Consider the following 207035-nt stretch of genomic DNA (forward strand, 5'->3'; position numbering starts at 1 on the left):
CTTCGAATTACTTCTTACTAGATATATTGAATGCTATTCGATATAATTTGCGTTAAACATTCGAATTTTTTAATTATTGACAATTATTATTTTTATTAATGATATTATGTCTAATTCGTAGTAAAGTCTGCTACCGGTAATTCAGAATCTTAATATACTCACTGAGCAGAAATATTATAGTTGGTAGTATAGTTGGATATAGTCTGCTTGAAGGTTTTAATAACTATTATTATTATTTTATATCTAATTATTCTTTCTTCACTCTTCTTTTGTTTTAAGTCCACTAAAATTTTATATTATGCATTAGTCATTATTATGGAGTTTGATAATACGAATGAAATTGAGTGCAATGAATTCATTACATTATAATTCTAAACTGGCGTTTTCTATTATTAAAAAAAGACAAAAGTTCCTTTTAATGAAAGGACGTATTCAAATTGCATGTATTCAAGGTAAGTAAAATATTCAATGAATTTGTTGAGTTATGAGTCTCATAAAGAGTAAGCTATTTTGTTGGATGCTATCATAGAGAACATATGGTCATTTATAAAATTTCAGGCATTTCAAATACAGTTAGTTTATTTGAAATTTGTCGATCACTAAATAATAATTTGCCGAAATTACAATTGAGAAAAGTGAGTAATTTTACTATTAATCAACACAAGTCACCAAAATTAAGCAGCAATGATTTTGATGGTGAATTTGACAAAAATTTGAAGAGTTACGATGCAAATCATTCCGAAAACCAAAATCCGGGTGAAACTTGCAATAATTTTTCTGATGATGAATACGAGATGAATTTTCTTAATACCACTACAAATCTAATAAACAACGATGCTCAGTTTAGTTCAACCAATGAAAAGTTGGCAGACAAGGTATAGATTGTGATTATTGCTAATTAGCTGACGATTTTGGTTGGTTTTTAATTTTCTAATACTTTGATCGATTTTTTTTCATTTACAGATAATTTTCTTGGATCAAAAAAATATCTTAGAAAACGGAAGTCAAAATGTGTCAAAAAGTTTTGCTTTATGTAAAAATAATGATAAAGATCAAAATCATTGTGAAGAATCAAAACCGCTGATTGATATGAATCATATTAAGGTACAGCTACACTGAAAGAAAAATATTTCACATATTATTTTTGAAATTTTTTAAATCATGACTTGAAAAAATGATAATTGATCTAGATTTTTTATGTGAAAATCACTTAATTTCATTCATAAAATCTGCATGTATCTTTATTTTTCAGGCAAATCATCTCGAAAGAAGTAACCAAGTTCATTGTGAATTCAAAAAATCTTCAGAATTTAAAAATTTTTTTGATAGTGTTCAACAAGATATAGAAGTCAATTTTGATGTTACAGAAAATGCAGGAGAAGAAAAGGTTAGTATTAATTTTGAATGACATTAATTATACCTTTGCAATTGTAGAATTTATTTGAAAAAAATTTTTCTCTTTGGTAATTTTCGTAATTGAAACGAATAATCCAACATATTTCTCAACTAGCATTAGCTTAGAAGCAAAAAAAGTCTATTTTATTTACCTTATATGATTATTTTTGTTTAAGAGCTGTTTATGTCTTTTTATATGAAGTTATTTAGCTCTCGATTTTTAATTTTAGTTGAGCTATCTCGACTTCTCAATCTAATTTCGAATTGATGCATTTAAAAATAAAAATATTGTTATGAAAATCATTAGATAGTTTTATAGCTATAGTTCCTCTAATGTATTTCTTATTTCAGAATAAATTTGATGAAATTTTTAATGTAGAATGTAAAAAAATTAATCAAAATCATTTATTGACTCCACATATGACCATTACTCCAGAAGATGATTTAATGGAATTAGCAATTCTACCATCCAATTCTATACAGATTCAAACTCTTTTTAATAATGAAAATGATCTCTTTTCATATGGTACAAATACTGAGGTATTTTTTATAAATATTTAAAGTATTATTCTTTCTTATGATATAGTTTAATTTTTTTTCTAGATTTCTGATAGCTTAGAACGAATTCTCTCTATGCAATTAGACAACAGAACTATTGAAATAGTTAGAAATAATTCTGAAATAACTGAAGATCTTAGTTTAATTTTATCTTTAAAAATATTCAAAGACCAAAAACAATCAACTTTCGACACTTCGTCAAGATCTGCTTGTATGGATTTAGATGATATAAGAGACGAAGATTTTGATCCGCTTACAATTCCTCATTCATCAACAGCTTTACTTGAAAATGAGATAAATTCTGTTAGTACTGAGAATCAAATTTCGATTGATGAAGAAAACGATACAGGTGAATACGTCGAAAGTGAACGAAGCATTGATCACGAACTAGATACATCAAAATCTCCCAATTTCACTTCTGCTGAAACAGTTTTACGTAAGATTCCTTTTGCGCGTGAAGGATCTTGTGACAACACTAAAATGATAGTTAATGCTAACAGCTCCGCTCGATGGAAAAAAACTTACGCTTGTATGTACTGTCACAAGAGGTTTGTAAAATTACCTCGTCATATTGAAACTGTACATAAAGAATTTGAAGATGTTATAAAACTGAAAGCTACTGCAAAAGGTAATTATTATTTTTAAAAAACTTTTTTCTGGCAAAATTTATCATTTATTTTTTTGATTAAAATAATTTATTATTATCATTATTTTTATACTTATTATTTATTCTGCATGAAGTAAACGGTATTATGAATGATATTTTAAAGCTATGTGATTATTTAATGAGTTAATTTAATTAAGCAATTCTTTTTTCTAGAAATAAAAGTTTCAATGTGCTTAGAATTAAAAAAAAGCCACAATAATAATAGTGACGAATTTTAATTTTTAATAAAAAAATTTCCCAACCAACTATCAGTGATATGAAAAATAATATTTTAAAATCCTCTTAAATTAATGTTTTTTTCAGGTACTAAAGAACGTAAAGATGTTATTAAGATTTTTCGGAATAATGGAAATTTTATTCACAATACTAGTGAAATCTACAATGACGGTGAGCTGCTTGTACCTCGACGTCCGAAAATTGCTCGATCAGCTACTGATTATACTACTTGCCCCAATTGTTTAATAACACTATCGAAATCGAATGCAAGAAAGAATGTCTTTAATGACAAATTTAGCTATTATATATGGCTCTTTACCGTAAGATGGACGGTGGTGTTTATTACTCGATAGGCCTTATTAGGTGACTGAATAGTAATTACGGGCAGTGTCTCGGATAGCTTAACTGGTAGAGCCTTTGGCGCGTAACCAAACGATCCGAGTTCGATTCCCGGTCTGGGCTGTCCGAATTACTTTTTCAGTTACCGAAAATTCCTACTGAGTAAAGGTCCTCCCCTTCCCCCTTTATCCTTTATTTCCCCCAGTTCCCAAAAAATTTGTCTCTAATGACAAATTTAGCTATTATATATGGCAGCATATTTCAAAGTGTGTTGATAAAAAAATCAAAGGATCGCGTACTTACAAAGTATTCGGAAATATCGTGGAGGGACGATTGCACTCCAAAGCTAGTGACACGTTACGATTAATGATATTCCCTGTACTCAGAGAGGACGAGATAGTACGTTTAATAAGATACGATTGGATAATTATTGTGCATGGAAATAAATTATGTATAAAATATGCATCGAATCATTTCCAACATAATATGATAAGAGCGAGATTGCGTCTTATGGGTAGACTTTTGTGTGCTGCAAAATATCTTAACTCTAATGTTACTGAATTAGCTCAGTTATTCTATCCTCAATTTGCTGAATTAGTTGTTGAGGCTATCGCACTTGTCGCTAGAATAGATCGGACTAAAAATCAATGTAAAGCTCCTGCCGTTGCGGAAAATCTTGTAACATACATTAAACAAATTGCAAAACTGCTAGAATCTGAGTGTCAAAAAAAGTGATCAAGATGGATTGAATCGTGTCATTAATTACACAAAAGTGTTCCTAGTAGAAGCACCTGATGCTATAAACAAGTTTGCTATGGAAGCTCAATCCAAGCTCAAGCCTCAAAAAGTCGTAATTCTTTCAATTACTGATGACATAAATAAATTAATCAATAATTTAACGACTGAAAGACAAAATTGTTTTGCAATTTTGAAGAAGCGATTCGATTACTCACAATGGTTAAATGGACTTAAGATTGTGGCAGTACACTTACTTGTTTTCAATCATCGACGAGTAGGTGACATCCAAAATATTTTAGTTACTGATATCGATAAATTAGAAAGTATTGATAAAGGTACGGATAAAGAGGAATTTGAGAAATTAGATGATATTGGGAAAATCATTGCGAGTAAATTTTATCGATTTGAAGTGAGAGGAAAGTTAAATCGTATTGTAGCGGTAATTGCTAAAGCTGAGATTATTGAAGAATTAAATGTTTTACGCAAATATCGTTCTTTAGCGAAAGTCCCAGAAAACAATGAATTTTTATTCGGTCTTCCGAACATGGTTAATGATAGAATCAGAGTGCTCAATTTATGTAATGAAATGCGAGTATGTTCAGAACTGTGTGGAGCTGAGAGACCAGAATTGTTACGGGGCACTGTTCTACGAAAACACGTAGCAACTAAATGTGTTGAGCTTGATTTAAATAATGCTGCACTTTCTGATGTAATTGGTCATTTAGGTCATTCAAGCAAAATTCACCATGAAATATATCGTCAGCAGCTTAAATCAAAAACAATAGTTCAGGTGACGAAAGTTCTTGATGCAGCTCGAGGTAAGTCTAACGACATTGTTATGGATGAAAAAGAAGAACAAGAAGAAGAAGAGGAAGAAGAAGAAAACGACGACCAAAGTGAATTTATTGAAATTTCTATCAATGATTCAACTGATGTAAAGACTACAATAGGAAGTACAGTTGATGAATCTATGCCTTCAACTTCCAAATATCCTGATAATTACAGTGATCACAACTTAGTCGACGATACATTGCCCTCTAATAATACAAGTATGTTGTTTTTTGTATCCGAAAAAACTTTTATTATTGATAATCTCTACACAATTTAGAGTTTATATTTTATTTGAAATCATTTTGTAACAAATAGTGAAAAAGCTGATGAACAATTCTCATTAAAAGTATCGAAAAACAGTCGCTCTAAGTAAATTATATATCTATATATATATATATATATATCAAAAAATTAAAATTATTGAAAATAATTTAAATCTCATCATTTTCAATATTTTTCAATAAGGATTTTTAATCAGGGAAATATCTCTAATTTATCTTCAATTTCGCGAAGATTTTTTTAACGATTTTTTCAATCGTAGACAGTCTTTTTTCTGAATGCATTTATTTTTAATAATAAAAATTGCTTACAGGAATATCAACAAAACGTCATGGGTGGAGTGCAGAAGAAAAAAATGTAATTTATTGAGAATTTGGAGAGAATTTAAGATCTAAAGTTCTACCGTCATTTAAAATTATTGATGAGGTTAAAAATCGTTATCCTTGCTTAAAAAATCGATCTCGCCAATGTATCAAAACATGGATTTCGAATCAACTGAAAATTTCAACACGATCACCAACGAACAGGCCACGAATTATATCTGATCAGTCTGTTAACTTTGATTTCATTAAGTTTAAAAAGTAAACTTCTAAAAAATGTTGATATTAAAGTTAAACTGAATATAATCACATATTGATTAAACTATTGGAAAAAATGAACTGAAATATTAGCTTATCATTTTTATTAAGAAATTCATGACTTAATTATTTGTTTGATACTTAAGAAAAGTAACAATAATTTCTCCTTCGTGTAAGCAAAATTAAAAAGTAATAATAAAATAATAATAAATGTTTTATTGTACTCATTGTTACACGCTTTTTATTAGCTTCAGCTGTATGTTTGTATGTTTGTAACCGACTCCTTTGCCGCGATTTTGACCCATTTTAAACGGCCAAATTTTGTTCAAACCTTGTAGATTTATCGAGGACCGATGACAATACTCTAATTTGAAAAAATTATTCCATTTTTCAATTTGCAAAATAAGATTTTTGTTAATTTATATAATTTTCATCTATAGTCGATAAAGCAAGAGTTTCAATTTTATTTTTTTATAATTTTCCTCTATAGTCGATAAGACAGAAATTGATGTTAATTTTATTTCCCAATCATTATCTTTAGCCGATTTCGCCAATAGTAACAAATTTCTGAATACTAAAGAGAATTTTAGTTCTATAAAACGAATAATAGTTTTAAAAAAGTACAAAATCACGCTTTTATAAATAAACTAAATTAAAAACAGAATAATGAATAATAGTTTAAAAAAACTAAAAACACGCTTTTTATAGAAAACCAAACTGAGAAATAGAAAATAAATTTTAATAAATTTAAATTAAGAATAGTGTTGAAAATTTCAATGAATATAAATTAATAATAGTGTAAATAAGAAGAAATGTATTTTATTTAAAAAAAGCGTAGGGTGGATGGTGTCAATAGTTATGAATGTTTTTAAAAAATATTAAAAAAATTATCCTTTTATTATAACAATTTTTGAAATGATTTTAATGCCCTAATATTTTTTTTCTGCATTTTCATTAATTTCACCCTCATTTTATTTCGAAAAAGCCTTTTCAGAACTAGTTTTATCACAAAAGTTTATTTCTATTATATGCGGATCCAGAGTTATTGCAAAAAATATTTAAAAAATCAGACGAATCTAATAGTGCAAAATTCACTGCAATCCGACAATAGATAGCTCGGGCTCCGGTTTCACAATGTCGTTTTTCCGTTCGGCAACTTCACTTGTCCCTCGTGTGGGATTATCCCCACCCGCGGAACACCTATTTCCTAGGCCCCGAAACTTATGTAAATTTTATTTCTACTGCGCGAGCATCCTAGGCCACAGCGCTCTGTGATCCATCGATAACTAACCGCGGCTAGGGTGAGGACCTTCAACGGATAATGAAGGAGCCCCGTGACAAGGTCTCCGTCTTGCAGGTGGAATAAGCCCAGGAATTTGATTGGTGTAATGTTATTAGTTGCGTTGAACATTTAGGCAGTATTCGGACGTCACATTGGTTCATACTTTCGTAGTCTGGATTCAAATAGAGCTGTAGTTTGCACTTTGTGTAGTCTTTTATTGACTTAAGGAGTACTTTTATTTCGCAGGCTAAGTCTGTCAAAACTGTTATGCATTTTCTGATGGTTTCCAGGTCCGCTAAGAAGTATTGATTTTGGAAGGCGTCTATTGCGAGATAGTCCTTATTTGGGCGAACTAGTAGGCTCTTCATGGCTTCTCCGATCGTTTGAGGGACATGGATAGGTCTTATCTGGTATAGTTAGAATGTAACTTGATTGAATAGCAGTAGGGTGATTATTAGGGTGTGCCAAAAATTAATTTTCATGAAGAACTTTTTAAAATTAAAATTTTGAGTATCGCTTTTGGCAGGAATCGTGTTTGGGCATGTCCTAAAATATTTTAGGGTGAGACGATTTATTTGATTTTCATAGAATTTTTTAACAGAAGTTTAGTTTGGGTATTTCCGCTGAAATTTCAAATTTTGGCCGGAAGTGCCTAACTAAATCTCCTGTTAAGAATTCTATGAAAATCAGATAAATCGTCTCACCCCAAAATATCTTGGGAAATGCCTAAACACAGCTCCTGCTAAAAGCGGAACTCAAAATTCCAATTTTAAAAGGTTCTTCACGGAAATTGAATTTTGGCACACCCTAGTGATTATAGATAGGAATTTATTATCTATTCTTCCCGTGTCCACCTTTGCGACGTTGGATACCGCTTGGAGATTTACTTGGTCCACTGGTTGAGGTGGATTTAGGCCAGGAAAACGTGTTGTAATATCTCGGGTTGCGTTTCTCAGCTGGTCGAGTAAGAGAATTCCTCCTAGGACGTTCCCTCTCTTAGCGTCTTCTATCGCAGACTCGGATTCTTTTAGGTAGCGTAGTAGACCCATCGTTCGTTGCACTCTTTCGTAAAATGTCGACGTTGCTTCATTTTCTCGATTTCGCTTCCAACTTTGGCGGCGTAACAGTTGATGGTGTTGGAGAGCTGTGTGACTCTGACCTTGGTTGTGTTTTGGCCAGAGATAATTTTTTTTAATTCGGATTTTATTATATGTGTCGAGTTATTTACGAGCGTTGTTATCTCTCATTGGCCATTGTATAATTCGTCTATTTCTTGAGAAAAGTGTTCGTGGTCGTCATAATCCATAAGTCCGAAGGCTTTTCGTGCTATGGACCCAACGAATCCAAACCAGGGTGTTCTTCGCTTGCATAGTTTCATTGATGTAGTGTAGTCTACTTGTTGGAGATTTCGTTTTAGCCGATTACTTACATCTTGCCGGTCTCTTTCTAAATTCGTTAGTATAGCTTCTTTTCCCAGGGTTGCACACTCGACCGGAGGGAAGTATAATAGACAGGTTTTAGGGCTTTCGTTATCGCCAGATGATGTCATTTCTGCCAAGGGGATATGTTGATGATGGTGAAATGGTACGTGACTCTTTTGAAAAGCCCCCTCGTTCTCTGTGGTCACTTCTTAATTTATTTAGGGCGCCACTGGATTTTTAGACACAGTATCCAGAAACTGGACCAGAGCATGGAGTAAGTTCTACAGGGTCGTGAGAGATTGCTGGGAAGAAAACAGAAATCACCAAAGAAATTCATTTTTCAAGAAATTTTATTTAACCCACCCCATTAAAATGATATTTCCCTTACAATTAATTAACACTTAATCCTAAGTCCTATTCCCGTTTATAAGACGGTTTCCTATCAAAGCTCCTAATCCCGACGATACCCTCTTATGGAGCGACCATACTGCGGTTTCTATCATAGTTACTTATTCCCGACGGTACCCTCTTATGAAGCGACCATACCGCGGTTTCTAATTATTTTCCTCCATTTTTCAATTTTCCATAATTTTCCATAATTTCCATTTTCCATAATTTGCTATAGTTTCATAGTTTCATAATTTTCCACACGCACCCACAATATAATTATTATCATTCAAACACACTAATTAAAATTTCCATACTTTATTAATTATTTTCTAAGACTATTATTTACTTTTATTTTCCAAATTAAATCTGATTATTAAATTTTCTAAATCCAAATTAAATTTCAATTATTAAATTTTCTCTTGAATAAATTTTCCATTCATTCCCAATCCAAATTCCTATAGCGATTAATTTCCTTTTTAAAATTCTTAACTAATTTACTGCAGTGGTCTTAATAATACAACAATAAAGATTTAATACTAAGAGGTCTTCGTATCTCGTATTAATAGATTAAAATTTGATGACAGAGGTCTTAATAATCTGCCGACAAAATATTCGCTACGTTCTAGTATTCTTACAAATTTATTTTACTTTTGTCGATTTTATTACGCCATATTTTATTATAAAATTTTACTTGATTACTTTAATTAATTTCTTTAAAATTAATTTAGTTTCATTTTATTAATTATTTTCTTCGAATTTCATTTTTCCGACTTTTGTAATTTTATTTTATTTAGTTGAATTGTTTTAATCTTGTCCAAATTATTTGTCAGAGTTAATTAATTAATTTATTTAGTTTTAATCTCTAAATTAAGAAATTGACAATTGATTTTATTTCACTCAATTTTAACTAAATTATTATTTTACTTGTCTCTGAATAACTGAGTTTATTTTATTTTTGCTAAATTACTTTATTTTACTTTTGTATTGTTTGAAACTTGAAATTTATTTTATTTTAATTTTGAGGATTATATTTCACCTTACAACGCCTTGAGATTTTTTAGTCTCGACCTTGTACGTCCTTTACTCAGCGTTTTAGCTTGAAACAAGATGGCGGACCCTCTCCCAACTTTTGTTGAATTTTTCTTCAAGTGAAATTTACAACTGATTTATTTTCTTTTTTTATCTAAATGATTTTAACAATTATTCTAACGATTTTTTTTTTTTACGATTCTAATTTTACTTCTATTTTATTTCACACAATCAAAATTCGCTCCAAATTATTTATATTGATTTTAGTTAATTTTAACTTCTGATGATTTTACTCAAACTCAATTACCAGAGATCAAATTTTCACGTGACACCAAAATCATGAATTAACAAACTGAAATAATTCCTAGTAAGATTAGTCCAGACTCTGCCTATGTGTTTAATTAACAACCCGAAATAATTCCTAGTATTATTAATTAAATATTTAGTTATCTCATTTCTGACTTGTTCTTAAATTTATTCTTAACTTTATTCCGTCTTTTATTCAGACTTTAGTTCAAGTAACGAGTGCTTAATTATTGACTAAACCAATTGCTTAAATTTTGGCAAGATTAATTAATTAAACTTTTATTTAAAAACTAATGATTGTAATCGAACGCGAAATGGCGATAACCTTCAGCCGACTTAAGGCCTGGCTGATGCCGCTTCACCGAGAATCTATTTAGACGTATTTATTGTACCTGGAGTTTTCTTGGGTTTTATTTTCAAAAATCCCTCGACGCTTTTACTCCCGGGTTTCTCGTCTTTCCTTGATGAGGTCTTATTGGCAGCACGGTCCTGAATCGCCACTTCGTAACTTAATTCTCAGAGAATATTTTATTCTGGAACACGAAATTGGTATTAGAATATTTCTTAGATTAATTAAACTTAAGCGAGCCGGCATTGGGCCTAGCAAGCATTAAATTTAACTAAAATTTATCGCCTCGTTCCACAAGAAACAATAGAATAGAAATAATTACCTGAGTGAGATGTTTGCGATGTCGATTCTTCGATCGTTAGAACACAATAACACTTACCAAAATTTGTTGGTTCGTTTCTTCTTGGCTCCATCTTCCCCACTCCCTCTCTCTCTCAGCGCCGGCGTTACCCTCTCGGGGACTTACTCACTAGCATAAGACTATTGGCGCGAGTACTTCGGAGCACAGCGCCCTGGGGAATTGGTCGATAATTTTAGCTCGGATCGAAGACCTTCACCGGATAAAGAAGATCTCGTGTACTCCGTTACAATGGTACCGACGTCTATGGTGGATACTTTTTTCCATTCTCCTTCTCTTAGATGGATAGTTTTGTATTTTTCGTATAGAACTCCTGGATTGGATGAAGTCGGTTGAATTGTTAGAGTGTCTTGCGTTGGTTTCGTAAAGCTGATGAGTAAGCATCATATGTTGACATGTAGTAGCAGCATGTTTTATTCTATTATTATTTTTTTTTGTATCGGATTACTTGTGAGTATGATTGTAGTCTGTAACAGAAGTGAGTTTATTTATTCAATGGCTCAGTTCACTATGCTGGGGTGTTTGATTATGCATTTGCCATTGGGAAGCAGCCCTTATCGGTAATTTCGACGATCTCAAAAGGGCCTTCATAACAGGTATCGAGTCTATTTTTGAGTTTCGCTTAAGTTATAAGCGAAGTCTCCTACTTAAAAATCTAGTGGGTGTAGATTTTTATCGAATCTTTCTATAGATCTTAATTTTGATTCGACAAGTGAATCGCGGGCGACGCTTCGAATGTGACAATCAATTCATTAGATCAACTAGGTAATCGGGGTAAGTTTCAATTTTTTCATAATCGGGAAACTCAGTTGGAGCGCGGGCCTTTTTACCGAAGATTAGCTCGTGAGGTGTAAATTTTGTCCCACTATGGTCTGAGGTGTTATAATTAAACACGGCAATGGGTAAGTATTTGTCCCAGTCTCAGAAGGATTCGACCAATACTCTGAGATATTCGACGAGAGTTTGATGGCTTCTCTCCAGTGATCCGTTGGCTTAAGGATAGTATCCCAAGGTTGTTACTCTTCTTATTTTCAAAATTTCGGACATTTTTGCTAACAGTTTAAAGGTAAATGATGTTCCTCTATTCGATAAGATCGTTCTCGGGCATCCGTATAGGCAGATATATTGATTAATTAGGGCCTCTGCGATTGTTTAGGTCCTGATATCTGGTATTGCTATGGCTGCGCAATGTTTTGTGAAATTATCCTGTATAATGGAGATATGTACGTTGTCTTTTGTTGTCATAAGTAGTGGCCTTACGGTTTCGATTGAGATTTTCTCGAAAGCGTCGGATGGTGTATCGGTGATTACCATGGGTTGTTTAGTTTTTATTCTCGATAATTTTTTACTTCCCGCTAAGAAAATTGAAAATTTTTAAATATCGGGAGATTATTGGTTTTACACCGTTTTTCAAAAATCGAGTTTTCATCGGATCTGGACATTTTGAGGTCCTAGAAAGCTTCCCTGACTATTCCTGCGAGGGTGTCACTATGTCTGTATGTATGTATGTGTATGTGCGCGCGCGCGCGTGTGTGTGTGCGCGTGTGTGTGTGTGTGCGTGTGTGTGCGTGTGTGAGTATGAAAACCTCTTTTCACTTTTGAACAGTTGAACCGATTGCATCGCGGGTCGTGCTATTTGAAAGGGCTTTGCCAAACTTAGATTTCCTGGAAATTTGAACCGATTCGGACCGATAGATTTTGAGAAATTTGGAGAAATCTCAAACCAAATAGGAAAAAAAATTTTTTTAGAAGTTGTTTTTTTGGAGTAACTTTTAAACAGCTTAACTGATCGATTCCAAAAACTAAACAGCTCTCAACATTGAAAAACCACGTCAATCGCCGTCAATCCGATCAAACCGGTTGATTCGTTCGAGAGACATCGTGAACGAAAGAAAACCGAAAAAAGTGTTTTTTTTGAGTTACTCCAAAATTTCTGGTTTGACCAATTTAAACTTAGAAATTCTTTATGAGGCTTAAAAAACTGCGTAGAATGCCGCCAACTACGTAAGAATCAGTTTATGCATTCAAAAGTTATTGCGGTTAAAAATCCAAAAAATAGTGTTCTATGAAACTTCTATCAGATTTTTGAGCTTGAAGAGCTCAAGATAACATACAGATTGTATTTTTGAGCTTGAAGAGCTCAACAAAAATGGCCATGTATTAACGGAATTAGCGGGAAGTTGCAGAGATGGCCTTTAGGGTCAGCCGTTCACCTAATTTTTCTTGTTGGCAAGTGTCGCATCTCAGGATGTATTGATAAATTTGTTCCTTCACACCCAGCCAGCAGAATTTTTCTTGTATTCTCCAGTAAGTCTTGAGGACTCCTTTGTGTCCTTCAATCTGGCTTGCGTGTTTTTTTTTTTTTTTTATAATTTCTAGTCGTAATTATTCGGCTGGTACAGAGATTTCTCCGTCGCATAGTATTATTCGTACGGGGCAGTCTCGTAGTTCTTCCAGCAGATGTTGTTGTATATTCATGGACCCGAATCCATCTCCTTTTTGGGCTATTCTCCGTGAATGGATTACGTAACGTTCTAATGCGAGACAAAAACTTTGAGGCCGTTTATTAGGTCTTTTTTTGATATTTCTGTCCGATGGTATTCTCCGATGAAGATAGAGAAAATCCGATATTTGCCAATTTTTGTCACCACGACTCTCCTTTACGTGGCTTGGCTTGTTTTTGGTCATCAATATTTATGAATTTGATGTCACGGAGTAACTTCGCTGTCAGACTGGCTAGTTCACAGTCTGTAGTGAGAAAGTGAGCGATGTTATCTCGACCGTACGTGAGTCCGTCTCGGCTATTTAATAGTTCTACTACTCTTAATTCGTCGGGTCCGTCTGGCACTGGTTCTTCTGACGTTATTAAATTTTCCATCCCCCTCTCTTGGTTTTTATTTTGAGGTTGATTGTGATTGGGGATTATTTCTTCTTCCGAAGGCGTTTTCGGTGAGTATGATTTTTGATGGTTTATTCTCAGACATTTGAGTTGTTGTTAGCGTGGGAGGATTATTGTCTGTTCATACGGTTGGGACTTCTCGGATTTCTTGAGGTGTCAAGAGTGTGGATGTTTCTGGGGAAGTCGTGTTTTCTTTATTGTTGGGTACATTTTGAGATTTTGGTGAATTATATGTAGTTCCTGGTGTTTGAGGTGTAGGTTCCAGGAAGGAGACTCTTTTCTGGCCATTTCTGCTTCTTCGCTGGCCTTTCCAGATTCTTCTTGGTCATTGAAAGTTTTATTTATTGCTTTTATTTGACGAGAATTTTCGATAGACCTTTTCATTTCTTTTATTACATTGGGGCTTGGCGTCGGTAGCGGTCGCCACCATCGGGGGTTTCCCTTAGGAATTGTGGGTGAGAAGGGAGGACGGGACGGAGTGTGATTTTGACTTTCCGATGACTACTCAAATGTTCTTTGGGTGTTGTGAACGTTGGGAGTGTCTTCTTTTGTTGATTCCGTGAATTCTCCAGATGATTCTGTCTGTGGTGAAGCTATGGGGGTCTCTTCTTCTTCTTCATCTTCATCGTCACCGGAGTCAAAGTAGGCTGGGGGAGTTAGTTCCTTAATTGTATCTGTAACTAGTAGAGATGAACCAGCTCCCTCCCCCCTCTAGGCTCTGGAGTGTGGAACACATCGTCATCTCTTACGTGATCTTGAGTTAACCCTTGGGCTTTTTCGTCGTTGCTGGAGTTGGCGGGGTCCATGTAATTGATGGAATTTTTATGCGATCCTCTGCGTAGTTCGGAGCGTAATCGTGAGGCGATCGTTTTTCGAATCTCAGGAGCGCTCTTGAGGGCTGTTCGATTTTTCGAACCTAGAGAACGTTTAGGGCGACGTTTTGGAGGATCCGTGATGACTTTCTCAACTCCTGTAGCTGGTAACAGGACGGCTTCTGGTATATTCTCTACATTAGTAATCGTTGAGAGGTCGTCGAGTGTTTTCTCTGGACTTGGGAATTCTTGTTTATTTGCCAGACGTCCTGTAGGATTATATGAGAGCGCGTCTGCGTATTGATCTCCAATGTTCGTTCGGATCGCGACCTTGAAGCGATATTCATTGATTTTTGACCGCCACTTCCGTTGTCCGTCTGTAAGATCGTGAGTGTCTCGCAGCCAGGCAACGCAAGCTTTTTTCGTTTAGATGGTAAACCTTTTGCCGTATAAATAAGGTCTAAATTGTTGTATGGAATAGACTACTGCACGTCATTCTTTTCCGTCTGGAGTATAGCGTAGCTCTGCTTCGCGTATGACCCTGGAAGCGCAAGCTACGATTTTTCCTTTTTTGTGACCCTCTGCTGGTGATTCTGGAGGGTTTGGAGGGTCCAGTTCTCAACTTAGGATGCCTGTTATCCCCTCTTCTGACGAGCTGATTGCCAAGATGAGGGGCTTGTCGAGGTCTGGGTATGAGAGAGTTGAATTTTTACATATCTCGTCCTTTATGTCTTTAATTGCTTTATCGGCTTCTTCAGACCATTTGAAAGATTTAGATTTTCGAGTTACATCTATTTAAGGTTTAGTTTGAATCGCATAGTTATCGATGAATCGGCGGTGATAGTTTGCTAGGCCTAATAATTTTCTCATTTCTCGTTGATTGCGTGGATTTGGGGCCTCTTGAATCGCCTGCATTTTCTCAGGATCGGGTTTTACACCGTCTCAACAGATGACGTATCCCAGATAATCGACTTCTGTACACAGAAATTCGCATTAATCTAGTTGAAGCGTGAGCCCGGCATCTCGGAGAACTTGGAATAGTCTTTGGAGGCGAACGCCATGTTCTTCTAGGGATCGAGCATGGAGGATTATGTCATCTAGATATATCAATATCCAAGGTAGACAGCTCAAGGTTGAATTCATCATCTTCTGGAAGGCGGCTGGAGCTCCTTCTAGGCCGAAAGGCATTCGGACATATTCAAATTGTCCGAATGGCGTTGTGAATGCAGTTTTGTGGGCGTCTTCGGGGTCCTTTTCTATTAGATAAAATCCACTGGCAAGACGCTGAAGTAAAGAGCGTCTTCTAGTTGGTCCAGGATGCCGATTATAGACGGTAATGGATATGCATCTCCTATGGAATTTTTATTTAAATCTCTATAGTCGATTACCATTCTCCATTTCTTGCCTCCTGTTTTGGGGTCGGCTTTCTTTGGAACGACCCAAACTGGGGAATTATATGGAGATTTGAAATTTCGTATAATTCCTTATTCCATCAAGTTGTCGATTTGTCGTTGGAATTCGTCTTGTTGTTTAGGGAAACGATATTATTTCACGTGGACCGGCTTATTAGTGGTAATCGGAATTTTACTGGTCGCTCGGGTAGAGCATCCAAGTTTGTTACCAGGTAGATGAAAAATGTCGGTGAAGTCTTGAACGATGTCATTGATTTGTTGTCGTTGTTCTGTATTAAGATGTTGTAGTGGAAAATTATTTAAAGTTTCCGTCGCACGTTTTTCGATGGTCTTAATCTGTGCTGGACCGTGGTCTGGAGAGTCTCCAGAACTGTTGAGTGGCTCTTCGACGTGAAATTCGTATTCTTCGAGGGTTTGGAGGTCTAATTTGAGCGTGATGGTTTCGCTAGCTGTATTAATGACCATACAAGTGGCCACCCCTCCGTCTACTGTTACCAAGGCTTCGCTTATAAATAAGCCTACCGGTAGGTTTACTCGTGGTAAATAACCTTGGAATAATTTCGGATTTTGGATCGAAACTGGGACGATCATCTACGACCTAGGGGGAACCGTGAATGCAGATGGCTCGTAAATGTCCAAACTGAAGGGTATAGGCTTTAGAGGTCGAGCCATGACGGTGAGAGTCTGTTCGTAGAGAGATATTTCGGCTTTCTTACGCTCTAGCCAGTCGTTTCCGATGATACTCCAGGGAGGGGCAGATCTTCTCGGCTGACTTAGCACTGGACTGGTATTTTTGGCACAGGCCGAAAATTTTTAGCTCGACTGTACCGAGTGTTTGGACTGCTTCCCCGCTGATTCCTCTTGCGATTAATCGGTTATTCGAGTTCATGTACGTTCCGGGTTGAAGCGCTGATTTATTGATGATTGTGACGTCTCAGCCTGTGTCTATGATGAAGCGTTGGTATTTCCCGAGTAAAAGCGGACATGATAAGTCGATCTTGGGACCGTTGCCTACCGCGACTGTTTGGGATTCACAGGACCCTCGCTTGATGATGAACGGGATCGGTCGAACAGGCTGGCGTCTCAGGACCATCGTATGCAAGTAAAGTGATATGTTGGCTTGTTCTTTGGCTAGAAATTCGCTCCCAAGAATAGCTCGGTAACCTCCTAGTCGATGAGGCACTATTCGGAACGAGATGACTTTATCGAATAGATTAAGAGTGACGAGTCCGATTATAGGCTGTTTATTGGATCCGACTCCCCTCCCCACTTGCCCGAGGTCTATGTAGATAATGGTGGTGTCGTCAGCAAAGGGTTCGATGCTGATAAGATTGTAATTGGGCCCGGAATCTATTAAAATTTCGCAGTGATTATCGGTTGAGGCTGTTAGGGCTTGCTCGTCTTTACCTCGGTCTGACGAGTGCCCGTCAAGTTTAAAGACGGTGCTAGGGGGTCTTCTTCTTTCTTGAAGTTTCGTCTTGGGCACCCCGGACAGTTACAGATTTCAAGGCTTTCAATGTGTTGTTCCAGTCTCACGAGTAACGATTCGGGGTATATTTCTGTAGGTATGGACGGAAATGCGCCTTGTGACTGCTTCGATTGGATTATTCCGTGAGCTTCCATCGGTTGATTTTGATATTGTTTAATTTTTGGAGAATATTCAGGGGGTTGAGAGGGATATTAAGGTTTGTTTTGAGGGTTGTATTGGGGGTTAAATTGAGGTCGATGGTGAAAGTTTGTATAGGCTGGATTGTAATTTCCAGGGTGGTTTGGATTTTGATAGGGTGTTCAATATTAGGGATTTCTTTGTTGGTTATTGTTGTTATTATGACAATGATTATTATTCACGGAATATGCCATTGCTTGAGGTTCTCTGCAATCTGAGTGTTCGCATTCGTTATTTCCGCATAGCGGTAGTCCATACCAGTCTTGAGTGGTAACCGGATAGTCTCCGTAGTAGTGTGCCTCTTCGGCAGCGAAATTTGATATTTCTTGAGCATTGTAGGCGAATGCGACTGGTTTCAGGTTCACATAAAAATCTGTTTCCGGTTTGGACCACGGATGTCCATGAGCTGCGGGTCGCTGCTGTTGACTTTTTTGGAAATATCGTCGTGGGCCGTTGTTACGAGGGTAGTGATTCCCATTTTGGTCTGGAGGGAACTCCCTTTGCGAAGGTTTTGGATTCTGAAGTCTCATGTTGTTATCATATTTCAGCGTTTGGCCTTGGATTGACTCGTATAGTGCGGTCAATGTTGTGTGTTGTTGAGTCGAGGCGAGTTATTTTAAATAATCCGGTAAAAATTCGAAAAATAAGTCGACTGCGAAACGGTGGGTTTGGTTTGTAATTGCTTCGCGGTCGGCGTCCGGGACTGCAGCTTGTATTTTACAGAGGATTGATCCCAATCGGTAGTAAAAACTCTCTACTGCTTCGAATTTTCCCCTTTGGGCCGATGTTTATTTTGCCAAGTTTATCCGTAGTGGGTCTCCCAGTCGAAAATTGCTTCACAGAACACTAACCAGCTCTTGTATCGACCGAACTTCCATATCTTCGATTACGTTTCTCATGCGACCCGTGAGTTTTTGTAGCATACGTCCGATGAAGGGTTGTTGATTAGTCTCCGGCATCATATGGAGCCATTCTTTTAAACGGCGGTCAAATTATTTGTAGCTCACGTCCCCGTCATCGGTGAACGTGAGAAGAGATTCTTCCATTTCTTGCGTGATACGGTAGTAATCCTTTTCCGGTTCATCTCGGTTCGTGCCGAATAATTTAACCCCGTGTCGATTCGCTTCATTGGCGCTTCTGTTAGCTTCTTCCCGTTCCCTATTAAGCCGCTGTTGCTCTGCTGCTGTTATTTGCTCTGGGTTTGGAGGTGCCATTGTAGTTGGTTTTATTTAATTTGGGTATTTGTGGTACTTTGAAATAGCCTGGCGGGAGCTGGGATGTTATTATTATCCTAGGTTTTTTAGATAGCGTTTCTTCGACAAGACAATTTAACTGGATTACTAAGATTTGATTTATCCAGTTGATAACCTTGGTGTAAACTTCCATAGGGATCGCGTTGTTCGGTTTTGGGACCGGTCTTCCCTTTTTACTCGCTGGTAGTACCCCGTTTAACGGTGTTTTAATACAATTTTTCTGTTCGCTATCAGTGGTGAATTTCCTTTTCCTTATGATCGGGGAGGACGGGTTAATGAAGGTAGGATCTTTCCGAAAACGCAATTCTATTCAGGGACGGTGGTAAATTTGACCGTTGAATAAGTCTGAATAGATTTTTCGGATTTGAAATTTAAAACCGCTTCGCGAATGTCGAACCATAAAAAATTGCTTTTCTTTTGGGTGTTATAGTTAACATTCCATAAGTTCAAAAACGAAAAAAAAAATTTTCAAAAACAAAAAAAAATTTTATAATAATGAAAATAAAAAAAATATTTTCATCGGTACTGTGTAGCCCTGCCTTGTACACGATTGATTTAAAATTCCATAACTTTTGATGCTCGATAGACAGCAGCCAAAAAAATTTTGTGTCGCAAGAGTATAGAGAGTTTACTTACGGTGTGTTAAACCGAAAGATCAATCCCAAGAATCGTCTCGTTGCACAATAGACAGCAGCAAGGTGTTTTGAAACTGATTTCCGGATCAAGCAACTGCTAGTATTACAGCAGAAACTCGTAAACAAATCGTAAGTTTTATTCATCACTAGTTCACAGCTGTGAGTATGATAAATATAATATACTGGCTAAGACGTTAATGAACTTAGGAGAAATTTGTTACGTCAGCAAAATTCAAACGCGATAGCTAAGTGTGTTGCAACGGATAAGTTCAACGGACGAGACGTTAACGAACTAAAAAGTCTCAGTCAGCAAAATTTTCTTCTAAATACAACAGACTGATATTGAAATAATAAAATGACCCGGGAAAAAATGATCAGACCTGTCCATGCCTGTTCATGTATGATCAGGCCTGAAATTAGACTTGATCAGGCCTGTTCATGTATGACCAGACCTGAAATTAGACATGATCATGCCTGCTCAGGTCTGCCCATGCCTGTTCATGCCTGGCCAGGTCTGTTCATGTCTGATCATTTTTCCCGGGGATATTGAAAGAATTAGTGGAATAATGTTTTGCAAGATCTCGACGGGCAACGCCCTAGTCGAAAAAAATATTATTTCGAAAAGGTTAATTTTAGATGTCTGATTTTTGCGTTTGTAAAACGATAGACGAGTTTAAAAGACGAGATATAAACTGTACAAATAGACAGGAATGTCTCAATTAGCGAGAAAAAATTTTTATTGGTAAGAACAAATAATAGACAATAGTGAAATTTAGAGTTTCGTATAAGCGACCTAGTGCTTTATACTGCCTCGTACGTAACGCGGTACAAGGACACACACGGGTTCTACGAGGATACCTTCCCTCGTATTCTTTAATAAAAGATTGAACAAGTGATCCGTGGTGTTTGGTGGTTTTATACACTCGGATCGCGATTTTCGTAAGGGAGTTAATTTTTGTTATTGGTCTAAAAATGCAAAATTGGCAGAACGTGGGAAGTGTGCTTATTTCTTAATCGAGCTGTTGTCCGAGTGATTGTCCTTTAAAGTGCAAGCGCTGCACTTTTCGTCGTGAGGACAGACACCCTGTGAGTTTTATGAGGGAACGCCGGATATAACAGGGTATTCTGGAACGCTGTACGTGGATGCGGTCGGTTTCGGTTTGACGTATACGTCGGTTTTCGGTGGTTTTGTCCACGGATGACCTTGATTAGGGACGACTTGTTGTTGATAACGTTGTTGATTTTGGAAATAACCCGGAATTCCATTTGACCTCTTATGATTACTGTGAGGTTCTGTTAGGACCGAATTAGGATCGCGTTGGATCGGTCTAGGATTTTGTAAACGCATATTATTATCATATTTTATTGTTTGTTTATCGATCACATTGAACAGAGCCGTTAGTGTGGTGTATTGACCGGTGGATGCTAGGCATCTTAGGTAATCTGGTAATAATTTGAAAAATGCATCTAGCGCGAGCTAGTGAGTTTGGTTCATCGCGGCTGCTCGGTCAGCTTCCAGTACCGCAGCTTGTATTTTTCGGTAAATTGAGCGTAATCAATAAAAGCAGCTCTCTACAGCTACATAATTACCTCTTCGAGCGGTTTTTAATTTGCTTAGAGAAACTTTGAATGGGTTCCCAAGTTTGAAATGGCTCCGAAGTACGCTCAAACGTTCCTGGACCGAACGAATTTCCATGTCTTGGACTACATGGCGAGCACGACCTTGTAATTTCCGTAAACTACGTCCAATAAAAGTTGATTGTTATCGGGTATTAAGTGTAGCCAATCTTTTAGTCTACTGTCAAATTTTTCAAAGCTAACGTCGCTATCGCCCGTAAACGTGTTAGTTTTCGTCTATTTCTCGCGTGATGTGGTAATGATCTTTTTCGGGTTCTTCTCGTATGGATGTATACAGCCTTGTTCCTAGGCTTGCTGCGACTTCCTCTCCATTATTATGGTCAACCATGATCGAACCGAATGTAATAAATTCGAGGGGTATCGAAAGGTCGTACATCCGTTATGACTTCTTCTGAGGATGAGGGTGGAGTATTTACTTCCGAGTACGGTTGGGTAAGCGTAGGTTCTGCTCTCTGGACTTTTAATAGTTCTTTTAAATTTCTGGGTACTGTCTCAATGCTAAGTATTTTAGGTATTTCTTTCTTAATTTTCGGGATTGGAAAGGAACTTTGATTAGTGAAAGAGGGGTCTTTCCAATATTTAGTCTCTATCAAGGGTCTATGATAAATTTTTTCGCTAAGCAGATCAGCGTATGATTTCCGAATTTGGAATTCACACCCGCAACGACGACTTTTATTTACCATTAGATGTAAGAGTAGAGAATAAGTTGAGAGAGCGCGGAGAAAAAGAGAAAAAAAAGATCTGAGAAAAAAGAAAATTATAAAAAGATAGAAAGAAAGATGAATTTCTATTTGAATTGAATTGCGATGTATTTTATCGGTCACTTGGTAAGTTGGTCTCAGCTGGAGAGTACAATAACCGGAGAGTAAGATTAGTTATCGTGGGTATAGGGTTGCGGAATGTCGTGGACGGAAGGATAGACGCGTACAGATGAAGTGTGAGTTTTTCTTTGTAGGTATTGTCGTCGAGATAGCTCGAGTCGTGTCACTATTTTAATCAAGGATTTGTTGTCGAGGCCTTGGTGCTAGTATTATTGCTCACAAGGTCAGCAAGAAATCTTCACAAGATCGTGATTGCATACAGCACAGTCTAAGTAATCGGCTAACGACGGCTCGAGTTATTGAATCTTGAAACAATAATCATTTTATCAAAATTTAAAGTGATAGGAAGAAATGAAATCAAAGAAAGTATATTATATAAGTAATTAAGATAAGTTAAAATAAGTTTGTGAACAGAAGCAAACGATTAAATAAAGTTGAACGTCATTTACTCGTGCAAGTACGATACAGTAGTTTGCTTAGGAACTCCTTATCAGCCGCAAGGTGCTATAATTACAGTACACCAGGCTGGCAGAGAGTAGTCCATAAAGACGTGCTTGTATACAGCACAATCTCAGCAGGCAGTATGATATAGGTTCGCATACAAGATGATCAACAAATATTTAATCAAAATCGGACTTAAAATCCGAGTAAAGTTGGAAATAGAAGGGAGCAAAATTCCAATTTTCGAAATAATGAAAAATAAGTCATTAGTAGGAATTTAAAAAGAAAAATATAGGAAGAAAGAGATTTGAATAGAATTAAATATCCTAATCAAATAATCAAGACAAACAAAAATTTTTATCGATTGGTAGCAAATTTGCTTTGAATAGAATTTAGTTTCAATCGAAACAAAGAAAAAAAAATTATTAGTCAGCATCGACAAAAAGGAAAAAAATAAATTTGAACGGTTTAGCTGATGGCTAATTTTAAACATCAGCAAAAAAAATTTTTAATTTTATTATTGAATTTTAATAAAATTTTAAAGTCGAATGAGAGTTGTATTACGCCGGATGTATCAAATAACGAATCGAAGTTAAATTTAATTTTTGCTTAGCTAGCGGAATGAAAATATATGAAAATTTATATCAAGAGAAAGAAAATAAAATTTTGGGTATGGTACTTGATTTTGAAAAAATTTTGAGAATTTTGGAGAATTTAAGAAGGAAATACCCTTTTTTTACTGAATTTTGAACCGGGGTGGTTTGTCTAATACGAGGGATCACCAGTCAAATCCCAACGCTGTCACCGAAAATTCAGGTCTGTTACGTCCGAAAAATGCAATCCTAGAATTCAGTAGCTGGACTATCAGAGGTTCGGATAACAGATGAATTTCCCTTACGAAAGGATCGTTAAGTTTTTAATTTATGGGTTTGCAAAGGTAAAAACCCCGGAGAGGGCTCCTTGGAATAGACAATCGACCTCGGAAATAATAATAATAACCTCCACTTACTATTACGAATCTGACTCGAATGATGATACAGCCTTGGATTAGACGTTCATCTCTATCTTCTTCCGCTGCTTGGTCGCGTTTTTTTTCCTGCTGACTGGAGATCGAAGATTGAAGAGTTTTAACTTAGAAATGATGATACACTTCGATTCGGGTTTTTAGTTTGTATATTCTGATTCAATGGCCCTATGAGCAAACACGTCTTAATTTACACTATTTACTTATTAACTATTAACAATATGAAATAAAGATTGAAAGTTTATGAGTCCGTAACCGGAGTAACGACTCGGGCAAACAGAAGTTTGCCGTTTAAAGTTCACAAGAAAAATATAATTTGAGAGGGGACCTGGTCACCAGAACTCCGGGAATCTCGATTATCATAAAGACGAATCGTGGCTCGAAGATTCACTATCACAGAACTTGGAAATACCGTTAAGGAAATCGAAATTAATAATTAGGGAAAAGATGACGAATTATTTTAATAATTGAAATCCGCCTATGCGCATCGGGGTATAGGACTCACCCGGGCTTTAAGGCAGAACTGTTACCTTGTGAATAGGATATCGAATTATGGTGTTCGCGGTTCTTATCATCTCGGTCGTGATTTACAAGAGGGGCTACTGATTGAACAATTGGTTCCTTAGGTGAGGTGACTAAGCGCGGTAAAGTGTCTTCTTCGGCCACGAGTGAGTTGTCGCGCAGTCCAGGTTGTTGTTCCCAAAATATGCAAGTGCTGCACTTTTCGGCGAGAATGGGAGGCCCTGTATTATATACAGTAAGCCGGATATAACAGTACTAATCTACAATTTTAATAAAATAAATAAATATCTATGTATAATATGTGATGTGATAATTGAAAAAAAAGTAATTTAAATAAAAACATCATAATTTCATCTCTGTAATAATATATTGTATATCACTAATAATCCTCATTAATAATCATATTATTTTCATTATTTATTTAAATTTAATTATAACCATTTACGGTAAGAAAATAATTATCACATAAATCCAACTAAACTTCACTACTATTTTTCGATCGTTCAAAGAGATGTAACAAATGCTTAAGTCATTTTTCCTTGTCGAGATGTACTTGAATCCTTATTGCTCTTAATGATAGTGCTTATGAACTGATTCATATCCCCTAATGAAGTACCCAAGCCATTTTTGAGTTGTTTGAATTCTTGCGTTAGAATTGAAAGACGTCCAAGAAGATAATTCAAGTTTTTTTCTATGTCAATGGTTTTTTTTGTTATAATTGAAATCTGAAAAGTGCATATTTAGGATGACAATGGACTTGATTTATAAAAACACTTACGGTAAATTGAACATTATCCATAGTGACTATTGTCGCATTAAAAAAAAAGTGACTTTCTCCATTAATCAAGTTTGAGATGTTTGCATAAGATTTAATTTGTTGATTCAAAAAATTTATTTGACGCCATATCTGAAAAATTCCAATTTTTTGTTTCAATATTTATTACAATGACCGAATCTCAATAGTCTGTTGCCCTGAAAAGAAAGAATTGGGTATCCTAGAGATAAGGGAATCTGGGTTAAACTTTCTCTTTTTGAGTATAAGCAAATTTCTCGATATGCGCAGTGTTGCGGAATCATTCAAACCTTCCCGCAACAAACTGGTAGCACCGAGGCGCCGCTACACAAGCGCCCTCGGGTGCTCTACCTCAACTCAACTGGCTCACCGGCAAGCGGCAGACTCATAACACGTGCTAATTACACAGCGTACACACTCATTTACCGTGAACAGTGCACTTTGTGTATTTATTAAATCATCAAGCTCATCCACTCAGCTTAACTGAAGCCAACTACAGCATCGCTACTCATCTCATTCACCAGCAATCATTGGCAACTCAGGTACAATTAAGTATTCATTGTAAATCATCTGAGATCACTTTATCACAATTCAATGCTCCCTCTCTCTCTTACTCATTGTCACATGGCTTACCCATGTGTCGCTCTCTCTCACACACATATACAACAGTCACCTACACTTCTACCTAGCAACGATAATACTACAACTACTAATAGAAATTCGTCATCATGCGGCAAAATCAAATGCCGCATTGCAGAGGTTGCTTGGTGGAGATTGGGGGTGACTGCCACCTGCTCTTGGGCCTGTCGGCCATTCCGTGTTCAACGTTCAGTGTTCTATCTCGTATCCCGAGACTCACGTACTCAATTAAACTCATTAGTTTTAAGGCTCATTCGCTCACACTGTGAGAGTTAATTATATTGTTAATTGATTAATAATCCAGTGACTCTAATTTTCTACAACTCATATTTAACGCTCATAATTGCTAGTGTTAATTATATTTTACATTAATTAACAGTTCAATTGAAGATCAATTTCTACAACTCATACTCAGTATAATTAACATACATTAATTGATACAACTCATATTTATCGCTCATAATTGTTAGTGTTAATTATATTATACATTAATTAACACTTCAATTGAAGATCAACTTTCTACAACTCATGCCCTGTCTAATCACCATGCCTTGATTAGCAGAACTCAATTGAACTCAATCAACTCGTACTCATGAACTAATGTAATAACTCAAATTCAGAATAAGTGTTAAAAGTGCTCAATATTTGTAAACTGCTCAAACTCTGTACAACCAAAACTACGTCTGTGATTAATTTTAGAATAAATACTATTATAACCACGAATGTGTCTCCTCCATCTTTTAACACCTGGTCCCGGCAAATAAATATTTAATGTTAAGACAATTATCTTACATTGTGGTCCCTCGAGCCGGATTAGGTGTTAAAATTAACTAAAAGTGATCCCAGACTTACATCACACTCACAATCAATAATCAACTAATTGTTATACATTCCTCAGATTCCACACTCATCATGATTGACGGAAAGGTCCCTGACAATCATCAGGAAGATACTCAACCTGCTCAGCAGACCACTCAACAGCATACTGCTACACCGACTCCACAAGGTCAGAGCTCATCCACTCATCCAGGCCAGGGAACTGCCAGCATCGGTCTCACACCAGACAGCGTACCACTGCTGGTGCCACCTCCCACGTCCTCCAACATCTCGGGCAGTCACGATCTCAGTGACTCTGAAGTCACAGATGGTGATGGTGGCTCAAAGACTGATGGGAAACAGAACCTGACCCCCGTCAACACTCGCAAGCGATCAACCTCTCGCATGTGCGAGATGGAATTCAAAATTGCCGGCCAACTGGCTCGCATGAAGCTCACCTCCGACAAGGAGACTCTCTCATCAGCACTCGATGCAGCATCTGGGGTTCACATGCTCAAGGCTCATCTACAAGTACTCAACGAAGAGTGGAAGCTCTTCCAGGAAGTCAACGACTATCTTGGATCAGCTGGAACCAAGGAGTTCTTGCATCACCCATATGTCACTGATGGTGTGTACCAGGTGACATATCAATCCTACCAAGGGGCTCGTACAGCACTCACTGCACTCATCAACCAGGTGGACATTCCAGCTCCACCAGCTCCAATTGCTCAACAAAACCAATCAGCTCCATCCACCATCACTCTGGCACCCCTCAACATCACGGTGTTTTCTGGTGATTTCACCAAGTGGCCAGAGTTTCGTGACATGTTCACCACACATGTCATCAATCGCAACATGGGAGATGTGGACAGGCTCCACTACCTCAAGAACTATCTTTCGGGATCAGCTGCTCAACTGGTGGTCAACCTGCCATCATCTGGCGATCAATTCCCCATAGCTTGGGAAGCCATACGCTCACGGTACGAGGTTCCTCGACTACTCATCGGCGCTCAATTGGAGAAAATCATCAAAATCCAACCTCTCACCCCCAGATCAGCCTCACAACTCAATGCACTCATCAACCGGGTCCACGAGGTGGTTGCAGCGCTCAAGGCCATGAAAGTGGAATTCTCGCAAGGTGAAAACCACTTTCTCACCTACTTCATCATCTCCAAACTGGACAGAGTCACTCGTGAAGCCTGGGAACACTCATTGGGATCATCAACAGAATTCCCAACACTCACACAACTCAACGAGTTCCTATTAGAGCGTGCAAGAGCTCAAGAGCGGTATGAAGAAAGTACCAACAAGCTCAACTCAGCCAAAGACTCATCTAGACCCCACCGGGGTCACTACAATGCAACTCCACAGCGAGATCAGGTTCGCTGTCACCTCTCATCATCACCCACCTCTCATCCATCGAGCTCCAATCAAGTCCAGAGGCCAAGCACGGCCACAGCACAGTACCCTTGCGATGAATGCCAAGGCAACCACTTCATCGTAAGGTGTGAAACATTTGCCAGCTTAACACCTGCTGAAAGGGCCATGCGAGTTGTCAAGCTCAAACTGTGCCCAAACTGCCTAGGACATCATCAAGTGGCAGCATGCAAGTCCAAGTTCAGATGCAAGGTCTGCAACGCGAATCACCACACCATGATTCATCCTGGACCATCAACCAAATTAGCAATCGCAAACGCTCCATTCACCGACTAGGAACTCGAGCTTCCGCATGAAGCATCACTCATCCACTCAATATGCAACTCAACTACTTGGCACTCATCAAACTCTGCTCACACTCATACTCAAGATCCGCCAAAGATCATCACTCATGATCAGTATGATCACTATCACACTCACCGCACTCCAACTGGTACTCTCAATGATCAACACTCTGCCACAATTCTCGCCACCTGCCTGGTCAACATCATTACAAAGCTAAGTACCATTCCAATACGCATCTTGCTAGACTCTGGTTCTGAGATCTCCTTTATTTCAGATTCATTGGTACATAGTCTCAATCTCACTCGCACTCGATCTCAACTCAGTGTCATTGGCATTGGCAATGCAAAGGCTGGCCGAACCAAGGGCTGTGTTGAGCTAACTCTGAGATCACAACACTCAAGCAAAACACTCAACCTTCACGCTCATGTATTGCGCGGATTGACAATACAATTACCATCAGTGTCAATCCCGCACAATCAACTCACACAACTACAACATCTTACTCTAGCTGACCCTGAATTCTGCACACCAGGTCCAATTAACATCATCATTGGAGCCGAATACTACGGTCAAGTGATTACTGGTGGACTCATTCAGCTCGAATTTCCGGGTCTAATCGCTCAACACACTCTATTTGAATGGATCATTCTTGGTCCCACCCAACATCATACTCATCAGTCAAGGAGATCATTCCAGGCAGCTACTATTCAACAAGACGTGAACCTACAGGACATCTTGACACGGTTCTGGGTTCAAGAAGAGATCATCACCACTCATCAACCTCAATTAACACCCGACGAGGAGGCTTGTGAAGCTCACTTTGCAAGGACTCACTCTCGTGACTCATCTGGGCGATACATGGTCAGATTACCAGTAATCTCTCCAGTTCACAAACTTGGAGATTCATTCAAAGCAGCATACCAATGCCTTCGCCACCTCATGCATCGACTCAGCAAAGACCCACAACTCAAACAACTCTACATGGAATTCATGGCAGAATACATATCACTCAACCACATGGAACCAACCACATTGCGATCATCATCAGTTCAATACTTCCTACCACATCATGGAGTATTGAAGCAGAACACCAACTCACCCAAAATCCGTGTGGTTTTCAATGGCTCAAAGAATACCAGTTCTGGGCTCTCACTCAACGACATCATGCATACTGGACCTAATCTACTCATCAACATCTTCGATGTTCTCATAACATCCAGAAGACATCGGTTCTTCTTCATCACTGACGTGGCAAAAATGTACCGCCAAGTCTTGGTCCATCCTGATGATCGACATCTTCAACAAATCCTCTGGTTTAACCCAGATGGGGACATCACTCCATACATGCTCACCACTGTCACCTATGGGACAAGGGCTGCACCATACCTAGCCGTTCGTGCTCTACTCCAACTCGTCAATGACGAAGGCCATAGATTCCCACTGGCAGTGGAACCACTTACTCAAGGACGCTACGTGGATGATATATCCGGTGGCGCAGACACTCAAGATCTACTACAACAAATAGCAAATCAAACAGAAGAACTCTGCATGGCGGGCGGATTTCCTCTAGCCAAGTGGGCAAGCAATCACCCTAAATTAAAACAACTCAATCATGCGGAAGCAATAACACAATACACCATTGAGGATCCAGACAACAGCACAAAAATTCTGGGTATGTACTGGTCTCCTCAACGAGATTACTTCTCATTCAAGAACTCGACACCATGCAAGGCTCAAAGATACTCAAAGCGATCAATTTTATCAGAGATAGCCCAAATCTTTGATCCCCTGGGATTCTTGTCACCACTCATCATTCAAGCCAAGATGTTCATGCAGGAACTCTGGCTTGTCAAACTCAGCTGGGACTCACCATTGCCTGAAACTCTCTGTAAACGGTGGAAGGCATTCACTCATCAACTTGCCATGATCAATTGTATTAAAATTCCCAGGTGGATCCACTCGTCCACGAACTCATCACTCGAAATCCATGGATTCTCAGATGCCTCGCAACTGGCGATGGCAGCTGTGGTATACATCAAGGTCCATCATCACAACTGCACTCAAGGAGCAAAGGTTACGCTGCTTTGCTCCAAAACCAAAGTAGCACCGTTAAAACAATTAACCATACCAAGGTTAGAACTCACCGCTGCTCATATGTTGGCTAAACTCATCGCTCATTGCCAGTCAATACTCAAACTCAACAATGTGCCAACATACCTTTGGACCGACTCTGCAATTGCACTCACGTGGATACAATCGCATCCGTCTCGTTGGAAGGACTTCGTCAGAAATCGTGTGTCACAAATCCAAGATCTAATTCCAGGTGGCCACTGGAAGTTCGTTCCTGGCTTAGAAAATCCAGCAGACTGTGCAACAAGAGGATTGACAACCCTCCAACTCAAAAGTCATCAACTATGGTGGACTGGCCCACCATGGTTACTTCAAGACTCATCGTCCTGGCCACTCATCAACTCGAGACTCGACTCCAACACTCAGCTGGAAGAACGGCCAATAAAGGCCCTCTACTCAACCACCAAGCCTCTAACATCAAGATGGTCAATCATGGACCGACCAATTCCATTACTCCGCATGTTGCGAGCTACTGCAATATGCTGGAGAGTTCGGGACTTGATCGAGAAACGGCCAAACTCATCCCTAGCTCACCCCATCACCTCTATTGAAATCAAACAAGCTCTACAATTCTGCATGAAGGAAACTCAACGCACTCATTTCCATTCAGAGCTCAAAATGATCAAAAATCAAGCATCATGGCCAAAAGATCATCCATTTGCACGATTAACTGCCTTCCTGGACACCGAGGGCATCATTCGTGTAGGTGGACGTCTGGAAAACGCACCAGACTCTGATCAACTTAAGCATCCTGCCATTCTGCCTCGTGATGCTGCTCTTTCCAAACTCATAATCTCTGATGCTCATCAGCGTACCATGCATGGTTGAACTCAACTCACACTCGCATACACTCGCCAACGGTACTGGATATTAGGTGGACGCCAACCAGTGCGAACTCAAATACTCAAATGCCTCAAATGCGCTCGACATCGAGGAATTCGTGCTCAACAACTCATGGGACAGCTCCCAGCTCCAAATGTCACACCAGGATCAGCATTCGCTCATACTGGAGTGGACTATGCAGGTCCAGTGCAAATCAAAACTACCAACATCCGAGGATCACGTACCTACAAGGGCTGGATATGTGTATTCGTATGCCTGGCATCATCTGCAGTTCATCTTGAACTCGTCAGCAACTACTCATCCTCGGGATTCATTGCAGCACTTCACAGATTTACCAGCCGTCGTGGACTCTGCACAGCACTCTACAGCGACTGTGGGACAACGTTCCAAGGCGCCTGTGCTGAACTCAAAAGGCTCTTTACTCAAGGAACTCAGGAATCATCAGAAATATTTGATGCACTCACAGTTAACGAGATCATCTGGCATTTCAACCCCCCAGCTGCTCCACATATGGGTGGAAAGTGGGAAGCAGCTGTGAAATCAATGAAACATCATCTCACACGGACAATCGGAGAATCGTCATTCACGTTTGAAGAATTTACGACTCTTTTGCTCCAGGTGGAGGCGATTCTCAACTCACGACCATTGGAACCACTCTCACAAGATCCCCAGGATCTTTCAGCACTCACTCCAGGTCACCTACTCATTGGACGTGCACTCAACGCTATTCCAGAACCATCACTACTCGAACTCAACAGTGCCAGACTCTCCAGATGGCAGTTCATTCAACAACGAATCCAATACTTCTGGAAGCATTGGTCCAACAGTTACATTCAACGACATCTAGCTCAGACCAAGTGGCACCGGGCTTACAACAACATCACCATCGGGTCACTTGTCCTCCTGACTGACGAACGAACTCCACCAACTCGCTGGCCCTTGGCCAGAGTCACTGCTGTCCACCCAGGCAATGACAAACTCATCCGAGTGGCAACCATTGAGACAGTCAACGGCACTCTCACTCGTCCAATCACCAAGCTAGCTGTACTACCACTGGCTCCAGAACTCTAACTCATCACCACCAAGTGCTCATCACTACTGAGATCATAATCAGCAACCCAGTTCCTGATGGCGGGCGGAATGTTGCGGAATCATTCAAACCTTCCCGCAACAAACTGGTAGCACCGAGGCGCCGCTACACAAGCGCCCTCGGGTGCTCTACCTCAACTCAACTGGCTCACCGGCAAGCGGCAGACTCATAACACGTGCTAATTACACAGCGTACACACTCATTTACCGTGAACAGTGCACTTTGTGTATTTATTAAATCATCAAGCTCATCCACTCAGCTTAACTGAAGCCAACTACAGCATCGCTACTCATCTCATTCACCAGCAATCATTGGCAACTCAGGTACAATTAAGTATTCATTGTAAATCATCTGAGATCACTTTATCACAATTCAATGCTCCCTCTCTCTCTTACTCATTGTCACATGGCTTACCCATGTGTCGCTCTCTCTCACACACATATACAACAGTCACCTACACTTTCTACCTAGCAACGATAATACTACAACTACTAATAGAAATTCGTCATCATGCGGCAAAATCAAATGCCGCATTGCAGAGGTTGCTTGGTGGAGATTGGGGGTGACTGCCACCTGCTCTTGGGCCTGTCGGCCATTCCGTGTTCAACGTTCAGTGTTCTATCTCGTATCCCGAGACTCACGTACTCAATTAAACTCATTAGTTTTAAGGCTCATTCGCTCACACTGTGAGAGTTAATTATATTGTTAATTGATTAATAATCCAGTGACTCTAATTTTCTACAACTCATATTTAACGCTCATAATTGCTAGTGTTAATTATATTTTACATTAATTAACAGTTCAATTGAAGATCAATTTCTACAACTCATACTCAGTATAATTAACATACATTAATTGATACAACTCATATTTATCGCTCATAATTGTTAGTGTTAATTATATTATACATTAATTAACACTTCAATTGAAGATCAACTTTCTACAACTCATGCCCTGTCTAATCACCATGCCTTGATTAGCAGAACTCAATTGAACTCAATCAACTCGTACTCATGAACTAATGTAATAACTCAAATTCAGAATAAGTGTTAAAAGTGCTCAATATTTGTAAACTGCTCAAACTCTGTACAACCAAAACTACGTCTGTGATTAATTTTAGAATAAATACTATTATAACCACGAATGTGTCTCCTCCATCTTTTAACACCTGGTCCCGGCAAATAAATATTTAATGTTAAGACAATTATCTTACACGCAGCTTAGGAGTAATTATAAGAAATCAACGTAAGATAATTTCCATATTACTGCGAATGTAGTAAACAACTTACAAGTTTCAGTATAATTGTGTTATGTCGGACTTAACGTCCGACATTTTTATTTTATAACAAATAGAATTTCATTATTCATAAATAATTTTATGTTTTTACAACTAATTCCATACATTTGATTTTATTCATAAAATTTTCATCTTCTTTAGAATCTTGGATCCATTTTTTTTAAAACAGAAATTATTTTAGAAATATTTATCGGTATTGTAGGAGTTAGGCAGGGTTTAGTGAATATAAAATAATAAGATGAGAGTTAATTAACAAATAGTAAAAGATATATTCTTGCTTTACATTTACACGAGGCGAATAGGTATATATATTTTTTTGATATATGAATGGATGACCCATGTGCATGAATCACCTAAGCTACCGGTGTCCAAGCGACGCGAACAGTATGTGCCGTAGCCCGATGTGTGACAGTGTATGTGTATGTATTACACTAACCCCAACACTCTCCCTTAATACAAACACATACACCTGCTTAATGTGTCTCTCTCATTCCCATGGCGTTGGTGAATTTTACGTGTTTCTCCTTTGGTAAAGCTTTGGTCAAGATGTCGGCGGTCATCTCGTCCGTAGGCAGATGAGCTAACTGAATCTCACTGCTTTTGACAGCTTCCTTGACGAAATTGAATTGAATACGAACGTGTTTGTTCCGGTCTTGGAATCTCGTCGCTGTCGATGAATGTATTGCTCCTTGATTGTCGCAATAGATCAGTCCTTCTGATAATTCACCAATTCCCATCTCGCCGATGAGTCCCCGTAAGTACATTGACTCTTTCGTCGCTTCCGTGAGGGCCTTGTATTCGGCCTCTGCCGTCGATAGGGCTACTGTTTGCTGCTTTTTGGATTTCCAACTAATGGCAGCTCCTTCAAATGTAAATACGTATCCTGTGTACGATTTTGAATCGTCAGGATCATTACCCCAATCGGCGTCGCTGTATCCGGTGATCATGTCGTTGGATTTGTTGTAGATTAATCCCATTTTGGATGTCCCTCTCAGGTACCTTAGTACCCGTTTTGCGGCACCCCAGTGTTCTTCAGTGGGTTTTTCGTTGAACTGACTGAGTACACTCACTGTGTGCGCAATATCCGGCCTAGTTGCAACCGCTAGATAGATCAGGGATCCTACTAGCTCTCTATACTTCGGATTTCTCGTCGATTTCTCCGGGTCGTTAGTTGCTCTCAACTTCGACGTCGAGCTGGCAGGTATCTGCTGTGGAGTGCAAGTCTTCATTCCGAATTTTTCTAGCAGTTCTTCGATGTATCGTCGTTGACTTAAACTTGTCCTTCCGTGTTCTTGGTTGAATTCTATTCCCAAGCAGTACTTGGCTTCTCCCAAGTCTTTGATTTTGATCTCGTTTGCCAGTCCCCTTTTGAATTTATCAGTCCACTCTGGGTTATTCGACGCTACCAATAGGTCGTCGACGTAAACTGCTACCAGCAGTATGTCGTTGGCTGTCCTATACACGAATAGACATGGATCCGATATCGTTGGTCTCAGTCCCAGTTTCTTTAGTATACCGCTCAGCTTATCGTACCATTTCTTTCCAGACTGTTTGAGTCCATATATGGATTTTTGTAGCTTACAGACTCGTTCACCTTTTGTAATGTCCTTTAGCATCCTTAATGCTCCTTTTTGAACTTCAGAGTCTCTTCTTTCGCTGCGTGTTATTTCCTCTAGTGCTTCTTTCAAGCCACTTGGAACTTCCATGTATAGTTCTTCGTCTACTTTTGCGTGTAGATACGCCGTAACAACATCCATTTGATGTATCTTTGCGTTAATCCTCGTCGATAACGCTGCTAGTAACCTGATTGTTTCTAGTCTCGCTACTGGTGCAAAGGTTTCGTTGTAATCGAACCCTGGTCTCTGCGAGAATCCTCTCGCTACGATGCGTGCTTTCCGACGTTCTATTTTTCCTTCGGCATTAATCTTGTTCTTCAAGATTACCCTGGAACCGATTACAGTTCTCTGTTCTGGGCGCTCTACTAGTTCCCAGGTTCCATGTTCCAGGTGCGAACGAACTTCGTCAGCTAGTGCACGTTTCCACTGCTCCCTGAATAGCTTCTTCGAGGTTGATATCTGCCGTCATAGCAAGTTCTTCGATAAATTTTGCGTCTACGAATTCCTCTCCCTCGTCGGTATTGCCTTCAATGTCCTCTGTTGACTTCTGTGAATCATTTGAGCCTCCATCGTTCCTTGGACGTTTGTCTTCTTGAAATAATGAGGTTTCAAGTGGTCTCTTTTATCTCTGGACTTGCACTTCGTCGTTTGGAGCAAATACTTCATCTGAAACTTCTTCTTCCTCTTGTCCGGACGGCGTTTCTTCTTCTTGTGACAAGTCTTCGCGACTTGAAGCAATACTCGACGCACTTACATACCTATAAATTTTTCGAGGTCTTCCTGGCTTCCCAGTTTTCTGTTTCTTGGGTCTTCCTGGTCTTCGTGCTATCACTGGTTCTTTTTCATTTTCTCCACATGATATCCTATCCCTGTGGGCTCTCCCTGGCTCTGGTGCCTCTTCCTGTGGGTGAGTATATTCGACGTCTAGCTGTACGGTGCCTCGTGGTCTCATCACGTGCTCTTCAACGACCTGTACATCTCGTGTTATGACGACTTTTCCATCGTCATTTCGTCGTACTCTGTAGGCTTTTGCTGTTTCGCAATATCCAACCAGTCTTCCTTCGATTGACCTATCATCGAGTTTCTGTCGGCCCGTTTCCTTCCTTAGTACGAATACTTTTGCGCTGAATACTCGTAGGTGTTTTAAGCTTGGTTTTCTGTCGAACCACAATTCAAATGGAGTAGATCCTCCATGGCTTCTACCCGGACAACGGTTCCTTAGGTAGTTGGCTGTTGTAATAGCTGCTCCCCAGTACATCGTCGGAAATCCAGCTTGTATTAGTAGGCACCTTGCCATGTCGACGATTGTGCGGTTCATACGCTCTGCAACCTCATTTTGTTGCGGCGTGTAAGGCGTTGTTAGTCGCCTCTTGATCCCCTCACTTCTCAGGTACTCGTCGAACGGCTTATTACAATATTCTCTACCGTTGTCGGACTGCAGGGCCTTAATTTTTAGCCCTGTTTGCTTCTCTACGTAGCTTTTGTACGTCTTGAACGCCTTAAACACTCCATCCTTGCTTTTCAGCAGGTACAGTTCACACCAGCCGCTGTAGTCGTCGATGAATGTTACGAAGTATCGGTTCCCGCCTTCGGATCTCGTTCCTGAAGGTTGACATAGATCTGAATGGACTATCTCCAGCATTTGTTGGCTTTTTTTTGTTCTTAGCGAAAATGGCTTTGATGTCAATTTTCCCCGGTGACACACGTCGCATGACGTCGTATCCTTCTTTAGGGGTTTCATCCCCGACGCTTGGCCTCTGGACAGGTCTACTACGGCATCCATATGTAAGTGGCCTAATCGCCCGTGCCACAGATCTATATCCGACGTTTTGGTCCGCTCTGTAACCGATTCCACCGCCTTGACTTGTTCAGACTGTTCCCGTAGGTAATACAGATCTCCTATTCGATCGGCGACTAATTTGACTTCTCCGTTCAGGTCCCTGACGATGGCGTCGTTCTTCCTGAATAAAATCTCTCGATCGTTTCGAGTGATTTTCGATACGGAAATTAGGTTAGTCCTGAGATCGTTAACAAGTAAGGTATTACATAAATTTGGATTGATATTACCGTTGTTTGTCCTAGCCTTAATGTGAGCAACCCCCTTGGCCCTCGCAGTCGTTGACGCTGCATTTGCCATATTTAACGTAGTTGCGCACTCTTCAATGTCGGTCAGAAGTTCTTCGCTGGCACACATCTGCGTGGTACAGCCGCTGTCCAAGCACCATCTCATCCTTGAAGACACGTTTTTGACTTCTTCTGGATGGTTGACGACGTAGTGGGTTTCTGGCGATGTATCTACGCTCCTTGCCGAATTTTGTCTTCTCTCCGGGCATTTTGCTGCCCAATGACCATTTTTCCCACATATAAAGCATGGTTTGTGACTTTTCGGTTTTGGTTTACTTCGGTGTGAATTTCTTCCGTATCGACCTCCGGCATATAACACATTGTTATCTTCTGCCGTTTCTACTGATTTTCTACATCGATTTTCGTCGAATATCTTGCCTATCAGCGCCTCTGTCGTCGGAAGTTCGTCATTTGATCGAACTGCACATCGAAAGTTCTCGAAGCTTGATGGTAGGCGTTTGAGAATTAATACTACCAACATATCACTAGGTATCGCAATGTTCATACCTTCTAACTGTTCTACGGCGTTTGTAAAACTGTCCAATCGTGCCCGAAAGTCATCTTCTTCGTCGATTTTGAATGATGTAATTTCTGTCAGCCACTCTATTTTCCTCACGGGTCCTTTCAACGCATGCATTGATTGCAGCTTGTCCCATATTTCTTTCGACGTGTTGCACTTGGTGATCGTCTTTAACTCGGCGTTACCAATCGACAAGATAATGTCCGCCTTGGCCTTTTCGTCGCTGGTTCTCCATTTTGTCGTCTCCGCCGCCGTCGCATTACTTCCAACAGGACATGGAATTTCACCGCTCACATAACCCCATCGGTCATGTTTCACAAGAATGCATTTCATTCTCATCTGCCAAATATCGTAGTTGCGTTTGTCTAACAACTCGATATGCGATGCTCCGTCCGCCATGTTTGGTTAGCTTCGGTTTTTCCACGTGGCCACAACAAAATTTTTTTTTTTTTTTTTTTGACGATTTCACTTTTGGTTTTAATTTTCTCACTATTAAATTTATTTCACTTTCTTCTAATTCACTACTGGGCCCATAACCTGTAGGAGTTAGGCAGGGTTTAGTGAATATAAAATAATAAGATGAGAGTTAATTAACAAATAGTAAAAGATATATTCTTGCTTTACATTTACACGAGGCGAATAGTATAAAAAATATATATATATTTTTTTGATATATGAATGGATGACCCATGTGCATGAATCACCGAAGCTACCGGTGTCCAAGCGACGCGAACAGTATGTGCCGTAGCCCGATGTGTGACAGTGTATGTGTATGTATTACACTAACTCCAACAGGTATATCTAGGTCGAATAGTGAATAATAATTTTATGACCGTAGCAGATAAAAAAAAGAAAAAATAGTTTTCTTATTTAATTACAACTCGGAAAATTCCCACGTTTAGTTGGGCCCGACTTTACCTAGACCCGAAACAGAAATATTTTTTTTTAATGAAATAAAATGAATAGAAAAAAAGTTTAAATAACAATAATTTTAGTAACAATAATTTCAAAAGCAAAAAAACCTAAGTAATAACAATATAGATTACAATAAAATTAAATGACGAAAATTTAAATTATGAAAAATATAAACAAATAGAACTTGATAATTGAACAATTTAAAATAAACAACTATTGAACAATAAAATTCTAAAACGATACAACAAAATAATAAATTTACAAATTATCAAAGCAAAAATATTTCTACAATTAAATAATTAAATTCAAAATAATTAAAATATGTTTTATTGAAATACATATTTTATTCATACGGTTAAATAATTAATTTAATATAAAATTTGGTCACAGTAAATAATTTAATGTAAAATAGTACACATGTATGTCTTTGTCTATGCATAAATGCGCTTACGTATACACAAACACCTAGATGTATAATATAGCATAAGAGTATGGGAGAAGCGATATTGTACTCTGACCCAAGTAGAGGGGACTCATGCAACATTATAGAAAAATCTAAGAGAGAGGGCAAGGTCTCAAGGAAATAGAAAAATAATTGGACATTGTTTCTCCCATCTAGTAAAAATAAGTAAGGCCCTAAAATTCGACACCTTTACGATTTTCAACAAAAATATCTCTCCCTGTCCTGACGTCCTAGTGTTCACATATAAAAAGTTTTATAAGTTTCAATGAAACCACGCGTCAGATTCAAAAAGAAATTTGTAGTGAAGTAAATTTGAATAATGTAAAGAAACGGTAATAATGATATTCAAGTAATTTCTTAATTAAGATTATTATGTTTATTTTAATAATTGAAATCTTTGTATAATAATTTTATAATATATTTATTAAATTGAATTTATTTTTCTCATATGATAACTTCAACCCCTTCCCATAAAGCTTTAGATCCTTATCTAAATTATTATATGTATTAGCCTAACGGCTATGATAAAAATAATTAAATTTTATTTGCGTTTTCGACGTCACATTGTTTGTAAAAATTCCACTCATCCTTATTTTCATGTAAAAAATGACTGCTTTTCGCTATGATTTAATAAAAAAAAATTGATCGGTGATTCGACGATGAGTTATCGTCGATCATAGTGTAAAAATCCGTTCTAACTTTGATAATCAATAATTCGAGTTATAATTAGCACACGCAGAGAAAGTAGTAGTAATAGGGTTGTCTAAGTTGCACCACATTCTATATCAAGAATTGGTGTATTGTTAATTATCTTATCATTAAATATTTATTTATGCTGGATCGGGATGTTGGAAAGAAGAAAAATGCTCACGCTAATTCGTGGTTTGTCGTTTATTCTATAAAATATCACAGTTTAATTTACTGAACACATGAACTCTTGAAACTATTAACAATACTTTATTTAATTAACTGATTATTTTAACCCGAGTATTACTATTATTTGATTAACATCATTGAATTAGAATTATGATTAATGGTTATTAATATACGTGACATCAAACACCGATATTAATATTGAGATTATTCAGAGCGATGATAATTATTTAAATGAAGGAAATTATAAAAATTTGATTGCATGAATTAATTAAGTTAATTATAACATTAATCACTATTAATGACGCGACAATATTATTACGAGCGATGATGCGAGTGATGAGTACTGATCGAAGTTTTTATGCTAACTTGAGACACAAATCTGCTGTCACCAGAGAGAACCTGGGTATCGACGAATTAAGTGAGTGCCTGGTGTTTGGTGACATCACCTCAGCCAGGTATAATAATGATTTTTTTTTTATTACTGAATTATTGTGTGATGAATCATATCTCATTAACATATTAAAGAAGGATAAGAGTAATCCCTGGTGACTGGAGATTAATACTTAAGTACAAGGCAACAGTGAATTGCCAACAATTACAATGGTTTACCGGCATATGAGGTTACAAGGGCAGCATTTTTCAATAATAATTATTTAACGAGTTTAAGATTAGAATTATTATGATATACAAATGAGAATAATACCTGAGTTGCCAATGGTGTTGAACTTCTTAGTAAAACACTTAGGTAATTGAGTTGAGCACAAATAGAAAATAAATTTGGGAAGTAAACTTGATAATACACAATGCACGTGATGTTAACTGCGGCGTGTAGGTCTGGTGTGTTATGCCGGTTGGCGCGCCGGCAGATGTTGACTTCGGGAAATGAAGTACAGAGTGCGCGTGAGTCGCTGCACCTCTGGTGAGGTTAATTGCGGACTTACCACACGTTCTGGCGCGATCATGTGGTATTTACGCAACATGTGTCTAAAAAAATTTTTTCTTGCAGTAACAACCTTTACTAATCAAAAAGTTAAAATTTGCGTCATTCAAGATATTTGCATCAGTAGGCAAGGTTGCACTATCACAGATTTATTAGGAATTATAAGATCGGTAATCTTCAATTACAAAGGGTTCCTGAAAGCGATAAATATTTCGAAGCTCTTTGAATTTTCTTTCAGTACCACTCAGCTTTAAATTTATTGTTTTGGTAGCAAATCAATACGAATCTCCATTTTTGAAATTAACATCCTATGTAATAGTTACAAAAGCTTCTCAAAATTGGAATTAATTGAAAGGACGTTGAGACAATGCAAATTGTGCTGCCCTTTCCAGCCTACCCCAAGCTACCTGAAATTATCGTTACCAACACTGGTTAACTGAAATTATTATTCCCTTGATGTTAAAGACGGCGCGAAAAAAAAAGAAAACCCAATAACCAAGGAACCTGAGCATTGATTAAAGCTTCGATCCTACGCTTGGCACGAATTGCCACGCTCATCTTTTATACCAGTATACTTTTAACATTCATTTCTTCTAATTAACTATTGTCAGGTGATTATCTGTTAACTATTTAAACTACTTTATAGTCAGGATTAAAAATTGAAATTTGAAACATATATTGTGATAAATTATTCTAAAGTCATAAGGTTATAAGTTACCGAAAGTTTATGTTATTTAATAAGAGTAAAGCATAATATTGCGTTTTAAATTGCGTAATCTAAGGTTAATAAAGTTAAAAAAATATAAAAATAAAGTCATTAAGTACTTTTCATATAAGTTAAGTCTCAGTCACCAATATATTTCTGCAGAAAAAATTTTTTTCAAGATAATCTTAGACTCGTTATGGTACTAAATGAATTTGTTAACATAGACATAATTAATCATATGTTAAAGAAACACAATTTCGGTCTGTAACAAGTTATTGACATGTTATAACAACAGAAAAGTTTTGTTGCTATAACAAAGTCTTTTAGTTAATTCGACAAATAAATTTAATTGGTATAACAAATTTTTAAAATTTTTTTGTTGTAACAGCAAAGTTGTTTTATTGAAACAGCAAAGAGAATTTGTTGGAGTAACGAAGACAATAGGGTATTTGGATGAAAATGAATTTTCAAATAAAGTTTAGTTAATGAATTCTTTGATGCATACAAAATACCTATGTGGCATTCCATTCCAAATCGGACGGTTTCAAAAACTTTAATTTTAGATATTTTTAATTTTTTGGTATTTTTCAGTATCCTATAAAAGAGGCCTCCTAATAAATTTTAGGAGTTTTTTGATGACTAGTTCAAAAAATATCGAATTTTTAAATAAACCGCTTTTTTTCTGTTTTTCAGTCGTAACATTTATAATAATGGTCAAAATTCAAAATTTTTTTTTTAATTTTAGTTTTTAAATGCCCTTTTCAGAAAAAAACAGTCGAATTATTTTTCGTTAAGATTTTTAATTTCCCGCTAACAATCTCAAATTTTCAAAAATCAGGAAGTTATTGTTTTCACCCTGTTTTGCAAAAATCGAGTTTTCATCAGATCTCGACATTTGAAGGTCACAGGAAGCTTCCTTGACTACCCCCGCGATGTTGTCACTATGCCTGTGTGTCTGTGTGTGTGTGTGTGTGTGTGTGTGTGTGTGTGTGTGTGTGTGTGTGTGTGTGTGTGTGTGTGTGTGTGTGTGTGTGTGTGTGTGTGTGTGTGTGTGTGTGTGTGTGTGTGTGTGTGTGTGTGTGTGTGTGTGTGTGTGTGTGTGTGTGTGTGTGTGTGTGACTATGTGACTCGCTTATAACTTTTGAACGACTGAACCGATCGGAACGAACTAAACGGCGTTCTAAAGAGTTCTCTCAAACATAGATTTCTTGAGAATTTAAACTGATTCAGACCGATAGATTTTACGAAATCTTGAAAAATCTTAAAGAAAATAAGAAAAAAATCATTTTTGAAAGTGGTTTTTTTGGAATATCTTTTAAACGGCTATATTGATCAACTTCAAAAACTAATCCGTCCTTAAACTTGAAAAACCACGCTGATCGTCGCCAATCCGGTCAAAATCTGTTTATTCGTTCGAAAGATATCGTGAACGAAAGAAAATCGAAAAAAGTATTTTTTTGACATAACTTCGTCATTTCTTCGCGGATCGTTTTCGATGAGGTAGAATAATTCTAGAGCTTAAAAAATCACGTCGATTGCCGCCAATAACGGGGAAATCGGTTGATTGGTTCGAGAAATATCCTCGATAAAATATTTGGAAACAAGTGTTTTTTTAACATAACTCCGACATTTTTTGGAATAACTTTTAAACGGCTGCACTGATCGATTTCAAAAACTAATCAGCTATTAGCATGAAAAAATTACGTCGATCGCCGTTGTGACAGGGAAAACTGAACTTCCCATGGTCGTTATCGACCACTTTATTGACGCCACGATAAATGAGGGTTTTCCCTTACCGTTCGATTTTTGACAAGTAGTTCAGACTTGTCACCGGGCGTGCAAATCGAAAGTCCCCACTGCTGTCCCCCAAAACGAAGCGGAGTTGACAATAGGAAAGTTCGAGAAATCGGAGTCAAGGGTTATAAAAGAGCCGACAAAAGAAACATCGAGGCTTTTTGAGCTAGGCCCTGGAACAAGTAACGCTTTTTGAGCCAGCCCTTGGAACAAGTAACACCTTTTGAACCAGGCTTTTGAGCCAGTTACGCTTTGAGACAGTGAGGCTTTTGGCAAAACAGTGAGTCAGTGTAGTGCTGTGTAATAAATTCTGTCATCGAGATTCAGGACCATCAAGAAGGAAGTCAATCTACCATCCGGAATTGGGAACCCATTACTTGGAGCCGGAAAGTTTATTCGAGACGAGAGAGAGAGAGAGAGACCAACCAGCCGCTGATTTCGCCCGTATCCACCAGGACTTCACTCAACGTTTGGACAGTTGTAAAAGTTAAGTCAGGTATTATGATTACAATTATTTCAGGCCAAGCTTGAATTTGAAAATTGAGAGGCCGAATTAACTGTAATAAAATTTGTCAATTAATGATCGCTATTGTCTCAGATGTCACTTTTAGTAACACCATAGTTTGATCTAGATGCAACTAATTTAAGAAATCCTAATGTCATTCTACAATTGGAGTACAAGTAATCGAAACGCGACCAATTCCATAATTCTCAAAGTTTTGCTAAAGATAATCTTAATCCTTTACTTGCAGAATGATTTAATAATTTTGAAGGATAACAACATCTATTAAACCTCAGTTTAGATTCGATTTTTTAATATTTTTTCGATAGCAATTAGTAAAAAGACACAAAATTTACTGGTGAACGAGTAGTAGTAAACAATTATAAAAGGGGTTATGATAAAGATTCAAAACGATATGACTATTTATGAAGAGAAAGGGTAACAGTAAAAAAAATAGTCAGTAGCGTTACTACGCAAAAAGATAATGAAATAATTTTTTAAATTTCAAATGATTTCCTTTTAATCAGTAGTTAAGACTTTCCTATGATTGTAATAATGATAAAAATTATCAAGTGTTAAATATCTAAATATATTAAAAAATAAAAATAAATTATATAATTCAATAAAATAAAAAAAAATTTTTTTTTAATTTTCAAAAATCGCAAAAAAATAGTTATTCTGTAACTACTAATACCGGACCAAGATCAAAAGTTAAAGGGAGGATAGGAGTTTAATATAGCGAACTTTCAGAAAAATTGACGGATGCGCACAATTTAAAAAACACGATTGAAAACTTGAATGCATGATGAACGACTGTAACGGGTTACGTTATCACGTTTTTCTTATTTTTGAGCAAATCCCCAACTCGAAATTTGCTCGCCGGAGTTCAGGGTTATGAACAGGGATTTATATCAAAAAAATAACTAAACATAAAGACAAAAACGAAACACTTCATTTTAATTATTATATTAAAGAAAGAAAATCTGTTTATTGACCTGAATCATGTTAATCAACAATAGAAACAATGTAATCAAATTAAACAATGTAAACCATACGTGAGAACACTCTTTACACACATATTCGCGGTTCAAAATCAATAAGACAGTACCAAAATCAATAAACAATATAAACAATCTAAGCAATATAACTAAATACAATAGAACATTATTTTTTAAACATACACGACGGTATTCAAAGTTCAAATTTCAAAACGCGGTCTATGAACCCACTAGTTCTTACATTAACCCCCCCCCCCAGGGTGACTAGCCGTCTGCCCTGGGGGCCCTAAACTGTACCCTATGAGCGAGTGGAGAGTATCCTCCTCGCCCTAACCTACACGGCTTTTGGGTTAACTATCGTACCTTAGCGGAGGGCCTCGGCACGGGGACTCGCAACTTTCATCTGGTCGGTCTACGATGCTTATCTGGGTAGACTCCAGGTAGAGTATCATCCTCTAGAATTACTTGGTGAAGAGTATTCAACCATGTAATTCTCTCGAGAAAGAATTGCTTCCCTATTGTTATCCACAGAATGGTCTTCTTCTAGAGAACACAGGTGACTAGTCTCTCCCAATGGACAAGTCAGCATCTACTTGGTTCTTGGTTGGAAACGAGGTAGGAGTTCCTTGGTTACTTACTGGTAAATCTACAGATTCGGTAGAATCTGGCGCCAAGTTCCGTTCAAAAATTCCGTTGTAAACGGAGCGCCAGACTACCGAATGTATTTACCGTAAGCAGAACGATATTTTTAGGTTGTAAAATTTTATTAATTTTACAGAACTTTTTTTTCTCCAATATTACTCTATAATTATACATTATATGTTATATTATCAATATTAATTGATAATGGTCATTGAAAATAATAAATTCTATTTAAAATTAATTAAATTCTCTAGCACAAACTATAGCGACCCAGATTTTTAGATTTTAACTTTTTTCTTATGGAGAAAGTGACATGCCACAGACTAAATAATTCGAGAATGTATGGTAACTCTCCACTAGATGGGAGACTACAGTTAAAAAAAAAAGTTATGAGCTTGGGTCGATGCTCACTAGGGCTCGTCAATGTTACTCTACCACAAACTGTAGTTAGAAAGTTCGAAATCGAAAATAAAAGAAATAGTAACAATCATCACCAATATTACAAAAACCATGGAAATTTATTTTACGATTTTATAAAATATAAATATTATGATTGATAATTTGTCTATCAATCTAAACCAAAGGATATACTTGATGGAATTTTATTAATGCTTATTAGTTACTCTACGAGAAATAAAAGTTTAACGTGATTTTGATGTTACAATTGTTTCTGCACTAATTTTCCGCGGTAAAAGTACATAATTTGAATTGAAAATTTTTTCAATCATATAAAATGTTAAAATTTTTTTTTTTAAATAAAATCTCTAGAATTTACTATCTATCAACTTTACATATGAATTTTTTTAAATTAACTTTTTTTTAAATTAAGTATTATTTATTAACTAGAGTCAATATCTACAAAAGCTCACATTGTTTGGGTTTAGTTTCTATGTAATAGTCAGCTGATCATTGCCTAAGTAATTCTGGTCGAGTGTTTTACAGATATAGGTGGCACTGCTATACTGCGACCGAACTGTGCGGACATTCAAAACGACAATATTCTGTACATAATGCTTATATTCATTATGAGTTTGGTAAATCGTATTATTTACTAACAACAGTATGATAATAACAATAATCAATAGTAATAATCATCACGACAATAATAACAATAAAAATAAAGATAATTTCGATAATTATTATAATGTTAAGAATAAATTAATGATCATACTAATGATAACGATAATAATTTTGATTAGTGTTATTATTCTACTACATAATTAAGTATTGTGGTATTAGATTTAGATTAACAATTTCCTAAATTATAAAAAACATAGAAGTTTTTTCTACGATTTTATAAAATATAAATATTATGATTGATAATTCAAGTGTATTAATCTCAACCTAAGAATATACGCGGCTTACTTACATGAACTTTAGCAATGCTATTAGTTACACTACGAAAAATAAAAGTTCAATTTGATTCTATTACAATTGTTTGTGCACTTATTTTCAGCGGCAAAAGTACATAATTCGAATTGAAAATTTTTTCAGTCACATAAAATGTTGAAATTTTTTTTTTTTTTGAATAAAATCTATAGAATTTACTATCAACTTTACATATGAATTTTTTTAAATTAACTTTTTTTTAAATTAAGTTTTATTTATTAACTAGAGTCAATATCTACAAGAGCTCACATTGTTTGGATTTGGTTTCTATGTAATAGTCAGCTGATCATTGCCTTAGTAATTCTGTTCGAGTGTTCTACAGACATAGGTGGCACTGCTATACTGCGACCAAACTGCGCGGACATTCAAAACGACAATATTCTGTACATAATGCTTATATTCATTATGAGTTTGATGAATCGTATTATTTACTAACAACATAATTATGATAATAATAATATGTAATAAAAATAATCACGCTAATAATAACAATAAAAATGAAGATAATATTGATAGTTATCATAATGATAACAATAAATTGATGTTAAAAATAATTTCATTCATAATATTGAACAATACGATTATTTTATTAAATTATTAAGGATTGTGGTTTTAAATCCAAATTCACAATTTCCTAAATTACAAAAAATATAAAAAATTTTTCCTACGATTTTATAAAATATAAATATTATGATTGATAATTCAAGTCTATCAATCTCATCCAAAAGATATACGCGACTAATTTTCATGAAATTTTATCGATGCTACTAGTTTCTTTACGGAAAATAAAAGTTTAATTTATTTTTATAGTAATTTTATGAACATTTCATATCCGTGGGAAAAGTACAAACTTTAAATTAAGAATGTAAAAAAATTTCTTATGAATACAAAAAAATTTACAGAGTAAACTACTAACTAAACTATCCAACAACCTTCTATGCATATGTTGTTAAACATATTGTTCTAATTTAATTTAATTTATTAACCAGACCAAATAGATAATACGCTAAACATTGTTTGAGTTTTACTTTCCTCGGATATACCAGCTGTTCAGAGTCTCGAGAATTCTCATTAAGCAGTGTGTACATTCTATGATCTTTTGGTCATTTCCTGTAGGTGGCATTGTTATTCGATTGAGCGGGTTTCAAATAATCATAATTTTTAGATAATTCGTATTGTAATTATGCGTTTGATGCATTGTCTTATTTACTAGCAACAATATCATAATAATAATAAATGATAAGTTAGGAGCTGATTTTTAAAATGGTATCTTTTCATTTTTGATTAAACGAGACACAGAACTGATTATCTCCAATTCTAAATATTTTTATCGAACTTTTTTAATTTTGTTATAAAGTGCTATCGGTTATGAAACTACAATTTGATTTTGATTTAGGAATCTTCATAATTCTTGAAGTAATAAATATTTAAGAATTCAAAAAACTGCTTTTTTTAAAATATGAAAAGATTCCCTTTTGAAAATCAGCTCCTCAATTGTAATCATATCATAATAACAAATAAAAATAATCATAGTAATATTTATAATAATGGTGATATCGACAAAACCAAAAGTAATGTTGCGGAATCATTCAAACCTTCCCGCAACAAACTGGTAGCACCGAGGCGCCGCTACACAAGCGCCCTCGGGTGTTCTACCTCAACTCAACTGGCTCATCGGCAAGCGGCCATACTCCTCATAACACGTGCTAATTGTACAGCGTACACACGCATTTACCGTGACCAGTGCAATTTTGTGTATTTACGAAATCATCAAACTCATTCACTCAGCTTTACTGAAGCCAACTACAGCATCGCTACTCATCTTATTCATCAGCAATCATTGGCAACTCAGGTACAATTAAGTATTTATTGTAAATCATCTGAGATCACTTTATCACAATCCATACTCACATGCTCCCTCTCTCTCCTACTCATTGTCACATGGCTACTCATGTGTCGCTCTCTCTCTCTCATACACATGTACAACAGTCACCTACACTTTCTACCTAGCAACAATAATATTACAATTGCTAATAGAAATTCGTCATCATGCGGCAAAATCAAATGCCGCATTGCAGATGTTGCGTGGTGGAGATTGGGGGTGACTGCCACCAGCTCTTGGGCCTGTCGGCCATTCCGTGTTCAACATTGTGTGTTCTATCTCGTATCCCGAGACTCAAGTACTCAATTGAGCTCGTTAGTTTTAAGGCTCATTCGCTCACACTGTGAGAGTTAATTATGTTGTTAATTGATTAATAATCCAGTGACTCTAATTTATACAGCTCATCCAATTAATCATTACTGTGAACTCTACAGATTCAAGCTCAAGCTGTCACTACACTTGCATTCATTCACTCTATCAATCATTACACTCAGTCAATCCAATTTATACGCTCATACTATGACTATTAATTAAGTGTAATTAATTAATCGTCTGGTGACCTAATTCTACAACATTACTCATATTTCTCGCTCATAATTGCTAGTGTTAATTACATTGTAAATTAATTAACAGTTCAATTGAAGATCAACTTTCTACAACTCATGCTCAGTCTAATTAATATGCATTAATTACTACAACTCAATTAAACTCAATCAACGCGTACTCATGAATTAATGTGATAATTTAAGATCATGACTATGTTCAAAGTGCTCAATATTTGTGAACTATTCAAACTCTGTACAACCAAAGCTATACCTGTGATTAATTTTAGAATAAATACCATTATAACCACGAATGTGTCTCCTCCATCTTTTAACACCTGGTCCCGGCAAATAAATATTTAATGTTAAGACAATTATCTTACAAGTAATAATAGTTATAATACTAAAATTATAATATCGACAAAGCTAAAAATAATAATAGTTACAATATATTAAAAGTAATTATATCGGTAATAATAAATTGATGTTACAAATAATAGTAATATTAATATTTATTATTATTATTATTATTACTATAATAATTATTGTTATTATTTAATTATTGTGCATTGACGTATTTAATCTAAATTAACAATTTTTTTGATTAAAAAAAAAGCGTTAAAAATTTCTTTATGTATATAAAAATTTTAAATTCCCATTGATCATCTGGTTTATTGATTAAAACTGAAGATTAAACGATTCTTAGTCATATTAAGTTTTTTAATGCTACTAGTACTATAAAAAAAAAAAACTAATTTTTTGATCAGGATTTGAGCTCTTTAATTAACGAACATACGACCTTTTATATAATAATATCTTTGCCTGCAATAATCCATTTATTTGTGACTTTTTAATTTTGCGCGGGAAAAGTACAAACCTTAAATTAATAATTCTAAAATTTTTATATGAATACAAACTTTTTCGTATAAACTACTAAACATTCTTATATGTCTATATTCTCAAACATTTTTTTCTTATTGAATTTTATTTATTACCTAAACTAAACACAGAACAATCTAAGCATTGTTTGAGTTCTACTTTCTTCGGATTAGTAGCTGTTCAAGGTCTATAAAATTTTCATTGGACGGTGTACATATTTTATGATCTCTTGGTCATTGCCTGTAGGTGGCACTATTATTCAATTGAGCGGGTTTCAAATAATCATAATTTTTAGATGGTCCCTAATATAATTATGGGTTTGGTGCATTTAGTTATTCAGTAACAACAGTTTCACTAAATATTTTGAGAATGCATAATAATCCTTTACTAGACGGGAGACTAAAGCTAAAAAAAGATATTTCGCAGCTTGCACTTACACCCGTCAGGGGCTGCGCTGGAAATATTTTTACATCAACTGTAGCTTCAAGAGGATAATTTGCTATGAAAAATACAGCCATTGCAAGATTTAGGTTGGTAACGTAGAAAAGTGAAGTAAAATCTTAGAGAGACTCTCACAGATGTTAATAGAATAAAGTGTCGTTGCTGTACTTATTTTGTTATTTATTGACTTTTCAATTCGAGTAGAACAGTATTACATTAGGACAATAAACTTTTTAAATGACAAAATATATCAACATAAATTCTTTCAAAAGAAATTCTTTCTTTTTCTTAAATTTCTATTATAACAGAAGTTCATACCTTATTTTCCTAATATTAATTAATTGAAAAAATATGAAAAAATTGTTTAGTTCTATGAATCAGAATTATTTCGGTTCAGACAGCGTTGAATATAACTGCTTAAATTTTGTCCCTATTATAATTTTTTATTTAGATGTCTCTGCATAGGAACACTTTTTAACAAGAAATCTAATTTCTAATGTTTCATATTTTCGATAATAATAATACTAATTATAATACTAAAAGTAATAATATCGGTAATAATAAATTGATGTTAAAAATGACAGCAATAATAATATTTATCATTATCATTATTATTACTAAAATAATTGTTTGTTATTTTCATTGAATTAATGTGTATTGCAGTATTAAATCTAAATTAAAATTTTTTCTTATTAAGAAAATGTCAAAATTCTCTTTGTATATATAAGAAATGTATAATTTCCATCGATAATTTAAGTTATCGATTTAAACCGGAGGCGTTTACGCGGATTAGTCAATTAAAATTTTTTAATACCACTAGCTAATATGAGAAAAGAAAACTTTAATTTTTTTTATCAGAATTTGAGCTGTAAAATTAAAGAACGAACGACTTTTCATATGATTATAGCTTTGCCTGAAAAAATTCATTTATTTATGAATTTTTAATATTGCGCGGGAAAAGTTTACGTTTGAAATTAAAAATGTAAAAGTATCTTATGAAACAAAAAATTTTATAGAACAAATTATCATACAACCTTCCATGTTTATGTTATGTTTATGAAACATATTTTTTTAATTAAATTTTATTTGTTAACCAGTTTAAACACACAAATATTGTATGAGTTATACTTTCTTCGGATAAACCAGATGTTCAGTGTCTGGGGAATTCTCATTGAAAAGTGTGTACATTCTATGATCTTATTATGGTTATTGCATGTAGATGGCACTGTCATCCAATTGAGCGGGTTTCAAATAATCTTAATCTCTTGATAATACGAAACATGACTATGCGTTTAATATATTGCGTCATTTACTAACAACAATATCATAATAACAATAAATAATATTGGTAACCATAATAAAAATAACAATAATAGTAATTATAATACTGAAAGTATTAATATCGGTAATAATAAATTGATGTTAAAAATGAAAGCAATAATAATGTTTATCATTATCATTATTATTACTAAAATGATTGTTGTTATTAATAAATCCGAACAAAAACAGTTTCACTGTAAAAAATTGCGCCAAGTCCACGTTCATAAAACTCATATCAATAACGTTTGAAATTTACAAAAAAAAATAAGACTCGATATAATAATTGTCATTCTCTACAAAAAAATATCAAGAAACTGTCATAATGTTAAAAAAATTGAAAGAAAATTTGTTGAAAATTTAAAAATTAAAAAAAAAATTTTTTTTTAATTTCTTGGTATTTTTTTGTATTTCACTTTTTTTGTCGAGAATGACAATTATTATACCAAGTCATATTTTTTTTGTAAAGTGCAAACGTTATTGAGATGAGTTTTATAAACGTGGACTTGGCGCAATTTTTTTACAGTGAAACTGTTTTTGTTCGGATAGTCTTTTACCGGAAGGTTATAACCACTAGGAAACTTGGTTAATTTTTCTGTCAATAAAAATTGCTTCTAACATTTTTTTGGCTAGTCTCGCCAAGTGAGAATTTCTCGCCATCTAGTGGCATATTTAAAACTACAGGTTATCGGGGAAATCTTCTAATTCCGTTTCCGATTTATTCAAAAATGAATTTGATTTGGCCGAAATATCTGTCAACAGATTCACACATTATATCTTTTTTTTTTTTTTTTAACAGATTTCATTCCCATACTAATCCTGGTCGGGACTTAGAAAAAAAATAACATTCGTCAAAATAATCATTCTTACCAAAATAATTTCCCATACTAAATTCATTTCTGGGACTTCGTGGAAAAATATTTTCACAGTAAAAACAATTAACAAAAATAATTATTCAGATATTTCGAATCTGTACGTAAAATTTAATTAATTTTTTCTTTCAGGTAAAATAAATTTTTGTTCTTTAAAAGAACAAAAATTATCGCCACGCAGTTTCGCTTACATTAGCTCGATGGTTTTTACTGCAAACGAACAAACGGTGAAATTATCCGCCATCTCTCGCCGTAATGGCGAACTACAAATTCGCGCGCATTCTCAAATAATAAAATTTACAATCTATAAACAATAACGAACCAGAATCGCTACTTAGTTTTTGTTTTGAACAATGTTAATAATGATAATAATCATGACAATTATTTCTATCAAATTTTAAATGATTAATAAGAATAACAATAACTCCTAATGCCCTAATTAGTCAACCTACGTCACACGACAAATGATAAATTGTCGAAAGAAATTTAAAGTTGGTCCTTGTTGAAAAACCCTCAAACTATCAGGTACTGAAAAAAGCGCGGACCATGACGAGAGAGCTAGTAGAAAATTATTCTAGTAAAATAGTGGGAAATTATTCTAAATTTTCATTGGGCCGCTACCTTCGATACCCCCACTCAGTCCATCGGAGCTAGCGAGCCAATGTATTCACATAATCCAATCCCCGCTCAAATCACAAGACTGTTTAAAAGAGGAAGCGAGGAGACCTGCTATCACAGTCCACTTCTAACCACTGAGCGAAGAAGAAGAAGAAGAAGCAGAAGAAAAAGAAGAAGAATCAAGCCAACAGTCTACAGTAGGCGAGCAAGGCTTACTATACAGTGCAGTGTTTCGGATACCAAGCGTGCAAGGCTTGTATATCCGCGACTCAACAATTGAGCCAACTTGGATCATCTCAGCTACGCTAACTCCTGACGAGCATCATCAAAACAGTCCTTTTGAGGGCTAACCTTAAAACAGTTCTTTTCAGAACTAATTATTCCTCACTCCCATTTTGAGAGTGAGAATAAGTCTTCTCAAGACTACTACGTAGTCTTAACGACACCGGTCTGTTTCAAGGCAATCAAATAATTGAGGCTCTTGTTAAAGAGCGTGTGACTAACAAGTCATCTCAAGACTACTACGTAGTCTTAACTAATTAGTCTTTTTCAAGACTAACAAATAATTCTATTTGTAAGAAAACCTACCCAAGCTTGAGGGAAGGTACCGGTATTAGTACTGAACATTTTGTGGTCCCTCGAGCCGGATCTTCCTTCAGCTTGGGTAGTGATCAGCGACATCTCAAGCGACATCTCAAGACATATCTCTGAGTGTGCGTTGTATTTCTTGAGTTTGGGTTTCACTACTTTGCGCATTGCGGAGCACTAAGTGCTGCGGGAAGTTTTGTTATTCAAATCCTCAATAATGTCCGCACTTCAGGCAAGACTGTCTCTGCAGCAGTCCAAATATGCCTTCATCATGTCTCTTCAGAAGGAAGTCCAGGCAGAAGCTCACCACAACTTCAATATTCACGTGGCCAAGGCAAAGTTGCTGATGCTCAAGACAAACTGGGAAAAATTTGAAGCTGAGCACGAAAAAATCATCCTATCTAAGGTCGAGATCCCATCAGACGATCCGTATATCAAGAACAACGCTTACGAAACGGCTATGCAGTGCGTTGTAAATATCCAAGCTGCCCTGGAAGAAAGAATATCGGAGCTAGAAGCAGCTAACCCTCCTAGCGGATCCACCCTTGCCAATGTAAGTCTAACGGGAGGTACAGCAGTCAGACCATCATCATTGCCCAAGATTCCGATTCCACCATTTTCTGGTAACTTCGGAGATTGGAGAGCCTTCTCAGATTTATTCGTCTCACTAATTGGTGAAAACACAGCCATCTCAAATGCAGAGAAGTTTGTTCATCTCCGAATTAGCCTCTCTGGAAATGCTGCAAGTCTCATCTCCAACATCAAGATCTCCGCCGATTCTTTTCAAGTAGCTTGGGACATGCTTGTCAAGAGGTATGAAAACAAGAGGCTTCTCATCGCAGCCCAACTGGATAAGCTTTTGCGCCTGAAGACGCCAGGAGTTCGGTCATCAGCTACTCTCAATGCACTTCTCAATGTAGTTTCTGAATCAACTAACTCACTGAAAGCCCTCGGACTTCCAGTTGACCAATGGGATTCAATAATAGTACATCTCATGACACACCATCTAGACCCCAAGACTCGTGAAGATTGGGAAATGCACCTTGGGTCAGCAACGGAGTATCCATCCTTAGAACAGTTAACTGATTTTCTAACTGGTGCTGCTAGAGCTCTGAAAAGCATCGAAGAGCAATCCAAGACCGCTTTAAAGAAGACAAAACCAGACACTAGGCCATCTCAACCATCAAGAGTACATCACGTCATCTTAGACCAACCTGGAACGTCATCTCAAGCTGAGACAAAGCCATGGGTGAAGGATTTGAACAACACCTGCAAGTACTGTGGCAAGAATCATTACCTTGCCTTCTGTCAAGACTTCTCAACGAAGCCCGATGCTGAGAAACTTCAGTTCGTCAAGACCGAGAGGTTGTGTTACAACTGCTTAGGTAGGCACAACTTGTACAAGTGCAGTAACACTCAAACTTGTAAGCTGTGTAAAGAGCGCCATCACACATTGTTGCACGGCTTGTTTACAAAACCCAAGGAACAACCAATATCTCTTGCAGCCTTCTCTGAAAAGTTATCATCTCTATCTCAACTTTCTCAAACCGAAGACAAGCCAGCTCCACAATGACGGTGGCAGCGGTCATCTCGAAACCCACGCAGTCATCTCAAGCCAGGAAGACATCTCAGATCAAGAGTATCTCAAACTGATACCAACATCACCAAATATAAGCGGTCATCTCAAAAGGTTACCATCAGCAAGTCATCTCAACCCGAGCAGTTGCCTGCTCAGGCAAACCAGTCCTCTCAGATAATTGACATCTCCAAGTCATCTCAACCAGAGCAATTGCCTGCTCAGGCAAATGCAATAGCTTTATCAGCAATTAACACAAGAACTGCAGTAATCCTGGCTACTTGCAAAGCACTAGTAGTGTCTCCTAACATGAAAAAACATACAACTCGTCTTCTCATCGATCCAGGATCAGAATTGACATTAGTCTCAGCCAAGCTAGTTAAAGAAGCAAAACTCAACCAACTAGCCGCTGTGATACCAATCCTAGGCGTGGGTAATCAGTCTTCAAGCAAAACTCTTGGTCAAACGAACTTAACCATTGAGTCTTGCATCTCACATAAACAAGTCCATATCAGAGCACATATCCTGCCTCAAATCACTAGGACCAGCATCATCTCAAGCACGAAATCTCCCTCTCAGGTCTCTTCATACTGTGACAAACGATGAGCTTCAAGACTCCCTCACAAGATTCTGGGTTCAGGAAGAAGTACCAAATCAAACAAAGCCATCTCTCAGTTTAGCAGAAGCGCAATGTGAAGAATATTACACTAGCACACTCTCACGAAACCAAGAAGGGCGCTACGTAGTGCGAATACCACTATCAGCTGAAATCTCACAGTTAGGAGATTCCAGAGCTATTGATTATCGGTGTTTGAAATGACTTCTCAAGCGTCTGGAATCTGACGGACTTCTCAAACAACGGTATATGGACTTCATGCAAGAGTATGAAACATTAGGCCACATGGTAGCAGTTCCAAAGGATGCCCCTGAACCTAAACAAGTCTACTACCTACCTCACCATGGAGTTCTCCGAGAACAAAGCACTACTACAAAGCTCAGACTCGTTTTCAACGGGTCATGTAAAACCACCTCACAAGTATCACTCAATGACATTCAGCATGCTGGTCCAAAAACTCAAAGAGATATATTTGACGTATTGCTGTTCATCAGACGTTTCAAATTCATCTTCATGACTGACATAGTCAAGATGTTTCGACAGATTCAAGTCCATCAGGATGATTGGGACTTACAACGAATTCTCTGGATCAACCAACAGAATGAAGTCCAAGAATATCAACTAAAAACAGTTACGTATGGAACTCGATCAGCACCATACTTAGCTTGCAGAACATTATCCCAACTAGTGGAAGATGAAAAGGAAAGTTACCCATTAGCAGTTGATCCAATCCTAAAAGGCAGTTATGTTGATGACATCTCAGGTGGAGCTGATTCAATTGACCAGCTCAACACAATAGCTCAACAGCTTAACAGCATGTGCGCTTCAGCATGTCTTCCACTAGATAAATGGAAAAGCAACACACAAGAGTTTATTATTCCATCGACATCTCAATCCAAGGACAAGTCATCGCTTCACACGTTTGATGAATCATTATCAAAGGTATTGGGTCTTTCCTGGTCATCAACTCATGATCAGTTTACGTTTCAAAGCTCCATATCAGAAAGTGCAGTAATAACCAAGAGATCAATTCTCTCAGAAGTCGCTCAACTCTTCGATCCTCTCGGCCTCATCTCTCCAGTGGTCATTAAAGCAAAAATTCTACTCCAGCAACTTTGGCTTGAGAAGCTTGATTGGGATGATCAACTTTGCCCTGATACAGTAAATCAATGGGCCAAATTTCGAGAAGACATCTCAAAGTTAACTGAACTTCGAATACCAAGATGGATTAATCTGCAATCCAATTCATATTCGGTACAACTCCACGGATTCTCCGATGCATCCCAGCTAGCAATGGCTGCTGTTGTTTATCTCAGGATCACTGATTGTCAAGGAAAGTCGAAAGTCATTCTAGTCTGCTCAAAAACTAGAGTCGCTCCAATCAAGCGACTAACCATTCCACGATTAGAGCTTTCAGCTGCTGTACTTCTCGCCAATCTCATAAAGCATACACAATCTACATTAGAACTCCAAGATGTCCCCGTATTTCTATGGACCGACTCTTCAATAACACTTGCATGGGTTAAAAATAACCCCATGAAATGGAAAGCATACGTTGGAAACAGAGTTTCATCTATTCATCAAACACTTCCAAACGCCTGTTGGAGATACACGTCAGGAAAACTCAATCCAGCAGATTGTGCTTCAAGAGGCCTAAACGCCTCTCAACTAATTAGTCATCATCTCTGGTGGACAGGTCCACCTTGGTTAGCTCAATCTCCTGAATATTGTCCATTCTCAGTAGCTCCATCTCCAACAGAAAATCTAGAAGAACGACCTGGCATTTCATTAACAGCAGTAATACAACCAACAATCTGGGACTTGATAGATCTTCCATGTGTAAAAACCTTTCACAAAGACCTCAACAAGTTACTACGAATAACAGCACTATGTCAACGAGTCATCTCATGTTTCAAGTGGATCCCCAACTCGAACGTATCAACATCTCCAATTGGACCTGCAGACTTAGAGAAAGCAAAACTATTTTGGATAAAAGCAACTCAGCAAGCATACTTCTCATCCGAGATCAGCACCATAATGTCAGGAAAACCCGTAGCAAAATCGCATGCCCTCTCTAGACTAACTGCAAGATTAGACCATCAATGTATACTTCGAGTTGGAGGACGTCTTCAAAATTCTCAACTTGATCATGACAGCAAGCACCCACCCATCTTACCTCGACAATGTAAACTTTCTGAACTTCTCATCGCAGATGCTCATGCCCGGACCTTCTACGGTGGAACTCAACTTACACTAATGTACCTACGACGTTAATGTTGGATATTAGGAGGAAGAGCTCCAATCAAGTCTTTTATCCAACACTGTTTAGTCTGTGCCCGAATCCGAGCAGTCCGAACACAACAACTCATGGCTCCTCTACCGTCATCTCGAGTAACTCCATCATTAGTTTTTGAAACAACTGGAGTTGATTACGCTGGACCAATCACATTGAAGACATTTCAAGGAAGAGGTGCAAAGAAATTTAAAGGGTGGATAGCAGTCTTCGTCTGTTTCTCAACGTCAGCAATTCATCTTGAAGCAGTCTCAGATTACTCAACTGAAGCCTTCTTGAAGGCATTTCAACGATTTTCTAGTCGACGAGGAATCTGCAAAACACTACATAGTGATTGTGGAACTAATTTCAAAGGAGCTGACAATGAATTGAAACGTCTCTTCTCCAAGGCTACATCAGAATCAAAAGAGCTTCAACATCTACTCACTAATGATGGTACAAATTGGAAATTTAATCCCCCAGGAGCACCTCACATGGGAGGAAAATGGGAAGCTGCAGTGAAATCTGTCAAACGTCATCTCCAATCGTCAATATCAGAAACCAGCTTCACATTTGAAGATTTTTCTACTCTCCTAGCACAAGTTGAAGCAGTACTTAACTCAAGACCTCTCAGTGCTCTATCAGATGATCCAGAAGATCTCTCAGCCTTAACTCCAGGCCATTTCATTCGAGGAGCTGCGCTCAACTCCATACCTGAGCCATCTCTAAATTCCATGAACGAATCAAGATTATCTCAATTTCAAAGGATACAGGAACGATTCCAACAATTCTGGAATCGATGGTCAGCAGAATGCTTATCTGCACATCAGTCCATCTCAAAGTGGCGCAATCAACAAGACGATATCAAAATAGGGTCTTTAGTGCTAATAACTGACGAAAGATTTCCTCCCTCAAAATGGCCTCTCGCGAGAGTAATTCAACTTCACCCTGGGAAAGATGGACTTACTCGTGTAGTCACTCTCAAGACAGCCACAACAACGCTCACTAGACCAATTATCAAGTTAGCTCTTCTCCCACTAGCTCCTCATCAAGAGTCATCCGATTAAAATTCTGCATTCCTGCAGAATTGGGGGGGGGGAATGTTGAAAAACCCTCAAACTATCAGGTACTGAAAAAAGCGCGGACCATGACGAGAGAGCTAATAGAAAATTATTCTAGTAAAATAGTGGGAAATTATTCTAAATTTTCATTGGGCCGCTACCTTCGAAACCCCCACTCAGTCCATCGAGCTAGCGAGCCAATGTATTCACATAATCCAATCCCCTCTCAAATCACAAGACTGTTTAAAAGAGGAAGCGAGGAGACCTGCTAGCACAGTTCACTTCTAACCACTGAGCGAAGAAGAAGAAGAAGAAGCAGAAGAAAAAGAAGAAGGATCAAGCCAACAGTCTTGATTTGAAATATCTACAGTAAGCGAGCAAGGCTTACTATACAGTGCAGTGTTTCGGATACCAAGCGTGCAAGGCTTGTATATCCGCGACTCAACAATTGAGCCAACTTGGATCATCTCGGCTACGCTAACTCCTGACGAGCATCATCAAAACAGTCCTTTTGAGGGCTAACCTTGAAACAGTTCTTTTCAGAACTAATTATTCCTCACTCCCATTTTGAGAGTGAGAATAAGTCTTCTCAAGACTACTACGTAGTCTTAACGACACCGGTCTGTTTCAAGGCCATCAAATAATTGAGGCTCTTGTTAAAGAGCGTGTGACTAACAAGTCATCTCAAGACTACTACGTAGTCTTAACTAATTAGTCTTTTTCAAGACTAACAAATAATTCTATTTGTAAGAAAACCTACGCAAGCTTGAGGGAAGCTTGAGGGAAGGTACCGGTATTAGTGCTGAACAGTCCTTATTTTCAGTGAGTCTTAGTTATATTTTATTATTATGACTGAAATTTACTAAAAGTAGCATTAATCGTTTTCTCTGAAAACTGACAAGATAGTCTAGTCGAGAAAAATTAATCCGAACCTCTTAAAAATATGGCGAATGGTGCATTGGATTCAGAATACGATTCTAAGAAAGAGTTATTTTCTAATTCACCCGCCATTAAAAATTTCATTCGTTACAAACAAAAAACGAAAAAAAAAACAGGTAGTCTCCATAATGTAGTTATAATTTTAAAATTATTAGAGACATTTCAAATTTGACAAAAGATCATAAAATAGGAGAAAATTTGAGTAAAATAAGTCTCTACTCGCGGAGTTGTATCTCCATTATTTAAAATTCTAATTCAACATTAAAAATTGGGCATTGCGCGGGAGTTTCGGTGCGTAAGCGTTGTCGCTAAGTAAAGTATGCAACACAAAATCTTATTTTTATCAGATTCAATATTCATTTGAAAATCTAAATAAATTATCGTATCAACTAAATACTTTAAAGAATATATCCCCACCTAAAAAAAATTACAAAAACGGTAGACCCTGAAGGCCATCTGGGCAACTTCCCGCTAATTTTATATCAAGTGCTTAAAACTGCACTTATGAAGTTTTTGACCTCTCCGAGCTCAAAAATACAATTTTTGTGTTATTTTATGCTCCCTGAGCTAAGAGGGACAACTTTTTTATGCTTTTGAGCTCTTCGAGCTCAAAAGTCTGATAAAACTTTGATACAACACAATTTTTCAAATTTTCAAACTGCAGTAACGTTTGAATAAAGTAATTGATTTTTACAGGGTTGGCAGCATCCGGCGCAATTTTTTAAGCTCTATAAAGAATCTATAAGCTAAGTTTGATCAAACCAAGAATTTCGGAGTAATTCTGGAAAAAAACCTTTTTCGGTTTTCTTTCGTCAACGATAACTCACGAATGAATGAACAAATTTTGACCAGACCGACGGTGATCGACGTGTTTTTTTTTAATTAAAATTTGACTAGTTTTTAGTATTGATTGGTCGAGCTGTTTGAAAGTTATTCCAAAAAATGTCGGAGTAATATTGAAAAAATCCTTGTATCCAAGTATTTTGTCGAGGATATCTCTTGAACCAATCAACTGATTTCTACGTTCATGGCGGCGATCAACGCAATTTTTCGAGCTCTAAAAATTATTATATTTCACCAGAAACGATCCGAAAATAAATATAGAATTTATGTAAAAAAACACTTTTTTCGGTTTTTTTTTTTCGTTCACGATATCTCTTGAACGAATAGACCGATTTTAACCGGACTGGCAGCAATCGACGTAGTTTTTTGAGGTTGAGAGCGGATTCGTTTTTGGAATTGATCAGTACAGCTGTTCAAAAGTTATTCTAAAAAACCACTTCTGAACAAAATTTTTTTCTTATTTTTTTTTTGATTTCACTAAATTTTCCTAATTCTATCAGTCTGAATCGGTTCAAACTTTCTTGAAATCTAAGTTTCGTAAAGCCCTTGCGAATGGCACCAACCGCGATAAAATCGGTTTAACCGTTCAAAAGTTATAAAAGGGTTACATACTCTCACACACACACACACACACACACACACGCGCGCGCGCGCGCGCACGCACACACACACACATTCATACAGACATACTGACATCATTACGAAAATATTCAGGGAAGCTTCATAGGACCTTATAACGTTAAGATCTGATGAGAACTCGATTTTCGAAAAACAGGGTGAAACCAATAACTTCCCGATTTTTTAAAACTTTCAATTTTCTTAGCGGAAGATAAAAAATTTTTAGCTTTTTTTTTGTTTAAGTTGGTTAATTGCTGATGAACTAATTTTCTGTAGACTGACGTTTTCATAAAATCTTTTATAAAAGTTTAAAATATGTATCTATAAATCTTTTTTTTTATTTTTGGAGCTCTCGTTATACAAATGATGAACAGGACCATGTGGTTAAAATTCATAGAAGTTTTTTCATTTGTTTGTAATGATTTCATGAAATTTTCAAAAATAGAAATATCCGGCTAATGGTATTGTTATGTTCCCAAATTTTGGGTGTAATTATTTTTACATTTAAATAATTTATTTATGTTCAGATTTTGACCTCGTTAGGATGTCAATAGACTCCAGGTGGGTCTTGTCATTGATTCCTCCGCAAAGTACCTTTTTTATATACTATAATAATTTTATTTTTATTTATAAAATATATATTTTGATATTTTACTTTTGTTTTCCCTGCGTACAGGTAGGTAATGGGTAAAGTGCCTGAACGCTGGCTAGCGCTCTGGGCGATTTCACCAGGGTGAGAACAGCTAATAAGCGCTCTCACCCTGGGGGTAATAGTTCGGATATTTTTTGGATCGAATACCCGAACGCTGGCTCGCGCTCTAGGTAAAGGAACCAGGGTGGAATGCTGATAAGCGCTCTCAACCCTGGGTGAAGGTTTTAATAAGTATCCATTTTAATTGATTACGAATTAAATAGGTTTATTAAAAAGGAATTGATAGGTTCAGCCTCGGACCAGCAGAGATTGCTCCTCTGCTAAGTCCTCGGACTGACTGCTCCAGATGAAGTTTGAAGACAGAATGTCCATTACAATAATAATTACAATGAGTTTTATAATAATTTTTAGCGACGCTGCATCTTAGGTTACCCTATGTGAACATCAACGCAGTCCAAATCCCAAAACGTAGACTGTTTAGTCTACTGGGCTGCGTTGAAGTTCCAGAAATCTCTCATCTCGAGGTATTTCCGTTATGAAATATCTCGGGTAATAATTAATTAATTGATTTGAATATAATTTTAAATTTGCGATAATGTAACCCCTACCGACTTAAGTGAGTGGCAGCGCTACACAAAGCGGTACGACTCTAAAACAGTGACTCGATATGAACAGAAAGAGATTGTAAATTTTAAATTAACAAATTACTTATTCTAAACCTGAGATGTAACGCTAACATCGCATTTGTTTAAAGTAAATCAAAAATGAGAGGTCATTGCGAATGCCTCTCAAAATAAAACAGTTTTTAGCTTGATTTTTGGCGCCCTCCCGACTTATGTCGGTTATAAAATTTTCAAATTGTGAAATCAAATCATTTTAATTAATAACGTTCTACTAGCTGAATCTGGCGTTATTTCGTGGGTAAACGAATTATATCGTTACCGCCATAGAATAATAAAAATTACCATACACATTTTGCAAAAACCGATTTGGGCAGCTGATGGGATGAATGCATAACGACTATCCATTTCGACCTTGACAATTATCACCCAAGGAGATGATTAATTTTTCCATTACTGCTGTCCTCGAAGGAGAGGATCTATGCAGATGGTGGTCCAATCCTACCTCAAATACGGGCACTGCAGCTTGTTACTGAAGTTGATCTTCTAACCATTTTTCTCGATAACTTGACTCTTCCTCAAATTTTAAGAGACGTACAACAATCCAAGACATACGAGTAGCCGATAAAATGGATGCAATACGACTTTCTATTTCAACCGTGAAAATATCACATAATTTTCCCACTACTGCTGTCCACTGATATCGTGGATCTATGCAGATGGTAGCCCGGACCTACTGTACTCGATTTTGTAGCCCAAAAATTTGAGGTCGATGTCACAACCATTTCGAAAATGGCAAAAGTCTTCCTCAAAGATTTTAATATATAAGTTCTCCAGGATAAGTAATTTTAATAATTACTTACCTGAGAAGAATGATTGCAAATAAAATAAAATACCAAAGGTTAAAGATTATAAAATAACCAGATTAAGCCAGAAACATTTAATATTTATCAGAAATCTTGACAGCTATGATTATTAATCATATTTCAATTTTAAAATTATGTAACTCGATTCTTATTAGATCAAGAACAAATTTGAAATATTTAAATTATTTTTAGTTAAAAAGGACGCCTGGATCAAAATTAGGAATTTTAATCCCGAAATCCCAACTCTGATAAATTGTTCCATCGAAAGGAACTTTATTCGAAAATAGTATGTGAGTATAAACTAAACGTTAAAATATTTTCATTTTTAAAATTAAATCTAAAATTTTCAATTACATTTTCACTTATGAAATCTAGATTTCATTTTGATTAAAACAATTTTAAATTATCAATTGCTTTTTATAAAATAAGATAATTAGAACATTTTGAAAATTCAAAAGTAGTGAAACATTTAGTACACTAAAATTTTATGATTTTCACTAACATAATTAAACGATTAATAATTAAAAGTTAAAATAAAGCTTTTGTTAATAAGCTAATGAATTCAAGTCATTTATTCTGATCATTAATAATAATAATGACTATTCTAGGATTTGAGAATTTAATCTATTGAGATAGGCACTTTTTGCCACCTACAATGTACATGAGACATGGATCCTGATCATTAACAATAATATTGACTATTCTAGGGTCTCAAAATTTTAATCTTATTGAGATAGATATTTTTATCGATCTACAATGGATCAGAGACTTGTATCCTGACTATTATAAGTAATAATAGCTATTCTAGGATATGAAACTTAGGATATGAGATAGGATTTTCCAATCAACAATGAATTCAAACATGTATCCTGATCATTATTAATAATAATGACTATTCTAGGCTATCGGTTTGACGTTTAAAAATCATTTGAATTAGACAAATAATTCGTAATTAATTAGTTTTATAATCGAATTAGATCCTTCAAAATTGAGTCTCAACTTTTATATTATAGTATTTCATTGGTGATTCAAGCACAATGAGAAGCAATTTATGAAATATTTTTCTTTATGTAATTTATGTCATTTAACAAAAATTAATCAATTAAAATTATTAGTTAATACTTGATAAAATAGATTTTCAATTTTGTGTAACAATATAATTCATACAAGATTTGATTGTCAAAATTAAATAAAAAAATTTTGTTTAAAAATCATTTTGAAGCAATTTAAACGATTAAAAATATTAAGAATTAATATTAAAATCAATACCGTCAATTTTATACAATTTACTGGTAATATTAATATAAGGATCAGGCGAAATAATATCATACTAACGATTAGATTACGATCTGCCTGGTAATTATAACTTTTTTTTTTTTTTAAATGATTTATAATTAAATATTACATGTTTTTATAAAACTATATAGTAATTCAAATATTTATAATGATATATATATATATCTATATATATATATATATATATATATATATATATATATATATATATATATATATATATATATATATATATATGTACGTTACCTTTACAATCGAATGATTTGTCAAATTTATCACTTATAAAAACATGAAATGTCATACACAGTCAAATGTTAATTAGCTAAGAATATGCACTTACATCATTTTTAGAACTTTTAATCTACAAATTACGGAATCACTAGTTATATATAATTAATTGATTTCACTAAATTACAGTTTTGCAATTTGACGCTGAATGTAAACAGAAAACGTACCATACACTTATAGGTTATATTAAAACAGAGATAAAAAATAATAATAAAATTTATATCGTTATGCGCATCCGCTATTACAATTTAATCCTACCTCAGCAAAAAGACCTATGAAAGAGTTCATATTCATGACATCTTATGAAGTAAGAAAAAAAAGCTCATATTATTGATGTCTTATGAGTTCAGTAAGTAAACTACTTGAAGAGCTCATATTTTCGAAATCTTACAAAGTTTGTCAAAAGATTTCCTGTCGACTTCTTGATTAAAAGTTCTGATTGATGAGATCGTTAAGACATCATATTTAGACTTCTTATGGACGTCTTTGGAAAGATTTCTTCCAGAAGTCTGTCTGACTTGGATGCTGTCTGGGAAATAACGAACAGAATTTGTTTTTTAGCTCGAACAGCTCAGAAACGTCATAAGTGCAATTTCTAGCGTTCAGGTATAAAATTGGCGGGAAGTTGCAGGGATGGCTTTCAGGGTCAACCGTTTTCCAAATTTTTCAATACCATATCTTGTGGGAGTGGAACGTGTTAAATCATTTTTATTATGTTTACTTAATCATGGTTGTCTTGAAGATTGGTTAAATTACCTTAATAGACCAAAAACAAAATAAATAAGAGTAATATTTGTTGCCTTGTTAAGTAAGTTACAACGTAAAAAAATAATCTAGGCTAACTTTGTCGAGGATTAAATATACTTTTTAATTCTACAGCCAGAGAGCGCGAACTTTCGGGTTACTGCGCTAAACGAAGTTGCCGCTTTCTGGCTCTGTCGAACAGAAATATAGTATACTGACCTTGGCCAGTAAATAGAAAAGCCGCAGATCACATGGTTCAATCTTGGCTTCGCCTTGGCCAACAATTACATATGATCTGAGACTTTGCTTTCTCCACTGGCAGAGGTACGTAATATAGTATTGAATTTTGAATTGATATTTGTCGTCTATCGTTAATAACTTACAAAATACAGTTGAAAAATTATGAAAATATCACTTATGAGGCTTGTTACTCTGAGTCATTTCGAAGACAACTAACGTTCTTATACAGTTTTGTAGCAAATTTGATGTACTTATTATGTCCACCCCAAAATTTTTTTCTTTAAATTTAAATCACCCGCGCAGATGGAAGACTTCTCCATGCGCGAAAGCCACAATAAAATATAAGCTACGCGACTGCTGGTTGACTAGCGGGGACTTCTGCAATCTCAGCACCGCGAGTATTTAAAAAGGCGATCAACAGCCAACGCCTTGTCTTTGAGCGATTAATTCGACTACCGCGTTTAATTGACGGACCCGTGCTTTGTAAAAGTCCCTCATCTTAATATGCGCTGCACTTAAGACGAGTTCAGACTTGGTTCAACCGGCAGGCCACGTATTGGTCTTTGAGCAAGTAATTCGACTTCCGCGTTTACTTGACCGGCCCGTGCCTTGTAAAAATCACTTATCTTAATTTGCACTGCACTTAAGACGAATTCAGATTCGGTTCAACCAGCAGGCCATGTATTAGTTATTAGTTTTAAAAATCTAGAGAACCGGAATCTCAAAGTTCTAATTTGCTCTGCACTTAGGCGAGAATCCGGGCAGTAAGTTTAAATAAAATATCTCTAAAAGCTAAATTTGCGCACTTTACCCTACGGGGGACTGGAGGACGTTAGCTCAATTAAATTACTAAAATTCATTAAATTAAATTACTTAAAAATCGATTTGTGAAAGTGTAAGTTTTAATGTTTATAAAAATAAATCTCAATAAAAGTGAAATCAGTTTTCAACAAGTCATTTCATAAAATAAGAAGCCCGTAATATAAGCAGCCCAAATCCATCCTACTCCATCCGCTGCGAGAACCAACCAAAGGGCCCAATCAAGGAACAGGCGCTAACGGCTGCCCTAAAACCACGGATCTGACCATCAATAAAGTTCCTGCAGAGAGTAAGAACATCTAGTCTCATAAAAATCCGACAGTCTCAAATGAAGGCGTGGTAAATTCGTACTTCGAAAACGTCCCACATAAATAATTAAAACAACGGAATTAAAACCTCCGTTGCGTATTCTTTAAACTGTTAGTCCAAACCTCCACCGTTTACGCTACCGCTCTAAAAACGCCCTTGGACATAACATAAAGAACACTGGTGGCAGCGGCTGGGATTCGAATACGAAATTATTTAACTTTTGTTTGAGAAAATCTTATAATCTCTGAATATTTTCTTTTCTATTTTTATTTTCTATTTAAATTCCACTGTCTAAATAAATTCAAGTCTAATTGTGTTCAATTTTGAAATTTTAAAACTTTTCAAAAAATTTTTTTTCCTTTTTCATCATTTTCGTCTTATTCTCAAAATTTTAAATTTTTCTTTAAACTTTATATAAACCAATAACTCCCGAAATTTTATAAAATTTGCTTTTTCTTCATATTTCTATTTTTATTCAAAGGAGTTATTGAATATTTAACTATATCATAGATATTATTTTCATCAGAATAAAGAATTCGCTTACGTTTCTTTATTCGAGGTGCGGCTTGTCTTGTACGGACTTGCACCAACATTCTTGGTCAGCAGAAATTATTTAAATTTAGAAGTATTTTTTTTTCGCCGAATTTGCAAATAAAAATAGTTGTAGAATCCTAGGGCGAAAGTAAAAAAAAAAAGGGGAAAATATTTTTTTTTTTAAAGACTCCAACAACTTTCGTTCGTTATTCATTTTATCTAAATAAAAAAAAAATTAAAATTCTCTGTGTAAAACTGCAATTTTATCATAGAACGAAATTCGAGTCTTAGAAAAATTTTCTCTTATATTTCGACGTATTTTAAATTTCATAAAATTTATATTTTGCAAAAATTTCCTTTGTCCGGAATTCTTTTTCAAAAGGTTATAGAACTCAAGTAATATCGTTTTGCAATCGTTTTTTTTTGAACTAATATACTGTTCTTTAGACGATAAAATATCGCAAAAAGAATTCGCTGACGCGTCTATACCCGAGTTGGTCAACGCCAAACGGAATTTGCAATCTCAACTCCTCTCAGCAAAATTTATTTGAACTCGGTATCGAAAAAAAAAAAAAAATTTTTTTTGCTAACTTAGCAATATCAACATTAAATTTTAATTATTTCGAAATTTTGAAAATTTTTTTTTATCCCTTACATTTACACTACATTTTAAGAGAAGTGTGCTGTGAATCTAGCACCTCCTCTGACAAAACTCTCACAGAAGTTTCCTAGTACTAGAAAGGTGCTTTAATTAGCACTTTCTTTTGCGAAAGAAGCTCTCACAACTCTTGGGAAGTGTGCTTGAATTTAGCACCTTCTCTTGACCACACATTCACAAGGGTATAAAACAAAATTTAATATTTGTATAATTGTAATACTAACTCACACTAAACATAAGAAAGCTATAATCCCTTATCATTGATCGACCAAATCATAATCTCGCGATTCAAAATTTTCGAATAATCTTACTATTTCGGGTTGAAACCGATATCATTTTTTTTTGAAATTCTAAAAGGGTCGATAGAAAGAGTAGACGGTGGGGCTGTCGATACCATCTGAAAAAGATACATTCCGATTTCGTTAACGGCAGAATATACCACCGTCCTCTCATTGAAACTAAATATTGGGAAGAAGATACGGAACCCGCGAATAAGGTAGTCGTCAATCAGGCTAACGGTCTGAAAATCCTAGAAAACGTTAAGGCTACCCCGGAAACTTACGAAAAAATACTAAAATTTAGACAAACCCAAAACCCTATTAAAACTCATCTAAACCCACCTACACGACCAACTCTAAATCCCCATTGCAAATAGATTCATCCGAAAATCTAAACCTTATTCTTTCTACTTTTAATATCTTTCATTGAATATTCAGTTGAACACGGGAATTACTTATTTAAATCAGTTAAAATTCTTTTGGCTTGATTAAGGGCATTTAAATCGTCCCATTTCAACGTAAAATTGTTTACTACAAATTCAACTATCAACACTTCCTTACACTACCGAACTCGTCACTCGGTAACCATACACCGCAATAACTAATCTTTCTTTCGTGTTATTGTACTCTACAGCTGTTGACCTACTTACCTAGTGACCGAATAAAAATACATCGTGATTTAAATTAGATAAAATCAAAATTTTTCTTTTCCTTTTTTTTTTCTCTTGAACAAAACCTCCCTTGTAACCCTTCTTTAAATACCCCTCTTACACAGAATAGCTAAATTTAAGACGATTTAATCAAATAATAATCGTGGAACCATTCGAGGACGAAGCCGGAACGTTTTTCGTGCCTTGCTCTAACGATTTCCCGTTTGGAGCCATGGAAAGAAGAACCTTCCGCGTTGATACCTCTATAAACGAGGAAAACCTCAATACCCAAATCCAAACACTCGCTAAAGAATTACATGACGCGCTCCCGTATTTTAACGGAGAGGGTCCCACCGCGTTAAAAGAATTCGAATTATTTGACGGAATAGTAAGAAACTGGTTACCCAGCATTCCAGCTGATAACCAGGGCTTTTTCGCTCGCCGCGTAGCACAAAAATTATATGGATGAGCCAAAAGACTAATAGAACATGCAGAACTAGCTTCCGTTGAAGATATTTTACTAATCCTAGGGCGAAAGTTAAAAAGAGGCGACCCATACACCACGTGGCAGAAAAATCTAGCTGCTGCGGTCCCAAAAGAATCTAAAAATATTGAAGATTTCTATTTTCGGTTAAGCGAAATGGTCCGGCGTATCGAACTTAATGCTCCCGAAGATGATAGGGCTGTAGTAAAACGAACTTTCGAAAAGACAGCGGCCACTACTTTCTACGAATACTTACCAGACTTTTTACGATGCCTATGTAAAATGAGAAGAGCCGAAACATTAGACGACATGTACAAGGCCATCGAAAATGACGCGTACAGAAGACCAGACCGTAGACGCGCAATGAGAGACGACGGAGTCATACCAGGCGAATTCCTACCGCCCTCCGTAGAATTTCACAGACAAACGGGACAAGACGATAATAGACACTATCCACAGATGCCGAGATCTTCTCGTGACTACGATGACCGAGGTAATTATCGCGAATTCCCTCGCACTTTATCATACCACGAATACAGACAAGTCCCAGAGACATTCACTCATAGACTAGTACATCCGACGAACTACTATGAAGACCCATACCCTGACACTTATGAAGAGAATTACTATGGTCCGAATTATCAGAGGGAACAGCAGATTTTAGGCTCCACTTTCGCGTTTGGAACCGAACGAAACCCACAATACACACCGAGAAATCAAAATTACTATCAACCTAGAACTTTTCTAAATTTTAATCAAAATCGTTATCATCCTGGAGTAAATAGTCCCACTAAAAGAGCGGTTCGCTTCAAAGACGACGAAGATTCCGAAGAAGCCAAATTACGACATAAAAGGGACCCTTCGGTAGTCTGTAATTGTCCTTTTTGCCCTAACGGAGAACGACGAGACGCCTACGACCCTTTAAACGAGACGGGCGCTCGTCAACAGGAGGCAATGGCGAGTATGCCCGTCCCGTCTCCGATTACACCTTCGAGGAACCCCAACAGCTATCATCAGTATTAAAGGGGTCCATATCGGGGCTTTCAAATTCAATACCCCCGACCAATCCTCCAAAACTCCCAGAGGCCAGACCTAGAACACCATCCAGAAACGAACGAAACGATAACTCAACCGAGAATGGAACAACGAACCGACCCGAACAACGTAAAACCCCTACTTGCTCAGCAGAACCCGCCATTGATGACGGCAGGAAAGTTACGAGCCCAGGGAAGGACAAACCAAAATGTCTAACGACCGGAAAAGGCCCCACGGTCCACATACGAAGCCCAGCATTTCGTAATAGAAGGGTAAACGCACTCCTGGACACCGGCTCCGACCTCAATTTACTCTGCATCGAAGAACTATGCGACGAAGTCCTCTGTAACATCGAAAATACAGGAGTAGTAGGAGACATCGCTACTAGCTCAATGCCCATAACAGGTTCAATAAACTTAAAAATATTCGGAACAAAAATTACTTTCCATCTCGTACCGGAACCACCCGGAGGCTATAAGGCCACACTCGGAAATGAATTCTTTATTCGAGAACGCGTAACTATCTCATTTTACTGGAACACCTTAGTAATGAAAAATAAACCAATACAACCCATCCCTATAATTAACCCAAGAAAGTTCCCAGAGAAACAGGTCCTCGCTCTAGGAACTGGGCCAAAAATATACGTTTCGTGTAACTCCCTCCTAGGCAATTATCAGCGCTTCCTCATCGATACCGGGGGGGGATGTATGCCTCATCAATGCATCCGCTTTAAAACCCGAAATAACTATCGACACCGGAAAAGCTAGGAGATTCCGAGGACTCAGTGATAGCACTTTCGAAACGTTAGGAACAACCACCTTAAAAATCCTCAATATTGACGTAGAATTTCAAGTTTGTTTAGAAGATTTACCATTCCCTGGAGTGGGAATCTTAGGAAACAACTTTTTCGAAGCCGAAAAAGCTGAAATCTCTTACGATGACCAAACCCTAGTTATATTGTCCTGCCCTTCTAAACCAACACCTTTTAGCCTTGAAACAAAGCCTTCTTCCCGCTACATCTTGCCACCTCGGATGAGAGTATCAGTAGCAGTACCAATCCAAAGTTTCGAAAAAGGAGAGGGATACCTCCCGCGAATGAACCTTCCGAAAGGAGTACTCGGAGGAGAGGCTGTTGTCAAGGTAGATGACGGGTACGCCATGTGCATGATCATTAACCTAAATGCAAACCCGGTTGACATCGACATAGGACCTCAAACACTCGAGGATTTCGAATTTGATAATCCAAGCTCAGAAGGGAATGAATCCGATGACCCTTCTATAGAAAACTCCAACCGTGTAATAGATAAACAAGAACGTATGAAGATCTTACTCCAGAAAATACCTGTAGATCACCTCAATCAGGAAGAAAAAGAACAAGTTCAGAATCTCATTAAAAATAATCACGACGTATTTCACCTCCCCGGAGATAAATTTGGTCGTTCCAAGAATTTCACCTGCCGGATAGAAACCACCACCAACGAACCGGTGAGAATAAAACAATATCGATTACCCCCAGAACATCGGGAAAAAATCGCCAGGCAGGTCGAAAATCTTGAAAAACAAGGAATAATCCGAAAATCTAACTCTCCGTACAACTCACCCTTGTGGATCGTACCAAAAAAATCAAATGACCCCTCTATAAAAAAATATAGAATGGTTATTGACTTTAGGCAATTAAATAAAATTACAAGAGGGGATGCCTACCCTTTACCCCTAATTATCGATATATTAGACCAATTAGGCGACGCTAACTACTTCAGCGTGTTTGATCTCGCCATGGGTTTCCACCAAATCCCAATGCACCCCGCAGACGCATCAAAAACGGCGTTCTCTACCCCAGACGGGCACTGGGAATATCGTTGCATGCTTTTTGGACTAGAATGCGCTCCATCTATCTTCCAACGAATGATGGACTCTACCTTAAGCGGATTAAAAGGGACAAAATTGTTTATTTATATCGATGATTTAGTCAGCTATGGAAAAACTCTACAAGAACATGGGGTGAGAGTTCAAAGATTATTCAATAGACTGAGAGAAGCTGGTCTCACCCTTCAACCCGAAAAATGTAAATTTCTCTGCCCGGAAGTAGATTATCTAGGTCACGTAATAACGAAAGAAGGCGTAAAACCAGATCCGAAAAAGATTTCATCACTAAAAAATGCCCCGAGACCTAGGAATCATACAGAAGCCAGAAAATTTATGGGACTTGCAAACTACTACCGAAGATTCATACAAAACTTCGCTGAAAGGGCTAAACCTATAACGGATCTTACTCGAAAAACTAAGCCCTTCACATGGAACGAAGAAGCGCAAAAGGCATTCGAGGATATCAAAAATGCCCTCTGCGTGGACTCATTCCTCAAATACCCGAATTTCAATAAACCCTTCATCCTAGCAGTCAGCGCGTCAGACTCAGGAATATCCGGAATCCTCAGTCAGCAGACGACAGAAGGGGACGATGACTTAGAAGGAGACGGAGAGAAAATAGTGTCATGTGTCTCACGTGTCTTTCACGTCACCGAAACCCGATACACTGACATTGAAAAACAATGCCTTATAGTAGTTTACGCCATTCAACAATTTCGACCTTATCTCCAAAAACATTTTACTTTAATAACCAGTAGCCCTTGTGTCGCCTGGCTAAGAGACAGCACGACTGTCACCGAAAGGCAAGCTAAATGGCGGTCGAAATTAAGCAGATACAAATTTAATGTCCTTGTTCGCCACAAAATCACGGAACAATACGCGGAGGGACTCTCATATAACCCCGAAGGTCGTCCCGAGCCCTTAGAAAACGAATCAAATAATATTACCGAAAATGATTATTTAGCACTGTCCATCACGAATAATACTACGATAATAAAATCACATAAAATACTCTCAGATCAAGAAGCAATTCAATCGATCAAGCGCCCTGGTCGCCCTCTCGGATCAAAAAATAGACCAAGAATCAACAGCGCCCCCGAAGTCAGAGAAACAATTGCTTCTCATCTTAGAAAAAGGGAAATGGGAAAAACGCGAATTCCGCCCAAAATAAATTACTTTGAAGATAGCGACCTTGATTTAACTACAGAAGATCCTAAGACAAAATCAACAGCAAACGAAAAAGAGGGGGACGATAATGTTTTCTTACCAGCCTCAACTCCCGGACCCTCCACGATTACCCGACCAGATACGGGACCAGAGGGGGACGACGAAGAAAGAGAAAGACGAGGAAGTAGAAAAGATGTCGACGAGTTTCTTAGAGACAACAACAATGACCTCGAAGCAGAATCAAGCAGCGACATCAGCCCAGAAGATACGGAAAGAAGCGAAAATGAAATTCTCAGCGAAACGGAACATCCCGTCATCGTAGAGCCGGAACCTGCAACGTCAATAGAAACTACTGACACAAAAAACGTCGTCAACATACAAAACAAAAATGAAAACCAAATAAATAAAAATCCTCTAACACCACAAAACTTAATTAAACGCCGATTCATTGGATATTTAAGAGACGGTCCAGAACCCCGAACCCCAATCTTCGGAAGAGTTCTCATCCCTGATGAACTAGCGGCCATGGGTATCCATTATGACCACGCAAGCCGCTCAATCGTAGACGAACACGGCAAGGGAATACAAGAAATAATCGAACTTGAACCGTCCAACGCAAATAACACCCTGATCGAACCAGAACGGGTAGAACAAATAAATAATTTACCACAAGGGATTAAATCAATCAATCCACCAGATAATAATAACTCGGAAAAATCCCACGAGTCGGATAAAACCCATAATAAGTTAACAACATGCGGGAATAAAACAGTGGGGGATGATGTCGGGAAACACCGATTTGGACCACCCTTCATCGCTTATGACCCTCCAACTTTCGAAGAAGCCGAAAATATCTTTGCCGAACGACGTAATCCACCAAAAATATCTTCACCCTCTAGTTCAGGCGAAAGTATAGCTGAAAAAGGTCCCGATATAAAAATAAAATTTACAACCAGCCGAGATGGGCTTACCTATGCCCGAGACCATTTATTACATTTTCTAGCAGCCGACTGCGAAATAACAAAACCCGTAGCGAAGCTGCTCCGCGACTTAAGATTTATAAATGCTGACGACCTTCATGCCTCAGAACCTACAAAAGGGGATGTATTTGTCACCAAGTTAGGTCGTTGTAAAATCTTCACGGTATTTGTCAAGACAAAACATTTCGAAAAACTAGACCCAATCGACCTGATCGAAGGATTGAGAAATCTTCGACAGTCGATGCACAAACATGACATTCACTCACTCCGCTGTGCAAAACAAGGAGACGAGTTCGACAACCTTAACATCCAAGCTTATTTATCACACGAATTAGGAGATTGCCCACTAACAATTACTTTGTGCGAAGGAAATGTCGAGGTACCAGACGAATCCCTACGAACAAAAATAATAGAAGAAAATCATAACAGTTTAATAGGGGGCCACAAAGGTGTAGTAAAAGCTTATTGGCGTATTCGCGAAAGATATTACTGGCCAGGAATGAAAGACAATATCCATAATTACATTCGAGCTTGCGAAATCTGTCAGAAAAATAAACTCACGCGAATAAAGACCAAACAACCTATGTCCATCACAGATACACCCTTTGAACCTTTCGAAAAAATTAGTATAGATACGGTAGGGCCTCTACCTATGACCCCTGACGGTAACTTACACATCCTAACGATCCAAGACAATTTTTCTAAAGCAGCCGCAGCAGTTCCTCTCCCCGATATCAGAGCAGTAACTGTCGCAGATGCCCTATTAAATCACTATATTGCCCTTTATGGGTGCCCTCGCGTAATTCTATCAGATAAGGGCACCTCATTCATAAGCAAATTAATCCAACAACTTGCCAAAGCGCTGAAAATTCAAAGAATAACAACCTCTTCCTACTATCCACAATCGAATGGAGCCTTGGAGCGATCTCACCAGCCTTTAGTCGACGACCTCAGGGCTTACGTAGATAAATTCAGTAACTGGGATCGATACATCCCAATGGCAATGCTAAATTATAATACCACCGTACACACGGCTACGAAATTCACACCCTACGAAATTTTGTATGGAAGAAAAACCCGTAGTCCGACTCAATTTCCAGACTGCAGTAAAATCGAATCATATAAAGATTATCTAGCAGACCTGATTAGCCGAATTTCCGAAATCCAACGAATATCTGCGGAAAATCTAACGAAAGCTAAACACGAGTCAAAAATTCGATTTGATAAACATATACACCCAGCCCAATTTAACGTAGGAGACTTCGTATTTACATTAAAAGAACCTAGAAAAAATAAATTAGATCGTTACTATACTGGCCCATACAAAATAGTCGAAATAAACGAAATGGGGAATTTAATAATAGAAAAAGAAAACGGAAAACGGAAATTAATCCACCCAAATAAGGGTAAAACAGCCAGCCGCGAAAATTTCGACTAAAAAGAACTTAGATTGTTTGTTTCAGTAAATATACATATAGACGCAGAAATCTACAAAAAAAAAAAAAAAAAATTATGATAGCTGCACCACTTCTCCTCCTGGGAATCGGATACCTGGCATGGGGAGCTGACGAGGTGAAAATAAAACCAATGGAAGCGAATCCGGGCATACTATACGACCCATTCAAAAGAGTCCACCTCATCAGAGAAGAATGGCAAATCATCAGCTCAATAAACATCAAGAACCTAGTAAATCTTTACCCCTACTTAAATCAAAATATATGGGAAGCTTATGGAATATGTTCTCAAAAATTCAATCATTCATCCTGTATGTCGTACCTGAGAACCAACACACACCGGGAAATATATGCCGAAATTGAGCAAGCAAAACACCGGCTAAGGCAATTCCTCGAAGATCCTCAACTCGAAGAACTACATCCACAGAATCGCACAAAAAGAGCACCATGGTTCGGCTTCGTAGGCTCAATTGCAAGAAAACTATTCGGAACCATGGACTACACCGACAAAGAACATATCTCAAACGAACTAGACAAGTTGTACCAAGACAACAGAGAACTTGTACACTTATCGCAAAATAACACCCACATCATTAAGAGCGAAATCAACGAAATCCTCAAACACGAAATAAATATAACTAACCGAATCAAAGAACTGGCGAGAACTTCAGCATCTCTGCAACAATCAACGAATAAACAAATAACAGACATACAAAAGATCCAACTATTCTCAATGGTAGGCGAGGAAAATATTCACCGAATGACTAACCACCTAAGAACTCTCAACAATGCAGAAAAAGCCATAGAGGAAGCAGAATGGGGAAAACTGACCTATTTAACAGTGTCAGCCAAACAACTAAACCAAGCCACAGCGGACATGATAAAAAAACATCCAACCTTAAATCCGCCACAACCTCTGGATCACATGGACATCAGCACACTGGCGAAGGTGTCGAAAATAGAAGCCGGAAAATCGAACGGTCACTTCCTGATAATAATAACGGTACCACTCTTCGACCAGACACCGTGGCTAGCATATGAACTAAAATCACTTCCCAAGGCCGAGAACATTGGAGATCAACTATCAACATTAACGATTCAACCTACGTCAAAATATCTAGTGACGGAACCTGCATTCGAAGAATACTTCCTCGCTGAACAAGACTACATTGACAACCGCAATTCCATTGGACGAGATATGGCCTGCCCAACAGACATCCCGACAAAAATAACAAAATTAGAAAATGAAGTAGACTGTGAAATGAAGTTACTCATGAATCCAAAAACAGAAAACCTCAGAGAGTGCAACGTAAGAATAATTGAAAAATATAAATTAACTTGGATAAAAATGAACGAGAAAAACACGTGGGCATACTCAACGTGCAAAGAAGAAAACATCCAGTGGAAATGCCCAGAACTGATAACTGGAAACACAGTAATCAACGGAACCGGACTAATGCACCTACAACAAGGATGCCAAGCAAACTGCAACCAATATAAAGTCCGAGGAACAGCTAGAGAATCAACAAACATAGAAATAATCGCACCAAGTTTCAATCTATCTCTCGAAACACTAAACTCAAGTATCAGATTTAACAGCGAAAATCCCAATCTACTAACAAAAGTTTCAGATCCAGCCACAATCATCGACAAATTCGAACCTTGGGGTCAAGGGCTAGAAGAAAATGAAGAAAAAATGTCATTAATAGCACTAGATCACCAAAAAGAAGAAATAAATAAGAAAATAATCATCGGATCGGTATCAACAATCGGAATACTATCGATCATTATGAGCGGATTCGCCATACAAAAACTCATTCGTCGATGACTACTAAAACCGCGGCAGAACAACAAAATAATCGAAAAGCCAGTTGTTATAGAACTAAAAACAGTCGAAGAAAAAATGTCATCACCGTCGAAAGTCAACGAAGCACTCCCAGAGAAATCTGAAACCAACGAAGAAGGAAGCTCACCGAGTAAGCAAACAACGACTGAAGAAGCGCCCGAGAACATCGAGAAACCAAAGAAGTCAAAAACATTCCGACTAAGAGACTACAAATCACCGATCTAAACACAAACCAAACATAGACATCGTAGAAAATAAAATCAACACTAAAGAATTGTTAATAATAAAAGAGATAGTAAAATGCAAGATAAATTTTTATTTAATTTACAAAAAAAATATATAAATATATTTTAACTTACAAATCTTTTGCGATAGTAAAACTCACAAGACTGAAGATAAAATTATCTCCGGCCTTGAGGGGACGAGTGGAAACAGCGCAAAATCTCAAGATTTTCATCTAGACTCTTTTTCAAAATTTTTTTTCTCTATAAATTTCACCAAAAAAAAAAAAAAAAAAAAATTTTTGTTCTTCCATTTTACTATCACCATATCATACAAATTTTTCTACCATATCATAATCATTCAACTAGTTAATTATATTCTATATTAAACCTATATATAAAACTTATATAAAGAATAACTTAAAACTATATAAAGAATCCAATTATACACTATTTAAATTTCACATATATGTAACCAATTATTATATTTAGTCATATTATTATCTATTAACATTATTATTATGTCAAAATTTTTTTTTAAATATATACACATAACAGTTTCCATTTACAAAAAAAAATATTTTCTTTTTATAATATAAAATTTTATTTCAGAGCTAACGTCACTCATACAAAATTTTTCTTGAATTCAAAAATCTTTTTTATAACAAAAAAAAAAAAAAAACGTTTAGTATTTAATAATCAAAAGTAAAATAAGAAAGGAGAACAAGAAGAGTCACCTAGCGTTAATTATAACGAGCTATTAAGTCAAGCGAAGTAGCTTACCGACGCCCGCTTCATCGCGACCGCCTCTCGGCAAGCCACGCCCACAGCCGTGTTACCGCATGGGTATAACGTATAAAGCATACCACACACGTACTTACGTATACACGCAGATATATACATATGCCCATATGTATACGCTGTTCTCCTTCTTTCCTCACCCTCACTAATACAATAATAAGAACCGCATTCTTCTGGTCCCCCTTTTCTTTTTTTTTATACCTTTTTTTTCCTCTTCTCTTCCGTCCTTTTTATCCTTACCTTTCTTTGATTTCCACTACTAATTTTAAAATTAATAAATATAAAATTTTTTTTGGATACGGAAAAAGGAGAAAGTATAGGAAACAAAAATGAGAAATTAATTTGAAAAAAAAAAAAGAAACGTTTTAATATATTTAATATTATAAAATTATTATTATAAAATATATCTTTTACATTTTTTTTTCATTCATCTCCTTCGACGAGAAGACGCGTCCCGTTCTCGGCGGAAGCGGAGACACCCGATATGTCTGGCCTGCAACAAAAGAGAAAAGAACAATTAAAAAGATAAAGTTACTATTTTCTTAAATAGTAACCATGAAGCATATCGTAACATACCTCTATCCTATGGTGACCAAACCATTAAAGATCACCTCAAGCAAGGCGATTCTTAAGCGATCAATATCCTCGTGGTTGGGGGCGAGCACCTCTTCAAAATTTTGGACCTCAGCTACCATCGCTAGGTCCTGGAATCCGAAGAAGACCACTGCCTCCACGACCTCGGGAGGCAGAGAGCCAAATAGGGTCACCAGGCAAGAAGCCAAAAATAAAGCTTCTCGAGGATGGATGGGACGTGCCAACCCCGCCAAGCGCCGAACCGCCCTTCTCAAATCCTAGAAAAAAAAAAAATATAAAAAAAATATATATAAAAAAAATAATTCTTTTTTTCTCTTAAAATAATGCCTTACTTACCCTCTCCCCATACACCATTAGGGCCATCTGGTACCAAGTACCATAGCCCTCGAAATTGGTCTCGCATGTATACGTTTTTTAAACTGAAACAGCTCACGGTTTGAAGCACACTAACACTCTATCCGGCTACGTGAAACTCGAGAGGCAAGCGAAACGAGATAAGAAAGATCATTGTCAGCAAAATATGTACAATGTAACACTGTGCAGAATTAAAATATAAATTAAATTTAATAGCAAGCACTAGATGACTCCTCCTGTTACTCTTTTCATTACACTAAATTATATTAAGTCAAGTCAAAAAAAAATTTTTTTTTGTAAGTGACTCTCGCTTATGGGGAAGATGGCCATAGGAAAACCGAAAAACTATACTAGCTTCTCGCTTTTCCGGGGGAATGTTATGTCCACCCCAAAATTTTTTTCTTTAAATTTAAATCACCCGCGCAGATGGAAGACTTCTCCATGCGCGAAAGCCACAATAAAATATAAGCTACGCGACTGCTGGTTGACTAGCGGGGACTTCTGCTATCTCAGCACCGCGAGTATTTAAAAAGGTGATCAACAGCCAACGCCTTGTCTTTGAGCGATTAATTCGACTTCCGCGTTTAATTGACGGACCCGTGCCTTGTAAAAGTCCCTCATCTTAATTTGCGCTGCACATAAGACGAGTTCAGACTTGGTTCAACCGGCAGGCCACGTATTTGTCTTTGAGCAATTAATTCGACTTCCGCGTTTAATTGACGGACCCGTGCCTTGTAAAAGTCCCTCATCTTAATTTGCGCTGCACTTAAGACGAGTTCAGACTTGGTTCAACCGGCAGGCCACGTATTGGTCTTTGAGCAAGTAATTCGACTTCCGCATTTACTTGACGGGCCCGTGCCTTGTAAAAATCACTTATCTTAATTTGCACTTATCTTAACTGCACTTAAGACGAGTTCAGATTCGGTTCAACCAGCAGGCCACGTATTATTTATTAGTTTTAAACATCTAGAGAACCGGAATCTCAAAGTTCTAATTTGCTCTGCACTTAGGCGAGAATCCGGGCAGTAAGTTTAAATAAAATATCTCTAAAAGCTAAATTTGCGCACTTTACCCTACGGGGGACTGGAGGACGTTAGCTCAATTAAATTACTAAAATTCATTAAATTAAATTACTTAAAAATCGATTTGTGAAAGTGTAAGTTTTAATGTTTATAAAAATAAATCTCAATAAAAGTGAAATCAGTTTTCAACAAGTCATTTTATAAAATAAGAAGCCCGTAATATAAGCAGCCCAAATCCATCCTACTCCATCCGCTGCGAGAACCAACCAAAGGGCCCAATCAAGGAACAAGCGCTAACGGCTGCCCTAAAACCACGGATCTGACCATCAATAAAGTTCCTGCAGAGAGTAAGTACATCTAGTCTCATAAAAATCCGACAGTCTCAAACGAAGGCGTGGTAAATTTGTACTTCGAAAACGTCCCACATAAATAATTAAAACAACGGAATTAAAACCTCCGTTGCGTATTCTTTAAACTGTTAGTCCAAACCTCCACCGTTTACGCTACCGCTCTAAAAACGCCCTTGGACATAACATACTGAAAAATGAAAACCAAATTTTTTATATTTTTATCGATGGTTTACTTGAACAAAGCTAAAAATTAGAAAAATAGTATATTGTTAGTATGTAACGTTGTAAATATTGAAACGGAATGTGACTCTTTTTTAAAGTCCACTCGTTCTCTTTGGTCACCCTTTAATTTATTTAGGGCGCCACTGAATTTTTAGACACAGTATCCAGAAATTGGACCAGAGCATGGAGTAAGTTCTGCAAGGTCGTGAGAGATTGCTGGGAAGGAAATAGAAATTATCAAAGAAATTCATTTTATAAGAAATTTCATTTAAGGGGTCTACCCTCTTTAGACGGCCAAAGATAAGGCTATTTTCACGAATTTTTTTGACCGGTATACGTCATAAATATGGACATAAAAAGTGTTAGGCCTAAAAAATACACTATTTGATTACACAAGAAAATTTTTTTTATATTTATTTTAATCAGTTTTTATACATAAAAATGAGGGAGAAGACTGGTCCAAAAAAAAAAGATGAGTGTGCGCTGTTGATGAAATATCTGGAATGGATGATCTGAAAAAAAAAAAAAAAAATAGTTTTAGATTCAGTAAGTAAATGTCTATAGCGCATATCATACGATTTTTTTTTTCAAAAATGACAAAATGGCAGCCATTTTTCGAAAAAGTACGAAAAATCACGTTTTTTCCGTCGTTCTTTGCCAAAAATAAATAGTTAAACTCAAAATTTCAAAAATCGTATGATATGCGCGATAGCTATAGTCATCAAGAACATGTGGTTACATTTTGGTAAGGTTCGGTTGAATAGTTTCGGAGATTTTATCAACAAACCGTCCAAAAACGTCATTCCGAGAAAAACGCGTTTAAAATTTTCTGCAACGAAAAATCGTGAAAAAATCTTACTTACGTCTAATCAGCGATGCCTGCACCATACATTATGCCTTCATCTTCTTCATAGTGCACACTTTCATCCAAAATAGCCTGCCTTCGTTTCGTTCTGGCTTCCTTAGAGGCATCGGTGCTGCGGCGGTTTGCAACTCGTATGCGCGTTCTCTCACAGTCAGCAGCAAACTGTGCGGCGAAAAAGGTTGCAGCTGCTAATGAATACAAAGGCAGGTAGGCCGTACCGCTCCGGGCGGTCCGCATATTAGCGCGCTCAGATAGCTACGTAAACGTCGTCCAAAAGTACAGTTAGACTGCTCGGATCTTTATAAATTTTCAATATGATACTTTTAAATATGTATACTTTCAAAAAATACAAAAAAAATTCGATTTTTTCAAAATTCTAAAGAGGGTAGACCCCTTAACCCACCCCATTACAATAATATTCCCCTTACAATTAATTAACACTTAAGACTAAGTCCTATTCCTAAGGACAACGGTTTCCTATCATAATTCCTAATCCCGTCGATACCCTCTTATGGAGCGACCATACCGCGGTTTCTAATTATTTTCTATCATTTTCCTTATTTCCATAATTTTCCATATATCATAATTCTATAATTTTATCGTTTCATAGTTCATAATTTTCCACACGCACCCACAATATAATTATTCTCATTCAAACACACTAATTAAAATTTCCATACTTTATTAATTATTTTCTAAGTCTATTATTTACTTTTAATTTTCAAATGAAATCTGATTAGTGAATTTTCTAAATCTAAATTAAATTTCAATTATTAAATTTTCACTTGAATAAAATTTCCATTCATTCCGAATCCAAATTCCTATAGCGATTAACTTTCTAATTAAAATTCTTAACTAATTTATTTTCGTGTTCTTAATAATACAACAATAAATATTTAATACTAAGAGGTCTTCGTATCTTGTTTTAATAGATGAAAATTACAACAATAAATATTTAATACTAAGAGGTCTTCGTATCTTGTTTTAATAGATTAAAATTTGACGACAGAGGTCTTAATAATCTGCCGACAAAATATTCGCTACGTCCTGGTACTCTACAAATTTATTTTACTTTGTCGAATTTATTTTCGCCAAATTCTATGATCTAATGTTACTTAATTATTTTAATTAAAATTGATTTAGATTCATTTCATAAATTATTTTCTTAGAATTTTATTTTGCCGAATTTTGTAATTTATTTTATTTACTTGAATAGTTTTAATCTTGTCCAAATCATTTTATCAGAGTTAACTAATTAATTTATTTAGTTTTAATCTCTGAATCAAGAAATTGACAATTGATTTTATTTTATTTAATTTTAACTAAATTATTTTATTTGTCTCTGAATAACTGAGTTTATTTTATTTTTACTAAATTACTTCATTTTACTTTTATGTTGATTGAGACTTAGAATTTATTTTATTTTAATTTTGGGGATTATATTTCACTTTATAACGCCTTGAGATTTTTAGTCTCGACCTTGTGTGTCCTTTACTCATCGTTTTAGTTCGAGACAAGATGGCTGACCCTCTCCCGAACTTTTGTCGAATTTTTCTTCAAGTGAAATTTACAACTGATTTATTTTCTACTTTTAACTAAATGATTCTAACAATTATTTTAAAATTATTTTCTGATTCTAATTTTACTTTTGTTTTATTTTACACAATCAAAATTTGTTCCTATCTATTTATGTTGATTTTAACTAATTTTTACTTCTGATGATTTTACTAAAACATTTTACTGAAATTATTTCAATGATTTTAATTGACACAAAATTAACTGATTTTACTTAAACGCAATTACCCGAGATCAAATTTTCACGAGACACCAAAATCAGGGATTAACAAACTGAAATAATTCCTAGTAAGATTAATCGAGAATCTGCCTACGTGTTTAATTAATTAAAATTTGTTGGTTCGTTTCTTCTTGACTCTGTCTTCCCCACTCTCTATCTCTCGGCGCCGGCGCTACCCTCTCGGGGACTTACTCACTAGCTTATAACTATTGGCGCGAGTACTTCGGAGCACAGCGCCCTGGGGGAATCGGTCGATAATTCCAGCTCGGATCGAAGACCTTCTCCGGATAAAGAAGGTCCCGTGTACTCCGTTAAAATATTAATGATTCAAAAAATTTATCATGGAATTTTCTATCATACATCAAATTAACTACAAAATTGTCGTTAAATTTTTTTTTCTATTATGGATGGTTTAGCTAAGAATTACATGTTACGTCGAAACCGCAACTAAAATTTAATTATTTTTATCCTAGCCGTTAAGCTAATAGATAAGGATCTGAAGCTTTATGGGAAGGGGTTGAAGTTATAATATAAGAAAACTGAATTCAATTTAATAAATACATTATAAAATTGTTATACAAAGATTTGAATTATTGAAACAAACATAATAATCTTAATTTAGAACTTACTTAAATATCATTGTTACCGTTTCTTTACATAATTTAAATTTACTTCACTAACAATTTCTTTTTAAATCTGACGCGTGGTTTCATTGAAACTGATAAAATCTTTTTCGATGTTAACACTAGGACGTCAGGACAGCGAGAAATATATGTGTTGAAAATCGTAAAGGTGTCGAATTTTAGGGCCTTACTTATTTTTACTAGATGGGAGAAACAATGTCCAATTATTTTTCTATTTCCTTGAGCCCTCGCCCTCTCTCTTAGATTTTTCTATAATGTTGCATGAGTCCCCTCTACTTGGGTCAGCGTACAATATCGCTTCTCCCTTACTCTTATGCTCTATTATACATCTATGTATTTGTATATACGTTAGCGCATTTATGCATAGACAAAGATATACATGTATACTATTTTACATTAAATTATTTATTTAAACGTATGAATAAAATATGTATTTCAATAAAGCATATCATAATTATTTTAAATTTAATTATTTAATTGTAGAAAAATTTTTCTTCGATCATTTGTAAATTTATTATTTTGTTGTATCGTTTTAGAATTGTATTGTTCAATATTTGTTTATTTTAAATTGTTCAATTATCAAGTTCTATTTGTTTATTTGTTTCATAATTTAAATTTTTATCATTTAATTTTATTGTAATCTATATTGTTATTACTTAGGTTTTTTGGTTTCTAAATTATTGTTACTAAAATTATTGTTATTTAAACTTTATTTCTATTCATTTTATTTTATTAAAAAAAATATTTCTGTTTCGGGTCTATATAAAGTCGGGCCGAACTAAACGTGGGAATTTTCCGAGTTGTAGTTAGATAAGAAAACTATTTTTTCTTTTTTTTATCTGCTAGGGTCATAAAAATATTATTTACTATTTGACCCAGACAAAACGGATAAATATTTTTTAAATAATTTCTGTTTTAAAAAAAATGTATCCAAGATTCTAAAGAGAATAAAAATTTTAAAATAAAATAAATGTATGTAATTAGTTGTAAAAACATAAAATTATTTATGAATAATGAAATTTTATTTGTTTCAAAATAAAAATGTCGAACGTTGAGTCCGACATAATAACAAAAAATATGAAATTTCGGAAAAAGTGATTCTTTAAAGCTCTATAAGAAATCAGGGATCGATGGTAGCAATATAACCCAATTTTTTTTTTAAATTAAATGCTAAATACTGTCTAATAGTTTATTTTATGAAAAAGTGGAACCTCTTTTCCCTTCCCCTTCTTTTAACGTTGTGGCAGTTAATAATGAAAAAAAGTTTTCTGTGTTAATTAAATGGTAAAACTTCAGATTTTATGGACGATCTCTGAATGTTTATATATATATATATATATATATATATATATATATATATATATATATATATATATATATATATATATATATATATATATATATATATATATATTAGGTGGTCCTTATGTTGGGTTTTTTGAAATTTTTTTTCACGATAGTTCAAAATCGGTTCAAAATCTATAAAAAAAAATCATGCCCAGTTATAGCTCTTAATTTTAATATTAACCCGCGCCCCCGACGGTCAAAGTTTTAAAGGAAAATAACATGGGAAAAGTTATATTTTTACTTTGGAATTTTTTACGTCATAAACTAACCAACAAATCACATCAAAAATATTTTTTCTAATGCCAAATTTAACGGTCTACAAAAAGGTCTCTTATCATTTTTGATAATTCTAACGGTTTTGAAGTTATTCGAGGTCTAAATTGAAACTATAATCTTTTTCATAGTTTTTTCTGTTTTTTTGGTCATTTAATAGTTCATAAATCATGAACTGGTTATTCTTTTTAATCTCATTGGATTTTTTTGTTTAGAAAATTTTCAAAGTAACTGTAACTTTGGAATAATAGTAACACCAATTCATTTTTTTAGCCTGAACTGTCGAACATTTTAAAGATTTTTAACTTTTTTTGGATACAAAAGAAATTCGGGACCTATTGTCTCGATTTTTATTGTTATTGGTACAAATATCAACAAACTCCAATTTCAAATTTTGATTTCTGGTTAAAAACATTTTAGAAACCGATCATGCCGCCATCTGTTAGATTTTACTTCAATCTTTAACACTAAAATTAATTCTCAGATTACTCATAACCTACATTTATTTCTCAGCTTGATCAAAATCGTTCAATTACTAGTACTCATGTCTTTTTGATATATAAATAAATTTTTTGAGTTCATTTATCCGATATTGAAGTAATCAGTTAAATATGGAGTTATCACGTTTACGTCAAAACATTTTTTTGATTGGTGATGTTGACGTTCAAATCGTAGGTAACAAATTATCATCGAAATTGCAAGCTTTGAAAGTGTTATTTTTTTATACACGTATTTTAAATAATACTATCACAGATAGTGTTGCTGCAGTGATTGATGAAATTATTGTGTTTTGGAAGAAAGCTCGAATTCCCGTTCAAGATATGCAAAGATGTCGAGATAAGTTGAAAAAACTGTATGATGAGTGGCGCATACTTCTTAAACATAGAAATCGGAGTGAAGTTGCTTTGAAAAAACAAAATGAATTTTCCTGTTCATTAAAAAAATTATTTGACATCGCACCGTCAAATGTATTTGAAATAGTTGATGAAAATTCCAAAGAATTCTTGAATAATCAGAGATCAGATGAACGAATTGGTTTCATTGCAAATATTAAGACGAAATACGATGACGATGAAATTGGTGTTAAAAAATTAGAGAAACAATTGGATTTCGAAAAACGAAAATTGGAAAGTGAAAAAGAAAAATCATTATTTAGTAAATTATAATAATCAACTTACTCATTGATATTTTATTATTTTATAGTGAAGATATTTTTTGTCTTATCATTATCCTTTTTTGTAGACAAAAACATTGAACTCTTATCAAGCCAAGGAAGTGCTCAATCAGTCTCTAGTGGAGAAGTATACATTCCAACTACGGCCGGCCAATTTAAATCAAGAAATATAAGAGGAACTCACAATATTCTCAACGAAAGAGTTGTAGCTACTTTTGACAGTTGTAAAGTAAGCGACAGAGATGCTGTGTTTATAACTACAGCTATTTGTCAGTCGCTTATCGATTTAAAATTATTAGAAGTTGATATTAATTCCATTATTGTCAATCGATCATCTATTCGCCGATGTCGGCTTACTATGCGAGAGTCAAAATCAATAGAAATAAATAAACATTTCCAAGACTTAAAGTTATCATCTATTGTTGTACATTGGGACGGAAAATTATTACCTAATTTGTTAAATACAGAAACCGTTCATCGATTGCCTGTAATAATTGCTTCAGAAAGTAAAGAAATTATGCTGTGACACTACTCCTTCAAATTTAGGCCTTCGTAATGGTGCTGCTGTATTACTGGAAAAATTGTTAGAAAGAGATTTGTTGTATCTTCCATGTAGGCATCATATATTTGAAATAGTCCTAAGATATGTCTTCAAAGCTGTTTTTCCAAATACTGTTGGTCCCAATGTTCCACGTTTTATCCGATTCCAAAAGCAATGGGGAGATTTAAATAAACTCAGTTACAAAACAGATTTAGATGATCCGAAAAATGATAATATCTTGACAAATGAAAAAATTGAATCTATTAGAACTTTTGCGACTGAACCTCTTGCATCACAACTGCCTCGTGATGATTACAAAGAGTTATTAGAGCTTACTTTAGTTTTTATCGGTGTCATCCCCGAAAAATTTAGTTTTCGTAAGCCAGGAGCTTGTCACCATGGACGATGGATGGCAAAAGCTATTTATATATTGAAAATGTACATGCTTCGGGAGCAATTGTCATTGAAAAAAGGTGAAGATAATAAATTACGGCAAATATGTGTTTTTGTGACAATGGTTTATGTTAAAGCTTGATTTTCGTCGTCAAATAGTGTCAAAGCTCCGTACCATGATCTACAGTTTATAAAAGAACTCAACAACTTTAAGGCAATCAACAGTAATCTTGCTACTGTGGCAATTAGTAGATTTATGAATCACTTGTGGTATTTATCACCAGAATTAGCAATCATGGCTATTTTTGATGAGGAAGTTTCACAAGAAACAAAATTAAAAATTGTCGCTAAGCTGCGTAAAGAAGACGAAACAATTGTGATTGATGATATTCCGGAAGAAGACTTGGATTATACTAGTGAAAAATGTAGTGTTAAACGCTTTCAAACTAAGAGCATAACTGAATTATTATATAATGATATTGACTTTTTCGTAACTGCAGAATCGATCAATTTTTTCAATAGATTCGAGTTACAAACAGAATTTTTAAAGATTCATCCTTCTGAATGGGCTCATAATGAACACTATAAAACTGCATTACGATTCGCTAAAAAACTATCGGTTGTGAATGACTGTGCTGAAAGAGGAGTTAAACTAGTGCAAGATTTTTGTAATCGTTATACTAAGGATGAAAAACAAATGCAATACGTGTTACAATTAGTTAAAGATCATCGTCAAATGTTTCCTGACGCACTTAAAAAAACTAATGTAAAAACTTCATGAAAGTATCTGGAATTAAAAATAAAAATGGTAATGTTTGTACATTTTCGATTCATTAAAATATTAATAATACACTTCTTTAATTGATTAATACTTTTCACGAAAATTATAGTTCAAAATTATATGCATAAGTAAAAAAAGTAATCTAATATGAATAATAACCCGTCTATGATTGTTGAATTATTAAATGACCAGAAAAAACTATGAAAAAGATTATAGTTTCAATTTAGACCGCGAATAACGTCAAAACCGTTAGAATTATCAATAAATGATAAGAGACCTTTTTTGTAGACCGTTAAATTTTGCATTAGAAAAGATATTTTTTGATGTGATTTGTTGGATAGTTTACGACGTAAAAAACTCCAAAGTAAAAATATAACTTTTCCCATGTTATTTTCCTTTAAAACTTTGATCGTCGGGGGGCGCGGGTTAATATTAAAATTAAGAGCTATAACTTGGCATGATTTTTTTTTTATAGATTTTGTACCGATTTTGAACGATCGTGAAAAAAAATTTCAAAAAACCCAACATAAGGACCACCCTAATATATATATATATATATATATATATATTGTGACATGGGAAATTTTTCCCACTAAATTTCATTATAGAGATTATTTTTTTTAAGCATTAATTAGTCTATAGTGTTGGCCAGGCTGACGGAATGCTGAGATTCGACGCGCCTGTGTCGCCCTAAGTGAGTTCCGGTCAGATTGCGAAGCTCGAGGTAAATAAAATAAGCCGAACCGCGCCAAATAATCAAATTCAGTATGGATTGATGCGTCCGAAAAATTTACTATGTAAACTAAGAATGTGTGTGAGAGAGAGAGCGAATGACAAAAGCAACCGGGCGAACCCGCAGTTCAGTTTACCATCAATGACCAGGGAGACATCTGGGAATGACAACGAGCAACGAGGAAAACCCGGAATCGGAATCTACGAATCACCGTACCATGAAGCAACGGGAGCACACCAGGGCTCCACCTGAACGCCGAATGGAGTACTAAATTGCGAGTCGACCAACCATCGACTATGGAAATTTATCCAACAACGGCTGATTGGACGCGCAGCTTTGTAGCTGCGCTAGCGAAAACACCACATGTTGCTGGAAAACGAAAAAGCCAGCAATTCTGAGCCGGACACCGAAAAAGCCACTGTTGAACCGCCGATAGTTTTGTTGTTACGTTACGAAATAAAGTTAAAACGAATGTTAATTATTATTACGAAAATTCAGTCGCTTAGGTGGTGAATTTACTTATTTTGTTGAGTAATTGTTATTTTGAGTGTCGATCCAGTCGACGCTAGAGTTTCTCTCGTGAATTGCTGTAATTGTCAACTGCCAGGCAGTCAAGAATTCAAAAAAAAAAAAAAAAGAAAGGAGATTTGGTCATTTCGACAACGAAAAATTCCGTGACGCCATCGCTGAGAGCCTCTGCCGCCGTCAGCACCGCCGACAACTGCTATCAGGAATTTCAAACCACCCTGGAGAGTCGACTGAACTGGGTAAGTGCGGTCGCAATTTGTTAATATTCCTGGGTGACTTCACCGCGGTCCACGATTACGCAGAGAGTTATGATTTGCAATTAATTAATTATTTTTTTTATTGTTATCGAAAATCAGATAATTACGAATGTTTTAATTAAGTCAGAAAGTAAAATCGTACCGAAATTCAGCAATTGCGTTGTTGAATTTAAGCTTCGGGGTGACGTCAGCCAGGTATTCGGTGCCAAAAAATATTTAATCCGTTGTAAGGAATGTTGTGTACAGTGTCAATTTAATTGACCAAAGTTTGAGATTGCATGCCGAATAAAATTGGCGCGAACCCAGGTCCATCTACGAGCGTAACTAGGAACTATACCTCGAGTTTTGTCCTGTATATTGCCCGCCGGGTAACAACAGTTACCGACGGTTCACTTACCCGCCACGGCGGATAATTGTTTGATCGCTTGTATCATCGAACCAGTATACGACAAATCGATGCTATTGATAAATGCGAAATTGGTTGTTAGGAAAGAAATACGAAACAGTACATTTTTTTTTGTTGTTGATTTTTTTTTTCATTTAAAAATTTGTTATTACGAAAGAAAGGCTACGACAATTATATTTTTGTAATTTTTTTGAAAACTCAAATTTATTTGTTACGAAGAAAGTGGCGATAATTAATTATATTGATGAAGTCGAAATTTTTGTTGTTAGGAAAATAAACGCGAACTAGAACATTTTTTTTCCTTCTCTTTGTTAATTTTTTTTTGAATTGGTTAATACGAAGCGGCGACATTTAATTTGTTTTGTTGAGAAATTCGAAATTTGTTGTTACGATACGATAAGCGAAACGATTATTTTTTTTTGTTGTTATTTTTTTTTGTTGTTGGCGATAATAAAGCGAATGCAATTAATTTCCTTAATTCGAAATTTTGTTTGTTAAACGAACCAAGAATAACTCATTATTTGTAATTTTGGTCATATTCAGATTCTTTTTTTTAATTGAATAGTCTCTGCGCATTACTTGTTTCTTTGAGCTGTCTCTATTTTTCTATTCTCTGGTGGTAAAATTATTCCGCCTCGATTTCTACACTCGCTCTACAAAATTTAGGATCTCTTCGACGTTGACCTGCCGCCCGATGACGATCAATTGCTGAATTCGAACCGCGGAACGTAACGTTCCTGGCGCCCAACAAGCTACGAACCCGGTAAGCCAACATTTAGGTGGAACTCCCCGGCGCTGTCGACGCCAGCACCGTGAAGAAAAACCCATCATAAATTTTGGCGCCCAACGTGGGGTTCTTTTGAAAAGATTCCGACGCGTCGCGACTAATTCGAGCGAAACTTACACTAAACAGTTCAGTTAACTAATTACGATGAGTTCAAGCGACGAAAGTCCACACGACCCGATTAATCAACGTGAATGCGAGAGCATGGACGACACCGAGAACCCCCTCGATCAACCACCCCGCCAGAATCCGATCCCGCCTGCTCGATCAGTCACTCCACCTTCGGGTACCTCGAAGCAGGGAAACCCGAATGTTGACGTCGACCCTATCGCAGCCGAGCGACGACGACTCACGGCTGAACGACTCCGTATTCAAGCCGAAGTCGCTGATTTGGAGCGTCAAACTCGCGAGTTGAGTGCTCGGGAACACTCCATGCGTACCCTCGATCAAACAGGGTCGACAACCCGGACCGTAAATGAAGCCGACGAATGCGTTTACGCGTTAAACTCTCTGCAGGTTAGCGAGATGCTCGTGACCCTGAATGCGAACCCATTGGGGACCTCAGGTGTGCTACGAGACCGACTTCTGCGTGCGTTAAAGCGCAATGTCGACCCAGATACGGTATGGACCCTGGAAGATCAACCGATCACGCGATTTTCGGACGATCTTACGACGAAAGGATCCTCCAGTCACATGGACTTACCTCCTCACTGCGTCAATGCGGTGGTGACGACGATGACAGCCACCACAACAGTCACAACGACGGCTACCGGCCGATTAACGGTCGATACGACCCCGACCAATACTGAGATGTATCTGTTGACTGAATCGCGACCCCGTATGTCGGTGGGCGAACCAACGAGACCCACCCGACCCATTCCGAGTCCCCGAACGATTCGAAGTCCGCCCCATGTACGATTCCCACCCACAGCGAACTCAACGATGAGCCAGGTGAACCATCAAGCTCATAATGCCGGATGTTCACCAATCCCGAGAGAAACTCACGACGTGGATAGTCGCCAGGGCCTCTCACGTACTGGTGGGGCTCATTATCAGCCTGCCATGTACGAACGGGTGTCCAAATGGAATTTGAAATTCTCTGGACAAGACTCGTCTAAACTGGAGCCATTTTTACGACGTCTCGAGGAATGCCAGGTGACCTGTGGTCTTCATGACGCTGACGTGTTGGCTATTATGCCACTTGTTCTCACAGGAGCGGCCAAGACATGGTGGACCCACATGAAAGGGGCCATTGACTCATACGAAGTCTTATGCAACGCTCTTCGTGAACGTTTCGGCGAACCCGATATTGAGTGCCGCCTCCTCGGCGAGGTCGTGAATCGCACTCAAGGCCCGTTAGAGTCAGGTTTGGATTACCTGGACTCTATTTTAGCGATGTGGGCACTAGTCAGTGAGCCTTTGCCGCTACGCCTACAGTTGAACTTCGCGTTCAACAACCTTCGTTCGGAGTATCACGTCGTGATACACCGTGAAGACTTCGCGACGTTTGGCGAACTTTATCGACTCGTACGTGACTTCGATCGACCCAGACGCCGCACGCAACCGCGTACTCCGGTCACGCCAAACGAAAGCGTGATGCCGGTGCTGACATACCAGCCTGACCGATACATGTCCCGAGTACCGGTTAAGACGACCAAATCGCAGGTGGCGGCCATTGATGACGTTTCGTCATCACCAAGACCACCAAACTCACCAAAATCATCTCGCAGGAAGAGGAAACCGTCCCCGACCTCGGTGGCGCAACAGAAAGCCGTCGAGAACGCCGAACCACTGCCACCAGTGGCTGCTTTGAACGTCTCGGCGTCAGATTTTGTGCCACGCGATAAGGTAGGATAACCTCGACCATTCACGATCGATCCTGGACTGAGAGGGCGCTGTTTCAATTATGGCCAAGCAGGTCACTTACGAACAGCCTGCCCGAGTCCACCCCGAACCGGTTACTGCTGGACTTGTGGTTCAGCAGATTGTACGACAGTTGGGTATCCTGGCTGCACCCGCTGGCAACAACGTCGGGCTGCGTCGTCGGGAAACGCTTCTCGGGGACAGCAGTAGCCGATCCACCGCTGATCTCCGCCGAATTTGGGATCGACAGCCAAAGAGGTGGTCGCTGTGGCTACTTTACCTCTACCGGACATCTTCGACATTGAAATCGAACCGTTCGGCCCTGCGAACCAGAAACCCGATGCGAACAATTCCGAACCCTACGTACATCGACCCGTAATCGAGACGACCGCTCAGACCCGACCCAAACATAAATGCAAGGTATGCGCATCGACCGAACAGCTATGGCGCTGTCGACAGTGTGAGAACGCATATTATTGCTCAAAGGAACATCAGGTGGAGGATTGGCCGATTCATCAGCACATCTGTGCCACACCGGATGAACGAACACGAATTTTTCGAGAATTAGCCGCTGAAATTTGTCCCGCGACGATAGAAGGAGACGATCAACGACCCTTCGTAAACGTACAAATCGGAGAACGCACTATTAAGGCCCTATTAGATACAGGGGCCTCAGTGACATGTCTCCGAGAAGTCGACGAACGCAATTGGGTCTATGGACTCGGCGTACGCGTTCGTCCTACGAAACATACAAACGCTGCCGTGGCTGATGGATCAGTCATGTCGATACATGCGCTCGTAACCCTACCATTGGCGATTGATGATGAGATGCGACTCGTTGAAGCACGCGTCATACCATCCTTGAAGTACGAAATGATCCTCGGAATGGACGCAATCATTGCTTTCGGGATCTGCTACGATGGACACACCCGTCGTTGGTGGACCAAACAAACCAACGACATTTACGATTGGGAATCGAAAACGTACATACACAAACACGACATCGCGGCGATTGTCGAAATAACGCCCGAACAACAAAGCGCTCTCGACGAGATGCTGGCTCGTCGACTGCCAGCCGTAAATTACACTGGTGAGACGACATTTACGAACCTTTTGACCCATCAAATCGACGTACAAGGACACTAACCGATCCGACAACGAAATTACCCGACGTCACCGATCATCGAAGCCGAGATGCGCCGCCAAGTAGACGAACTACTGGCTGCGGGCATCATTGAACCCTCCACGAGCGCTTGGTGTAACCCTGTGATCATGGTGAAGAAAGCAACCGGAGAATATCGAATGTGTCTGGATTTCAGACGACTGAATGCCATTTCGAAACCGTGCGCCTATCCATTACCGTTAATGACTTGGATTCTCGTCCAGCTAAGCGGTGCGAAGTTTATTTCGAAAATTGATCTGAAACACGCGTATCACCAGGTCAAATTGGACCCTGCGAGTCGGGAATACACCGCATTTTGTGTCTCAGGGCGCGGAATGTTCCAATACGTCGGGATGCCGTTCGGATTAGCTGGTGCACCTCCTCATTTCCAGCGACTCATCGACAAGATGTTGGAACGACGACGAGCACTCAAGGTCTTTGGGTACCTGGATGACCTGATAGTGGTAACCGAGACGTTCGAGGAACACCTCGAGGCTCTGGAGGAGATCTTCGACGCACTAGAAAGTGCGAATTTGAAAATTAATATCGGCAAATGTGAAATATGTACCGATGAAGTGCATTATTTGGGTTACCGCGTTAATGAGCAAGGACTGCTTGCTGATCCAGATCGGGTAAAACCCATACAGGAGTTCCCGAGACCATCAAACATGAAGCAGGTACGACGATTCCTTGGAATGGCGTCGTGGTATCGACGTTTCATCCCTGACTTTGCGACCCTGGCCGAACCCTTGACAATTAATGATGAGGAATGAATTTTTTTCTATTGGACTGAGAAAAAAATGAAAAACTGCGACGCGGAGAATCTTCCTATTAAAATTAAGAGTTCATATTTGGTGAGAATTTTTTTAAGGTGCCTAGTAACCCATTTTTCCGTATTAATTGTAAAAAAAAAAATAGTCGATTTTTTTGACCCACCTAATATATATATATATATATATATATATATATATATATATATATATATATATATATATATATATATATATATATATACATCAAGAATAATGAAAAAAAGTTAAATTTTACCTGAGATAGTTCTTGCTCGACTGTAGACGTTACATTTGACAAAATTCTATCTTGACTTTGACTCAAGCTTGTCATAATTGATTGAACATGATCTTCAATTGCGTTATTGATAACGCGATTTTGTTTGATTACAAAATCCTCAAGTTCAGATATAATATTATACCTACCGTATTCAATTTTTTTTTTTGTATCCATTACATCATCAGCAATTCCCATTATAACAGCTTGTCCATTACCAAGTTGAGCGAGTTCTTGTTGTACGGTTCGAGATTCATTTATGAACTCCGACCTTTAATAAAATTTTTAATTATATTTTATGTTGTTCAAACACGTACTAAAAAAATTGATTCGTCTAATTTGATTTGCTTTGTTAGTATTTAGTGAAGAAATAAACATCTGATGCTTGGTGAAAACCTATTGCTTATGAATAAAACTAATAGCTCAAGAGCCCAGGACGGCCAGACCTTCTTAATTTTATAAAAGTTGAAAGTTTTTTTGTAAATGTCACCTATACAGGTAAGAACGACCAGTGATTATAGAGTTTGGGTTGTGGTTACCTGGGCAAGTAACAGGTAGTACAGGAGTATAAAAAAGTACCTAAAATTTGTTAGAGTATGAAGCTCAATTTTTTTATATTTCCTTCGGGATAACTCTAGAAATCTTGTCATGCATTGCCGGACACTTATGACAGTTGCTACCCTCTGCCAGACACCCCTAAACTTTGATAAATTATAATTATACTTTTGTTAAAATATGAGAGCTAAATTTTTTATATATGGCTTGGGGACCTATGAAAATATGTTACCTCAATAGCCGGACCGTTTTCATGGTTTCAACATCTAGCCAGACACATCGAAAGTCCACTGTAGGTGCAAGCGCAAATACTTAGTCAATTACTATTTTTTAAGATATCTAATAAAAATTCATTTTATTACGTTCATAGCCATGTTGTATACAGTCAGATTTGTTAGTTTAATATTATAAAAATATAAAAAAATAGTATGATTGCAGGTAAAAAAAATATATAAACTTGCTTATTAATTTGAGCGTTGTCGATTTTTTCATTTTTTTCATCACCGCTACTCCAGTCGATGGCATTATCGTCCTCAACATCGGCTTTTTCGTCAGTTTCTGAAAGAAAAATAAGGAAGTTTAAACAATTATGAATAATTCAAAAATTATGTATCATAATTTGTCATAGTAATTATATACCTGATTGAGTTTTGAGCGAATCACTAACATAACTCGGTAGTTGATCCCCTTCAAACCATTTGAACTCGTATTTATCATCTTTTAATACCCAGCCATTATTGTCTCGTTGATATATGATTGGATTTTTCAAATAAGCATTATTCCAAATGGTATATAATTTTCTCGCAGTAGCTCGCTCTTGCGAGGTGGTAGGTTGCTAGCGTCAAAATTTTGCATCTTCTTTCGGTCGAAAGCTTCGTTTACATCGGAGACTGTATACTAGTCGATCAATATTTGGAGTCTAGCGTCATCAACATCAATTACATTAGGAACATTGTAGACATGGCATATGAATCTCTGAATAATATTGAAGATATTTTGTTGATGACTTAAATTTTCGATTAATTCGTTGTTATCGAAGTTCTTGAAAGCTTCCTGGTGCTCTGGATCTTTTTTCAATATCTTGTGTGGTTTTAATTTTCCCTTCCTGAAGAGTGCAGGATTAAAATCACAACCTGTGATGGTATGGAATCCAGGTTAGTTCTGACAAATTTACAGTCCAAATTCTGCATGTATATTGGTTAGGTCCACATGCCTTAAGTAATTGCCAGTGCCTGTAAGCTTCCAAACAACCGAATCACTTTTAAGGTGATGCATGTTACCAAGCATTATAGCCACAATCTTGGTATTAGCACTTCTTTTTACTATTTCTGCTGGATAGTTGATGTTACATGCATCATGATATACTATCTTCGTATCTGCTTCCTCGTGTGCTGGGCATGACAACTCTTCATCAATCCTTGAGACAACTTTGTTGGAATTATCAACAGTGAAAGAATGTCACTTTCTGAAATTGATTTATATTGTTTTGTTGCCAATAAGTGGCACTACTTCATCAGTAGCCCAATGTGAAATAGAAAAACTAACTAAAGCTTCTTTGAAATTTAAATTTTTCAACTCTTTCGCGAAATCATTTTGTAACAGAGTACACGGGGCCTTCCTTATCCAATGAAGGTCTCCGATTCGTGCTAGTGAGTTATCGAGCGATTTCCCAGGGCGCTGAGCTCTGAAGTTTGGTTTATATCGTAATAAATTCTAATGCCAACTTACCGTTACAGAAAAATAATATCTGAGGTGAACCAGACGCGACTTAGTGATATCGGACTTTGCCTCTAATTCGAGCACCTCACCAAGGAGAAATTTTTACGTAAAAAAATTACGACAATGAGTTGCAGCGTCGAGGGATTTGCTGATAAAATTAAGAAAAAAAAATTCCAGGTACAAATATTGTGTCTGATTAATTTCTCGGGTCCGCAGCGTCAGCCAGGCTTTATGTTGGCTGTGTTAAGTCCAAGGGCATTTTTAGAGCGGTAGCGTAAACGGTGGAAGTTCGGACTAACGGTAACAGAATACGCAACAGAAGTTTTAATTCCGTTGTTTTAATTATTTATGTGAGACGTTTTCGACGTACGAACTTACCACGCCTTCATGTGAGACTGACGGATTTAAGGTAGATAGATGTACTTACTACTTGTTGGATTATTTCTTATCGCTGGATCCGTGATTCCAGGGGCTGCTGTCAGCGCCTCTTCTTAGGATGGGCTCTTCGGTTGGTTCTTGCAGCAGGTGGAGTAGAATGGAGTTGGGCTGCTTATCTTGGGGGCTTCTCATTTTAGAAATGAAAATAGCAGATTTCTCTTCTTGTTTTTAGATTTATTTATAAACACTAAAACTTACACGTTCACAATAGTATTTTTAACGTAATTTATATTAAAGAATTTTATTTATTTTCAGCTAACGTCCTCCAGTCACCCGTAGGATAAAGTACGTAAATCTAGCTTCTAGAACCTTTAAATAGACCTAATAGCCGGATTCTCGCCTAAGTGCAGAGTGAATTAGAACTTTGACAATACGGCTCTCTCTGATAAATTTAATAAGTAATACGTAGCCTGCCGGTTTTGAACCGTATCTGAACTCGTTTTAAGTGCAGCGCAAATTAAGATAAGGGACTTATACAAGGCACGGGCCCGTCAAGTTAAGCGCGGAATTCGAATTAACTAACAAAGACGAGGCGTTGGCTTATATTTTATTGTGGCTTTCGCGCATGGAGAAGGCTTCCATTTGCGTGGGCGATTTAAATTTAGAGAAAAAATTTTGGGATGGACATAACAGCTGGAGGTCACCGCCATTTTGCGTTTGGTCACAATTGCTAGTTTTTAAGAATTAAAATTAAAATTTAGAATTAAAATTAGAAAAATTATGAAATAATAAATTAATAATACCAGCACTGATTTCGGATTATTAGTTAATTTGTCTAGGAAAAATGATTCGTTCTAGTCAGACTACTTCTTTTACACATAGTCCTATTTGGGTTCATAATTCTAGGAGCATATTTCGGGTTATTAATTAAAAATTCTCATGCCGTACGTAAAATAATAGTTATTAGTAATTGTGTAATTAATGATTTGGCTTAAACCAGAAAAACTTGGAATTGAGTTAACCAAAATTTAAATCATTTAAGACAAAATTTGATCAACGATTAAATCAATTTATTGAAATCTTTCAGTAAAAAGTTTTAGTAAAATCAGCAGAATTAAAATTAAATTAAAACAAGGAAATAGTTCAATAATTAATTTGGTATAAAATTTGAATTGTAAAAATCAAACAAAAGTAAAAATTAGAGTCAGATAATAGTTGTTAAAATGTTTGTTTAAATTAATTTGTTATAAGTAAAGAACAGAATATTTATAAATTTCGTTGAAAAGGAAAAATCATCAAAAGTGGTGCGACAAAGACGCAACACTGAAATAGAGAGTCGGCCATTTTCCCGCGACCAAACCCTGAGTAGAGGACACTCAAGGTCGAGACTAAAGTATTAATTCAAGATACTAAGAACTCTTGTATTAATAGTATATTACGTTGCTAGGGAGGGACATGAGACATTGCAACCCGGATTTTTGTTCCCTGAGCCTTCGGCTCGGGGAACAAAAATCCGACGTTGCGATGTCTCAATTCCTTCCCGTGCAACGTATACAATTTTTCATAACGCTAGGATTGAAAGTTTGGCTGAAATTAAAATAGATAAAATAGAAATTAGTAGGATTTTAGATTAACTTAGTCATTCAATTGATATTCTCGATAATGTCACGTATCCTAGCAACGCGTAACCAACTGATTGATTGTTTATTTATTCCTTATAACCCCAGTATAAGCACATATAATTAATTTATTAAGACTAGTAAGCTTATATATTAATTAATTTCTTTTTAAATAATTAAGTGTAAAAATCACTATTAGTTCAGATGAATCTGACACTGAACTTACCGGAGACGAGATTATTCGTAATTTTGATGATGAAGCCAAATTGATAACGGACAATTTATTACCTGAGAGATCTAAAGGGCGCTATATTTTTGCGTATGATCATTTTATATCATGGCAAAAGAAAAATAACACGGAATCATTCAATAAACATGTATTTTTAGTATACTTCAGAGAGCTATTGAAAAATCATAAGCCACCAACTTTATGGGGTCAATGGTCTATGTTGAGAACCACCATTAACTTGAGATATGCAGTCGATATTAATTCATAACATAATTTGAAATCATTTATTAAAAATTTGGCAAAAATCTATCAACCGAAAAAAGCTCAAGTTTCAACTTTATCTCAAATAAATAATTTTTTGAACAATTTTCATGATTCAATTTACTTAGCAAAGAAATTAGGTGAAATATAGATAAAAATATTTACAACTTAAATTTAATTGGTATAATGAAGAATGATTTAAAAGTTTTTGAAGGCATGTATTATCCCCAAAGTATTCATTAGGGTGATCCAAAAAAAAAAAAATTTTTTTTTTCTTTCAAACAAGCTCAAAAGTTTCGTTTGGGTGTAAAAAAATTACTGTAAAAAGATGAGCTCTTAATATTAATATTAAGGTTGTCCTCATCGCATTTTTTTAATTCCCATAAGAATAACATGGGAAAATTTTTTTTGCTTCTTCTGATTTTTGTACCGTTCAAACGACTGATTGACTCATAAATTGCTGTTCTAATCTTCATAGAGAATTGAACGCTCTACAAAAAAGGTCAAATAACATTTTTTGATTTGTCCACGCGTTCAAAAGTTCTTCAAGATCAAAGTTCAATTGTTCAAAAATTTGATCGAATTTTATAAATTACACCAAAACTGTTGGTTTCAGAGTCAAAATAAAAATCAAATTTTTTGTCAAATATAAATTAGACTTCTGATCAATGTTGACCGATAATTTTTTTTTTGTTCATTCAAATGAATATGACGTTTTTAAGGAATTTTCTTTGCAATAAATCAAAAAATAAACAATTTTATTCTATTATTATGTTCACATATATTTTATTAATAAGTTTTGCTTAAGAAATTGCTTGTCTACTTACATTAAATATTTATGATTGAAGTAATTTTTTATAACAATTTGGAAAACGTTGTCGATGGCCCCGAACAACCTGCAATAAATGCTGCAACTGTTCTTCATCTTTAGTTAGGCAGCGGTTATATTCTTCAATTAATGCAACACCCCGTTCAGCAACATCAGAAGTATCTTTATCTATGTAGAAATATCTTTTTCTATGTAATCAGAGGGTAAATCAAATTTTTTAAATAACTCCAATGAGTTTTTCGAAACAAAGTCGCTTAAATCGTTATCTAATAACGATTTTAAATCTACACCCTCTACATGATATCGCTGCTCCATTAATGTAGAGCCCTCTCAAGTGTTAATAGCATAAATCATTTTCTTTTTAATATAGATCGGAACATTGTCATCAAATAATGATATTGTGGCCAACTCGTCATTAAAATACCACAAATATTCCTTCATCTTTCTGCAAGCTTCTTGTGATACCACCGAGTCAATTTTTTTATTTAAAATCAAATTTTTCATCAACTCTAGATCTTCGTGAGGTGCTAGAATAGCAGATGTTGCCGTGTACCAAGCTTCAATGTAAAATAAAATTACAAAGATACACACTTGACGTAAACTTTTTATTTGATGAGGGGAAAGATGAAATTGATCTCGAAAAGTAAACATTTTCAAACTATAAATAGCTTTTGACATCCATCGCGCATGATGCATTGCACCAGACGCTTGAAAGTGTACGTATCGGTTGGACAACTACCAAGAAAAATTAAAGATAATACCAAAAGCTACCGGTAATCATCTCGAGGCTGAGACATCTAAAAAACCAAATTAATAAACATACGTTGAAAGTATTAGTTTTGATTGTATCAAGAAAATATAATGAACAATTTTTACCTGTAAGCAATCATTAATGAAATTAATAATTTTCATCTTATCTTCATTTAAAGCGCTTGCCACAGTTTCATCCTCTATTCCACTTTTATATTTGGTTTGATCAATGTCATCCCATTTTTTTTTAAAACGAAGGAAAATCGGGACGTTAGGACCAGATGTAGTGGTCCAAAAAACTTTAAAAACTCCTCGTAAAACAATTTCCAATACATGATGACGACAAAGAAGCCACACCAATTTTCTCCCCAATGCTTTTTCAATTTAAACACATGTACCTTTATAAATGTTTATAACAAGAACAGATAAAAATATATAAAAACATGAGATCTTGATTTTAAAGCGAGAGGAGAGCATACCTACGCTCACACTGAAGTCATGCAGTAGAAATCAAATATAATAATGTCGTAAGTACTTGTAATTATTAAATAAAGTTTACCTGTGTTGACAGCTGCAGTATCGAAACATATTGCTTTTACGTAAGGAGCAATGTTCCATTGATTCAACGTCGTAATAACAGCTAAAGCTTGTTGGTAAGCAGTTCCACTATCAGCTTTAGGGATTCCAAGAAGCTGATCAACTCCAGAGACAGAAAGTAGAATTCCTAAACGGTCAACAGACTGTGAATCAGATATATCGGGCAAAATTGTACCGTCCCAGTGGACAGCATAACGATCATCAGAACGGAATTATTTTTTCAAATCTTGCGCAATGTTTGATCTATGTTTGATGCGCGCTCGATAAATTGTACCGTAACTTACATTAAGAGTAGAAAGTCAGATACAACATTTGATGTCTGACTAGATGTTGTTGCTGATAAACCAGATAATAATACTGCGGATTTTTGGGTAACAAGCATCATATCAACAGCAGGTTCATCTGCCTCTAAATAGTAAAAGTTGTTCATTTAAAACAGATAATTATAGTTGATTGAGAAAGTATACTGACAGGATTTCTTAGCATTTAAGAAATTATTTCTTTAACCTTTTTCTTAGCATTTAAAAAATGATTTCTTAAACACAAAGAAATCTTCTTAAATACTAAGAAATCCTTCTGTCAATGTAAGTATAAATTGTAATATAAACTTACCAGCCAAATCTACAATCATTATATCTTGATTTTGATCTTCTTGTTATGTTAAAGTGTTATTATCAATAAATCCGAATCGATTTTTTGATCTTTGCCCAGCCCAGAACAACTCTTTCTCTTCATCAATGAATTTATTGACGTTTAGTTTGGCGATATCAAATGAATTTTTTAATTTTTGAGAAAAATTTGATTCTTTCTTCTTTTGTGCTACTGATTTTTTGTGCTTATAATTCCTCTGTATCTTTTTGACTTCATCTAATAAATTTGAAAGTTTTTTTCGTGCAAATTGCTCACCACACGTTGGAATACCAGCTTCGGACCACTTTTCTTGAACTTTTGTTATTGTCAAATTGATACTGTGTTTATGTTGAAATTTTAAAACTGTTTTTTGGTAGAGAAATACCGACATGACCTCTACCAAACTAGGGAATTTGCGTCCACTAAGATTTTCAATTGGATCACTCACAATACGACTCAAGTAATCCATGATCAACTTGAAATTAAGCTCAAATAATTTTTTCAATTAATATTATGTTATAGATAATAATAACTGCAAATAACTCTGACTTTGTTAAAATAAAAATGCTAAGGACAAAAATTTTTGGTTCAGTATGTTTATCATAATAATAACATAGCTCTGAAGCTCTGAGCTCCATCTATTGGGAAATCATTTTTTTATCGATGGAACAAGAAAATAACAGTGCTTATCGACTGAAAATTTAAAAGAACAAATTGACCATTTGTATCTGAAATTACAAAAATTTTTTTAAAGATATTTATTTATTTATGTTCCGTCTTATAGCAATGGAATAAATATTATTATTATCATTATGATTATTTATTTATTTATTTTAATTTTTTCAATCAATTTTTTCCGATGACCACATGTATCAGAAGTCTAATTTATATTTGAAAAGAAATTTGATTTTTATTATGACTCTGAGACCAACAGTTTTGGTGTAATTTATAAAATTCGATCAAATCTTTGAACAATTGAACTTTGATCTTGAATAACTTTTGAACGCGTAGACAAATCAAAAAATATTGTTAGACCTTTTTTGTAGAGCGTTCGATTTTCTATAAAGATTAGAACAGCAATTTATGAGTCAATTAGTTGTTTGAACTGTACAAAAATCAGAAGACGCAAAAAAAAGTTTTCCCATGTTATTCTTATGGGAATTAAAAAAATGGAGGACAACCTTAATATTAATATTAAGAGCTCATCTTTTCACAGTAATCTTTTTACACCCAAACGAAACTTTTGAGCTTGTTTAAAAGAAAAAAAGAAAAAATTTTTTTTTTCTTGGATCACCCGAGTATTCGTATTGATTAATATTTTAAATTCCACGTAATTCTCATTTTCGGAGATTTTTGAGCAATGAGATCTAGTGAATTTTGTCAAATGAATGTCCAAGATATCGAGGATGCTGGAAATCAATTAATCGTGACAATTAAAGATAATAAAAACTATTATCCCCGGAGTTTTATCATTGGCAAAGAGTATCATGCAATTGTTAAGAAATACATGGATCTACGCCCAAAAAACATTGATACGGGAAGATTTTTCATCAACTATCAAAAGGGAAAGTGTACTTACCAGGTAATGGGTAAGAATAAGATCAGCGAAGTACCGAAAATCGTAGCTATTTGTTTACAATTGGAGAATCCGGAGACCTACACCGACCATTGCTTCCGACGTTCGGCTGCAACAATACTTGCAAACTCCGGGGCAAGTATAACTGCTGTTGAACAACTTGGCGGATGGCGATCAAGTACAGTGGCCGAAGGATATGTTGAAAATTCATTGGCAAATCGACAAAAACTGTACCAGAAGTTAATTAGTTCAGATCACAATTCACCATCTACATCTACTGCTATTCAAACACCTTTACCTCAAGTTGAAGACTCAAGACTGGGGAAAATTCATGAAAAAATGTCACCTGATTTACCTGATAACGATTCTTTTATCCTTATTGAATCCAATGAGAATCTCGAAGTCAATGAAAATTCAAGCCTGTTGCAATCTATTGAGCATAAAGATATTGAAAATTCAGCAGCCGCAAAACCAAAAAATATAGCGTCAACAAAATCAACTCCTCAAATCGATGAACATAATCGCCGTTATTTGCAAGAAATTCAAATTCGCAATAGTAACAAGAAGCCGAAGACTCGTCGCTTAAAACCACAAATTAGCAACAATAACTTGAATGCAGCAGAAATTGAAAATGATGACGTCAATAATATCACTGTCTATTCATCATTCGTCAAAATAGAAAAAAATACCATCAAGAAAGTTGTAACTAACAAAAATTATTATTGTAACTGTCAAGACAACAAAAATGATTAATTTTTTTACCAATGTTTAATTTGATACTAACTGTTAAAATTTACCACATTTCTGTTATGATAGTTAAATACTCAGTTTATTTTCATTTGATGCAAATTCTAATTGTTTGCAATTAATATATCAATCACATGTTGTATAATTTTATAATAATTAATTCGTTTTGTTAAAAAATAAAACATTAATTTTTTAGCCAATACTCTTATTCTATTTAATTATAAAAGGCATGCATACGTGTATATATATTATTGATTCATTAATTTAAGTATCAATGATAAGCTAAAAAGAGTATTATTGAGTTTCGATGTATTTAAAAGTTTTTAAATAACTGAAAATTGTAAAAAAATTCTTGTTATTATGTGATACATACGAATTATTACAAGGAAATTGTGAGGTTAAACTATGTGATCTGTCATAACTTTGACGTTTAAAAATATATATATTCCATGGGGACTAAAGTTGACACATGCGCTCTAAATTAATTCGTCATTGGGCCGGGAAGCAATGTGGTACTTTCATTACTGAAATTACTATTGAAAGTCGAACTTTCAATCCAGGCGTTATAAAAATGGTTATTGTTGTAAAATTAAGAAAACGGCATTAATTCATTCATTAGGAACATTATAATAAGGAAATGAAAAATAAGAATGGAATTATATTATTAATAGAAAATCGTTTATTATATTATTGTTAGTATAGAATTTATAAATAGTGAGGTTGTGTGTGCGTAAAGAGTCTACCTCGGTTTCATGGTATACTCTTCTGGCTTCGGGATAGATCTCTTAGAGTAAGATGAGAGTCCGTGGGACAGCGTGCGCTGTGTGGACAGGGTGTGTAGTAACGTGAGGGTCCGGTGGACAGCACGAAGTCGATAGAGTAGCGTGAGGGTCTAGTGGCAAGCGGGCACTGCAGCGACGTGAGGGTCAGTTAGACAGCGCGAAATATAAACGTATGTGAGTTGTAAGTGAATGACATTATCCTATGAATTTTTATATATTGATTTGTTGGCCTTTATCTCAATTGTAAAAAGGAATTTATCATTACAAGATGAAGAACTTCATTCATAATACTTAATTCTGGTGTTACTTCGGGCTGAAAATTCATATATTATCATTTTCATACATTAAATGAAATAACATTGTTAACTAATACTATGTATTTGAAAGCTATTTCAAATATCTAACATATTTAAATAATTTGAATTAATTTTATTCAATGTATACATACCTCATGACTTGCTAAATTAATTCTGCCAAAATTAATTTTTTTTGGCCACTGAAGTTCCTAAATCCTAGAATTAAAGATAAGATTTATAAGATTTAAAGATCCTATGTGTTAATTAAGTATTTTTTTTTCTTTGGAAAAATAGTTTATTGAGATAATGCTTATTAACGATACCGCATTAACTTGACGTTTTAGGTTCCCAGTCGAATCATCATTTACTTCTTCGTTATCATCATCAATTACAACTTCAATTGGAGATGTGATCCCATCAAGAACATTTAGTTTTTTTTTTTCAATACTTCGATTGAATCTAAATTAAGAAAAAAATCAAAATTAATACTATTTATATATTGTAAAACTTAAAATATATTTACGTATCGTCTATGTCTCTTTACTTGATGATATATTGGCAATATTTTCATTATTATTAAATTAAAATTTAATAATAGCAATGGACTAATGAACTTTGAAATAATTTTTTTATGTGAAAATAATTAAAACTATTGCCAGATACTGCTATTATCATTGCGTTAAATGTTGTCCACCCACCCAGTGGTTTTTTTTAGAATCGCGTCACTCGACTACGTAAATTTTTGTCGGTTCTTCTCAATCTTTCTGATATTTTTCACAATTAAATTTCCTTATCCACTCGACATTAATTCTATATGTATTTTTTTGTCATCTGGCCCACCTACCAACTTCAGCAACGCAAACATTTTTTTCGACATCCTGTCGAGATATGTATGTGTTAATATAGAATCGATGTGTTATTGTATTAGTTCATTTTTAATTTTTTTGTGTGATCAGGATTTAAATCAGCCTTCATTTTAGTAATGTTTCTATTTTTTAAATCTATATTTTTTTTCCTTTTCATACTAATGCGTATAAAAAAAATTCGGAAAACGGTTGACCCTGACGTCTATCCCTGCAACTTCCCGCTACTTTCGTAATTAAGCGCTCAAAATTGCACTTATTATGTTTTTGAGCTCTTCGAGCTCAAAAATCTAATTTTCTTGTAGTTTTGAGAACTATCGAATGGATCAACCGATTTTCACGCGGTAGGCGGCATAAGACGCAGTTTTATCATTTTCATATGTTATTTTCAGGTTTTAATTGATTGAATCGCAAATTTCAGAGTAATACCGAAAAAACACTTTTTTAGGTTTTCTTTTGTTCACGACATCTTACGAACGAATCAACTGATTTTGACCGGACTGGCGATGATCGACGCAGTTTTTGATGTTAAGAACTAATTAGTTTTTAGGATTAATAGGTAAAGCCGTTTAAAAGTTATTCCAAGAAAACCACTATTCGAAAAAAACTTTTACAAGTTATTTTGCAATTTCTCAAAATCGACCAGTCCGAATCGGTTCAAATATTCAAGAAATCTGAGTTTAGTCAAGCCCTTCCGAATGGCGCCAACCGCGATCAAATTGGTTAAGCCGTTCAAAAGTTATATGCGGGTTACACACACACACACACTCCCACACACACACACACACACACGCACACGCGCGCGCGCGCGCGCGCGTACAGACATATGGACATCATCGCGGGAATAGTCAGGGAAGCTTCTTAGGACCTCAAAACGTCAAGACCTGATGAGAACTCGATTTTCGAAAAACGGGGTGAAACCAATAACTTCCCGATTTTTGAAAATTTTCAATTTTTGTAGTGGGAAGTTAAAAAAATCAGAAATACTATGTAATTCTTTTTCAGATGAACATTTTTAAATTACATGTATTTTTCTATTATAGTTGCTGTCGCTAAAATTTGAATAGTTTTAAAAAATAGTAAATACTTACTTTTTAAATTAATGATTTAATCAATTTGTTTATTTATTTATTGTTGTAAATTTTTTTTCCACAGCTAGAAGTTCCAATGATCTAAAGTGCTTTCCGTTTTGTTAAAAATGATTCTAAAACGCATTTAGTTTTCCAACTCCCGTTGCTTCCAACTCAACTTTTCATTTTTTTTTTTTTTTGGCGGGAAAATAGTGAACATTGATAATAATATTTAAACTAAAATAATACATACACTACTGGAAAAAATTAAGGGATCAAAAAAAAATTCCAAATTTTTCGGTAGTTTTCAACAGGCCGTAACTTTGAGAGAAATGGTCGTACAGGAAATAAAAAAAAAGGAAATTGTAGCTCCAAGTGTCTAGTTTTTGGATTAGAACTTCAAAATTTTGTAGCCTCCGCGGTTTCTGAGTAATCGTAGAAAAACCAGCAACAAAAAAATTCTCAAAATTTTTTTAGTTTTTTTTTTGGTCTACGGGCGTGGAAAAAATTTTTTTAGCTTAACCACCATACGGATCGGATACTTTGTTCATTTAGCTTTAATTTCTTTTGTTAAACACCCTGATACGTCCACTCCTCGCTGAGATATCGGTCTTCAAATGGAAAAGGATCTTTTTGTCTTTGATTATCGATATCTCAGCAACCAATGATCGCACAGAAAGTTAAAGGTGGGTTTCAAGAACTTGAATGAATTCCCTTAACAACTGTCCATTGTTTTTCGAAAAAAATTTTTTCTTTCCGTCACATGAATTTGAAAATGCAACAAAAAAAGGGCTTTTAGTGGTTTTTGGAAAATCAAGCGCTGGATCGAAAATATTGAGGAAACCACTAATGTTAAGTGTGCCTTTTACAGTTCAATATGTCCACAAAAACCCTACAAAGAATCAAATTAATCCAGCCAGCCGTTTTTTTGTTTCACTTGATCGAATTTTTGAAAAAATTAAAGGATCACGTTTTTTGCTCTGAAAAGCTCATAATTTTTAAAAATGAGAAAAAAAATTGTTTTTTCGAGCTTTTTCCACATTTTTGTTCCAGAAAGTGCTTAAATTGAAAAAAAAAAAATTTTTTTAAAAAATTTTTTTCGAAAAAAAAATTAAAAAAAAAAATTTTTTTTGGAAAAACTTTTTTTTTAACAAGTTAAGGAAACTCAAAAAACCATCGCCCAATGATTTTTATCACCTTTCCACCGCTGCATTCCTTGATTCTACTGATCTCCTTTTAATTAAATTAATAAAAAAAGTTAATACCCCCAATCGAATTTCGATTTTTTTCATACGCTTTTCGGAGTTTTTTTTTTCTTTTCTTTTTGTGAATCCTTAGCAAATTGCTTCATTCAACAGTTTTTTTCAAAACTAATCCCTCTGCGCTAAAAAAAATTTTTTTTAATTTTTTGGTCAAAATTGAAAATTTCTGACTTTTGATTCTTAGTCATGGTTAGACGACATTTATCGGAGGTGGAAGTGGCTCGGTTAGTGACTCTTATCGACGAAGGTTACACTCAACATGCAGTTGCTATCCGGATGGGTGTAAGTCATATCTGTCGTATCTCGAGCTTATACCAGATACCAAGAGACGAATCAATATCATCGTCGCCCCGGACAAGGTCGCCATCGAGTCACTAATGCCCGCGATGATCGAACAATTGTTAGAGAAGTTCGTCGACAACCTTTCGTCAATGCGAATATTGTCGCTCGAAACTTCCCCAATCGCAGACAACAGCGACGACGGCATCAAGTGCGAAAAATTTGCTCTCGAACAATCATCAACCGTCTTCGTGAAACTGGGTTACACGCACGACATCCTAATCGTGTACCCCTGTTGACAGCAAGACATCGTCGAGCTCGTTTAGCGTATGCTTACGATCATCGAAATTGGAATTTGAGGGAATGGACAAATGTTTTATTCACTGGTGAGTCTCGTTTTAATCTGTATGGCAACGATCGACGTCCTCTCGTTTAGCGCCGTCGTGGAGAACGTTTTCGCCAGAACTTTGTCCGTCCAGTCGTTGCCTACGGCGGTGGATCAGTTATGGTGTGGGGCGGCGTTTCACGAAATTGGAGAACACCTTTGGTAATTGTACGCGAAAATTTGACAGCTAGACGTTACATCAACCAAATTTTAAGGCCCATTGTTCTGCGCAGACGACAACATCTGAGGTCGTTCATATTGATGCAAGATAATGCACGTCCACACACAGCCAACATTACCCGGCGCTTCTTTGAGCGGCATGACATCACATTGTTGCGACACCCAGCAATGAGTCCAGATCTCAACCCCATAGAGCACGTTTGGGACATAATGGGCCGTCGGTTGCGCAGAGAGTATCCAAATTTGCAGAACTTAGCTGCTTTGGAGCGCGCGCTTCAGCACATTTGGAATACCATTCCGCAGCCTCAAATTACCGTCTGCATAAACATGGCTGAACGTTTGAGAGCCGTTATTGAAAACAGGGGTGGTAATACCCGGTATTGAACCAACAAAAACCTTCAGAGAATGAGTTTGGAGTCATTAAATACGGTGGAACGGACGAGCCACCGGGTCTCAATTCTCCTGAAATACCTCACACACACACACACACACACACACACACACACACACACACACACACACACACACACACACACACACACACACACACACACACACACACACACACACACACACACACACACACACACACACACACACACACACACACACACACACACACACACACACACACACACACACACACACACACACACACACACACACACACACACACACACACACACACACACACACACACACACACACACACACACACACACACACACACACACACACACAGAAGCGTAAATCCGACCGCGCGACCTCCACGTGGTACGCTTTGGATAACACTAATGCCGGCGGTAATTGTTTTCTTAAACTTTTCAAGAGAAAAAATTTCAAAAAAAATTTTTTTTTTTCAATTTAAGCACTTTCTGGAACAAAAATGTGAAAAAGCTCGAAAAAACAATTTTTTTTCTCATTTTTAAAAATTATGAGCTTTTCAGAGCAAAAAACGTGATCCTTTAATTTTTTCAAAAATTCGATCAAGTGAAACAAAAAAACGGCTGGCTGGATTAATTTGATTCTTTGTAGGGTTTTTGTGGACATATTGAACTGTAAAAGGCACACTTAACATTAGTGGTTTCCTCAATATTTTCGATCCAGCGCTTGATTTTCCAAAAACCACTAAAAGCCCTTTTTTGTTGCATTTTCAAATTCATGTGACGGAAAGAAAAAATTTTTTTCGAAAAAACAATGGACAGTTGTTAAGGGAATTCATTCAAGTTCTTGAAACCCACCTTTAACTTTCTGTGCGATCATTGGTTGCTGAGATATCGATAATCAAAGACAAAAAGATCCTTTTCCATTTGAAGACCGATATCTCAGCGAGGAGTGGACGTATCAGGGTGTTTAAAAAAAGAAATTAAAGCTAAATGAACAAAGTATCCGATCCTTATGGTGGTTAAGCTAAAAAAATTTTTTCCACGCCCGTAGACCAAAAGAAAAAACTAAAAAAATTTTGAGAATTTTTTTGTTGCTGGTTTTTCTACGATTACTTAGAAACCGCGGAGGCTACAAAATTTTGAAGTTCTAATCCAAAAACTAGACACTTGGAGCTACAATTTCTTTTTTTTTTATTTCCTGTACGACCATTTCTCTCAAAGTTACGGCCTGTTGAAAACTACCGAAAAATTTGGAATTTTTTTTTGATCCCTTAATTTTTTCCAGTAGTGTATATACTTTGAAACATTTTATTAAATTCAATTAAAAAGTTATTTATTAAATTATTTTTAATTCATAGACATTTCATATAGTCTTACAAGTCTACAACTGCTACTCTAATGATAACTGTTACCGACTGACAAACTTTATTTATCGGACATTGAATCGGTGTTGTGATTTTTGGTACTCTACGAGCTAGCATTGCACCATTGAGTCACGTACAATTGACTATTTCAATTTTTTTTCTGATATTGCGTATAGATAATTCGATACCTAACTGAATACGAGGTCCTTATAGTAAGTTTCTAAGTTACGGCAGTATTGAGAAGATTCCCACGCAAACACTGAATTACTGGAAGAGAAAACAAAATGCTTCTCAATGTTCTTCAACGTAAGTTTTCAATAACCTGATTTTGGTATTGTAATATTGATTTATTCCTATTTATTTACTTTTTAGAACTCTAATGTCGAACTCAAAAAGTTCGGATCATGAATCTTCCTCCGAAGTGTGCTCAAATAATCAATTATATTTTACGGACAAACTCTTATCGTTTTCTCATTTTTATTGCATATTCCTTCCAATCATATAATTAGATCTATCAAAGTGGTGTGGATGATATTCTATACGGTGAGTTGGTAAATGAAGAAATATTTGAGGAAATATCCGAAACCAATATAGTTACTGAAATGCAGTTGGACTCTAGTTAACTATTTCTTACAGCCTGGTACTATTTTTCATAATTCTATATTTTATGTATAACAAATTATTATATTATTAATATAAGTAATATTTATAATAAATCTTCTTGATTTTAGGAAAATAACTCCTTCCGATCTGATGACGAAAATGTAGATTTCTCAAGCTGTGATGAGTCAAGTGACTGTTCGATTGAATGTCATATTGCCGATAAAAGTAGTGTGTCTTCTAATGAATCTGATGATGATAGAATTGAATTAAACCATCCTTACATAAATCCACTGTGCGATCAATTTTTTGGAATATCCTCTGCAGAAGATGATCAGCCGATAGAGAATCCATCTGAAGAAAATGCAACGGTTTACAAATTTCCAGAAGAAGTCATGATTCGAACATTACTTGTACTTGCTTATAAGTTGCGGTTTTATATGACAAATAAAGCGACAGAACATATAATTAAGTTAACTAAAACAATCAGTAGTAACTCTTCTGATTTACAACGCTATATTATTTGAAACATATCATCAAATATTATTCCGTGCATTAGCGGCAGGATGGCCGAGCGGGCTAAGTCATTATATTATTAGTTCGTTCGTACATCATGTCGCGAGGCGAGGGTTCGAGCCCCGACGGTTGATTGAATAGTTCCAACGCTAACCGTCGGGGGTTGCTCCGGTAGCCGACTTGTACTGGCATGGGTTTTCTCTGTGGTTTCCCCATGTCACTATTCCAACAGCCATTAGAAAGAAGTGAGGAATAGAGTAAATGCCGTACAGGACGCTCAAGTCGGTCCACAGCCGCAAAAAAATACGCAGTTATTATAAAAATTCGAATGGAGGAAAAAGTTTGAACGCAGTAAAAGTGATCCGAATATTGTATTAGTGCAGTTCTGATACTGTTGTACAATGTTAAAAATCATTAATAATATTATTCAGTGCGAATTGATATCCATCATTTATGCCCAAGTTGTTCTTTCTACTTTGGAAAAGAAGTTAATACTGAAAAATGCAATCAAATCCACGACAATGCAGAAACATTCAGATGTCCACAACGTAGCAATAATGTCAATATCAATGACAATCACAGGACTGGTAATATATTTTTGTACTTGCCGTTAACTCACCAGCTCAGAGATTTTTTCGAACGCTTTCATAATACTTTGATTGAAGAAAATTCCCGAAAGAAAAAAACTTCTTATTCAATCCAGGACATTTTTGACGGGGAATTTTACAAAGCTCCAATTCATGAAGAAAATTTTGAAACTACTGTAAGTCTTAATTTCAGTATAGATGGAGTTCCATTATTTAAAAGCTCAAATACGCCCATAACACTGATTGTTCGCACAATCAATGAATTACAAATTAAATCCTGGAAAAAATACTTTTTTCTCTGTAGCTTATATGTAGGATCTAAAAAACCAGACATGGATGAGTATATCAAACCACTCATTCCAGAAGCAACAATTTTGAATAATGATGGTTTTGAATATACAGTTAATGGCAAGAGTATTACAGAAAATGTCAAATATTGATGAAAATATGTGATTCAGTTGAGCATCCGGAACTTCGATGTTCTTCATTGTTTCGCGGTCCATATGGATGCGGTATTTGTATGCATCCAGGAAAAATGAAAGCAAAGGGTAACGGGCATGTTCGAGTTTATTCGATCGTTGATGATGGTAATGCTTTTGGTGAGGGTCTTAGATCTCATAATGAAACGTTACAACATACTGCAAACCAAACAAAAGGCATCAAATTTGTGTGAAATTCCAAATTTTGATGTTATCCACAACTTGGACGTTGATTGGCTGCACCGTGTTGCACTTGGAGTGTTCTGACGATTTGCTAAATTATGGTTTGACACCAGCAATCACGACAAAGAATTTTATTGTAACCAATGTACAACGCAAATTGATAATTATTTACTGTCTTTAAAACCATCGAAAGACATCTCTAGAACACCTAGAAAAATATCCGAAAGAACGCACTGGAAGGCACACGAATAGGTTGCACGGCTTCTATATAATAGTTTGCCTGTAACAAAATGTTCATTCCCACGAAAATATGCAGACCATTGGAGCTTATTAGTTGATGCTAGGTCCATCTTATTAAAATCATTAATTCTGAAAGTTGAAGTTGACTATACTCAACAACGCTTGTTTGAATTTGTAAAAGATACGGAAATATTGTACGGAATTAAGCATATATTATTTAACCTACACTTACTAATACATTTGCCAGAAAGTGTATTAAACTGGGGTCTGCTTAGGGGTCATAGTGCTTTCATTTATGAAGATTACTACCAGCTTTTATTTAATTTTCTTAGAAGTTCAAACGCTGCAAATCTTTAAATTTTAGAGTCTTTTAGAACAAAACTAGCTTTCGAAAAACTACTTACATTATTTGAACATATATTATCTCGGGATCAATCGAAATATTTAGAAAATACTCTCAAGTCCAAAAAGCTGTCAAGACCGTCATTAACAATTGGTAATGCACACTTCTTAGGTAAAGCTAGCGTACAATATAATTTACCAACAGCATATTACTTAGCTTTACAACGGATATATATCATGGCTGATGAAAACAGTGCAAAAGTAATGTTCAGTCGTGGTATAATTAATAACGAAGTATTTTATAGTATCAAGTAATACCAGAGTAACGAAGAGAAATAGCTACACAGTCTTACGAACGGATGGTGAAGTATTCGAGATTCTAATTTATATAGAGCTTGAAGTAGATAATATTTTTAAAAGTTATGCAATAGGAGAATATTATGAATAAATTCCACCGAAAATATTTCCGAGAAGGCGATTAAATCATATAATTTCGATGAAGAAGTCAACAGCGGGTCTTATAGCTATTGATCTTGCAATGATTAAAGAGAAAATAACAGTAATACAAATACAAAACAAGGAATTAATTTTCGGCTGCATGCATCCTAATCGGTATGAATAACTATCTTAAATACAATTCAAGAAGAAGCTTTAAGAAAATTGTATATGATCATCGCTGTGAAAAGATGTATCACAAGTAACGGTTGTTTCGATATTATTTTGAAAAATGAAAATTATAATGAAACCAGAAAATTGTTGTTTTAGAACGTTCGCCGTCGAGCATCATCATGAAATTGCACCTTTAGTTTTATAATAATTTTCAGAACTAGTAAAATTTATCAGTCGGTAACAGTTATCATTGGAGTAGCCGTAGTAGACTTATACGCCGATATAAAATGTGTATTAATTATAAATAGTTCAATAAATAACTTTTTAATTGAATTTAATAAAATATTTCAAAGTATAAATGTATAATTTCAGTTTAAATATGATTATCAATATTCATTATTATCCCACGAAAAAAAGAATGAAAAGTTAAGTTAGCAGCAATGTGAGTTACAGAACTAAATGCGTTTTAGAATCATTTTTAACAAGACGGAAAGCACTTTAGATCATTGGAACTTCTAGCAGTGGAAAAAAAATTTACAACAATAAATAAATAAATAAATCGATTAAATCATTTATTTCAAAAGCAAGTATTCATTATTTTCTAAAACTATTCAAATTTTTGCGGCAGCAACCAATTATAGAAAAATAAATGTAATTTAAAAATGTTCATCTGAAAAAGAATTATAGATTATTTGTGATTTTTTTTTCATATTAGTATCAAAAAGAAAAAAAAATATAGATTCATAAAATAGAAACATTACGAGAATAAACGCTGATTTAAATCCTGATCATATAAAAAAATTAAAAATTAACTAAAACAATAACACATCTATTCTATATTAACACATATATTTGTCGACAGGATGCCGAAAGAAATGTTTGCGTTGCTGAAGTGGGTAGGTGGGCCAGATGACAAGAAATATACTTATGGAATTGATGTCGAGTGGATAAGAAAATTTAATTACGAAAAATATCAAGAAGATTTAGAAAAACTGACAAAAATTCACGTATTCGAGTGGCACGATTCCAAAAAAAAAACCACTGGGTGGGTGGAAAATATTTATGGCAATGATAATAGCAGTATCTGGTAATAGTTTTAATTATTTTCATATAAAAAAATTATTTCAAAGTTCATTAGTCCATTGCTATTATTAAATTTTAATTTAATAATAATGAAAATATTGCCAATGTATCATTAAGTAAAGAGACATAGACAATACGTAAATATATTTTAAGTTTTACAATATATAAATAGTATTAATTTTGATTTTTTTCTTAATTTAGATTCAATCGAAGTATTGAAAAAAAGAAAACTAAATGCTATTGATGGGATCAAATCTCCAATTAAAGTTGTAATTGATGATGATAACGAAGAAGTGAATGATGATTCGACTGGGAACCTAAAACGTCAAGTTAATGTGGTATCGTTAATAAGCATTATCTCAATAAACTATTTTTCCAAAGAAAAAAAATACTTAATTGATACATAGGATCTTTAAATCTTATAAATTTTCTCTTTAATTCTAGGATTTAGGAACTTCAGTGGCCAAAAAAAATTCATTTTGGCAGAATTAATTTAGAAAGTCATGAGGTATGTATACATTGAATAAAATTAATTCAAATTATTTAAATATGTTAAATATTTGAAGTAGCTTTAATGAATACATAGTATTAGTCAACAATGTTATTTCATTTAATGTATGAAAATGATAATATATGAATTTTCAGCCCGAAGTAACACCAGAATTAAGTATCATGAATGTTCTTCATATAATGATCAAGAAGATGACGTTTTAGACACAGTAAGTAAAATTTCTAAGAGTTCATATTTGGTTGTACAAAATGACAAACATAGGAAAGATGGAGTGAAAACAAAGGTAAACGAAAAATGATTATATATTTGTTTAGTAAGTAACATAATTATTTCATTCGAATATCGTGTTTTAGATAAGGTTAAATTTCGTTTTAAAAATTCATTTAATAATGCAAAATTTGGATCTGCTGTCAATAATAAATTAATTGCATTAAGGAGAGAACATAAGCTAAAATACGTAAGTTTAAATAAATTACTAATTTACAATTTTTGTTACCAAAGAATGTAATATGTGCGCATAATTTATCCATTTTTGTTATCAATTTAATTTTATAGACAAAAGCTGCATATGAAAATCAGACAGAGAACGAGGAAGATTATAATAATGACCAACGGGCCATTCAGAATATTTTTTAAGTTTTATATTTAACACCTTTTTTAATATTATTTCATATACAACTTACTTTTCTAATAATCCCAAAAATGACATAAATGATAATTATGAATTTAAGGAAACAAAGTTGAAGACCAGTCGACATTGAGCCACCGAGGTGATCAGACCTAAGCCGGATCATCGAGTCTGCTAATAATTGTGCAACGTGAGTGTGTGTACCTTAGTGAATTAAATTGAAAGTGATTACACTGTACATTTTCCTGAGATAGGTTCAGTTACTAGTGAAGAATAGCGACCCTGTTACTGGGATAACAATAAAAATGGCAAACCCAAGTTCCAGTTACATCAACGCCACGAAAAGTGTATACTTCCCAACTACAGAACAAGCAATAGTTATTGACTCCACGCCAGATGCCCAAATCCAAGACTACATTACCAGTTTAGGTACAATCGTCAAACCAGAATACATCAAGTTCATCTTCCGTATCTCAAACAACAGAATATGTATCTACCTGTCTACCAAACAACTCGTCGAAGACATTGTGACTAAAAACCCGAAAATTAAAGTAAACAACAGAATCCCCCAAGTCAGATCTCTCATCACCAAAAGCATCCGTGAAGTAATGTCCAATGTCTGCCCTATAATCCTACATACAGTTATTGAAAATGAACTCATCTAATTAGGAATAAAGCTGATCTCGGAAATCACATTCCTACGAGCCGGACTACAGAACCCCGCATTCAACTATATCATGAGCTTAAGACGACAAGTTTACATCTCTCCGCAAGACAAAGATCTTTTCCCGGAATCTATTAAAATTAACTATGATGATACAACGTGTTATATCTACCTATCTACAGATACTCTTCCTTGTGTCATTTGTAAAAATGAAGGCCACATCGCCAGAAATTGCCCGATTAACAATGCAACTGACCAAGCCGAAGGCCAGAAGCATGACTCACCAGCAGTAACTAGCCAAATAAGTAGTAATACCTTAAACTCAGTAACAGAACCAATAGTTACTGAAAACGGAGTTCCTACAGGCTCTGTCCTTGGAGTAGTTTTGTTCCTAGTATTAATAAATAGTGTTTTAAAGCGAATTCTTCCACTACTGAAAGCTTACCTGTTCGCAGATGACCTCACAATACCTTGCCCAGGAAAGACCTGAGTACCACCACTAGATTGATGCAGGATAGACTCACACTGAATAGACTCACAAACTGGTGTAACAATACTGGCTCCAGATTCTCCGCCGAAAAATCGCAGTTAATGATCTTCTCCAGAAGCAACATCAAAGAAGACTACCGACTTAACCTGAACAACAAACCAATCCCAAAAACAGACTCTATAAAAATCCTTAGGCTTATTTGGGACAGTAAACTCACCTAGCAACTACACATCTCTCGGCTAAGAGCAGACTGCCAAAGAAGAATGAATATCATTAAAGTCTGAGCCCCCTAGTCCATTGAAAAGTTACATTTGGGGTTGCATTTTTTAGAGGACGCAATTTCATTCTTTTGATGTTTAGGGGGGGTCAGTGTAAAGCTAAAACCAAGTTTATGGGGTTGCCACCCTTGTCCCACGGCCGCCATCTTAAAAATAAGGGTTGAAATGGTTTTTACGATATATCTCTTAAATGATTCATTTGATAAAAAAAATTTGTTAACATTTTTAGTTGCAAATTAAATTTTATACAACTTCGGTCAAGTAACTTTTTGTCGTGGAACTATAAATAAAAAAGTAATAAGCAAAAATATTCAGAAATTTGAGAAAAAAATTTATATCTTCCGAAATAACTTTTTTTTTATCATTTTTCGAAAAAATTCAATTTGGTCATTTTTCTAGATCGTTTCTTGAGCAATAACTTTTATGGGCAACACTTTTTCATCAAGGCAATAACTAAGGTTTCACAGCGCTCCGAAGTGAGTAATATTTTTCAGTAATCTTAACTATACCTATATTATACAATGTTTTTCAATGATTCGTACCGGTCAAGAATATTCCGGAAAATGGAAAAATTCAAATTTGGGCAACTCTAAGTAAAGAAATCACTAAGTAAAAAATTTGTATAAATAATATATTGGAAATAATAAAAAAAATTATTTGTAAAAAAAAAAGATGATTTAAAATTTCGATAATAAAAGAGGTAGTACTGTAACAATTCAGTTACCAAAAAAATGGAATTATTTTAAAAAAGATAAGCATAAAAATAGACAATTTAAAAACAAGATATCCGTGAAATTAGACAAATCATAAAACAAACACGTAAAATGACAGAGATTTAAAAAAATGGAAAATAATAAATTTAGACAAGTCAATAAAAAGACATTTGAAAATTTAGAAATTTAGAAAAATAGACTTGTAACTGCTGCTCCCGAAAGTTTACGGTTATTGTTGATCGATTGTCTTCTAATTATAAAAGCACACCAAGATTTTGCTTTTAATCGTGGTAAAAAATATTTTTGAAGACTAGGAACTACCAACAGCTTCTGTGACTGCTGGTCAAGGAAATTGTAAAGTTATTTTTGACCAATTTTCCTGTAAAATATATATCTAGATTAAAAGCAAAATTTCTGTGGGTTTTTGAAATAAAAGGACAATCGATTGCAAAGAATTGTACAACTTCCTGGAGCAGTGGTCGCAGGAGCTGTTGGTAGGTCCGGGTCATCGAAAATATTTTTTATCAAGATTAAATCAAAATTTCTGTGGGTTTTTAAAATTAAAAGACAATCGATCAAAAATAACTGTACAACTTCCTGGAGCAGCATTCATAGGAAAATTAATTAATTTTTAGTTATCTTTTGTATTTTAAATTTCTTAGCGCTTATTTTGTATGATTACTACATTTTCAATCGTCTTTGTTCTAAGTTGCAAAAATTTATATTTGTAAATATTTAGAGATGTCTAAAATCAATTATATCTAATTTTACTGGTTTATGTTTAGAGATGTCTTTAGTGATTTCTTAACTTAAAGTTTCCCAAATTTTAATGTTTCAATTTTCCGTAAGATTCTTGATCTGTACAAATCATTGAAAAGCATTGTACATGTGTACCAATAATGTGTTATCAGTTATTGTTTTTTTTTTTTTTTTTCATTTTGTTATTATAATTTTTTAATTATAAATTTAATAATATTGCAAAATTTATAGTTAAAAAAATTATGATAACAAAATAAAGAAAAAAAAAATAACTGATGACACATCATTAATACACACGTATAATATAGGTATAGTTAAGAGTACTGAAAAATAGTACTCACTACGGAGCGCTGTAAAACCTTAGCTGTTGCCATAATAAAAAAATGTTGCTCACAAAAGTTGTTCCTCAAGAAACGATCTACAAAAATGGTCGAATATAATTTTTTCGAAAAATGATAAAAAAAAAGTTATTTCGAAAAATAGAAATTTTTTTGTCGAATTTTTGAATAATTCCACTTATAACTTTTTTATTTGTAGTTTTACAACAAAAAGTTACCGGACCAAAGTTGTAAAGAATTTAATTTGCAACAAAAAATTTTTGTAATTTTTATTGTCAAATAAATAGTTTAAAAGATATATCGTAAAAACCATTTCAACTCCTATTTTCAATATGGCGGCCGTGGGACGAGGGTGGCGACCCGACAAACTTGGTTTTAGCTTGACATTGACCCCCCCTACACATCAAAAAAATAAAATTGCGTCCTCTAAAAAATGCAAGGTTAGGTCTAAAAAATGTAACATTTCAATGGACTATCCACACAATGGGGTGTTTCGGCTGAAGTCTTATGCAACATCTGCAAAGCATTAATAAGATCCAAACTGGGGTACGGAGCATATATCTAAGACTCCACTTCAATCACCAACCAGAAGACTCTTGAATCCGTCCAAACCACTGGACTCAGAATGGCACTGGAAGCGTTCAGAACCAGCCCAACAAACCGGATCCTGGTAGAAGCAAACGAACTACCATTAAATGTTATAAGAAACCAACAGACCATACTTCATGCAATGAAAGCTCATTCCTCTGGATCCAACCGTTTGTCTCGCAACAGCCACTTGGACCAAGAGTACACAAATCATCATAACTATCTTAAACCGCTACGCGTGCGAATTAAATCCTACTTAGCCATCCTAAAATTTCCCCTCCCAGACACGTTTAAAAGAACTGTAACAGTTTTACCTGCTCAGGTTGGGTCCTAATCAATTTTATAAATAAATAAACAAAACTAACAACAATATAAATTATCAGGGCGCCACCAGGATTTTTAATCACGGTTCCTGGAACCGGTGCAGAGCTGAGAAAACTTAATCCTAGGGTAGAGAGAGTGGAGGAAGGTGCTGTTGAATAATAAATAGTTAATTAACACAGTTGATCAACATTTCTTAACAATAAAAAAAAACAACAGTGTTTGACTTACAATTAGTTAACAAAATTCATTCACTCACACATTAACCACACTTAACAATATCCTTATTCTCGATGAGCCTCGCCCGGCGTCTACCCGTCGATTTCTAACACGTGCCCCTTTCGTCGTCTACACGTGACGGGCCCCTTTCGGCGTCTACCCGATTTCTAAACCTATAATCACCCGTACAGAGACGAATCATATACCGGGCTCGTTGACTCGGCTCACAGGAGTAACAGCCCAGCGACGAAACATAGATCTAGATACTCCTGCAGCTTATACACACTTTACGTATTAGTTATTAATTACAATCTTAGAGAACCGGAATCTCAAAGTTCTAATTTGCTCTGCACTTAGGCGAGAATCCGGGCAGTAAGTTAAAATATCATTAAAAAGCTAAATTTGCGCACTTTACCCTACGGGGGTTGGAAGACGTTAGCTAAATCAATTTATTAAAATTCATTAAATTAAATTACATAAAAATCAATTTGTGAAAGTGTAAGTTTTAACGTTTTTAAAAAATAAATCTAAATAAAAGTGAAATCAGTTTTAAACCAGTTCATTTCATGAAATATGAAGCCCGTAATATAAACAGCCCAATTCCATCCTAATCCATCCGCTGCGAGAACCAACCAAAGGGCCCAATCAAGGAACAGGCGCTAACAGCTGCCCTAAAACCACGGATCTGACCATCAATAAAGTTCCTGTAACAGTAAGTACATCTACTTTCAATAAATCCGTGAACAGTCTCAAACGAAGGCGTGGTAAATTCGTACTTCGAAAACGTCCCACATAAATAATTAAAACAACGGAATTAAAACCTCCGTTGCGTATTCTTTAAACTGTTAGTCCAAACCTCCACCGTTTACGCTACCGCTCTAAAAACGCCCTTGGACATAACATTATCAATAATTTTCTACTCGTTTTATCAATTCGGCACAACTCGAAATATTCAATTTTTATTTGCTAGAACATTCGCTAGCTAAGTTTTGCTTGACCTTGGGTATTGGAATTTACTGCGATACAAAAACTGACGCTTGACCAAAATTCGACGGATAAAAATTTGTCGATTTTTCTAAATGACAAAAGTTAATCAATTTTACTAAGTTAATTATCATAAAAATACATTTAACGACTTTTCAGATGTTAATTAATTGATTGAAAATTTTTAGTTATTAAAATTTCCCTGCAAGGTCGATTGAGTGATCTTCGGGTATAAACCCCCATGAAATTCACTAAATCCAAACTAGCAAATGTTCCACTATTAATTTATTAATAATCGTCGATTAAATGATCCATAATAATTAAATAGGAGAAGTAACTGGGTATTCGGTAAACCGCGGTCCACTTCTTTCCCACAGAGTAATAATTGATACCTTGACGAACAAAACGATGATCTAACTCACTCGTTGAGGATGAAGTTCTAGTTGTAGCTGGCTTCCTTCGTCTCGTCACTACTCCGGGGATCGGTCCTTCCTGATTTCCGTGGCACTCAGTCTGGCGGTCACATTACTTCTCCCTTTTCCACTGCACGGCTCACCTATTTTAACCCAAACTCACCCCCTCCTATTCTCCCTTTAGGCCCGAAGATCGAGACGCGCCAGTGCTATGTCGAATAATTATCGATATCCGGTGACTTATCGATTAAGGGTAATTTTACCCTGTTACAGAACAATCCATCCAGTACCACCTTGGGAAATCATCCAAATTAACACAAACTGGAACTTGGCAGACCGAGATAAAAAAACCACAACTGCTAAAGTAGTTGATCTAGGGGTGTTCTAAATATCGGCAATACATGATTCTGTAATATTGACATGGTTCGTGTCCGTGCTAAGCTGTCGATGTGGTCGGTGTCTGTGTTAGTGTCGAAAGATCTCGAATCTACCTTATCGAGATATCAACCATATTTACAACCCTTTTCGGTCATATGCCCCACTACCGTCTTTTACCCCCTCTTATCTATGTGGAGAGCACCCATATTTTCATAGAAAGCACCCTTACACCTTATTTTGACCATATCTACAGTGTTTTTTCATCCTTATCTTCCGACCACCTTATGTTTGTTTAATCAAATCTAAGCCCAACCCTTTTTTGCCGACGACATTTACGGATCTTTTTGACTAACATATCTCAGAGACAGTCGAGCACTATTTTTCTCACTCATTCTTATAATTTCACGATGCCCAGTTGAAATTTTTGCAAAATTTTTACTCCCTCCCTCTCAAAAATTGAACTGTATGAGAAAAAATTTTTTCAAAATTTTACCCCCTTCAACATCGAAATATTACCCCCCATCACTCAATGAATTGAAAATTTATAGCCCCTATTCAAAAATTTAACTTTTCATAAAAAAATTTTTTTTCAAAATTTCATCCCTTCCACTCTAAAAAATTTCACTCTCCATCGTTCAATAAATTCAAACTTTCATAGCTCGTATTCAAAAATTTAACATTTTATCAAAAATTTTTTTTTCAATTTCACCCCCTCCATTCCAAAAATTTTACCCCCTCCACTCTAAAAACATACCCTTTCATCGCCAACGATTTTTGACTTTTTCAATTCAAAAATTTTTTCAAAATTTCTTTCCACATGCAGATATTTATTTGCTCTCCTAAAAGAAATTTTTATTTGTCTCGTACTTATTGTTATGTCCAAGGGCGTTTTTAGAGCGGTAGCGTAAACGGTGGAGGTTTGGACTAACAGTTTAAAGAATACGCAACGGAGGTTTTAATTCCGTTGTTTTAATTATTTATGTGGGACGTTTTCGAAGTACGAATTTACCACGCCTTCGTTTGAGACTGTTCACGGATTTATAGAAAGTAGATGTACTTACTGTTACAGGAACTTTATTGATGGTCAGATCCGTGGTTTTAGGGCAGCTGTTAGCGCCTGTTCCTTGATTGGGCCCTTTGGTTGGTTCTCGCAGCAAATGGATTAGGATGGAATTGGGCTGCTTATATTACGGGCTTCTTATTTAGTGAAATGAACTGGTTGGAAACTAATTTCACTTTTATTTAGATTTATTTTTATAAACATTAAAACTTACACTTTCACAAATTGATTCTTATGTCGTTAAATTTAATGAATTTTAATAAATTGATTTAGCTAACGTCCTCCAGTCCCCCGTAGGGTAAAGTGCGCAAATTTAGCTTTTTAGATATGTTTTATTTAAACTTACTGCCCGGATTCTCGCCTAAGTGCGGGGCAAATTAGAACTTTGAGATTCCGGTTCTCTAGATTTTTAATTAATAACTAATACGTGGCTTGCCGGTTGAACCGAGTCTGAACTCGTCTTAAGTGCAGCGCAAATTAAGATAAAGGACTTTTACAAGGCACGGGTCCGTCAATTAAACGCGGAAGTCGAATTAATTGCTCAAAGTCCAGGCGTTGGCTGTTGATCGCCTTTTTAAATGCTCGCGGTGCTGAGATTGCAGAAGTCCCCGCTAGTCAACCAGCAGTCGCGTAGCTTATATTTTATTGTGGCTTTCGCGCATGGAGAAGTCTTCCATCTGCGCGGGTGATTTAAAGTTACGGAAAAATTTTGTGGTGGACATAACATTATTATTATTATTATTATCATTCATGTACCTGAAAAAATTATCCATAGTCATACAAAATAAATTTGTCTCATGTAAATTCTATAGATCTATTGTCTAAGTAATTCTCTGGTAGCATCTACAACCAAAAACATTACCAACTCATAAATCTGTATATTGTACATGGCGCATTTCATGCCAAATCACCGACGTTTTGGCCCGACCCCCTTTGATTTCGCTAAAAATTTTTTATCAGTTTCTACCCTACCAAAGTCATTTTTCTAAATTTTTTTAGATTTTTCTACCCAACCCAAAAACGTTACGAATTTAAAAAAAAAATGCTCTTTTTTTTCAAATTGCTGTAACTTTGACACAAATTAACCTTTCGGCACTTTTTGTTTCTTGAAAAATTTTGTTTTTAATTGTAGTTTTCAGAAAAAAATACAAAAAATTTTTCGGAAGTCACGATGTATAAAATGTTTCAGATTTTTTAATAAAACCGTAAATTTTTCAAGGTCCGAAACCTTCGATTCTAAATTCTTTTGTTTTAAAAAAAAACTTTAATGACTACTCTATTTAACCTTGCCATTCCGAAGTTGTGGCCACTTTACCTTATATACATTTTTTTTTTTTAAATTGAAAAACTAAAATTTTTGAAAATTGGATTATCTTACAAAAAATTGCATCAAATTCATATTGGGTCCCTCGTAAAATCTCAGAGGTTGAATACAATAGATTTTTGAAAATTTTAATGAATTTTTTACTAGCAGTTCATATTGTGGATAAGTATAACAAAAATGGACCGTCGATAATGTAGATAATTTCTTATTTTTTCTAAATCTTATTAAGGTCATGTTTTCTGAATGACGTTTGTGTTTTTGTCGTGCCATGTTGATGGTTCTATCGATGTCAAGTGTATTGAGAATAACAGATTATTAGCAAATAAATAACGACTATTCAAAATTAATTCCGTTTGTCGAAGAAATTCATTATGCCGAAATTTTTAATCGTTGCTGTAATCCATTGAATCTCGATTTACACAATAAAAAGTCATATTTGCGTGGTCTGCCTGAGTATTTGATTGTTTACTTCGATTTATCTCCCAGTGATCGTGTATGTAGTGTTTGTCACAAAAAATTACTGAAGCAGTATGCCGAAACTGCACCTGACGAAACTGACGATGAATCTAATAAGAGCTTTGAAACTGATGAAAATTAAGATGACGGACCAATTCATGTTGATGAATCACCAGATCCTGTTACTTCAGGTATACATCTTAAGTTTTTGATTTGTTTCAGTTCATGACTTCTCTGTTTTTCCAGAACCACCATCAAGTGGCGAAGAATTACTTGTCCCGCAAAGTAGTTCATCATTGTCTGAATTAAGTCTCAGTATTGCTCTACCGACCATTAATACAGCGTTAGCGTAATTAAATCAATCTCCAGTTTCTGTAAAAAGGAGAACCTTTGACACTTATTTAAATGATAAAGTTTCTCATGTTGCTTGAAATTTGCGAAAAGTATTACGAGTAAAAACTCAAATTAATGATGAATTTAGCAATGCAGATGCTACTAAAATCATAAATAGTTTAAGAGATAAATTTAACGATGAACGTACAAGCAGATCTACGCGCATCCAAATTTTGACTCTTCTACCATCAAGTTGGAGTGTTCATAAGATTATGGAAGTAATGGGTGCAATTGAGCATATGGTAGGAGTAGCGAAAAACCTTGTAGCTGTTGACGGAATATTATCAGTACCTGAAAAAAAAAACTGGTAAGATAATAAACTACCAATTAATTAGCTATTTGATTATTAACATAAAAATTTTCATAAATCTTTTGATGTAATCGAATTTTTAGGCCGTGAGCTCTCAAATGAAGTAGTGTCATCTGTTACAAATTTTTATAATGACGATTAAATGAGTAGTATGATGCCAGGAAAAAAAGACTTCATTCAGTACGTAACGATGATCGTACTAAAGTTCAAGGTCAGAAACGTCTAGTGCTTTGTAATTTAAAAGAGTTGCATGAAATGTTCAAATCAAGATATCCCGAAATCAAAATTGGATTTCAATTTATTTCATCTTTGCGTCTAAAGCATTGTATTTTAGCTGGCAGATGTGGCATTCACACAGTTTTTGTTTGCTCTATTCATCAAAATATTAAATTGATGATCTTAGGTAAGTTAAAACAAGCCGAAACAGAATTGATAGTTTTGATATAACTTATTTAACAATGACAATTATAATTCAGATCATTTAAAATTAATTTTATTAATATGAAATATTTTTACTCACATCTTCAACAGGCGGCAACTTTTCACGATCAACTGAAGGGTCAGATTTACCATGAAAAACCTACAATGATTGTTTGAGTGCTATTGTATGTCAAAAACCAACAACTGAGTGTTTTTTTAACAATTGTTATTGTCCAGGTGTCAAGATTATGAAAAAACTGTTATTAACTCAGATGGACAATCGTGACATCGTGACTCTCGAAACCACAGTCAAGAATACAAATGATTTGGTTGATGATTTTGGTGAAAAATTAAAAGCTCTTTTACCACACAATTTGATTGCGAGAGAGCAAGCAGTATACTTAAGACAGTTGAAAGAATCTGTACAAGAAAATGAATGTATGGTGATTGTTAAATTTGCCGAAAATTACGCATTCGTTGTTCAAGATGCTGCTACAGGGTTTCATTGGAATAACGACCAAGCGACGGTTTACACTGTTGTTATTTACTATAAACAAAATAATGAATTTAACCATTAGAGTATGGCAATTATATCTGATTGTTCAAATCATGATGCGATTGCTGTTCATCTTCACTCTGGTGTCGTTATTGAATTCATTAAATTTATGTCATCTGAAGTTAGTAAAATTTTCTTTTTTTTGGATGGTACACCTCAACAATACAAGAATTATAAACATTTTATCAATTTATCTTATTATAAGAAAGAATTTCGAGTAACTGTTGAGTGGAATTTTTTTGCTACGGCTCACGGCAAATGATCATGCGATGGAATAGGAGGAACCTAAAAACGAATGGCCGCACGTGCTAGCCTACAGTTGCCACCTCAATTACAGATATTAACACCGACACAATCATTTGAGCGGTGCTCAAGAAAGTTACCAAGTATAAATATTCGGTTCTAGAAAATTGACGACTATAATTTAATGAAAAAAAATTTAGAAGAATGTTTTAAAAGTGCAAAACTGATACCGGCAACACAAAAAATTTATCAAATTATACCTTTATTGAATTTTGTAGTAGAGGTCAAGTCTTATACTCTCAGGGCAGCATTGTGACGATAGATGTATGCACCTCTCGTCAGCACAGGACATGCTGATAAAAGATGCATAAGCGTCTCCGGATGTTGTTGACACGCCCTACAATACGTGTCCGGAAGCTGCACCTGGAACACCTTGCTACGATACTCAAGAGTGTTAATGACACCATCTTGGCAGGCAAATATGAACCCTTCAGTCTCGGACGGCAGGCTAGCTGACTTTAAGAAGGAAAACGTCAGCTGGGTGGACGAGCCATGATCACGTGTTTAAAACACGCACGTGTTTAAAGAACACGCTGTGCATCTCAATGAGTTAAGTCGACTTTTTGCTGATGTGGTAGTAGAGTCTGAGCCTCTCAAGAGACAACCTAGCTCTTTTGTAAAGCAGAATGCTGATGGTTTGCTTCTAAGGAGTTCTCTTGTGCAACTAGGATGGAAATGTTGATGACAAGGGGACAAGTTTCACAAGTTACAGCAGACTTTACAGGTTTGTTGCACTTAGCACAGAAATCAGAAGCCAATAGCATACCACAATAGTGTCTGCCATAAGTCTGTAGTAGATAGATGTCAATTTGAATAGTACCAATTATCACTGCAATTAAAGCTCAGTTCCCATCAGAGTAAGTTATGTGATATCAACTGTACTAGGCCATCAAATATTTGATATCAAGATAAAAGTTGACATCATTGACAACAAAATGATAGTAAGTCGACTGACAGTGTATCACAACAAAAAATTTAACCTTACCTCTACAAAAGTATTAAACTCTGCGAATGTTATTTTTTAGTATTGCACAAGACACGATTAGCTGCAATTTATCAATCAGTGTGTAGATTTCAGTTTTTAGATTGTATTACAAGACTAGCGGAGTCTATAATTTCTAAGATAATTTTATATCAATAAGTAAGCACTGTCACGGGATTTTAATTTAAAAATCCCGCGTCATCTTCTCTTATCCGCCACTTACTGGGCTCCGGCTCTGCTTGTCCTAAAGTTACCCGAGCATAATGCCGGGAATGAAAACTTTGGGATCAAATTAAAAATAGATATAAGTCTCGTCGATTCGATATTAATTAGGATTAAGCTTTTATGATTAAGAGAGAAATATTGGAAAGTATGGTCAAACGTCAACGGTGGCTAGTTGGCAATTATTTATTGTGCAGAAATGATTTGCGGAACTATTTGAGTACCGCGGAGCGCGCAGGCGCGGAGCGTTGTCTGGAAATTTGGAATAATTTCATGTAAATAATTTGCGCTATGTAAAATTCTTAAATAATGCTGAGAGGCGTCAGTGAATTAATTTATGGAGGGATATTAATTTTAATTATCAAAGATTAATTAGCTCGATGGTAAATCTGCTGCCGGTGGGCCGGTCATCGGGAGACTCATTGCAACAAACCCATAAAAGTCACTGTTTTGATTTGTCTCGTGACGCAGGAATATGAGGAAAAGTAGGGCCGCGGGGGGAGAGGTCATTCTGGCGGTAGCGCTCTGTAGCGAGAACGTGTTAAATTCTTTTCTGATTTTGATAATTGTTTTTTTATATATGACAAGCCGTGATTACTATTCTAAGTATTTTATTGAGTGCTAATAAGCTACAGTAACCAGCGATCCAACTGAAACCCCCCGCGTGAACTGTAATTGGGTGAGTCCCGGCATATTTTGGTTGCATTGTGTTCTCTCGGTGGTCGTACCAACGGCAACGGTGAGAGGGTTTGTTTGTGTGTGATACGACACGTGGTCGATCACAACGTTCAATGTATCAATCGTATTATTTTACATAGAGTATAATTAATTACGAGAATAAATCCAATATTTATGTCTTAATAATAACGCTCACCGTTGACGTCGGTCCTCTATTATATATATACGTTATAATTTGAAATCATTTGTTGAATTTTTGTTATGACCTTGAGCTAGCGTATCGTGGTTATTGTCATTAGATCACATTAACCAAGTAAGAAACTAAAAAACCGGCTCACTTATATTTAATTATTAAGTACTTATTGTTGTCAAAAAAATAAGTCCACGATTTGGATCTTTATTAATTTACTACTCAATTATTGGGTTTCTCAACATAAATTTGTTAAATTGTTATATCTTATAATTAAGTTAAGTCTTTAAATATTAAATATATTTGTTCAGTTCTATAACGACCACCGTGAGAATAATTTATTTGTCTCTTGAATTTTGCACGTCATATATTTTGCATAAGTATCTATTCTCCTTTCTCTCTATCCTCTTTCCTTTTTATTTGTCTCAAAATCGACTCGTGAAAGGCCCTGATTGATCAAGGGTTTGTTATTCTTCCCGAGCAAAAGAGTAACTGGCGTCCAACGGGGTATCTAACCCAGCCTGTGTGTCGATGGGTAAAATTTATGTATTGTCTTGGGCGACCTGGATAAGGGAATTCGAGTGTTGACCTCGCCACCGTTGGCTTTCGGATCATTTTCTTGTTACAGCACTATTGACATCAATGTTATGTCCGAAAAATACAATCTTAGAATTCGGTAACTGGACTATCAGAGATTCGAATAACAGATGAATTTCCCTAGCAAAAGGATCGGTAGGTTTTAATTTAGAGGTTCGCGATAGTGGAAACCCCGGAGAGGGCCCCTTGGAATAGACAATCGACCTCGGAAATAATAATAAAAATAACCTTCACTTACTATTACGAATCTGGCTCGAATAAAGATTCAGCCTTGAATTAGACGTTTATCTTTATCTTCTTCCGCTGCTTGGCTGCTTTCTTCCTCCAGCTGACTGAAGATCGAAGATTGAAAATTCTTAACTTAGAAATCATGATACACTTCGATTCGGGTTTTTAGTTTGTATATTCTGATTAGATGGCCCTATAGGCAAACACGTCTTAATTTACACTAATTACTTATTAACTATTAACAATATGAAATGATGATTGAATGATTATGAGTTCGTAATCGGAGTAACGACTCCGGCAAACTAAAGTACGCCGTTTAAAGTTCACAAACAAAAATAGAATTTGAGAGGGGACTAGGTCACCGGAACTGGGAGAATCTTGATTATCGTAAGACGAGCCGTGGCTCGAAGAATCACTATTACAGAACTCGGAAATACCGTTGAGGAAATCGAAATAAATAGTTAGCGAAAAGATGTCTAATGAATTTAATAATTGAAGTCCGCCTTTACGTGTCGGGGTATAGGACTCACCTGGGCTTTAAGGCAGACCTGTTACCTTGTAAATAAGCTGTCGAATTATGGTGTTCGCGGTTTTTATCACCTGGGTCACGATTTATCAGAGGGGCTACTAATTAAACAATTGGTTCTTTTGATGAGGTGATAATGCCCGGTAATGTGTATTCTTCAGCCACGAGTGAGTTGTCGCGTAGTCCTGGTTGTGGTTTCCTAAATATGCAAGCGCTGCACTTTCTGGCGGGAATGGGAAGCCCTGTATTATATACGGTATGCCGGATATAACAATAATATGATGATAAGTCGGCTACACGATATCACAAAACACAACTGAATCTAACCTCACGAGGTGTTATGATTGAAAATTGGATTATTTAACATTCCACAAGACATCACTTAATGTAATTTATTACTCAGTGTGTAAAATGCAAATTTAGCTTGCAGAGTATCTGAAACAGAAAAATGCCCGAAGGCAAAGTACAGCAGGAAACGATCAACAATATAGAGCAAATAGTCCAATGTGTTTATGTACTTACATCTATGTACGGAACAGAAGAAATGAAAGAAAATTTATTCAGAAAAAGTTCTCCACACAATAGGATATTTTTATGATTCAAGAGATTCTGAGTCGATTGATAGCTATAATGTGAACTTGATTTTATGAAAGTTGATTAAGACTTAGATAAAAAAGAAATAAACAAAAAAAAATTGCTTTGAGTATCTGAACGGCCGCTTACTATTGTTATTATTTGCCTCATATTATTGTTATGTTTTCTAGTATTATCCAACAACGTTTTGAGTGGAATGGTGTACGAGCACTAACTTAGATCCGGACATTGAATCTCTGTCGGGCTCATATTTTTTTACACTTGTCAACTGTATTTTTGCACTAAGAAAATTTTTTTTCCAACTCTTTCTTGCGCATCGATTTTGTGTTGCCAGAAAAATTTTTAAATGTAAAAAAATTGATTTTTCTTAAAGTTTTGTTATGTCCACCCCAAAAGTTTTCTTTTAAATTTAAATCACCCGCGCAAATGGAAGACTTCTCCACGCGCGAAAGCCACAATAAAATATAAAGTACGCGACTGCTGGTTGACTAGCGGGGACTTCTGCAATCTCCGCACCGCGATTATTGAAAAAGGCGATCAACAGCCAACGCCTGGTATTTGTTAATTAATTTGACTTCCGCGTTTAGTTGACGGGCCCGTGCCTTGTAAAAGTCCCTTATCTTAATTTGCGCTGTACTTAAGACGAGTTCAGACTCGGTTCAACCGGCAGGCCACGTATTACTTATAAAAATTATCATAGTAAGTCGTATTCTCAAAGTTCTAATTTGCTCTGCACTTAGGCGAGAATCCGGCCAATGAGTTTAATAAAAATATCTCTAAAAGCTAAATTCGCGCACTTTACCTTACAGGAGACTGGAGGACGTTAGCTCAAATAAATAAAATTCATTAATATAATTTCGATTAAAGGAAATTGGTGAAAGTGTAAAAGTTTTGGTGTTTATGAAAATAAATCTAAAAGGAAGCGAATTTCGTTCGAATCAATTCATTTCTAAAAATAAGGAGCTCTTAAGATAAACAGCCCAAATCTATCCAATTCCATTCGCTGCGAGAACCAACCAAAGGGCCCAACCAAGGAACAGGCGCTATCAGCTGCCCGGGGATCTCGGATCCGATAATCAATAAAGTTCCTGTAACAGTAAGTACATCTACTCTCAATAAATCCGTGAACAGTCTCAAACGAAGGCGCGGTAAATTTGTACTTCGAAAACATCCCACATAAATAATTAAAACAACGGAATTACAACCTCCGTTGCGTATTCTTTAAAACGTTAGTCCAAACCTCCACCGTTTACGCTACCGCTCTAAAAACGCCCTTGGACATAACAGTTTACTATTTTTTAATGCAAAAATTCGATAAACTGAGAATACTTCACATAAATTCAGAAAATTTTTCTGGTGGCAGCGGTGGGATTTCGAGTACGAAATTATTTAACTTCTGTTTGAGAAAATTTAAACTCTCTAAAAATTAACGTTCGTTATCTATTTTCATTTTATCTAAATCAAGTAAAGTAAATTCACTGCTTAAGTAAATTCTAGCTATAATTTTATTCAATCTTGACATATTTTCAATTTTATTGTAGAGGCGAATTTCAAGTCTTACAAAATTTTTCTTTACATTTCGACATATTATAAAATTTATACTTTACGAAATTTCTTTTACCCGTAATTTTTTTTCAAAAGGTTATAGAACTCTAATAATATTGTTTTACAATCGGTTTTTTACCTTAGCGTACCTTCCTTAGTAATCAAATACTACAATAAAGAATTCGCTGACGCGTCATTACCTGAGTCGGTCAATACCAAACGGAATTTGCATTCGCAACTCCTGTCAGCAAAATTCATTTTATTTCGGCATTGAGAAAAAAAAATTTTTTTTTGTTAATTAAGCAGAATTAATCCTAAAATATTATTTCATTTGAAATTCGAAAAATTTTTTTTTCACCTCTTACATTTACACTACATTCTACGAGAAGTGTGCTGTAAATCTAGCACCTCCTCTGACAAAACTCTCACAGAAGTTTCCTAGTTCTGGAAAGGTGCTTTAACTAGCACTTTCCTTTACAAAAGAAACTCACATAAAACTCTTGGGAAGGGTGCTTTGAAATTAGCACTTTCCCTTGACTACACCTTCACTGAGGTGCAAAACAATTTTTACTAATTCGAAATTATTTTATAATAATATATGGGCTATTCCATGCCAAATCGACCACTTTTGACCTCGACCCTTTTCGATTTGGCCGAAAGTTTTCCATCCTTTTCTACCCTATAAAAAACGGTTCTCAGAATTTTTTTGAATTTTTTTACCTAACTCCAAAAAAGTTATGAATTTTTCAAAAAAATGGCTTTTTTATTTTCAAATAGCCATAACTTTTTCAAAACTAAACATTTAGGTACCTTTTTTTTTTTTTAATTTTTGTTTTTAGATGTACTTTCCGATAAAAAATATTAAAAAATTTTTGTAAGTCAATACATATGGAATTTTTCAGTTTTTTGACAAAAATCAATGATTTTTCGAAGTTCGACATTTTTTTTTTTTAATTTTTTTTTTCTAAAATAAACTTTAATCAATTCCACAGTTATCCCTGTAGAACCCAGATTGGGCCGATTTCTCTTTCTATTTTTTTTATTCAATTGAAAAAATATTGTTAAATTTTCAAAAATGGAAAAAAAATTTTTTTTCATAAATCCGGAGACACGTTAGTGTCTCGCGCCAAGTACACGTCCAACATATGGCGTGAGACAACGTGTCTCTATTCTCTTATCTTATGTCATTATAACCTTCTTACATATTTGGGTCTATATTTCATTATTATTGCCAAGACACCTGACACTTTCACTATTTCTATTAAGTTTCTATCTACGGATTTTACACATATTATAAAAAACTATTGGGTATGAACAATTATTTAATATATTTCAAATATGAAAATTTTTGCCTGCGCCTGTTTTCGATTCTACGAGAGATTTTACAAATTTAGGGCGAATTTTGTTATTTCGAAGTTGGTAGCACTTAACTTTATCTACTAACTATACTTACTTTACGTAGGTTCTAAAACTTTAGCACCCATAAGTAGTTAGTATACTAAGAAAAAATTTTGTAATGAAAAGAAAGACAACCTGCGTAACTTTATACAGTTTCCACTGTACTTATGAAAACATTAGCCTGGGCGTTAATGCCCCGCGCTATAATTATCGATTTTATTCTGAGTAGTCAGTAAGTTTTTTTCTCCAGAAGTCACGTTTATTAATCGAGCGCGTAATTCGAATTCAAATATGTCAAATATAGAATTTTTGATTCTGTGTTGGAAGTAAAGCCTAAAAGAACTCATATGAAAAGTTGTTTTTCTGAAATTGAGTGTAGACAAATACTATTTTTTAATTTAGTAGAAAAATCTATCAAATCTGTGTTGCAAACTATCCATAATGTGATTGGTAAAGTATATCATGAGCATGGAAATATATACAATTCCAATGTATCTATCTATTAATTATGATTTTAAGATTAATTATGAGTTCCATGCAATCTGCTATTTATTAATAACGACATGATAATGACAATAAATAATAATAACGACAATACTGAGATCAATAACGATGATACTAGTCATAGTATAGTTCAAGTGGAAATTTTTAAAACAATGTCCCAACCAATTCTTAAAATTTATAATATTTGATTTCTTTATGCTTAAATTTATTGTGACTTATTAATCTCCCCGGGGAAAAAAAATTATATAAAATCATATCTAATTATATATAATTTGATCTAATTTTATATAAATATATATAAAATTTAATATAATTATGTATAATTTTTTATAAATACATTTATATAAATTGTATATAAATTTATATATGATTATATATAATGTTATCTATCCGGGGAAAGAAAATTTTATATAATAAGAAAATTTTTAATACAATGTACCAACCAATTTTAAAAATTCATAATCAATTTCTTTATACTTGAATTTATTGTGACTCATTAATCTCAATAATTCTCAATCAAAGCGGAGTTTTAGCACCTGACTCGATTTTAATTATAACAGAATATATCGTGAGCTGATTTTTTTCGAAAAAATTTTGTCTCAAGTCAAAATTTTCTGAAATATATATTAACCAATTTTTTAAATTTATAATATTTGATTTATTCATGCTTGAATTTACGAAATTGGTTACATAAACAATTTTTTATCTAATTTATCTGTTATGCGAAATGTTAATCATAACAATAACATTTTAGGACCCAAATAATCAAGTTAAAAATCTAACTTTTCATTCACATAACAATTATTTATAATTCTATGAAGTTTGCTGCAATTGTTTTTATTTTTCATTCTCAATATAACCCAATTGTGTTTTATAAAAAGCGATTGACTGATGACAATTCTTCAATGTCATTGTGATATTTCTTTAATTAATAAACATTACATTTATTTTTAATATTATTGAAACAGATTTATTTTTAAAATTCTATTAAGAATTATTATAATAACTAGAATAAACATCAAGCGTGTGGATAATAACTGATCAAGTAAGATTTTGAACATAAATAATAAGACTTTATCAATGCTATTACCCAATTTTAAAATTTAATGATTGTATATTATTATGTATAGTTCCGGAGTGATATTTGTAAACTCTTTAAAAATATCAACAGATTCGGTAGAATCTGGCGCCAAGTTCCGTTCTCATGCCAGACTACCGAGTGTGTATATACCGTAAGCAGAATCGTTTTTTGAGGTTACAAGTTTTTTTTCAAATTTAATTTGATTTTTTTTTTATATGATATTTTATAATAGTAGTTCATGCTTTTTATTACGCGTATTACTTGATTATTATCAATTATCTTTATAATTTCTATTTAAAATTATTAAAAATAATCAGCACAAACTATAGCGACCCAGATTTTTAGATTTTAACTTTTTTCTTATGTAAAAAGCGGACGGCCAGAGACTAAATAATATAACGATGCATGCTAATCTTATAATAGATGGGAAACTACAGTGAAAAACAGATATTTGACAGCTTGCAATTACACACGCCAGGCGGCGCAAGAATAACTTTTACATGAACTATAGCTTAAAGGGGATAGTTTGCCGCCGGAAATGTATTAAATTAAAATTGTCAATTTTTATTATAATTACAAAAAAAAATGAAATCCGAACAAAAACAGTTTCACTGTAAAAAAATCGTGCCAAGTCCACGTTCATAAGACTATTAAGAAAAAAAAATTTTATTTCTTTACAAAAAGATATAAAATAAAAAATTAAAAAATCCAAGTAACCGATATGGTTGTATATGATTTTCGAAAATTAAAAAAAAAATTTTTGTAAATTTAAAAATTAAAAGAAACAATTAAACTTTTTGTTTGAAAAACTTTTGTCTTACGTCAAAATTTTTTTAGAACGTACAAATTAATTTTTAAAAAATTATAATATTTAATTTATTCATTCTTGAATATAATAACTTATTAATCTCGATAACCCAGGAAAAAATGATTTTGCCTAATTATATATGGTTATATACACTAGTCACAAAAATTAAGGGATATAAAAAAAATTCCAAATTTTTTGGTGATTTTCAGCGAGCTGTAACTCCGAGGAAAATGATCGCACAGAAAAAAAAAAAAAAGCAAATTGTAGCTCCAAGTGTCTAGTTTTTAGATATGACCATGAAAATTTTTTGTCATCGTCAGGTCTGGAGAAATCCTAAGAAAACTACTGAAAAAAATTTTTCGAAATTTTTTTCGTCTTAAAAAGGTCTACGGGCTTCAAAAAAATTTTTCGATTGTTTCGTTTAAAAGCTCTTTTAGTAAATTTAATACCCTTTAATTTGACGTAATCAAAAAGCCTGTACGATAATTTGCCGCGGAGTTATCGTCAATCAAAGCAAAAAAGTTTTTTTGACTTTGGAAATCAATAACTCTGGAAATAATGACCGTATAGGAAATCGAAGGAGGGTTTTGAAAACTACACAATATTCTTTATAAGGAACGTAAACCGCTTTTGAAGAAAAAATTTTTTTGAATTGAAAACTCGGACTGAAAAAAAGACAAAAATTCGCATAATTAAGGATATTTGGATAACTTGGTATAACTTTGGATAAAATGGATGAACGAAGGATATCGTTGGTAATTTTTAACTTCAAAGTGTCCCCTAAAATCCCTAAGAAATTCAAAGCGCTGCGATTTTTTGTTCATAGTGCCCAGAAGCTTCAAATTCTCTGTTTTCGCAAAAATCACCATTATGAGCAATTTTGTGATTTTTATTCATTTTTCCATTGAAAAAAATTTTTTTTTTCAAAATTCTTTATTTTTTCGATCAAAGAGATTGATTTTTCAAGAAATTTGAAAAAAAAAAATTTCAATTTTTTTCGAAAATTTTTTTCGAAATTTTCTCAATTTTTTTCGACTGTTGTTTTACCGCCGGCATTAGCGTTACTCAAAGCGTACCACGTGGAGGTTGCTCGGTCGGATTTATGCTTCTCACACACACACGTGTGTGTGTGTGTGTGTGTGTCTTTGTCTGCGTGTTTGTCTGTTTGCAGCTGCCGAATGACCTCTGTACGCACGGCAGTAACTGCTCAGTACCGTGTATTGCCACCTCTGTTCCGAATCACAGCTCGTAAACGCTCTTGCATGTTGATGCATCGTCGAATATCACGTTGCGAAATTCCTTGCCAACAACGGAACAACGCTTGAGTCAACTGATGAAGATTGTGCAGTTGCGGATAGTCTCGCCGCAATCGACGCCCAAGCATGTCCCAAACATGCTCAATTGGGTTCAAATCAGGACTCATCGCTGGATGATTAAGCGTTGTTACGTTGTTGGCGCGGAGAAAAGTTCGCGTACGAACTGCAGTGTGAGGACGAGCATTATCCTGCATCAAAATGAACCGTCTTGCCCCCATGCGTGTGCGCATAGGCAGGACGTGTGGCTCCAGAATTTCGTCGACGTACCTATCGGCAGTCAACGTCCCACGAACGATGACCAACGGGGTTCTGGTATTGAAGGACACGCCTGCCCACACCATGACTGATCCACCATTGAAAGCTGTAACTGGTCTCGTAAAACCATCCCGATCTCGTTCTCCACGACGGCGCCAAACGAGAGATCGTCTATCGCTGCCATGAAGACAAAATCGAGATTCGTCAGTCCATAATACACTGGTCCACTGTCTACGACCCCAATGGTGATGATCATGAGCATAGGCCAATCGGGCTCGGCGATGTCGTGGAGTGAGCATAGGCACGCGATTTGCGCGTCTAGCGCGTAGTCCTTGCTCTCGAAAGCGATTTCGAACCGTCGATGCCGATATGTGTTGTTGGGGAGGACGTTGTCGACGATTGCGAAATTGATGAGCGATCGTGTGGGCATGCGCAGTAGGGTTTCGACGAACATCTCGAATGATAGCTCGATCATCACGCTCGGTAGTGATTCGTAGTCTACCTTGACCCGGACGACGATCGTAACTTTGAGTCGCGTTAAATCGGGCATAGGCCCGACTGATAACGGACTGGCTCACTCCCATAGAAGCTGCTACTTCCACCTGACTGTAGCCCTCTTGAAGGAGGGTAACAATGCGAGCCACATCTGTGGCAGCTAAATGTCGACGAGGCATATCAAAAGGTGCTTATCAAAGAAAAGCTTACATAAAATTCACGTAAGGAATTTAGGCTAAAAAGAAAACGTAAAATTCAAGTTTTGTGTGAGGAAAAGCCGAACTCCGCGGGGGTATATCAATTTGTTTTTATTGAATTTTTAAAATGAGATTTAAAACTAAGGCAGTTGTAGCGGACAGAAAAAATTGAGTTAATTTTTTTGACAATAGTGAAGCATTCTGAAGACGATAAAAAAAAAAATTTTTTTAAATTTTTGATAAAAAAATTTCGAAAAAATTTTCGAAAAAATTGAAATTTTTTTCAAATTTCTTGAAAAATCAATCTCTTTGATCGAAAAATAAAGAATTTTGAAAAAAATTTTTTCAATGGAAAAATGAATAAAAATCACAAAATTGCTCATAATGGTGATTTTTGCGAAAACACAGAATTTGAAGCTTCTGGGCACTATGAACAAAAAATCGCAGCGCTTTGAATTTCTTAGGGATTTTAGGGGACACTTTGAAGTTAAAAAATTAGCAACGATATCCTTCGTTCATCCATTTTATCCAAAGTTATACCAAGTTATCCAAATATCCTTAATTATGCGAATTTTTGTCTTTTTTCAGTCCGAGTTTTCAATTCAAAAAATTTTTTTTCTTCAAAAGCGGTTTACGTTCCCTTATAAAGAATATTGTGTAGTTTTCAAAACCCTCCTTCGATTTCCTATACGGTCATTATTTCCAGAGTTATTGATTTCCAAAGTCAAAAAAACTTTTTGCTTTGATTGACGATAACTCCGCGGCAAATTATCGTACAGGCTTTTGATTACGTCAAATTAAAGGGTATTAAATTTACTAAAAGAGCTTTTAAACGAAACAATCGAAAAATTTTTTTGAAGCCCGTAGACCTTTTTTAAGACGAAAAAAAATTTCGAAAAATTTTTTTTCAGTAGTTTTCTTAGGATTTCTCCAGACCTGACGATGACAAAAAATTTTCATGGTCATATCTAAAAACTAGACACTTGGAGCTACAATTTGCTTTTTTTTTTTTTTCTGTGCGATCATTTTCCTCGGAGTTACAGCTCGCTGAAAATCACCAAAAAATTTGGAATTTTTTTTTATATCCCTTAATTTTTGTGACTAGTGTATTTACAAAGAGACTCCTGTCAACAATTACAAGGCTTCGAATAAATCACAGGAAAATAAAAACGCAAAGCCAAAAGGTCAAGGAACTCCAAAAAAACCAGCGCAGAAAATCAAATATCCTTGTTATAATTGCCGAAGTTTTAAACATTTTATAAAATATTGTCCTCTTAAAAGACAAGTATCATATCAAAATTTTCCGTCATGGCAGGTGCCAATCGTTCTACCAAATCAAATAAAATATACTCAATGTCAAAAAACAGAAGAAATCCAGGAGCAAGTTTCATGCTTAGAGTCGACACTACCGTCAGACAGCGAAATCATTCATTCCTGGCAGACACAGGAGCAGCTGTAAATATTATTAAATTAAAATGTACACTAGGGTTACTAGTAAGAAAAATTAACGCAGAAATCACTGGAATTCATGATATCCCAATTATTTGTAATCAAGAGTGCAAAATTACAGTCGATAAAATAGATCATATTTTCTTAGTAATTCCGAATGATTTTCCGTTAGAAGAAGATGGAATAGCAGGTCGACCGTTTTTAGAAAAAGAAGATGCAATAATACTTGCGAAGAAAAGAACAATTATTTTTAATCGGGATCAGTCTCAAATTCTCAAGTTGCGATGCGAATATTCAACTAAGCGTAGTCAAGTATTAAAAGAAAATACTTGACTGTCTTACATTATTAAAGCTAAAGAGAAAGAAGAAATTTAGGAAATCATTGATTCATATCAAGATATTTTTTATTTACCAGGTGACCTTTTGCCTACTACAAATTTGGCGAAACACACAATAGAAACAGCAGATAAGATTACTATCAATGTTAAACAATATAGGTTTCCACCTACTCAACAAGAAGAAATTGCTCGGCAAGTTGAAGAAATGAAAGAGAAGGGAGTGATTCGAAACTCAAATTCCCCTTACAACTCGCCACTATGGATTGTATCTAAAAAACGAGATGCATCAAATAAAATAAAATGGAGAGTTGTAACGGATTTTAGAAAACTAAATGACAAAACAGTTCAGGATGCATACCCGATTCCCAACATTGAAGAAATTTTGGATCAATTTGAAAATTCCAGGTACTTTTCTGCTTTTGATCTTGCAAGTGGATTTCACCAAATTGCGGTAAATCCAAAACATCGTATGAAAACAGCATTCAGCACACCTCAAGGTCATTTTTAATATTTGAAAATGCCGTTCAGCTTGAAGAATGCGCTAGCTACATTTCAGCGAATGATAAATAACGCTTTAAAGGGTCTTATCGGAAAAGTATGTTTCGTTTATCTCGATGATATCATTGTATACGGAAGAACATTGGTTGAACATAATGAAAATCTGAAAATTGTGTTCCAGCGATTAAGAGAAACTAATTTGAAGCTCCAGCCTGATAAGTGTGAATATTTGAAACCCGAATTGCAATACCTAGGTCACATCATTACTGAAGATTGAGTTAAACCGAACCCAGGAAAATGTAAAAGTGTTTCAGAATTTCCAACTCCGAAAAATATTAAATAAATAAGACAATCTTCGGGAATGACCGGATATAATAGAAAATTGATTAAAGATTATAACATGAAAGCAAAAGCCCTAACTGATTTGTTAAGGAAAGATGAAGAATTTTATTGAGGACAAGATCAAGAAAAATCATTTAATCTTTTAAAGAAAGAATTGTGTTCAGAACCAATATTGGCATACCCAGATTTCACTAAGGAATTCATTCTTACATCAGATGCTTCTGGTATCGCCATTGGTGGCATATTATCCGAAATTAAAAATAATCAAGAACATTCTGTCACATACACTAGTCGTGCTTTAAGTAAAGCCGAGAAAAATTATTCTACAACTGAACAAGAATTACTAGCGATCGTGTGGTGTGTAAAACATTTTCACCCGTATTTATATGGCAGAAAATTTAAAATTATTACTGACCATCGACCCGTGGTCTGGTTAATGAACCATAAGAATCCTCATTCAAGATTAATGAGGTGGAGAATAAATTTAGGAGAATATGATTATGAAATTTCCTACAAAAAGGGTAAACTCAATACTAATGCTGATGCATTATCGAGAAACCCTATTTTTGTATGTCGGAGAGTAAATGCTGATACTTTGTTGGATTCAGCATCAGGAGAAGAAGAAGACTCGGAAGGGTATTCATCAAACGAGAAAAGAAGAAAGAATATATTTGATCCAAGTTAAAGAAAAAGGGTATGTACTCGAGAGGACGACCATATAAATAGTAACGAGGAACCAGTAACCCTAGTCGGTACACGAAAACGGAATTCAATAGAAATTGATTCAGAACAAAATAAAAAACAAAGAACATTAGAAACAGAATGAAGAAAAGGTAGTGAACAAAATGATCAACCTAAAGATCATCGTCAAGAAGATCAGCACTAGGAAGATCATCATCATCAGGAAGATGTTGGAGAAAAAGAAGAAAATAAGAAAGAAGAAATTATTAAACTAGGAAAACAGTTGTATCTGACAAATTCAGCGATACCCGAGGGCAGCGTTGATGTGTCATTTGTCCGAGATAATGGAGAACAAACAATAGAAGTTTATCATGAAGAAGATTATGAGGAATATCATATTATCGTCGTAGCAAATTCACATACATCAAACGATGAATTGAAAGAAATAATTAAGGAATTGATGTACTTAGCCGTCTCTGAAGAATTTAAGGAACTTCACATCGACCACAATGAGTGTGCTCGATTAACAGGATTTTCCAAGAGAGAGATTGAGAAAATTTGAAAAGAAGTATTTTGCTAAAGAATTACTACAATTTTTTCACACGATAAAGAAAGAATAGTACCCAAGAAAGAAGATATCGAGAAAATATTGAAAGAAAATCATAATAGTCTCCTTGGAGGTTATGGCGGAGTAATGAAAACATATTATAGAATTAGTGAGAATTACTTCTGGAAAACTTTAAGAAAAGACGTCGAAGCTTATGTAAAGAACTGTCAAATATGTCAAAGAAATAAAGTCAATAGGCATCCAACTAAAATGCCTATGATTATTACTGATACTCCGAGAAATTTCAATGATAAAATCTCCATGGATATTTGTGGACCATTGCCGATAACGGAAAGACGTAATAAATATGTTTTAACAATTCAAGATTGTTTAACCAAATATTTTGTGGGAATACCAATCGCAGATTGCTCCGCTCCCACAGTAATACGTGAATTTCTAAAATATTACGTTGGTTACTTTGGAGTGCCAAGTCATATTCTGACAGATAAAGGAACCAATTTTACTAGCGAATTCATGAAGAATTTTCAGAAAATGCTAGGTATCAAACATATTACAACTACAAGCTTTCATCCAAAAAGTAATGGAAGTCTGGAAAGAAGTCATCAAGTGTTAAAAGATCTACGTCACTTTTCCAACGAAAATGCTGATGACTGGGATACGAAAATTCATTTAGCTGGATTATATTACAATACATCCAAACATGAAAGTACAGGATTTACTCCTTCAGAACTAGTTTTCGGAATGAATCCAAGGAATGTATCGTCATTGAAGACTACTAACCTAACATACATGGAGTATTTGGGTGATTTACAAGCAAAAATCAATAAAACTATCGAGGAAAGTAAAAGAATAACATCAGAAAGTAAGCAAAGGACAAAAACACGTTATGATCGACTAACGAATCCAAAAGAGTTTAAAGTAGGTAATGTGGTTTGGTTAAAGAAAGAAAGTAATGCTAATGATAAAACACACGCTCTGAATCTTCCATTGGAGGGGCCATATAAAATAATAAATCAATTGTCAGATATTAATTATAAAATAGAGAAACGAAATAAAAGTATAATCGTGCACGCTTATAAATTAAAATATGCTAATATGAATTTGTTTCAGAATTCTAATCCAATGGGTTATGAAGGAGGTCAAAAGTAACGAAGAATTAAATTTTTCTGATTTACCAAACATTTACATGGAGTATTTAGGAGACGTTAAATTTTTCCATGAAACGTACAATATTGTATCCTACTTCGATTTTGATGAATTAACATTCCAGGAGTCAGAAATTTTAAAAAGTATTGATCAAGTTGAATCATCGTGTCAAAATAATTGTACAGAATCACACTTGATTCTGAGGTTAAGAAATCAATTAGAAAGTTTAAGACAGGATAAGTATAAATTATTCTCTGCTATAGGGCTCGCTACGTTAATTAGAAATAGACGGGGTATATTTGATTTTGTTGGTAAACTTAGTAAAATACTTTTCGGAATTATGAGTCAAGACGATGCAGATTATTATAATTCTGAAATTGATGCAGTCCATAAAGACAATAAAAGAATCGGAGAACTATTTAAGAATCGAACATATATATTACAATTAACTATTCATAAAACTGAAAGTCTTTTTAGAGAATACAACAAAAAATTGATAGAAATAAATTCCAATTTTCAAAATTTCAATAATAACATGAAAAAAATTGTTTTACAAGAAAATTCGTTGCAAAGAAATTCTTTAATAACTGTAATGTGATTAGAAAATGAGTTAGCTTTGACAGAATTTCGTAAGAATGTAAATATATTCACTCAATCAATAATATTTGCAAAGATGGGTCAAACAAATCCGCAATTATTAATACCAGAATAACTTACGAGTTCTATCAAATTAATTCGAGACAATAGAGGGTCAAATGAAATGCCAATTGTTCTCGATGATGGTAATTATTTTGAATATTTAGAAATAAGTGATGTCACTATTAGCGTAATAGGGTATAGATTTATTTATCTGAATAAAATACCTTTATTGGAAATTGGAAATTATAAAGCATATAGAGCTATTTCAGAACTAAAAATTATAAAGAATAGTTTAGCTGTTTATATCTCAAATCCACACGAATACATAATAACTAATAACGAAAAATTATTGTATACTCCTAGTGAAGAAAATTTTTTAGAACATTGTGAAACTCATAAACTAGTTTGTTTTTGTAAGACAATTCATCCTAAATATTATATTCAAAAACATGATGCTTGTCTGAGTAAAATTGTAAATGATCCTTTGAAATTAGAAAAGAATAATTGCGAACTGAAAATGGTTACTGTAAAACAAACAATTTGGATACAATTGAAAAATGGCAATGAATAGGTTTATTCTGCTCCTATTCCAGAAACTATTAGAATTATTTGCGGAGATATAGTTCAAAATAATATAATAAATGGTACTAAATTATTGCGTATTGCACCAGGTTGTAGTGCTATTACAAACGATGTAATATTAAATTCATATATTGAAAGAAAATTAAATGAAAAGAAAGCTTTTATTCCTCTAATAACGTATAATTTTAGCGAGCATTTCGAAGAATTAAATGATCCAGTTTTTAATTTAAGTTTGATGAAAATCCGTGCTGTAGAAGCACCTGATTTAAAATTGAGTGATTTGAGAAAGTACGAAAATAGTTTAACTGAGATTAGAAGAGAGGCAATCGAAATTGGAAATCATGAAAGAACAAAAACTATTGACGAACAAACAATCAGTTAGATTTTGTATGTTTTATATGTGATTACTAGCTGACCTGGCAAACGTTGTTTTGCCATGTATGTTATTTCTAGGAAACATTTATATAGTTAAATAAAAATAATTATCTACTATAAGTGTGCGGGGAAGTATTTATAATCGAATGCATTATAAAGAATAAAAGTATGTTTTATTTAGGTTAATAAATAAATCTTTTTTAGAGTAACGAATATATTTTAAATAACAATCTTTGATAGCTATCTAAACATCAAAAATAAATATCTATATTTTTACTATCAATTATGGCAGTTGAAAAAAAAAATTAATCTCTTAGCGCAATAGAGTGTACAATATTTTTGGTTAGTCCGTCTTTAGCCAACACAAACAAACTGGATGGTTTTCCCACGCGAGAACATCCCACATATAGTTGTCCGTGGGAGAAGCACGGTGTTCCCAAATCTAAGCCACATACAGACAATGTTTGTCCTTGTGACTTATTGATTGTCATAGCGAATGCCAATCTAATTGGGAATTGAGTGCGTTTGAATTCAATTGGCACATCTGTAGGAATCATAGGGATTCGTGGCAGCAACACATTTTCGCCTTGAAACTTGCCATTCAAGATGATGACTTCAATAACGTTTTTCATTAATTTTTTAATGACTAATCGTGTGCCATTACATAGCCGTGGTGGGTTTAAGTTTCGAAGTAGAATAATCGGAGATCCAACCTTCAATTGTAAATGATGTGGTGGCATGCCTGGCAAATCCAATGAATTTAAGAACTCAATTGGATAATTCACAGTCTCGTTGGTATCGCAAACTGCATCGATAGATTTATATGACACCAAGTCCCCAGGCAACAGCTGTTGTATCTTTAAATTTAACCCATTGACGTCCACATTTTTAGCTACCAAGATCGCTCTTTCTGCCAGCCACTTATGATTTGCATATTGTGTATGTACGTCGGGAAATATGTGATCGATGAGACTATTTTGCGAGTCGATGATTGTGCAGAAGTCGGTTTGTAATTTTATGCATCCAGTGTTTTCATGTACAGCAACTTTCCCATCGCCAATATCTAACAGTTGTTTAGAGAAAGTTTCGACGGATGGATCCTGAAGCATTTGAACGCGCATGTTCACCGTCAGTTGTACTTTTTCAACATACGCCATAGTCGCGATGATTTTAAGCACGCGTTGATTTCATCAGCGTAGGTTGAACGCGGAATAACGGGAAGTGTTTGTCTGAAATCACCTGAAAGGAGTAACAAAGTGCCGCCAAATAGTTTATCGTTGTTTTTTATATCCTTTAATGTCTTATCCAATGCCTCAAGAGAATGTTTGTGTGCCATAGTGCATTCATCCCAGATAATAATTTTACATTGTTTCAGCACTGTGGCCATAGACGATTGTTTTTTTATGTTGCACATTGCATCTGGATTATTTTGAATGTTTAACGGCAGCTCAAATGCTGAATGCGCTGTTCTGCCTCCATCTAATAAAGTTGCTGCAATGCCAGAAGATGCAACGGCCAATGCGATGCCATTTTTTGATCGTATCTCGGCAAGAAGTAGCGAAATAAGAAATGTTTTGCCAGTCCCACCTGGTGCATCTAAAAAAAAGCATCCTCCTTGTCCTGCCGAAACTGCCAGCATGATGCGGTCGTAGATAATTTTTTGTTCATCATTAAGTAGTGGAACATTGCGGCTAACAATGCTCGCCATTTGTACAGTATCGTACTGTAGTTCACGATTCATATCTGTGTTGAGTAAATCAGATGCACTTCGATTTGGTGAGCTCATACCGAAATGACTGATTGGTAAATTCGCAATAGCAATGCAAAGATCCTCGATAGCAATCAATGCTTCATTGTACATTGCTTCCCTGAATGATATTGTTAGATCGTTGCACCTTGTACGATGTCGATACAATATATCATCAGTCATTGAATCTTTGTGATTATCCCACAACATTTGTGCTCGGGCCGGGAAACATGTAGTCAGTACTATAGCAAATAGTAGACGAATTTGTGTTCCTGTGCAGTTGAATGCTGCTTCAGCAAGCATGCTGTCCCAATGATTGTCGTCTTCTAGCAAGCCTAGAGCAAGGCATGCATCTTTATACGTAGGATACTGTTGTCCATCTACTTTCCGTATATCTTGAAATGACAATGATCCGGTGACATTAACCAACAATAGTCGCAGATAAAAGCACTCAGTCTGCCTTGGATTGACGGTATATACACGACCCAAACTATTTGATTTGAATAAACCGGGGCACGCATCAACTGATATCCCTTGCTTGCGGGGTATCCATTTTTTCGATTGAGCCCATGTAAAATACCGCGGAACTTCAGAATAGAGCAGTGTTTGTGCGAAGGCACCAAAAGCATCCGCACGATTGCACAGTTCGAAAAATTCGGTGACCGTAATTTTCGGTGGATTTATAGCACGATCAAGCGCTGTATCGTTCGTGAAATATACGCGCTGGCCATTTTCAAGACGGACAGCTAAATGGATAACTGCTGGATCCCGTTCATGAATTGGGAAACCGAAAATACGCCAGACAGCTTCATTAGAACTGATATACCGGCCAATTTAGTAATTCATAATTTCATCATTTTGATTCAACGTCATCAAAAAATAAAAAAAAAATTTTACCAAAAAATTAAAGTTTATAATTAACAAATAAAAAATAAGGGTTGATCTCAGAGGGGTGAAAATTTAGGGTTATATGTATTTTTGTATGCTGTGTCATAAAAAAATAAAAACAAAAAATTTTGCCTAAAAAATAAAAAAAAAAATTTAGGGGTGGACTACCCTTAACATTTAGGAGGATGAAAAATAGATGGTGGCCGATTCTCCACCCTGGCCGACAATCACGCTAAGGATCACAAAAATCGGTCGAGCCGTTTCGGAGGAGTTCAAGTTCGAACACCGTTCCACGATAATTTTATATATTAGATTGTCCTAGTACTATTATATGAAATTATAAAATTAAAATTGTATCAAATCTTCACATGTTTGATAACTGGAATGACTCATATTTATACAAAAAATTATAGTAATCAAAATGCACAGCCTGAGGAAGTACATCATGTTAACGACGGTTATTCTGGAGATCAGATTGTTTTGAGAGATCTGACTCGTTCAAAATCTATATCGGACAGTTTAAACTATCCTTCAATAAAACAGCCTAATAAACAATTAGTTGTTAATAAAATTCATAAATCTAAATTGTAGATATCATAATTTGAAGATATGCCTTAAAATATTATATTATCGTATATTAGCATATGTTAAACAAACTTATTACATAACTCATATATTATTATTACTTTTATTATATCAACTTCACTTGTACTCATTATTATGTTTGAATTAATTTTTAACTTTCCGCTAAAAATCTCAGATTTTCGAAAATCGGGAAGTTATTGTTTACACACCGTTTTGCAAAAATCGAGTTTTCATCAGATCTCGAAGTTTGGAGGTCACACGAAGCTTCCCTGATTACCCCCGCGATGTTGTCACTGCGCGCGCGCGCGCGCGCGCGTGTGTGTGTGTGTGTGTGTGTGTGTGTGTGTGTGTGTGTGTGTGTGTGTGTGTGTGTGTGTGTGTGTGTGTGTGTGTGTGTGTGTGTGTGTGTGTGTGTGTGTGTGTGTGACTATGTGACTACTATGTGACTCGCTTATAACTTTTGAACGACTGAACCGATCGGAACAAACTGAACGGCGTTCTGAAGAGTTCTCTCGAACTTAAATTTCCTAAGAATTTGAACCGATTCGGACCGATAGATTTTAAGAAATCTTGAAAAATCTAAAAAAAAATAAGAAAAAAATCATTTTTGAAAGTGGTTTTTTTGGAATATCTTTCAAACGGCTTTATCGATCAACTTCAAAAACTAATCCGCCCTTAAGCTTGAAAAACCACGCCGATCGTCGCCAATCCGATCAAAATCGGTTCATTCGTTCGAGAGATATCGTGAACGAAAGAAAATCGATAAAATATTTGGAAACAAGTGTTATTTTAACATAACTCCGACATTTTTTGGAATAAGTTTTAAACGGCTCTAGTGATCAACTCAAAACTAATCTGCATTTAAGCTTCAAAAACCACATCGATCGCCATTAAGCTGGACGAAATTGATTGTTTCGTTCGAGCGATATCATGAATGAAAAATTTCAAAATAAATGTTTTTTTAGTAGGTTTCATAGAAATCTAACTATTGAATTGGTCCTCATAACGGAACTCTTGATAAATTTTGCTATATTTCGACTATACTCTTCGAGCTGAGTCGAAAAATGCATATGGTTCAAAAGTTTATATATATATATATATATATATACATATATATATATATATATATATATATATATATATATATATATATATATATATATATATATATATATATTTATGTCCACCCTAAAATTTTTCTTTAAATTTAAATCATCCGCGCAGATGGAAGACTTCTCCATGCGCGAAAGCCACAATAAAATATAAGCTATGCGACTGCTGGTTGACTAGCGGGGACTTCTGCAATCTCAGCACCGCGAGTATTTAAAAAGGCGATCAACAGCCAACGCCTTGTCTTTGATCAAGTAATTCGACTTCCGCGTTTAGTTGACGGACCCGTGCCTTGTAAAAGTCCCTTATCTTAATTTGCGCTGCACTTAAGACGAGTTCAGACTCGGTTCAACCGGCAGGCCACGTATTAGTTTTAATTATCTACGAGTCGGGATTCTCAAAGTTCTAATTTGCCCTGCACTTAGGCGAGAATCCGGGCATTAAGTTTAAATAAAATATCTCTAAAAAGCTAAATTTGCGCACTTTACCCTACGGGGGACTGGAGGACGTTAGCTCAATCAAATCATTAAAATTCATTAAATTAAATCATATAAAAATCAATTTGTGCAAGTGTAAGTCTTAATGTTTATAAAAATAAATCTAAATAAAAGTGAAATCAGTTTTCAACCAGTTCATTTCACAAAATAAAAAGCCCGTAATATAAGCAGCCCAATTCCATCCTAATCCACCCGCTGCAAGGACCAATCACAGGGCCCAAGTCAGGAAAAGGCGCTAACAGCAGCCCCAGAATCACGGATTCAGTAACAACTAAAATTCCTGCAGAGAGGAAGTACATCTATTCTCATAAAAATCCGTCAGTCTCAAACGAAGGCGTGGTAAGTTCGTATCTCGAAAACGTCCCACATAAATAATTAAAACAACGGAATTAAAACCTCCGTTGCGTATTCTTTAAACTGTTAGTCCAAACCTCCACCGTTTACGCTACCGCTCTAAAAACGCCTTTGGACATAACAAATGCATCCGCTTTACAACCCGAAGTAATTATCGACACCGGAAAAGATAGGAGATTTCGAAGACTCAGTGATAGTACTTTCGAAACCTTAGGAGCGACCACATTAAAAATCCTCAATATTGAAGTAGAATTCCAAGTTTCTCTAGAAGATTTACCATTCCCTGGAGTGGGAATTTTAGGAAATAACTTTTTCGAAGTCGAAAAAGCGGAAATCTCTTACGATAACCAAACCCTAGTTTTATTGTCCTGCCCTTCGAAACCGACACCTTTTAGCCTTGAAACAAAGTCTTCTTCCAGCTACACTTTTCCACTTCGGATGAGAGTATCAATAGCAGTACCAATCCAAGATTTCGAAAAAGGCGAGGGATACCTCCCCCGAATGAATCTACCGATAGGGGTACTCAGAGGAGAAGCTGTTGTCAAGGTAGACGACGGGTACGCCATGTGCATGATCATTAACCTCAATTCAAACCCGGTAGACATAGACATAGGACCACAAACACTCGAGGAGTTTGAATTCGATAATCCTAGCTCAGAAGGGGACGAAAACGACGCCCCTTCTATAGAAAACTCCAACCTTATAATAGATAAACAAGAACGTATAAAGATTCTACTTCAGAAAATACCAGTAGATCACCTCAATCAGGAGGAAAAAGAACAAGTTCATAATCTTATTAAAAACAATCACGATGTCTTTCACCTTCCTGGAAATAAGTTAAGTCGTTCTAAAAATTTCACCTGCCGTATAGAAACTACCACCAGCGAATCGGTGAGAATAAAATAATATCGATTTCCCCCAGAACATCGGGAAGAAATCGCCAGGCAGGTCGAAAATCTCGAAAAACAAGGGATAATTAGGAAATCTAACTCTCCGTACAACTCACCTTTGTGGATTGTACTAAAAAAATCTAATGACCCTTCCATAAAAAAATATAGAATGGTTATCGACTTTAGGCAACTAAATATAATCACTCGAGGAGATGCCTATCCTTTACCCCTAATTATCGATATTTTAGACCAATTAGGCGACGCTAATTTCTTCAGCGTCTTTGATCTCGCCATGGGTTTCCACCAGATCCCAATGCACCCCGCGGACGCACCGAAAACGGCATTTTCTACCCCAGATGGGCACTGGGAATATTGTTGCATGCCTTTTGGACTAGAATGCGCTCCATCTATCTTCCAACGAATGATGGATTCCACCTTAAGCGGATTAAAAGGGACAGAATTATTTATTTATATCGATGATTTAGTCAGCTATGGTAAACCCTACAAGAACATAGGGTGAGAGTTCAATGACTATTCAATAGACTGACAGAAGCTGGTCTCACCCTTCAACCTGCAAAATGTAAATTTCTCTGTCCTGAAGTAGATTATTTAGGTCACGTAATAACGAAAGAAGGCGTAAAACCAGACCCGAAAAAGATTTCATCACTTAAAAATGCCTCGAGACCTAGAAATCATACAGAAGCCAGAAAATTTATGGGACTTGCCAATTACTATCGAAGATTTATCCAAAATTTCGCTGAAAGGGCTAAGCTCATAACAGACCTTACGCGAAAAACTATGTCCTTCATATGGACAGAAGAAGCGCAAAGGGTATTCGACGATATCAAAAATGCCCTCTGCGAAGACTCATTTCTTAAATACCCAGATTTTAATAAACCCTTCATCCTAGCTGTCAGCGCATCAGACTCAGGGATATCCGAAATCCTCAGTCAGCAGACAACAGAGGGGGACGATGACTTAGAAAGAGACGGAGAGAAAATAGTGTCATGTGTCTTACGTGTCTTTCACGACACCGAAACTCGATACACCGACATTGAAAAACAATGCCTTGCAGTAGTTTACGCTATTCAACAATTTCGACCGTATCTCCAAAAATATTTTACTTTAATATCCAGTAGCCCTTGTGTCACCTGGCTAAGGGACAGCACGACTATCACCGAAAGGCAAGCAAAATGGCGGTCTATATTGAGTAGATATAAATTTAATGTCGTAGTCCGTCAGAAAATCACCGAACAATACGCTGAAGGACTCTCATACAACCCCGAAGGTCGTCCCGAGCCCTTAGAAAACGTATTAAATAATATTACCGATAATAACTCTTTAGCGCTACCCATCACGGATAGTATTAAAACAAAAAAGTCTCATAAAATACTCTCAGACGAAGAAGCGATTCAATCGGTCAAGCGCCCTGGTCGCCCTCTCGGATCAAAAAATAGACCAAGAATCAGCAGCGTCCCCGAAGTCAGAGAAACAATCGCCTCTCGTCTTAGAAAAAGGGAAATGGGAAAAACACGAGTGCCACCCAAAATAAATTACCTTGAAAATAGCAACCTTGATTTAACTGTAGAAGGCCCCGATTCGCAGAAAACCGGAATCGAAGAACAGGGGGATGATGAAGTTTTCTTGCCGGACACCACTCCCGAACCCTCCACGATTAACAAACCAGATATGGGCCAAGAGGGGGACGATGAAGCTGAAGAAGACGATAAGATCAAAGGAAATAAAGAAACAATTATCCCTCAAAAACAACGACGAAAAACCGAGGAACTAGTCAAAATGTTCGACGAAATCATTAAAAGACGACCCCCGCTGGAAAATTCTTACAAAGAAAAAGCTCTAGAGAAAATGCGTCTAGAAGAAGCAATATTTAATTAGACCCCTCAAGAGTTAGCAAAAATGAAAAGAACTAGTTCCGAAACTGCGAAAAATATCCGCCAATTACTAAGTAAAATGCCTCCACTCTGGCGATGTGAAGAAGATTCCTTAAATGACACAACACCTGAAATTAATGTCGACGAGTTTCTCAGAGACAACAGCGATGACCCCGAAGAAGGATCAAGCAGCGACATCAGCCCAGAAGATACGGGAAGAAGTGAAGATCCCAGCGAAACGGAACACCCCGTCATCGTAGAACCGGAGCCTGCAACCTCAGCAGAAATTGCTAAGACAAAAAACATCGTCAAAACACACGACAAAAAGGAAAACCAACTAAATAAAATTCTCTAACATCACAAAACCTAATTAAATCCCGATTCACAGGATATTTAAGAGACGGTCCAGAACCCCGAACCCCAATCTTCGGAAGAGTTCTCATACCCGATGAACTAGCGGCCATGGGTATCCGTTATGACCACGCAAGCCGCCAAATCGTAGACGAAAACGGTAAGGGAATAAACGAAATCGTCGAAACCGGACCGTCCGACGCGAATAATACCCTTATCAAACCGGAACAGGTAGAACCAAAAGAAAACTTATCAAACGAAATTAAATCGAACAATCCACAAAATAATAATAATCCGAAAAAATCCCAAGATTCAGATCAAAACAAAAATAAGTCAACAACAAGCAGGAATGTAACAGTGGGGGATGATGTAGGGAATCGCCGATTTGGACCACCTTTCGTCGCTTATGACCCTCCAACTTTCGAAGAAGCTGAAAATATTTTTTCCGCACGACGTCATCGGCCAAGAATATCTTCACCCTCTAGTTCAGACGAAAGTATACCCGAAAATGGTCCCGAAACAAAAATAAAATTTGCAACCAGCCGAGATGAGCTTACCTATGCCCGAGACCATTTAGTACATTTTTTAGCAGCCGACTGCGAAATAATAAAATCTGTAGCGAAGCTGCTCCGCGACCTAAAATTCATAAATCCTGACGACCTTCATGCCTCAAAACCTACAAAAGGGGACGTATTTGTCACCAAACTAGGTCGTTGCATAATCTTCACGGTATTCATCAAAACAAAACATTTCGAAAAATTAGATCCAATCGATCTGATCGAAGGATTGAGAAATCTTCGACAATCGATGCATAAACACGACATTCATTCACTCCGCTGTGCAAAACAAGGAGACGAATTCGATGACCTTAACATCCAAGCTTACTTATCACACGAATTAAGAGATTGCCCGATAACAATAACCTTATGCGAAGGGAATATCGATGTACCGGACGAATCCTTACGAACGAAAATAATCGAGGAAAATCATATCAGTTTAATAGGGGGCCACAAAGGTGTAGTAAAAACGTATTGGCGCATTCGCGAAAGATATTACTGGCTAGGAATGAAAGATAATATCTATAATTACATCCGAGCTTGCGAGATTTGTCAGAAAAATAAGCTCACGCGAATAAAGACCAAACAGCCTAGACACACCCTTTGAACCTTTTGAGAAAATTAGTATAGATACGGTAGGACCCCTACCCATGACCCCTGACGGCAACATACATATCTTAACAATTCAAGATAATTTTTCCAAAGCAGCTGCAGCAGTTCCCCTCCCTGATATCAGAGCAGTAACCGTCGCAGATGCCTTATTAAATCATTATATCGCCCTTTATTGGTGCCCTCGCGTAATTTTATCAGATAAGGGCACCTCATTTACAAGCAAATTAATCCAACAACGAGCCAAAGCGCTGAAAATTCAAAGAATAACAACATCTTCTTACTATCCTCAATCGAACGGAGCCTTGGAGCGATCTCACCAGCCATTAGTCGACTACCTCCGGGCTTACGTAGATAAGTTCAGTAACTGGGATTGGTATGTCCCAATGGCAATGTTAAATTATAATACCACCATACATACGGCCACGAAATTTACGCCATACGAAATTTTGTACGGAAGAAAAGCTCGTAGCCCGACTCAAGTTCCAAATTTTAGTAAAATCGAAACATATAACGATTATTTAGCAGATTTAAATAGCCGTATTTCCGAAATTCAACGAATATCCGCGGAAAATTTAACGAGAGCTAAACACGAGTTAAAAGTCCGATTCGACAAACATATACACCCGGCAAAATTGAACGTAGGAGACCTTATATATACGTTAAAAGAACCTAGAAAAAATAAATTAGATCGTTATTCTACTGGCCCATACGAAATAGTCGAAATAAACGAAATGGGGAATTTAATAATAGAAAAAGAAAACGGAAAACGGAAATTACTCCACCCGAATAAGGCTAAAACATATATATATATATATATATATATATATATATATATATATATATATATATATATATATATATATATATATATAATTAACGTGATTGAATTACGACGCAGGCGCACTGCACTCGTCAACTTTACTTCTTAACTTTCCCCACGCTTTAAAATATATTTGTCTTGCTCGGCTTGCTATATGAGTGATTCCCCGACTCGCCTACTCTAAATTTTCACTCAGTGCTTCTCCTCTAGCGCTACTTTTCCTTTTCCGCTTCAAATCGTTTAATTTTACCCTCTGTAAAAAAGTTTCACTTCAAAAACTGAAAATTATCAATTGAACATGAAACAATTATTTTGTATCAAAAATAACATCAACAAGCGGTATTATTTTTTTTTTAAATGTTTGTAGTTAGTGACTGTCGATAACTAACGTGAATGGAAGTAAGTGATAGACTGTTAGGAGAGGCAACACCAGTGCGGGAGAAAAAAACCAATATCCATAGAAGATTGGAGTCTTTTTCTTGCGGGAGGATAATAATCATCCTCAATAATAATAATAATAATAACACGAGTAATTACCATGTTGCGTTAATCATTTCTTTGAATTCTTCTGAAAAATGTCCACATTGCGCCATTCTCGTTAGTTCTGAACCCTTCAAATCGCTTACAGTCTTATTGATCAATTTTAATAAGTTAAGGGACTTGTCTTGCATGACTTCTATCTGAATAATTCTGAAATAGAAATATTATTTATTGACAATACTAATGCTCTTGTAAAAACTTTTTTATTATGGGAAATCATTCTGACAAAATAATTATGTGTGCAAATGTTATTTTCGTTAAGTCCCGGCGAGAATTATTGTAGTTATTGAATTTGATCAGAAAATTATGTTTCTTTACGAATTGCTAGAGTGAAATTGATATTCACTTTCTGAAAAATAAATGAGACTTTTTCGTGAATTTCACGGTGCGTGATAGGTTGCGTAAATTAGCAAATAGTTAACGCTCGTGGTGAACAATTTCGAACTGATAAAATCCAAAAATAATTTGCCCTTGAGCAACTTATCTCGGGGTTAATTTCTTGACTCGAGCTTTCTAGTCGAGAAACTCAAGAAGGTCCACTCTACCTGGTGCGTACTATGACGCAGGTTAGTAAACATTTTCATCTACGAGGAAAAGGCGACCCGGAGGTCTTAGCTAAAAGGTGGTAGGTGACCGCAACCAAGTAGGTCGGTGGAGGAGAGGTAGATTTGATTCATCGTCGTTGTAATAAAGTGTAAAAATAATTATGGATTTGTTAAATAGAATCAGGAGGTTCTATTGTGTTGTTAATGTTCCAATTTTTAAGTTGATCTAATTTAAATTACCTTCCTTAGAATCCTGAACTCTGACGAACTTATTGGAACGGACTACTTATTTTTATGGTCACCCTTATAATTTATTTAAGGCACCACTGGATTTTTATTCACAGTATCCAGAGACTGGACCAGAGCATGGAGTAGTTCCATAGGGTCGTAAGATATTGACAGGAAAGTAACAAAAATCATCAAATGAAATTTATTTTTAAACTTATTTTATTTAACTAACTTTTCTACAATGAAACCCCTTATAATTGATTAACACTTAAATCTAAGCCTTATTCTTGTTTACGCAACGGTTTCCTATTAAAGAAAATTATTCTCGACGGTACCCTCTGATGAAGCGACCATACCTCGGTTTCTAAGCCTCATTCTCGTCTAAGTCCTCGTGGGCGTCTATAAACGGTTTCCTATCATAGAACTATTCCCTAGTATACTCTAATATTTAGCGTCTATATCGCGGTTTCTAACGTATTCCCTTTACACCCCCACCTGGGTGTCTATGCAAAGGTTTCTAAGTGTGCCCAAGAAATAGAGGAGGGTATCATGAATCCTTCGGCAACGTTGTAATTGTATTAATACGCACAAACAATATTAATTCTCCAAACCCACAAACTAATTATTTCCCACAATTTATAATATAAATTTTTCCAAATTTCTGCCCGAAATATCTCAGAAAATGCTTGACCACAGTTGCTGTTAAGAGCGGAACTCAAAATTCTTATATTAAAAGGTTTCTCATGGAAGTAACATTTTTGCACACCTAATATATATATATATATATATATATATATATATATATATATATATATATATATATATATATATATATATATAATATATGATATGAATTTATAAATTTGACTTCAAAAAATTTATATATGCCATATGTTCTTGATGAAGTTTCAGATCATCCTCACTTTATAGGATAATTTAAATTAAATTTTTTCTAAGTATTGACAGGTCCGCCAACCGAGAGATGATTATAGAGAGTTGTTAGAGCTATTACTGATTTTTTTCGGTGAAAATCCAAAAGATAACTTTACGTATTAAAACAATTCTTGGTTATTAATTTGAAACATTAAGACAAATTGTTTTAATCGATTATCGTTGTCATATCAAGACCCTGGTAGTAAAGTAGTCAGAAATTTCAATCTGATCTTAAAAATTCAATCTATTTTAATATATTACACCAGAAATATCATTAACAATCGGAATTTGGAAGTTGAATGTTAGTTCAAGTTATTTGGAATGCGATTGTAAATTGAAAAATATTGTTTTATTAAATTCTAATGATTGAATATTTTATTGGCTCAATTTTAAGTTTAAAATCAAATTAAGTATCATCAATAATTAAATTTTTAAATGAAGTCAAATCAGTAATGTCAGTGTGAAATAAGTGTGGGTTATGTGTGAGTTGCAGAGTATCTAGGTCTACGTTTGGTCACTGGGCTGTTACTGCTGTAGCTGTAGCGTGTTATGAGAGAGTGCTGCAGAACCTCTAGTTCTACGATTGGTCACTAGGCTATTGTCCTGTAGCAAAGTGTAAATAAGCTGCAGGAGCATCTAGTTCTACGTTTGGTCACTACGTTGTTACTCCTGTGCGCCGAGTCAACGACCCCTGCATACGATTGGTCTCTGTGCGGGTGATTAAACAGTTTGGTTTGTTTAGTTAGTTGAAATAATTTTACGGGTAGACGCCGAAAGGGGCTCGTCGAGAATAAGTCTATTGTTAAGTGTGGATAATGTGAGTGTGTGAGTGAAATTTAGTTAATCTTTCATGAGCGCTTAATTCGTAAAATCTGTTAATTTTTGGTTGTTAATAAATATCGATATATTGTTAATTAATTATTTATTATTTAACAGCACCTTCCTTCACTCTCTCTACCCTAAGATAAGAAATTCTCAGCTCTGGGAAGGTTCCAGGAACCGTGATAAAAAATCCCGGTGGTGTCCTGATAAATATTGCTGTTTGTTAATTTTGTTAGTTTATTTATAAAATTGATGAGGGGCCAATCTGAGCAGGTAAAACTGTTACAAGCTATCAGGAGAATCTGACATTTTGTCAACGGCTCAGCGTTGTTAATAATGTAGCGGAAAGAGGAGTTGCATTTATAGAAGAGTATAACAAATGTCTGACTAAAAATGAAAAACGGTTGCAATATTTATTGCAAGTAGTGAAAAATCACAGGCAAAAATTTCCCAATTGTAACAAGAAAACTTTAGTTTAATTTTGAGATAAAAAATGGAAAATTATAAAATAAAAAGTTTTATCACGATTGAAAAATTATAGAAACATGATTCTTAATATTTTTCATTACCTAATAGTAAAACACTAAATTTTTACTTTCTTGAAAAATCTTAGTTTTCCAGGCCACTTAACCTCGCGGATAGGAAATAGTCGCCTGGACTTCGTTTATAATTTTGGCCCACTGCCCTGGGATATTCCGCTCCCGTATTTATGATTGTCTTTGTTTTAAGAGAGCTTGATTAGATAGATTATGGGACAGAAGTTACCACGTGTGCCAGTTAAATTTATTTTACTTACTTACAAATGTTACTGTGCAGATGGTCCTTCTTCCGTGGTTGGTGTTGTAATTAATTAGATGGAATTACGCAAAGTGGATATGGTAGTTGACAAATTAACTTGATTGATAATAAAATTGCAACAAACTTAATTTTATTTCACTAACTCAACACTTAAAATAGATTTATTATATTCGGTGACGAAGTACAATAAATTTGTGGTAGGAATATTTTACCAATATTCTAGGTTGTCGATAGTTAATTATTTATAATAACGCAATGATAGTTTAACACAAAATAGTAATAATAATGATGATATAAACTTATTAAGTAAATAATAGATTCGATAGTTGTTAATAATTTTTGTAGTTTTGGTGAGTAATCACCTAATAGTGGTAATAGTGGTATAGTGGTAAAAATGACTTTAGAATCTAGCGAGGTGGTTGACACCGGGAGATAGATCGAAGTGTCGATCACCGCTCAAGTATCGGAGTTTGTGACCGTTTTCCCCTCCTCGTGTCATCTTGTGACGTCACGGGACTACCTATTATTTTAGCTAGTGTCGGTAACGCAAATTTCGGCCGGTAGTTCGCCAGGCTGACAAAGTTGGGACATTTTGTAGTGTCTCAATCCTCTCTGCCAAGCCAAGACTACTCCGTCAATTCTTGAACGAGCTAGCTCTTTAAAAGAATCGGTGAATCGTCACCAGGTTTGAGGGTAATAGGATGATAGCAGTTAGTGGTGAGTATTTACCTAGGAAGGGTAGTTTTATGAGATGATAGTGAGAAAAGTTTGGTTTGGTGAGTAGTCACCTAGTAGTGGTATGATGGGTTGGTGAGTAGTCACCTAGTAGTAGTGTGTGAGAAAGTAGGGGATTTGAGGAATTTTGGGTTGGTGAGTAGTCACCTGAGGAATGGATGTGTTGGTAGACTGGTGAGTCATCACCTGTAACGAAAAATAAAATTATTAATTAAAATTGTAAAATTATTTTTAAAGACTTGGTGAGTGATCACCTGTAAATAGATAAAGAGTTTGTTATTGGTAAATTTCTTGAGCTAATGTCGAAACTCCGGTCTAGACTTCGATCTATTGAACAGTAAAAATAAATAAGTTAAAAATTTTTATAATTATTTTTTGATTATAGTTGGTTGATTTTTTTTTTTTTGATTGGACTGCAGCTGTAAATAAAACAAATTGAAACTGGCACATAAAATTTTAGATGATATGAATTATTTCGTAAATATTATAGTTTTTATGGTGTAATAGTGTGATAGATGTTTAATATAAATTATATAGTAATAGTAGTTAGGAGCACGGAGGGCGAGACACAACAAACCCCCACTCCTCGGCCACTGGCGCCAGACCTTTTCCGCTCCCCGCGGTGAGGGGTTTCTCCGTGTGAAGGAATTCCCTTGGTAAATTTTGGACCTGAAGTTTTTCCTGTAAGTGGCTAGGGGTTTTACAATATGGGGTGATAAAGACGTATGTCATAAATTAGTAATGGCATAGGTTTAATGGGAAAAAGATGTAGGATTTTCTATTTATTTTTGAAGATCTGATGAGATTTTTTTTGAAATTGGTCGCAGCAGGGGGTGTGAGGAGGGGGCTTTGGAGAAGTGTTTTGTTATATAAACCTCGGGGACGAGGATCAGCAGAAGTCATACTAGAAAATTGTATCCATAGTATTACGTGGGTATATTAAGAATCTTATTGTTTACTGTGTTCGATTTAATATGTGGATTAATACTTTTTTCATGTATATGTATAAATGGAATATGATGATTACATATTTATATAATAAAATTGTATTTCCTATACACCCATGTCGAGCATATGTTTATCACTCTCAATGTAAAAATTTTTCCATAAAAAATATCAATACTGTGAAGCGCATTATAGGGAAATGAAAAATATTGTAAGAACTTATCATTTCTATAATATGCGAAAGAAATATAGAGATTGTAATTTATGGTATTTAATTGAGCGTGAGATTCAATCACGAAGAATGTACACTGAAAAATTTAATATTGTTAGCGATGATAACCATACTCGTTGGATTAACTATTTGTTGCACGAGCAGCAAAATTATAATTTAGATAATTATAATTTAGGATTTACTGATTTTATAAATTTAGATTTAAACGATAAAATTATATCTGATGTAAAATATATAATTAAGTAATAAACAACAAGTATATAATATTTTCTTTTATTTACCAATTTTCTTCACACTCACATTCATACTTATAAAAACAGGTTTTTTCATCTATAATTAGTAATAAACGTAATGCTGATGATCATAATATCACTCCAAACAATAATGATAATAGTAATAATAATAGTAATGATAATGATAATATTAGAGATAAAAATATTGGGTCCATATTAATCGGCGATGTCTTGTCCTTCGTCGGTGTTATAATACATGCTGTAGCGTTGAGACAGCTGGTTGTCAACTTTGTGTACTATTTTTTGAACAAGATCTTCGTGGTGGTGTAGCAAGTCCCAGAAAAATGAAAACCCAAGATCTCAAAGATTACTGTGAATGGAAGGAGTCCTCTCGTTATATTTGAATAAATCTAGAAAATGTTTTTCAAAATATTTTAATATTATATTTGTGTTTGGTGTTTCTCTGGTCTTGGGTACAAGATTTTTCAGAATATATCTTGATATATTTTCTTCTACGGTGTTTATGTAGTCCCTAATAGGAAGTTGCTCAAGATGGTCGAGCCAATTGTTGATACTTTGATTGATGCACTTTAATGTGTTTGTTGTTTGGGCTAGTAAGAAAATGCGTGTATCTTGATGAGTTAATATAATACAACGCTGTTGTTTAAATTCGGAAAAGTCAATTCTCAGGTCTTCGCACTGAATAGAACAGAACTTTCGATAAAAGTTGATGTTTAATTCTTCATGAAAATAGTTTGAAAATGTATCACATGAAGAGCACAATTTCTTCCATTCGTTTAAATTTAATTGAATTAGGCTTCTTGAATGAGTAGCTATTATTTGAACCACAGGATAAAAATTATTTTCACTATACTTTAAACCACAACTCACCTGTTTGGTTTGTGACTTATTCAATGCTACTATTTTTGATAAATATACAAACTGGTGACTTTCCGTTTTCAATACTTGCGTTAGGAGCTACAAGATGAAACTGACTACTAATTGTAACAGAATAGTTCTAATAACTTTAAAAAGGGAAGGGGTATGTATTCTATAGCTATCTATTATTTATAGCATTTTAACGAGGAGAGGGGGATATTCTAAACTAATTACCATACAGTATATTATTATATAATGATAGAGGGGGAATATAACTAAAAGAGGAAAAACGCTATTAACGATTGAAAAGTTTTAAATTTTGTTTAGGCTTTTAGTCGCATTCTTTGGTGTAATCTGAAAATGTCCTTCCAAGGTTATAATTTAAAACCATTGCGTTGTAAAACCCTAAAAGATGAGCGAACTGAGCGTAGACGCCGGATAATCACGCGGAGGATAAAAATAAATACAACAGTTTACAAGTTTTCCGTTTCGAAAATTCATGTTCAAAAATCATTGAGTGAGAAAAATCATTGTAAGTTATGTAAATCAGATAAGCCTAGAGTACACAAAAACTGGCAGTTTTCAGCTTTAATAAACGACGAAACGAGTTATTTTGAAAAATCTATTAAAATTCCACAATTATGTGTACCAGCAGGACTAGAAGAAAGCTATTATCAGCAGGAATCTTGGAAAGTGAAACAAGACCCCCCATCACTCCGTAGTTTATCATGTGCTTTTATCTTAACCCACTGTGAGAAATTACCAAAAACCATAGATTTGAAATATCTTACTTTTCTGATGCAGTTCAACCCCATTACAAAAATTGTTGAGATGAAAAACTCTCCTTCCCTAGACTTTGGGATAGTTGAACATCCAATGACACTAAAGGATGTATGGAAAGATAATTTCTGGGGGACAGGAATTCATTATTTTCCATATTATCCTCCTACACTATACCATGGTGAGAGAAAAATACCATATGATGACCAAAACTAAGATGGTGGGGGAGAGGGGAAGGGGTGCTTACAAAAGCTTTACTGTTTTTGGAAAAGGACATTATTCTCAAGCTTCCTCTAGGAAGCAAACAAGTCTTTTTGAGTTTTCTGCAGAGTTTCAAATTTAAAATAAAACATGGAAAACGGTTGGGAAGACGTTAGTGACGAGTGTTTTTTAAACGCGTATGATACGTTTGTGCGCGAAGCAATTGATAATAATAATAAGTATGCTGATTTTGATTGTTGCGTAAGTGATAGCCAAATTATGGCTGGTATGGATAAATGGGCATATAGAATCCACGAGGGTCCCTTGGTTGCGTCCAGCCAAGAATGTCAGGGAGAGAAGTCTTTCACTGATGCTTTATCGTTAGCAGATGAAATAATCAAAGAAGACACAACACACTCTGTACCAAAGAGTTTAGAGGAATATTTAAAGGAGGTCGCCGCAACCATTGTCTCCGAAGTCAATGTCAATTATTCAGATGAGCAGAAAATTGACACAGCACATTTTATCACTGCATATGATCAGCCAGGTAAATATCCAAATTTCTATTATTTTTAAATTAATATTAATTTGATTCTTTAATTACTATTAATTTGATTTTCAGGACAAAGTGGCTTGCATGATTTCATCATAGAAAAATCTATAGAGTTGATCTATGGTCTTTTAGAGGCCTTTTTTATTAAAGAAATCGGTATGTATAATATTTTATGCTGTTTTCCTATTATACTATATAAATTTATTTATGTTGTATTTCTATAATTTCAGATTTGTGTGCATCCCAAGAAACTGACGACTTGGAAGCAGAAGAACCGGAGGAGGAAACTTCAGTTGCCACACCAGTTCCAGTGATTACGCTGGAAGAAGAGAGCACTGCAGTTACTGCAGCTATTCCAGTGGTCACTCTGGAGGACGATGCATCGAACGATATTTTTGACTTGTCATCTGAGGCTGATCAATTGGAAAAAGAACCATCTTCATTATCACAGGAGATAAATTGGGCAGTTCAGGAGTTCATAAAATCTCGCTCTCTCCCCAAAAACAGACCATTACCCTCTATAGTGAATAATGAACCTTGTAAAAAGAAAATCCGTCTCTTCGGTAAAAATATGTAGCAATAATAATAGCAATAATAATAATAATAATAATAATAATAATAATAATAATAATAATAACAATAAGAGTATTTTATAAGTATGAATAAAAAAAATAATAATGGTGTAAAAATGATAAATACAGAAAAAAAAATGAATATAACTGTTTTTACTTAATAGTAATTATAACCTGATTCCGATTAAAAATAATTTATAATCTAGCATGATAAGGGTCTACTTAGTTAAATAATAACAATTAAAAATTTTTTTGAATTTTTATTTAAACTAATTTTCACAATTATGATATAAATGTCACATTTTTATTTTACAAAATATATATATTATTATTTAGAAACACTTGATTGATAAATTTTTAAACGGTTTTTTTAATTTATTTTTCATATCTTTCTTTTTCGATATTTTTTTAAACATTTTTATTAATGATCGGTCGTTTCGTTTTATATCCTGCCCAAACAAATTAAGAAAGGATGATAAGGATTTGTTATTACTAAGCCAATGAAGAACAACAATACAATATTGACCACAATAATTGGAGTTAATATCCTGTAATTGTTGCTGGTTCCACTTGTATCCTCCTCTACAATTTCTTCCAAGGCGCTGAGTAAATCGAGAGTCACTGGGGGGTCGTCCGAAACTGTCGAAATAGATTCCGTGTCCGTGTTTATTGACAAAGAATGCGACCCAGTGGGTTCCCGGTTTGGTATGGTCATCGGTGTTGGCAACAATTGCACAGGGTCTAGGCCAGATGCAGGAGATTTTGTCTGATGGATAGACTCCTCCAACGCATGCATCAGTATAGGGTAAAAGTTTTACTAATTGAAGAGTATTCATAACTCGAACCACTCCTTCTGGTTACCCTCCAGGCACTGAATACAATTTGTTTTTTTTTCTATCTTTATTATATAATTTCATAATTACTAGTTACAAGATTGTCGTCATTCTGAGGTAAACTGCGCATGTAATTTTATTTTTAATTGTAGTCTACAATAACTTGTCTTGAAGAGTCAATTTCTAAATTATTATCAAATTCCAGATAAACAATACAGTTAGCATTGATATGTAGGGGCACAACAAAACTGGCTTCTATTCTCAAACTCCCATTTCTCACGAGATTCCAATGAGAAGCTGAATTTGCAGACATATCAGGTGTTAAATCAAAAGCATAAAGCGCGTAACCTCGTCTATACTATGCTCGTGTGATTAAATTTCCACTATTTCCAAAATGTACACCTGTACCGCTGAATAGTGTGTTATACGCTTCGGCCTCTAAATATTTATCTCTAGTAAAATCTGGTTTTAAAGCCTTTCCCAATACCTGCTTTCCATCAATATATAAACTCAGATAGTTTAGCAACAATGTTTGAAAATAGAAAGGGTTGTTTTTTTTTGATCCATTGAATGCACGATTATCTACAAAACCAAGTATTATTCTTTTGGGTATTTGCCCCAAAACTACGTTGTCAATGTTAGTACTGAGTATTCCTGTGGGTAAAACAAATGACTTTACTTCCACTCTAGTTAGCGGATACTTTGCTGTAGTATGACTCAATATTTTCGCATGGGCCAATAAAACACTTGGACTGATTTTAACTTTTCTAGTAATTAACATAGCTTCCATAATCTTAACACTATAATTCTCTTCACTCCCATTCATAAGACAAAAATCATTTTTTGCTCTTATCAATCTAACACGCATTTCTACACCGTTTAGTAAAAACTTATCCTGGTTAAAAACATCGCAATGTAAATGACCCATCATATCAAATTCTTTTCCACCTTTTGTCTAAGCTACTCGTTCATCTAACCCATCGTTTTTTCCACCTTCTACAGCATCCATTGCAGTAGAATTATCTCTACTCCATAATCCCATCTGAAGATGAGAATTTTTTGCGTCCAGTCCATAATTTAAAACTGTTTCTATGTATGCTCTATAAGCGTAAGCATTATTTGGTGGTGAAACAAGTTTCTGATTAAAAAATATGTCGACTTGATTAAACATTGAGTGTAAAAAGTTATTTACAGGACCCACGAAATCATTTTCACCCACTGTTCCATCAGATTTTACGATTTTTGCTCTTATTTTTATCATTGTATGAGGCAAATCAATGTATTCCTCACCATGCCCCGGCACTACGAACTCTATTGGAGTATCATCTGCTCAGGAGGCCATAGGGTTGTAATATGACAATTGCGACTGTTCAATACTTGTATGTGTAGGTGGTAATGTAAATAAATCCAGTTCTGATTTCGTGCACTCAGATGAATGCGTACATGGACAGAAAACTGTATGAAAAATTACGGTAAAAACATCGTAATTTTTAGTATAGAATATTGTAATGCCGGACCTAAACTCAAACATCGTAATTTTTACGATGCAGTATCGTAAATTTCTATCACTTAAATTAGAAAGAAGCTTAGGTTACCGAAAAAAATAATTCTGCTTCACCGAGGAATCGAACCCGGAGACCTCTTCGCCACAAGTCCAAGGTTTATCCCCTCACGCTATCAGAGGTATATCTAAATTTTATGTTCAGTCACATAATAAGACCCTCCATACAGTAATTGGTCATCTTTTGGTGGTGGCGCCGCAAACTACTAGACTCTGTCTTTCTTTTATTAAAACATATAGTATGCGTCCTTATTCACTTGCTCTTACAGAAAAAAAATTTACTAAATAACATCGTAATTTTCAATAATTCAAATTGTATTCTGTAGACGGCAGCATCGTAAAAATCAAGATACTAAAAGTACAGTCCTGGATTACGATATTACTATTGTAATTTTTCATATAATTTTTTTTCCGTGTATGTAAAAATGACATTTTTATTAATTAAATATATCGTACACGTCACGCTTTTTAGATTTTTTCAATTTACGTTTATTTTTTTTTTGAGGTTTTATTTTTTTTGTTAACTTTTTTTTTCTTAGTAACCTTTTTCTTACTACCGCGCTTCTGCACTCTCCCACGGTTACTTGTTTTATGAGTTATTTTACGTATTCGTTGTCTTTTATACCCAGATCCTCTCATTATTTCATCCAATTTTTCTGATGCCCTACGTTTAAGTCGTAATCCAGATTCCGTTAGTCTTTTTTACAATGATTTCTTTAGAGGTACCTGACCTGAGGTGACGTCGTTCAATACATTCATTCCTGTGTGAAGTGCTTCTTTTCCTATGACCTTTGCCGCTCTACCTAGGAAAGGAACAACTCTGCGAAAGAGTCCTCCCAGAAAAGCTCCTATTCCATGACCGTGTTGATAAGATCCTACATATATCTTGCCAAATCTATTATATTTTTCAGCATAACCTCCTCCCGCTTGATTACTGTAATACTCAATATAATAGGACATTTTTTAATCAACTCTCTTGAAATGTAGTGTAACGTTCAGCGGTCCGTACTCAAATGGTATAGAATCTCCAGTATTATTTCTTATATCTATTTCGATTGTTCGAAAAGAATTTGATAAAATAGGAATATAATTAGGGGCACCATAAGTATTTGTAACCGTCATGCCGTATGAGTAAGAACTTGTATCTAATGGAACTATCCGAAGCAAGGAAGAGTTCACATCTCCAGTTACATATGGTGAACAGATATCAGAATAAATGAAGAGACTACTAGGTAAACCTCTCATCAAACTGAAAGGTCTTTTACTTATATTTTTAAATTCATAACTTTTACTGTCTTTACTACCAAGAAGAAAATCTTCTTGGTTATTCTTATCGATATAGCGATCAAAGCCAAGGATATCTAATAAAGTGTATGATAATTGAAGACGGTGGCTAGTATCTTTCCACAAGGTTGAGACAAAGAAGGCATCCAGTATAGTTGTGCTGTCACTAAACGTTTCTGTAACTGTATTTTCGTCGTAGTCGTTTGATTAACGTAAGATTTAAAAATAAGTATTTATTTATTATCAATATTATTTTTATATATTATATTCTTACAGTCTTCTGAATCACAACCATATAGAAGTATGCAACTTATATTATTTTTTTTACAATAACAAGCTTTGGTTTTACAGGCTTTCTTACAATTACACGGTTTTTTAAGATTAGTTGGGAATGGGCTTTTGTTCATAAATAAAGGTAGCAAGAATCTTTTTCTCACTTAGACACAATCATACACACACCATGATATATATTAATAATATTAGTTTTTATTTTATTTTTTTTCAATTTATTTGAATGTTTTTTCTAAACATTCAAGTGCGTACTCAAAATAATTTTATTATTTATAAATAATTGTGATTTCAAAAAATGTTCAAATACTATTATATTTTATTATTGTTAAGATAAATGCAAAAATTAATTATGATAATAAGAAAAAAGTAATATAAACTGATAAAAAAGAAATTTTAATTACATATTTCGATTTATGCTTAAATAACTTTAAAAAAATTGATTTCAGAAAAAAATTTATGAGAAACAAATTGTAAACAATTCAATTATTAATAAGATTTCTCTCTTTAAAAATCTTGATAAAGTTGATAGTTTTTCAGATAAATGATAAATAACGATTCAAGACACAGAGAGGCCGATGCAGCGCATGAGTCAGAGAGAGACGGCGTTACTTAAAGGTAAGCGGTGCATACTTGTGAGCGCGCGAAGTTAACAATTAAAAAACAAATATAAACAATGAAATTTTCTTAAATCTCTATTAACAATATTATTAACTATTGTATAGAGAATTGAAAAAAAAATATTACTTATATATTATTTTTTTTTTTTAAATATATTTTTCATGGGTCGAAAGTACCCAAATTTGAGATTTTTCAAACCTTAAAAAATTCATATCTTTGAAAATATTAACTTTATCGTGAAAAGTAATTGGACCTTTTTTATTGGTATTTTGATAAAAAATATAAAAAAAATTTGTCCGGTCGAAAAATATCAATTCCTTGCAATTGTTTAAACAATTTCGGTTTAAACAATATGGCACCGGGTTGCCCCATGGCAACATGCATTTCTATCATCAATAGGGCAATTTGAAGAGGATCGCGTAAAAAAACTGAGGTGGAATAGTTTTCGGTACTCATGCGCCGATTCCTCCTGGACTAATCGTCCCGTCTGCTGATCCTCAGTTGAGTAGGCAAACGATGGACACAGTGAGTTTCTCGAATGCGGTGGGGGATGTTAGTTGTTTGCCCTCTGTATTATCCTTTCTTGGCGGATTGCCTGCACCTCCAACCCGTCCATTGTCCAACAATTTGGCCTCGATACCATGCTAATGCGGCAGCGGATAGTGAGAACGGTAAGGCCCTTGACAGGTCCTCATCTCTCACCCTAACCATCTCAAGTCCCTCGTCGATCCTCATAATAAAGGTCTGGACATCCTCATGACGTGCATCACCGAACGAAACGCGCCATTTGTGCATGATGCTCAACAGCGTGGTAGCTCTGATAGGTGCTGGAGCTCTAGCGTCGTAGTTGATGTCATCGTCGGCGGGTATCTCGTAATCTTCCAGCGTTGGGTGGACTGGACGTCGCGTTTGATCTCCCGGTGGTCAGCGGGTATCCTGTCCACTTGGTTGACTTCGCCTAAAACTGTGCAATCGGCGTGGTGGAGATCGGTACTCCTTCCTCTGGTGATGATCTAGACTGTATCGGGTTCTATCTCGCCGGGGGTCGTTACCCGGGCGAGCGGGTGGAGGCTTACTCAATTGATCCCGATTGCAACTGTAACGGTTTCGTTTTGGTATTGTACCAGTGTTCGGTTGACCTGGTCAACCGGTATTTCCCGGGTCTTCGGGATTCCGTCCAGGTAGAACGTTATACGGTGATCTGAAACGAAATTGCCGACTATCCTCATCCGAGGTGCCGGTCTCTTCAACGTTCATAGGTCTTTCTTGCTGAGCGTCCTTTATTGAACCGTCGTCCGAAATCTTCGCTCACTTATTATTCCCGAAACAGGTGGGGAAAGGCAAGTCTTTGTACACGAGACAAATGTACGATGTACTCAATGTAAGTTCGGTTATTTTCTGTAACTCACTTGGGGTATTTTATCAATGTAACGGGAGAGGTATATTCAACGTGTAAGGAGTTTTCTAATGTTAACTTAATTATCACGTTTTCACTAGTAGCTAACTGGATATTATTATCAATAAAGTAATATAAATTTGCTATTAATCAAATATTATTATTAAACTCACCAATTCAGGAACCCTTACAGTAGATTTACTACTCAACTTTATTTTAATACTGTAGCTGTGTCTGAACAATGTAACTTAATTTGAATAATGTAGCCTTATTATCTGTATATGCACTAACTAGAATCAACTCGATGGTATCACTGAATTATTGACAAAATAATTTGTTCAATCATAGTATTTACTTTTGTGATTTTACTGTAATTAATTTTAGAATTGGTTATTCTGTAATAGCGGTAAGACTGAATGCAGGTAGCTTGTATGACACAAAGAACTTTGATAAATTTTGGATTATTAGCAGGCACGTCTGAATCGCACTAATAGTCACTTTGGAATGAGCTGTGATCGATGACTTTTTCCAGGGGTCAATGTCGTCTTGAAATTTTTCGATATTCGATCATAGTTCAAGCGTCGTAGCCAATTAAGACAGTTCTAGGGCCCAGTACTCGCCCCTTGCTACCTCTTCCACCGATAAGAGTGGTGGACTCAACTACTTCCCCTGATAGGCGTTGAGTCGGTTCGCGCGCTTTTTGGTGATGTTGTCACCATAGCTAGAGGGGTGGTATAGCTCGTGCAAACACTTGAGCTGTTGTTTACACTGTAGCATCTAAGCCTCAGCTTATAACAAAGACATTTTTTCTTTTTTTTCTTCGGCTGAGAAATATTCGACAGCCAAATTTACATTCCTTAGAGGATTACCGAAATATGATACTTTATAGAGACTCGATGAACTCACTTATTTTACGTTGACAAAAATATTTGAGTAACTAAAATAGATATTGTTTTATTTTCTTTTTCTCTGTACTGTTTTCTTGGAACTATAAAACTAACAAACTTATGAAATAACTTTCACGTATTACAGAGGCTAATCTTTTACACAAACTTTGGATTAAACTTTATCTCTAACATTCTTTGAATAATTCTCAATAACCTATAGCTCAAATACCGCGAATAAAATTCTTGCAACAAAATGATGGATCTTAAGGTGTTGTTTCTCTTATTTCGCAGGCCCGTTCGTTGGACGCCAATTTATAACAAGAATTTTTGAAGTCGATCCAGGAGTTCGATCGTTACAGTGTTCCACGCTTCCAGACCTTGGCGTGATTCGCCAATTTATAATCGGATTTTTCTTGGGGATTTACGGGAACTTACTTCCTACTAAAATTCTATATTATACTTCGGTATCTTTCCGATTTTTGGTTTCTGGTCTCAATAAAAATAGGGCGCCAGGTAATTTTTAATCACTGGGATTACCAAACCAGTAAAAAAGTAATCAGATAATTTTTATTCGATGGGAATTACCAAACTAGCCAAACTCAAACGAAAACTTAAATTAAAACGTAAACGTCACCAAAACTTAAACGAAATTCGATAATTTCTGATCGCTAGAAATTATCAAACCAGCCAATCAACGTAACCGTAATCGGAAACACAAAACTTAACAAAATATAGACCAAATAACCAACAACCGGAAAGACAACGAGATACGTCGTGGTTGCTCACTGTGCTGGTTTGTGGAGAGAGGGTGTGATTCGAGTAGAGAGTGGATCTATGATTGCAATGATTTTATTCACTACACCAAAAATTTATGCTCAACAAAATCCTTACTCATTTAAGCAAAACTTTATCTTAAATAACAAGCTTGAACATGACTACGATAAAATTATCGGAACGATATAACTTACAATAGGAAACGCTATAGTCATGCTACAGACCCTTACGCTTATAAAATTAACAAATAAACTAAATAAATTTTAAAATAACAATCTCAAATAAACAAATGAATCTAAACAACTTGAACAATATTCTCAAACAAATCTGTCAACGTACTCTAGATTATTTACAACATAAAAGTTTTCTGTAGAATCGGCTATCTAATGTCTCATAACCGAGAACTCGATTATTAACGCTCAAATTACAATAAATAAAGCGATCTCATACATTTTTGAAACAATGTCGATGCTGAGTAACTCTTTATTTTATTTTTAACAACTTTGTAACTCTGTATTTTTATCTGGAGCCATAAATATAATGCAAAAGACTGAAACCTTAACCTGGAACTGAAACTCTACGCACGTCCGATCACCAGGACTGACCAGCGGTAACTCTCAAATACGACTGTACCATACGAAAGTCCAAAACTCGACTGGTTAATGTGACTCACTCACAACTAAAATCTCTATAATCAATTAATTCCCAAATATTTTGAATCTGTAATCAAACCATTGAGGTTCTGAGTACGGATATTCCTTTGGTGGATACTCTCCAGGAACTGACTACGGCTGGGATCGAAAACTCAAAAACTCAAAACGTAACCGTAAACAAAAGTAAATAATTTTTTATTCACTAGAAATTATCAAAACTAGCTAAAACGTGAACTAAAACTTAAATTGATCCCATACGCTTTCGCAATATATTGATATTTATTAAAAACAATTTTTAAGAAATTAAGTACTTATAAAAGATTAACTAAATTTTACTCACACACTCACTCTATAATTTGTCACAGTGTTTATCCACTGTGGCATTTCCCGCAGAACTTGAACACATTGGTGTCGGGGGCTCCGCCAGGTGGCGGCACCTCCCGAGCAAAGTAAAACATTTTAGTATAGTTAAGATCTAGTTTTAATTTATAATACACTAGTCACAAAAATTAAGGGATATAAAAAAAATTCCAAATTTTTTGGTAATTTTCAGCGAGCTGTAACTCCGAGGAAAATGATCGCACAGAAAAAAAAAAAAAAGCAAATTGTAGCTCCAAGTGTCTAGTTTTTAGATATGAGCATGAAAATTTTTTGTCATCGTCAGGTCTGGAGAAATCCTATGAAAACTACTGAAAAAAAATTTTTCGAAATTTTTTTTCGTCTTAAAAAAGGTCTACGGGCTTCAAAAAAATTTTTTCGATTGTTTCGTTTAAAAGCTCTTTTAGTAAATTTAATACCCTTTAATTTGACGTAATCAAAAAGCCTGTACGATAATTTGCCGCGGAGTTATCGGCAATCAAAGCAAAAAGTTTTTTTGACTTTGGAAATCAATAACTCTGGAAATAATGACCGTATAGGAAATCGAAGGAGGGTTTTGAAAACTACACAATATTCTCTATAAGAGAACGTAAACCGCTTTTGAAGAAAAAATTTTTTTGAATTGAAAACTCGGACTGAAAAAAGACAAAAATTCGCATAATTAAGGATATTTGGATAACTTGGTATAACTTTGGATAAAATGGATGAACGAAGGATATCGTTGGTAATTTTTAACTTCAAAGTGTCCCCTGAAATCCCTAAGAAATTCAAAGCGCTGCGATTTTTTGTTCATAGTGCCCAGAAGCTTCAAATTCTGTGTTTTCGCAAAAATCACCATTATGAGCAATTTTGTGATTTTTATTCATTTTTCCATTGAAAAAAAATTTTTTTCAAAATTCTTTATTTTTCGATCAAAGAGATTGATTTTTCAAGAAATTTGAAAAAAAAAAAAATTTTCAATTTTTTCGAAATTTTTTTATCAAAAATTTTTTTTTAATTTTTTTTTTTTTATCGTCTTCAGAATGCTTCACTATTGTCAAAAAAATTAACTCAATTTTTTCTGTCCGCTACAACTGCCTTAGTTTTAAATCTCATTTTAAAAATTCAATAAAAACAAATTGATATACCCCCGCGGAGTTCGGCTTTTCCTCACACAAAACTTGAATTTTACGTTTTCTTTTTAGCCTAAATTCCTTACGTGAATTTTATGTAAGCTTTTCTTTGATAAACACCTTTTGATATGCCTCGTCGACATTTAGCTGCCACAGATGTGGCTCGCATTGTTACCCTCCTTCAAGAGGGCTACAGTCAGGTGGAAGTAGCAGCTTCTATGGGAGTGAGCCAGTCCGTTATCAGTCGGGCCTATGCCCGATTTAACGCGACTCAAAGTTACGATCGTCGTCCGGGTCAAGGTAGACTACGAATCACTACCGAGCGTGATGATCGAGCTATCATTCGAGAAGCTCGTCGAAACCCTACTGCGCATGCCCACACGATCGCTCATCAATTTCGCAATCGTCGACAACGTCCTCCCCAACAACACATATCGGCTTCGACGGTTCGAAATCGCTTTCGAGAGCAAGGACTACGCGCTAGACGCGCAAATCGCGTGCCTATGCTCACTCCACGACATCGCCGAGCCCGATTGGCCTATGCTCATGATCATCACCATTGGGGTCGTAGACAGTGGACCAGTGTATTATGGACTGACGAATCTCGATTTTGTCTTCATGGCAGCGATAGACGATCTCTCGTTTGGCGCCGTCGTGGAGAACGAGATCGGGATGGTTTTACGAGACCAGTTACAGCTTTCAATGGTGGATCAGTCATGGTGTGGGCAGGCGTGTCCTTCAATACCAGAACCCCGTTGGTCATCGTTCGTGGGACGTTGACTGCCGATAGGTACGTCGACGAAATTCTGGAGCCACACGTCCTGCCTATGCGCACACGCATGGGGGCAAGACGGTTCATTTTGATGCAGGATAATGCTCGTCCTCACACTGCAGTTCGTACGCGAACTTTTCTCCGCGCCAACAACGTAACAACGCTTAATCATCCAGCGATGAGTCCTGATTTGAACCCAATTGAGCATGTTTGGGACATGCTTGGGCGTCGATTGCGGCGAGACTATCCGCAACTGCACAATCTTCATCAGTTGACTCAAGCGTTGTTACGTTGTTGGCAAGGAATTTCGCAACGTGATATTCGACGATGCATCAACATGCAAGAGCGTTTACGAGCTGTGATTCGGAACAGAGGTGGCAATACACGGTACTGAGCAGTTACTGCCGTGCGTACAGAGGTCATTCGGCAGCTGCAAACAGACAAACACGCAGACAAAGACACACACACACACGCACACACACACACATACACGTGTGTGTGTGTGTGAGAAGCGTAAATCCGACCGAGCAACCTCCACGTGGTACGCTTTGGGTAACGCTAATGCCGGCGGTAAAACAACAGTCGAAAAAAATTGAGAAAATTTCGAAAAAAATTTTCGAAAAAAATTGAAATTTTTTTTTTTTCAAATTTCTTGAAAAATCAATCTCTTTGATCGAAAAAATAAAGAATTTTGAAAAAAAAATTTTTTTTCAATGGAAAAATGAATAAAAATCACAAAATTGCTCATAATGGTGATTTTTGCGAAAACACAGAATTTGAAGCTTCTGGGCACTATGAACAAAAAATCGCAGCGCTTTGAATTTCTTAGGGATTTCAGGGGACACTTTGAAGTTAAAAAATTACCAACGATATTCTTCGTTCATCCATTTTATCCAAAGTTATACCAAGTTATCCAAATATCCTTAATTACGCGAATTTTTGTCTTTTTTTCAGTCCGAGTTTTCAATTCAAAAAAAATTTTTTCTTCAAAAGCGGTTTACGTTCTCTTATAGAGAATATTGTGTAGTTTTCAAAACCCTCCTTCGATTTCCTATACGGTCATTATTTCCAGAGTTATTGATTTCCAAAGTCAAAAAAAACTTTTTTGCTTTGATTGACGATAACTCCGCGGCAAATTATCGTACAGGCTTTTTGATTACGTCAAATTAAAGGGTATTAAATTTACTAAAAGAGCTTTTAAACGAAACAATCGAAAAAATTTTTTTGAAGCCCGTAGACCTTTTTTAAGACGAAAAAAAATTTCGAAAAATTTTTTTTCAGTAGTTTTCTTAGGATTTCTCCAGACCTGACGATGACAAAAAATTTTCATGGTCATATCTAAAAACTAGACACTTGGAGCTACAATTTGCTTTTTTTTTTTCTGTGCGATCATTTTCCTCGGAGTTACAGCTCGCTGAAAATCACCAAAAAATTTGGAATTTTTTTTATATCCCTTAATTTTTGTGACTAGTGTATTTGGTCTATCTGATTCTCAATCCGGGATGCAGTTGGGATGCCCACCGCCGATTAAAATGTGCGAGAGTAGTAATATGCGAGATTTATTACAGAAAATTCAATTGATTTTAATTTAAGTTTATGATTTCATTTTTGGTCGGACGGGGCCCGAGCGAGCGGCCGACAAGCCTGAGAGTGCCCGAGGCTCCCAGTCCGGAGGAGACGAGCCTGACGCTCAGCTCAAATTTATTGTACAAAGAACTCACATTTAATTCTCGATTTCTAATTAATTATGCAAATAATGTTTCTATTTATAATTGGAAGCCCTGTTGCTTGCGAATATCGGTCCGATTTACGTCCCGGGGAGGAGGTTTCTCAATTGTTGTGGAAATTGGAATTTTCAAATAGCACCGCGAGCGGCCTGAGGCGACGGAAAGTCCCTCACGAGGGCGGCTCGATAGCTCCAGCTGGCAGCATGCTGCCGGCAAAAATACATATAGTCAATCACGGATGAAAACAGCACGTGTAAACGCCAGTGTGTTTGAGTTCAATTATTTTTGAATATTTTTGCTATTGCTGGCCAGTTGTTGCCGATTAATTTTGAGAAAATTCATTGCGAATTGATTGGACTCGTTTTGGTAAGTCCTTTAGCATTATTCCACCGGGGAAGATTATTGAGAATGTCCCGGGCGTGAACTGGCGCCGGTGTTTTGTGAGAAGCCGCCTTGAATAGTAAATTCATAAAGATCCAAATCGTGGACTTATTTTTGACAACAATAATTACTTAATAATTAAATATAATTGAGCCGGTATTTAGTTTCTTACTTGGTTAATGTGATTTAATGACAATGACCACAATACGCTAGCTCAAGGTCATACCAAAAATTCAACAAGTGATTTCAAATTATAACGTCTATATATAATAGAGGACCGACGTCAGCGGTGAGCGTTATTATTAAGACTTAAATATTGGATTCAGTCTCGTAATTAATTATACTCTATTTAAAAGAATATAATTGATAAATTGAAATGTTGTGATCGACCACGTGTCGTATCACACACAAACAAACATTCTCACCGTTGCCGTTGGTACAACCACCGAGAGAACACAATGCAACCAAAATATGCCGGGACTCACCCAATTACAGCTCACACGGGGGGAATAAGTTGGATCGCTGGTTCCTGTAGCTTATTAGCACTCAACAAAATACTTCAAATAGTAATCACGGCTTGTGATAAATCAAGAAACAATTATCAAAATCAGCAAGAATTTAACACGTGCTCGCTACAGAGCGCTATCGCCAGAATGACCTCTCCCCCCGCGGCCCTACTTTTCCTCGTATTCCTGCGTCACGAGGCAAGTCAAAACAGTGACTTTTATGGGTTTGTTGCAATGAGTCTCCCGATGACCGGCCTACCGGCAGCGGATTTACCATCAAACCAATTAATCTTTGATAATTAAAATTAATATCCCTCCATAAATTAATTCACTGACGCTTCTCGGCATTATTTAAGAATTTATATAGCGCAAATTATTTACATAAAATTATTCCAAATTTCCAGACAACGCTCCGCGCATGCGCGCTCCGCGGTACACAAATAGTTCCGAAAATAACTTCTGCACAATAAATAATCACCAACTAGCCACCGTTGATGTTTGACCATCCTTTCCAATATCTCTCTATTAATTATAAAAACTTAATCCTAATTAATATCAAACCAACGAGACTTAGATCTATTTTTAATTTGATCCCAAAGTTTTAATTCCCAGCATTGTGCTCGGGTAACTTTGGGACCAGCTGAGCCGGAGCCCAGTAGGTGGCGGACCCTGGCGGCGCTATCCCCAGCGACCAGCCGGGGAGAAGATGACGCGGGATTTTTAAATTAAAATCCCGTGACAATTTGATTCCAAAGAAGATTGTTGTCAAGTCAAGAACTCCACAAAGAATTTATTTTGTTAAATCTAAATATAATCACACCGGCCCTCGGAGGTTCTCAGTAAATCCTACCTCTTAGGCCTTCAATTGAATTAAATAAATTCTTTAATTTGAAATTCTTTTCTTATTTCTTGCTATGAATCTGTCCATTTAAATAACAACTGTTTTGCTTTCTTTGTGCTCGCTTGCTTATCCAGTCTGATTTTTCCTTTCTTTTCCATTTTCCAATAGCAAGGGGGAACTGTATTTACGAAAAGTGGGATATTTATCATTTATTTACGTGCAAGACTGCTCGCTTTCCAAGATAATTTACATTTCAGTCATCTACTTGACGTCTCACTGTTCTGTAAGAATTTAAATCACTGATTGATCACTTGGCGCGGCCCCTGATTATCAATTTTGGAAATTTTTAGATAAAATTATCTGGCGTCCAAATCGTGCACTAACCCAGCCTGAGGGTCATCGGGCCTATTTATTTATTTTCAGGGCGAGCGTACTTTACTCTACCCGGCCGGTATCTCCGCCTCCGGTTTTAGGACTCAATTACGGGGAAAAGTATTGTTACAAATTATTTAAAACGTATTATCTATAGCCTAACTAACGACTAACCAGGACCACTTATCAACTGTAGCCTAACCAACGGCTAACCAGAACCAACGAATTTCTCTGCGCAAAGGCTGCAGTGCGACAGAGATCATCTAGCCTAAGTAACGGCTAACCGGAACTAATAGTCCATTGAAATGTTACATTTTTTAGGCCTAACCTTGCATTTTTTAGAGGACGCAATTTTATTTTTTTGATGTGTAGGGGGGGTCAATGTCAAGCTAAAACCAAGTTTGTTGGGTCGCCACCCTTGTCCCACGGCCGTTATCTTGAAAATAGGAGTTGAAATGGTTTTTACGCTATATCTTTTAAACTATTTATTTGACAAAAAAAATTACAAAAATTTTTTGTTGCAAATTAAATTCTTTACAACTTTGGTCCAGTAACTTTTTGTTGTAAAACTACAAATAAAAAAGTTATAAGTGAAAATATTCAAAAATTCGACAAAAAATTTCTATTTTTAGAAATAACTTTTTTTTTATCGTTTTTCGAAAAAATTATATTCGACCATTTTTGTAGATCGTTTCTTGAGGAACAACTTTTATGAGCAACATTTTTTTATTATGGCAACAGCTAAGGTTTTACAGCGCTCCGTAGTGAGTACTATTTTTCAGTACTCTTAACTATACCTATATTATACGTGTGTACTAATGACGTGTCATCAGTTATTTTGCTTTTTTTCTTTATTTTATTATCATAATTTTTTTAATTATAAATTTTGCAATATTATTAAATTTATAATTAAAAAAATTATAATAACGAAATGAAAAAAAAAAAAAAAACAATAACTGATGACACATTATTGGTACACATGTACAATGCTTTTCAATGATTTGTACAGATCAAGAATCTTACGGAAAATTGAAACATTAAAATTTGGGAAACTTTAAGTTAAGAAATCACTAAAGACATCTCTAAACATAAACCAGTAAAATTAGATATCATTGATTTTAGACATCTCTAAATATTTACAAATATAAATTTTTGCAACTTAGAACAAAGACGATTGAAAATGTAGTAATCATACAAAATAAGCGCTAAGAAATTTAAAATACAAAAGATTACTAAAAATTAATTAATTTTCCTATGAATGCTACTCCAGGAAGTTGTACAGTTATTTTTGATCGAATGTCTTTTAATTTTAAAAACCCACAGAAATTTTGATTTAATCTTGGTAAAAAATATTTTCGATGACCCGGACCTACCAACAGCTCCTGCGACCACTGCTCCAGGAAGTTGGACAATTCTTTGCAATCGATTGTCCTTTTATTTCAAAAACCCACAGAAATTTTGCTTTTAATCTAGGTATATATTTTACAGGAAAATTGGTCAAAAATAACTTTACAATTTCCTTGACCAGCGGTCACAGAAGCTGTTGGTAATTCCTAGTCTTCAAAAATATTTTTTACCACGATTAAAAGCAAAATCTTGGTGTGTTTTTATAATTAGAAGACAATCGATCAACAATAACCGTAAACTTTCGGGAGCAGCAGTTACAAGTCTAATTTTCTAAATTTCTAAATTTTTCAAATGTCTTTTTATTGACTTGTGTAAATTTATTATTTTCCATTTTTTTATATCTCTGTCATTTTACGTGTTTTTTTTATGGTTTGTCTAATTTCACGGATATCTTGTTTTCAAATTTTATGCTTATTTTTTTTTAAATAATTCCATTTTTTTTCGTAACTGAATTGTTATAGTACTACCTCTTTTATTATCGAAATTTTAAATCATCTTTTTTTTACAAATAATTTTTTTTATTATTTCCAATATATTATTTATACAAATTTTTTACTTAGTGATTTCTTTACTTAGAGTTGCCCAAATTTGAATGTTTCCATTTTCCGTAATATTCTTGACCGGTACGAATCGTTGAAAAACATTGTATAATATAGGTATAGTTAAGAGTAATGATAAATATTACTCACTTCGGAGAGCTGTAAAACCTTAGCTATTGCCTTGATGAAAAAATGTTGCTCATAAAAGTTATTGCTCAAAAAATGATTTACCAAAATGATCAAATTGAATTTTTTCGAAAAATGTTGGGGTTTTGAGTGGAATACTGGTTCAGGTGAATGAGTAGTTACAAGGAACCGTTACATAGCATCTATACCTGATGGTTTATTATAACAGACTGATTAGTGATTAGTACAATTGTATTCTTATGGTATAGTGATGATGATAGGATAGTGGGGGTAGGTAGGATGACACGCATGAGCCGATGGCTCCAACAAAAAATGATAAAAAAAAAGTTATTTCGGAAAATAGAAATTTTTTTCTCGAATTTCTGAATATTTTTGCTTATGACTTTTTTATGTATAGTTCCACGACAAAAAGTTACTTGACCAAAGTTGTAGAAAATTTAATTTGCAACTAAAAATGTTGACAAATTTTTTTTATCAAATAAATCATCTAAGAGATATATCGTAAAAATCATTTCAACCCCTATTTTTAAGATGGCGGCCGTGGGACAAGGGTGGCAACCCCACAAACTTGGTTTTAGCTTTACACTGACCCCCCCCCCCTACACATCAAAAGAATAAAATTGCGTCCTCTAAAAAATGCAACTCCAAATGTAAATTTTCAATCGACTATAAACCATTTTTAACATAAGCCCAACTAACGGCTAACCAAATCATTTAATTACCCTGCATAAAGACTGCAGTGTGACAGAGATTGTCTAGCCTAATTAACGGCTCACCAGAACTAAACCATTTTTAACATAAGCCTAACTAACGGCTAACCAGAACCATCCAATTAATCTGCACTAAGACTGCAGTGTGACAGAGATCGTCTAGCCTAACTGACAGCTAACCAGAATCAACAAATTAGGCTGTGCAAAGACTGCAGTGCAACAGAGATCGTCTAGCCTAACTAACGGCTAACCAGGACCAACAACACTATTAACACTCTCTATCACATATTACCCACATTAATCTTAACACACATATCCCACACTTGTAATAGTTTTATTTTATAAATTTTATTTTAAAAAATTGAATTTAATTAAATTGAATTAGAAATATTTAATTAAATTATTCAATCATTACTATTTAACAGAACGTTATTCTTCAATTAACAATCAAATTCCAAATAACAGAACTACCATTCAATTACAAATTCTCAGTTTTCAATCGCTAAATGAATTTTGGTTTTACGAGCTTAAAATATTGAGATTAGATTAAAATTCCTGACTACTTTTACTGGCGTAGTCTTAATGTTACAACCATAAATGTTAAAACAAAAAGTCTTAATATTTTAAATCAACATACCGAGAATTATTTTGATAATTATTTTAATCTAAGCACTTTTAATAATCAAGTTCAAAATTATTTATATAATATTAACGATCAGAATTAATTTCTTATAATCGAATTTTCCTGTGATAGATTTCAACATAAAATGACTAAATCTTTAGACTTTATGTCTACGTTATTAATTATTAATTTCCAGTAAATTTAATTTATCTAAAATTCACGGACTTAATTCCAAAACTGCTAAATTTTAACGTGATACAAATATTTTACAATATTAAATAATTTCAATAATTAATTCTTAATAAATTTTTTGATAATTTTATAATTTGTAAAAATCGACCAAAGTCGAAACATTCAATTTTGTTTGCTAGAACATTCGCCAGTTTGGTTGTCTTTGACGTTGGGTGTTTAGATTTTACTGCAACGCTATATAAAGAGCAGCTGCTGATTATGTAGTACCTGTAGCCACACTGACTAGGAAAAAAAATGTTCATCCTGAGAAAGCAAAAAATGAAACAGGTCCAGATACAGTTTTATTACTGAATGAAGAGGATAATATTGTTCAGTGAATGTTATACAGAGTATCAATGGGAGCTCCTGTGACTAAAACTAAACTATTGGATTGTGTCCAAAGATATGTTCAATAATTTATTTTGTAATATAAAATAAATTCAATTAGAATAATCCTTAAGATAAATTCCAACCAAATTCTATGTAAAAATATCAATCAGAACAATCGACAAAAGTCGACATACTCAATTTGGACGCTAGAACATTCTCTAGTTTGGTTGTCATGACCTTGATTATTTGGATTTACAGCGAAGTAAAATATCGATCGACGCTTGACCAAAAATTCGTGAGAAAACTCTTGTTGTATTTTTTCCAGTATAAAAATTAATCACTCGTTTTACTGAAATAATTGATTCTAAAAATTGTCGCAATCAATAAAACAATTCCGGATGTTAAATAAATTAAATTGATTAATTTCAGTTAATTGAAAATTCTCATTATGAATGTTAAAAATGATTCTTGACCTCAAGGTCGACTGAATGACTATCGGCCATAGATCTCCATAAAAATAACTTAGTTTGAACTAACGAATATTATCAAATCTTGATTAAGAAATGCAAACAATCGATGAAATAGCAGAAAATTGGTGCTAAAAAAATCATTTGAACACAACTAAATTTCTTGTATTTTTACAAACAAAATACAACATTAAAATCTGAAAATGTAAATAAAAATTGTAAAATCGATTAAAATGGCGTATAAACAAAATTAGAAGAATGATTCTCCTAACTTCGAAACTGTTTTCCGGTGTTATCGAATTCATTAATTTTCAAATGATCTATGAAGTGGATCTTTATTTCGTTTGCTATTTTCTTTCGATATACCTCTTTTGAGTGTCCCGCAATAGTCTGCCATCATGTTGATATTCCAATTTCTTGATACCTAGTCTCCATCTCAATTATGTCTTCATGAAAACGTTCTCCCTGGTCTTCACTGTACTCCCCAAGATTCTCAGGAAAGTGGTCGATTTGAAAATCAGTGTTTCCAGAAACTTTTGCTTGTCTGATCGACACAGTGCCGTAAAATTATTGAGTTTTCTACAAAATTATCGTGCGCACAAAAAAAATTTTAAATCTAAGTTTTTGACTAAATTCACATAATTGAAATTTTTTTTATGCAAAAATATTTTTATTCAAAATTTGCATATGAATTCACTCTAGAAAAATAGTCACAAAAAAATGGTTCTTAATTATTAGGAACGGGTCGAATATTACCCACAGTACAATACTGACATCAGATTATATGATATTTCTGTATATGTCACGTCATATCACTTTCGAATCTATCAATATTTAATGAAATTACTGATTTTCAAGAAATTTTTTGCATAAATACTATTAAAAAATGTCATCAAATCAAAAAAATAATAAATTCTACATGTTAATTAATATTTATTTATTAAACGGAAGTATAAGAAATCATACAATTATAATTTTTCCTGATAATAAAAGTGAGTTAAACATTTTTTTTAATCTTATTATCATTTTTCAAAGTTATGATACTTTACTATTAGCTATTATTAGAACTATTACACAAGTAATAAAAATACATTGAATGATTTCAATAATTTGAAACATAAACACAAAGAAAATAATTAATTTGGCACAAACCAGTCTTCCATGTCAGACATTTCTAAAATCACTTCTTCTTCGTTATTATTTTTCTCATTAATACTTTTCTTTTCACTAACATATAATGACTTCTTAATTAAGTTGTACTCTCGTTGACTAGGTTCATAACTAACGCAATTTAAATTTATTCTTTGGGTAGACAATAACAATTTATTAAGCATTTTAAATGGTAACTTATTTCGAGTCATTGATTTGATCAAATTAATTTTACTGAATATTTGTTCACAATCTGCGTTTGACAAAGGTAGTGACATTATACTTGAAAAAAAAACTAGCTAGATTTTTAAAAGACCAAATTTCGTCTTCATCTTCAAATTTTTGTAGTTTGTGCCAAACTAAATCTACAGGGTCGATGACTTTAATATCTTCTGGCAAATTAAAGTTAGGTAGATGACGCCACTCATTGTCAATGGATTGGTAACATTCTCTAGTAACAAATCGAGGTAGTTGTTGCATTATTGGTAATAAAGAAGGTGTTGTGTTCCGAGTAGATTGAGCCGTAGCTTCTGCAGGATTAATAATGGATAAATTTTTTAGTAGTATATTATCGAAATCACACCTTTTTTTTATTGCTAAGGAGCCTTTTACTAGAAAACTTCTGCAATTAGTAAGAAATTCAATGTTGACTTCTTTTAGCGGAGATTTTGAGTACTCAGGATTGTTAAAAAAAATCAATAAAATTAACACCAGTGTAAACATTTAAAATATTCAGATATTTCGATTCATTGTGTTACGTTTCCAAATTTTGGGTGTAATTAATTTTTTATTTAATAATTTATTTAAATCGAGATTTTGACCTCATTAGGATGTCAATAGAATCCAGGTGGGTCATGTCACTGATTCCTCCACGGAGTACTTTTTATATAATTTAATAATTTTATTTTTATTTATAAAACATATTTTAATATTCTACTTTTTAATTTACCTGCCTACAGGTAGGTAATGAATAGAGTGCTTGAACGCTGGCTAGCGCTCTGGGCGATTTCACGAGGGTGAGAACAGCTAATAAACGCTCACACCCTGGGGGTAATAGTTAGGGTATTTTGAGGATAGGATACCTGAACACTGGCTAGCACTCTAGGTAAAGGAACCAGGGTGGAACGCTGATAAGCGCTCTCAACCCTGGGTTGAGGATTTAATAAATTTCCATAATTGATTAACGATTAATAAACTTTATTATTAAGGAATTAGCAGGCTCAGCCTCGGACCAGCAGAGATTGCACCTCTGCTAAGTCCTCAGGCTGACTGCCTCAGATGAAGTCTGAAGACAGAATGTATATCGAATAATAATTACAATGAGTTTTTATCATGAATTTTTACCGACGTTGCACCTCAGGTTACTCTATGTGAACATCAACGCAGTCCAAATCCCACAACGTAGACTGTTTAGTCTACTGGGCTGCGTTGACGTTCCAGAAATCTCTTATCATGAGGTATTTTGTAACGGAAATACCTCGGATAATAGTTAATTAATTAATAACTAATTATTTATTTAATTTAAAATTTCCGAGAACGTAACGATTGGCAGGATTCATTTCACTCAACGGTGTTTTATTAACGGAATCGGCGACCATAAAGTTTTTAAGTAATTCTATATACGTTGAACTCATAGTTTTATGTACGACTGTAATTAAAGGTTTCTCGAACTGAAAATGTTTGTTAAAGTAAAGAATTTCGATAAAATCCACTTAAAAAAATGGTAATATAATTTTACTATAGAGTCATTAAGTTTTTGAAGTATAAATTCTTCTGTTTCAAAACTTATAGCCGTCGAAGTAGTTTTTGTTTTGCGAGAATTTAATCTATTCCTTTCAATATCGTAAACAATGTTATTAAAATATAAAATTAGAGCGTCCCACTGCTCTGAAAGCCTGGTAATTACAGCTATTTCTGATAGCCATCGAGTCTCCACTGGACGCTAAATTTTATGACTTTTTAGCTCTAAGAATTTTTGATACTGTTTAAATTCATGCTGCTGCTTACAACTTGATTTGAAGTGATTGTAAATGGAATGGAATAGTTTTTCACCATCAGACGGTATTGAGTCACAAGCTTCACTGGCATAAAGGTGAAGCGAATGACAAATACATGTCATGATGTAAATGTTAGGACAACATTTTTTAAATCTTGTTCTTACTGAATTATTTTTATCTATCATCGCATTACATCCGTCTGACCCGAAACCAATGATTTTATCAAAGGATACTGAGAAGCGTTGAAAAGATTCCCGGACACAATTAAAAAGATGCTCTGCTGCAGCAGATACTTCTTTAGAATCATCATCGAAAATTCTACACAACTCCCAAAAATGACTAACTATTCGTCCTAGACATTCATCGTCATAACGTGCAATAATACATAATGTTTGAATCATTGCAATGTCAGTTGATTCATTTATCATTACACTGAAAAGAGATGTTTGTAATTTACTAGCTCGTTCTTCTTTTTCAGCAAATCCGAGTACGTTTTTAATAATGCATACGATCTTAGAAGGTTGTAATCGCTATTGTTTTACAAATTTACTATCAAAAAAACACTCCTGGAGTAACGGTATTAAGTGGTCCATAACCTTAAAAGATAAATTGTGTTCTGCAAGAAAACTACACAATTTAATTTCTGTGCGTGAAATTTTAGTATTCAGTGATTTATTTCGAGCTTCACTTGAAGCTTTATCTGTAAAACGAACAATTTTTTTTTGTTTATTTAAATTCTTTAGCATGCTTAAATGATTTTGCTAGTTGCATGTTTGCGAATAACTATTGACTCCGCAGTGTTTGTCGCTCTGCAGAGTGAGCATCAAGCTTTTAATTTGTTGGAATCAGGCAGGAACCACGAATGAAACTCCGAATTACTGAGCCATTCCTTACGGAACTTTTGTAGCCGTCGTGTGCTTGGTTTTTTTAATGCCGCAGGAGACGTGTTATCTGTCATGGAAAACATAATCTATAAAAAATACACAAGATAAATAAAAACCTGAATTATTAAAGAAGAAATGTTACAAAATATCTTTTAAAATTAGTTTAAAAAATATACTTACAGATCAATATTTGACGAAAAAATGTGCAGCAGTTTAGAATTAATCATCTCTTCTATCAGCCAAACTCAAACGTTCGTCATTATCTAGGGAATAAACTTTTAGATTAAAATAAAACATGTATAGATGAATACATAAAATGATTAAGTCATAACTCTTTTTTTACTATGTATTTCTTCATTAGATGATGCTGCTGACACTACGGATGAATTTAAGCTGTCATTTGGACTGAAATATTCGAATTTTAATTTTACGGGTGTAACAGCAATAACTTGTCCACCTACATAATGCATAACATAATTAATTCACAGTGTTCAATTAATAAATTGAATAATAATTTAATTCTAGGAAAAAATTATAATATTTAATTCAATTTTGAGGTTATGTTGATATTTTTTTAATTACCTGGATTAACAATCATCAAATATTCACTAGTTCTATTCTTAACCCATTTTTTTGTTGTATGATTTAATAACGTTACTATAGATTTAATGTTATTTGAGTTCGACAATTTATAAATGGTAAAACATTTTTAAAAATCAAATAATCGTTCATTAGGTAGTTAGCTATCTTTCTCGAAGAATTAGACTAGAGACAAAAGACTACAGACTCGAGACAGTAGAGACTATAAATGAAATATTATTTAGCCGGTAAGGAAAATTACATATGCATGTTGCTATAAGACCGTGTAGGGTAATAGGGTACTCGTGGGACGCTGCATGCATTGAGCGGATAATAAATGAAAGTTAACCCTCACGAATAAGTATGAAAATCATACATATTGAAAAATATCGTACAAGACTCATTTTATCGTAACTTTTCGTCACATTATCAAAGTTGAATGTACGATCGTACAATGCTTTAAATTATGTGACGTCTACGATAATTATGTGATGGATGGAAACACCGTTGAGAATCTAGTAAGTGTAATTTTAGATTCATTAAACATCCTAAATTTTTGTAATTTGTCCCTAATGTTTCGACTGTTGTGCTGTAAATTTCACTTTTATTATTTTCTAAAAAGTTTTGATACACATTTTTGAAACTTACACAAGCTGCTCTCTCCGTACGATTTATTTTACCTATGAAACTAGCATCCTGGAATAGAGTTCTGATTTGGAGTCCATTAAACATTTCCTATTTTAGTTTGGCATCACTTATTGTTTTATGAGACCTAGTTTGATGTGAAGTGGCGATAACAGATACTATTAAGGCTGAATTAATGGTGTTCGTATTACATTATGAGCACCGACATTTAATTGCACTCTAGCAGGTTATTCTTTTTATACATAGTGATTATTTTAGTCTCTGCTATGCCATAAACATAGATAGCAAGGATATATTGATTTTTGGCCTAAAAGAAAAGTTGCGATTTTGGAATCCCTGCAAATTTGCCATTGGTGTTCTAAATACATCATATGATCCAATACAATTCCGAAATTTTCATAGACCTCTTTAAGCTTCGTCGAATAGGCTATTGAAAATGGCGCTCATATGTTTCCAATGCGAAACAAGACAGCTTTGAGACTTCTAGTTAATGAATCTATAAAGAGTCTCCACTCATCGTATTTATAGATATTATGATTAAATTCATCAATCAATCCTTTAACATTGGAACAGTACACCACTGAGTTCTCATCGTCATTTGTGAAAAATTTCCGGAACTCCTCTTCGGTAAATTTTTATTTTTTTTAATCTTGATGGCAGTAATTCAGCTCCATCCTTAGATAAATTTAATTCTCATATGAGATCATTTAGATCCTCTCGACTTAGTGTTTCCGGGTCTTTCTTTTTTCCATCTGGCATGAAATCTTCATCTTCAGAAATTTCTTCTTCCTCCATTAGCACTTCTTCTTTTTCTTTTTCACTTCCATCTCTTCAAAAGCTTTGGTTTCATCAACAATAACTGTTTTCTGGGACTTAACAGCTGTTGAAACATTCTATTGTACTTTACTTCTATTCGACTAAGTAAAACCGTCAATTTCAGTCATACAGAAGTAACAGTTATGCAAACTAGTTTTCTCTGTTTTTGGTTTTTTCCCATCGTGTCAACATAATATTACATCGACCACGAACAAAATGTGGAACCCGGGCCGAATCCAAATTTGTAATTTAAATGCAAAAGCATTCTTCATAATTTCATTTTAATCTATCTGAAAATGTTCTGCGATTTTTTAACGGCTCAAATTCCCCACAAATGTAACAAAATATATCAGGACTCTTATTTTAAAGATGGAATTGCTTCTTGTAATCGTATACTCTCCAACAGCCAAGTTTCCCACTACTGAAGAGCTGCAGTTACTGGATGACGACGCCTGAGGCCTGCGTTCTGACTCTGACCAGACGCCGATACTGAGTTTCCGAATCCCTGCATCGTATTATTTCCAAGTGTTTTTACAATGCAGTAGCGTAAAACGGGGAGGATTGAATAACACTATGAAGAATACAAATTTTATAAATTTTAATTTCGGGAAGTTTCCGGACTGAAAAACCACGCCTCCGAAGAGATTGAGTGTGCGAATTTAGTTTAATCACTTAGCGAATTCGGACATAGATAATTGAGCGTACACGGAGAAAAAAATATCGCTCTCATCACTATACGTATAGTAACTATCACGATCCAGGCAAAAAGTAGTGGGAAACTAGTGGCGCTGCAAGCGGTGTATCGTGATTATCACGATACGTATAGTCCTTAACACTCTACGTATTGAGGTAATCACAATACGTATAGTGATAGAATACAAACATTTGTTAACAGTCGCTAAACATATGATTGTGATAATGACGATACAAAGTTTCATGTTTATCACGATGTTTTTTTCTCCGTGTATACTTACTGTTAATGAACCTTCGGATCCTACCTTACGGGGCAACTGCTAGCGCTTCAGATTGGGAATCGAACTTAATCTTACGGGTAAGATTGTCTCGATTCTTAATTTGAATAATGACTGGAATATGTGGTAATTATTAGTGTTCTGATTTGTCACATTTTATTACAAAATATTAACAGCAATACACATAGCAACTTTAATTATTTTCTTATAAACAATAGCAAAATTTAATATAAAATGACGGTTAACGTCCAATTAGTTATCCTGAGAAAACGTCACGCAACTCACCAAAAAAATATAACTTTGATCCTAACGAACCGAACGCTCTAAAGCTTTTGCACTAAAAGAAGGTTTTGATAATCGAATTTTATAGAATGTTTCTTGATTATAAATAATATTAATTTAACCGGAGCTGAATGCACTAAAGATTACACGGTAATTGGTAGCTACTTTTACTTAAAGTATGATAATAAGATTTATGAGCGGCATGATGGCCGAGCGGACTAAGTCATTATCCCGTTAGTTCGGTCGCACATCATGCCGTGAGGCGAGGGTTCGAGCCCCGACGGTTGTTAGAATAGTTCCAACTCCAACCGTCGAGGATCGCTCCGGTAGCCGAACTGTACTGGCATGGGTTTTCTCTGTGGTTTCCTCATTGCCACTATTCCAAAAACCGATCGAAAGGGGTGAGGAATAGGGTAAATGTAGTACAGACAGCACAAGTCGGTACACAGCCGCATGGAGAATAATGAAAAGATATGTGCAGGAATTTGAAAGTGAGAGCATATATGTGATTATAAAGAAAAAGACGTTGAATGTAATGAATATGTTGATAATAACAAGTGGAGAATGTATTGATAATAAGAGTTGAAAGATTGTGTTGATAATATAAAAGCGGAGAGCATACGTTGATAATAGAGAGTTTAGAAAAAAGACAATATGTGGAGACGCTAAGTTAATCAGCCTTGTAAAAGCCAGAAATGGTATACAAGTAAAACTCTTAATAATAATAATATAGTAAGATTTATGATAACGCAATGTCAAGCCGGAGCTAAATGCACCAAAGATTTGAGCGGCCGAATAGGTATATCTGGAGCGGATCAACTCAGTTACGTGTAACTAAATGCAAGAAAAATTGACCGAAAAAAGAACCAGAAACCCCCTTGTGCAGGGGTTTTTACGCCTCTTGCTGCTGATGCGGCAAAAATCCCCATCAGTTTGTCTATCCGATGGATTCACCTGCGGTTCTCGCGCATTATATTAATTATTATCATGAATTAGTACGTTTAGACTTCAGGTTTACATGCCGTATCAATGAAAAAAAATAAATTTCATAAATATACGGGACGGAAATACCATTCCCCCGGAAAAGGAAGGGGCTGCACAATCCTTTCCTCTTCCTATGTCTACGGCCTATATGAGCGAGAACCGCTTACAATAAGTTGGTTAACTGTTCTAATGTTTCATACATTTTGAAAATATTACAATTTTGAAAAGGCAAATTTTTTTCGAAATAGTGACCCGCTGAGTGACTCTTCTTAATTTGTTAAATGATCATTGACGAATCATCTGACAGTTGTTTTATTGATTTATTTAGATGGATAATTTTTCATCAATTATTGACTTCCAGCTACAAGTCTTATAGTAATTTTAATTATTTGGTGTAAGTCAATTTTTTTTTCATGGATAAGCCATGGTTCAGAGGAAAGAAATTTTTTTGCTGAGTTTTGGTGAGTGCTTATTAATATGATGCCTTGAATGAATTTTTTTGTTTTTTTTTTTTTTTTTTTTTTTTTAGACATTAACCGATAGTTAGCGTCAATTATTAATCTTCTTATAAAATCTTATAGATAAGAACGTAACTAAGTTTAAGATGTAATAATATTAAAAAAAAATTAAATTTTAATTGTATGAAGGTAATGTAAGCAATGATCAGGGGGGTGAAATCAGCGAATTGGATGAAGATATGAGCTTTTGTTTATAATTTTGATTTTTTAAGTACTGGAAGATCATCTGATACCTAGATAACAATTTGTAAATTTAATACATGTATATGACGGAAAAACGCGAAGTGAGGATAGCAGAGAAAAGTGCTTTCGATCTCGTGCATCCGCTGCCAGTTGCTTGGCGATCTCCAATTTCAACGATGCAGCAGGTTTTGCTTAGAGATTATGTTTCTGAACGCCTGTACGAGAGCTATGGAATTTGGTTCCAGTATGTCACAGCTATACCTCGAGGATGAAGTTCACCTTCTGGATGAACTCTCGCGCATGATCACACCGGTGAAGGGCTAGTGGTCTTTTAACAGTTAATAGACCCTTTCGAGCATCTTACTCCGGAGGTGGTTGAAACAGCTACGTACTATTTATTCTGTACGTTGACACAAGGTGGAGATTCTGAGGAGTTGGTGGAGTCACCCGACTTTTCCGTCAGTACTGCTTTGATGATGGCTCTGATGGAGGCCGTGCACCTCTCTCGTCACCTAATTAATCTCGCTAATTACCGACTTGCGTTCGTTTGGTAATTAGGTCATCGCGGGTAAAGGAGGTCTTAGATTTTAATAAATAGATCATACGAGTAGTCTGCTACCAGATGGCCTTTCCTGTTGTTCGAATTGAACTTCTTAAAATTTGCTTATTGAGCTGCCATTGCACCATTGTTGACAAATAATAATTCATAATTACTCATATATATATATATATATATATATATATATATATATATATATATATATATATATATATATATAATGTAGCATAAGTTAATGTTAAGGAATTTGTAGTATACTCTTACGTAAAGCATAATATAAATGTTATTAAAATCGAAGTTGATAATTAATAACAATGCAAAACAAAAATTTCTTTTTAACTTCCCGCTTTCTTAGTCTCAGGTTTAAAAAGTTGGGAAGTTATTAATTTCCCCCCGTTTTGCAAAAATCGAGTTTTCATCAGATCTCGGCGTTTGAGATCACAGGAAGCTCCCTGATTATCCCCGCAATGGTGTATGTATGTCTGTAAGTATATATATATATATATATATATATATATATATATATATATATATATATATATATATATATATTAGGGTGATTCAAAAAAAAAAAAGAATATTTTTTTTTTCATTTGGTACTCTGAAAAATAGGTTCCTAGACACCTCTAAGAAAGCCTCTCCAAGCATGAGTTCTTAATTGTAACGGGAAGGTCCTCCTTCTTACAGTTTTCTATTTTTTCTTATTATCAGATAGAAAAATTTATATCTCGCTTCCAACTACTTGAAAAAATATCTTGTTCCTTAGATTTTGTAGGAAATTGAATGCTCTACAAAAAGGTCTCTTACGATTTTTTCGTAAACCCAACCGTTTAAAAGATATTAACGGTTAAAGTTTGATTATTTTTGGGAAAATTTTTTATTTCTTATGAATTTTATAACTCAATGAAAAAAATCATTATGAATGATGAAACTCATAGTTTTGTAGGAAATTTACTGCTCTATAAAAATGGTCTCTTATGATTTTTCGATCAAGTTGAGCGTTTACGAGATATTCATCGTCAAACATCAATGCATATCAATTTTTCTAGTTTTTGATCAATAATTCGAAAAATTTCAATTTATTCTGTGAGTTTCAAGGAAATTTAGACAAATTTGAGTTTTTATTATAAAAGCAACTCCTATAGATGTTTTCTGTTCAAAAATTCATTTGAAAGTTTTTATTCTAATAATATTTTTTTAATTTTATCTTTAATAATTTAAAATCTTAATCGCGTTGTCATTTATTATTATGAAATTTTTGTTCAGTGCGTATTTTTAAATTGTTTTTCACAAAATATACATAAAATTTTCGTTCGAGGGGATTTTTGTTTTGAATTCCATTTCTTCTTCTGTTTGTCTTCTGAAACTAACGCCATCTATGTTTTTTACTCTCAACTATCTTCAGTATCTACCCATTTAATACCATATTTTCAGTGTTCCTAAAACTGATCATCTTGAATACGTAATAAAATAATTCATTTTAAATAAGTCTTATAATCATTATAATCATCACATAAATTTATTTATCATCAATTAACCTACAATGAATAAAGAAATACGTTTTATCGGAATACCTCTACAAAGAATTTCGGAACGTAAGTTACCAAAAGTGAAAGAGGTTATGCGTGTGTTTTTCTACCAACTTAAAATTTTAAAGTATTCAATCAAACAAAGTGCTAAAAATTCAGTTGACCAAGTTATTGAACTGTGGAGAAAAAATCAGATTCTAACTAGTGGAGCTCCTAATGCAGTCAAAAAATTTCTTCGCTATCACAGTCAATGGTTAAAATTACAAAAAAATTTCGATAAAAAGAATTCAGCGCAAAACCAAAAGGAAATGAAATTTCAGACTGATCTTGAACAATTATTCGACATTGTGAGCGAAAAATCCTTAAAAGTGCTTGATGATAATATTAGAAAGTTGTATTTAGATCAAAAATTCGGTACCCATAAAGAGATTCTTTCTAATAATGTACCTGTATCAAACTTAACCACAACTATGATGGGAATAGATGAGAGTAGTAAGTATCTGAGATATTTAATTATTATAAAGTCAGGTAGTAGTGTAACTTTTCATAGATGACTAGATGACATTTGACTAGACAATTTTTGGAGTCCTTTCTTAATTATTTGTCATCAAAATGAATAAATTCTATACATTTTCTTCGTTTAATTTATAAAACAGATCTTATTCCAGACTTAGATCAACCGTCTACCAGTCATGCGATTGTTCCAAGTGAAAAATCAGAGTCGTTCTCTACGTATACATTAAGTGGAGTTACAAATTTTGGATCTGATTCAGAGTATGAACCTCCAATTCCGACAAAACGAGCAAAACTTGATGTCTTAACTCCTGAAGTCATTTTTGGACTCGACCGAGCTAATGTCAGCAGTAGAAATGCGATGTTTATTATTGCTCCGGTTTTACTAGCAGTAGGTATTAAAATTGAAGATACAACGCTCAGTTATAGTTCAATTCAACGAGCTCGTATCCTTCAAAGAGAAGACATTGCTAAAGGACTTAATGACAACTTTAAGACACACGATAAATACGTTGTGCATTGGGACGGAAAAATGCTGAATGACCTTGTTGGATCAAAATCTGTGGAACGGCTACCAGTTATTTTAACTGCATTTGGTACCGAACAATTACTTGGGGTTCCAAAAATGAATTCTGGGACGGCAGACAATCAAACATCAGCCATTTTATCGACATTGAGTGAATGGGGTATTACTAATTATGTTAAGGCGATGTGTTTTTTGACACGACGGCAGTTAATACAGGTAACTTATCAATGATAATTTAATCTAAAAAATATTTAATTATTAACGTTCTAGTTTAATTTTTATTGCTTACTGAATTTCACTTTTGAAATTATTGAGAATTATTTACTCATTTGGATTTTAAATATAATCTACAATTTGTTGAAAATATTAAATTTAACGATAGTTATCTATTTTCTTTATACAGGAATTCATAACGGTACATGTAAGGCAATTGAAAAGACTTTGGGAAGAGAGTTAATCTGGTTACCATGTCGTCACCACATTTTTGAGATCATATTGAGAAGTGCATTTGAAGTATATTGGCCTGTGTCATCTGGGCCAAACGTACCAATGTTCGGAAGATTTAAAAAATCATGGGATGAAATAAATAAAACTAATTATAAATCTGGAATTGAAGATACTGTTGCTGCTGATATCATTTTGGATAAAAAAAATGAAATATCTAGTTTAATTGCACAATCCTTACAGGTATGATTTAACTGCGATTTTAAGAAAAAAAATTTTCTTGTTTCTGACAAATTTTTAATTGTTTTTGATAGTTACTACAACCCCGAGATGACTATAAAGAATTGTTGGAATTGTCGTGGATTTTCCTTGGAGAAATGCCTCAAGAAGAAATTTTTTCAAACGTCCTGGTGCAATTCATCATGCTAGGTGGATGGCGAAGGTAATTTACAGTTTAAAAATGTTTCTATTCAGAAATGAATTTAAACTTTCTAATAAAGAATTGGACGGTCTTCGGCAAATTTGTATATTTATAGTTACACTGTATTTAAAAGCTTGGTTTTCATCAACTTCTGCAACAACTGCTGCTAATCATGACTTGCAGTTTTTGAAAAATTTATTCGAGTACAAAAATATCAATTCATTGATTTCTTCAGCAACTTGTGAAAAAATGATTTTGCATTTATGGTATTTAAGTGATGAACTTGCCATTTTATCATTATTTGACGATACCGTTTCATTGGAAGTAAAAAAATATTGTTGGAGCTGTTAATACTCGTAACGGTACAGATTCTAAAGCTAAAAATTTATAATTGATAAAAACGATTTGAATTCATTAACGCAAAAAGTCTGAGTGACTTTGTTTCTAAAAAGTCTTTAAATCTCTTTAAAATCTTTGATTTACCATATGACTTCCTTGATAAAGATATTGAATCGTGGCCTACTAATGACAGTTACATTGAAAATAAAGAATACTTTAACCAATTGAAAGTTGTTAATGATTCAGCAGAACGAGCTGTTGCATTAGTTAGTGAGTATAATCAATGCTTGACAAAAATGAAGAGCAATTCCAATACTTATTGCAAATTATCAAAGAACATCGAAAAACTACACAAACTGCAATAGAGGAAATTATTTACAGTAAAAGTGTACCGTTATGTTGAAAATATTGAAAATTATATGGCAGTTGATAATTAAATAAATAAATTCTTCGATAAAAAAGTGAAACACATGTGAAACACACTAAATTGAATTATATATTTAAAAAAATGCACTAATTTTTTGTTTTAATGTAATCAAACATGTCCAAGACTAAAAAAACTAATTAAAAAAATAGTTCATAACATATTTCTATTCATAGAAACTCAAATTTGTCTAAATTTCCTTGAAACTCACAGAATAAATTGAAATTTTTCGAATTATTGATCAAAAACTAGAAAAATTGATATGCATTGATGTTTAACGATGAATATCTCGTAAACGCTCAACTTGATCGAAAAATCATAAGAGACCATTTTTATAGAGCAGTAAATTTCCTACAAAACAGTGAGTTTCATCATTCATAATGATTTTTTTTCATTGAGTTATAAAATTCATAAGAAATAAAAAATTTTCCCAAAAATAATCAAACTTTAACCGTTAATATCTTTTAATCGGTTGGGTTTACGAAAAAATCGTAAGAGACCTTTTTTGTAGAGCATTCAATTTCCTACAAAATCTAAGGAACAAGATATTTTTTCAAGTAGTTGGAAGCGAGATATAAATTTTTCTATCTGATAATAAGAAAAAATAGAAAACTGTAAGAAGGAGGACCTTCCCGTTACAATTAAGAACTCATGCTTGGAGAGGCTTTCATAGAGGTGTCTAGGAACCTATTTTTCAGAGTACCAAACGAAAAAAAAAATATTCTTTTTTTTTTAATCACCCTAATATATACACTACTGGAAAAAATTAAGGGATCAAAAAAAAATTCCAAATTTTTCGGTAGTTTTCAACAGGCCGTAACTTTGAGAGAAATGGTCGTACAGGAAATAAAAAAAAAGGAAATTGTAGCTCCAAGTGTCTAGTTTTTGGATTAGAACTTCAAATTTTTGTAGCCTCCGCGGTTTCTGAGTAATCGTAGAAAAACCAGCAACAAAAAAATTCTCAAAATTTTTTTAGTTTTTTTTTTTGGTCTACGGGCGTGGAAAAAGTTTTTTTAGCTTAACCACCATAAGGATCGGATACTTTGTTCATTTAGCTTTAATTTCTTTCTTTAAACACCCTGATACGTCCACTCCTCGCTGAGATATCGGTCTTCAAATGGAAAAGGATCTTTTTGTCTTTGATTATCGATATCTCAGCAACCAATGATCGCACAGAAAGTTAAAGGTAGGTTTCAAGAACTTGAATGAATTCCCTTAACGACTGTCCATTGTTTTTCGAAAAAAATTTTTTCTTTCCGTCACATGAATTTGAAAATGCAACAAAAAAGGGCTTTTAGTGGTTTTTTGGAAAATCAAGCGCTGGATCGAAAATATTGAGGAAACCACTAATGTTAAGTGTGCCTTTTACAGTTCAATATGTCCACAAAAACCCTACAAAGAATCAAATTAATCCAGCCAGCCGTTTTTTTGTTTCACTTGATCGAATTTTTGAAAAAATTAAAGGATCACGTTTTTGCTCTGAAAAGCTCATAATTTTTAAAAATGAGAAAAAAAATTGTTTTTTCGAGCTTTTTCCACATTTTTGTTCCAGAAAGTGCTTAAATTGAAAAAAAAAAAAAAATTCAAAAAAAAAATTTTTTTTGAAATTTTTTCTCTTGAAAAGTTTAAGAAAACAATTACCGCCGGCATTAGCGTTATCCAAAGCGTACCACGTGGAGGTCGCGCGGTCGGATTTACGCTTCTGTGTGTGTGTGTGTGTGTATGTGTGTGTTGTGTGTGTGTGTAAGGTATTTCAGGAGAATTGAGACCCGGTGGCTCGTCAGTTCCACCGTATTTAATGACTCCAAACTCATTCTCTGAAGGTTTTTGTTGGTTCAATACCGGGTATTACCACCCCTGTTTTCAATAACGGCTCTCAAACGTTCAGCCATGTTTATGCAGACGGTAATTTGACGCTGCGGAATGGTATTCCAAATGTGCTGAAGCGCGCGCTCCAAAGCAGCTAAGTTCTGCAAATTTGGATACTCTCTGCGCAACCGACGGCCCATTATGTCCCAAACGTGCTCTATGGGGTTGAGATCTGGACTCATTGCTGGGTGTCGCAACAATGTGATGTCATGCCGCTCAAAGAAGCGCCGGGTAATGTTGGCTGTGAGATGTAACGTCTAGCTGTCAAATTTTCGCGTACAATTACCAAAGGTGTTCTCCAATTTCGTGAAACGCCGCCCCACACCATAACTGATCCACCGCCGTAGGCAACGACTGGACGGACAAAGTTCTGGTGAAAACGTTCTCCACGACGGCGCCAAACGAGAGGACGTCGATCGTTGCCATACAGATTAAAACGAGACTCATCAGTGAATAAAACATTTGTCCATTCCCTCAAGTTCCAATTTCGATGATCGTAAGCATACGCTAAACGAGCTCGACGATGTCTTGCTGTCAACAGGGGTACACGATTAGGATGTCGTGCATGTAACCCAGTTTCACGAAGACGGTTGATGATTGTTCGAGAGCAAATGTTTCGCACTTGATGCCGTCGTCGCTGTTGCTGTTGTTGTTGCTGTTGTCTGCGATTGGGGAAGTTTCGATCGACAATATTCGCATTGACGAAAGGTTGTCGTCGAACTTCTCTAACAATTGTTCGATCATCGCGGGTATTAGTGACTCGATGGCGACCTTGTCCGGGGCGACGATGATATTGATTCGTCTCTAGGAATCTGGTATAAGCTCGAGATACGACAGATTGACTTACACCCATCCGGATAGCAACTGCATGTTGAGTGTAACCTTCGTCGATAAGAGTCACTAACCGAGCGACTTCCATCTCCGATAAATGTCGTCTAACCATGATTAAGAATCAAAAGTCAGAAATTTTCAATTTTGACCAAAAAATTAAAAAAAATTTTTTTTAGCGCAGAGGGATTAGTTTTGAAAAAAACTGTTGAATGAAGCGATTTGCTAAGGATTCACAAAAAGAAAAGAAAAAAAAACTCCGAAAAGCGTATGAAAAAATCGAAATTCGATTAGGGGTATTAACTTTTTTATTAATTTAATTAAAAGGAGATCAGTAGAATCAAGGAATGCAGCGGTGGAAAGGTGATAAAAATCATTGGGCGATGGTTTTTGAGTTTCCTTAACTTGTTAAAAAAATTTTTCCAAAAAAATTTTTTTAATTTTTTTCGAAAAATTTTTTTTTTTGAAAATTTTTTTGAATTTTTTTTTTTTTCAATTTAAGCACTTTCTGGAACAAAAATGTGGAAAAAGCTCGAAAAAACAATTTTTTTCTCATTTTTAAAAATTATGAGCTTTTCAGAGCAAAAAACGTGATCCTTTAATTTTTCAAAAATTCGATCAAGTGAAACAAAAAAACGGCTGGCTGGATTAATTTGATTCTTTGTAGGGTTTTTGTGGACATATTGAACTGTAAAAGGCACACTTAACATTAGTGGTTTCCTCAATATTTTCGATCCAGCGCTTGATTTTCCAAAAAACCACTAAAAGCCCTTTTTTGTTGCATTTTCAAATTCATGTGACGGAAAGAAAAAATTTTTTTTCGAAAAAACAATGGACAGTCGTTAAGGAGAATTCATTCAAGTTCTTGAAACCTACCTTTAACTTTCTGTGCGATCATTGGTTGCTGAGATATCGATAATCAAAGACAAAAAGATCCTTTTCCATTTGAAGACCGATATCTCAGCGAGGAGTGGACGTATCAGGGTGTTTAAAGAAAGAAATTAAAGCTAAATGAACAAAGTATCCGATCCTTATGGTGGTTAAGCTAAAAAAACTTTTTCCACGCCCGTAGACCAAAAAAAAAAACTAAAAAAATTTTGAGAATTTTTTTGTTGCTGGTTTTTCTACGATTACTCAGAAACCGCGGAGGCTACAAAATTTTGAAGTTCTAATCCAAAAACTAGACACTTGGAGCTACAATTTCCTTTTTTTTTTTTATTTCCTGTACGACCATTTCTCTCAAAGTTACGGCCTGTTGAAAACTACCGAAAAATTTGGAATTTTTTTGATCCCTTAAATTTTTTCCAGTAGTGTATATATATATATATATATATATATATATATATATATATATATATATATATATATATATATATATATATATATATATATATATATATATATATATATATATATATATATATATATATATATATATATATATATATATATATATATATATATATATATTAGGGTGGGTCAAAAAAATCGAATAATATATTTTTGATTTTATACTCTGAAAAATAGGTTCGTAGACACCTAAAAAGAATTCTCTCCAAGTATAAGCTCTTAATTATAACGGGAAGGTCCTCCGCTTTGCGGGTTTCTATTTTTTTCGAATAATCAGATAAAAAAATTTATATCTCGCTTCCAACTGCTTGTAAAAATATTCCGTGGCATAGATTTTGTGAGAAATTGAATGCTTTACAAAAAGGTCTCTTATGACTTTTTCAAAAACTCAACCGATTAAAAGATATTCATAGTTGAAGTTTGGCTATTTTAAGGAAAATATTCGTTTTTATTATGAATTTTATAAGTCGATGAAAAAAATTATTTCGGATTGCGGAACTCATGATTTTGTAGGAAATTTACTGCTCTACAAAAATGGTCTCTTATGATTTTTGATTAAGTGAAGCCGTTACGAGATATTCATCGTCAAACATTAACGAATATCAATATTTCCAGTTTTTGATCAATAATTCGATAAATTTTAATTTAAACTATGAGTTTCAGGAAAATTTACATAAATTTGAGTTTCGATCGATAAAGAAATGTTATAATAAGTTAGATAAAGAATTATTGGAATTATCATTGATTTTCCTTGGAGAAATGCCTCAAGAAAAGATTTCTTTCAAACGTCCTGGTGCTGTTCATCATGCTAGATGGATGGCTAAGGCCATTTATAGTTTGAAAATGTATCTATTCAGAGATGAATTCAAACTCTCTCAGAAAGAATTGCATGGTCTTCGTCATTTCTGTATTTTTATAGTCACATTGTATTTAAAAGCTTGGTTTTCATCAACTTCTGCAACAACTGCTGCTTATCATGACTTGCAGTTTATGAAAAATTTATTGGAGTACAAATATATCAATCCTTTGATTTCTTCAGCTACGTGTGAAAAAATGATTTCGCACTTATGGTATTTGAGTGATGAACTTGCCATTTTATCACTGTTTGACGATGTCGTTCCATTAGAAGTAAAAAAAGTATTGTTGAAGCTGTTAATACTCGTGAAGGTACAGATTCTAAAGCTAAAAGATTTGTAATTGCTAAAAAGATTTGAATTCATTGGCGCAGAGAACTCTGAGTGACTTTGTGTCTAAAAAGTCATTAAATCTTTTCAAAATCTTCGATCTACCGTATGACTTTCTTGATGTCGATGTTGAATTATGGCCTACTAATGAGAGTTATCTCGAAAATAAAGAATACTTTCAACAACTAAAAGTTGTCAATGATTCAGCAGAGCGAGCTGTTGCATTAGTCAGTGAATATAATCAATGCTTGACAAAAATGAAGAACAATTCCAGTACTTATTGCAAGTTGTCAAAGAACATCAAAAACATTCCCAAATTGTAATAAAAGAAATTATTTATAGTAATAGCGTACTGTTATGTTAAAAATATAGACAATTATATTGCAATTGATAATTCAATAAAAAATTTATCTATAAAAAAGTTAAATACTGGTTGTTTCTTACTTGATTCAATACTTTTCATATTAAATTTGACAAAGAAATATGTCATTCACTTCAAATTAAACTAATCATTGGCTATATGTCGAAAAAATGCTCTAATTTCTTGTTTTAATGCAATCAAACAAGCTCAAGACTGAAAACAATATTAAAAAAATTGTTTATAACATTTCTTTATCGATCGAAACTCAAATTTATGTAAATTTTCCTGAAACTCATAGTTTAAATTAAAATTTATCGAATTATTGATCAAAAACTGGAAATATTGATATTCGTTAATGTTTGACGATGAATATCTCGTAACGGCTTCACTTAATCAAAAATCATAAGAGACCATTTTTGTAGAGCAGTAAATTTCCTACAAAATCATGAGTTCCGCAATCCGAAATAATTTTTTTCATCGACTTATAAAATTCATAATAAAAACGAATATTTTCCTTAAAATAGCCAAACTTCAACTATGAATATCTTTTAATCGGTTGAGTTTTTGAAAAAGTCATAAGAGACCTTTTTGTAAAGCATTCAATTTCTCACAAAATCTATGCCACGGAATATTTTTCCAAGCAGTTGGAAGCGAGATATAAATTTTTTTATCTGATTATTCGAAAAAATTAGAAACCCGCAAAGCGGAGGACCTTCCCGTTATAATTAAGAGCTTATACTTGGAGAGAATTCTTTTTAGGTGTCTACCAACCTATTTTTCAGAGTATAAAGTCAAAAATAAATTATTCGATTTTTTTGACCCACCCTAATATATATATATATATATATTGTGACATGGGGAATTTCACATTTAGATTTCAAACGAGAGATTAATTTTTTTTAGTATTATTTAGGCTTGTGTGTTGGCCAAGATGATGGATTGCGGAGATTCGACGCGACTTGTCGCCCCAAGTGGTTCCGATCATAATACAAAGCTCGAGGTAACATTTAAGCCGAACCGCTCCAAATAGTACTAATGAGGAATGGATGCGTCCGAACTAAATTTCGATGTATCGGATAGTGTGATTGATAAAGTATGAATGAGAAA

General features: G+C 35.1%; 1 protein-coding gene, 1 long non-coding RNA gene and 1 pseudogene across 4 annotated transcripts; 1 reads left to right on the top strand and 2 right to left on the bottom strand.

Annotated features, from left to right (window-relative positions):
- Positions 1–24207: 24207 nt before the first annotated feature.
- Positions 24208–159428, bottom strand: LOC141533489 (uncharacterized). Of its 3 annotated transcripts, XM_074252408.1 has the most exons (5): positions 103166–103401; positions 102288–103086; positions 96682–96970; positions 24638–24766; positions 24208–24584 (listed from the first exon to the last, which is right to left on the bottom strand). In XM_074252408.1, exons 2-5 carry the CDS (start codon positions 102383–102385, stop codon positions 24384–24386), a joined length of 717 nt encoding a protein of 238 aa, XP_074108509.1. In that variant the 5' UTR covers positions 102386–103086; positions 103166–103401; the 3' UTR covers positions 24208–24383. The 3 variants fall into 3 exon arrangements, with proteins under 3 accessions (XP_074108509.1, XP_074108508.1, XP_074108510.1); XM_074252407.1 differs by lacking the exons at positions 102288–103086; positions 103166–103401 and adding an exon at positions 159276–159428; XM_074252409.1 differs by lacking the exons at positions 102288–103086; positions 103166–103401 and adding an exon at positions 107820–107839.
- LOC141533502 (uncharacterized) lies at positions 97317–100342 on the bottom strand. Its single transcript, XR_012480295.1, has 3 exons — positions 97894–100342; positions 97487–97812; positions 97317–97400 (listed from the first exon to the last, which is right to left on the bottom strand). It is a non-coding gene; the product is annotated as an uncharacterized LOC141533502 (long non-coding RNA).
- On the top strand, positions 146706–148049 carry LOC141533445 (uncharacterized; annotated as a pseudogene).
- Positions 159429–207035: the final 47607 nt, after the last annotated feature.

This window comes from Cotesia typhae, unplaced genomic scaffold (genome assembly GCF_013202065.1).
Source record: "Cotesia typhae breed Kobodo isofemale line unplaced genomic scaffold, CoteBio_Ctyphae contig_9, whole genome shotgun sequence".
NCBI lineage: Eukaryota > Metazoa > Arthropoda > Insecta > Hymenoptera > Braconidae > Cotesia > Cotesia typhae.

Coding starts and splice junctions, on each gene's coding strand:
- LOC141533489 (XM_074252407.1), bottom strand. CDS start 159,409: ATGCAAGACAAGTCCCTTAACTTATTAAAATTGATCAATAAGACTGTA. Junction 96,971..159,275: donor GAAATGATTAACGCAACATG/GTAATTACTCGT, acceptor ATTTTATTAAAG/GTCGGAGTTCATAAATGAAT. Junction 24,767..96,681: donor TCGAGCAAGAACTATCTCAG/GTAAAATTTAAC, acceptor GGAATTTTTCAG/ATATGGCGTCAAATAAATTT.